Here is a 288,358-nt window from a genome sequence, read left to right as displayed (position 1 = left end):
ACTAGTGGTATAAGGGAATGAATCAAATGAAGAGGGAAATCAAAGAGGTACTAATCAAATTGAAGAAAATGAAGAAGAACACTTGGAAGATTAGAGCTATGAAGACAAGAGTGCTTCAAGCTTTAGAAGGTAAAAATGAAGGGATCAAGATCAAAGTTTCAAACTATGCTGGTGGTCTTAAGCCAGAAGAGTTTATAGACTAGCTAAATGAGATGAGGAAAGTTTTTGAATGGAAGCCTATGGTAGAGGAAAAGAAGATGAAATTTGTATGCACAAAATTAAAAGGACATGGAATGATATGATGGGATCACCTTCAGAAGGAACAAACCAAAAAACAAAAGGAAAAGAATAAAACATGGAGCAAGATGGAGAAAAAGTTGAAAGAAAAATTCTTAGCCATGGATTATTGACAACCCTCTTTTGTAGATTCCAGAATTTGCAGCAAAACCTATCTTTAGTACAAGACTATAAAAATGAATTCTAGAATCTATCCATGTGGATGTAGAGGAGAAAGGCATCAATGATTCATGGCTTAGAATCAACATATTTCAGACAAGGTGTACCTCAAGAGGAAAGGCATGTCAAGTAATTGTTGATGGAGGTAGTTGTGAGAATATGGTTTCTAAAGAAATTGTGGAGAAACTAAACCTCTAGTGTGAGAAGCATCATCGTCCTTATTGGATTGCATGGCTTAAAAAGGGAAGTGAAGTCATAGTAGATAAGAGCTGTCTTTTTTAATTTTCCATAGGGAAGGTCTACAAGGACGATCGATGGTGTGATGCGATTTTGATGGATGCGATTTTGATGGAAAAACTTGGGATTCATAGGATGGATCTAAGGTAATCTTAATATCTCTTAGGGGTGACAAAAAAACTAAAAGTATGTTATCTAAAAAAGAACTTGTCAAGGAGATGAAAGTAAGAGGGTGTTTTTATGCATTGGTAGTACAAAAGGACAAAGAGGAAGACTTGACCATACCACTAGAAGTAGTTGCAGTGTAGGAAGAATATTTAGATGTTATCAAAGAGGAGCTACTTGATGGACTTCCCCCAAAATGAGATATCCAACATCATATTGATCTTATTCCAGGAGAAAATCTTCCCAATCAAGTGGCATATAGAATGTGTCTAACACAACATGTGGAATTGGACAAACAGGTGGTTGAGCTCATAGTAAAAGGTTTAGTATAGGAAAGGATGAGCCCATGTGTTGTCCCAACATTATTAACCCCAAAGAAATATGGAAAGTGGAGGATGTGTATAGACAGTTGATCAATTAATATGATAACCATTTGGTATTGTTTTCATATCCCACATTTGGATGACATGATGGATGTTCTTGCTAGAGCAAAGTATTTCTCTAAGATTGATCTACGAAGTGGGTACCACCAGATCTACATTTGAGAGGGGATTGAGTGGAAAATTGATTTTAAAACTAGGGATGGTTTGTATGAATGGAAGGTTATGCCTTTTGGTTTATCCAATGCACCTAGTACTTTTATGAGACTCATGAACATTGTGTTGCATTCCTACATTGGTAATTTTGTAGTAGTTTATTTTGATGATATATTAAATTTTAGTAAGGGAAGGGAAGAACATTTGCAACACCTGAGGATCATATTGGGGGTATTAAGAAGAGAGGAACTCTATGCTAATTTGAAGAAGTGTAGGTTCATGCAAGCAAGTTTTCTTTTTCTAGGGTTTGTCATTTCTACGAATGGTGTCAAGATGGATCTAGAGAAAGTTTCAGCCATTCTTGAATGACATAGTCCACATAGTATTTCAAAGGTGAGAAGTTTTCATGGTTTGGTTATTTTCTATAGAAATTTCATTTTTAATTTCAGCAACATTGTAGCACCTATGAAAAACTGCACTAATGGTCATGAGTTTTCATGGACCAAAGAGGCTGAAGAGAGTTTCCAATACTTAAAGAATAAGGTCACTGAAGCTCCAATACTAGCCCTACTAGATTTTGATAAAGCATTTGAAGTGGAGTGCAATGCCTCACATGTGGACATTAGTGTTGTACTCAGTCAAGAAGGTAGGCCCATTTCCCTTTTTAGTGAAAAATTGAATGATGTGCGAAAGAAATATTCTACATATGATATATAATTCTATGCAATTGTGAAAGCTTTGAGACATTGGAAGAATTATCTAGTAGCCAAAGAATTTGTGCTACTTACAAATTATATTGATCTGAAATACTTTAACACACAAAAGAAATTAAACACTAGACATGCAAAATGGGTATCTTTCCTACAAGGGTTTACTTTTGTTCTAAAGCATAAATTAGGGAAATAGAATCAAGTTGTTGATGCCTTGAGCAGGCAAGTTGTTCTTCTGACCATCATGGGAAAAAAAAGTGGTTGACTTCGATGCAATCAAATACTTGTATGAATCTAATAGTGATTTTTGGGAAGTTGTTGATCAGTTGAAGAATCTAGTACCTAAGCAAGTAGACACTATTCAAGGTGAGTATCATATGCAAGATGGTTATTTGTTTAAGGGGAAGCAATTGTGTGTCCTTGTAGGCTTAATGCTAGAAAATATTATTAGAGAGTTTTATAGCAGCGGTATGGCCAGGCATTTTGGGAAGGATAAAAGAATAGCTTTGGTAGCAAATAAGTACTACTGGCCAAAGATGAAGTGAGATATCACCAGGTTTGTGAAAAGGTGTTCAATTTGTCAAGTAGCTAAGGGGTATTCCCTAAACATCATATTGTACATGCCATTACCAATACCAATAGGACTATGGAAAAACTTGAGTATGAATTTTATATTGGGACTGCCACATACACAATGAGGTAATGAATCTATCTTTGTAGTTATGGAGAAATTCTCAAAAATGGTTCATTACATTGCTTGTAAGAAAACTAGTGATGCCACTAGGGTGGCTAAGTTATTCTTTTCTGAAATAGTTAGATTGCATGGGGTTCAAAAAATGATCATCTCTAATTGAGATACCAAGTTCTTGAGTCATTTCTAAAGGACCTTATTGAAGAAGATGGGGAAAAAATTACAGTTGAGTAGTGCTTATCATCCACAAACTCATGGACAAATAGAAGTTTTCAATCGTAGTTTGGTAATTTGTTGTGATGTATTGTTGGAGAGAAGCTTGAACAATGGGATTTGGCATTACCCCAAGCAGAGTTTTCTTATAACAACTTGGTGAATGGGTCAACAGGTAAGTCACCATTTCAAGTTGTTTATGGTTGTAATCATTAGGTTGTTCTCAATTTGGTACAAATTCCCTTGGGTGATAGAGTCAATGATGATGGAGAAGCATTTGTAGAGTAGCTCTACCAATTGTAGGAAGATGTGAGGTAGAAGTTTCAGGATAGCAATGAGTGATGCAAAGCTTCCACAGATGCTACTAGAAGGTATCAAGTTTTTAGTCCAGGTGATCTAGTGATTGTTTATCTTAGGAAGGAGAGGTTTCCCATTGATACTTATCATAAATTGAAATATAATAAAATTGTTCCCTACAAAATTCTAAAGAAGATTAATGATAATGCCTTATATTATAGAGCTCCCTAGCGGTCTTGATGTATCTCTTGTATTTAATATTTCTGATTTATATACTTTCTATGGTCATGATGCCTCTATTGAAAATGAGGATGTGATATACAGGACACACACTATCCCCATCAAGAAAAGGGAAAAGGTTGCACAAATTCTAGACAAGAAGAATTTTCAAACTCGCTAGGGTGACTGCAACAGATATCTCGTGCAGTGGGAAGGGTTGGCACCAGAAGTAGTTTGAGAATTCAAACATGCAGGAGTTGCATTCATTTCAAGCATGGGAGAATAATGCAGGAGCATCTAAGGGTCATAACTTTTGACTCAGATGTGGGTTTTGGCTAAAATTTTATAGGCTGTTGCATGAGGAGTTACTTAGATTGTCAATCTTAGCTCAATTGGTGGCCATTTAGATTTTTTTCTGGGAGCCTAAAATATCATCTTGACCTCTGAAATTGGTATTTTGTATTTTTTTCCAATTTTTTAGAAAGTTATTTTTGTTATAAATCCAAATTTGTATTTATGTAGATTAGTTGGCAATTCATCTTGCCTTAGTTGGGGGCTTTCATTGGTAAAAATTAGGATTCGTAGGATGGGTCTTGAAAATTACCAAAATTGAAAAAATCTATTTTTTTCCTAAAATTTTGCCAAATGTGGTAATTTTTGAAATTGTAATAAGTAGTAGTTTTTCTTTCATTGTAGGATAGAGTAGAGTTGGAAAAATTTTAATGAAGGATATGGCATTTTGAAACTCTATGTTGTGTAATTTTTCTAGGTTATTGTTTTGAAGGGTTTGGGCTACATCATTAATGTTAGGATTAGAGTTGGGCTTACGATTAGAGTTACATGAATCTAGGGTTTATAGTTAAAATTATGGTTTAAAGGTAAGAGAACACATTATACTTAGATTTATGTTTAAGTTTTAGATTTTTATTGTATAGTTATGGTTAGGTTGAGGTCAGACTTAGGAATATAGTTAGTTTTATGGTTGAAGTTACAATTGTTAATAGGATTAGGCTTAGGATAATGGTTTACATCTATGTCACGATTAGTATAATGATTTTGTACCTTGTTTAACATTATGATTTAATATTTGTGATCAAAATCATTTGATATATAGGTAAATTACTTAAATTGTCTATTATTTGATATATTGAATTTAGAATTTATTTTAATACATAAAGATTGATTATTTGTTATTTAAAAATTAAAATAAATTCTAACTTGATTTTTCATGTAATATTGTCAATTCACACATGTCAACATATGTGAATAATTGAGAGACTGCAACACTTACCATTTTCTATAAATTTAATACATTTACATTAAATATTAAACTTGCATTAAATTCATACATACATCACCTTAATCTACAATATTAGGGTTACATGGTTAAGTTTTAGAAATAACATTTTAGGGTATGAGTTCATTAAACTTGGTTCTAGGTTTAGTGTTAGGGTATGGATATGGGTAGCTTATATCATGGTTTACTTATCAATTAATGAGCTTAAGGGGCTTTCTAATGAATCCTTCATAAGGCACAACACTCAGTGAAGGTTTTGCAAATGGAATTGCAAGCTTTGGGTTTAACTTTGGAGGAAACTCCGTAGTTAAGCACGCTCAGGCTGGAGTAGTACTGGGATGGGTGACCTCCTGGGAACTCCTAGTGCTTCACCTCTATGAGCATCATCTAGATCCAATGAGTGATAAGTGTTCCATTTATTCTCATGAGAGATGGATTCATGTTGAATCACTGCTCATGAAACATGGGTCAATGAGTTTGACTCAAAAATCACACAGTTAAATCCTAATAGCAATATCACAATTTGGCTTGCTGTGGAAATTATCTCCTACTTATCAAATCATGGTTTACATCTACATTTGTAATTTAGTGTCTATATGGTAGGGTTATGAATATAAGGTTTGAAACTTAACTTATTATCTAGAGCTAGACATTTAAGGTTTAGAGTTAGATGTAGGATTGAAGTAACGGTTTTAGATTATGTGCACTACGTAGGGTTTAGTTACGATGTACATAAATTAAAGTCAATGTTACTATGGCTCTAGTTAAAATTGGATTACATGGTTAGCTACATGTTTAAACAATCTAAACGTCTAATCCATCTATCTAATCATCCATCACTTTAACTTTAATTAACTACATCGAAACATCTAACATAATCATTTTTAAATGAACATCTACAAAACAAAAATTTAAAAGAATAGCTAACTATAAAAAAAACATGACATTTTAATTTGCGAAGATTTTAAATTAACAATAATCTAAATATAAAACTATTAACAATGGAAATGTAGAATTTTACATATACTAAACTAGTAAACATGAATAGAAAAAATTGATGGAATTATAAATCAAAAAACAATAGTTGGGGGTCAATAGAAAACACAAAACAGGCTCCCATTTCCAAGCATAAATCGAGCTCTCATTCTCTAATGAGAATGAAAATGACAAAAAACCCACAAAAATGGGTCATATATTTTTTCAAAATCGAATACCTAATTTTAAATGATTTTTAAATCATGATTCAGGTACCTGATCCATATTCAAGAATCAAGTGCCCTATTTTTTAATATGGATTGGGCACCCCAACCATAACGGGTACCCAATTCTAATAAATCGAGTACCCATTTTTGAAGAGATCTAATTTCACAAAATCGACTTCCATAAAATTTTGACCTAGCTTTGTGCATTTACCCATGAACTTATTGATTGTGTGGTAATTTATAAGTTGTCAACACCAATAATCCAATTCCTCAATAATATATCTTGCCATGGAACATTTTGATCTCAAGATGGACTCGTGCCTTGATTGGACTTTGGTATTAAAATGAAATAGAACAAGACATAAACATTGTTGTGTGATCTAGCTCGAGATTAATGAATGGTGTATTAGAATACTCAAGATTAAAACTTTGTAGGTACTGATGGCTAAGGCTCATTCATTCTGTCTATAAAATTAGAGGCTAATAGACCCATATCAAAGTGTCCTCTAGTTGTTCCAAACTCTTCCATTATCCTCTACTTTTTAAGGCCAAAGTCTCTCTTCAAAGTGCACTAGAAAGACATTTGAATCATTGAAGATCTCTATGCAAAAGAGTAGTATCTATAGGAAAAGGAACCTACATAACAATAGATGTAGTAGTTTCTCTCAAAATAAAACATTTAAATTTACAAAAAAATTGAGTTAATTATGTCCATGATTAGATAGTCACCTATGTTTCCCAGGGACGCGTTTCCACCCCTAAACCTGAAGTTTCAGAAACGGAGATGGGGAGACGACAAGGGACGTTTCCCAGGCGTCCCCACTTGGAGAAGAAAATAGGAAACACGTTCCTGAAACTTCAAAAACGGTCAACAAGTTTTCGAACCACATTGACCGTTTTAGGGACTGTTTTTTCATTTCCTAACGTCCCGAGGACTGCATAAAAGGTTTCCTATTAAAATTTATTAAACTCAAAAAAAAATTTCAAAAATGATTTTCCAATCATTTGCAAGCCTGGACATGTAGAAGTCAATTTTTTTATAAAATATATTATAAAATGAATGATTAGGGGCAACTATCATACCATCTTTGTTTTCATTTTGAAGCTCAGGATGATAGTGATAGTGACTTTGATATGGATGATTAGGGGCAGCTGCCTTAGTATCTTTTGTTTTCATTTTGACTTTGATGTTTCAGACTTGGAGTGTTCTGTCTTAACATTATAATATTATATGATCATTGATACACTATAGTTGATACTTCAAAAGTTTAAAACTTTAAAGTTTGAGTCTTTATCCATTCAATGTTTCCATTTTACTGAGAGTTGATGTTTTTCATTCTCTTATTTGACTCATTTCATTATGTGCTAATGGTATCTTAAGTACTTAAATGATAATTGAAAATGATGCTATTTAGAATTTTCTACGATGATTCGATTAGATGCTAATTGCTATGCTCTATGATCATTGATGGATCATTATTTGATGAATGAAATTGATAATTTTAAACTATGTTACTATGATGAATGTAGAATTGATGAATATATTTGAAAATTCAGATATATATATATATAGCCGTCCCCTGCCGTCCCCTGTTTCGGCAAAAAAAAAAATCGTCCCGAAAACCCGTTTCCCCGTCCCCCCGTTCCCTCGTCCCAAAAACTTGGGGTAACATAGATAGTCACATTGCGTTATTACATGAATGATTTTCTAGACAAGTTCTTTGACTATGCCTCATTTGAATTTGTGAATATCTAACTATGTTTCAATTATATAGGTTGAAGATGTAAAACACTCTGCACCAACTAGACCAATTCTTTACTTTACTAGAGCCACAATATTCTTTACATTGTTGGAGGTCATGTGGCTATAGTGTAAGTTCTTCAACTCTTATCAGCGTTCCACTATTTTCATTTTATGCCTTAATCATATTCATTGTAAGATGCTTGTTATAAATGCAGACCATAAAGTGTGTATTAGTAGAATTGATATTTTAAATCATTATTTTGCAAGTTCAACTAATGGGATGTCATTCAAAATAATGATAAAGAAAAATGTTCATATGGTCATATTATATTGACAAAGGAAAATTTCCATGTAATTTTTTTCATCAAATTCTCTTCTCTTGTTTAAATTTCTAATGATTGGATTAGTGGATATTATACAGTTGGTATTAAAGATTTATTGTGGATGGATTATTTATTTTTGTCACTTTCCTTGCTCAAAGCAATCAACAAAACACTTTCTTAGGAGAAACTAATATATTATGTAGTCTATCAATTACTCATGATTTTCCCATGAGAAGCATCACTCGCAATCCTATAGAAAGGGAGCTAAAGGGCTATCAAAAATAGACTATTGATTGGTTCGGCTAATTCAAACTCCAAGAGCCCCCATGGTGGAAACTTTAATGTGGCCGATGTAATAACATTAGGTGCCAAGGGTGATAGTGTAATTGATGATACCCAGGTATATTTCTTTGTTTTTTCTTTACTTAGATAATATTTTTCGATGTAATGGTGAAAATGAGTTTTTAATATGAAGGGTGTATGCAAATATCATGTGAAATATTATTCATTATAAAGAATTTTAATAGTAAAATGTCATATGATAAGAGCTCATTATTTTCATCTATTATAAAGAATTATCCTTTACTACATATTTATCCTTCTCTTTATTTTATATAATCTTCAAATAATACTCTCACATATTACAAATCCATTTTTCTCTCTTCATTAATATTCTTTTTTTTTGTAGGTTTTCTCTTTACAACATACATGTGAAAAAATTTCTTATTGATTTTCTATTTCTTTTATATAATCTTCAAATCATAGAATATACCAATTAAAAATATAGAAGTAACTTGATAACTATAAGATTCTTACTTAAAACCTCCATATTTTTCATGTAATACATAGGATATAGAATACATGAAATTGTAAAATGGTAATAAAAAGCCATGACTCAATTTGCCCAATAATTGACACATAAATCATCTCTAATTCAAAATTCTCTATAATGTATCAAAACAAATACTAACACATGAAACTTCCTTTTATATTTCATCAAGCATGGTTTTGCATTTCTTCTTTTAGGAGAACCATTTTCTAGCATCAATAACTTTTCATATGGATATGTACTTAATGAATCATTTGAAGAAATGAAAATATATTGAAATGGTCTACTAAGCTATTGACTAATACATTTGTTATGACCTATTTTAGGCTCATTTTGAATATCTAAGACTATGGATAATTATATCCAAACATATTAAAGAACATTAAAAATTAAGAACTTTAATATCTTCAATTATAAAAATGGCATTCCACAAAAATATTGTAGAGTACTTATTTACATAATCCTTAGAGTTGAGTAATAATTCGATCTAATAAAATATAAAATTCATATGAATAGCAATCTTATGAAATGCAAGTTTAAGATACCATTTTCCTAATAGAATCTGTGAGCACAAATCTAAGACATCTAAAAACAAATAATTGTATGACACTAGAGTCTACTCTATATTTTAAATTTTTTATGACAATTGTATGAGTATAAATACTTTCTTAGATTGTACCTTTAAATTATCATAAGTTTTGTGTGTGTGTGTGTGTGTGTGTGTGTGTGTGTGTGTGTGTGTGTGTGTGTGTGTGTGTGTGTGTTTTTAGGAATATTTCAGGTACTATATATTTTTTGTTATTATACTATTCAAGTACTATGAATATTTCATTGACAATTGAATGAACATGATCTATTCCTTTGACACAGTATACTTTCAAAAATAAATTTGATACAGGGCACTTGTCAAAATTTTGACGTAGTTTGGTACAAGTTTGGATGAGGACTGTCGTCAATGACATGGCATCCTTGTTGATAATCTCTTTTTTAAATATCGGGCACTTGTTTATGTTTTGCCATAATTTTCTAGAAGTTTCAACAAGAACTATCATCAATGACATGGCATCCTCGTTGATTAATTCCTTTATAAATATTGGGCACTCATTGAAGTTTCGACATAATTTGGTAGAATTTTCAACAAGGAATGTAGTTGATGACATGGCATCCTTGTTGATAAACTATTTTATATTGAGAACTCATCAAACTTTTGACATACTTTGGTACAAGTTTTGATGAGGACTGCTATCGATAACATGGCATCCATGTCGAATCAAACCATTTTGTATGCCTCATTTTGCAAGAGTTTGGACTATTTTTTGATAAGAAGATGTTTTGATTAATACATGCACAAAGACGTTGGTTGAAGCTTTGACCAAATCTCAGCGACAAAGACTTTGGTCAAAATTTTGACCAATTTGCATATAAACTTCAACCAATCTACATCAAAAATTCAATCCAAATTTAGTAGTGACCCAATCTTTTGTATATTTTCTTGAGGGAATGCAATCTAAATCGTGTGCTACCAAGAATATAGTTGAATTCTTTAGCCCACTTTTTTCATTTTCAATAGTTATGGACATCTATCCATTTGGCTTGATGACAAATGGGCAGGTATTGGGAAACTTACCTCCCTCCTCCGTCTACAGAAAAATTGATCCTAGTTGGTCCTGCTTGAACTAGCACATACCTTTCGGGATAAAAAGATTGCCTTCGACGACATCTCTGAATGTGTGCATTGTTGTTGATCCTCCCTACCCTATCTTGGGAAATATCATCATGTTTACCATTAGAGCCCATAAAAGGCTTGAGTAGACTTTGCAACTAAAGCTATTAATGGTGAGGGACCTTCCCTTGGATGGAAGGTACCTTGATCATCACACCCTAGTTGTAGATGCCTCAATAGAAAACCTAAAGAATTATTATTTATTTATATTTAATTTACCATATATTATTGAAATGATCATCTTAAAATCTCCATATAAAAAATATATTATGAAAAATTAAAAAGAAAAATAATATGAAAAAATAGCACGAATAAATTGAACAAAAAAAAAAACTAAAATAATAATAATAACTAAAAACCAAACAAAGACGTGATTTGGAGATTTGCATTCTGCTGGGAGATGAATGACAGTTCCAATCTACATTGTGGACATTTGCTTTGCACAATAAATAGTGAAGGTGAGGTATGCTTGACCTAGGTTCCAAATGAGATGGGGGATTTGGGGCTTATGTTTCTGAATTTAGTGCCTATAGATTGCTTTGATCCTGGTTTTTGGTCCAGAATTTATTTATTGGGCTCTTATGGCTGCAAGCGGGGTCTTTAGGAGTTTCATTCTTGTTGGAGCCTCCGATTGTGATGGATCTCCTTCCATGGTGAGGTCACAGGAGAAGGAGCCATTTTATGTTAGCGAGTGCCCAAAGTTAAATAAAGTTAATGGATGCCTTTCGCGTAGTTAGGATCAGCCTATGTTGGTTATCCCTTTGGAAGCAGTAATGGAAGATGTGGACTATTTGGCCTCACATGCATTTCCTTATCAACTCTATAAGCCCGGATTCATCATTTCTGGCAGCTGGAAGGTGATATGGATATTATGATGGCTAGTAGTAGCTAATTTTTGGTAACTTTCTCTTGCATGTCAAATCAAAACCGGGTCTTTGAGGGAGGCCCATATTTTTATGACTGTGGGCCTTTTTGTCAAACCCTGGCATACAAAGTTCAATTATGCTGAGGATCTTCCTTCAAGGGTTCCTATTTGGGTCTGCCTACCGTGGCTTCCTTTGGAGTTTTGGCGTGAGGATATCCTTCGATAGATTGCTGCTATGCTTGGGAAGCCAACTACTATAGGACATTAATCACTAGATAAAAAGGTTATTTTCTATGCCTGTATTTGTGTTAAAATTGGTTTAAATATTCCTTTGCCAGATTCTTTGGAAATTTTCCTAGGCTCTTCTTCTTGGATTCAATAGCTAGACTATGAATCTATTCCCTTTTGTTGTTGCATTTGTCATGCGTATGGTCATTTACAACACCAATGCCCTCGAGCCTGTAAAGGCAATGCTACCCCTGGCAGGTTCTCTGGCCCAAGGATGGACAATGATAGTAAGGGGAATGGTCAAACTATTAGTACTAAAAAAGGGAATATTCATACTAATAGTACTAGTAAGGGAAATCTCAAATGAACACTTCAAGTCAAGGGCAAGGGTCATCCAATACTACCGGTCCTAATAAGGATGGTTTTATCCCAGCTCGAAACAGTGCTAAGGGCCAGGGTCAAAAGCGATCTCATCTAGATCGGCAAGTGGACTCAAGGTTCAATTGTTTTGAGGTGCTTGACAACATGGTCATAGAAGAAGGCATTCCTATAGAGGATCAATGTGGGGCTACTAGCTTAGAGGGCAGGAGTTCTATTCTTAGTGGCAATCAAGATGTTGTAGTTCAACAGAAGTCAAAGACCTCTATTGGCCCTGAGTTCAGTGCCCTTGTGGTTTCTCCTGCTCCACAAGAAAATGATATTCTTCTGGCAGATTTGGTTAAAGATGTGTTTGCCTCTAGTAAAGGAAAGGGATCTTCTCTTACTTTGGGCTTGATGCAAAGAATATTTAAGAAAGTCTCTTTTGCTACTCTCTCAAGAGTTGGACGAAAGTAGGATCAAGAAAAAATTAAAATTATAGGAGATTTACTAGTAGAGTATGGGGTTGTAAGGACCATGGATGAACATTTTCCCCACTCTACTCAATGATTATCCTCTCATGGAATGTGAGGGGGTTGAATAGCATCCCCAGACAAAAAGCTATTCATGAGCTGGTGGCTGATCATTCTCCAGATATCCTTTGTATCCAGGAGACCAAGCTTTCAGTGGAATCCATGTTTAGATGTGCTCCTAAAATTTGGTTCTTGGGGAAATGTCAATGTGTTGGTGCTTTAGGGAGCTCTGGTGGTCTTTCCATTTGTTGGAATCCTAGGAAAGTTATGCCACTTTACTGGGTCTCTTGTCTCTCAGCTCTCTCAATGGTGGCATCCTCTCTGGAAACTGGAGAGATGATTCTTGTTACTAATGTGTATGCCCCTATTTATCTCCCTAGAAAGCTCAAGCTCTGGGCACATATTAGGCATGTTAGAAGCTGTCACCCTTTCTTGCCTTGGATCGTGGCTGGAGATTTCAACTATGTTCTCAATCTGGAGGAGAAGAGGGGTGGGTTGGCTCGCTTAGGTCCTTCTTCTAAGCTTCTTCGGGAAAATATAGATCTTTTACATCTCTCTGATGTCAAATCTCTTAATGGGATCTTTACTTGGAACAATCAAAGGGTTGGAAATGATGCCATCTCAAAACGCTTGGACAGGTTCCTAGTTTCTTGCTTTTGGAATTGTGGCTTTCTTTCTCTCTCTTCTAAAATTCTTTATTGGAGAGGTTCTAACCACTAGCCTATCAAGCTCACAACTAGTTATGTTGATGTCCCCAAGAGCCTCTCTTTAAGTTCCAGCTGATGTGGCTTTGAGACTCTTATCTCCATGGTCTAATGGCTCACTAGTGGAGACAAGGAGCGCATGCCTAGGGCACTGGTATGTTCTCCTTCTCTAAAAAACTACAATATGTTAAAAGGAAGTTGAAGCATTGGAACAAGAATTGTTTTGGTAATCTCTACATTATGAAGAAGAGGGTTCAGGATCATCTTGATGTTATTTCCAGGTAGATTCGAGATTTGGGTTTTTCTGAAGCTCTGTACATAGCAGAATCCCAAGCTTCTAGTGATTTAGCTTAGTGGGATCTTAGAGAAGAAATTTATTGGAAACAAAAGGCTCGCGTTGACTAGCTTCCCGAAGGGGACAAGAACACTGCATTTTTCCATAAATCTGTACAAGCTCAACATAACAGGAGTTAGATTGCTTCTCTTGTTACTTCTGATGGGACACATCTAACCTCCTCTCAAGCTATGTCCAGGGAAGCTATTCAGTTTTACTCTAGTCTCTTTTCAAAGACTTGCCTCCAACGAAGATTAAGGAGAATACAGCCTTGTCTTGTATTCCTTCTATTGTGACCAGGGAGATTAATGACTCTCTTATGAGGCCAATTTGTATGTCTAACTTGGCGGGGGTGGTCTTTAGCTTGCGTAAAGGCAAAGTTTCGAGCCTTGATGGCTTCCCTGTTGAATTCTTTCAAGAATATTAGGATATTATCAATCATGACCTTTTGGATGTGGTTCAAGAATCCTATTCCAATAAAGATATACTCTGGATCTTGAATGCTACTTTCTTAGTCCTTATTTCGAAGAAGGAAGAGGCTAATCAATTGGACTTCTTTAGGCCCATTACTCTTTGTAATGTGGTCTATAAAATCATTACTAAGTTCATGGCGGAGAGGCCTAAAGTTTGGTTTCCAATGGTTATCTCTGAGGAACAAGGAGGTTTTGTGGTGGGAAAACAAATTTTGGATGGGTTGGTTATTGCTTCCGAAGCCATTCACTCTATGTGTTCTTCTAGGGAACATGTCATGTTCATCAAGCTTGATATGGCTAAGGCTTGTGACAAAGCCAAATGGGGTTTCTTGTGGAAAGTTCTTCTAGCTTTTGGGTTTAGTCAGGAATGGGTTAGATGGGTTTTGAACTATGTTACTACTCCTTCCTTCTCAGTCCTTCTTAATGGTGAACCGTTTGAGCTTTTTAGGGCATCTAGGGGTCTTCGCTAGGGAGACCCCCTCTCTCCTTATTTGTTTATCATTATGGCTGAGGGACTTGGTAGACTTATCAAGTCTCATGCTTCCCAAAATCTAATTCAAGGATGGCAATGGAGAAATGGTTTGCCCACACTTTCCCACCTCCAGTTTGTTGATGATATGGCCCTTGCTGAAAGAGCTCGGATATAGGAAGTTGAAGCCTTTCAACTCACCTTGGATACTTATTTGGTTGCCTTTGGGCAGAAAATTAACAACCACAAGTCCTCTATTTTTTTCTTCAACACTCCTGAGCCTATCCAATGAAGGATTGCTAATATCCTGAGATATCATATCGTCTCCCTCTAACTTACTTGGGGGTCCCTATTGTGGTGGGAAGATAGCCTAGGCCTTGCAGAGCTTGCTTGAAAAGCTTCAACAAAAAGTCAATCATTGGACTCATAGGTGGCTCTCTACTACTGGCAAGGTGACTCTCCTACAATATGTGATTCAAGCCCTTCCCATATATAGAAGCATGGTTCAAGCTGCCCCAACGTATTTTCTTAAGAAATTTGATTCTCTCTCTCACCAATTTCTTTAGAGTGGCAATTTGTAAAATACCAAATGGAGCCTCATCAATTGGGATACTGTTTCTAGGCCAAAAAAGGAAGGACGCCTCAGCCTTCGTTATGTTATCTTGTGCAGTCAAGCTCTTGCTACCAAGCTCTATTGGCACTAGTGTTCCAGTCAATCTCAGCTTTGGGCCCATATCCTATCACACAAGTATTTGCTTGGTGTTGAACCTTTAGATATTTCCAAGTTTTCTCTTGAGGGAAGAGGCTATATGGTGTGGAATACCCTCAAGATTGGTGCTCACCTGGTGAAGAGAAGTCTTTTTAAAATATGTAGCAAAGGCACTGAGGCTCTATTTTGGAGTGATTCCTGGAATGGGCATCCTCCTCTCTCGTCCTCTCATCTGCACTTGCAGCCTCTTTGTGATTTTTTCCTTTCCACTAGATGGGATAAGGTGGCTCATTATAAGGAAGCTTATAACCTGGGCCTTATTGTTGGTTACAGATGGAAGAATTCTTCTGATTGGTTGTTGTGTGGTTCTTTGGGGGATCAGTTGGAACTTTCTCAGATATTGGTTTCTAGGGAGTGTAGCTCTCTTTAGGAACCTGATGTTTTGGCTTGGGGAGGTGCTTCTTCTGGCAAGTATTCTATTTCTTCAGGGTACCTTGTGTTGACTAGGCAATTTTTTGGTGAGGTGGAGGTCTCTTGGTGGAAGAAAGTTTGGAATAGCTTTTCTTGGCCTAAGTGTAACTTTTTCCCTTGGATTCACCTTTTTTTCCAATGCCCCTTTGTCAAACAGATTTGGCACTTCTGGTGGAGTGTGTTGGGATGCATGTGCTAGCTTGACTCCTCCTTGTCTGAGTTCTGGGACTGTTTGGGCCATCCCCCTTCCAAGACCTCTTTTCTTTAGGTTGCTTGGACTATTGGCCCTTCCCTTATTTTATGGCACATTTGGCTTGATAGAAATAGGAGGATCTTTCATGATGTGTTGTTTGAGATTAGGCACCTATGGGAGAAAATTGCTAATTCTCTTCATGAAAGACTCCTGGCTAAATGTGACATTAGTGGAGGTCTGGATCCTAATGATGCTGGTATTTACTCATGCCCTTCATTTCCTCTTCAAGGCGACACTCCCTTGTTCCCCCACAAACGCTCTAGGAATAGAGTTAGGTAGCGCTCTCAGCATGTTAATCATGAGGGGCATTGGACTCCTCCCGAGGTTGGAGTTCTTAAAATCAACACTGAAGGTTCTTCTCGAGGAAATCCTGGATCAGCTGGTATTAGGGGAGTTGGGCGTGACAGCTTTGGCGATATTCAATTTATGTTTTCTATATACAAGGGTTACCATACAAATAACCTCATGGAAGCCCTTGCTATCTTGGTTGCAATGGAACAGTGTTAACATGGTTGGAGAAGGATTATTTCTGAGACTAACTCACAAGTGATTGTGAATTTATTGAATAGACAAAACCTTGTAGATGTGGATTGGCATTTGGCTCTAGTTATTCAGCAAATCACTCAACTATACAATTCTCTGGATTCTGTGTCTTTTGTGCATATCCCTCGTGAATCGAATGGTGTGGCTGATTGTTTGGCTAAATGGGCATCTGAGCATGTGTTGGATTGGAACATTACTTATCATAAGATGCTTCCCCTTGATTTATCTCAAATGTTGGATCAACTTGTGGATTAGGATAAACCTCTGTAGTTCTCTTTATTTCTTCTATTGTATAGTTCTCTTTGGTATTCAATAAAAATTTTACCCCTCTTTTAGTTAAAAATAAATTAATTAATTTATAATGCTAGAAACTAAATTAATTTTAAAAATTAAAAACTAAATCAATTTTTTAAAAATTAAAATTAAATTAAAAAATTTTAAGAGAAAACATAGATTAACTTATATTCCTACAATTGAAAAGAAAACTTTTTCGAAAGAGGGCTAATAATTTTCTACAAAGAACAAAGTTCCCACATAGATCCTATCACTTCAACAAGCTTGTGTTGTTGCACTAATGAGCCAAAACGTGTTTACTAATACTTTCTAAAATATATTTAATGTGCATTAAATAGGTTTAAATTATTTTTCTATTTTAATAAAAAAAAATTTAAAAATTAGACTAAAAAATATTATTTATTTATATTTAATTTATCATATATTAATAAAATGATCATCTAAATCAATTCCACATAAAACATCTATTTTGAAAAATTAATGGAAAAATAGAATGAAAAAAATAGCACAGATAAAGTGGAGCAAAAAATAAACTAAAATAATTTAAAAAGCTCAAAAATAAATGGACCCAAAAAAATGCTCAAAAATAAACTTATTAAAAAATCATATTATAAGGTAAGAAAATATATTTTGTAAGAGCTAATTAAGTTAAATAAATAGGGAAAAAAGTATAACTTAAAATTGGAGATAACAACTAATTAATTTACTAAATAAAGAGAAAGACAAAAGTTAGAGTTATAAGTGGAGTGTGATAAAAATTGACCAAAAAAAAATTAAAGAAGGGGCTAACAAATTTATAGGCAAAAAGGTAATTTTACAAGAGCAAAACTCCTACACAAAGCCTATGAGCTAACTAGCATTTGCATGCTTTTGTGCTTTCAACAATAAGTCCATAGCTTTTTTATAATAAAATTATTTTTTAAATTATAAATAATCCACAATTTCAATAAGCGAAATTTTTTTAAATTATTTTAAAGAAAGTAAGAAATATCATTTATTTATATTCAATTTATCATATATAAATAAAATAAAAATTTTCAAAAAAATCTCCTACAAATGGTATAGGAGAAACAAATATATTTTTCAAAAAGTAAAAACCTAAAAACTACATCCTCCCACTTAATAAATTATAAAAACTAAAAATTAATATTTAAAGTGAAGAACTAAAGAAATTTAAAGAATAAATTAAAAGAATTAAAAAATTAAAACTTAAAACAATTTTTAAAAAATTAAATTAAAATTAAAACCAAGATTACAAATGATATTAAGTTAAATAAATAAAGGGAAAAAATGAGAGCTTTATTATTAAAAAAAAAAAATTTAAAAAAAACTTTTAAAATAATTATTAAAACTAAAAACAAGATCATAGATAAAATTAAGTTAAATAAATAAGAGAAACAAGAGTTTAAAGTGTAGTGAAAGCAACCCATAACAGCTAATTAAATAATTAATGGAAAGGGTTGACAATTTTTTTGGCCAAAAATTTGTTTTAGAATTAAATCTAATTCATTAAGCATTGTGATATTGCTATCAAGATTTAACTGTTTGATTTTTTGACTCATGTTTCATGAGTAGTGATTCAACATGAATCCATCTCTCATGAGAATAAAGGGAACACTTAGCACTCCTTGGACCTAGGTGATGCTCACAGGGGTGAAGTACTAGTACTTCCCAGGAGGTCACCCATCCTAGTACTACTCCAACCTAAGCACATTGAACTACATAGTTTCCTCCATGGTTAAACCCAAAGCTTGAAACCCCATTTGCAAAACCTTCACCAAGAGTTGTGCCTTATCAACCATTCATTAAGCATTGTATGTGTGTGTGCTTGGTTTCCGACGCTTTATTGAGGCACAACACAGGCAATGCATCAAACAGGCCCAAACAAGGGATATAGCAAGTGCCACAAGCTCTGCACCATCCTTCAAGCTTGTGCCATAGTGGATTTTAAATCGATGTTTGGGGCTATTGAAATATTTTTATAAAGATGCCAAACAGGGAACCAGAGATCAAGTGCACGAGGTGCTTGACAGAATGCTTTTGACGTGGTGATAAGCTTTTGTTTGTCTCGGCCTGTTGTTGTATATCGACTATTACTCGACTGCCTTAGGGGGGAATGTTGCAGGGATTGTTTCGCCTTTGTGTCTGCCATGGGGATTGTTTGCAGAGATATCTGGTATGACATTTGGTAGAAAAAATGATTGGTTTTGTTGTGGCCTTGCACTGGTTTGATTGGGAGTAGTCGCTATTCTAACTCCACTACTCAATCACTCCTTCCATGTGTTCTATTAGAGCTTAGAGGCTTTTACCATAGGGAAATCCTCAAGGACTGGTTTGGTGCCAATGTCTTCAAATAGGTTCCAACTGTTTGATGGTTTGTACATTACATAGCTATCCATAAACTATTTGACAAAATGTCTGGTATGTGGTAAGGTTGTGTACTTCTAGGGACACCTTCTTTGATAGACTATGGCACCCTTTTCTGATCCAATTACACTCCAGTAGCTCGTTGATCATTTGGCTATAGTGGAGTCTGCTAATATTGTCCTACAAAGTGTTGTTGCTTTGTCAACTTCACTCTATGTTAAAATCGCAGTACGGTTGGCTTTGTTGGAATCCGAGAACCACACTCTACGAGATATTGTGCAATCTCTAGTTGCTGAAAATACAGACCTCAAGGCTAATCTGGAATCTACCACCATGCAACTCACGGAATTAGACACTACAAGGAGAAATAATTGGAGATTGTCAATAGGCATTCTTCACTATTAACAGAGACTGAATTAAAGGTGAAGTCTTGGGCTTCTTTGTGTAGTTCTGCGGTTGAGGCTCCCCTTTCAAGCATTGAGAAGTTAGTTCAAGGGAAGATGGATGATGAGCAAGTCAAGCAAACCCATGAACTTAACTTACGAGTCTGTGGTCTCTCCTCCATTGATGATCCCTCGACTATTGGATACTCTTTCCTCAAGGATTAGCTGGACATTTCAGACATCACTCTTGACAAGTGTTGGTTAGGCCCTAATGGTATTCTCTTCATCCGGTTCCTCTCCCTCTCTGACAATTTGTGGGGCTCTTAGGGAAAAGAAAAATGTATTCTCTCTTTCTCCTAAGATCTATCTAGATGAGGATCTCACCCAATCATATGTGGCAAAACTCAAACAAGCTCGTGCCCTCGTTGTAGCAGCAAGACAAGAGGGTAAATATGAGGTCATCAAAAATCTTAAAGCAGTAATCCACGACACCTTTCCTACAAGCTAGGTTCTAGGGGTGGCCTCTAAGGCCAAATGACTGGCTTAGCGGTAGTTTGAGCATAGGCTCTTTGTGTCTCAACTGTTGGAATGGTAATGGTATCCTTTAGTCTATGCCTGGCTTACTTAATGATGCTATTGGTTATGTCGACCTTTTTATTACAGAGACACATAAGAGCCCCATGCGTCCTCTTCCCAGTATTTCTAGCTATCAATGGCTTTCCTCTTTTAGAGACGAAGTCAGGTCCTCTAGTGGGGTGGCATGTCTTATTCGGGACCACTTTTTCACTAAAATTTCCTTGGTTCACTCTGACAGTTATGCCAAATTCATGTGGATTCGCATTGATCGAGGAACCTTGCTCTATAAAGATACCTATATCGCTATCGGTTTCTTTCTGCCAGCATCTTCATTCTATGCAGTTCACAGCATTGAGGGTGGGGACCCCTATGAGGACCTTCTTGAGCACATTACCAAATTCTCTGCCATGGGGGACATTATTTTGGGAGACTTTAATGCACGGACTAGAGACCTATAGCCTCCTCTCCATGATCACAGGTATGATCCCATGTGTACGAATGATTTTGATCCTGGTTCTATGGGTCTGCTTCGACTCTCTGAGGATTGTCAAGGGCCCTTCACCAAGTATGGTCATAATTTTTTACAACTTTGTGAGTCTTCTGATTTAGTGATCTTGAATGGACTCTCTTGATTTCCTGGATCCAAACTCTTCACTTGTTGTCCACATGGTGGTGGTGCTAGCATTGTTGACTATGTTCTCTCTACGACCTCCTTCATCCCTCTCATTTTTCGCTTTACCATCTCTCACCTTCATCTAGCTGATCATGCCCTCCTTAGCATCACCCTTCAGGGATCCCTCACATCTTCTCCTCCTTGCTTATTCACTTCTTCTTGCCCCCCTCTTCCCTCCATCCATGCTCATACTTCTTTTCACACCCCCCTTCAGGGATCCCTCACATCTTCTCCTCCTTGCTTATTCGCTTCTTCTTGCCCCCCTCTTCCCTCCATCCATGCTCAAACTTCTTTTCACTTCTCTGATGGTGACGCAGAGCTCTTTATCCATCACCTAAGATGACTTCTCCCCTAGGACCCCTTCCTTGACTTCGAGGATGTCACCTCCATGATCCACTCACTTGCGTCAGCCTTGAAGTAGTCTGCCCTTCTCTCCATTCCCCATTGCACCTCCTCATAGGTCTTGCCCCATGAACCAGTGGTTTGATCAGGACTACAAATCTTTTCATCGCATGCTTTTCTTTACTCCACCCACTACTTCTTCCTCCTCTTCCTCTCAGTTGAGGCTCGACTACTGCTGCTTTCTTCACCATAAGAAACGGAAGTTCACTTTACTACAATGTAAGTCTCTTTGTGCCATGTTCTTCCAGTCCCCAAAGCTCTTTTGGCACACCATGTTTCCTCGCCACCCCCCCTCCCTCTACTCTGGACCTTCACTCCTTGCCTCCCACACCTCCACACTTTATGATAATCCTAGCCAACCCCTTTTCCATCTCATCCTCCACCCCACCTATTGTCACCTTTACTCATTCTCCCACATTAGTGAGGCAATTAGAGTTATGAACGGTAGTAGAGCTCCAGATGAGGAAGGATTTCAAGCTGAATTCTTCAAGTTGGGTATCTCTATCCTAGGTCCCTTTCTTACAGTGCTCTTTAATAGAGTGGTTTGTGTCAGCTTCCCCGACTCTTGGTCACGACATATTATCTATCTAATCCATAAATTTGGGCCAGCCTCTGACCCTAGAAATTATAGGACCATCATGGTTGGGCATATCTACACCAAACTCTATGTGACTGTGTTCAACGGTATGTTGTCCAGTGAGCTCGATCAACGACATTGTCGGGCTAGAGATCAAGTTGGGTTTCATTTAGATTTTCAAACCACTGATCACATTTTGACTTTACAGGCCATTATTGAGGAATCTCACCAACGCTCGACAAAATTTTATTGTTTTTTTGTTGACTTATGCAAAGCTTTCGACTCTATTCCTCGGGCAGCTCTCTTTCAGTGTTTTATGGACATCCGGATCTCAGAGATTCTTATTACAGCTATTATGAGGTTATACGAGTGTGTTGAGAGCAGATTCAGGACTCCACAGGGCTTCTCTGATCCTATCCAGAGCACTTCCGAGGTGAAACAAGGTTGTCCTCTCTCCCCCACTCTCTTTGGCATCTATATCAACAAGCTTGAGGCTTTTCTCTGTGATTGTTCACTCCCTGCCAATGGTTGTTATTTACATCAGGTATTGATCTCTATTCTCCTATTTTCTGATGATGTGATTCTCCTAGCATCTTCTCATGATGGTCTTCAATGACTCCTTGATGACTTGGCCTCTTTCTACAACTCACTTGAGCTACTTGTAAATCTGGGCAAGGCTCAAGTTATGATCTTCAATTGTTTGAGGACATCCCATCTCCATTTTTACTTCCAGGGTACTGAGATCGAGATTGCATCTTCATATACTTACTTGGGGGTTAAGTTTTTTGGGCCTTGATTTAGCCTGAGACCAACCATGCAACCCAGAGTCAACAAGGGGCTCGGATCCCTTGCTATTCTTCAGCAACATTACTTTCGACACCACTTCCAAGATACCACGACTGAGATGTCTCTTCTTGACTCCCTGGTCACGCCGATTGTCCTCTATGGCTCTACTATTTAGGGCCCCTCCCTCTTGGAGTCTGACTAGGCCTTTGTTGAGAGAGTCCAAACACTTTTCCTTCGACGCATTATCAGATGTCACCGATTCACACCACATAGCATCATTTTAGCTAAGCTTGGTGCTCACCCTTTCAGATTGGGGACCATCTTTGATTTAGTTTGGCTCCTTCACCGGCTCCGGAGCTTTGTTGATTCCTCCGACGATTATTACGGATATTCCTACTTGGCTTATTGTTCCTATATGGAGGTTACAGGTTCAAACTCTGGTTACAAGTCTCATTGTTGGTACACCCAGGTATCTGCTCTCTTGGGCTCGATTGGTATTAGTTTGGATCGTCTTCCCCCTTCCAGTTTTCTCTGAATGCTCTAGCCCATCTTCTTCCACCTCAGTGGGAGTTGAATGAGCACATTAGACTTGACATCTACAAACAATATGTTATCATGACCTAGAGGAATCCCCCAAGTGGGCCCCGTCTGCTCATGGCCTTCTATGTTGAGCACTTTCTTGATATCTAGGACAAGATCATCTTACATCCCTAATACCTCTCTCGTCATTGGACTCACGCTCTTCGCATCTCCTTGGGATCTTTTAGGGTGGGTTCTCACCGACTACGTATTCAGACTGATCACCAGATTGGTAAGGAGGACAGGATCTGTTGGCTTAGTCACCTCAAGGAGGTCGAGACCGAGTCTCGCTTTATTTTTTGTTGTCCCATTTACTATGAGATCCAAGGGAGATCCTACTATTTGTTCAAAGAGTGTTGGTCTCTTCCCTCATTCTTCAAATATATTGACCAGCGTTGTCTTGCACTCCATCTTCAGGAGACCATGCAGCTTCGCGAGCACACTATACAACTCTAGCCTTGGTCGACATTGACCCCTATGCAGCTCATCACCTCTTTCTTCAGTCCTAGAGTTCCTGCCCGAGGATTGAAGCGGCCTCTCTGCACTATCTCAATTTACACCAGATCTATGAGACCCCACAGAGACTACACTCGACAACGTCCCTCTAGTAGTCCTCAAAGGCGACCTTCCAGAGTACCTAATTGCCCTAATGTCCATCTTTCCATTCTGGACTACTTCTCACCTGTGAGGAGTTCTTAGCTGTTGTTATTCCTTTTTCTTGGCTCTTTTGTTTCTTTTGCTTTCACATTCTTTCTGTGGACACCATTTGGTGCTCCCTCTACTGGCATTTTCCCTTTTTATTGTTTCCAGTCCCTTAGACCCTCGTTGGTCTCTTGTTGGGCATTAATAAATTTATCTTATCTTGCGCATGCACGTGTGTATGTGTGTGTGTGCATGTATGTGCATGTGTATGTGTATGTGTATGTGTATGTGTATGTGTGTGTATGTGTATGTGTGTGTGTGTGTGTGTGTGTGTTATATAGAGGAATCGCCCCTCTTGGCATAAAGGAGATACAAAATGGTAAGGAGTAGGAGTAAGGCAAGAAGAATATGTTGAAGAAAATTTTCAAAAAGAGTACATGTAAAAAATGTTGCGTCATTTACAAGCATTTTATATGGAGGAAGATTAAATGATCGTTCATTGTTGAGAAAAAGAACATATTTAATAAGGTTATAAAAAAAATTCATATTACGGTTGGTGCTTAGTTATAAAGATTGATGTCTCTAATGGGTAAGCGCTTATATATATTTTTTAATTAAGAACATTTTAATTTGTGGTTGGATTTTGATGGTAAATCTGAAGAGTCTTTCTTTACGGTATTCTTTTGAAAGGAATTCCATGTAAATTTTGTGGCATGTCTTTTTCACTTACATATTGTACATAGGTACCTAACATGATATAATATCCAAGACTCATCATGCATTGTCATCTATCCTTGTGGGGTGGAGTGTATTCCACTAAGTTTCACTTAAGAGGGGTGTAGGTGTAATTATTTTTTCTTAATTACAGTTTAATTAAGTTTTCATAAGACAATGCATTTTTATACTAGTTTTCACGTAGAAACATAGGAGTTTGTATTTCATTTTAGTACATAGTATTGGAGAAATCTACTTGAGGTGGAGTTAGGTGTTATCTCACACTGCATTGTGCGTGAGATCCATCTTTAGTTCTCTTATCACATTATCATATTTTAACTATTGCACATACTTTTTAGGTACAATGGAGGATGATCCACCACTAATGGACATGTAATTACACCTTGCATGATTGATAGGTCATCTCATGCATATCTCCTAGTTATCATGCATTGACTATATATTTAGATACATCTACTTTATATTCATTAATTTTGCATCCATTATAATTTGATAAAATATTGAATCAATCATTTGATCATTATCATTTTTGTATACACGAAAATAGTATCAATGGAAAATCACCACTTTCATGCTATGCACTATTAAAAGAGGATAAGGAGGTTCCATAATGTAAACTCCCTAGCTCAACACTAACCAAATGGGTTTAGATGTAATAATGCAAGATTCACATCTAAGAGGAAGTGTCAATTCCAAAATCCCTTTGTCCTTTGAAGGGTCACTTTTCCATTTAATTTAATCTAAAAGATATGTAATATATATGCATGGAAATTAATGCAAACACTTATGTGATGATAAATAAGATACCAGTTCCAACACAAAAATATGTGCTATAGAGAAGTGGTAAGTAATAATAAATTGCCTTGAGGGATAATAGAGGTTGTGTATTCATATCTACAAAATCCCTAATAGATTGTGTCAAAATTTGGTTAAGACTGAGATCTAGAATCATGAGACCCTTAACTTTCAACTGTGAAAAATCTGAATATATGAGGAATAGGTAAACTTAGTGCAACATGTACCACTATAGGTTAGACTTAAGGTGACCTATACCTCTAGGGGTTGTATATGGAGGTATCAGTTCTATGACAAAAACTATATCTTCAAATTTATCTTTTCAAATTTGTAACTTGTAGGGGAAAGTTGTGGTCAATTTTATTCTGTTGTTTTAAGATGTGAATTGGATGAAAATACCCTAATATTGTCAATCCAAGATTCATAAGCTAATAATAAATATAGTGGTTGTTTGCTCAAGAGATAACTGTAGTATGTCTAGTGGTTATGGATGCATTCTAATTCACACATTAAAGAATCAAATTGAAAGCTTCTATATAAATTAATTAATTAAGATTTGCATCTAAAAGAAAAAGAACTTATACTCAATGAAATTAAATCTATGATACACAGGCTTCTATTTAGATCACATAATATAATCGTATCTAACTGAATTAGTTTAATACCATATCAAAATCAAACTCAAGTAATTAGTCAATACTGAAAATCACACTTAATTAATTTTCTAAAATATATATTGACAACAAGGAGCAGGATGGACTTATTTTGTTGAAGGACGTTTGGTTATGACAGAAGATCTAAGACAACATTTAACAAAAAAAGCAATAGGAGAATTAGGAAAAAAGAATGGGCAATTACGACATGAAGTTGATAGTGTAGAAATGGTGACCAAAAATTGGTGATAAGAGATTCATTGATCTATAACATACTATATGAACTAGAATAGAAGATGTAAGTCTGTAACAAAGGATAGTGAGCTATAACTGAATGTGAATGAGAGTGATGATGAATTTAGATAGAGCAATCAAGAAGGAAGCCTGAAGTCCAATTGCTCATTAAAACATTACTTTAGAATTATTTATGTGGTTGCTTTATAATGATTTTTCAATTTTTAATATCTAAAAGATTGTCTTATGTTGATTCACCCCCCTCTCAGTATAGGTGTGTGCTCATCAATTGATATTAGTGCTTAAACTACATTGGAGCTTATCATTGCACTATTCTTTAAATCTATTAATTTTTCAGTAATATACAACCAAAATACAATACACAGATACATGTGGAAGAATTAAAAAAAATGGAAGATACATGTTCTTAGTGTAAAAGATTTAATTTTTTGCAAGCTTTCCATCAATTACAATGGGGGAAATTGTTTAAAATATTTTCATTGATGCCAAAAAAAAAAAATCGATCTCATGATAGTTTAGCATTAATGACAATATGTCACAATGTTAAAGGTAAAATAGCATCACAAAAGAGAATTAAATGGGTAATCACCCATGAGATATTTTTCTTTAGTTATAAAAGGCAATCTAAATAATTACACCTATATTTGGAGAGTCGCCCCTCTTTGTAGAATAAAACCAAAACTAAAATTTTTAGATGAGGCTAACCTCGTCATGGACCACCCTCATGGAGGAATCACCTCTTCCTGAATAAGCATCAATGGGATATAAAAAGGTAAAGAGAAATTAAACTAAGGCTAGAAGAAAATGTGAAGTCATTCTTATACAAGAACTTTTATTGAAGTGTATAATGATGATAAACCTTTACTTTTATAAGCATTTTTATGGTGATCATCATCCATTGAAGAATCAATATTTAAGAAGTTGAAGACATTATTTCATTTAAAGGTTGGTGTTTTTAATTAAAGAGATTGAATTTTCATACTACGTTCATAGTGTCAAGAATTGGTATTTCCAATGGTACCTACATAGATTAGTGAATATTTTTAGTTTTTGGCTAGATCTCAAGAATATACCAAAAATAATCTTTCTTTGTGATTTTCTCTCAAAAGAGTTGCCACATAAATCTTGTGTTCCCTAATCGGTAGAACTTATGTGGCTATTCAATTTTAATAAGTTAGTGATTATCTCATACTAATTTACCCCATCTCTATATTGTGTGCTCATCAATTTCTAACATTGCAATACAAAGGTGAGACTAGAAGATGAAACAATCACTAAGATGCATAGTGAATTAACATTAAGGATTAGGATAAAATTAAGATTTTCAACAAGAAATTTAGAGATGATTCCTATTTTAAAAAATGTAGAGTGCTAGTGAACATAGCACATGAGTGTTGGAGAAGAATTAAGACACAAAAAATAGTGAAGGAGGGGGGAGACTTTTAGTAGTGAAAGTGAAGTGTGTGACAATAAGGATCGTGATGATTCCTATTTTTAAAAATGTAAAGCGCAAGTGAACATAGCACATGAGTGTCGGAGAAGAATTAAGACACAAAAAATAGTGGAGGGGAGACTTTTAGTAGTGAAAGTGAAGTGTGTGACAATAAGGAATTCTAAAATATAATCTTCAATAATGGAGATAAAAACACCCCAAAACAATGAAGTGAATAGATAGGGAAATTAAGAAAGAGTAGAATTTGTAGAAACACAAGAAAGATATTCAAAACCAAAGTGGACATGAGCACTTATGTGGGCCTAGTATACAAACACAAATGTTTTTTGTGGTTCTAGTGTCCTTAAGGAATTAGCCTTCCATCTTGCAAGAGTAGATAGAGAACAAGAAAATAATCCTTTCCATCTTTGTATTACATATTGATGACATGTATTTGGCCAAGACATGGGGAAATCACATCTACACATATATAATGGAATGAGCGCCAAAACAAGAATAAGATAATTTGAGGATTTTATAGCAAGCAATTTTTTACTTTTCATTGCCCAAGAGGTACCCTAGGCATTTACAACATCTCATTTATAAAACATTTTATGAAACATTGTAATGTAACTATGCTCGTTTGTTTCAATCTTCACCAAGCCATAATAAATAAGCAATGTTTTACACAAACTCAAATATCATGATTAAGTCTATTAAACTCATTTCATCTAGGATCACAACAGTGAAGTATCATTTGTCGTGAAAATCACGTGAGTAATTCTCCACAAGATTTCATATCTTATATAAAATTAGCATCATTGCATTTAAATGATGCTAATGAGGGTGAAGTATCAAAAATTTGAAGGTCCCCGATCCTAATACTACTTTGGTTAAACACATTTAACTATACAGTTTCCACCACAATCCCTTTCCTATGTCTTTCCATTATAACAAATTGGATACTCTTGCATGCAACAAAACAACTTGATTAAATGTTGTTTTGGGAAGCCTTTGTGCTTAAATCATCAAACAATTTAAATACTTTTCAAAATATAATCCATAAGAAAAAAAAATTACTTATTGTTTATTGGATCACATTTTACCTTAAAACTCAACATTGGTACATACTAATGAATTTATGAAAGATGCTTAAATTGACATTTTAATACATATTAAAATAACAAACGTTACGAAGATTCCCAGCATAAATGTTAAAAAGAAAACTATTAACTATTGATTAATATGGTTAGATTCATGTCATGTACGTGTCATGCAAAATCTTTTAAAAATAGTAAAATATGTTGCATGCCTCGTTATTTCTATTTTGAGGAAACTTCTTGTTCCATTAGTGCACAAAAGAAAATAAATAAATGTATCTCATATAGTTCACTAGAATTTATTTATCTATGTAAGCATAAATGTATTGATCTTAAATGCATAGTATCAAACTCATGGATACACACAATGTAAATTTAACCAAAAACATTGGGCAACCATATGGACCCTGCAAGAGGTGTTTGATGTTGCCCGTAAACCATTATCCAACATTGCCTACAAATACATATAAAAATTTAGTCAATATTTCCTCTTAATCTAACTTATATTTGAAGGAAATACTAAGAAAATATTATTTAATTTAATTTTTTTATTTATTAATGTACTTGATTAAAACTAAAATCAAGTAAAAACAATTTTATCTATGTATATTAAAGAAGGTCTTTCTTCTAGGTTTGTCCTAGTATGCTTAATATTGTAGTTAGTTCCTATGATTTGGTGTCCTCTTATCAGTATTTCACAACATTACATTAAGAATCATGAAATTAAGTGTGTTAAAAGAGTATGTTAAATGCTTTGAATCATATAACAAACTATTTGTAAGGTTTTGAGGAAGTATGAGAAGTGCATTATAGACCTGAAACATGCATTTTTTTGTCATTTTGTGGCAATACATCAGTGCTAGGTTGGTTTAATTTGAACCCTTCGTGAAAGATTTAGTGAACATTGGTGGTTGCATCAAAGTGTCATTTTGCCGTAAGGGACCTATAACATGTTTGGAACTGTCTAGCAAACATGTTTGTATTAATATCAGCCCACTTCCAATGAACTAGAGATGTAGTTTTAAGGGTGTAATGTTGTAACTCCAATTTAGATCATTAGTGAATGTGGTCTATAATGAGGCATTGGGAGACACATACTCTATCCACTATCGATATAAGTCATTTCTAAGGTTAATGTCAAACCTCCAACAATCAATTCTAACACAGTTTCCAAAGTTTCCATGTTAGTATTTCATCGGAGTATTTGTAAAGTTGTGCCTATAATATGTACACAGCTAATATATATCAGACTTGAATGATAGTAGTGTGTTTCAATATGGAAGGTGGATTATTGTTCTTGTTACTATTGACAATGAATTCTGAATTATAGTTTTGGGTGTAATTCAATTTTGTATGTTATTGAATTCTGAATTTTTTTTGGTGTAATTCAATTCTGTATGTTATTATTTTAATATTACATGTCTATTGACAATGAGTTGTGAATTATAAAAGTATATTATTGAGTACTGAGTTTGACCATTGAAGTGTTGCATGTTAAGGTTATTATGTTTAAATGACATACTTTATCCATGCTTTTATATAAATGTAACACATAAATGTAAATTTCCCTACGTATTTCAAAAAATTCGATATTTATACAATTATCCCTTTTCCCGTCCCCGAAAATCTCCCTCCTCCAACCCTTCCGCCCCCAGTCCTCTATCATCCCTGTCCTGAAAGTTGGGGTAACACTGGTTTTGGCTGCTTAAACATTCAAGCAAGCAGCAAGTTCGGGTATGTGGAGTTTCTAATGATGGCAGGAAAGAGACTAAGGCGGTGCTTAGAATGGGGAGGTTGAAAACAGAAACTTATACACTACTGAAGGCTGCGATCAACATCTGATTACAGAGGTGAGGGCATATCAAGGATATATCCACCCGGAGACTACTATACACGAGATCCCCATGGGTTTCGCTTTGTGCAGTTCTTTGATTCTGCTCATGCAGCAGATGTAAAATATTACATGGATAGACACGCAGCAATTATGATAAAAACAAAGTGCAGCCAATTTTTGGATGAGTGCAAAAACTGACTAGTGAGAGTAGTGCAGCTATTGATGAAAATGATTAATATCAACGCTGAAAGCATCAATAAATCAAATAAGAGACACTAACAGCAATTTCACAAAGCAAAGTCATTGACTATTATAAGAAAACAATCGTTAAATAAGCAGTGATGAACCAAGGTGCAATTTCTTAATGAAGGGGGACCTCATAAGAAGACTGCAATTATATGACAGAAAGTGGAGCTGGTATTAGAAGACAACAATGTTAAAAGCGTTTCATATTAAAAACGGTTATGAAAGGCTACAATAAAAGACAATATTATCAGAAATTTATTCTGCCCTTGATCAGACTTGCAGTCAATTTGTTAAGTTTGTAATCAGAATTTGTCCTAATATAGTGAATCAATCATCAGTTGAGATAGCAACATGTAAAGTTGGTGCTTTTCTTTAAGAATTCATGCTTGTAGGTTGGTGCCTTAGGTTGGTGCCCACAAAGTGTAGGAGTTGGTGCTCATTAAGTTAGGCATTGGTATGCCTAGTAGAATGATGCCTACAAACATTGCAAAAGAAGAATTATACAAAAGCAATTGTTTGTCTTGTTTTTCTCTCGCACTAGATTTCCACTTTAAACATTATGGTATTGTGTTCGTACTTGATATTGTTGTTTGTGTTAGCTTCTAGCCAACTCAGCTATGTGTGGTAACTAAGTTTGAATGTTATTGGACTGGATTGAGGATAAGGAAAAAGTTAAGATGTAAGGGACGATCATATCATGGTGTGCAGTGCTTCACATGGCATTCTGTGCTTTGGAGAATGTTTTGAGACTGACTGTTAATACGTTTTAATGCTTTTCTACGCATTACATTTGGGATCACCTTTGGAGGATGATGCAATGTGTATGCTGTATGCTTTGATCATAACATTTGGCGAAGACTTGCTGACATGTGTTTGGGTCTCCTTACCACATTTCATATTTTTGCTCATATTAGTCGACTATGTACTGATATTATCTATATTTCTCAAGGTGGACCTTGGTGATGTTTCTGATGGACTACTATGCATGCATGGGTAAATAGACGAAAGAAGCATGACAGAATGTAAGATTATGGAAAAATATATATGGATTGAATGTGAAGAGTGAGTAATGCACAAAAAGAAGTGTATAAGTGTGAATTGTTGTATCTAATGGAAAAGTTGAAGAAGTCAAAAGTTATGGGTTGTCAAACCAAATTTTATGTTTGGAAGAAGCTTGGAAGCATTTATGAAGGAGGCAAAAAGATTAAACCGATCAAGTTGCAGATCTGAAGAACAAGTTTGACACTTTGAAATTGCCAAAGCATGAGAACATTGAGGGTTACTTGCACCAAGTTACTGAAAAGGTTAACTCTATCAGAGGCTCCTGTAGAACTCTTGAAGACACTGAGGTACTGCTAAATGATGATGAGAACAACGACCAAGACATATAAAACTCTGTTGATTTCCATTCAACAGAATAATGCCATGAAGAAATATAGGTTTGGAGGAGCTCTATGGTGTTGTCACTGCATAAGAGCTGTCTGAATTTGAGGAGAACAATATGAGAAGAATGAAGTTGCTTTGAAGGTAATCAATAATGCTGAAGATAAACTTGATTAGAATGAAGAAGCATTTTTTGTCCAAAGACTGAAAAAGACACAAGAAAATATAAAGGTATTTGTTTTACTTGTAGAAGAGTAGGACACTATGCTACTAAATGACCCTTTAGGGAAGATAGAAAGAAACTTGATGATGATGAAAGGAAAGAAAACTACAAGAGATGCAACAGGAAAGTTAAGATGGATAACAATAATAAGAGGAATAAAGAATTCACAATAGAGACATTCAAAAAATGAGGATGGAAATGGTTCAAATGATGAGGTACTGCTCATGGTTATCAAGGAAGATGGTAATAATAGATGTGCCAATTAAAATACTGAAGAAAAAAAATGCTCTACATACAGAAGAAGAATCTGAAATCTTAAACATTGATCTAGTTGTTCAAATTATATGAGTGATAGAAGAGTCTTTGTAAATCTTGAAGGTTATGATGGAGAATCAAATCGTTTGATGGTGAAGGCTTTGATTGTATAAGGCTATTTCTATTGATGTAAAGCATAAGGCTAGTGATGTTTACTATGGTAAGGATCTAAAACAAAGTCTTTCAAGCGTGTACGATTATGCAATAGAAGATTTGAGGTTAGCATTCATGAAGGAATATGTGGAATCAGAAAAGGTTCCAGAATACTTGTCGTAGAATGCATTAGAAATGGTTGTCTTTTATCTAAAAAAGAACAATGTAGGCAATCGCTCTTTGGTACTAAAAATGAAAAAAATAGTTGTGGCATGCAAGAATCAGACACATCAACTTTGATAACATTATGAAGATCAATTTCTCTAAAGTTGAAAGAGACATATTGAAGATTACCAAGCCTTCTAATACTGAATATAGGGAATGTCAAATGAAAAAGAAAATGAGAAACATAATCAAGAAAAAAGAATATTTAACAACAAGCCTCTTCAAATCGGTACACACTAATCTATACAGACCTACAAAAACAAGAGAACTTAATTGTAAAAGGTACTTCATATTACATAAGATGTGTTGACATTAAGGTCAATTTGTCTATCAGTGACTCAACACTTCGTCAAATGGTTACATTGCTACCGAGCTCTATAGTTGCTACCAAGCTTATCATTCATCCAGCAGTGTTAACCAAGTGTCTCAGTTGCTACCGAGCCAAACAAACAATTTGCAGTTCATGTCGAGCTACATAGCATCTACTGAGTATTAGAGACAGTTTTCAGTATAGCCCGAGCATAACAGTGTCTATCGAGCTATCCAGTGGATGTGATGAAGGCTCCAGTGTTAGCCAAGCTCTACAATGTCTACCGAGCTCACAGTGTTAACTCAATGAATCTAGTGTTGACCAATTCATGCAATGTCAATAGAGTGATTCAGCAACTACCGAGTTTATCAGTGTTCACCGAGTCACACAGTGTTGACCGAGTTCAAGCTACTCGAGTGTGATCAATATGGACCGAGCTTCAACTTCAAAGGAGTGCCAAAGTTTGCCAAGCATTGACAGTGTTTGCCATGTATCAGAACACCACCAAGTTTGTCTTCAGAACCCGAGTTACAGCAATTGGGCCGACTTTGTGAATTATGATGAATTTGATATTGTAGCTAACTCCAAAAGGTAATGAATTGGATTCGTATATATGTAATGCATTGTATCATATACAAATAAGTATGAGAAGAAGAATAAGGAGTATATGAGTGCAAATTGAAGAAGGCTACAAGCAGTATAAGGGACATCAAAGATTTATCTATCATAGCCAGGTGATAATTGTAATACAAAGAATCTTATTCAGCAAATCAAAGTTGCAGATCAGAGATCAGCCACTGATTCATCCTAACAGGTGCATCAGTCAAATCCTTTAACAGGGTAGACTTAACAGTCTTTTGCCAAATCTCCTAACAGAGTGCATACTTCAGTGTATGTTTGTAAATTCTTTAACAAGGTGGACCTAACAGTCCTTATTGCTCCTAACAAGATTGATAGTGGTCAATTGTAAGCCTTAACAGATTAATTTTATAGTGCAGTACTAAAGCTTGTGGGTATCATCCCCACCCCAATTTTACTTTCTAATTGGAAGGTTTCTGAGTCACCATATCTTGTGTCAAAGTGTTATGAATGTTTTATTGCTTCCATTCTTTCATGCATGCAATTAGATAAGAATAATATATGAAGGATTAATTGGCGAAGTAAGAAAAAGTTTAATTGGTTCCTGATTCACCCCTCCCCTCTTAGTAACCTAGCCTACCTTATATTTCCAACATGATAATTATTCCAGAGTGACATGGGTGACTATCCTAAGAGAGAAGTTTGAAGCATTCAATAGAATTAGAATTCAACAATCTACTTAAAAATCAAATTGATGCTAGAATTAAATGCTCAAGGTCTAATAGAGGAGGAGAAAATACATCAAATGAGTTTGATAGTTTCTATGAAAGGCATAGAATTAGAAGTTAGCTATCTACTATGAGGAGTCCACTGCCAAATGAAGTATTTAAAAGGGAAAACAAAATAGTTGTAGAGACGGCTAGAATAATACTAAAAGATGCTAGTTCACCTGATGTGTAATGGAGATATGCTCTGCACGTTGTTTTTTACCTACTCCACAAGATACGGATCAAAGTAATCATTCAAAGACTATGAACTATGGTTTTGAAAAGCACATACTATCAAATATTTTAGAATCTTCGGAAACAACTGCAATATCAAAAGAGATGAAGGCTTAAAATCTTTTATGCAAGATCTAATGAAGGTATCTTTTAAAGGGATATTCTACTAAAAGAAAGGCATGTTGATGCTATAACCTGAGGTTGAAGAAAGCAATAGAAAGTGCAAATGTCAAAGTCAATTAAGTACGGGATCAGAGTTCTCTAGAAATAGAGATTGAATTTGAAGTTCTTGTTGTTCATGCAGATGCTAAAAAGCTCCATAAAGTAATCAAGGATTGGTGGACGAAGAGAAAGAATACAAATAAAATCAAAGAACGCCTACTAAATATGTTCAATGCAATCATTCAAAAGAAGAAATCAATAGAGTCAAGGATAAAAATGTGATTGAAGCTAAGTGGGAATTACAGAATAAACGTAATAGAGATGGAATGTCACTAGAAACAAGGCAAAACGGGTATTTAAGAGTTACACCCAACTTGAAGGGAAAGGTTTTGAGGAAACATTTGCTACAAAAGCTAGGAGGGAAGCTATTAGAATGTTCCTAGGTTTTGTTGCTTACAAACATTTCAGTGTATCAAATGGATGTTAAATCTATTTTTTTGAAATGTGTTAGAAGTGTATATAGAACAATCAGATGGTTTCAAGCTAAGTCACAAGGTTTGAATCTGACAACTATGAACTTTGGATGAAGTTCGGCATGGTGTAAAAATTTCAAAAAAAATCGACATTAAAATCACCTTATATATTTTTTAAAAATTAAAAAAATACAATAATAATTTTTAAAAATACCAAATATTAATATTTTACTACCAAAAAAGATAAATAGAACATACATAACATACCAATGTTTTTTTGATAAAAAAATATACATAAAAGTATTTTATATTGATAAAGAAATAAAAATAATATACATTATAATAAAGCTATAAACTATTAAAACCTAAAACTGAAATGCAAATCTTTGTTAATTATTGCCAGGACGTGGTAATTGTCGCTGCTGACGGGAGATCGTTGGGATCTTATAGCAGGTGAGAGAGGACGAGTTGTAGCTGCCTTCCAACCACCTTACAGGGACCAGCAACCACCACACATCGAACATACGACCAATAGATATGGCGAACAGGGACGATTTTAGATGTCAAATGCAGATGATTTTAGACGCTAGATGCCAAATGATTTCAGATGCCTCGACCCTCCATTGATGATAGCAAATGATTTCCAAGATGCAACAAACGATTTGCCCTATGTTACATCCCTAATTTTTGCTTGATTATAATGTTGTTGTAGTTATTGGGACTTCAAACAAAATTGAGTTGGTTGGTTAAATTGTTAATTTTTTTTTACTTCATGTGAAAATGAAGTGTTAGTTGTTCATTATGGTTTCATGAGAAATTGAAGAGTTGGTTAATCATTATGTTTCATGAGAAATTGAAATAATGGTTTTCGTTATGGTGTTATATGAATGGCATGTAGTTTAGCTAATATGATTATTTTATTTTGATTAAATAACTTAGATTATATTATTACCTTGATAAACTTCTTTTGCAAGAACGCGACGGACGGGGGAAGCATTGCTAGAAAAGGAAAGGGCATGTGGGCACCTCCTACCATTGAGCTACCAAGTATGGAACCTAAACCACCTTAGTCAAAGGAAAACTAAACTAGGCAAGCAAGCATATACCATATGATTGCCATGAGCTAAGTTGGTCTATGCATTTAATAAGCTAATTAAATAATAGATCTAGAACGAATGGTTCCATAAATATGTGTTGGGATAATCTCAAAGGCTTCCTATTATAACAAACATGTCTTAATACAAGGAAAGCATGACACCTACATATACACATACATGTGTAAATGCAACAAGTATATGAACATATACGCTTAAAATATGACATATACACAAGGCACATATAATTAGAATTTTGCATATATGAATGTGTATGTGTACATGCATATATAGGTATAGGTAGATACAAGATGATGTCCCTATACTAACACATTGAGAACAAAATTAATAATTCCACCTTTTGGCATAGTTTTAATATTATTATTATTTTGAGTCATTGGCCTTTAGTTCCAAGTTGGGCTGACAAATCATGTTTGTAATAGATAGAGTTAATCAAGAATGAAGGGACAGCCACACCGAGATTCATCAAGGATGACCAGCAAGGTTGAGATGAAGGGTGTGGTCTAATAATCAAAGATTATGTGAAATAACCTACAAGAGAAAAAGAATAATCAGCACTAAACAAATCAGTATTGAACATAAGCAAGTAATTTAGACCAAGTCATCTCATGGTGTTCAATGGGTATAATCTTGTTGTCAAGTCAAGCGGTGGGTGATCGGGCACATGCTGTCCATGTAAATCTCTGGCCAGTGTAGGTTTAGTGGCATGCTTGTAGTTGTGATCACTAGAGGTCAAGGTTGCTAGTAGTTGGATAAATGGGCCAATGGGAAGGACTTCGTAGCCTAACTGTCTGCATAGTCAACACTCTAACACCAAGATGCTCAGTGATAGGATAGGGGTGTCCCATGCCTAGTCTTGGGTAGGGAGGGTCTTTCTCAATTGAGATTGTGTGGGGATATTCAAGGGTCTGTAGTTGGGAGGTTAAGCCCCTGACAATGCTTCTCCTTTCCACTAGATGTCAAGACTTGCACAAGACAGAGATGATTTGCATTCAAGTTATCTTCTTCAAACGGGTACTTTTCTTTTATGTAATTGCATTTTCAATTGAAGATATGTTTAGCTGGTCAATATTGTCAAATCAATTACTCTCTTTCAATGGACTATTCAATTAATCTGTTATAACCCTTGATCTCTTTCATTTAAATATGTAAAGTAGTTGTTATAATTGTTCTTCATGTGAATATGAAAAGTATTGTATATTTTGTTTATATTTAATTGCTTAATTAGGAATGAGAAAATAGCCTGTTACATCCTAGCCATCTTTCAGAAAATTGATTCATTTCCAGTAAACAAAAGCTTATTTATAGGTTCTTTTTTGCCGAAAACATTAAAAAATGTTGTAATGAAATATGTTTTCAGCAAAACGACAACCAAACTACTACCATACAAATTTTCTGCCAAATTTTAGAGTTTTTTTTTCATTTTTTATGGGTTTGCCGAATTTCAAACCTAAAGCCAAAAATTCAACAAACCCTATGACTTAGGTTTCAAGCAATCAAAAGATTCAAATACGGTTTTTAGATTGAAGAAGGTATTATATGGACTTAAGCAAGCTCCCAGGGCTTTGTATGCTAGACTAGATAGATATATGATGCAATATAAAATCAATACAGGTACAAAAAGTTGTGATCTTTTCTTTAAAGTTGAAGGATATAAGTTGCTCGTAGTAATTGTATACATTGATGATATAATTTTTGGAGGTGATCGAAATGATTGTAAGCAATTTGCTAAAGAAATGCATAAAGAATTTAAAATGTCTATGATAGTTGAGTTGTCATTTTTTCTTGGTCTTCATGTTATCCAGTAGGAAGATTGCATTCTCGATTCTTAGACCAAGTACATCAAAGAATTGTTGATGTTTAGAATGGAAGACACTAACTAGGTGTAACTCCTATGGCTATTGGTTGTTGAATTAACAAGGATGATGAGTCTTTGGAAGTTGATCAAAAATTGAATAAAACTATGAGGTGGACTGTTATACTTGACTACATCAAGACATGATATTATGGCATGCAATCAACTCGGCTATTAGATATCTAGCAAGTCCAAGACAATCCCATGAGTTAATAATTAAAAGAATAATCAGATATTTGAAAGGCACTTTGGATTTTGGTCTGAGGTATAATTGGAAAGGTGATTTTTCAGAAGAAGCTTCCATTGATTTTGACTGGGCTGAATTTGCAAATAACAGAAGTGAAAGTGGTGGTGCATTCTTCTAGGATGACAGGTTAGTCTCTTTGACAACCAAGAAACAAGACTAAGTACTAATATTGCCTATTTTTCTTCAGGTGTGGACCAAATTTAATGTTTTTGCTCATACTGGCCAACTAAATACTGATATTGCCTATTTTTCTCTAGCTTGACCTCATAAAATTTCTAGTGGACAACTAGTATACATGCATGTGTAATGAATGGAAGAAGCATGACAACATGTGAGGTAATTGCAAAATATACGTGGATCAAATGTGACGACTGAGCAATGCAGGAAAGGAAATGCAAAAGTGTGAATCGTTGTATCTAACGTAAAAGTTGGAGAAGTTAATCAGGAGATCCTCTATTGTTCAGATTTTCTCTGTTTCTATTGCAAGACAATAAGCTCTATTTGTAGGAGTATTAAGATCTATATTTGTTGTGCAAGTTCTCTTTGGAATAATGAGTTCCTTGGCAAGTGTGCCTAAAATAACAAGGACAATGAGTTCCCTAGATTTTGGGCTAAAAGTTTGCAATCAATTGTTTCATGTAGGGAGTAAGATTCTCATTGTCATTTTTCCTACATAGGATTTTCCACATAAACTTGGTGCTTATGTGTGCTTTTATCACTATGTGGTTTGTTGATAATTAATTGGATCATAATTAATAACTAAGAACTGTGACAGATTTAATAAAAAAAATTATACCAACTCAACCCCCCCTCAACATCATGATGTGTTCGACAATATGCATACATGAATACATTCAGAACCGCATACACACACGTACACAGGCAGATTGCAGACATACATACATACATGTGCCTTTAAATGCACGCATCCATACATCGATACACATACATCCATACATGCATCTATACGGCAGTGCATTCATAAATGCACCCATGAATCCATGGACACATGCATCCACCCATACATGTCTCCATCCATACATGCATTCATACCTACATACATACATGCATCCATGAATGCATGTATACATATATGCATGCATTCATTCACCCACACATCTACACATGGATCCCTAAATACACACATACTTGCATATATCCATACATACATCCATATATATATATATATACATGCATGCATGTATACATACACGCATGCATGTATACATACACGCATGCATGCAACAATAACTATCCAGCCAACACAATTCACCAAATTTTACAGTTCGTTTCTATGTGTTAATCAAAGTAACCAGACTCGCCATGAGTCAGCGAGTCATTTCACCCCTGCCAGGTCAAACTGACCTGTGACTCTGACTCGGCAACTCAAGTTTAGTGACTCGCATGACCCATAAGTCACCCTCTGACCTGGCTGCGGCTAGCAAAAAAATCGTCCAATTTTTTTTTATGTTTCTTTTTTATATAACCCTAATAGGGCTTCCATAACATTTGTATGTGACAACTAGAAAGAAAGAGAGAGAAAGAAGGAGAAATAGGGAGCCATTTTTTTGCAATCAGCTGAAAGGAAGAGGAGAAAAGCTCACACAAAGCACATTGGAGCAGCTAAATACTTGCATTAGGATCATCGAGGAGTTTATAGGAGCTCTTGTCAACACTTATCAACTCATTTGAAAGAGGTTAAAGTTGATTTTTTGGGAATTTACATGAAAATTTTCTCTATGTTAATGGTTTTTTCTTCTTTATAATTGTATTGTCATTTTTTTCACGTTTGACTTTCATAAAATACAATGCTCGAATAGTAACTTTTGGTTAAAATTGTCTTATTGCAGCAACCTTGACATTTTGAAAAAATAAAAAATTCCCTAATCATAATGGTTGCTCCTCCTAAAAAACCCAAAATCAATCCAAGAGATGAGTGTTGGAAGTACACCATAGACTTCCCGAGTAGAGGTAGAAATCAAACAAAATGCTTATTTTGTAAGATCATTAATAGTGGGGGGATAAATAGATTGAAATACCATATTGTTGGGATACGTGGCCATGATACTGAGCCTTGTAAGGAGGCATCTACTGAAGCTAAACATTTTTGTTATGTTGCCTTAGAAAAATATGAACTAGCAAAGGAATTAAGACAAAAACAATTACAAGAGTTTGCTCAAATTGGTTCTCGTGCACCCTCATCTACATCTACATCTACATATGTATCTAGTTTTACACCTGTAGGTTGTGTTGGAGAGGGTTGTTCCCTTCCTCCCTTTCGTCCTAATGCTTCTACATCTATTCCTATGTCTGACCCTGATAGTGGCTCTGCCCTTGATAGTAGCACTGGCATTACCTTTCACCCTAGAGTCAGAAAATCTATTTCTACTTCTAGGTTGGACAAATATTTTGTACCACATACCACTCCTGGTGCATAGCCCTTCCTTGAGAGCACAAGTTGGTTCAAGGAGATCCATGCAACTGGAAGAAGATCAATTTGCAAGTTCTAGTATTTCTACAACATTCCATTTATCGCAGCCAGGTATTTAATTTATATTTGATTTTTTTAACTTCTACTTTTAAATTAAACTTTGAAAATAATATTTTATAATTATAACTTGATGTTGAAATTTACTAATTTAAATATTTCTACATATGTGACAGGACTCCTTATTGGCAGGGCATGATTGATGCGGTTGCCATCTGTGGCCTGAGCTTTAAAGCCCCCACTAAGGTTGAGTTGAGTGGCCCCCTCTTACTAGAAATGGTTGACAACCATAGAAAGACTTGGAGCCAAAAGGGTTGCACCATTATGACCGATGGATAGATAGATAGGAGGAATACGACTCTCAAAAAATTTCTTGTTTCCTGCAGAGGTGATTGATCATCTTGATTTGTTTAAAATTTAAATTTAAAATTATGATTCATTGATCGGTCAATGGTAATTATCTTGTTTTACTTTCACTTTCAGGATCCACCATGTTTTTTGAAGTCTATAGATACTTCCTCACATGTCAAAAATGCGACATACCTACGTGAGGCTATTGAGATCATAAAGGAGGTGGCGACTAGTAATGCAGCTAATTATGTTGCTACAGGTAAAATTCTAAGTTTTTAGATTTTAAATTTTAGTTTTTGAAATTTTCTTCATCTAAATTTTTACCAATTAATTTAAAATTGCTGCAAAGAAAACTATTGATGGAGAGGCACCCAAAAATCTTTTGGACTTCATGTGCAGCCCATTGCATTGACCTCATGTAAGAGGATATTGGCAAGCTTGAATGGGCAAATCACTTAGTTAACCAGATGTGTCTGCTGAGGAGGGGGTGCAGATGCAGATGCGAATGCAGGAGGATGCGTCGATGTGGGAGGAGGCATAGCGGATGCTTCTAGGAAGCATTGGTGTCTCCTACGGATGTGCGCAGGGTGCTCCAGAGAGCATCCGAAGAGCATCCAGGCACATCCCATGAGAATCCGAATGTTTCCACTACCCAGTCACTTAAGTTACTTAAAAAACATGTGCTTTAATTGTTTTTTTTTCCTTCTATTTGCTTCAAAACCCTAAAACAGCCCTAAAAGAGGCCATTCATTGCCCATTCTTCTCATGTTGTCTTCAATTGGGCTCTCTTCTCATTTGGTCTGCATTGTGAAATTCTGAAAGCAAGGTCATTAGTTTTGAAATGATCATTTCTAGGGTGTCTATTGAGCTTCCACAAAGGATGAATAAGCATCTAAGTAAGCATTCAATCCATTTCATGAGTTTTTTTAGTGATTTTTTTTAGTTCTGCATGAATTTTTCAAGTTTTAGAAGAAATTTTTCAAGAAATTTTGTTTTTTTTGTAAAGAAATGGAGTAAGTTTTTTTAAACATTTCTAAGTTATTTTTTTCTATTTTCTTGTTAGATTTATAGTTTCTATTGTGTAAGAATGGCCACTACTGATAGTCAAAGTTCAGCAACAGGGAAAGAACGAAGTGATAACTTCAATATTGATGTGGCATCTCCATTATGGAGACACACCACAAGATTATCACAGGTTTTCAGAGATGGGTCATACATTTGGAGATGCAATAAATGTCATAGTAAACCATTCAACAGCTCATATTCTCAAGTCAAAGCTCATTTTATGGGCCCTACTGGTAAAGGCATAGCATTGTGCAAGGCAAGTAAAGATGGAAAAAGGTTGAGCGATGTACAATTAACCGGATTCATAAAAGAACAAGAGGCTGCTGATCGTTTAGTGAGCAAATCAAAAACAAGTTTTTACAAATCTCCATCTACAAAGAGCAAAGTGAATGTGCCCACTGATCATGTTGCATCCTCCAAACATCCATTCTTGGAAGTGGTAGAGGAGGATGACGAAGTAGAAGTTATCACCCGCAAAAGAGGTCCATTGGATCAAGCATTCAAAATGGAGGCAAGAGAGATTGCTGATGAAGCAATTGCACGTTGTCTTTATGCCAATGGTCTTCCTTTCAATTTGGTAAGATCGCCATATTGGAGGGAAATGTTTGCATCCATCCTTAGAGAACTAGCTAATTACGTTAGCCCCAGGTATGAAAAGGTACATACTAATCTTTTGCAAAAAGAAAAGATTTCTACAGACAAAGCTCTTCAACCAATTAGGACATCTTGAAAATCTTCCAGCATAACAATAGTATCTGATGGATGGAGAGACACAAGAAACCGACCATTGATAAATGTGATTACAATGTCCCCCAAAGGGGCAATGTTTTTGAGGGCTATTGATTGTGAAGGACAAGTTAAGGATTCACAATTCATTTCTAGAATTCTCATTGAGGCAATAGAGATGGTGGGTAGTAAGAATGTGGTCCAAGTGGTCATAGATAATGCCACGAATTGTAGGCGTGTAGGTGCTTTGGTTGAGTCTCGATACAACCATATTTTTTGGACACCATGCACCGTACACTCTCTCAACTTGGTCATGCAACAAATTGGCACCCAAATAGATTGGGTGAAGCAAATATACCAAGAGGGAGAGGAGATACAAATGTTTGTAACAAACCACCACATGTCACAATCTATATTCAGATCATTCTCCAAGTTAAAGTTGTTGAAGGTAGATTTAAAATTGTAATTATTTAGTTTCATTTATTTATTTATTTTGAATAAGTTTTATATTCATGTTCAATATCAAATTTCTTGTTTATAACATCATTTTATATTTGATGTCATATTGTCAACTTGCTTATAGGTAGCTGAGACTAGATTTGCATCTTATACTATTGTTCTGAAACAACTACTCAAGGTGAAATCGGCATTGGGCCAAATGGTTATTTGTAACCAATGGGTCATATGAAAGGCTTCAAATTCAAAGAGAGCCTTGAAGGTCAGGGGTATGATCTTGGATGAGCACTGGTGAGCTCGTGTGCAATGTGTTGGATTTCACCAAGCCTATCATGACTATGCTATGTTTTGCCAATACAAATGCACCTTGCTTGGGGGATGTGTACGATAGTATGGACACCATGGTAGAAAAGGTAAAGTTTTCTATAAAAGCACATGAGACTAACCCCACAGAATGTGAAGCCTTGTGCAAAAAGGTGGATGATATCATTCATCATCATTGGGAAAGGATGACTACCCCATTGCATCTCCTTGCATATGCCTTATCTCCAAGGTACTATAGCCAGGAAATACTTGCTATGCCAAATAGAATTGCACCATGTACGGATGAAGAAGTTGCTACTAGGTGCTACACTACATTTGCAAGACTCTTCCCAGATGATGAAATACACAAAAAGTTGAGGCAAGAATTTGGCTTATTTGCTTCAGGATCAAAACTTACTCCATATGCAATAAAGGACCAAAATGACATGGAAGGTATCACATGGTGGTTCATGTATGGTCAGCCATTCAAGCATCTACAACCTCTTGCAATCAAGATCCTCTCACAAGTTTTCATTTATTTATTTCTAGCAATTGTATTCTACACTTTAGTGTTTAACATTCTCTAATTTGTTTTTCATGTGTATGTTTAATTTTAAAATTTTAAAATGTTATGAACACTATTCAAGTTGCAAGTTCTTCTTCTGCTGAACAGAATTGGAGTACATACTCCTATATCCATTCAGTGAAGCGCAACCGGTTGGGCTCAAAGAAAGCTGAGGACTTGGTTTATATACATACCAACTTGCATCTTTTGCCATGTAAAGAGGATGGATACAAGGAAGGGTCAACCAAGCTTTGGGATGTAGCCCCTGAATCTGTAGACTTGGATGCAACACTTCAGAATCTTATTGTGATGGCAGATGATGATGTTGATAACATCATAGCACGTGCATCTAGCACAATTGGAACCATGCATGGTTCAAATGAATTTGCAAGTGTTGCAGCAGGAGGAGATGATGAGAATGTGGATTTTTTTGAGAATCCTTATGATTTTGAATGACTGAATGTGATTTGTGAATCTTGAGCATTGACTCTTGATTGATCAACATTGAAGTTTTGAACCATGAACTATGTTTTGATTTTGTAATTCAAACTGCATTGCAATCTTGATGTTTTGATTATTGTTATAACTTATAACTTATTTCAATTTGATTATGATAAATTATAATGGTTTATTTTTGTATTATTGTATATTTGATATTTCTTGTATTTCTTTGCATACATTGTCATAAATTATAGTTGACAACTTATATATATACTTATGTACAGATGCACCCAAATGCATCCAAAATCGCCAAAAAAAATCCACACATCAGCACCCCGCACCTACATCAACATTAGAACCAGAATCAATAACTTAGGCAAATCATGTGTTGATAAGGCCAAAAATATCTACAAGTTCATCTATAATCATGCATTGGTCCTCAACATTTTGAGGGATTACATGGGGAAAAAGGAGTTGGCTCATCCCGGTATTACAAGATTTGCCTCAAATTTTATCACACTAAAATCATTGTTGGATTCAAGGTTTAGAATTGAGGTGCATGCTTGTTGGTCCGAACTAAACTTCCTCGTCCTATGCTACCACCCCTACAAGGATAGATGCAGCAAACAAAAAATTGATGAAGAAGGTTTTTGGGACCCTTGTAAGGAGATTGTAGAGGTAATTTGAAAACTTAAAGTGAAAATTTATTTATTGATTAATTATTATATGAATATTTTTGTTTTATTTTCACTGTGCAACTTTGCAAAGTTTTGTATTTTAATGATCATCCACTCAATTGTTTTTTGGTTTAACTATTTTGTAGGTCATTGAGCCCCTCGTAATCCTCCTATGAGTTGCTGATCGGTAGAATCCTGCTATGGGCTACATAGATGAGGGCATGGATAGGACCAAGGAGGCCATTAGAGCCAAATATGCAAGAGTTGAGGAGAAGTATGGCCCCATGTGGGACATTATTGATAGGAGATGGAAAAATCAGCTTCATAGACCCATCCATGCAGCATCCTATCACCTCAATCTGACATTCTGTTTCTATGATGATTTCAATGCAGATGAGGATGTTCTTAAGGGCCTATACACTATGATAGGGAAGATGGCAAGCACTAGTGCCACAAATACATTGATTGAGATGGATGCCTATAATAATTCATTTGGGCCCATTTTTGGAGGCCAACTATGCAAAGAAGGTCGAACAAAATTGCAACCAAGTAAAAATTGTTGCTTATGCATTTTAATTTTATCATTTAGGTTCTAGATTTAAAGGTGGAAAAGAGACCTAATTTTTTCTTTTCTTTTCCTTTTTTCAGATATATGGTGGCAAATGTTTAGTCCTTCAACCAAAAACCTTCAAAAAATCGTCATCCACATACTGAGCCAGCTATATAGTGCTTCCAAATGTGAGCCCAACTAGAGGATGTTTGAGTACATCCACTCACATAACAGGTTGTCAATGGAGAGGATGAATAATCTGGTCTTTGTGTATTACAACATGTGTCTTAGGACTAGAGAGATCTTGGATAGTAACACCTCTCTGATTACTCTAGAGGAGGTTGATCCACAGTCTAAGTGGGTTACTAAGGCTACCGAACCTATCTTCGATGATGAAGACATAAAGTGGATTGACCAAGTGGACAAAGACATTGAGGTCGTGGCTATGGCAATGGATAAGCAGAGAGCTACAGTTGATCCTAGTGACCCCTCATAGGCAGATACTATGGCTAATATGTCATCCAGGACCTACCTTAGATGCCTTACTAGGAGGCATAATATAGATTACTCTATGGCTGAGGTTGAGGATCTGGATGAGGATTAGGAGCCATAGCTAGACTTGGTTTTGTTTACATATGTTTGGAACATTTGATGATGACTATTGATGTGATGGATTTCATGGATTTGATATACATTTTGATTTTAGTCTTTGATAATATGTAAAATTTTGAATTTTATATATCTATGTTTGTCATTTCCTTCAACTACAGTATAACTCTGTGCTTATAAGTTATGAAATATGTAGTTGACGTATGTTTATGTATGTGATCAAATTACCTTCTATTTCATGATGTCATTGTGTCTTTAAGCTTTATTCAATAATGGGTGCATGGAATGTTCTTGAAATCCTAAAAAATCTCTAAATTTCAAGGGTTTTGTCACTTTGCCAAGTCACGACCAAGTCCGAGTTGGGTCACAAGTCGAATTGCCCTTGCTGACTCAAAGCCAGGTCCAAGTCTTGGTTCTATGATATTAATTGAAATAAAAATCACAACACAACTTGTTCAAAATTTTATTCTAATCAATAAATAGAAAGAAATTGTCAAATCTGGTAAATTTATTCAGTTGGATACCCATTTTGCATATACACCCATGCATGCATACGTACATTCATGCATCCTTGCATGAATGCATACATCCATATATGTTACATGCATTAATGCAATGCATACATACATGCATCTATTCACATATGCATGCATCCACACATCCATGCATATAGCATACGTACGTGCATTCGTACATCCATGCATGTATGCATCATACATCCTTATGTAAATGCATACATACATCTATGCATGCACACATGTACATAGATGCATCCATCTATAAATACATGCTTGCAGACATCCAGCATGCATGCATATATACATGCATACATAAATCCGTGCAGACATCCAGCATGCATGCATATATACATGCATACATAAATCCGTACATGGATCCATCCATTCATGCATTCGTACATATATCCATACATTCATACATAGATTCATGCAGACCTACCAACATGTATGGATGCATCCATACATGCATATATGCATGTATAATTTATAGATATATGGATGCATGTTTGTAAAATCTATGAACGTACATAAGCATGTATGAATGCTAAGATCATAGAATCTGTATCATTGAAGCTATGACTATGAGTTTGACAATTGTGATTTTAACATCAACAACCCAGAGCTCCATGTTGAATTATCATTATGACTTGAATGGAATTCCTTACTCACATTCAAGTATTTAGCATTAATAGTTTACTAAATTACTACCAAATATCAATACTACTTTAGTCACTCTCCCACTCTATTGAGATTTCAATATCCAATTAGATATCAAGCCATTATTATTTCTCCGAGACACATGCCGCCCATTCTATTTAAATATCAAATGGTTCAATCTCAAACAGCCAAATGTAATTTTATCCATGCCAAAAAGTGGTAATATGAGTCTTATTTTAACTGGTAAAGAATTATCTTTCACTATTAGAAAGCAATTTTTTGGAATCTTCTGGATGCTAATAATGTTTAATAAATCAACATACTTTATAACATCAAGGAATACAGAATAATATCCGTGTTAAAATATGGACTATAGAAATCATCCCTAGAAATTTTAATAGTTGTCTTTTGGGATTCTATTTACTGTATGCTCCACGGTGTACCATGAAGGCAACTCATTGTGAATTGGAAGGATTTGGCAAAGATCATAAAAGGCTATTTGATAATATTGCACACAGGAACTCATTTATCTAAAAATGTGTTGTAAGGATACAGATTTCCAATTTAAAGGCATGAACTTTGAAGACAACAAATAAACCACTTTTTTACAAAATAAGGTTACAAACCTCGTTAACTGTAATCCTCCTTTGAGTGCCCATTCTATTAAGAATGGATAGATGCGTCCAGGGATGTAGATACTCATTGAATGATCACTCTTTTGATGACAAACTCCTTGAAAAAGTGCTGCAAATGCCTCCTCCGATATAGCTATTGAATGACCTTCAAAACTAAAGCCTGTAGTATATGCTCTGTATAAAAAATGAAATGATTTTAATGAGCCAATGACCATGCAATAACTGAGAAATGTTTTAAATATAGTCGTGTGCTTTGGAGTGATATATTTAAATGAAACCATGCTTGACAATCATATGATAGTCACAGAACTCAATCCACAATAGAAACTGACAGTAAAAAATGTAGCACAGCTTTCTGAAGGCCAATATTTTACTGATGCAGACAACCTCTTTTGCTGCAAGTTCAATACTCTTTTCTCACTGATAATAGAAAGAAGAATGAATGAAAGAAAAAAATGGCAAATTATGCGCAAACTCCAGGTATTCTCAGCCTTATACTCTGTTAGCTCACAGCGGACAGAGAAACAAATGTAACATATATAAAAGATGACAGCCGGAAAAAGATCCTGTTATTCTTGAATTTGAATATGACAAATTCACCTTGAAAGTGGTTATCCCAGACCAGTCTTCAAAACTCTTAATTTTCTAATCCAAAGCAACATACTCCCCTCTAGTAACAGAATCTGCTATTCCAAATAATAAAATAAAAATTTAAAAACTACCAAATACCCTACTATTGGTTACAAACCCACAAACTGAAGTCCCAACAATATCTCCTAAAAGAGTTTGAGCACAAAAACTGATGGAGAGGGACTTAATTAGCATTAAATTAATGGTTGGTTACATCGTTTATTCATCCTAAAACTCAAGAGCTCAAAAGTTTGACCTGAACTCCATTAGGAAAAAACATAGCAAATTTCTCAAGGTTAAGTGACAGCAGAAGTCATATGTTTTGAAGTGTTAAAGTTTTAAACTGTTTTTTTTTTCTGTTTTTGTGCTGCCCAAGGCTGTCTTCGATAAATTCACAAGCTTTTCGGAAGAATCAAGCTATGAATCACAGGCAGGTTACTCATCTACCTGAGAAACTCATCAGTCTGCTAAGTGCTCGTCAATCTTTGGAACCATGGTTTCACTATTTAATCACCTTCAGATTTCAATACAATGGATTCTAACGAAAACTTTACTATGAAATATAAATCGACATAAAATTTGCCAACAAAGTAACTTGAAAAATGAGGTAGCATAAGAAATACTGTATTAATTATCCTATTTTGATGTATATATCTGGATTGACCTTGCTCATCCGCTTTTCCTTCATTTGTCCTAATCAGCATTTGTGTATGCAGTTTTTTATCCCATCCTTTAAATATAGGATATCCATAAACACAGAACACGCACCTAATTCTGAGAGCAAATTCTACAACCTATGTTGACTAGTAGTTTGTGGAGAAATAACTAGATTTTTTGTTAAAACCTTTTGAAGACAAAGCCACTTTAGGAACCAATTTCAAACTTCCACAGAGGCCAGTCTGTATCTGTAAATAAATGCTGGCTATAGTTGTTCAAATTCGATGACAATTTATTGTTCCGGATTATGAAACAACCCAAAGATGAACATAATTCTAGCAAGCCAGAAATAAAAAATGTTGGAAAAAGGAAGTTGAAGAAGATTTTTGAAATGTTGCTAGTTATTTGTGAAGTTGTCATTTGGCCCTTTACAGATTATGTCTTCATTTTCTATGTTAGATTTTTCTGATACATACTCACATGTTAGGCTCCTTCAGTAGGAATGCTATGTTTTAGAGTAATGCTTCACAAGTCCCAACTACTTTGAGTGGTGTCCATTAATCTGTATGGTCTTGAATAGTCTATGAACTTAGAAAATAGATATGCACCAGCGAGTCAGCGTGTATTCAGAACAAAAAGATTTATGAGCAATGAATCCAGGGGACTCACACCCCCCCCCCCTCAAAATCTTGAAGTACCTGTTCCCACATGGGGTACTTGGAGTACCCAAGTACTCCCACTTCCACCATTCTCCAAACACGTCACCATCAGGAAGGATACTTGAATTTCTATTTGAATATCGATATTTGAATGTTACTATTGGATACGAACCGTATTACTATGTTGAATGTTCAATGGTTCAGATTTGTGTTGCAATTTTTCTATGTTCAAGTATTTCAATTTGGTATATTATACTGAAACGTCATTTCATAACTATTATTCAAGTTCCATATGTATAGTATACAAGACCCTCCCGCCACCAACCTCCCACCATACCAAGATTGAGGCCCTTCGCCCCCCGTCCCGGAAACTCGTCCAGGTGTACCAACTTCCCAACATACCCCAGCACCGGTGCTACACAGTTTATGAGGAATTATAAGGACAATGACATTAAATCCTACAAGAATTTAAACCAAATGCATTCAAAACAAATATTAAATTTTATGTATTTGGTTCAAATTTGAAAAGCTAAAAAGAACAAAATAATACATCACACTTTTGCAGACTCTAACTCTAGGCAACTTATTTATAATCACAGACACATTAGAAACAGTCACTAACATCATTTCACTACGTAATATTTCTTACACTTCGCTTAAGAACAAAGCATCCATTCATTCATGGGTCAAAAGAGAACAACAAATTAGTTGTAAAAATGTACACAAAACATTCTGCTATCTAATATTTTTATATTTACATTGAACAGTACAAACAAAAATTGGAAATCATACTGTAATATGCCACCCTTCACTGCTACCCATGCATCTGCAGGAGCCACATTAAGCATCTGGCGTATATCTGTCTCTCGCTCATGTCCTATCACTCTACTATGAAGCTTTGAGCAAAGGCGCACATCAGATTCTTCCATTAGTCGTATTGTATAGTCTGCAGATTTACACACAGTGTCAGTAGTGAAAAGAGGTAAAACCCAACTCAACGTAAAGAAAGAGTAATCATATTTTTCTTCATAAAAAAAATTCATAATGTCTAATTTTACCTTCTTTCCTCATTTCCCAAGCACATAATTTCTCACTCATTGAACCTTGAAAATAAGAGACACATTCAGTGGGTCGAAACCCCAGCTTTGCATATAGAGAGAATGACTTAGTATTTGCTGCAACCTGAAGCAAAAATCCATTTGATCATAAGACATGATAGTCAATGTTAGATTATGCTTGCATATCAAACATTATCTGTTGAAAACAACCAGTTCTTTATCATACTGCATGTATTGGAAATTTGGACCCTTATTGCACCCGAACAGAAAATTATGGCAGAATGTTTAACATCTAGATTCTGCACTTAAAGAAGGGTTGATGAATAATTTCATGTTTGTTACACAATGCCCATTTGTAAACATCTAAATAATTAATTAGTATGAATGGTAACTCCTGGAAAAGTAGTCAAAGGAATTCTCATTTTGGTTCTTTGTAAATCTTCATATCACTCATCTGCCAAAACTGCCCAAGAATTTATTATTCTAAGAAGACAAATGCACCACACTAGTACGTATAAAACTGTCCCTATTCAAAAACGGTTTTCATGAACTTGGGCCATCTTGACAGAATGATAATTCGAGCATTTGATGATTGAACCTAAATCCGGTCTGATCTTACATTTTGAAACCCACCATATACATAGCTTCACAGATCATGCCCAACTCAAAATATGAGCAATGGATATTCGATAATCTAGAAAAATGCTGTCAAAGTTTATTTGTATGGTTAACTCTGTTTCTGACCTAGAGCAAGACTTCTTTGACAAATTTCGAACTACTGGACTGCATCCCATACACACTTCTAAAATGTTAAAGAAATGATTAATAGCTAAACAAATGTGCAATATGAAGTTCCACTCCCAGGGTGCATTGGACTCTATATCGCTTTCAGATAGACATAGGATGATGCAAAGTACTCAAACTTATGTCAAATGCAAGCAATTTGCCTATATTTATTACCTTTACTGACCTGTGCCAACAATAAAGCGTGAAAGATAAAAGAATGCATGTGTAAAGTTGTAAACCATACAAACATGTTATGGATACAATTGTAACATGTGCGCCAACACAGCATGACACTGTAACAAGATAAAGCAATTGCAATGATGATAAATTGGGTTCAAGCCCCGCTCTGTACCCTCCAAACGGCTGCTATTGGAATGGAAGCCGCACCTGAATTTCTCTGTGGCTTGTAAGAATTAAAGAATTTTCTAGGTGATAGTGCAATTGATCTTGTACATTTCAGTAATGGTGACTTCTTATCCAAGACCTGTTCTAAAGATGGTGAATCTCCGCTTAACAGGAGAATCCAATGATGGTGGGTGAGTCTTTTGAGACTTGGCTTAAAAGGTTTCAAGATGTTCTAAGCTTGACTAATGGAGATCATTGGGTTGTATAATTTACAGTTGGAAAAAATTAAATCAAGATTTAATTAGGAAATCTTAGGCTGGGGTCTTGTAGAAGGGGTATTCCTAAAAGATTAGAACTCAGTTGCTTGCTATATTTTATAAATATTTAATGATTATGGTCCCATAAATCTAGTAGTCTACTTTAGTTAAAGCTTTAAATTGTTTGATAAGTGAAAAAAAAACATGGTGTGTCAATTTCTAGTCCCATTCCTCTTTCGCTCTTAAATATGGAACTACCTCCTATTTTGAAAAAGTAGGGATGAGCTTCTATTTAGAAGATTTCAAATAATCCTATTCTGAAGTAGAAGATTTCAAATAATACTATAGTTAAACAAATTTTTGTTCATTGTACTACCCTCTTCTTCAAAAATAGAACTTAAGCCCCCTCTTACGAGAGTGAACAATCACAAACCTAACTTGGTTAAGTCCTGCAACTGGAATTGAAACATGATGAAAGCACAGCAATGACATATCACCTGAACAAGACTGATGGATTTGGCATTTGTAGCATTTGCCCTCTCCATCAGAGCACACATAATTGTCTTCCCTACTCCCTTGCTGCTACAAGCAGGGTCAACAAACACAGGCCCAACTACTTGAAGACTTTCTCCTAAAAAAAATGATAAACTGAAATCCTTCAATGCGATATAAAACACAATATGCCAAACATTTTAATAAATCTCATATTTCGAAAAGAACTAGAAAGGAAAAATGAGGTATTTTATAGGCTGACCTGTAAAATGGAGGAAAGCGGCACCAATTGGTTGACCCGAGACTTTATCCAAGGCAGTGACTCCATAGCTCTTTGGAGAATGAAATATCCGACGGATAACTTCTTCAGCAATCTCTACTGTTTCAAATTCTACGGAAGGAGGTACCCCAACAGAGACGTTGAATTCTGCGAATGCGTGATACATAATGGGTGCCAATGCTTTCAAGTCCTCCACGTCTGAAGCTCTTACACTTACCTCCATTGTTAGTACCACGTATTACAGAGTTGGGAATCTGTAATTCCTTGGCAAAGTCTGAAGGTTTCTGCCAAAGGGTATTTAGTATTATGGCAAACTCCATGGTCAGTAGTCAAAAAGCTTCTCACCGGTAAGATGTTCAAACCATACTCTATAAACAAATCAATTTTTCTATCGAATGAATAGTTTATGGTATGTCTTGTAAATCTGTGACCCCATCCAAGAGCGGGCTTATTGATTCAGGCTACTGTTTGCAGCATTAAGCGGCCTGTCAAGAGTTTTTTCGTTCTTCGTTCGGGAAGAACCCTGATTTTGCCGGAACAAGTGTCACCCGGAAGATTACATATTAGTTGGAGAACCTACCTCCATTTTAAAATAATATAATCGGGCCGCTCGAAATGTTTGAATGGAGGCAAAGAAAATTTCCCCGTCACCCCGTGTCATCCGTAGGCATTTATAAATGCGTTCACATGTCATCCTTTATGCTGTATGACTCTTCATCTTTTTTTTAAAACAAGTAAAAGTATTATATCATCTCCTCATGACGTTTTTAATGACGTTTTTAATGTTGATGGACAATGACAAAAGGGTAGAATAGGATGCTGTGATTGTGTTTATGATACGTTTATCTGTTTAAGTTAAATTTGACAATCATTTACACGTCAAAACTTTAAATTTTATTATAAACATATTACACTTTTAAACACCACATAAAATATTTGTTAAAATTATAATTTTAAAAATAAATTATCAATTTTTTTAAGAAATTAAATAAAAAGTTCAAGTTAGCTCTAAAGAAAATAGAGATAAAGTTTTGTAGTAGATATCTATCGGCATTTCTTTAAAGAGATTTATTTAAGATATCTATACTAGTACCAATATAGATATCTTAAATAAATCTATCTAATGCCAGTATAGATATCTTAAATAAATCTATGTAAAGAAATGATGATAGACATCCACTACAAAATTATTATAATTTAATTTACTACATCTAAAATTATTTATATTTCTTTTATCTTTATTTATATAAATTTTTTACTAAGCTTTTTATTTTAATTTTTTTTTAAAAGGATGATTTATATGTCCAAATATTATAATTTAAATGGATATTTTATATGATATTTATTAAATTATTTTTAAAAGTATATTCTATTTATAATAAGAATTTAAACTTTTGACATATAGATGGTTGTCAAAATTAAACTAGAAGAATACAAGTTAACATTAATACACTCACACCATCCCACTTCCCTATTCTTGCCATTGTAGAATGCCTATTGACATTAACAAAGTAAAATTAAAAATTATATGTTAGTATTTTTTAATTTAAATATTTATAGTGAAATATAATTTTATTTAGTTATAAATTATTTGTTTGATTGTAAGTTTTTATTTTTTAATTGGATTTATTAATATAAAATATTTAAAATAATAAATTTTTATTTTTAATTAAATTTATTAGTATATAATATTAGAAAATATTATTATATCATTTTAAAAAATTAAAATTTGAATATATTCATATATATCTATTTGATATATTAATTTTAATGAATATTAATATAGATTATTTGTAATATTATTTTTATTTTCAATTAATTTTTTAATTGTTCGTTTGAACAATAATATATTTAATAATAAATTTAAATAGATATATTTAAAATAAGAACTATTTTATTTAAGAAATTTTAAATAAATCTATTATGTTTATATCATTATAATCTTAATTAAATTGTTAATCAATGTATAATCTGAATTGGATATTAACTTATGAAAATGTGCATTCTTTATTTTTAAAATAATATAAACTAGTATAGATATCTTAAACAAATATATCTAAAGAAATACCAATAGATATCCACTACAAAATAATTATAATTTAATTTACTACATCTAAAATTATTTATATTTCCTTTATCTCCATTTATTTTAATTTCTTAAAAAATGGATAATCTATATCTACAAATATTATAATTCAAACCGATATTTCATGTTCTATTTATTAAATTATTTCTAAAAGTATATTCTCCTTATAATAAGATTTAAACTTTTGACATGTAGATGGTTATCAAATTTAACCTGAAAAAATAAAAGTTAACATTAACACGCTCACACCATCTCACTCCCCCATTCTACCATTGTAAAATACCTATCGGCATTAATTAGTTTATCTTTATATTATAATGGTGATTTCTTATGTTGTTATATGTGTGTGTAAAAACTAAATATAAATATTAGTTAAAAATAAAGATAAATAGTATACAATAATCATTATATAATTAAAAAATAAAAAATAATTATTGTGAATTAATATTCCTTTTACATAAAAAAAAATCAAAGTAAAATAATTCTGAATTAGTATTTTTCACATGGATTAGTCTAGTTGCATACATTTATCCAAGTTCATGTTTGTATTTTTTTAATCTAATATTTTTTTTTAAATTCAAAGTACAAATTTTATATATATATATATATATATATATATATATAATTATTAAAGTTAATTTTTTTATGTATAAATAAATTCAAATTTTAATTTATTAAAAAACATCATAATTTTTAATAGTGTATTAAAAAATTCTATTAAAAATAATAATAATTTTCTAATATTGTATAGTAATAAATATTTGATTAAAACAAAAAATTACTATTTAAAAATATTTTATTCTGATAAATTCAATAAAAAAAACTTAAAATAATAATTATTTTCTGATATTATATGATAATAAAATAAATATTTGATTAAAACAAAAATTTACTATTTTAAAATATTTTATATTAATAGATTCAATTTTAAAACACTTAATATTAATCAAATAATTCAAAAGGAAATAAAATTATTCTTGACTTTAAATATTAATAATCTAAAAGTGAAGGGTGACAAAACGTTTTTCATTGTTTTGAAGCATGAGACATTATGTTGTATAATTCATTTATACATGCCTATGGATGACATGGGATGACATGCAAATTTGCTTATAGGCTTGGTGCAAATAAGTTGCACCGTAGCCGATGCCTATTGACTGCTTGGGAAGTTTTATTTCTAAAATGAATTTTTGTTCACTAATTTGAATTTTATGATTGATTAGTGCCAATTTTGTTGGGGAATAAATTGCTTTTCAATTTTTTTTTAAATGTTTGGATGTGCATGCCAAAAGTTATTAGAGTCTAATTTACTTTTCTTCTTTCAAATATAAAATATTGTTTAGGACATTCCAATCTTTTTCTATTGAAAGAAGCATTTTATTAACAAAAATAAACTTTTTACAAATATATGACAGTAGATACAATGCTATCTGGTATAACAATAGTAATGATATTACATTAAATGTCTATCTAAGTTAACAGCAGCATTGAGAATATTGTAAATGAATCTGGCACTTGCTTCCAAACCTTCTTCACAGCACTCAATGATTCCTTCAAAGTATTGACAGCCATTATTACTAAATAAAGTTGAAGCAATGTTGCAACCAAGTTGTTTATATTCCAAACTGAAAGAACCAAGACATATCTGTTGAACAAGATTCCTCTAGAGAGACACAATAGTCCCTTTCAATAGACTTGAACACCATATTGTATGAGACTAATTGATGGCAGCTTGATTAGCTTGAACTTTAAACTTTTCTTCAAAAGCACAAAGCTGATACTTTATAGGTTCAAGCGACTTTCTAAGATCTATATTGGTCTGAAGGGCGGCTTTAAGAGAGAGAAATATGAAGTAACCATCAAATACTCAACCTCGGAGCAAAACTGATTAAGGATGATGTGCCTGAAGGATTGCATGATAATATTTTGTAACCTCAGAAGATCATTATTTGAGCTCAAATTATATTGCTTTTCTTATAAATTGTCTATAGTTGAAGGGCATATATGTGTAGCCATAACAATTAGTTTGGTATCCTCAACCAAAAAATTAACATCACATGCTTAGAGGTACAACTCTCAAAGGTTTTTCCTCTTCAGTCACTATGTTTTAACCATACAAAAAATCTCTGCTCCACTTTTGATAGAAGACATTGACTCTAGCTCCCTGAGAGCTCTTGTTTTGATGTTGTTGTGGTCTGCCCATCACATTTTTAATTTTTTTATTTTTTATTTTTTGTGTGTGTGTGTGTGTGTGTGTGTGTGTGTGTGTGTGTGTGTGTGTGTGTGTGTGTGTGTGTAATAAAAGATAAATAAATATTATATATTTTATTTAAGCAAAGTAATTATATATAATTATTAATTTTATATATTTGTTTATTAATTTTATTTATGCTTAGAGGTACAACTCTCAAAGGTTTTTCCTCTTCAGTCACTATATTTTAACCATACAAAAAATTTCTGCTCTACTTTTGACAGAAGACATTGACTCTAGCTCTCTGAGAGCTCTTGTTTTGATGTTGTTGTGGTCTACCCATCACATTTTTAAAAAAAAAAAATTATTTATTTTTTAAATTATATATAATTATTAATTTTATATATTTGTTTATTAATTTTATAAATAAATATTATTCTATTAGTTATTTTATAGAATTATTCTAAGTGTAATAATACAAATGTGTCGTGCTTTCTTTGAGTGACATAAAAACTATAAAAATCTAAAATAAGTTATATATTTATTAATTGAATATAAATAGTCATTTTTATTTTTTAATTATTAGTATTCTATAAATAAATAAGAATATATTATATTATTCATAAAATCAAAAAGCTTGAGCTTGATAAAATATTGTATTGCATTCCTAACACCTAGCATATTATAAGAATTTTGGAATGGCTTTCTCACTCACTATTAACAACCCTTCATTAGTTTGTCATTTGTTAATATTAGTTTGTCACCAATTGTCAGATTGTCAATTGATGGCTTGTCACCTTCTAGTTTACAACATGTAGCTAATTTACTAGTGATGGTCACTATTGGTTCGTTGTTGACAATTGTTGCTTATTTGTTAACATTTGGTGTTGTATTTTGTAGTTCATTACCAATGAGCAGTAGTTCCCCTATTGAAACAAATTTGCCACCTAAAGGGTTTGGCACATTGCATGTGAATGCTCTTGCTTCTTCCCCAACTTCTTTATCCTTTGTTAAGGTAGTTAGCTCTTCTAGTAGTAAAATCCTTTCTTCTGCACTTATCCATCCATCTCTCACGAGTAAACCCTTATGTTTCTTTCCTTCAACCCCTATTGTTATTTGTGAGGAGCAAGTGTTCTATAATGAGGAATGCTTGTCCAAGTGTGCTCTTATGTGTAAGTTCAATGGTTTATGGCATTTCCTTCTTGACTTGAATAAATGGGTTTTGAATTTGTGGAGACCCATTATTGAGGACATGATTGAGCTTTGTCCTATTGCAAGGGGATTTTCTATGGTTGTTTTGCAAACTGAAGAGGAGGAAGCTCAAGTATTTGGTTGTGGGGAAAGAACTCCCTTTTTCTTAGACCTTGGTTCCCTTTCTTCAACCCTCTAACTAAATCTATTAGTAGTATCTTGTTTTGGTTAACTTTTCTTATTTACCTCTCCAATTTTGGACTAAGTCTTTCTTCCAATATATTGATAATATTATCGAAAGGTCGTTTTGGCTAATGATTCTTTTCTTATTTACGAGCATCCTACGTATGCCCAAATTCTTGTGGATATTGACATTTCATAAGATCTACCTGATTAAGTTGTCTTTATGGTTGGGGATAGACCTTGCCCACAAATTCGCAATCATGAGGGTCTTCCTTTTTTGTTGTGGGAAATGTGTTGCTAAAGGTCTTCTAACTGCAACTTGAAAAAAATATCACCATAGAAATACTAATAGGTGGACAAATGCTCTTTGTGAGCATCTTACAATGGGTAATATAGATGAATATTCTAGAGATGATGATTTCATTAGGCATACTAAGAAATTGCTAGTAGAGCCTCTTATTTCCAATAAGTATGTGGATTTCAGTACAGTTAGTACAAATCTATCCATTGCTTAGAGTTCATCATTGACTAACATTATTGGTTCATCGTTGACAACTTTTGTTGGTCGTGACCATAGAAAGTTTCTACTAGTATGTTAACTTCTAAACATATTGGTCCTACCAAGCATGAGAATGTGGTTGTGGCTACTCCTTATCCCTTTCCAGTGTGTCCTTTTGCATCAACTTGCTCTTTTATGTAAAAGAATGATATATTATGGATAGTTCTACACATAAGGAAGAGAGCTTGTCCAAAACATTTGATTCTCAATCTTTGGTCAAAGTGACAAAAGTGAAATGGTTTCCTTATCTTTAGTTTGGCCTTCTGTTTTTTGTAAAGGGCTTCGAACACCATTCAAAAGTTGCCTATGTATTCTTGTTGATTAGTTGTAGTTTGTTTATGTTCTATATGTAAGAATCTCTTTATGTGAGGGTTTTAAATCCCAACTAAAATCTGATTGTTGTTTTCAAGTCACATTTAAGCATATTTTAGTGATGTTTTGTTGACTTCTACAAAGCCTTCGACTCTATTCCTTGGGTGAATCTCTTTTAGCGTCTTAGGGACATTGGGATCTTAGAGATTCTCCTTACAACTATTATGAGCTTATATGAGTGCATTGTGGGCAAATTCAGGACTCCATAGGGCTTCTCTGACCCTATACAAAGCACTATCAAAGTGAAACAAGGCTACCCTCTCTCTCCCACTCTCTTTGGCATCTACATCAACAATCTTGAGGCATTTCTCAATGATTGTTTGCTCCCTAGTGATGGTTTTTATTTACATCAGGTGTTGATCTCTATTCTCCTATTTGTTGATGATGTGATTCTCCTAGGATCTTCCCCCAATGGTCTTCAATGGCTCCTTGATAGCTTGGCATCTTTCTATGACTCACGTGAGCTAGTTGTAAATCTGGGCAAGACTTGGGTTATGGTCTTCAATTGTTTGAGGACATCACACCTCCATTTTTACTTCCAAGGTACCAAGATCAAGATTGCATCTTCATATACTTATTTGGGGGTTAAGTTTTTTGGACCTCGATTTAGCCTAAGACCAGCCATGCAGCCCAAAGTCAACAATGGGCTCGACTCCCTTGCTATTCTTGAGCTACAGTGCTTTCAACACCACTTCCAAGACACCACGACTAAGATGTCCCTTCTTGACTCCTTGGTCAAGCCAATTGTCCTCTATGGCTCTACTGTTTGGGGCCCCTGCCTCTTGGAGTCTGATTGGGCCTTTGTTGAGAGAGTCCAAACTCTTTTCCTTTTGGCGCATTATCAGATCTCATCAGTCCACACCACACAACATCATTATGGTTGAGTTCGGTGCTCACCCTTTCAAATTGGTGACCATCTTTGATTTAGTTTGGCTTCTTCACCGGCTCCAAATCTTTGTTGATTCCTCGAACAATCATCATAGATATTCCTAATTGGCTTATTGTTCCTCTATGGAAGTTGTGGGTTCAAACTCTGGTTATAGGTCACGTTGCTAGTACACCCAAGTCTTTGCCCTCTTAGGCTCGATCATATTAGTTTAGATAGTCTTCCCCCCTTTCAGTTTTCTCTAGACGCTCCAACCCATCTTCTTCCACCTTAACTAGAGTTCAATGAACATGTTAGACTTGACATTTATAGACAATATGTTATCACGACCTAGAGGAATCCCCCAAGTGGGCTCCGTCCACGTATGGCATTTTATGCTAAGCACTTCCTTGATATCTAGGACAGGATCATCTTGCACCCCTAGTACCTCACTCATTGTTGGAATCGTGCTCTTTGCATCTCCTTGGGATCTTTTAGAGTGGGATCTCGCCAGCTACATATTCAAACTGATCACCAAATCGACAAGGAGAACAGGATCTATCGGCTTTGTCACCTCAGGTAGGTTGAGACTTAGTCTCATTTTATTTTGCATTGTCCCATTTACTATGAGATCCAAGGGAGATTCTACTATTTGTTTAGAGAGTGTTGGTCTCTTACCTCATTTTTCAGATATATTGACCAGCACTGTCTTGCACTCTACCTTTAGGAGACCATGTGGCTTAGCGAGCACACTATACAGCTCCAGCTTTTCTCGACTTAGACCCCTATGCAGCTCATCACCTTTTTCTTCAGTCCCACGGTTCTTGCCCATGGATTGAAGTGGCCTCTCTACACTATGTCGATTCACACCAAATCTATCAGACCCCCGAGAGATCACACTCGAAAACGTCCGTCTAGTAGACCTTAGAGACAACCTTCCAAAGTAGCTTATTGCTCTAATATCCACATTTCCATCTTGGACTACTTCTCACCTATGACAAGTTCTTAGCTATTGCTATTCCTTTTCTAGGTTCTTTTGTTGTTTTGCTTTCACGTTCTTTTTGCCGACATCGTTTGGTGCTTCCCCCTGCTGGTGTTTGCCCTTTATACTGTTTCTAGTCCCTTAGACCCTTGTTGGTCTCCTATTGGATATTAATAAATTTATCTTATTGTATCTTATCTTATCTATTTTGTTAATATTTAAAAAAAAATTAAAACTATTGTATCAATAGTAAAATTATGTGTTATATTCAAAAAACATAAATGATATGAATAAATATACCAAAAAAATCATTAAAATATTATATTAAAAATCTTATTAGTATTATAAAATTATATTTTATAATGTATTACTAATCAATATACTATATCATACTAGTATTAAAAATTATTAAAATTATATTGAATCAAATTCATTAAAGAATAATAAATTAATACTAAAATTTTGCCAAAATGATATGAGTATGTGTATATATGCATATATATACATACATACAACATTAGTCTTAGAGAAATTGCCCATCTTGGTAATTACAATGGGAGTAGGGGATTGTTAAAAATATTTTCATTATTGTCAAAGAAAAATCAATGTCATGATATTTGTCATTAATGTCAAAATGTCCCATTGTTAAAGGAGAAACAACATCATAAAAGAGAATTAAACAACTCATGCCCATTAGATTGTTTGCTTCAATTATAATGCAAGTTGTTTGCAAAAGTTGGTCACCCTAAACAATCTTATATTGGCATCTATATTTAGAAGGCATCCTTCTTTGTGAAATAAATTTAAAAACTATAAATTTTATGTGAAATATAATTTTTAAATGATGTTAACCACCTCTTGGATGAGTCGCCACTCTTTGTGAATAGGCATAAGTAGGATATAAAAGGTAAAGAAAATAAAGTAGGGCAAGAAGAAAATGTGAAGTCATTCCTATACAAGATTTTTTTTAAAGTGTATATGAGTGAGAAACATTACACATGATCATTTAAAAGCAAATTTCATGAAGACTTAAATGGTCATCATCCATTGAAGATTATATATTCAAGAAGTTGAAGACATTAATTCATTTAAAGGTTGGTATCTCAAATTCAATAGATTGATGCCTCTTACTAAGTTGGTTCATAGTAGTGATGATTAGTATCTCCAATAGGTTGGTGCCTACAAAAATCAATAAGAGTATTTTTATTTTATGTCAAGATTTCAATAATATTTTGAAACAATCAATCATTGCAGCTTTCTCTCAAAAGAGTGACTACATAAATCTTACATTCCCTAATTGGTAAATCTTGTATGGTTGTCAAGATCTAATAAGTAAATGATATCTTATTATATTTCACCATCATCATTATAATTGTGTGCTCATCATTTTCTAACATTGCAATATGGAGAATGAGAATAAAAGATGCATAGAGAATAACATTAAAGATGGGGATCAAATTAAGATTTCCAATAAGGAATAGAGGGGATTTCTATTTTAAAAGAAGTTAGAGCACCAACTGTAATAGACTATAGGAGTGATGGAGAGGAAGTGAAACATGAAATGATGAAAGAAGGGGAGAATTTTAGTGGTGAAAGAAATGTATGTGATAATGAGGAAATCCAAAATCTAATCTTCACTAATGGAGTAAAAAACCTAAAACAATTAACTGAGTGCATAGGGCACTTAAGAAAAAGTAGAATATTCCTAGAAACGCAAGTAAGAGATTCAAAGTCAAAGTGATAATACTCTTTTACACATGTTTTGAGTAAACACCATTATAAAATCTACTAATATTATAGGTCCCAATGGCCATGAGTCCTAAAGTTCAAATTCAACTATTCAACGTGAGCATTTATGTGGCCCTAGTATCCAAGCAAAAAATGTCTACATGGTTCTAGTGTCCTTAATGGAATTAGCCTTCCATCTTTCAAGGGTAGATAGATGACTAGAAATAATCCCTTCCATCTTTGTACCACATACTAATGACATGTATTTGGCTAGGACATGGGGAAATCACATTGAAACATAAATATGAGAATGAGCACCTAAATAGGCATAGAGCATAATTTGAAGATTGTGAAATAAGCAATTTTCAACTTTGAATTGCCCAAGAGGAACACCAGACATTTACAATATATGATTTATACTATTTTATGAGATGATACATTGTAAAGTAGCTATGTCCTTTTGTTTCAATCTTCACCAAACCATAATAAACAAGCAATGCTTTACACAAACTCAAATATCGTGATTACAAAAAGCTCATTGCATCTAGGATTACACATCCCTCACTATTTCCATTTTGAGGAATCTTATTGTGCCACAAGTTCATAAGTAAGACAAGATAAGATAAGATAAGATAAGATAAATCTATTAATGTCCAACAAAAGACCACCAACACTCTAAGGGACTGAAAGCATACAAGGAAGCAGCGGACTACAAGAAAATAAATAAAATTGTTGCATAGTTTACTAGAACTTATTTATCAATAGACAAAGAAACCCATTGTTCTTCTTTGCATGGTATCAAACTCATGGATACTCAAATAATACGAAATCAACCGAAAACATTTGGCAACCATATGGACCCTGGAAGAGGTGTTTGATGTTGTCCGTAAACCATTATCCAACATTGCCTGTAAATACATTTTAACATGTAGTCATTATTTTTCTTCTTAATCCAACTTAAATTAAAGTAAATGCTGAAAAAAATTTATTTAATTTAGTATTTTCACTTATTAATCTACTTAATTAAAACTAAACATCAACTAAAAGTTTTTCTATCTATTTATAATTTTTTCATTGAAGCATACAAAAGTGCTCCATTAAATTTGAAATATGTAATCTCATTTATGTAGTACACTACCATTTTCACCACCAAGATCACTCAAGTCCCCTTTGTATTTCACGATATCACATTCTAACCAATATGTGGAAATTTAAGAACATCATAGATTTGTATATCATTAAAAGATAAGATATGCATGCAAAAAATATTTGTTAAATCCAAACAATCTAATATTTATGTATACATACACACACATATACACACATGCATGCACACAAACTCGTGCACACAAGTTTTGTAGATTGAATGCACTTTAGTCCTTGGCCCTTAGCCAAAGAGGTTCAACCTAAGGCTCGTGCACATGCACACACAAAGACACAAACATGTCAAGAGACGTGCATGCATATGTACAAGCACACACACGCACAAAAACATGTGTGTGCGTACGCACACACAAGTTTTCCAATATCAATATTCATCGATCCTTTGCTCTTAGCTAAAGAGTTTCATCATAAGGATCTATACCGAGTATCTAGTTTTTATGGGTGACTTCCGTGAAAGTATTGACAATTTCATATATAAATTAAGTTGTTCAAAATTTAAATTATGGAATTTAAATTTTAAGATTATGTTACAACTAGGAGCTAGTGATGATAAATCATGTAGCATTGTTTGAACCTTGAAATAATACATCTAAGTATAGGAAGTGTTTGTTCACTAAAATTCTCAAGTGTTCTTATCCATTAATTGAGTCTCATAAACTTCCAAGGTTCCATGGCTACTATGTAACAGTCCAATGGCCACATCTCATTGAGACTAGGTGGAGTATAACTTTAAAAAAATACCAAAAACAATGTAATTATTTAATAACTGTAGTATTGTGATAGTAGAACCATCATGAAGTAGGATACCACACCTAGAGGAATGCATGATAATTTTATTTTTTGATGCCAAACTATGCAACTTAGAAAATATATTGTGATAGGTGTATGATAAAGTTGAAGGTCATGTGCAAAAGGATTGTAAATGTAGTTAGTGCCCTACTATGAATTGCATGAGTAATTCAAAACTCGTAAAAAAAATTAAAAGTTGGTCCTAGTCCAAGACTATTTTATAGTTTTATCTCCAAAAGATAAATTTAATGACTTCCATTTATAGAATGAATATTCTTATCCTATTTTAGGAAATGATTTAAGAGAATATATTTGAGTTTGTTACCATTGCTAGGTTTTTCTCGCAAGTCTTTTCCTAGAGTAAAACTCGTTTTTCTTATATTGATATGTTGCTAAAATCTATCTATATCAAAACTTATTTGCATTGTTTCTCATATGATTATTGTATTTTCCTTTAGTTTGGCATCAAAGTTAGAATGCCTTGATTAGATATATGGGAGAAAAGAATATTTACTCCCTATTATATATATGTTGTGACCAAGAAGGTAATCAGGTGCACACCACCCTATTAAAGAGTGTAGAGAGGAAAGGGTCCAGAAAAGAAGTGCCCAGCTTGAAGACTTCCACTTGGAACCCTTCCTCATCTGCAACTCTGCTACTATTCATGGATTTGATGGCCTCACTGATGATGGAGATAGCAAAGAGATGACATAGGAGTGGGGACTGAGGAGGATGGGGATTTGGTCAAGAATGTCATAAAGGGTGGAAGCATATGTAACCAAGGTGCCAAGATCAAGTGTGGAAGAGGGGAAGGGGGGGATGTCAAGGGAAGATGGTGTGCTAGAAGAACTTGGAGGACTACAAAAGCAAGGTGCAGAGGGATCTACAATACAAGGCAATGAATAACCACTTGATATGGTGGAGGAGGAGATAGTGGGATGTCTTAAGTGAAGAAAGCTCACGAAAATAAGTGGAAGATGTAGATGGAGGGACTTGTAGTCCTAATCGTACCACTAGTTCATGGGGCAATTAAACAAGGAGGCACACATTGTCGCAAGGGAAAGGTCAAGGGGGTCAAAGTGAAGAAGCCATATGAGGTGAAGGGTGAAGAGATCTTGGTCCCCACTGTCAAATAAGATGAGAGTGCAGGTGGAAGGAGTCTCAAGACACCAAGGGATGGGGGGAAGAGGAAAGCCTAAGGGTAAGGCTAAGAAGGGCGTGGTCAACAAAAGGAATTCAGGAGATAATGAATCAGATGATGGAGCGGAGGAAAGAGGAATGGGAAAGAGCATAGTCCACAACACTCGCATCCCATAGTGGGGTCAACAAATGAAGAGGTCAAAACTAGGAAGGTGGGAGAGACCATTAATGACCAATAAGCCTGATGACATGCACATCTAAAGGATACGATGACCATATCTTGTGAAGGTCCCTCTACAATCCTTGAATAACACTACAAACTCAAGGTGCATAGATCCGACTCAAAGATGCAAGCTGAGTTTGGCACCCTGTCATTAAGGGGGCATAATGATCTCTAGTTCGTGCATTAAAGAGCCCCCTAAATGATGATATCAATGATGATCGAAAAGCAAGTGATGCACTCTAGAAAATCCCCAAAAGGATCCCCATCATGACCACTATGCATAGCACAAATTGAGGAAGTAAGTGGAAAGTAGTAAACAACAATGAAGATGTCCCTACTAAGGGCAGCCAACAAAGCAATATGAATCCACATGAATCTAGCAGAAGTGTAACAATACACCATAAAAGTCACGTAAAGCAAGCAATCCCTAACTAAGCAGGCAACCCCACTAAATCCCTTGACCCTACTACAATACCTAACCTCATCCCTTCAAGTCAAAAACCACTAAAAGTCAAACACCCCAAGAAGAGGGCAAGTCGAGCTCATGTGTATATTTATAACCAAAAGAATGTTTGTGAGACCCATATAAGTATCTAGAAGAAGATCACACGTAGACCAAAAAGTATCATCATTATTTTAAAAATTGACATGCAAGGAGCAACCCAAAGACTCCCCCATGCCCAACTACCCCATTGACCATCATTTGGCCTTCATAGTCAGTCTTGATTTGTACCTCGAGGAAAAGAATCTTGTATAATTGCCTTGAGGTTCCTAATAATGACCCACTTCCCAACATGCCTAGCCTCGGCAACAAGCCCTCGAGCATGTTTCAACTCTACCACCTGAGATTTTGTGAGGTCTTCATCTAGGTAAATCTTAGTGGGAATAGGGAAAAGTTTCCTCCTCATCTTAAGAACACAATCAGCAAGTGAAAGGAAATGGAGGAAGAGTGTGTCATCCTAACCAACCCATGCCCTATCTATGTGTAAGGTCTATGATATCAACTTGATCCTTAAGGAATAAATATCTTGTAGAAAGAGGCTCGGAGGGATAAGGAGGAGAGAGGCCCTTGACCCTTAGGTTGAGCTCCCAAACCTATGAAACATGTTCATCAACCATCTTTTCTTGAACCAGCTTCACCAATCCGGAAAGCAGAAATGGTTTGGTGTTGTCACAAAAAAAATCTCATGACTTCAGTTGGTGCTTTGTTTTGGTCTTGAAAGATTTGTTATCAACTTCTGCCTACTTTTTCTTTAAAGTGTGGATTTCATAAAGTTGCATTTTTTTGCTCTCAACATAGTGTGAAGATCATCAATGTCAGAAAAGGCAGAATCTAGCTTGGTTGTGATCACCCAAACCAACTGTGTGATGGAGTCCCACTACTTACCCATCTCAGGAAAAATTACCAAAAATGAATGTAAACTTTCCCTGAACCTGACGTTCTCATTCTCCAATTTAGTGATATAGTCAACAAGGCACTGGTATGTTACAAGTGTTGCCAGAGGTTGAGATTCTGGCTCCAAACCAAAGCCACCATCAAGCAATTTGGCAATGGACAAGAACAACAAGAGCAAGTATGTCAGCTTGCAACACACAACAAGAAGGCCTATAAACTCCCATTAAGTAGGCTCGTGAGGAAACACATAGCTAAAGAAATGCACAAAGAATTTGAAATGCCTATTGTAGATGAGTTGTCATTTTGTATTGGTCTTCATGTTATGACCTAAAAGATGATATATTCATTTTTTAGACCAACATCAAAGCATTGTTTAAGTTTGGAATAGAAGACACTAATCAAATGTAACTCCTATGGCCATTGGTTGTTAGTTGAAGAAGGATGATGAGTCTTTGGAGGTTGATAAAAAATTATACAAATTTATGATGGGTGAACTATTATACTTAACTACATCAAGACAATATACTATACAGACAATCTACTTAGCTACCATATATCAAGCTAGTCCAAGACAATCTCATGAGGTGACAATTAAAGAAATATTCAAATATTCGAAAGCCACTTTGGATTTTGGTCTGTGGTATATTAGGAATGGTGATTTTTCACTAGAAGGTTTCATTGATTTTGATTGGACCAAATATGCACATGATAGAAGAAGTGCAAGTGGTGGTGTAGTCTTTCAGGAAGACAGATAAGTCTCTTGACAACCAAGAAATAGGACTTGATTTTATTATCCACTATAGAAGCAGAATATATTGTAGCAGTGTCTTGATGCACTTAGATAATTTGGAAAAATAGATCGTTGGTGATGTGAAGGTAAATCTTGATAAAGCAATTCGTATAATATGTGACAATACAAGTGTCATTAATATTTCAATGAATTTGTAATGTGCTCAAAGACAAAACATATTTCCATCTAGCATCACTTCTTAAGGGTCTGTTTGGTTGCAAGAATTGTTGAATGCCACATTCAGTAATGCTAGAATAAGCCCACTTGTAGAATTCACGCATTCTTAAAATAATTCCTGGAATATCATTAGGACATGTTTGGTTGAACTGGAAGAGGAGTCAAAAGATGCATATTCTATGTTTGGTTGTAAGAATTGAAATTAGAATTGGAATAAGTTTTTTTTTTTTTTTATTAATAATTTGAGCATCAAACGACATTAACGAGTCTTTTTGGAGTTGGGCCTGCTCAATACATTTGAGAAAAATCAGTTCAAACTCCCCACTATTCCTTTGTCATTGCTTGTCTCACTACATCTCACCAAAAAATAACTTTCCTCCAAAAATTTGGCTTATGCAACTAGGGTCAAACCCGACGAGATATAAAATTTAGTTTTAAAAAAATGGAATAGGAATAGGCTATTCCTATTCCACCTTTTAAGTAGGAATTTTGCTATGCTCATTTTGGGCTAAAATTAGAATTAATAAATTCTAATTCTACTTTTCGTGTTTACAACCAAACGCTGAATTTCTGAATTCTAGCAGTCGAATTTTCCTATTCCCATCAAATTCCAACTACCAAACAGGCCCTAAGGGAAAAACATTGCTAAAAAGGAAGTTAGGTTAGAGTATTTGTCTAAGAAGGAACAAATAGCAGACATTTTCACTAAAGTTTTGCTAATGATACTTATGAGTCTCTTAGACAAAAGTTGAGGGTTACTATCCCTCCTTTTTCAGACTAGATGCATAAAACAAGTGCATCTTCCTAAGGAGAGAATGATCATTAACTACATTTTGTCTCCTAGATTCGCATTTGTGGTTGGTCTCGAGGGAAGTAGTGTAGGTTGTTAGTTGCAAATTGAAAATGAGAGTGTGTCATTTGTCCTTCATGTCAAAAGGGAAGAAAAATGCATATTTGACATTAGTGTTGTCATCAATGACAAAGAGGGAGATTGTTAGCAATTGTGTTGTCATTGGCGTTGACCATTGTGGCATTAGTGTCAGCATGTTGAAGGTGGAAATAGAAAATTGATGGAGAAGAGTAGTGTTTAGATTGTGAATTTGAAGATTATTGATTGATGAAGAAGATTTGAAGGGTCATTATAGTTGTAGACATTGTAAAGCTAAGGGTCATTGATTGGCAATGGAGATTTGAAGACCTTAATTTGCAAACAAGGGTATTTGGTTACTGATTTGTTAGTGATAAGTCCTTGAAGAATAATAAGTGTTTATCATTGTGTACTCAAATGAATTTTTGATATTTTGATTATATTTCTAAGGTGGTATAAGGTGTATACGGAAGATGGAAGATTGTTAAGGTGGTATATGGTGGATACAAGTATCTAAAGACCTTATGGGAACATGATTTATGTTCTTCTGCATAAGATGATTGTCTCGGGCAAATTTGGTAGTAATGACTTCACACTAAATATTTCACTATTTTTCTTACATGTTCCCAACTACACTTTTGCACAAGTTATGATGAAATACTTATTGGTAGTATGGTTGGCTACCAAGCATAAATTGTATAGGCTTGAAGAATGTTCAACATTGCTCTACATTGGCATTTTAGCTTGTGTAGTTTGGTGGACATGGTCAAATGGTTGTTACATTGTTTCAATCCAAGTTTATTATGATGGTGTGCTTTGCAGCTGAAGATTTTTTGTCACAAGTGCAATACTATTATGTGTGTTTACTTATGGCTGACTCCACTATTTGTGGTGGCTAAGTTTGAATATTATTGGATCAAATCAAGATAATAAAAGAGTTGAAAGGTAAGGGGTGATCATGTCATGACATGTGCTCTGCATGGCATTATGTGCTTCAGATAATGTTTTGGAGTCGACTAATAACATGGTTAATAGCTTTTCTACACATTACATTTGGGATTGGTTTTAGAGGATGATGTGATGTGTGTGCTTTGATCATAACATTTGAAGAAGACATGTTGAGATGTGTCTAAGTTTCTTTTATCTTAGGGATTAGACAAAATTTAATATTTTTACTCATTGGTCGACTATGTATTGATATTGCTTATTATACTCAAGCTTGACCTTGATAACAATTCTGATGGACAACTACTATACATGCATGTGTAAATGAATTGATGAAGCATGACATGTGAGGTTATTGCAGAATATGTGTGGATCAAATACAAAAACTGAGTAATGCAAGGAAAAAGTGTGAATTGTAGTGTTAATCATTGTATCTAACATAAAAGTTGAAGAAGTTGATCCAGAGATCCTATATTGTTCAGATTTTCTCTATTTCTATTGTGAGACAATATGCTCTATTTGTCACAGTATGAAGATATATATTTGTTGTGCAAGTTCTCTATGGAATAATGAGTTCCTTGGCAAGTGTGTCTAAAATAACAAGGACTAGTTCCCTAAATTTGGCCGACAAGTTTGTAATCAATTGTTTCACATGGTAAGATTGAATTGTTGTAGTGTTAATTGGTGTATCTAACATAAAAGTTGAAGAAGTCGATCTGGAGATCCTATAATGTTCAGATTTTCTCTATTTCTATTGCAAGACAATATGCTCTATTTGTCATAGTATGAAGATCTATATCTGTTGTGCAAGTTTACTGTGGAATAATGAGTTCCTTGGGAAGCGTGTCTAAATAACAAGGACAATTAGTTCCCTAGATTTTGGCCTAAAAATTGTAATCAATTGTTTCACATAGTAAGATTCTCATTGTGATTTATCCTACATTGGATATTCCACATAAATCTGGTATTTATGTGTGCTCTTATCACTCTGTGGTTCATTGATAATTAATTGGATCATAATAACTGAAAAATGTGACATAATGAATAAGAATTGTTTATGCTCACTCACCACCCTCTCAACATCTTGTGGTGTTCACCAATATGCATACATGTATACATTGAGAATTGCATACACAAATGCACACAGGCAGATTTGCAAACATACGTACATGCATGCATTCATACATCTATACATGCATACATGGATAAATATAGACATACATCCATACATGTCTATAGAACAATGCATCCATAAATCCATAGGCACATGCATTCATCCATACATGCCTCCATACATATATGCACGGCATACATTCACCTACACATCCATACATGCATCCATAAATACATACATACTTGCATATGTCTATGCACACACGCACACACACATATATGTATGTATGTATACATATGTGTATATATATACATATGTACATATGTACATATGTATATATATGTGTGTGTGTGTGTGTGTGTGTGTGTGTGTGTGTGTGTGTGTGTACATATATATATACACACACATGCAGACATATGACAATAACTATCCAACCAACTCAATTCACCACATTTGACAATTTGATTATATGTATCAATTATAATAAAAATCACAATACGGCTTGTTCAAAATTTTATTTTAATTTATAAATAAAAACAATTTGTCAAATGTAGTGAATTGATTTGGCTGGATAGTCTTTTCGCATACATACACCCATACATGCATATATACATTCATTCATCCTCCTAAATGCATACATCCTTCTATACATGCATCTATAAATACATACATCCATATATGCCTATATACATCCACGCATTTATTCGCATATGCATGCATCCATACATACATCCATACACCCATTCATATATCTATTCACATATGCATGTATCCATACATACATCCATGCATATAGGCATACATACATGCATGTATGCATCCATATTTGCATGCATAGATCCATATATAAATGCATACATACACCCGTGTGCATGAATGCATCCATCTATGCATACATGTGTGCGGACATGTGTACAAATTTTCATGTATACATAAAGCCGTACACGCCTCTATCCATGCATACATAGATGCAGACATGCCTACATGCATGCATGCATACATACATGCATATATAATGTATGAATGTATGTAAGCATGTATAAATGCTGAGATCATGTAATCTTCATCATTGAAGCTATACGAATCTGACAATTGTAATTTAAACATCAAAAATACAGAGCTCCGTGTTAAATAATATAATCATGACTTGAATTAAATCCCTTTCTCAGATTCAAGTATTTAACATTTTAATTTACTATAAAATATCAATACTACTATTATCATCCTCCCCCTCTATTGAGATTTCAGTGTTCAATTAGATCTCAAGCTATTGTTATTTCTCCCAAGGCACATGCTGCCCATTCTATTTAAATATCAAATGGTTCAAGCTCAAACAGCTAATGGTAATTTTATCTGTGCCATAAATGGTAAATGTGAATCTTATTTTAATTGGTAAAAATATACCTTTCGCTATCTCAACCTTTTATGTTAAAGAGTATCCCTTGCTTCCTAAGCCACTGATACCAGAAATGAGTTTGTGTGAATAACATAGGACCACCATAGCATTACTCTTCCCTATTAGAAAGCAAAGCTCAGGAATCCTCTGGATGCCCATAATATTTAATAAATCAACATACCTTATAACATCAACGAATATAGAATTATATACCTGTATTAAAATATGGATTTAAAACATCCTCGCTAAAATTTCAGTTTTCTTTTGGATTCTATTATCTGTATAATACACGGTGTGCCATGAAGGCAACTCATTGTGAACTGGGAAGATTTAGAAGAGACCATAAAAGGCTATTTGATAATATTGCACACAGGAAAATGAACTCATTTGTCTAAAAATATGTTGTGAGGATATGAAATTCCAATTTTAAAAAATCATGAATTTTGCAGATATCAAATAAACCACTTTTTTATCAGATAAGGTTACAAACCTCATTAGCTGTAGTCCTCCTTTAAGTGCCCATTCTAGTAAGAATGGATAGATACGTCCAGGGATAAAGATGCTCATTGAATGATCACGCTTTTGATGACAAACTCCTTGAAAAAGTACCGCAAATGCCTCCTCTGATATAGCTATTGAATGACCTTCAAAACTAAAGCCTGTAGTATATGCTCTGTATAAAATGAAATGATTTTAATGAGCCAATCTCCATTAAATAACTGAGAAATGTTTACAATTTGATTTCTTGGGAGTAATATATCTAGAAAAAACCATGCGTGACAATCATACTTAATCTACAGTAGAAAACGGCGGTACAAAAATGCAACCCGGCTTTTTGAAGGCCAATATTTTACTGATACCATCAACCTCTGTTGTTGCAGTTCAATACTCTACTCTCACTGATAATGGATAGAAGAAGAACGAAAGAAAGAAAACATAGCAAATAATACAAATAATGCACAAACTCCAGGTACTCTCAAACCTATACTCTGTTAATTCACAATGAACAGCGAAACAAATTTTACAAATAGAAAAGGTAACAGCAGGAAAAAGATGAATTTGAATATGAGAAATTCACCTTGAAAATGGTTATCCCAGGCGAGTCTTCAAAACTCTATTTTCTAATGCCAGCAACACACTCCGCTCTAAATGTGTTATTTCAAATAATAAATTAAAAAACTACTAAATACCCTACGATCAGTTACAAACCCACAAACTGAAGTCACTACAATATCTCCTAAAACAGTTTGAGCACGACAACTGATGGAAACAGGGACTCAATTGTTGGTTAAATCATTTATTCGTCCTAAAACTCAAAAGCTCAAACGTTTGACCTGGACTCTATTAGGTTAATAACATAGCGAATTTTTCAAGGTTAAAATGACAGCAAAAGTCATATTTTTTTATTGGAAGTCATCTAAAAATAAGTTTTAGGTATCTGATACAAACCCACGGTGTCTAAAACCTCTTCGGCTAAGAGCCAAGGGCTAAGGAGCATTCACTTTTCCAAATTCGTCAGGGGCATGATCCCGCCTCATCCCTTATGATGTCTCAAGCCTTGCACTCAACAAGACTTGGTCCCTGGTAGGCTCATTGTGAGCTATTCAACTTCACCAGTAAACCAAAGGCCTATTGACAAAGTTGTATTTTTTTGAAATATTAAAGTTTTGACTTTTAACTGTTCTTTTATCTATTTTAGTGCTGCCCAATTCTATCTTTGGAAAATTCACAAGCTTTTCAGCAGAATCGAACTATGAATCACAGGCAGGTTACTCATCTACCCGAGAAATTCATAAGTCCGGCAAGTGCACGCCAAGTTTTAGAGCCATGGTTTCATTATTTAATGACATTCAGATTTCGAAATAAGAGAATCTAACAAAAAGCTTACCATGAAATATAAATCCAAATTAAATTTGCCAACAAAGTCACTTGAGAAATGAAGTAGTATGAGAAATACTGTATCAATTACCCTATTCTGATGTTGGATCTTTCTTGCTTGTCCGCTTTTATTTCATTTGTCCTAATCAGCATTTGTATATGCAGTTTTTTGTCCCATTCTATAACTATAGGATATCCATAAACATAAAACACACACGTCATTTGAGAGCAAATTCTTTCTAGAAGCAGCTATCTTTCCTACAAATTGTACCATTGACTAAATTTCAAAAAAATGAAAACACAATGAAATTTTTTGAAATTTTTAGCATTTGATCTTCATGATCTGTATATTTTGTGATCAAAAACAACAAAATTTTTAAGAAAAATTCACCATGTTTTCGTAAATCTGAAAAAGAATCATGTTTGACTTTCTTTTTGTCTTTGATGCATTTCATTTAGAAATTACCAGCACCATTCTAAAACCTATGTTGACTAATAGTTTGTGAAGGAATAACCAGATTCCTTGTTGAATCCCTTTGAAAACAATGCTCTATTAGGAATCAATTTCAAACTTCCACAGAGACCAATCTGTATTTGTAAATAAATGCTGGCTATAGTTGTTCTCTAGTCCAAAATCGATGACGATTTATTATTCAAGTTTATGAAACAACGAAAAGATGATCATAATTCTAGCAAGCCAAGGAAAAAAATGTTCACAATAGGAAGTTGAAGTAAGACTTTTGGTAACATTGATGTTGTCCATGATTTCTGAAGTTGTCATTTGGCCTTTTACAGATGATGTTTTCATTTTCTATGTTATATTTTTCTGATACATGCTCACAAGTTAGGCTCCTTCAGTAGGAAAGCTATGTTTTAAAGAAACGCCTCACAATTCCAAACTACTTTGAGCGATATCTGTTAATCTGTATGGTCTTGAGTAGCCTATGAATCTAAAAAATAGATATACATGAGCAAGTTAGTGTACTGAATACTCAGTACAAAAAGGTTAATGAGGAATTATAAGGACGATGACATTAAATCCTGCAAGAATTTAAACCAAACACATTCAAAACAAATATCAAATTAATCTATTCAGCAATCTTGTGACCCACACTATTAGTCCAGTTGCTGATTTCAAAATTTCAAATCTAATCGAAGTCTTCAATTTTTCTATTTGGACAGAACCTAGCAAACTCAAAATTAAAATCTTGTAAACGATCTAATTCCTTCAATTTTCTGCATTTGTTTCGAATTTGACAAGTGAAAAAGAACAAACATGACACTTTTGCAAACTCCAACTCTAGGCAACTTATTTATAATCACAGACACGTTAGAAACAGTCACACAATCATTCAACAAACACAAAATTTCTTGCACTTTTACTTAAGAACAAAGTAGCCATTCATTCATGTATCAAAAGAGAACAAAAATTAGTCCTAACTTTGTAAACAAAATATTCTGCTATCTAGTATTTTTATATTTACATTGAAAAGTATCAAAAAAATATTGGAAATCATACTGTAATATGCCACCCTTCACTGCTACCCATGCATCTGCAGGAACCACGTTAAGCATCTGCTGTATATATGTCTCTCGCTCATGTCCAGTCACAATACTATGAAGCTCTGAGCAAAGGCGCACATCAGATTCTTCCATAAGCCGTACTGTAAAGTCTGCATATTTACACAGAGTGTCAGTAGTGAAAATAAGTAAATTCAAACTCAAGGCAAAGAAAGAGTAATAATATTTTTCTTCATATGAAAACATTCATAATGTGAATGTCTAATTTTACCTTCTTTCCTCATTTCCCAAGCACATAATTTCTCATTCATTGAACCTTGAAAATAAGTGGCACATTCAATGGGTCGAAACCCCAGCTTTGCATATAGAGAGAATGACTTAGTATTTGCTGCAACCTGAAGCGACAATCCATTGATGACAGGACATTTAAGTCTATGTTAAATTATGCTTGCATATCAAACAAATCTGTTGAAAACAACCAGTTTTTATCATACTGCGTGTATTGAACTCTTATTGCACACAAACAGAAAACTATGGCAGAATGTTTAACATCTGGATTCTGAACTTAAAGAAGGGCTGATGAGTAATTTCAATTTTGTTAAACAGTGCAAATTTATTAAAATCTAGATAATTAATTAGCATGAATGGTAACTCCTAGAAAAGTTGTCAAATGAAATCTCATGTTGGCCACTCATCTGCCAAAACTGGCCAAGAATTTATGCTTCTAAAAAGGCAGACGTGCGACACTCGTATGTATAAAACAATCCCTAGGGAAAAACAGTTTTCATGAACTTAAGCCATCTTTACAGAGTACTAATTCGAGCATTTGATGATTGAACTCAAATCCGGTCTGGTCTTACATTTTAGCGACAGCCACCATATACATAGCCTCACAGATCATGCCCAACGCAAGGTATGAGCAATGGGCATTCAATAAGCCAGAAAAATGTTGTAAAAACTTATTTGTATGGTAAACTCTGTTTCTGGCCTAGAGGAAGACTTCTTTAACAAATTTCAAACTACTGGACTGCATCCCATACACACACCTAAAAAGTTAAAGAAATGGTTAATAAGTAACTAAACAAACATGCAATATGAAGTTCAACTTCCAGGGCACATTGGACTCTTGAGTGCTTTCAAGTACACATAGGGTGATGCAAAGGACTCAAACTTATGTCAAATGCAAGCAATTCGCCTATATTTATTACCTAAGCTGACATGCACCAACAATAAAGGGTCAATAATAGAAGAATCTGTGTGTAAACCAAGCAAACATGTTATGGATACAATCGCACCTCGAGTTCACTTTGGACTTTCCTAAGTGTATCTAAACTTGTACTCCAACAGAGCATGACACTGTGACAAGATAAAGCAATTGCTATGATGATAACCTGTGTTCAAGCCTCACTCTGTATGCTTCAAATGACTGCTATAGGAATGCAAGCCACGCCTGAAATTTCTCTGTGGCTTGTAAGAATAAAAGAATTTTATAGGTGATGGTGCAATTGATTTAGTACATTCCAGTGATAGTGACTTCTAATCCGAGAGCTGTTCTAAAGATGGTGGATCTCTGTTTGACAAGAGATTCAAATGATGGTGGGTGACTCATTAAATTCCAGTAATAGTGACTTCTAATCCAAGAGCTGTTCTAAAGATGGTGGATCTCTGTTTGACAAGAGATTCAAATGATGGTGGGTGACTCATTAAAGGGACAGGCTAATCTCCAGAGAAAATGTACTAAAGACAAAACAGAGTCAAACTTTTTTTTTCCAAATTCTGTTTTTTTTCCAATTTTTTGTTGTTTTCGACTACAAACTATGCAGATCATTAAGATCAAATGTTGAAATTTTCGAAATGATGTTTTCAATTTTTTGAAAATTGGTCAATTGTACAGTTTGTAGGGAGGATAGCCGCCTCCCTCATTAAAGACTTGGCTTAGAGGATTTCGACATGTTCTAGGCTTGATTGGACATTAATTGCAGCGGATTCTAATGAAGATCATTGGGTTGAATAATTTACATTTGAAAAAGGTAATATCAAAATGTAATTAAAAAATTTTAAGTTGGGGTCTTATGGAAGGGGATTCCTAAAAGTAGAATTGGAATTGTCAACTACATTTTTAATGGTTGTGGTCTCATGAATCTTGTAGTCTGGTTTGGTTATAAATTTTTAATTTTTGATAAATAGCAAAAAAAAACATTACTAAATTGGTATATCAATTTCTAGTTCCAACCCTTCTCCACTATTAAATGTAGAACTAGATCATAAAGGAGAAAATTCTAAATAATCTTACAATCAAACAAAATCTATTCATGATACTACTTTCTTTGTCGTAAACAGAGCTTAAGCCCCTCATGAAACCCTGCTTTACAAACAATCATAAAACTAACATGGTCAAGTCCTGTAACTGATGAAAGGAGAGCAACGGCATATCACCTGAACAAGACTGATGGATTTGGCATTTGTAGCATTTGCCCTCTCTATCAGAGCATTCATAATTGTCTTCCCTACTCCCTTGTTGCTATGGGCAGGATCAACAAACACAGGCCCAACTAATTGAAAACTCTCTCCTAAAAAATGATAAACTGAAATCCTTCAATGCGCTATAAAACACAATATTCAAAACATCGTAACACATCTCACATTTCAAAAAGAATTGGAAAGGAAAAAATAAGGTGTTTTAAACGCTGACCTGTAAGATGGAGGAAAGCGGCTCCAATTGGTTGACCCGAGGCTTTATCCAAAGCAGTGATTCCATAGCTCTTCGGAGACTGAAAAATCCGACGCATAAGTTCTTCAGCAACCTCTTCTGTCTTAAAGTCTACGGAAGGAGGTACTCCAACAGAGAGGTTGAATTCTGCGAACGCGTGATACATAATGGGTGCCAATGCTTTCAAGTCCTCCACAGCTGAAACTCTTAGACTCACCGCCATTGTTAGTACCACGAATTACAGAGTTGTGAATCTGTATCTCCTTAGCAAAGTCTGAAGGCTTCTGCCAAAGGTGAATTGGTTTTATGCCAAACTCCATGGTCAATAGTCAAAAAGTCTATAAACAAATCAATTTTTCTGTCAAATGAATTGTTTATGTTATGTCTTGTAGTTCTGTGACCGCATCCAATGGCCGGCCAGCTGATTTAGGCAACTGGTCATAGCATTTAGCGGCCACCCAATACTTTTTTCGTTTTTCGTTCGGGAAGAACCCTGGTTTCGGACTGAAAGAGTCTCACTTAGAAAATTGAAGACTCGTTGCGAAACGTACCTCCATTTTAAAAATAATATAGAGCAATCGGGCCGCGCAAATAATAAATTAAAAATCACAGAACAACGATTCTCTGAGTTTTAAATTAATTAATGAATTTTTTAAAAAGTCACATCAGGTGCATTTCTTCGGCTCGGGTGCGCAAATGTTTGGAAGGAGGCAAAGCAAGTTTTTAAGTTTCACCAGTGGGCTCTTCTTGTTTTGTTTTTTTTTTTAAATAGGTAATGGGGAAGTCTTCGTTATTTCTTAATGATTTTTTATTATTATTTCGAAAGATTAATTGTTATGTATTAAAGATATTTTAGATGAGATGCTCATTGTTGACTATTTCTTATTAGTTATTAGTTATTCTCTCAAAAAAAATGTTTATTTGATTTTTTCACAAATTAATAAAAATAAACAATTAAATTTTATTGTACAAAAGTATGGAAGTTGATTATTAATATTTATTTTTTATAATTGAAAAGTATGATTTTTCTTATTTAGCATTGGTTTGAGCAATTAGAAATATCATTTTTTCTTCAATAAAATACAAAATTCATAACATTATAACACTTAAAATTTTAAAACTTCTCAGAAGCTTCTAGATGAAACCTTAGATTTATCCAAAAACATTTGATTGTGTAACAATAGAGTCCATCACTGCAATTGTTGTCGAAGAAGAATCACTCAATAGATTTGGAAAATTAAAGGATGTATTTTTTATTTATATTAGTAGATCTAAAATTATTTTTCCTATCTCCTTTAACATGTTCTTGGAGGCTTCAACATTTGAAACAATCATGTAGGAGAGACAATTGGTTTCATCTCGAATGTAATGGAATTCATTCCTGAGATATGAAGAATTGGGGATGTTGACACATGAAAGAGATGTTGGATACAATTGATTAATAATATGTTGTCCTTAATGTTACACAAATGTCATATCAGTTAACAATCAGTGCATGCCGAGCTTACTTGGTCAGTGAAGATAGTTTTTCTAGTCTACCGAGCATTCCTGAGTTCACTCTTTGCAAAAGGTAGTATCTACCAAGCTCACTCGGGCATCGAAATAAGTTATGCAAAAAAGAGTGTTAACCGAGCTCACTCGGTTAACAAAGGGAAAGTTGAATAGAGTCAGTGTTAACCGAGTTCACTTGGTTACCAAAGGAATTTTGTAAGTTCGCAGTGTTAACCGAGCATCTATTGGTTAACACAAGAAATCACTTCAAAATCAGTTTTTACTAAGCTGGCTTGGCTACCAAAGGATTTTCTTGTTTTGGTATGTAAAGTTTAATTATTTTACCTATTGATTCTAGCCGACTAAGGTGATGAATATTGGTTATTCTAATTTGTATTTGAGCTGATTTGACAATCTGGAAGGTATAAGTAAAAGGTCAAATTGTGATTTCAAAGTGTATGTGATGTATACAAGTTGAATGTATTGAAAGAGATAAGAAGAGAGGAAGCAAACTTGAATGATAAGCAAGTATCCTTGCGGAGAAAAAAAGTGTTATTCGATCAGGAAGGATTAAGTATGAACCAGAACAGAGATCTATAATCAGCAATCCAGTTGCATCACAATCAAGTCAATTCATTGTTACTCTCTAACCATTGTAGCAGTAATCTAAAATCTCTTCACAAAGTTGTTTAACAGTCATTTGTAAATCCTCTAACAAGGTGACAATTACATTGAATTGTTTCAAGACCTTTTACAAGGCCACTCCTAATAGGGTGATTAAATCCTTTAATTGGGTCACACCTAACAGTGTGTTTTGTAACCTTTAACAAGGTTGGCTCCTAACAAGGCTCGCTTCAAAAGAGTGAAAAATAGTAACTAGTTACATTGGTGGTTTTTTCCAAATTGAGTTTTCACATTAAATCCTAGTGTCTCATGTGTTCATGTTATTTCTTTCATGCTTGCAAGTAATTATTGATAACATCTTAAGATCTACTAAGTTAAAACACAATTTGTATTTACCGAGTTACAATAATTTTCTATGTGTTTACTAAGTATCAGCAGTAATCAGTTTTGCCAGTCTGAATTTTATAATTGACATCTAAGGGTTCTGAAATTTATTTTAGTGGTAACTGATTGAACCCCCACTGCCCCCCCCCCCCTCTCTCAGTTACTCCTCCTTATATTTCCAACAATTTATATCAGAGCTTTTGGTACTTGCAGAGAAAGTTTCAAGGACCTAAGCTAAAGATCAGGATGTCTTACAAAAGAGAGATTACAAAGCTGAATAGAGACAACTTTGCAGCATGGAAAAGACTTATGAGGCTTCATCTGGCTACTATCAGTGATTCAGGATGCAAATATCTTGATGAAGAATATAAAACTCTCACTGGAACTTTATCAGTTGAAGATATTCCTAAGAAAAAGAACCATAACATCATGATGATTGACATTGCATCTGCTCTCAGTTATGTTGAATTTGATGAGGTAAAAGACTATAAAATTGCTTTTGATATGTGGAACAAACTGAAAGAAATCTATGGAGGTGATGACAATGTAAGAAGAACCAAAGCAAAAAGCCTTAGAGGACAATTTGATCAAATGAGAATGAGAGAAGATGAAAATGTTGCAAAATATGTGGAAAGAATCAAGGATAATGTTAGTGCAATCAAAGCATCTGGAGGAGAAATCAAAGAAGAAACTGTTGTAAGTAAAGTACTCAGAATTTTGCTTCCCATTTATGTGATTAGAGTATTTGCCATTCAAGAAAAGAGATGTGATTCAAATAACAAGATAGGTTTGGATGCTTTAGTAGGAAGATTGACAGCTTTTGAACTAGATAACTTTGACAACTATGTTCCTGCTTCCAAGAATTTTGAATCTGCATTTGAAGCTAAACTCTCACTTTAAAAAAAAGGTAAGAAAATAAAAGATAATCAATTAGAAACTGAAGAAAGTCCATATATTGATCTTGAAATTGTTGAAGCTCTACTTGTAAAGAAATATTCTAGGAGTAGAGGAAAGTACAAAGGTAAAATCCCTCTAATATGTTTTTCTTGTGACAAAATTGGTCATATTGCTACTAGGTGTTCAAACAAAGAAGGCAATGAAAAGAAGAAAACCCACAAGTACAAAGGCAGGAAGGAATTCAAAGGTCATAAATCCTACAAAGACAAAGGTAAGAAAACGTGTTTTATGGCTAAAGATTCTGATAACAATGAAGATGAAATAGTATATATTGTTGTAAAAGATGAATCTGATGATGAAGGAGATAAGATGGCACTTGTCTCTCATGTTAGCAAAAATAACACATGGATCATAGATAGTGGATGTTCTCACCATATGACTGGAGATAGAACTAAATTTGAATATTTTGAACACTATGATGGAGGTAGTGCAAGGTTTGGAAACACTGAACCTTGCTGCATAAAAGGAAAAGGTTGTATCTCATTAACTAATGAACTTGTATGTGACAATGTCTATTGGGTTGAAGGACTAAAACATAATTTACTGAGTGCAGCATAGCTGAACAACATTGGATTCGAGGTAGAATTCATGAATGACGAGGCAAGACTATTAGATAACCAAAGAAATCTGATTAGATCATGTAGGCAAACAAAAGCTAACCTATTTTATCTTGATCTTAGTGATTGTTCATGTTTCATTGCTCAAGTAAAAGAAAGTTGGTTATGGCACAAAAGACTATGTCATATAAACTTTGATAATATGGTCAAGATTAGCAAACTTGAAAGAGTAAGAGGTTTTCCCAATTTGAAGAAACTTGATGTTGGATTATGCAAAAATTGCCAAATTGGTAAAATGGGAAAGACTAGTTTTAAATGTAAAAACTATCAGTTAAAAGATGTCTTGGAAATTGTGCATACCGATTTATGTGGACCCATTGGAATAGAAACTTATAGTGGAGAAAAGTTTTCCATTCTTTTTGTTGCTGATTATTCTAGAATGGTGACTATTATGTATCTGAAAGAAAAATCAAAAGCTTTTGAGAAATTCAAATGGTATATGGCTAGAGTAGAAAAAAGAAACTGGAAAAAGATTGAAATGCTTGAGATCAGATAGAGGTGGTGAATTCATCTCAAATGAATTCAATAATTTTTGCATTGAAAGAGGAATCAAAAGACAAGTAGCAGCCCCTGGTACTCTTGAGCATAATGGAATAGCTAAAAGAAGAAACAAATCCATCATGGATTGTGCAAGGACACTAATGATTGAGAAGAATGTTGCTATCAAATACTAGAAGGAAGCTATCAACACTATAGTCCATACTTTAAACTGAGTTCAGTTGAAGAAGGACTCAAACAAAACTCCCTATCAACTATGGTATGGCTACAAACCCAATGTAAGTTACTTGAAAGTATTTGGCAGCAAATGTTATATCTTGAAAGAATCCAGAAAAGAAAAATTTGATGTAAAAGGTGATGAAGGTATATTTCTAGGATATTCCTGCAAAAGTAAAACATACAAATGTTTAAATTTGTCTACTCACAAAATCATAGAAAGTGCACATGTGAGAATTGATGAATTTGCAGAAAAGACTGAAGAAGAAAGCAAAAAGGAGCTAGAAGACTATAGAAGATTTTTCTACTATGAAATTGATACATTGACAAACACATTTGACAAAAAGGAAACTTCATCTCCTGAGCTCTCCAAATCTCCATCAGTTACCGAATTGCAAGAAGTGTAAACTAAGTCATAGGGACCCAAGTCGCATTCAGAGGCTACTGAGTTAGTGCATACTAAGTCTGAAGACCCGAGCCATGGATAGAAGGACCCAAGCTGGAAGTTGAAATTTAAAATGAAGGTAGTACAGTTCATTCAAAAGTCAAAGAACTTGTATTAACTAAATATGTCAGAAGGCATCACGCACCTGATTAGATCATTGGAGACAAGTTAGATGGAATAATGACAAGAAGCAAACTAAAAGAAAGTGTAAGGACTTTGTTGGCTTATGTAGCTCATGGAGGATTCAAAGTATATCAAATGGATGTTAAATTTGCATTCTTAAATGAAATTCTTGATGAGGAAGTGTACATTGAACAACCATAAAGTTTTGTTGATCCAAACAAAAGGGACATGGTCTGCAAATTACACAAAGCCCCATATGGTCTCAAACAAGCTCCAAGAGCCTAGTATGAAAGACTACATAACTATTTGATATAGATTGGTTTTCAAAGAACAAATGATAACAACAACCTATACATCAAGGAAGGATCAAATAAAAAGATTGTGTTGGCAGAAATATTTGTGGATGATACTCTATTCATAGGAAATTATGACCTATGCAAAGCATTTTCAGAATAAATGAATAAAGAATTTGAAATGCCCATGTTTGATGAAATAAAATTCTTTGTTGGATTGCAGATATAGCAAAACGGAAATGGTATCTATATCACTCAATCTAAGCATATCAAAGAGATACTCAAGAAATTTGGAACGAAGATTCAAAACCAATTGGAACCCCCATGTGTATTGGACTTAATCTTACCAATATGATGATTCCAAAGAAGTAGATCAAACCTTATATAGATCAATGATTGAGAAATTACAGTATGTTGTACATACAAGGCCTGATATTGCCTTAGCAGTTGGGATAGTGGCAAGATTTTCAACTAAACCTAGAGAAAACCACATGATGGCAGTAAAAAAAATCTTGAGATATTTGAAAAGTACTGAAGACTATGGCTTATAGTACAAACTTGGAGGCAACCTTGACTTAAAAGTTTATACTGATGTTGATTGGGCAGGAAATCTTGATTACAGAAAAAACACTAGTGATGGAGCATTTTTTCTTAGTAAAAGGCTGGTATCTTGGACAAGCAAGAAGCAAAATTGCACATCTCAATCTACAGCAAAAGAAAAATATGTAGCAGCAATAGTGAATTGTTCTTAACATTGTTTGGTTCAAACAATTGTTGGAAGGAATGAAGGTTGAAATCAAAGAGCCAATAGTGATGTATTGTAATAACACAAGTGCAATCAACATATACAAGAATCTAGTGATGCATTCCAAAACAAAGCACATTGTCATAAAATATCTCTTTGTAAGAGAATTAGTATAGGATAAAGAAATTAGATTGGAATATGTGCATACAAAAGAACAAATTTCAGATATATTCACAAAGCCATTACCTAAAGATGCATTTTTGTATCTAAGAGGTAAGCTAGGGGTCATTCTCCTATCTGAAGCTCACTAAATAAAGTTTAGTGATGCATCCACAAGAACAAGGTTGAAGATTAATCATTTGATGCAGTATTGGCAAGAACATATTGCAGATGAATCTATACTAAAGGTATGTTGATATTAATCAAAATTGTCTTTGGCAGGTGTTGTCAAAGAGGGAGAAGTTTAGTGTCATATCTTTCTAAAATTTTGCAGAGGAAGAAGTTAAGTAGTTCCTTCACAGACGGAGAACACTATTAGAGAAGTTTCCTATATAAAATCTAAGAGGGAGAAACTTTTTGACAGAGGGAATCCTATTCTCAAAATTTCATTATGCTATGACATGTTGTGTTTCCATCAATGCCAAAGAGGGAGATTGTTGGATACAATTGATTAATTGTGTGTTGTCCTTGATGTTACACAAATGTAATATCAGTTGGCAGTCAATGCGTGTCAAGCTTACTTGGTTAGTGAAGACAGTTTTTCTAGTCTACAGAGCATTCCTAAGTTCACTCTGTGCAAAAGGCAGTATCTACTGAGCTCACTCAAGCATCGGAGGAAGTTATGCAGAAAAGAGTGTTAACCAAGCTCACTCGATTAACAGAAGAAAAGTTGAATAGAGTCAATGTTAATCGAGTTCACTCGGTTACCAAAAGAATTTTGTAAGCTCACAATGTTAACTGAGCATCTGTTGGTTGACACAAGAAATCGCTTCAAAATCAGTTTCTATCAAGCTAAGTTGGCTACCAAAGGATTTTCTTATTTTGGCATGTAAAGTTTAATTATTTTTACCTATTGATTCTAGCCGACTGAGGTGATGAATATTGGTTATTCTAATTTGTATTTGAGCCGACCTAACAATCTGGAAGGTATAAGTTAAAGGTCAAGTTGTGATTTCAAAGTGTATGTGATGTATGTAAGTTGAATGTGTTGAAAGAGATAAGAAGAGAGGAAGCGAACTTGAATGATAAGTAGGTATCTGTAATCAACAATTTAGCTGCATCACAATTAGGTCAATTCATCGTTACTCTCTAACCATTGTAACAGTGATCTAAAATCTCTTAACAGAGTTGGTTTAATAGCCATTTGTAAATACTCTAACAAAGTGGAAATTTCATTGAATTGTTTCAAGACCTTTTGTAAGACCACTCCTAATAGGGTGATTAAATCCTTTGACAGGGTCACACCTAACAACATTTTTTGTAACCTTTAATAGGCAAGGCTCCTAACAGAGCTCACTTTAGAAGAGTGAAAAATAGTAACTAGTTACATTGGTGGTTTTTTCCAAATTGGGTTTCTACGTTAAATCTTGGTGCCTCATGTGTTCATTTTATTTCTGTCATGCTTGCAAGTAATTACCGATAACATCTTAAGATCTGCTAAGTTAAAATACACTCTGTATTTACCAAGTTATATTAATTTTCTATGTGTTTACTGAGTATCGGCAGTAATCAGTTTTACCAGTCTGAATTTTATAATTGGCATCTAAGGGATCTAGGATTTATTTTAGTGGTAACTGATTCACCCGTCCCTCCCCCCCCCTCTCAGTTACTCCTCTTATATTTCTAAAAGGAGAAACTAGGAAAAGAAAGTTGTTATTTTTCTTTTATCACTTTATACACCATATAACATAGGCAAATTGCATTTTCTTAAAAATTCTTCCCCAAGCTTTACTAACCTGGATCTTCCAAATCTTGCTTCTGGTTCCAAGTTGTCTTGTCTGTTCACAACAATGGTGCCTAACAAAGCTAGGGAGAAGCTAGTGATGGAGAAGTTAGGAAGCTGGCAATTGAGAAGCTATTTCAAAAGAGTGAGTACATGAGGTTATTTTGCAATTCCTAAACAACTCAAAAGGCTTGTAGTACTGGCCTAAAGGTTGAAGACCCTAAAGAAAAAGGATGTATAAGGTAACACATTTTTTCCATTTTCACCCCCCTTTTATTTTGAAAAACAAAATAGGGTAATTGCTAGTTTACATAATTATATTTTTCTTGAGACAATTGTGACATGTGGAAATAATCAATTATTGTGATTAGCAAAGTTAGTTACTTTGAAACCCTAAATTCCTCGAATTTTATATAGAAATCATTATATAGCTACATGGGATCAATCAATAGTTAGAATCCCAGTCACACTCAAACTCTAAACATAAATATCTCTTCAACAAAAAGGTTGGAACGATCTTTTGTGTAGAACTCGTGCTAAGCCTAAACCCCTAAAAAAGGCACAAGTACTTTTGCATTATAGTAGAGATTTAAATGATTGGAACTCTTCACTAGCAGTATATGAAATAATTGTTATCCACAACTAATAATGTAATTGGTAATGCTATGAATGTATGTAAAAGAGTCATATCACTTGTTATGCTATCATTGATGTCAAGTCTTAGTTGGCTAGATATTATGTTAATTCAAGAGAGTGCCATATGATTTGATTGATGAAGAGGATTTGGAGAGAGTATGTTGAAGACAAAGTTAATAAGTATGTTATTCAATGAACACTTGACTGCATTAGATGGTGATAATGTAATGTTGGTTTAATTGTTTTACAATCATGCAATATTGTAATGTATTGAGCTACACAAGCTTAATCAAGTGACAAAGTTGAAGAAGGAAGACAATATTTGATGAGTGACTATAGTGTTCACCAAGTAGCTAGTATAGAAAAGAAGAAGTTCGGTAATATTATCCGAAAAAGTATAGTATTGATCGAGTACTATATTACCCGAGTAAAATGGTGTGTTCACTGAGTAACAGTTGGAAAAAGAAAAGTGTAAAGATGGAATCAGAAGCTGAATTTTTATGGAAATATGGAATCTTTGAGATGTTCAAAGACACAAGTCAAATTTTGTCACAAGGCCAATGATTGAGAAAATTCAATAAGGATCTGATGATGGAGATTGCAGAAGGATAAGGATGTGCACAAAGTTCTATGAAAGTTATATTTTATTAGTGGCTAGATAAATTGTATTTGGTAAAACCTGAGATCGACAATTATGATTAAGTGGCATAGTTTGGAAGAATCTGGAAGCACAAAAGTGATTATTTAAGGAGATGTTCAAGATAGTTTTTGGTTGCTAATGAGGTTGTTTGTTGATTATTTTGGTTGCTAATGAGGTTGTTTGTTGATTGTTATTATTAAGGCAGTGATTGTGTGAAGTTGTTGAAGTTGAAAGAGGATAGTTATGCCAGGTGAACTAAATAGGGTTGAAAGAAGGAGAAAGAGTGAGAGTGTGAATCAACCAGTCAAGAGAACAAATAAAGAAATCAGAAAGAGGCATAGCAAAAAGGTGATCTGAACAAGTAAGCCAGTGTTATACCTAACAAATAAATTTTTACATTGTTACTTTCTAATCATTGTAGTATAAAATCTCATAAATTGAGTTGACCTAACAAGTCTGTGAAATCCTTTATGGTAACATCGATTTGTGATGTTTGTAAGTCCTTTAGATCAAGCCACTCTTTAGCCATGATCAAGGAGTGATAAGGTCTAGATGATCGTTTAGTTATAATCCTCTAATAGTGTCACATTACTAATGTGTATGTAACCTGTAACAAGGTTGGCTCTTAGCCGAGCTCACTTCAGAAGAGTGAAAATTTTGGGTTGTTAGTCCCAGGTGGTTTTTCCCTTTAAAGGGTTTTCACCTTTAAAATTTTGGTATCAAATGTGCTAATATTGTTATGTTGCAAGTAGATTACATGTTATCTGTTGAAGTTGATGAAAGATCAACTCCAGAACTCCCAAGAATCACCTATCACAGAAAAAGAGAAGCAAAAATTAAGGAGGATGGAATTCCCAGATCCATAGATGAGACATTTTTTATGAGAAAAAAAAGATTACTATTATCAAAAGTGAATTAATAAAATAACAAAGAGATTAAAACCCTAATAGATAACTAACCTAGGTTGCATGACAATAATTTTAAAAAAAATAAACTATTATATGCTCAAAGTTTAGCTTAAGTAAACTAAAGATAATAAGTGAATAATTAAATCAACATGATTTAATTCATAAGGCAATATCTTATTACTCTAACACCCCCCAAGATAAACTTAGGGAGTGGCTAAAAACCTAGAAATTACTATTGAAAGCAAATTTGGGTCTTGACAACAAGGCCTGATGAAGTATCCAAGCACAACCAAAATTTTGTAAACAGGAGAAATAGAGAAAACCTCGTGGGAAAAACCCTACTCCAAAAAGATATGGAAATAAAATGTTCCCAAAGATAGGAACAAAAGGATGATCACGAAGAACACCACTAAAGCATGAAGCTGCAAACATCACCATAATATTGATCTAAAGAACCTCCACTGTATAGAACATGACCAAGTAGAGAAAACTAAGTCTAAAGAGCTAATCAATCAAAGATGGAAGGTATCTTTGTGGCCTCCAAAAATAGGAAAGAAAGAATGTCTATATGGTAAATGATCCATCTCACCAAAATCCATAGGTATCGAGCCACTACAATCGCGTAGTATAGATGATCAAATACTAAATACATAGCTCACTCCATTGAACCAAGAAAACAATAGAACCAACATAAACCCCCTATTATGTTGAGAGGTAACACATGAACATTGAAATTGAATGCAATATCTCTTATAGAAAAAAGAACTAGGAACATCGAGAGTACAAGAGAAGTACAACCACCTATAATGGCACATGTGATCGACATATGATCAGAATAATGTCATAGAAAGAACACTTACTTGACAAAGGAAGATGGTGAATATGGCCAACATGAAACCCCCTAAGGCACTTTATAATGTAGTGCGAGTATAATAAAATACAAAAATGTGCAAAATCCCAAAATACAATAAAGTGACACTTTATCTTAGTGCAATTGCAAAAATACTACAAAAGGATGTTAATAAAGATCAAAAGAGATATAAGGTTGATACAATAGATAGTACAACCCATGAAAAATCATCTGAAACAACAAAATCAATCTCCAGACCTAAAATAACCGAGATATCCATCAGAATACAAATAAAATAAAAAATTGAATGGGATGTTCCTAGAGCAAAATTTGGAAAATAGAATGTCTCAATATATGTCTCCTGGAGAGCAAAATAGAACCTCTGACTTTGACTACATAAACTAACAACCAAACAACATCAAAAGTCTAAATAAACTTAGGAAGCATGCTAGTTTGTACCAAAACTATCTTGATTTCTATGCCGAAAAAATTTGGTCCGCATGTCAAAAATCTCAATTTGTGTGCCCAATTTTCTCATTTTTTCATACCAAAAATCTTAATTTTTGTGTCAAGAAATCTCAATCTACGTACCAAATTTCAGAAAATCACCACCTTGGGAAACATGTCCAATTTGGAAGCAATATTCTTTTGCCTCAAATTCCAACTGTGTCCAAATTGGACAAATTTTATATGAAAATAAGGATTTTTGGGCTCTGAGCTCAATGGTGATGTCTGTTTAGGCTCAAAGTGACCCAAAAATCAATGATCCCCCAAGATTCAATACAAAATAACTTTGAAAAATTAAACCCTTTCAAATAAAAGCATGTATCTGAAAGCCAAACCAAACTTCTTATAAACAAAACAGGGGCATGAAGATCTAGAACTCTAATACCATGATGAAGTTGATGAAAAATCAACTCCATAGCTCCCAAGAATCACCTGCATGCAAACACCTGTCACAAAAAGAGAGAAACAAAAGCTATGGAGGTCAGAATTCCCAGATCCATAGATGAGACATTCTTGATGAGCAAGAAAAAGATTGCTATTATCAAAAGTGAACTAATAAACTTACAAAGAGATCAATCCTTATAAAATGAGATCAAAACCCTAACAAGTAACTAACCTAGGTTGCATAATAATAATTAATAGAAGAATTAATTATTATATGTCTAAAGTTTAGCTTAAGTGAACTAAAGATTATAAGTGACCTAATAATTAAATAAAAATAATTTAATTAATAAGGCAATATCTTATTACTCTAACATTATCTTCATTTTACTACAACTTGGTAACAAATAAGTTAATGATAGGTAATAACTAAGTTACATTACTATCAGTTAGTTATAATGAAACAATGAGATATAAGATTGGAGTAAAATGATTGAGAAAGTTAATTGATTAGTTGAATAAGGAAATCAAGTGATTGTTTTTGTTGTTTGGTACTGAAATTGTTTGAAGGGGTTGTAGGATAACTAAACATGACTGATTAACCCCCTCCTCCCCGCTCAATTATCCAACAATTGGTATTAGAGCACAATTCTTAGAGGAAGAAGTTTAAATAAAATTGAGCTAAAGATCACAAGATGTATAAGAGATAGGTATCACGACTGAACAAAGATAATTTGTCATCATGGAAAGACATAATGAAGCTACATCTATCTGAAATTGGAGATAATGTCACACATTGGTTGGAACATGAATATACTAACCCCTACTGGTCCTTTGATTGTGGAGGAAATAAATGAGAAGATGAATCACAATATCCCGATGATTGAGATTGCTTTTGCACTCAATGATGTTGAGTTTGATGATATCAAGATTTGCACTACAACCAAACACGTATGGGATAAATTGAAACTTGTATATGGAGGAGATGATAATGTAAGGAGAGATAAAATTGAAAGTCTTAGAGAAAGTATGATGGCACGAGAATAAAAGAAGGTGAGAATGATACACAATATGTAACCAAATTAAAGAAGTTGCGAGTGCAATCAAAGTTGTTGGAGGAGCTATTAGTGACTCTAAAATTGTAAGTAAAGTTCTCAAAACTCTTCTTCTTTTTATGCTATCAAAATTTCTACAATTCAAGAAGTGAGAGCTATTTCCCGTAATGTATTCGCACTCGACAATTTAGTTGGTTAGTTGACTATATTTGAATTGAGCAATAATGAAAATAGTATGGTTACAATTGGAAATGATTTTAAATCTTCACTAACCATTGGAACTTCAAGAAAGAAAAGAAAAGTAAGGAAGAAAGTGAATCTAAATTTGAAGATGATTTCGATGAACTTGAAGCATTGCTTGCAAGAAGGTTGTCAATAGGTAAAGGTAAATACAAAGGTAAATTGCCCCTGATTTGTTTCAAGCGTAATGAAATTGGTCACTTTGCTGCTAAATGTCTTAACAAGAGTAAGAGTGACATAAATGACAAGAAGGATTTTAAGTATAGAAAGAATAGGGATTACAAAGACAAAAGGAAGAAATCATTCTACATTGTTGAAGAAGAGCACACCTAGTCCATTGCTGATGAAGAAAAGGAAGTAGTTGAGATGGTATATGTTGCAATCAAGGAAGATCCCAATGGAGAAAGGTATGAAAGTGAAACTAACCTTATTTCACATGTTAGAAAGAATGATTCATGGAATATAGATAGTGGATGCTCACATTACATGACTGGTGATCTAAGCAAGTTTGATAAATTTGAAGAAATTAATGATGGTGGAATTGCTAAGATAGGTAATGATGTTCCATGTCCGATGAGAGGTAAAGGGTCACTAATGTTGAATGATGAGATCAAAAGTGGTGATGCATACTAGATACAGGGACTAAAACGTAATCTTTTGAGTGTTGCTCAATTGAATAATTCAGGACATAAATTGGAATTTCAGAACATAGAAGTCAAGATCTTTGATGATGAAGGAAATATGATTGGAACTGGAATGCAAACCATAGGTAACCTATTCTATATTGATCCTATTATTGAGACATGCTTATTTGCTAAAGTTGAGGATGTATGGTTATGGTATAAAAGATTGTGTCATATAAACTTTGAAAACATGGTAAAAGTCAGTAAAAAGAAAAAAGTAAGAGGCTTACCGAATTTGCAAAAACCTAAAAATGCTATGTGTAAAGAATGTCAGCTCAGTAAGATGAAAAAATCTAGTTTTCCAAGCAAAACACACCCTTAAAATGATATCCTGGATTTGATCATGAATACTTATCAATGTGGTCAAATAGGTGTTGGTAGTTACTTTGGTGATACATATTTCATATTGTTTGTGGATGACTATTTTAGAATGATGACTGTTATGTTCATGAAAGTGAAATCACATGCTTTTGATATGTTCAAATGGTATAAAGCTAGAGTGGAGAAAGAAACTGAAAAATCTTTGAAATGTTTAAGATGTTATAGAGGTGGTGAATTTATCTCTATTGAATCCATTAACTTTTGTGCTGAGAATGGTATTAAGAAACAATTATCTGCACTAGGGACACCACAACAAAATAAGATTGTTGAAAGGAGAAATGTATCTATTACGGATTGTGCAAGGACACTGATGACTGAAAAAGAGATTGCTCAAATATTTTTGAGAGAAGCAATTAGTATTGTTTTTTATACTCTCAACCAAGTTCAATTGAAGAAATGAACAAACAAGACACCATATGAGCTTTGGTATGGTCATATACGAAATGTAAGTTATTTTAAAATCTTTGGAAGTAGGTGTTATATTCACAAGGATGCAATGAATGACAAATTTGATTTTAAAAGAGACAAAGGTTTATTCCTTGGTTATTCATCTAAGAGAAAAACTTATAAATGTTTGAACAAAGCTACTAACAAGATGATTGAAAGTGCAAATGTAAGATTTGATGAGTTTGTAGAAAAGAACAATGTGGAGAGCAAGAAGGAACCTAAAGATTACAACAAGTTTGTATATATGTGAAGAGGCACCTAATACGCTTCCCAAGAACTTTACTAAGAATCAATCAATGACACCCTAGTTACAGAAAGCTTTACCTAAGCATCAGGCAGTACAAGTCAAGCATGGAGTTCAACCACTACTGAGTGGAGAAATTTTTGAAAATCAAATAATTAAATATATATTGGTGAAATATGTGAGAAAGAAGCATTCCCCTAAACAAATTATTAAAGATGAGTGTGTTGGAGTACATAAAAGAAGTAAGTTAAGAGACAATACCTTTTAATTGATGATTTTGAACCAAGAATAGTTAAGATTGCATTAGACAATGAGAATTGTATAAATGCTATGAATGAAGAGATTGATTAGATTGAGAAGAATAATATATGAACATTAGTATAGATACCCATAGATAAGAATGTGATTGGAATCAAATGGATTTTAAAAAATAAATTGATTGAGAATGGAGAAGTAAGAAGAAACAAGGCAAGATTTGCTTGCAAAGGTTATGCACAAGAAGGAATATATTATGGTGAGACTTTTGTAACTGTGGAAATACTAGAAGGTGTAAGAACATTATTGGCTAATGCTACCGACAAGAAATTTAAATTTTATCAAACGGATTTCAAATATACATTGTTGAAGTATATATTGAACAACCTGAAGGATTCGTTCAACTTGATAAAAAAAACATGATTTGTAAACTAAACAAAGCATTGTATGGACTAAAACAAGCACTAAGAGCAAGGTATGAAATGTTACATTAATATTTTATTAAGTTTGGATTTTCTAGAACAAGTGAGAATGATATTCTATATTTGAAATGTGAATTTAAAAGTATGGTGTTGATTATTGAAATATTTTTTGATGACAATTTTTGTAGGAAATGACATATTATGGAAGATATTTGTTGATCAAATGAGTACATAATTTGAGATGTCAATGTTTGGTGAAATCAATTTTTTTATTAGATTACAAGTTCGTCAAATGAGGAAAGGTATATATATGACTCAATCTAACTATTGGAAAGAAATCTTGAAGACATTTAGGATGGATGGCTCTGAGTTAGTCGGTACACCTATGGTGACTTGAGTGAAATTATCAAAGGAAGATACTACTGGAGAGGTAAATGAGACACAATACAAATATGTGATTGACGAGTAAGTTATAGTATGTTGTACATAGTATACTAGACATTGAATATGGTGCTGGTATAGTTGTAAGGTTTTCATCTAATCCAAAGGAGACATATATGACTGTTGTTAAAAGGATATTTAGATATCTAAAAGGAACTGAAGATTATGGCCTATGGTACAAACAAGATGATGACTTTAATCTTAAAGTCTACATAGATGCTAATTGGGCTAGAAGTTATGGTAGAAAAAGCATAAGTGGTGGAACTTTCTTTTTAAGAGAAAGATTGATAGCATGGATAAGAAAGAAATAAAGTTGTATTTCACAATCTACTACTGAGGCTAAATATGTTGTTGCTACAATCAATTATTCTAATATTGTATGGATTAAACATTGTTAGAAGGTATGCAAGAAGAGATAATTGAGCCTGTTACTATTCATTGTGATAACAACAAGTGCAATAAATATTTCAAAAAAAATGGTGATGCATGCAAAAACAAAGCACATATGAATCAAGTATCATTATTTGAGGGAACAAGTACAAGAGAAATAAGTAAGGCTTGAATATGTGAAATCAAAAGAGAAAATCACAAACATATTTACTAAGCCATTGCCTAAGGATTATTTTGAGTATCTATGAGGTAAACTGGGGGTACTTCCCCTATCCAAAATTCACTAGGTACACAGATAACTACAAGATTTTATAAGTTTCATATTGAGATTTATAATGACCTTTGACATTATTGTCAAGGGGGAGAGACTAGGAAAGGAGGATATTACCCAAGGAAGAGATGTGCCCCACAAGGGGAGAGAATTAGTAAAAAAAATGGGAGATCATCAAAAGTATTGTTGCTATGCCAAAGGGAGAGTAGGCATGAAGATGAAGTTGAATTGAAACAGAGGTCATATCTTAATGGGGATAAATGTTGATGAAGATTGTTGTTGTTAGAGGCACAAACTGAATTACAGAGAACTTGATGATGAAGACAAAGAGCTACAAAATTATTTCATTGACTATACATACATTTGATTTTATATAATGTTTTGTAATGTAAAATCATATGTTATGTGTTGCCATCAATACCAAAGGGAGATATTGTTAGCCCCAATTAATAATATAATTAGTAATGCTATGAATATATGCAAAAGAGTCATATTAGTTGTTATGTTGTCATTTATGTCAAGTCCTAGTTTGCTAGACATTATGCTAATTCAATATAGTGTCGTGTCATTTGATTAATGAAAAGGATTCAAAGAAAGTATGTTAAAGTCAAAGTTAACAAGTATATTATTCAATGGGCAATTGACTGCGTTGGATAGTGATAATGTAATGTTGGTTTGATTATTTTACAATTATGTAATATTGTAATGTATTGAGCTACACAAGCTTAATAGAGTGATAAGGTTAAAGAAGGAAAATAGTGTTCACTAAGTGACTATAGTGTTCACTAAGAAGTTGGTAGAGTAAAGAAGTTTAGTATTACCCAAGAAAGTCTAGTATTGACCAAGTACTATATTACCCGAGTGAAATGTTATCTTCCCGGAGTAATGACTGGAAAAACAAAAGTGTAAAGATCTAATCTGAAGCTGACTTTTGATGGAAATATGAAATGTTTGAGATGTTCAAAGGTGTGAGTCAAAGTTTGTTACAATATCAATGAATGAGAAAATTCAATAAGGATCTAATGATAGAGATTTAAGAAGGACAAGGATGTGCACAAAGTTCTACTTTATAAGTAGCTAGAGACACTGTATTTGATAAAATTTGAGATCGACAATTATGATTAAGTGACATAATTTAGAAGCACAAAAATGACTATTTAAGGAGATGTTGTTCAAGACAATTTTTTGTTGGTAATGAGGTGATGCAGGAGCATCCTGGGTTGCCTTGTAATCCTGCTCTTTGTTCATTCTGCCATTTGGTGCCAAGTTCATAGTGGGTGTTGAGCATTTAGTTGTTGCCAAGCATTTAGTGAATGTTGAGTTCTTAGTTGCTTCCGAGTGATTCCTTTGGTTGTTGAGTGATCCTTTGGTTGTCGAGTCATCTATGGTTTCCAAACATTGAAGGATGCCGAGTTTTTAGTTGATGTCGAGTGACTCTTTGGATGTCAAGCTTGTGTGGTTTTCAAGTGCCAATTTTTTGTGAAATATATTTTTGTCGAGTTATAGGTGTCTTATTCCAGTTTGGGCTGATCTTGCTTGCATTTAATTTTGGTATAGGTAGTTAATATCTAATGTGAGCCAATTTGTGGCTACACATGCATTTAACATAAGATTTAATTTTGTGATAAGATGACTTGTGACCACAAAAGTATTTAAGGAGGTCTAGGATTGAATTTTAGGTAGATTGGTAGAATAGAGAGCAAGAAAGGAAGTGATATGTGTCTAGTAGTGCAAACTTAAAGTTAGATCATGAATCTAAAAGTTATTTTTTGTTAATTGGCTATAACCCAGAAGGCCTTACAGCTGGGCATGTATGTTGATTATCTGATGAATATAAAAACATCTTGTTCTCTCTCTCTCTCTCTCTCTCTCTCTCTCTCTCCTTCGTGTTGTTCTTGTGTTGTGTTTTCTGCTATGTTAACTCTTGCAGGGTGGTTTAGATAGCTAGGTGTACCTTTGGCCCTAGTTGTTCTCTCTCTTCCTTTCATCAGGTGGTATTGGAGCATGAGGTTCATCCTTTTGGTAATTGGATTGTGTAGAACCCTAAGTGAATTGGGTTGTAGGGTTGTAGATTTGACCTATAACTTGCAAAAGATTACGATCTTGTAGGAACTTGATTTGTAAAGATGGTTCGAGGTAGAGGAAATGCTAATAATGCAATATTGGATACATTGAGATAGATTGCCGTCAGATTATATGTTGTGGAAATAACCCAGAGGAGAGGAGCACATATTGATGATGTAAGTGATGATGAAATAGTAGCACCAAACAATAATCCAGAACCTAAAGAAGATCAAGATGAAGCAAGGTTATTGAGAGTGTTGTCTAGGGAAAATTCAAAGCCTACTGTAGAAGTTGTTCCTGATGTTGGAAAATTGGACACCAATGTTGTGTTGGATTAGATCTTTGAAATGGAGAATTTCTTTGAGTATGAAAACACTCCTAATAATAGGAAGGTGAAGATTGCAATTACAAGGTTGAAAAGTCATGCCTCGCTGTGGTGGGAACATTTGCAAACTAGTAGACAAAGGAGAGGAAAGGACAAGATCATAACTTGGGTGAAGATGGTAAACAAAGTAAACAACAAATTCCTCCCTGTTGATTACCAAGTTAGCTTGTTGAGAAAGATGCAAAATTTGAGACAAAGAGACATGAGTGTGAAGGAGTATACTGAGGAATTCTATAAATTGGACATTAGATCTGGACATGTGGATAATGATGTTGAGAAAATTGCAAGGTGCATAAATAGATTGAGATTTGGAATTCAAGATGAAATAAGTTTTGTGAAATTGGAAAGTGTGGAAGAAGCATACCAATATGCCTTGAAGGCTGAGGAGATCTTGACAAAGAAGCATGAACAAAGACAAAAAGGTAGAGGTGGTAGATTCTAGAGAGGCAGAGGTAGATCTTATGGTAAAGGTAGCAGATCTAACAATTTTGTGCAAGATAAAGGCAAATCTGAATGGAAGAATGATGACAAAGACAAGACTAAGTGGAAAGTTGGTGATCCCTACCGAGGAGGTACCAGTTCTTACCGAGAAAGTGGTAATTCTTATTCTAGAAGTGTTTTTCATGGTAATTGTTTCAAATGTGGTAAAGAGGGACATAGATCTTTTGAATGCAGATCTTCTGAAAGTGGACAAAATAATAGAAATGTTGTGTTTCAAGGAGACCTTGAGAGTTCACCAAGTGGACCTAAGGTTGGAGAAAATCTGATGGTATGAAGAACCCTATGTAATAATGGAAGTGATGAGGAACCTATTCTTAGAAGAAGTCTTTTCAAGACCAGATGCAAGATGCCTGGAAAATGTTGCAAGGTAATCATGGACGGTGGAAGTTCTACAAATTTGGCATCGGAAGAGCTAGTTACAAAGTTGCAATTGTAGAAGTTGAAACATCCCAAGCCCTATCATGTTTCATGGATCAAAGATGAGTATAAGATATTGGTAAGTGAGCAATGCCTTGTGAAGTTCAAGATTGGACATTACTTTGATGAAGTTTTGTGTGATATTATGCCTATGGATTGTTGCAATATTTCATTGGGTAGACCTTAACAATATGATAGATATGTTATACATGATGGAAGATTGAATCAACATACTCTTTGGGTCAATGGAAAGATGCAAATATTGTTGCCTTTGATCAAAAGTCTAGATGAAGTTAATTGTACTACTGTGAAAATTTGCATGGTTAATGAAAAACAATTTGAAAAGGAAGTAAAAAAGAATCAAGTTTATTTTGCTATAGTTCCTAGAGGACTGAGTATTGGTAGTAATGACCGAGTGACAACAAATAGTGGTAGGCGAGTACTAGAAGATATTATAGAATTACAGAAGGAGTATAAAGAGATTTTTGTAGAGGATATACCTGATGGTTTACCTTTAATGAGAAGTATAAGTCATTGTATGGATTTGATTCTTGGAGTTGGTTTACCAAAGAAAGCACCATATAGATCGACACCTACAGAGAATGAAGAACTTAATAGACAAGTGCATGAATTGTTGTAGAAAGGTTTGATTAGAGAAAGTTTGAGTCCATGTATTGTACCTACTATATTAACAGCTAAGAAGAATGGAGAATGTGTACTGATTCTAGGGCTATCAACAAGATCAAAGTGAAATATAGATTTCCTATGTCGAGCATGGATGACATAATGGATTGTTTGAGTGGAGAAAAGTATTTTACCAAGATTGATTTAAAGAGTGGCTATCATCAGATCAAAATTAGAGAAGGTGATGAATGGAAGACTGCTTTCAAAGTCTACAAAAGATGGTTTGTATGAATGGTTGGTTACGCCTTTTGGTTTGACTAATGCACCTAGTACCTTCATGAGGTTGATGAATGAAGTTTTGAAAAGATTCTTGGGTAAGTTTGTGATTGTTTATCTGGATGACATTCTAATATTCAGTAAGACTAAGGAAGAACATCTTGAGCATATTAGACAAGTATTACAGAGATTTAAAGAGGAAAATTTGATGATTAATTTGAGGAAGTGTTCTTTTATGCAAGAGGAGATTGTATATTTGGGATTTGTGATTTTAGCTGATGGTTTGAAGATGGATCCTGCGAAGGTTAAAGCAATTTTGGAGTGGCCTACACTTGAGAATGTGGGTGAGGTAAGATTATTCATGATTTGGTTAGTTTCTATAGAAAGTTCATAAGAAATATTAGTTCTATTTGTAATGCTATGACAAAGACAATGAGGGGAGATAAAAAGGAATTCAAGTCGACACATGGAGCTGATAAGAGTTTTGAGATTTTGAAACAAAAAGTTGTTGAGTTACCTGTGTTGGCTTTGCCTGATTTCAATAAGGTATTTCAAGTTGAATGTGATGCAAGTGGTAGTGCAGTAGGAGCTATATTGAGTCAAGAAGGTAAACATGTTGCTTTCTTTAGGAAAAAGTTGAATGATGTTAAAAGAAAATATTCTATGTATGATCAAGAGTTTTATGCTATTGTTCAAGCCTTGAAGAAGTGGAGACATTATTTGATTCCTAAGGAGTTTGTGTTGTATACTGATCATAAAGCTTTACAATACTTGGGAAGTCAACATAAATTGAATCAGAGACATATGAAGTGGGTTGATTACTTGCAAAATTTCACATTTGTTCTCAAGCATAAGAGTGGAGTTAATAATAGAGAGTTTTTGATGTACTGAGCAAAAGTTGTTCTTTATTGACTGAGATGAAAGTTGAAGTGCTTGGTTTTGATGAAATGAAAGAGTTGTATGATATTGACCCTGATTTTTTTGAGGTATGGAGAGAGTGCAGAGCACCAAATTTATGATGAGTATTTCATTCAAGAAGGTATGTTATTTAAAGGTATTCAATTATGTATCCCTAGAAGTTATATGAGAGTTAATTTGATTAAGGAAAAGCATAGTGGTGGATTGGCTAGACATTTTGGAATTGATAAGACATTGAGTTTGCTAAAGGGTAAGTATTATTGGATACACACGTATAAGGATGTTCAGAAATTTGTAAAGAATTGTGAAGTTTGTCAAATTGTAAAAGGAGTAAGTCAAAATATTGGTTTGTATACACCTATTGTTGTTCTTGAGAAACCTTGGAGTGACATCAGTATGGATTTTGTTCTTGGATTGTCTAAGACAGTGAAGGGGTATGATTCTATATTTGTTGTAGTGAATATATTTTTCAAGATGGCTCATTTTATACCATGTAAAAAGACATTAGATGCTGAGCATGTTGCTAAACTTTTCTTCAAAGAGATTGTGAGATTGCATGGATTACCAAGAAGTATTATTTCAGGCAGATATAGTAAGTTTGTTGGTTACTTTTGGAAGACTGTGTGGAAGAATATGGGTACTGAGTTGAAATTTAGTTCTACATTCCATCCACAGACAAATGGATAAATAGAGGTTGTGAATAGAAGCTTGGGTAATTTGCTGAGATGTTTAGTTGGAGATAAGCCAAGTGATTGGGAAATGGTATTAGCACAAGCTGAGTTTGCATATAATAACTTTGTGAATAGGAGTACAAGGAAGGCGCCTTTTGAGATTGTTACTAAAATGTAGCCTCGAAGAGTATCAGAGTTGAGGGATGTTGTTGGTGATGAAAAGAGAAATTCTACAGGGGAAGCATTTGCTGATTTTATGGAGTCTTTGCATAAGGAAGTAAAATTGAGGTTGAAACAAAGTAATCAAATGTATAAGGAGAATGTTGATAAGTCTAGAAGACATCATTATTTTGAAGTTGGTGAGGAGGTGATGATTCATTTGAAGATGGGAAGATTCTCCATTGGGACGTACTGTAAGTTGAAGATGAAGAAGTTTGGACCTTGTAAAGCCTTCAAGAAGTTTGACAGTGCTAATGCATATAAGGTTCAGTTACCCAATAACATGGAAATATCTCCTATATTCAATGTTGCTGATTTATATAAGTATAATGAGTTAGATGATGAATTCATTGTATCAGATGATTATCTTAAGAAGCAAATTGAAAAATTTGAATAGATATTGGATCAGAGAGTTGGCAAGAGTACAAGAGGAAGAGATTACAATGAATATTTGATAAAGTGGAAGAATAAACCAATTGAAGATGCTACATGGATTTCTCAATCTGAGTTGGATTCAACTCAGGTTGTGACACTTGCATGATTTAGGAGAATAATTTTTCCAACCCTAGTTGTCTAATGCAAGAACATCTTTGGTTGCCTTGTAATCTTGCACTTTTGTCCGTTCTACCAATTGGTGCCGAGTTCTTAGTGAGTGTTGATCATTTAGTTGTATCGAGTATTTAGTGAGTGTCGAGTTCTTAGTTTTTGTTGAGTGATTCCTTTGGTTGTTGAGTCTTTCATGGTTGTCGAGCATTGAAGGATGCCAAGTTCATAGTTGATGCCAAGTGACTTAGGTGTCGAGCTCATGTGGCTGTTGAGTGCCAGTGTTTTGTGAAATCTTTGTTTGTCAAGTTATCTATGTTTGGTTCCAGTTTGGGCTGACCTTGCTTGTATTTAATTTTGGTATAGGTAGTTAATATTTGATGTGAACCGACTTGTGGCTATGCATGCATTTAATGTAAGATTTAATTTTCTAATAGGCCAACCTACGGTCGAACAAGTATTGAAGGAGGTCTAGGATTGAGTTTTAGGTAGATTGGTAGAATAGAGAGGAAGAAAGGAAGAGATATGTGTCCAGTACTGCAAACTTTAAGTTGGATCGTAAATCTAAAAGTTTTTTTTTGTAATTGGCTGTAACCTAGGAGGCCTTACAGCTAGGCATGTATGTTGATTATTTGATGAATATATAAACATCTTGTTCTCTCTCTCCTTGGTGTTATTCTTGTGTTGTGTTTTCTGCTATGTTAACTCTTGTAGGGTGGTTTGGATAGATAGGTGTGCCTTTGGCCCTAGTTGTTCTCTCTCTCTCTCTCTCTCTCTCTCTCTCTCTCTCTCTCTCTCTCTCTCTCGCATCATGAGGTTATTGGTTGATTGTTATTGTTAAGGTGATGAGAAGATAGTTATGATAGGTAAACTAAGTAGAGCTGAAAGAAGGAGAAAGAATGTACGTGTGAATTAGCCAGTCAAGAGAACTAAGAAATAGATCAGAAAGAGACCAAGAAGAAAGGTGATTTGAAAAAGCAAGGTAGTACTATACCTAACAGATCAATTTTTATATTGTTACTTTCTAATCATTATATTAGATAATCTCGTAAATCGAGTGGACCTAACAAGTCTTTGAAATCCTATATGGTAACATTGATTGTGATCATGTTTGTAAGTCTTTTAGAGCAGACCACTCTTTAGACAAGATTAAGGAGTGATAAGGTCTAGATGATCTTTTGGTTAAAATCCTCTAACAAGGTCGCATTAACAATGTATATGTAACTGGAAGATCTGTTGTGACTCCCCTGTCTCCGTCCTGTTCCAGTGTGACTGCTGGAGTCGGTCCCGCTCCTCCTGCGGATGGGGCTTCTTCTGTGGGTGGGGCTAAGGCTCTTTCTGCATCTCGCCCGACCTCTTCTGTGGATGGGGGTAGGGTACCGTTTGCCCCTCTGTCGGCTTCTGGTTCTCCTGCTCCTGGTTCAGGCTCTTTTGGTTTCGGAGGAAGAACTTTCGCTGACGTTGTCACCTTTGAGGCTAGGCTTCATGGTGCTTTCCCTCATGTTAACTCATCTGGCCCCTCTCTGGTTTCGCCTGTAAGTGCTTTAAAGCCTATTAGGGTCCCTTTGGATCCAGATTCAGTTGAAGACATTTTCCAAACGATAGATGACCTTTCTTCTTTTGCTGCAATTTTTCGCTTCCGTGGCTATTGGCTCTCCCTTGCTGATCTACATGGTTGGATCTCCAAGAATTGGTTGCCACTGATTGATTATAATGTTCACATATTTTCGTGTGCTAAACATTTTTTTATAGCTAAGTTTCAAGATTCTAATGACAAGAAGATTATTTTATGTCACAATAATTTCTCTTGGCAGGGCAGATTTCCACTTATGGCCAAACCATGGCATATGGATTTTGATCCTCTCTCGGAATCCTTTAATGAGTACCCTATCTGGGTTTGGCTCCCTAATCTTCCGATTCATCTTTGGCAGGATTTAGTTTTTGAATCTATTGGGAACGCTATTGGGGATTTCTTATATGTGGATGCTGACACTTCGGATATTTTCCACTGGACCTGTGCTCGCGTCCTTGTTGACTTGGATGTTTCTAAAGGTCTTCCTGAGGCGGTCTGTTTGGATTCCCCGAGGGGGTCTTGGTCTCAAATGTTGGATTTCGAGGGAATCCCTTTTCATTGCAGGAAATGCCACTTGACGGGTCACGTTGCGTAGATGGGAAATCCAAACCTAGGCGTTCCCCCTCTTGGTGGATTGGGGCCTCCTCTGAGCATTATACGGTGTAACAATCCTCGGTTGCTCCTGCGATTTCAAAGGTTGAGGCTAGTGTTCCTTTCATGCCGGTGGTTGCGGAGGTTGCTTTGGCGTCTCATCCTGTGGATTCAGTGGCTGTGGGTAGCGTTCTTTCCAAGCTAGTGGTTAAGGATTTGGTCTCTCCCCCTGCTTTGGTTGACCCTCCTGGGGGTTAGTTGTCGTCTGTCTCTCATAGGGTGTTTGTTGAGGCCTCTGCGTCCCCTGGGTTCCACGGGTCTTTGTCCTCTGAGGATTGGGTGATCGAGGCAGCGAAGTTTGAGGATGGTTGGATTGCGGTTAAAGGGAAGAAGGCTAAGCCTTCTACTCCCCCTTTAGATTTGACCCTTCGGTCGTGTAATGGTAACCTCATTTTAAAAGGATTATCTTTTGTTCCCTTATGCTGACTGGTTCTTCTAGGTTGGTGTTATGGTCTTGTCTCTGGTTTTCTGGTATCTGGTTTGGATAGCCTTCCTAGCTGCTTTGCTCCAGTCTGTTTGTCCTTTTAGATTCTAGAGTTTTTGGTTAATTTTACTGGTCATATCTGCTGGTTTCAGGTCCTTGCAAAACCTGGTTTAGTTGTTTGGCTGGTTTCAGGTCCTTTTAAAACCTGGGTGTGCTTAATGGTTTATCTTTCTCTTTGATGTAATGGGTTTCGGGGCCCCTTCAAAACCTGCTTTTACCTTAATCTAAAACAATGTATATGTAACCTCCAACAAGGTTGGCTCTTAGACAAGCTCACTTTAGAAAATTGAAAATTTTGGGTTCTCAGTCCTAGGTGGGTTTTCCCTTTACAAGGTTTCCATGTTAAAAATCTTGGTGTCAAATGTGTTAATGTTGTTATGTTGCAAGTTGATTTACATGTTAGTTTCATTTTATCCCAACTCAGTAACAACTAAATTAATGATTGGTAATAACTAAGTTATATTACTATTAGATAATTATAATGAAATAGTGAGATATAAGATTGAAGTGAAATGATTGAAAAAGTTAATTGATTAGTTGAATAAGTACACCAAGTGATTGCTTATGTTGTTTGGTACTAAAATTGTTTGAAGGGACTGTAGGATAGCTTAACATAACTAACTCGCCCCGTCTTCTCAACTATCTAACAATAACAAATATTTCTCAACCAATTTGTTTGGGATTTTGGACAAATAATGTCATGTTACAATATTATTTCCTTAACATGTTCATACTTAAAATTTTGGTGAACTACTTCTTATCTTAGATATTTTTAAAATTTATATGATGCTATGTCACAAAATGGAAAAAGATTCAACACTCTTACACCATTCTTTTCTTTATATTCCAGTCTTCCTTTTCATGCTAGAGCTATCAATCTTTATGACTTTATTCATTATTTGTTTTCCATTCCTTATCTATTGATAAATCTACAAAACCTAATAGTAAACAAATTAGGCCAATGCCTCATGTCTTTGCAAATCACCTGAAGGATAACCTAATTGATGTTTAGTTGTGACATGAATTACATTGTGACTTCAACTTGATTTCCAATAGGTAAATACTGTAATGTCTCTACTTGATTGTGTCCCAAATTTTACTGTTTATATTTCTTTACATATTTTCAGATGATTTGTTATGAAGGTATAATTGTAGAGTTTTAGATAGAAAGTATGATGGTGAAGGTTGTTGGTCAGAGTAAGAGTAATTTTATGCATTGAAATGTACATAGGCATGCTTCTAAGCATTCATAATCATATAGAACTGAAATTGATCACTTCTCTTCAAAGTTACAATTGATTAGAATAGATCTTCAAGATAAACATGAAGAATTTTGGTCCTCCACTTCAAATCTCTATAATTTCTCATCATTGGAATGTATAACTGTGATGCCCCTTGCCTATATCTAACATTGTACTAATGTTTTGTTACACCACTTGGAGGGATTTTTCACTTTATGCACTTATGATCGTAGGAAAGTGGAAGACCAATTCTACCATTGTAGTAAACTTAAGTTTTTCCATTTTTCCTATTCAAATGATGTGAAGTCCAAACATAAAATTGTTAGTATTCAATGCCTTTAATTTTATTTAGCAGTGGTGAGATATCTTTTTGGGATTTAAATGTTGAAATCACACACCAAATAATGTAAAATTTTATTCTTTTCTAAGCATTTATGTTAAAAAATCTGTAATCTCTATTATAAATTAAAGTTAGAAATATATGAATGTAGACACCCAAAAATGGACATACTAGCAAATATACATTAAATACCCTAATTATTCTTCTATTAATTAAGGTCTCTTGAATCATTTGTATTTCCTCTAGAAATCAAATCTTGGCATCATTTAATCATTATCTAGTATTAATTAAGTAATTAAATTTATTTAATCAATTATTATCAATTAATTAAACTCAATTTCCAATTTTCTATAATTTAAATTAGCTAACTTATTCCTCTTCATTAAACAAAATTTTAAATTTAATGTAATTTCATCTTGATTTCTTTCAATTTCAAATTAATTTCATTTTAATTTCAGCTTTATGATTTAATTAAAATTTTAATTCAATTAAATATTCTAAAAGACAGAAAAAACAAAATTATGAGAAATTATGATTTCTAAAAATTAGAAAATCTTCGTAAACTGAAATTAATTTTTTTCTTCTTCTGAAACTCCAAAATCAGAATATATCTTAAACTTTCCATTTTCAATTTTTGTGAACTTTATCTCTCAAAAAATTGAAAATATCTCATATTTTATCCTCTATCTTTTTCAATTTAAATTGGAACTTTTTGATTCTCTAATCGCTACCCACATCTGTTAATCATGATTTTCCCAAAATTGATCTTAGTTGTTTATGGATTACTTGAAAATCTATATAAACAACAACCTTCCTATCTCATAATTTCATCACTCACTCTTGTATCGAGCCTTTACCATTTTACTACTGGAATCATATAATTTTATCATTTCTTGGAGTTCAAAGTCAAGGTATTGCCCACTTAACAATTGAGTGCAATCCCTATAGAAATGAAGAGAAGCAAAGGAAGATTGAAGGGTTTATTGGTTCACATATTTTGTTTGTGTGTTTAACTTTTCTAACTAGTTAATAGGTTTTCTAGACTATTAGGAATTCCCTACTCAAAGAATTCCTATAACACAATGGTCAAGAGTTCACTTTCTCCCATAAGGGTCAAGGGTTCAAATCCCATGCCCTTTTACTCTACAAAGTGATCTTCCAACTACAAGTTACCCATTTTTCAACCCATGGTTCATGAAGAGATAATTGGTGGCATGGTAGTGGTTGTGTTTATAAAGTCATAGGTTATGGGTTTGAATTTAAAAAGTATTTTAGTTTGTTTCTATTCATTTCTTTATTCTTTTGTCTTGTATTTTTTATTTTATCAAATTCTTAGTTATTTACAAATCCATACAATCTAACAAAGACTTAGTTTATTAAAGCTACATTAGTATCTAATAGTGAATGTATACGTATTCAGGTACATATGTGTGCACCCATATTTACTCAGGTAAATATACCTGATTAACATATACATACATAATGAAACCAAGAACACAGAATATTAATGTATCAAAGCATTAATCAAAGATCATATCCATGCACAAAAACCTCCATTAGAAAATCAAATATCACAATATCAAATTAGAGGTAAAATCCCAAGAATTCCCCAAATAGTAGATAACTCCCTAACTAGGAATTCTAGGCTTATGGTACCTATATGAATCATGGTTCCATCTTCCTTTTAATAACAATTGGTTCGAGGTTTTTTTTTGAGGGACGCTCAAACCTACATACCTAGATGGAGTCGGTGCTTGGTTCCTGCACACACCTACATCACCAACTAACAAAACATTATATATATATATATATATATATATACAAACAATGACAAGAAAGGAAGGAGTGTGGTATCATGTAGATGTCATAAAGAAGTGACCACGAGTTCCTCCCCTCATCCTGAAGATATGCTAGACAGAGTAAGCACACACACATATAAGAGATCATGGGTTAGTTGGGTTGGTTTAAGAACAAATAATAATTAGAAAATTATAACAAGGTATTAAAAATATATTAATGAATCTATAATAGTATATGAAGCATTATATAAAATCATTCTTATACCTAATCTCCTAAGACATTATGTAGAACATGACCGAGTGTCAAATGCAAAGCAATATCTAACATCATAAGCAAGATGGTTGTGTATGATAAGTATAGAAATATTTCTAAACATTTTATAACATAAGCATTTAGTTGATTACCGATTTTCAAGTGGATAGATAACATTCTTTTGTGTCCACAATGTTGAATTGTATCTTATAGTTTTGCCTAAATTTATCAGGTTGTGAAATCAAGGAGTTGGAGAAGTAACCTTAGCTCCAACATAGTCGAAGTATACTTATACTATCTCCAATTTCATTGATACTTGTTTAAGATAAGAGGGGTATTATAATATTGTTTTGGCTAATGATTCTTCTATTATTTATGAACATCATACTTTTTGCCGCATTCTTGTAGATATTGACATCTTGGAAATTCTATCTAGTTAAGTTGTCTTCATGGTTGGGGATATACCTTGCTCTCAAATTATCGATTATGAGGATCTTTCTCATTTTGTTGTAGGGAATATTTTGGCAAAGGTCATCTAACTCTAAATTTTTGAAAATCTCATTGTAGAAATTCTACTTTCTGGGAAAAGTCTCTTTGTGAGCATCTTAATGTGGGTAGTGTTGATGAAAATTCTAGGAATGAGGATTTTATTGTTCCTATTGAGTAATTACTTGTAGAGACTCTTGGTTCCAATAAGCATGCAAATTTCAGTGTAGTTGGTGCAAATTTGTCCATTGCTTAGGGTTCATCATTGACTAACATTGTTGGTTTGTCGTTGGAAGCTTTTATTGGTCAATCATTGATAATTTCTATTGGTATGCTCACTTTTGAACAAATTGATCCTAGCAAGCATGAGAATATGGTTGTGGCTACTGCTTCTGAGCCCTTTCTAGTGTGTCCTTTTGCATTCCCTTTCTCTTTTCTATCAGAGAATTATATATCATGGATAGTTCTGTACATAAGGAAGATAGGTTTTCCAAAACATTTGATGCCTCTCAATCTTTGGCCAAGGGCATCTGGGGTGGTTGGAAGACAAAAAAACTGGTATTGCTTATCTTTAATTTGGCCTTCCATTTTTTGTTAAGAGTTTCAAATGCCCTTCAAATGTCACTTATCTATATTCTAGCTTTGAAAAACTTTTTGTATAATTTTTTTAGATCCCAACTAAAATCTAACTGTATTGGGCTTTAAGTCCCACTCAAACATATTTTCCTTTAAATAATAACAAAAAAGCCTAGGCTTACTTTCTATAATAAACTCATCATTATGAGACCATGCCAATTTGAGGAAAACATGAAATCATTCAAAAGCTTCTTCTATATTTTGAAATTCACATGAATAATTTATTGGGATATTTCCAACCATAATGTCTGATAAAAACTCCACAAAAATGCTTACATTCTTTTTATAAACACTACTACAAAATTTACTTTTAACTTTATTCTTTAATCTTTTATATCTTTGGAGTTCATAACTTGAGAAGACAATTATTTGGCGTAGCTCGTCAACTAATTCACTTTATTTGTTCATAGCTCCACGTTTCGCATACATGTTGCAACAGTTGTTGAAGGTGGCTTTATGGATGAAAATTATATATTTTTAAAATGTCTTTCAGCGTTTCTTATGGATCTTCCATTCACCACTTTGATGAAATAATTATTTGACAAAATATGCGTTAAGTAATTATTACAACTACCTTGTTTTAGATTTTTGAAGCAAATGAGAAACTCCCTATGTCGACACTTTTTGCGAGTTGACCTCAACTTTTAATTGTCCTTGAAATTGTTGATGAAGACAAAAACATAACATTATCCTTTCTGTAACTTGTGTTTGGATGCTCAAATTATAATAAGGGCTTTGGAAAACTTTGAAAACCTTTGGAATCACTTTGACAACCTTAGGAATCATTGATGTCCTCTTCTTATTAGTTCCTATCATAGGCTTTTGGAACTATAGGCATCAAACAATTCTTAACAAGTGATTGAAGTGTGTAATTTTATCCAATCAAAATTTATGATTTTTTTTAAATATTATATTTACACATTTGGTAAATTCAAGTTGTGAATTTTTTAAAAAAATAATTATTAGAAATTAGTTTTTTAAAATCTAATTGGCTAAAAGCTTTTGAGTGATATAAGCCCTTTTTGTAGAGTATAGAGAAATTTTTGGAAATATAAAGATTTAATATGTTAAAGTCCATGTGAAATTTTTTTTTTTTTATGAAAAAGAAAAACATATGTAAGTAGAAAATTTAATAAACTTATGTTATTTTTTTACAAGTTAAAATTTATTCAATTGTGTGAAGTAATTATTATGTATTACATTACATATTTTTATCATGTTAATTTTTTTTGATAAGCAAGAGGCCAAAGCCATATATTAAGTTAAAAATGTGAATACAACCCAACTAGATGGGCACTGAGGGGACAAAGTTAGGTGATATTCCTTTAGTATTGCCCTAAACAATTACAAATCCTTTGGATTACAATTGTCTTAATTAGATTAAAATCTTTAGAGGTAGATTCCTTTATTTCCTCTAATGAAATGTGAGCCTATTTTTTGGTGTTACTTGAAAAACACAACTACATCCATCCAATAATACCCTATACTACTCATTAGGGGATTAGAGAAATTTTAAAAACATGAATAAGTTATCGAGCCATTAGAGACCTTGAGTACCTTATTCCATGTTAAATCAACAAGGAACAAAATATAAAGAAATAAAACCGATTCTTGCAATATTTAAAACCATAAGTTAATCCATAATTTAGGAAAAGGAAGGCAACATAAGATAAAACAAAATATAATAATAATAAAATCAAGCATTCGTGCACTTCATACATTTCATAAAGACCATAAATTCATACATTTCAGCCCATATTTCATAAAGACCTTGAAGTAATTCCGGATTAGAACAAATAAGGAGATAGACTAATATACTAACATGTGATTTGGGGATAGTGAAGTTTTCACCTCCAAAACCTCCCCCTTTCCTAGTGGTCTAAATTCAAAACATTCCAACCTTACCTTAGTTTTTTCCCCAAGCTCTAATACATTCTTCAACCACATACTACTCCAACCAATTTCTTACCTGGGTCCTTTTGACATGGAAAAAATACATGAGAAAGTAAACATTCCTATGAATAATTGGAAACCATTAGATCACCTTGGTTAGGTCAAAAGAAGAAATAATCAGGTAGAGCGGAACTAGCTGGTGCCCATGATGGGGAATATCATAGTAGCAAGGTCTATAGATCAATAGATGTTCTCCCATATTGGCTACAATTTTCTCCCGATTTCCTAATTATTCTAGTTTGAATAAACACCTAACCATCATATTCATGCTACCCCTATCAATATCAATCAAACTGACCATAGCTAGGAACATTGTTGGGATATCACTATGAACCCTATACCAGTCAATGTTCATAATAAATTCCTTGCTCAAGATTCTAAAAACAACTTGGACTACTAAAATGTGTGTGTTGAGGAGGAGTTCTTTGAGACGAGTATCCGAAATTTGTTTGTTAAAGGCAATTTGAGAGGGGGGGTTCAACTAATGATGACATTCATCTTGGAAATCCTACTGGCTAAACCTAATGGATTCCTCTCTTTAAGTACTTGAGGAGACCTTTCCAATTCTTTCGATAATTCAACTACCAGTTAGTTGTTGGTATACTCGAAGAAGGGAAATAGAGATACTTAGGATACTACTCGATCATTCTTTGCTTCTCCGCAAGTCCAATATTTTGGGGAGATATCAAGGCTAGGGGTAGATAACTGCTTTGTTAATATTTAAAAGAATATATAGTTCATTTCCTTAGAGAACCCACTTTATCCTAAAACTAGATTCTATATCCAACTTTTTAAAAAATTGATTAGAAAGATTGCCTATGAACTAATATATAAAAACTGGTAGTATCACCAAAATGGTTTCTTGTTTACCCCATAAGCTGATTACTAATAGTTTTTCATAATGAATACAAACGCTAACAGATAATTGTCAAAAGACCTCAACTAACAACCCATTATATAAAATATGAGAAATTATAGAATCAATAATTTTCTCACCTCTACATCTATCCAAAAAAATGGAAGGGATTTAAAATGAGATAAAAAAATGCTAACTTTGGATAAATTTAGAAATCTCCTTGATCCCTTTCAAGGAAGAAGTACTCACAACTATAAATTCCATTCATTCCATAAAATACATAAAATATAGCAATAGAGTATCTTGTATATATATTTTATGCAGATAAGTACAACATAATTTAGTCTTTACTAAATTATACTTGACAATATAGGGGAAAAAACAAAAAAAAAACCTTTCTTCTATCACTAGAGATGACACACACACACACACACACACACACACATATGTATATATACACATGCACAATATACATTTTCTTAGTTAAAACCTATCTAGGCTTCTACTACTTAACTAGCTAAAACCTTACTTTACTGGGAGCTCCTATCAACTAGCTTAAGAAACTAGCCAAAAATTCAAAATGATTACTTTCCATAGAAGAAGAAGGTAGATAAATTCTCCATGCCTCAACCTGATGTTGATCCTTTTCCCTTACAATCCTTTTCTCTAGAACTCTGGCCTACTATCGATTCTCTATCATGTTTCCTTATCTTCAACTTCCCTATAGTCATATCCTCTTCAAAGTCATCCACTTCATCCTTTGAGTCAAGATAGGTAACATTAGCATTTTTTGAGATGTCCTAATAGCCCTCGACACCTTCCTCTTTCAGGCATTTAGAAAACTAGTCAGGATCCTCTGAAACATTTAACATGGAATAAGGCCTAAAGGAACTTCAAACTCCTCATTCTCATCTCCATCTTGTTGTGAAAGGTTTCTTAGTCATCAATGATCAATATCGAGAATTTTGGAGCCAACTTACCGTCAACCTCCATTTTGTCATAATTCTTAGCTAGTGGGGTCGTCAAATTAGAACTAGAATTCTTCAAGTCAATTTCCATATTACAAAATACTTCTTATGAAATAAATTACTACACAATATTTTTGTAACATCTCCGTCCCTTTCAAAGAACATTGTTAGGGCTAGGAACATAAAGGTGATGTTTGAGTCTACCCTCGTCCTATTAGTGTTCTTTAGATATTCCTCTCCTAATATCCACATAACAACATCCATCACTAGATAATGGGGGAAACATAGTATGCCTCTCGGTATTTCCCTAGTAACGAATTCCTTAACCTTCATCTGTCATTTCTTGCCTGGCATTTACAGAATTATATCCTTCCTTAGCTTGCACTAGTCCAAAATGGCTGATCAATTTCCGTTTTAACTAAAAAAGCTTAGAGAAGAAATGATTACAAGGTGATAGTTGGCACAATTAGGATTAAATAAGTGCTCTTCATACATCAAAATAAAGATATAGTAGAATTTTCTAAAATCGTAATAAAGAGATTATTAAATCATTCATAGGAGCAATATTTTCCCATAGCTCAAAGATTCAAGAGTGTACAAAGGGGGGGGGAGGGAGAACTTAATAATTAAAGAGAGATTTGAAAAAAAAATTAATTGTCTATGCGCAAATCTAAGCTACTACAAGTTGTCAATTTTATCTACTCTTAATAATAATTACTACTAGGAACTAAATAGTAGATTTAATACTTTTCTAATCATTTGCTAGGGATTTATGAATCCCCAGATTAGCTAGATCATCCACTCTCTTATTTCCTTCATGATAAATGTGGTTAATTAAAAAAAATTTGAAGGATTTGCATAGGTCTAATGCTTCCAAAAGCTTTGCATCTAGCCTCCAATTGGTTAGAGCTCCTTTTCTTAGAGCATTTATGATTATGACCGACTCACCTTCAATTTCCAATTTGCATAACAAAAGCCCTTCTACTAAAGCATAAATTTCTACCCAATTATTTGTTGCCTCTCCAATATATTTTTCTATTTTAGCATTTTCCTCCCCTTTTCACTATGAATGCAACATCCTATGCCTACTTTACTTGGGTTTCCCCTTGAAGGTCCATCAAAATTAAGCTTGAACCGTTCTTTTTTTGGAATCTAGCATACACATTCTTCCCTTATACATTTACCTAGAGATTCCCCCTTAAATTTACAAGGGTTTGAATTTTTATAATTTAATTTTTTAAAACATTTTACTATAGTATCATAGATTATTTTTTAAAAATTACATAATAAAAATATATTATTAATGTTAAGTTTGATTTAAAAGTTATTAAATTAAATATAATTTCATAAATCTTGGCTTTTTTATGAGTAAGATGTTGAAGCTAGATTATTTATTTATTATGTATTGTGATTAATTATAACTCGAGTAGGGTCAAACCCAAGGCCTCTTAGATAAGAGGCTCACAATTTACCATTGTGTTATAGGCTTTTGCCTCATAAATCTTAATAGTTTTATATTTTATAAAACTAACAAATATTTTTTTTAACATTTCTAAACTTCTAAATTAATACATTTATTTAAATATAGGTTCAATATAAACACATATATGTATAATGATAAATATATGTATCATGTTACATATATTCAACCATTCATTTAATACTATCATATATAAATACTAATATTTGATATTTGATATTATTTTACCAAACTAACTAGCGTATAACATATAATCTAATATATTTACAAACCAATTATAAAACTTATTTTCATTATATCTCATATTTTATTTTATATATTATATAATATTTATGTTTAAAGTTTTATAATATATATTATAATACTATATACTAAATTACATATATTTTTTACTCAAACTATTAGTTTTCTATTGTAATATAGTAATTATAATATTCTATTTTTTTAGGCAAAAGTGAGCGAGCCACTATAATATTATATTAATAAAACTAATTCAAAAGCTCAACCAGGAAATAATCGGGAAGAAAACCCATAATCGTCGCTCAATACAAAATAAAATGATTCATAAAATATTACATGTTGAGTATAGTTCGTAGATGCCAAAAAAAACTCATTTACATTATGAGGTATATACTATTCCCGAACATATAACTAAGTAAAGAGCCAAAATACAAAAATTGATACTTCAAACTTCCATTCTTCCATCTCGACACAGTCTCAAATAACTTGCATTATGTGAATATCATCACCCATAGCTAGAATGCAACCAATAGTAATGGCAACCTAAGTGTGCGAGTTCTGCCCTGAACCTATGGCCGAGCTCCCTCCAGAAGCACGTAGTGAAGACACAACCAAGTCCCAACCACTATATTGTTCAACTATCTTTTATGGAGACCAACCCAACACAGGCTTTACATTGCACTTAGAATGTTTTTGAAGCCCAAAATCCTCCTACCTATGTTCCACTTGATGTTGTTGATCATGCCAAACATTCCACTCTACACATGGAGCATCAACCAACCTAGCTGAAGGTAATCGTTGCAAACATTGGCTAGATGGGGCATTTGAAAACCTTAACAAGTCCAAAATGGCATACCCTATTTTTCTAACTCAATCTTCCAACTGAAAACCAAGAGCCTGAGTTGTGACTTGTAATGTAGACTTCATATTCGAAGGGCTTTATTTTTTGATAGCTTTTTTAGGCGCTTCATATGTAATCAAAACTTCATGTTTTTGCAATAGTTGGGAGTGTGAGAACAAGCTGCCCACTAAAGCCTTTCTTGCCCATAAGTCATTATGTTGCATGGCAATTTTAAGCTTATTATCAACAAAGAAATAATGCCTAACAACCATGGTGGCTAATGATAGCAGGAGTTGCGGTGATTGCATTATATCCATAGCATTGGAAAAAAAGATTGACACCATGTTTGAAGGGTAGATGAAATGCTTTGAAGATGGACAAGGAATTTCCTCCCCAATTACTTGCTTTATTGCCTAATGAATGGAGTGAGAGTGAATAACAAACATCAATTTCAGGGCCACATCATCTACTTGTACTGGTAGCACATTTTCTTCAGGGCTTGGTGGAATCCATATGCGATAATTCTTTGGCAAGATCAACCTATGTAGCCTATGGCAAGTCTCACAGATAGCACAAACATCCACTAACGTCGACATTTTGACAGAGTGTTACAAAAATGAACCAAGCAAATTATTTTATAAGCATGGAGTGTACTTGGGCAATTGAACAATAATATCAAGGCAATCTTTAAGAAAACCCCCCTTCAAAAAAAGATATAAAATATTGGCGGAGCTTTTATTATTTTGAAAAATAAAGTTATTTCTATTCACGAATCTTTCAAAAAAATTATTTTAAAGATTAATTATATTGCTGATTATTTTGGAATCATAATTTTGATTTATGGAATATTGTGAGGATCATTACATTATATTTTAAATCAATAGTGAAAACTAAATATTGGTTATATATCCCTAAAATAACTAATAATTATGATGACTATTGGTGAATCAACTTTATTTTTTCCAATAATATATAATATTTAGGTAAATCAAATCTAATCATATATTGAATATTATGGGGAATATTTGAATATATATTTTTTTAATAAAATAAATTATTGAGCGATTTTAAATATTTCATAGCTAAAATTTATAAGAATATGGCAATTTAGATTGCCTTTAATCTTAAATTATTAGCCAAATTACAAGCCAAAAATTTGTAATATTAGCCAATTGACAAATATTAGCCACTAAAAAATTCCTTGAATAATATATTTTGATATGCAAGATCAATGCCATTAATTGTGAGTACTAAAGTGGCACAAAATGGACAATTTTGCACATGAGAAGTGAGAGGTGCCATGTGAAAACTTTGTAATGACTGTCCTCTAAACTCTACAAGGTGTACTTATAATTTTGCGCATTAGTGTTACCATAGATTGCATAGGAAAATGCCTTGGGCAAAAAGGATCCAAAGTTGTCACTTTAATGAGCTCTACCTTTACAATCATTACTACATCGTGATTGAGCTAATGGATTTCATAATGACGAGCCTCCATATCTACCACAATCAATCTTTTAAGATCATCATGATGTTCAATCATATTCATCGGATGTAGAGAAGATATGAACAATCCATCACATCCCAAGTTTGAGAGAAAGTCTGGAACTTTATTTCCTTCCTAGAGCATGTGTGAAATACACACCTCTTGATGCGAATCTAGCAGCTACCAAATTTGATTTAGAATGTATTTAAGATGCCAAGAGTGTGTCTTCCTATTCATGCAAGTGTTAATGATGACCATGGAGTCTCCTTCAATATGTAAATGAAAATGATATGCTTGTTTAGCTAGAATTAGTGCTGCTAAGAGAGCCTATGCTTTAGCAACGTTATTAGTACCAAAAGGTAGAGGAGAGGTAGTGAAAGAAATTACATTTCGCTAGAAGTCTCATATACATACCCAAATCCTAATATTCTTGGATTGCCTCTTAAGGCTCCATCACAATTGAACTTCATAAAACCCTCTATAGGTGGATGCCAAAGAACATCAGACCGATCTACTGGCGTTATGGATGACTTACTTGCGCACCTCCCAGATGGGATACATAACTTTTTCCATTCCTACAACATCTTACCATCCCATGGAGTGACAACAAGGTTAAATTTGCATCTTCTTAAACTCAGATTAGTCACTTCTGAAATTGATCTTTCAATGCCTTCTAAGACCTTGTCAATAGGAGAAGTTTGTTTCCTAAATATACATTTATTTATTTCCCACCAGATGGCCCATATGACTAGAGTTGGGACACATTTCCATAAGTTAGCAAACAAAGAATTTGGGTAAGGAACCGACCATGCTTGGAAAAGGTCCCATATATTATCTTGAAGTGGAGTACTATAATTTAATCTTTTAAGGGCGAATGTCTAGCATTTATGAGCAAAAGGGAAAGTCACAAGAAGATGATCCACCGATTCTAGGCATGCATTACATAGTAGACAATTGAATGGTTGGGAATATGCAATCTAACCAATCTATCACTTGTCAATATTCTATGTTTAGTTGCACGTCATGCAAAGCAACTTGCCTTCAGTAAAACAACATGATTCCAACAAAATGAAAACACTCTAGATGGAACTTTATCCAATCCTATTTGCTGCAATAATTTGTAACCCTCTTTAATTGAATAGTTACCATCTTTAGCTAGGGCCCATAATAATTTGTCTTCACAACTTGAGAAAAAGAGATGATTATTTGCCAAGATGCTACAAAGAGAATTTATATCCTGTTGTGTCAGTGGTAATTGATCTGGGTCCTTCTAGATGATTTTCCCTAAATAAATGTTGATTGTTGATGCAAAATGGCTAACTTGTGTTCCCCAATGAGCTTTTGAAACTGCTATGACATCTTCTAAATTCTGGAAATTAGATAATAGAGGTTGACCATTCCATGAGTCTCTCTAGAACATAACCATATTCCCACTATTAACTCCCAAATAATGTATTTAAGGACAATGTCTCTTGGAGATATCATAAAGTCTCATATGACCGAGCCGTTTTGGGGATCCAACATTGACAAGATCCTAGACGGGTCATTGTTATCCAAATACTTTTGTTGCATAATTTGACACCATGTGGATTGAGGTTTACTATACATTTTCCATACTAGTTTTCCACCGAAAGCCTTATTTATTTTTGTTAAATCATGTACACCTGCTCCTCAAACTGCAAGAATGTGTGCCATATCTTGGAGGGACGTGAAGGGTATTTACTTTACCTCATCCATATTTCCTATCCAAAAGAAACCTCTAATCAACTTTTGGATTTGTAGTAGGATTAATGGAGGGGCCTTACAAATAGCTAGATAATAATTTGGAATTGCTAAGAGCAGCGATTTGATAGGAAGGATTCTTCCTAATAATGATAACCATCTAGCTTCCCAAGCCACAATTTTTCTCTTAACACGTCGAAGGACTCAAGACTAATAACTTGTTTTATTTGATCCTATGAAGAATCGTATACCTAGATAAATAGAAGGCAAGAAGTCCACTAAAAATCCCAATATCTGAACTATCTTATCAGAGATGACTTTCTTAGTGTTGAAAAGATATATTTTTTACTTTTGCTCATTTATTTTTTGCCTTGATACATTAGAATATAGTTGTAGAGAATCCTTTATTTTTCAAGCCTCTTGGACTTGTGATAGACCAAATACCATGGTGTCATCAAAAAATAAGGAGTGTGTGACAGAGATATTTGTGCCATTGATATGTGCACCTTGCCACTTACCTAACTCATGCTGGAATTTAATAATTATGTTGAATGCTTCAGCCATGATGATGAACAAAACTAGAGATAAAGGATCCCCTTGTCTAACTCTTTTTGTTGAAGAAAATAATTTTGCTGGTTTACCATTTACTATAACCAAGAACCAAGCTTCTAAAATACATGCTTTAATCCAATTTCACCAACCTTTCAAGAATTCCAATTTGAGTAGGACTTGAAATAAGAACTTTCAATAGACTCTGTCATAAGCTTTCATCATATCTAATTTGATCACAAAATTTGAGGTTTGATTATTGTTGATGGAATGAAGGACCTCATGAGCACCCAAAAACCCTTCCATGGTTTCACAACCCGGGACAAAACCTCCTTTCTTAGTTGAGATAATGGAGGGAATGAGGTGTTGCATCCTTAAATAAATAACCTTGGTAATGATCTTGTATATTAAATTGCATATGGATATTGGCCTAAAATCAACAAATATCTTTGGATCCTTAACTTTTGGTATTTTTGTAATATTTCTGGTGTTGAAGTACTTGAGCATATTCTTATTTTTCCTTGACTCCTCAACTGTATATAATAAATCCCAACCAATGGTGTCCCAACAGCTTTGAAAAAAGAGTGTAGTAAATCCATCGGCGCCTGAAGCTTTATCTAGGGAGAAAGAAAAAACTACATTTCAAATTTCCTGGATAGTAAAGGGGGCTATAAGCATGGCATTATCTTGAGGTGACACCAATTTTGGGATGGATTCTAAGATGTCATTCACTTGGGAATCCGAAGGTGAAGGGTATGTGGCTGGGGTGAGGAGGTTCTTAGAAAAATTTACCCCTTCTTCGGCAATCTATTGTACATTTGAAATAAGATTCTCCATAACTGAATCCTTGATTTCAAAGATTGTCTTAGAAGCTCTCTTTTTTATGCTGAAGCATTTAAATATTTTGCATTTTTATCTCTTTCTTGTAACCACAATTCTCTTGATTTTTGTCTCCAATATACTTCTTCTCTGCAATACAGTTCTTGCCATTCTTTCTGAAGAGTTTACTATTTTGCATAAGTATCTTCATTGATGTCATTTTGAATCATATTGTTATGGACTTCATGTAATTGCAATTTGACCTCTTCTTTTTGTGTAAATACATTCTTGTAGACTTGTTGATTCCATTTTATGATGAGGCTTTTAGTATGCTTCACTTTCATGGCAAATTGGTGCATCTTAGATCCATTTACATAGGGTGCATTTTACCCACCATTATTTTAGAAGATTCAAAAAATGAGGATGCCAAAGCCACATCCTTTCAAATTTGAAAAATGAATGATACTGAATATTATCACCATTATCAGATTGGGAGATACTGAGTAAAATTGAGAAATGATTAGATCTAATATAGATAGGAGCTTTAAGCTTATATCCAAGTTTTGAAGTTTCCAATCATGTGATAAAAGAATTATGTCTAGTCGAACATCAATTTGTGCAAATCCAACCCTCTTATCTGTCCAAATAAATGACACTTGAGTGGGTTGAATATCCATAAGGTTGTTATTATCCACAAACTGAGAAAAATCTTGAATAGTTTTTAGGGGTGGGCTAATGCCTTATGTTTTCTCTAATTGACACAAAATTGCATTAAAATCACTCCCAAGGATGACATTCTAGGAATGTTGCAACTAAATTATATGAGTAAGGTTGTCCAAAACTATAAGTCTATCCTGCATTGAAGTGGGACCATACACATTAACCAAAATGAATGAGGTATCAAAGTTTGACATCCTTAATATTTGCCAATTATTTTGTTGTTGAATGAGTTGTCCCTAAATAATTTCGGGATTCCAAGGAATAAAAAGACCTCTCGAGGCTCCTATCCCTAGGGAATGTAAAGAGGACCACTTTGGCCATTTGGTAATTGCCTTTTCAAAATTGTCTTGAGAAAGTTTGGCTTCCTGAAGCATGATTATATTTGCCTTCATAGAATCAATATTTTGTTTGATCCTATTCCTTTTGTCAGAGGCATTAATGCCTCTGACATTCCATTAAATTATCTTCATTGTTGACAAGGAGAACCTTTTGTTCTCCTTGTCAATCTTTTAACAACACTAAACATGTCATCCAAGGTAGTCTGAATACCAACTGTTATTTCTATCTTAGTCTTGAAGACTTTTGGCCTACCTCTAGATTTTGGTGTCTTGGGGACATTCAGGCTTTTGGCTAGAGATTGCATAATTGACAATATTTGACGATGATAAAAGAACCCCACAGAGGTATTATTCTCAGAATTCTTGGAGGATTGTGGACTTTTCTGCTCACTCTCAACAATGGGAGCAATTGACCGAATAGTATCTAAGTTGTCAGTCATTTTTTGCACCTATTGTTATATATAGTCCTCTACACCCAATGAATCCTCTATGGAAAAAGGATCAGTTATAGCCTAGTTATTATGACACACCTTTTGACTAACAATAAGTTTTTCAGATTCTTCATGGATGTTATCAAGAATAACATCCCCAAGATCTGTAATCTTGCATACATATGAGGGGTTTGGAGGGACTTGATTGTTCCAAAATCAGAATTCTTTAAGCAAGTCATCAAGTGTAGAACATTTCTTATCATCCAAATACACGCCGTCTTCCCTTGCAGTTCCAAAAATGACATTGGAAGCTATCTCTAAACTAATCTAATCCCCAATCTGATGAAGCTTCCAATCTATAGGTGAAATTTTGATAAATAATTCCTCTGGGATAGAGGGAAAAAAACTAACTTCCATGTTTAGATAGTTCAAAAACATTGCATTAGAGATTGATAGAGTTGAAATTTTTCAAGAGAGTAGAGAGGATTCAAGAACTGACGACAAACACAATTGTGGTCCAAGTGAGAAGTTTTGAATGAAAACCACTACCAATTTCAAAATATGTGAAAACTTTGTATCTAGGAACTTATTTGTGTTCACCACCTAAAGGCCTTCGCAAAATTTCTCAAAATGCACTAGGGCATTATGATCAGCTTGAATATGAGAAGTGATTTTTTAGTGCATAAAGCCATATTAGAGTTGTGATCTAAGAAAACATTAGGAGATTCCTGTATATCGGCTTGACATTGAGTGTTAAGATGACCAAGTTTATGTTGAAATTTGTGAAAAGTAACTTCATCCTGAATTCTAATGGATCGAATCCATAAACCCCACTAGGAGTTGATAGAAAGTTGACAAGGAAGTGGTTTACCATATCAAGAAGATAGCATACTCTAACCTCCAAATGCGGGTAGTCAAAAGGGATAAGATCATGCTTCAGAAAGATATCCATTTTATCAGCCAAGATTTCCATAATTTCTGGATCTCTATATTCAAGTGGCAAGAGGGGAAATGAAATCCAATGAGGTAGGAGATGAACATCTGAAGACTGTGGCTTGAAGTTTGGAGTCTAGATTATGGTGAAAAGCCTTGATCCCTAGAAAAAAATAGCCTTTTTGACTATGGATAGAAACTCTGTCCCTTTTAGACTTAAATATGGCCATGAAGAATTTGGAATCTGGGTCTATGAAAAAAATATCTTTTAACCTTGGCCAAGAAGAAAATGCCCATTCCTTGATACCAAAAAATGACAATGAAGAGCAAGCAAACTTACCTATGAGAGAAGATTGATGGAGAAGACCAATATAATGCTACAACAGATGACCTGGAAGTGTGACATTCAGTTGATAAAAATCCTTGAACTCTAGCATCGAGGACTTTTTCTTTTTCCAAATCTGAGAATTTTTCTTAGGTTAAAGGGGGCGCTAGAGCAATCTAGTATATTTTCTTCAAAATTAAAAAATTAGTCACTTGCTCTTATTTTGATCCTTCAATAACATAGATTGCATCAATAGGAGAATTTACTATCTCTTCTCCACTTCAGGGATCGGGGACCCAAGAGGAGTACCCTTAAAAATGTCAAAGATGGGTTGCTTTTGGTGATCTAGAAGATGATGATTGGTGAAACAACTACGCTTCTTGTTCCTGCGAAAATGATTAAGACCTGTATATCTCCACTCCAAAGCATGAAATGGTTTTTTGAAATTTTTAGTTACCCAACCAAAATCATTTTTAAAATGTGAGGCATGTAGAGATTGATCAAAAGCTTGAATTTGAGATTCTCCTATTTCAAATGTGGGTGAGCCATTCTCGGGTCTCAATTTGTCCACCGCTCCCATGCTGGTAACTAGTGGGGGTTTGGATTTGAGGATCCTATTATCTGGAAAATTCCCTGATAGTTTTGTAGAGCTTCAATGGTCATGGAAATGTGGGTTTACAAAGAAGTGTAGAAGTTGTGAAAACCAACTTCACAGATTGCCAAGATCACTTGCATGCAAATAACCTGCTGAAGAGAAATCAAAAAACAGAGGAAAAAGCGAAGCCTGGAAAAACTCAACAAGATGAGAGAAAAACTGTCTATCAAATTGATTGAATGAAAAATGCTTGAAAAATACAAAGAGGTGAATCCTTATAAAAGGAATCACAAAACCCTAACTAGGTTTGTGCATTATAATTAATATAAAACATTAATTATATGCACCTAAAAGCAAGCTTAAGAACAAGAGTAATATGCAACTTAATTAATTAAATCAAAGTGATTTAATTAATAAGTACAAATAACTAATTACTCTAACTCCCCCCCTTAAGTGAAGCTCAGGAGGAAGCTAACCTAGCAAAGCTATGAAAGCAAGAAAAGAAGGGTCCCAGCAATAAGGCCTAATTAGGTACCCAAGTATAATGCAAGAAAAAGAAACTTTTGTAAAACAGGGAAAGAGAGAAAACCACGTGGGAAAAACCCTCCCCCAAAAAGAGGTAACCTAGTGAAGATCTGAAGAAGCCTCCAACTAGCGAAATGTCCCCTAAAACAGGAACAAGGAGAGATCATGAAGAAGCATCACTGAAGCATGAAGAAGCCACAAATTTGTCAAACTACTGATGTGAAAAAATCTCCATGGAAGAAGAAGGCACGAACCAAGCATGTCTATATGCTAGATGATCCATCTCATCGAAATGCATAGGTAACCAGCCACTGTAATCACCTTGTACATAGGATCAACCAATGAATACATAGTTCACACTATCGAACCATCGAACCACAGATGCATTAGAACAACAACATAACCCCCCCCTTAATGCATACGGGGTGTGAAGACAGGCAACTGAGAAGGTGGGCCGAAGTCTCTTGCAAACGAACCAAGAACGACGAGCAAGGAAGAGGTACAAAACACCCATAAAGACACGGTCACACTGACTCTACATGGGCTAATGTCATGGAAGGGACACTCACTTGACAAAGGGAGAATGCCTAAAATAGAAAACAACTATCCCCCCCATGGTGCTTTATGAAAATAGTGCAAGTACAACTGACTCAAAACAACGTTCATGATCTCCGAAATGCAAAAGTGGCACTTTATCTCAGTGTGATACATAAAAGTGCTTCAAAATGATAGCTACAATGAACAAAATTGAAAACAAGCTGCAACAAAAGATAGTACAACCAAAAAGAAGAGATCCCATGGGGCAGAATCTGGAAGAAATTACATCATTTCTAAAAAGTAGACAGAACTAGCTTTCCAAAAATATCACGTTTTCAAAAAATGAAGATGGGACGCATAAGAAATGCTCGCCAGAGTCAAAAACAAAATTTTGGAATTTAACTACAAAAATAAGAAGCAAAACTGCATCAAAACAAAAAAACTCCTACACCACTGTCTCCGTCTCAGAACCAGCTTTTTGGCGCTTCTTTTAGATCGAAAAAATACCTCCGTATGCTCAAGTTATGGCCAAAAAATCACACATAGGTCCAAAATGACCCTGGAGAGGTGCAAGAAGGATGATGCATTGACATCATGCTGACGTCAGCAAACTGCTGCATAAAAATTGATGGCCACATTAGTTGTCATTGCAAAAAAGAAGCCACGTTGTTGCCATGTGGCAGATCAGATGACATGGCAGGACAGTTGTATTAGCTGACTGGGATGGCACTGATGCAGGCCGAGCCACGGAACGACGATAGCCGTTAGCGGCGGTGGCCGCAGTGGCGGCGAACACCAATGACGGTCGAGCCGCGATGGCCGGAAGGAGGCGCGGTTGGCGAAGGCGGTCCTCTAGTGGCGCGCGAGTGGCCGGCTGGTGGCCGCTGGGCGAAGTGGCTCGAAACAATGTTTTTAATTTTTTTTTTTGAAAAATCGCAATAAATGTGTCCATACGGCCTCCTGGGGGGCAAAAAAATTTTGCCTGATGCTACGGAAGCCAAAAAGGACAAATTTTATATGGATCCTAACTGTAAACGACCTTCTGAATCCAATGGAAGCGTCTGTTTGGGCCCAAAGTGCTCTAAAAAATTGCTCTTCCTCTCGATTGAAGAAAAAACCTCAAAAAACCTAGGGTTTCTAACTCGGAATCGGGGCTTCAAAAATCATTCAACAGAGAAGCAGCAGGGAGGCTCTGATACCATGTAGAAGTTGTGAAAACCAACTTCACAGATTGCCAAGGTCACCTGCATGCAAATAACCTGCTGAAGAGAAACTAGAAAACAGAGGAAAAAGCGGAGCCTGGAAAAACTCAACAAGATGAGAGAAAAACTATCTATCAAATTGATTGAATGAAAAATGCTTGAAAAATACAAAGAGGTGAATCCTTATAAAAGGAATCATGAAACCCTAACTAGGTTTGTGCATTATAATTAATATAAAATATTAATTATATGCACCTAAAAGCAAGCTTAAGAACAAGAGTAATAGGCAACTTAATTAATTAAATCAAAGTGATTTAATTAATAAGTGCGAACAACTAATTACTCTAACAAGAAAGGCTTTGTGGGTTGTACCACTACTTTACCTCTAAAGATTGATTTTGAAACTTTACTATCCAGGAAGCTACTATGCAGATTTATTTCCATAAATGGGTAACAATGAAGCCCAAACTCATGATGCACCTTCTTTGTAGGTTGAACAAAGGGTGTCGATGAAAAGATTTGTGTGAAATCTTCTTTCAATGGTGGGTACTTTTGTTCAAGCTAAAAAAACCTTATGATTTGTTGATCCCAACCAAGCATTTGGTGAAGGCCCAACATTACCTCATGCATGTTGATCTAGAACAACATTAGCACCTGCTCCTGGTCAAACCCACTCTCTTGCTCGTGTGCTAACTCCAACACCTACACTTGCACCTGCAACTACACCTACCCCAAGGCCTGCGCCTGTGCCTATTCCTACAGATATCACTACACTTGCGCTTACAACTACACATGCGCCTGCACCTACATCTGTTCTTGCTCTCCTACTTGCCATTATATATATTTCATTACATATATTGATATTAGAATTTTCATTTTATATATTCATAAAAGTAATATATGATTAAAATATTAAATAATATTTAATATTTAATATTTAATAAAATACAATAAATAATTTATAATATTATTACTTATCTTAAATATCTTGTAAGGCAGGAACTACGTTGCTATACAAGCTTGTGTTTTGAGGGTCAAGTCACTTTTTATAATACATATTGGTTTTTGAGAGGAACTTAAAAACTCTTAAAATATTCTAATGAATAATATTTTGAAACCATTTGAAACTTATGAAAGACCAAACTACCAACTTTTTATTGATCATTGAATTATTTTATTTTGTTAACATCATAACCTAGCCCAATCTGTAAGAACTGCATCCACAAAACAAGTGCCACATCATAAATGTCCACAAAATGCAAAAAGTCTACAAGTGTCAAGGTCATGGATCGGCCAATTATTACAATTTCCATTAAATTTAAAAGAAATATACATACAAGTATGCAAAAAGGAGACAAAGTGATAAGTTCTAGATTTAAAAAATAATAGTTTATCATGATTTATGAGCCTAACATACCAAAGAGACCATAAATTAGTTATGAGAATACCAAGATGATATGAACAAGACTGTTAGATAAATGCGGGGGTGGGGGGGTGCATCAATTATTCTTAGGCCCTTCAAACAATTTACTATACTGTTGACTTAAACTTATCAACAATTTCCCTCGATATACAAATTAACCTTATTCAACTAGATCACAGTAGTAAATAACAGTTTTCACATGTAAGGAGGAAATAACATGTGAAAACTTCTTGCACTCATTAATACCAATATTTTAATGTAGAAACCCAATATGGGTAAAAACCACATGGGACTTGTCACCACAAAATAATAGTCTTCTAAAGTGAGCTTAGTTAAAAACAACCCTTATCAAAGGTCACATATACATTTGCTAGATGTGACCCTGTTAGGGGATTTTTACCAAAGATCATCTAGACCTCTCATCCTTAAATGAGTGGCATATCTAAAGGACTTATAAATATTTAATAGAATGTCACCTTACAAAATGATTTACAAATAGGACCGTTAAATCCACTCAGTTAAGAGATTTTTTGCTATAATGATTAAATGATTTAATAAACATGCAACCACCTTTTCTTGTTTAGATCTCCACACCGCTCAAATATTTCCTCACTAATTGACCATCACACTATCTCCTTCAATCAATTTCACTTCGCACTTTAGATCTGCTTGGTAGGCTCTTCTGTAATCAAATTGTTTAGCAACTTCTCCAACAATTTTTCTCTTCTTGTCCGCTCTTTATATTGACAAATTTTTGTCACTTGATCACATTCATTAGGGTTTTAATGAATTACCAACTCAAATACATTGAATATGTTGCTAGGTAAAACATTTTATGGATCATGGGAACTGTAACTTCACCTTGGGACTTGGACTTTTCTTAGATGTCAAAACATTTCTTAAATCTTCACCATCCAATTTTATCTTGCCAATTTCATCCATTGAACTTGCTATCTGACTTTGTCCTTGTCTCTGAATCTTTTAGAATAATCAAGATCTTCACTTCATGTAGTCCCTTAATTGATCTTCCATAAATTGTTCTTCTTTACCAAATTATATTCTTGCTTCACCAAATAGCTCCATCACTCAGTTAAAGTTACTCTCACTTGGCAACCATCCTTGCTCAATAACATCCCTTGCTCACTTATATCTCCTGCTCGGTAACATTCACTAATACATTTGGACCCTAATTGCGATGGTAGGTCATCGCAATTGTGATGGCCACACATCGTCCAAGTGATAGAAGTACGAATTGGCTCCCATTGGATGGGTATCAGAATTTTTTTGTCACTAATTGTGACAACATGGAATATTGATCACATTTTATTTTTTGACAAGGTAGTGACAAAACACTTAATCATTATCTTGCAGAACTACAATGCAAGTCGAGTGCACAATGCATGTCGAGCGATCAAAGCGAGTTGAGCAATCAAAGCATGCCAAGCATAAATTTCTAGACAATACAAGCTGAGTAATATGATTAGTCTATGTTGAGCATCAATATGTGCTAAGAAGATAGTATATGATGAATCACTCTAGTGTTGAGCAGTCTACGCATGTCGAGTCACTTAGTTGTCGAGTATCAGTAAGTGTCAAGTTATACAGAAGCTGAGTTGCAACATTTGGAGCACAATGAAGGTCGAGCATCAGAGCCTTTGGATGCAAAGTGAACAATTTTTGGCATAGTTGCTTGTTATGGCACAAATTCCTATATGAACCATTTTTTGTTGACATAATCATGAATTTACAATTCTAAGAGATAAGTATGGAGTTATATTACGAATCCCCATGCAATGCATGCAACCAATCAAATTTAGGGAAGGTTAAGGCAACAATAAGAATCAACCACAACCATTGATTTTGACCTAACTCATCTCCACCAATGTTTATTTAAGGAGGTAAAACCCTAGAGAATTTATTGATGTTTGAGGAGATGAATGCTAAGAGTTATAGAGAGCATTCATGGTGTTTATGATAGAGTTATGCAAAGCAGAATTAGTCTAAGAGGAATAGAGACAAGTAGTGAGAGGATTAGAAAGGATAGGTTTGATCAAGAGGATCAAGAAATAAACAACAAAGAGGATATCTGACATCAAGTAGTAATGTGCTAACCGAAGGATTAGGTACTGAATAATTATAATAAGTGATACAGACTAAATCTCTTAATAGAGTAGTTGGTGCAGTGGCACCTAGGTAGGGCTCATCGAAGAACTAGGGATCCTAAATTTTTGTTTTTTTGTAGTGGTGTTAGCCACACCACAAGAATAATAAAGGGAATAGCTTATTCTTGAGTTAAGTTCTGTTGAGTGTAGGAAGTCTTACTAGGCCTTAGTTGCAAAATTTGTCCTTTTTAGGTCAAATAGGCTAATTGTGGGATTTTGAGGGTAGAATGGCCAAATAAGTGGATTAAGGTCCTTTTTACATGTTTTAAGTCCTTTTGAGGCTTTTGATGAAGTTTGATAGCCTTTGGAACAAGTTTGAGTACAACATTCAAAAAGTTGTAAAAGTTGCTCAAAAGTTGTCAATGTTGTCATTGACAACATTGACAACTTTTTGTTGCATTAGAGCAACATTGTGGAGGAGGCTTGGTAACTATTTGAAATAGTTAGTGTTAGATTTTGGACAATTTAGGCCATTCCTAACCTGATCAAGGGGTTGGAAGAACTTTTGGTTTTATATGTACGGACTAAAATAAGGAAATAACAGTGCTAGTTAGTATATTGGCTTTTCATTGGATTGAATGAAGTGTGATAACTAGTAGAAATGTTTGTATAGTTCCTTTCTAGATATTGTTTGGTGTTAGATTTTAGTTTTGTGGTTTCTTTCTTGGTAGTTTAAACTATTTTTTTCCTTGCCAGTTTGTTGCCATGAACCAAGCAGTTGGTCAAAATGGAGTCATAGAGCCTCTTCCCACCATAGGATCTATAAGAGCTTTTCAGATTAGGACAATGACTCCATGTACATATTATATAGTGAAGGAGGGTCCCTTGAAAGCAAGGGATGCATTTTTAAGGTGATACCCTAGGTGAGCCACAATTGCATGGCTAGGGATCATAGTGGATTGTAGAGGTTATAGGAGGGATTGAAAGCACAAATAGCTTCAATCAAGCTTGGAGAAAGGTAGTAGTATGAGTATAGAAGTCCCAAACCCAATGGGAAGTATTGGTGAAATATTTTAGGAGGTGGAAGTTAAGTTCTTGCTAGATAGGCATAAAAAGCCTTATAACCTTGTTTTTAGACACATTTATAGCTTGTACTGTACAGACAGATTGGGGGCCAAAAACCTTAGAAATATTTTAGGTCTCTGAAAAAGGTGTTTGGATCAAGACTTATTTCCCCTCCTTGTTAAGGACTTTTCCAAGCCCTAAGTTATATTAAATCTTAGAAGAAGTTAAGTAATAGGCATTTGAAATGGATGGAGTACTTACAAGCATTCGCTTTCACAATCAAGCATAAGAAAGGGCAAATGAACAAGATGGAAGATGCATTGAGTAGGAGATTATTAACTATCCAAGAAGTTCAATTACATAGCATTGGGATAGAGAGCTTCAAGAGTCTCTATAAGGAGGATGAAGACTTTGCAGAGGCATACAAGATATCTTCTAATTTTGAGAACCATTTCCATAGAAAGTTCTCTGAATTTACTTTCTAGAATGGGTTTCTATTTAAGGGTAACCATCTATGTGTTCTAAAAGGATCCATGAGTAAGAACCTCATTTATGAAAAGCACAATAGGAGCCTAAGTGGTTACTTCGGTGTAAAAAGAACTTTAGAATTGGTCCAAAGATTCTATTATTGGCTAAAACTAGTCAGGGATGTGACTGAGTAAGTTGAGCAATGCATGGTGTGTATGAAAGCCAAGGGTGGAATGAGTAAATGTAGGTTTATATCAATCCTTACCAATTGTAGACACTCAAATTTGTCCTAAACACTATATTCATTTATTAATATTTCCTTTGACACTATTATTGATTTTTTATTAAATAATTATATTTTTCATATTCTTCTACTTATTTAATTAAATAGACACTTCCCTAATGTATTTAAATTTAATTTTAATACTTCCCTCTAATGTGTTAAATTTATTTAATGCATAGTGCTCGATAAATACCCTTTTAAACAAATTTCAATTTATTTAATTTTCCTCCACTTTATTAAATTCTATAATCCTATGATTAAATTAAATCTTATTTGATTTAATCCTAATCCCACCTAAAACCTAGTCTACCACCCATCACTCTCATCCTTCTAGGCCTACCCACTAGTTAATCTCACTTAATTATCCTAAATACCCTCCTAAACACCATTTACCCCCTATGTGGTTGCTCACACGTGTGAGCAACTCAAGATCCAAGAAAGCCCCCCTTTTTATTAATTTATCCAAAAAGTCTCTTACACTCTTACACACTTATCCCCTTTTCCTTTCTCCAAGGTTGCTCACACATGTGTGAGCACACCTTGAGCCATCTCAATCACAAAAAGACTTATGTTGACCTTTGCATGGCTTGTCCCCTTAGCCCATGTGTCTCGCTTGTGGCACCTATGTGGATGCCACATAGATGCCACCTCCTTAAGGCCTCTCTCAAGCTTATAAATAGAGCCCTTGTGTCAAGCATGCATCATCTCCCTCATTTTCATTGTTATCATGCTAGTATAATTCTAGAGCTCTTAGTAATTTCATGCAATATGGCTAAACTTTTGTAGTTGCTAGCTTTATTTCATTTGCATTGTAAATTTAATTTATTTTCTTGCATCCATATTGACTATCCTTAATGCTTTGAGCACGGTTGCATCCATAACCATTTTTTGAAGCATTCTCTTCATATCTAGACAACTTCATATATCTTGCATTTCATTTCAAATCATCTTGGGATTCATTCAATAGTTTTGTTTGGGAGAGCACATCCATGTTGTTCACTATTGAGCACACCAACAAGGCCTCTTGTGGGCACCCTTGTTGACCTACTATGAGGTTCCATGAGGACTCTTTGTTTTCAGTTGCACTAAGTTGTAAAACTCAAGTATAGAATTAGTTATATTTTGATTTACTTTGAATCTTTGACAACATGTACAACTAACATTTTCTTGCTTACGCGTGCTCCTAAAAAGTTAAGTTTTCTTGTATACACCAGTCCCATATAGGACATGGGAGTGTGTGAGCATGGACTTCATTGAAGGTTTACCTGAGATAAAATAGGGATATGATAGTATCTATGTAGTGTTTAATAGATTCAGTAAGATGGTGCACTTCATTCCATGCAAGACTACCAATGATGCTAGCCACATTGCACACTTTTTCTTTGAAGAGATTGTGAAGATTCATGGACTTCCATTGAGTATGTTTCAGATAGAGATGTGAAGTTCATGAGCCATTTTTGGAAGAATTTGTGGAGCAGACTTGGTACAAATCATTCATTTGGATCAGCCTACCATCCTTAAACAGATGACCAGACTGAGGTGGTTAACAGGATGTTGGGTAACCTCTTGAGGTGCCTAACTAAGGAATATGGGAAAACATGGGATGTTATCATTCCCCAAGCAAAATATGCTTACAATGACAATAAGAATAGAATCATAGGCAGAAGCCCATTTGAAATTGTATATGGGATGCATCCAAAGGGTGTATGTGAGTTGAGAGATCTGGGAGGCATGAAATATAGAATTGGACATGTTGAGGACTTCGCTCAAACTATGAAGGAAATCTAGGAGCAGGTAAAGAAGACTATCCAAGATAGGAAACAAAAGTTGAAGGCCAAGGTAGATGAGAGCAGAAGAGACATTCAGTTTTCTATTGGAGATTATGTCATGGTGCACTTGAACAAATCCAGATTGCAAAAAGGTGTACCAACTAAATATAGATGAAAAGAGTGGGACCTTGTAAATTCATAGAAAAATATGGGGCCAATGCATATAAGGTTGATTTACCATCAGATTTGGGCATTTCTCCTATTTTTAATGTGCAATACTTGGTTCAATTCAAAGGTCTATTACCTGAGATTGCTCACAATAATTAGGGAGACAGTGCTGATCTGGGACCTATAGTGGTACCTTCACCTAGCAAGCTAGAAGCTAAACAAGTGTTGGACTCAAGAGTCAAAAAGATCACCAGGCACAAGGTATTCAAGGAACACCTCATCAAGTGGAGACACAAGCCAAATTTAGAGGCAACTTGGATTGTTGAGGCAGACTTCAACAAGGTGGGCATCTCCAAAGATCTATTGCCTATAGGAGTGACAGTTTTTCTCTGTAGGGGAGTATGGTGCAGGGGCATCTAGGTAGGGCTTATGGAAGACCTAGGTCTCCTAAATTTTTTTTTCTTGTAGTGGTGCTAGCCACACCACTAGGATAATAAAGGGAATAACTTAGTCCTAAGTTGAGTTGTGTTGACTGTAGGAAGTCTTACTAGGCCATAGTTGCAAAATTTGTCCTTTTTAGATCAAATAGGAAAATTGTGGGATTTTGAGAGTAGAATGGCCAAATAAGTGGATTAAGGTCCTTTTTACACGTTTTAAGTCCTTTTGAAGCTTTTGATGAAGTTTGGTAGCCTTTGGAACAAGTTTGAGTACAACATTCAAAAAGTTTTAAAAGTTGCTCAAAAGTTGTCAATGTTGTCAACTTTTTGTTGCATGAGAGCAATTTCATGGATGAAGCTTGGTAACTATTTGAAATAGTTAGTGTTGGATTTTGGACAAGTATTTAAGGCCATTCCCAACTTGATCAAGGGCTTGCATGAAGTTTTGGTTTTATATGTACAGACTGAAACAAGACAATAACAATGCCAGTTCTTGTTTTTTGAGTAGTTTGGCTTTTCATTGGATTGAATGAAATGTGATAAATAGTAGAAATGTTTGTATAGTTCCTTTCTAGATTTTTTTTGGTGTTAGATTGTATTTTTTTGGTTTCCTAGTTGGTAGCTCAAATTATTTTGTTTCTTGCTAGTTTGTTGTCTTCAACCAGGCAGTTGGCCAAAATGGAGTCATAAAGCCTCTTCCCATTGTAGGATTTGTATAGGCTTTTGGATTAGGAAAATGACTCCATGTACATCTTGTATAGTGAAGGAGGGGCCTTGGAAAGCTAGGGAGTCATTTTCAAGGTGATGCCCTAGGCAAGCCACAATTGCATGGTTAGGGATCACAGTGGATTGTAGGGGTGTTAGGAGGGATCGAAAGCATAGATAGCTTCAATCAAGCTTGGAGGAAGGTAGTAGTATGAGTGTAAAAGTCCCAAACCCAATGGGAAGTATTGGTGAAATATTTTAGGAGGTGGAAGTTAAGTTCTTGCTAGACAGGCTTAAAAAGCCTTAAAACCTTATTTTTAGGCACATTTATAGGTCGTACTGTACGAATAGATTGGGCGCTAAAGACCTTAGAAATATTTTAGGTCTCTAAAAAGGGTGTCTGGATCAAGAATTATTTCCCCTCCTTATTAAGGACTTTTTCAAGTGATTCAAGATTTTCATCAATAGTAGGTTTAATTGCTCATAGCCTCGTTTGGTTGTTTAGGAAGCAAATAATGTATTTTTTGTGAACTCAATTAGGGTTCCAATATCCAAAGTGGTTTTAGATCTTGGAAGGGATTCAAATGACCTTCAAAAGACCTATGCCTATTTTTGGAGTCTTTATTGATCAAAAGGAGGCATGATATGAAATTAATGTTGAGGAAGCATTGGGCTAGTGCAAGCCTAGGAAGCAATGGATGGAGTTGTAGTTATTTTCAATTGATGTCCACTAATTGAAGGATGTAGGATCTCATAGTGAAGATCCTAAGGAGAATAGGGTAGTGAGTAACCCTATCAGGTCAGAAAAAAGATCTAAGGAGGCCCTAGAGGGAGTTGGAGTAGAAGCAAGATTAGTGTTACATTAGTAGTCCTAACAGGCTGTTGTAAATCTCTTAACCGAGTGCTTACTATATTGTGAGTATAAAATCATTTAGTGAAGGTGAGACCTAATAGTCTTGTAAGGATTTCCTCACAAGGTAGATCATAGCTTATGATCAACACTTTTTAGTCATAATTGATCACACTTTACAACTGTAGTAGTGAAGCTTTGTGGGTGCCATCCCCAGCCCAATTTTACCTTCTCCTTGGAGGGTTTTTGGGTAATCAATTTATTGTGTTATGTTTTATTTAATTTATGCTATTGATGTAATGCATGTTAAGTTATTTCAATTTATATGTTAAGTTATTAGATGGATGATAATGATGTGTTTTAGAGGCAAAAGTTTTAAGTGTTGATTCACAAGCACCCCCGCCCCCCCCCCCCCGAACTTACTTTCCCATTGTTATTTCCAACACTTGGTACCAGAGCTTAGTTCTCTTGAAGAAATTTTTTATAGCTTTGGAGGTAAGATTTTGAAGATGGAAGTCTACAAATTGGGAAAGACTATTGAGAACTAAAAGATTGAAATACAACTTTCCCTACATCAACTCAAAGAGGTAAGAGATGAACTAAAGCATCCATTAAAAAGAAGAAAGGAATTGGCCATTCAACATGATGACACTCAATATCAACAAGTAGACACTACTAGATTATTTGAGGACGAAAACTTAGAAGGGTTTGATGCAACAATTGCAAATATGATGGAAAAGAATGGTGTCGTAAACGGAGAAGTTTGGAATCTAAAATGAGAACAGGAAGCATAATCAATATTGTTGTGTGAGACAGCTGAATTGGAAAAGAAAGTTGAAGAAGATAGAACCATGATTGAAGAAGACAAAAGACTTCTAGCTAACAAACTTGAAGAGAAGACATCAGATGTGCAAAAGCTTGCAAACATGCAATTGGATACAATGAATCAGTTGATGATTGGAAATCAAGAACTGAATAGGAAAGACATTGAGATTACAACTTTGGAAACACATAATACCCTACTGCAGAATGAATTAAAGACTAAGAAAGGAAAGCTCAACAAGCCTAGTGAAGCCATCAAGTACTTTGAGAAACTAGTGGAATCACCAAGATCAAGGAATGTCACTACTGGTTTAGGTTATTCCACAACTGAAAAAGGAGAATAATCTAGGAGTGGTGAACAAAGGAGCAACAAGGGAAAGCACATCAAGCCCACTTGTCATCACTGTGGAAAATTGGGTCACAAAGAAAATGTTTGCAAGAGAAACACTAGAAATCAAAACCCTAGCAGAAATTCAAGGGAGACTGTCATAAATGCAAGAAGCAAGGACATCAAGCACATGAAATCAAGACCAAGACCATCAACACTCAAATATTCAAAGGTTATTGTTACAACTATCAAAAATATGGACACAAGGCATATGAATGTAGATCTAAATCCACATGAACATCAATCAAATAGACAAAGGTATACCATAATGGAAATTCTTATGATTGAGATTACAACACAAGGTATAGTTATCACTATTGCCAAGAATATGGTCACATCCTTGAAAAATGTATTAGAACACATTTCAGGGGTAACTACAATAGATGGTTAAAAATGATTGTGTGCTTTAGCTGTCTTAAGATTGATCATGTCAACAAAAACTATCCAACTCGGTCACTTGCACCAAGAAGTGAATTCAATAGAGGTAAAGGAAAGATTGATGTTGAAAAGGTGGCTAGAGAATGGACCAATCAAAATTTCAAAAAGGATTATGAATAGAGTATCAAGGTACCCTACCCTAGATAGACTAGATAGCATGCAGAGTGATTCAAAGGAGGTTATTGAGAAGAACATATGTGTTGTATGGAACAAGTGAGGGATGTCAATTGATACAATTTCAAATCCCTTCGTAGCCTTTGCAATCAGAGTTATAGCTCACAAATTCTTTTAGTCAAGTCGATTGAATTGTGTTTCATGTATCGCAGTTGATTTGGGTTATAAAATTGTAAAGAGGGACCCTTCTTATGACCTAACAAGTTTGCAACTTCAACAATTATCAGAAAATTTGGAAGCCACCAAGAAGGCCAAAAGTGCATCTTGTAAGTTCGGTTCTTTGATTGTTTGCATATTTTTCTATGTGCAAAACACATTCCCCACTTTTGGTAAAATATTTTGGAAGAACAATAGGTCAATTACATAATAGATGGCAAAGCTCATTAAACAACTTGGAGACAATTTTGAGTCAATAATGACTAGCTATTTTGAGGATTTAAAGAAATCCATGAAGCAAAGATTGAGGATTCATGTATCATTAATGGAACAACATTACAATGATGTGTGTTTCCTAGTTGATGCAGATTACACATATGTGCAAGCAACAATACCTAAGGTTAGATGGTTAAAACCCTTTCCATTTAAAATTAATGTAGATGAAACCTCAACAACAATCACAACTCTTTTGGCAAAGGAAATTAACAAGGATGCTATGTCATTTGGAAACTATGATGAGGCTAAATCAAGAATAACAATAAATTTACAAACTACCTCAGTAATAAGAAAGAAGAACAAGATAGTAAAGAAGTTAAAAGAGAAGCTTGGAGAAGGAGAAGAAGAAGATGATGATGAAGATGAAGATGAGGTAGAAGAACAAGGTCAAGGACCTCTTGAGCTCACTCAAGGTTTGGGTGAAGACAAAGATGATGATGTTGAAGGTGTCAAGGAAGAAGAAGTTAGCGAAGCACCTAAGGCAATTGAGAAGAAGCGAAAAAGAAAAAGAAAGTAAAGAAACCAAAGAAGATTGTGAAGTAGTCACAACAAAAGCTAGTTGTACCTTTGACAAGGTCAAGCACTAGGGCAGCTACTGCACATGCTAAAGAAGCTACTAAGCCAAAAGGTAAAAGAGGAAGTGCCACTCCAGAGTCAAGCCAACCTGCTCAAAAGACTTTGAAGAGATTGAGGAAGAACTACAAGCCACAAGAGGATTCAACTAAGGAGAAGATAGAGTCTGATGAATTGAGTCAATACAAAATGGTAAGCCAAAATCTTTCATCTAACATTAACAATTTGTGTGAAAATATTAAGACCAATGCGGATTTTTCAAGTTTCACACATATAGATTTTGATAAGTTAGGAAGTGTAGATAAAAATAATATAGAGGTCATATATGATATGATGGTAACTTTTAAGACCATTCCTCTAGAGATTTCCAACTCCGTACCAAAGAGTCTGTATGATAGAGTTGAGCAAATATGGAAATCCAGTTTGACTATTGAAAGGAAAATAAGAGAGGCTACATTAGCCCAAGTTATGTCTGCTTTGGATAAGTAGATGATTGTAGAAGCAATGGAGAAACACAAAAGGAATTTTTCTCCCAAATACAGAGCATTTCAAATTCTGAAGAAGAAAGTAGAGGATGTGGTAACCAAAAGCACATTGCTTTGGAAATCCATTTATGGGTTAAGCATAAAAGCTATAGAGGAGAAATGAGAGAAAGAAGAGCAAGAACCTAAAAAAGATGTGGAAGAGAAAGAGGATCCAATCAAGGAAGGTATTGTGGAGGGAACATAAGAAACGACAAAGGAAGCCATAGTTGGAGAAGAGCAATAGGATGTACAAGTGTTGAGTACCAAACCCCTAGATGGAGACCAAGAGAGTCAAAAGGACTTAGTTATTATCAAGGATGTTCCTAATTATACATCTCAAAATGTAAATCCTTTGACTGATGATGATTTGAAGAAGTTACAACAAGATTCTATCAATGCAACTATTCCATGCAGTAACCCAGTATCAGTGAGAATAGATGAGATACAAAAGGAACAACTTGCATCTACAGGGGAGAAACAACAAGACACATCAAATGTGCCCCCACAAGTGATAGAGGTAAAGGAAAAGGAATCAAAAGATCTACATAAAGATCAAAGTGTAAACCTTGAATAGAAAGATGTTACAATAAAGACACCATCTATAATGTCAACAGTTGTCATTTAAATGAAAGAAGCAGAAGTACAACCTTCAAGTATATCAGTGTCAAGCCTAAACAATTCAAGTTTACCAGCTCTAGTAATTGTTGACAAGGATGGAAAAAAAGTGAACAAGGGTAAGGAAGCAAGTCTTGTACCTATTTCACCATCACAGGGTGAAGTTTAGAAAGAAGGAGAAAAGGCTAAAGAGGATAAGTTGACTATTGCACCCGAGGAGCAAATTACCATACAAACACTAATTACTTTGCCAATCTCTACATCTCCTATCAACAATCAAGGTCTTTAGAGGCCAAGTACACAGGACACCCCATTGCAAATATCAAGGCCAAGTTCCAACACAATCAAGAGTGCTGATGTTACATCATTTCAGGATGTAATCTTAGATGATTTGATTGAGCTACCAAAAGTTTGATTTGAATACAATTACTATTGAAGAAATGAGCATTCTTCAAGATGCTATACAAAGGAAGAAAAGGTAATAAATTTTAAGGAGGGAGTATGAGCAAAAGAAAGTTTTGTATGGAATCAAAGACATATTCATTAATGCTTTTAGCCTCCAAACAATAAATGAAGATAAGACTATTACATAGCAACTTGTCACCATAGTGGACAAGATTAAGGAAGAAGATCTAGACTCTAATGTAAAACTATTAGAATGGTTTGAAAGAAAGTTTCATACGAAGGTTTTGGAGAAGATAAATAGTTTTGTTGCAATTAGACAAGTTGATCTCGCAACCAAAATGGAAAATGTAAAAAAGGTATTAGAGAACAGTTTCTCTCTATACACAAAGTTATGAAACATTGATATATTCTCTAAGGAGACACAACATGCTATTGACCAGCTGCAAGGAGATTGCAACTCACAGGTACTACACTGCAACAATCTCCAAGTAATAGTCATTTAAATTTTCAATGGTTACTGTTGACTAGGCTTGTCGAGCTCCAAGCACATGATGCTAATATTATATCTACTCTAATGTAATGTCCCTACTAGCAAGGACAATAATACTTGCAAAACTAATGTTAGAACTTATACAATAATAAAATATATTTCACTATTCTACCCTCTATCCTAACCTAACCTTAAAGACGTCTCTAGATCAAGTTCCTCATTTGATCAACCATCTTTCCTAGAATGCACCCTTTAAGGCTCACATATGCATATGTTGACATCATTAGAATATTCTCGCCATTATCCATTCCTCATCTAGCCATTCATATAGGGTTACTCATCTCTCGCACTGGCATGATAACCATTCATACGAGGATCTCACTTCCTATACTGGCACTATGAGATTTCATTTACTCATCTAGCCATTCTTATGGAAACGCCCTCAATCTCTATACTAGCACACAACCATACATATAGAGATGAGCATAGTTCCTACATTGGCACTATGGAGTTAAAGTATTTAATCAGATCTATCCAAAATTTCAAAGCTATCTTTCTATATATCCAATTAACCTGTAACATTTAATAGTATTACTTGGTCAAATTCCATATTATTGAATATTATTTCTAAATATTATTCTTAACATCATCTTTACTTACTCTCTCTCTCTCTCTCACACACACACACACGCACGTGCACACACATGCACGCACACACATGCACACACGCGCGCGCGCACACACACACACACGCACACCATATATCTACTAATATATAAGTAATATAAAACAAAGCTAAATAAATAATTTAGGGAGCTTAAATAACACAATTATAAACCTTACCTTAATGGCAAATAGACCTTTGAAATGTCTTAGCACGATGAAAACAATCTTTAGTATGGCATTAAAGTTTACTATTCCCTCTGTTCGATGGCTGACACTCTGTCCAAGTAGCTTGATTGATTGCCTCGTAACTCTATACCTCATGCAAGTGAGTCTTCCTCTACACTTCATGGTGGGGTCAAACATTTGCTAATTTACTCTCTGTAATGTACTATTTTTAGACATTTGCTAATGTTCCTTTTTATTTGTATTCGTTTGATAATATTTAACATGTTGTTCCTCTTGATGTTTCATTTTGTATATATATGCATGTTTTATAGAGTCATGTCCTTTCGTTGATAATAATTATATTAATTATATATATAATTTATATACTTTTAATAACATATCTTATATCTATAGTCATATCGTTATTAATAGTATTAGCGTTATAAATATTATTTATTAATTTTATATATTATAGTATTGATATATATAAATAATTTATATTCAATATTATATTAAATATCTAATATGTGTGTGTGTGTGTATACATGTATATTATATGTATGATAATATATATAATATCTTAATAATATAACTTTATATATTATACTTATTTATTATTAAAATATATATGTCAAGATGGGGATATCACAATCCTCCCCTCTCGAATTTGCTTTCCCTCAAGCAAAATCATTCATACACAAGCTCCTTCACAAACACAAAATATAGTTGAATACCAAATTCTAAAAGATTTATAAGATATAGATCTTGATGAATGAGAATAGAAAGCAAATACAAGTAATCACATGAATGCATGAAAGCACGGAGCATACACGATGTAGACAGATGAAAACACAAAGCAAACATGATGCAGACAGATGAAGACACGAAGCATACACAATGCAAGCACACAATACACACGTTATGTAATTCCTTGATTGTGAACCTGCAACCACAAAAAATCATTAGTACACATTTATATATAAATCAATCTTCGGATAAGGTGTCTACAGTATCAATTTAGTGACTTGTCAATCAAAAGTATAGTTCATTCTAATATTAATTCATCATTTCTTGAGTATGCGAGAAGAAACTATAATAGGGTGCCCTGTTACCCAATCATGGGCCTCACCGTTCTCCGTCATTATTGTTATCTCTCTCCGATCATCATCTCCAAGATAGTGTCTTTGTATGATGTACCCCAGGGTATTCACTCCACCGTAGGCCTTACCTAGTACCCTTGGATGATGCGGCCCAATGCCCATCTCACTGTAGGCCTTACCTAGTACATTTGAGTGGTGTCACCCAGCCTAGGCCACCGCAAGCCTTATCTTATCTTGGAAGATGATGACCTTATTGATTTTACTTAACAATATTATTTGATAATGTTTAGAAACTAATCTCACTTAGATTGAAAACTTAATTATATTTAATCATTATTTAATGGCAAATATCTAATTCGATAATTATTTGATCATTACCTATCAACTTAAGAATCAATTTCATTTCATTGTAACTAGTTAATTAAAATCATTGATAGGAGGTATTAGACTGTTCAATATTCTTCACAATAACAAAATGTATCAATAATAAGGACACTTAACAATTATTACTTAATAAAATATATGAAGAAAATATATAACTTACCTCATCACCTTTATATGTTGAAGTGGTGCTTTAGGAATATGAAGTAATCTTCATATCCACTTAAGGTCTTCCTCTAGTTTAATCCTCTATTCCGTCCATTTGATATGAATAGTGGGTCCTTGCCTTTGGACTTCTCCCATATCAATATCTTTGTGATTATTAGACTCCTTGCGAAGCTCACTTTCTTGAGTGGATGTATCTCATATGTTTGCATTGATCGAGTGCCTAGCTAATGTGTACAAAGTATTGCACAAGTTTGTTCCTTAATTAGGTATGTAATGATCTTCATTTGACAAAAATTCAATCTCTTGTCCTTTGCATTGTTATTGATGTGTTCCTCATTCAACATATTTTAGCAAACAATTTATCATTTTCTATAGTACTTGTTTGTAAATATGCCTAAACATATATTCATCTCCCTTTTTAATTTGTGATGAAATGGTACGATTGTATCTCTTTATAATCTGGACTTTTCAAGGGGTATGTCTTTTGCCCGCCGATGGTAGGTTTTGCTTCATATGTGACATTTATTTCATGGCCTTTTGAATATGAAGCCACTTTATTTTAAATATGATTTTTGACTTATATTCTTTCCCTTCCTAAATTCATCACTCAATGTATGTTATTAATTTAATGTAGATTGTTGACATGGGGATTACAAATATAGATCAATTCAAACATACCATTATTATATCATTCCTAAAAAATTTAACACGATACTATTCTCAAAGTCATATATTTTGCTCCTTGACGTTGTCACTTGAATACATAGCGTTACTTCAAATGTAATACTTGTATCACTTATATCTTTTAATCCATGTTAGACCTTATATGCCATTGGTGGTTACTCATATCGTGACAAGAGCATTCTGGGTTTGATTTGAACTCCTATTCTCGAAACTGATGATTTTAATATCTAATTTTCTAATTATCCCTCCATTTTTGCCCTTATCGCTATAGTAAATTCCCTTTAACTCATTTGGATTCTAATAAAACTTCCTTCTCTAATTTGTTTCAATGAACACAATCTATCCGCCACAATTTCTTCATTAATTCTGTTACAATCTCTGCGTACTATTCTCAATTCTCGAATAATTATCTCATTTTTAGTTGTTAGCTTGATATATATATTTATGCACTTTTTTCTTCTAATTTTGTATTTCTATTACCAAATATCCGTCATGATTATTTTCTTTACATGTGTCGAATAACTCAATCTTACAACCTTTGGCTATGGTAGTTGTGAGCTTAGTTGTGTATATGTTAGGTGTGTTGGTTTGTGTTTCAAACGTGTGTTCAACATATTCATTTTATCACGCTCTGCCCAGTTCTCCCATCGCATGTTTGGAAAAGGTAATCAAATTGGTTTTACACCTGCTATATGCATTTGCTTAAAAGTTTATAATATATTTTGTATATATCCATTGTCATAAAAGATCTCACATACTTCCTTATCTTTCCTTGAAATGTAATTCCCTTGAGGCATGTTGATAAAAACTTCACATGTTTTTTCATATTTAATCTTTTAGATATTGTGTTTGATTACTATTTGTATTTTTGTAGGCTAACATTATTATTTTTGCTGATTTTTTATCGACTAGTTTCCACAAGATGGCAGGAAAGATGCTTTGATACCACTTGTAATGTCTCGTTTTGAAACATTTGCTAATTTTCTTTTTTATTTGTATTTGTTTGATAATATTTAATATGTTTTTCCTCTCGATGTTTGATTTTGTATATATATGCATGTTTTATAGAGTCATGTCCTTTCATTAATAATAATTATATTATATTTAAGAATTATAATTATATTTATTTATATTAATAATACCATATATATATATATATATATATATATATATAATTTATATACGTTTAATAATATATATTATATCTATAATGATATCATTATTAATAGTATTAGCATTATTAATATTATTTATATTCAATAGTATATTAAATATCTAATATATATGTGTATATATATTATATATGTATTATAATATATATGATATATAATAATTTATAATCTTTATTAATCATTTTAATAATATAACTTTATATATTATACTTATTTATTATTAAAATATATATGTCAAGATGGGGATATCACACTCTTAGTGTTGGGTACACGTTAGAAGTGATTGAGCGAACATGAGTAGAATGCTTGAGCTATCTAAGAAACAATGTATATGCCTTAGATGCTGAATAGAATATTCTCACATCTGTCTAATCACCAATCATGTGGCAATTTGATCTTCAAAGTTCCCTACAAGGTACAATATATTTGATACCCAAAAATAATCTTCCTTTTTTCTTACATGGCATCCTCCCTGCTCATTTATATGAGTGGGTCGAAGGGGTTACGTCCCTTCAGAAGGTTGTAAATGTGCAGGGTCCACCTTTTAATTAATTGTTTATTTAAACCCTTTTGGAGGTTTGTATGGTTTTGGTATATTTATTAGATTATTTAATTAATTTAGATAATGTAGTTCATTTAATTTTGTATTTATTTATTATTTGTTGTGACACTTCTAGTTATTTGATATTGGTAACATTAATTCATAACCATATACTTTCTTGACTTATTAATATATTATATTAGGCATTCAAAGAGTTTGAAAATAATATATACATGTATATTTGAAGTGTATTATATATATTCAAATGTTAACTCAAGCTCATAATAGTCTGCCCTTCCCTATTTTGCTTGTCCTCAAGCAAAACTACTCTTAAGCTTTATTTAATTCATGATTTCTTCTTTTTATAATGTTCTATTGATACAAATGGGGCTATCCCCATTGACTTGAGTGATGACTACTAATGTCCCATGTTCTTGTTCCTTATGTCTCTCCTTTTTGTTGGGATTACCTTCATATATTTCTTCGATCTTATTCATTTGTCCTCTTTTACACCATTGTCCATTTTCCATGGTTCCTTGCATCTAAAGCATAGGTTCTTTTTGGCTAACTCCTTTCTCTTTTGACAACGATGTTCTTTGCTCCAAGTTTCTTTACACACATAGCATGATCTCTCTTGGTGAGTCCCTATTGGCCCTTCATCTTGATAAGATCTTTGGGATGTGAAATTCTTAGATCTTTCCTTCGTTGTATTAGACTCCAGTTTTTTTTGCCTTCCTAATGGCTTCCTCTAAATTTTTCAATTCAAGGGGTTTTAAATGGTTTTAAATAAAATCTTTTACTCCTATAAAGATATAAGTGAGTTGGCCTTGGGATAGATTTGGAACAATTATGGCTAGATCTTGAAATTGATTTTTATATTCTTCTACTAACCCTGATTGTTTTAGGTGAATTAGATGTTGGAAGTACAATTCAGGATCCTTTAGATCAAACCTACTCATCAATCTTTGAGTGAATTCACTATAGGTGGTAAATTTTTTGAGCCCCAAGGAGATCTGGTCGTAGTGGCACCATTTGTGGGATGATCCTCTTAAATGAAGTAGGGAAAACTTGACAACACCTTTTTCTGTCATAGGACTATAGGATATATATGTATCTAACTTTTGGACCCATGATTGAGCAGTTTCTTCTCTCGGCCTGTTAAAACATGATAATTTTAACTTATTTACCTTCTTCTGAAGGTCTTCATCTACATGATGCTTCTTTCTATTTTCTATGAGTTTAGATTCATACTATTCTTTAAAGGGAATAAGTTGTCAAAGATTTAGATATAAGCTGGCATACATTTGTGCAATTTCTTCCACACTATTAGTGGTTGTTCCATTATCCACAATAGGTTCTTCTCTCAAAATGAACAAGGGGGATGTTTCTTGTGGGACTGAACTTTGTGACCAGGGTTCATTTTCCTCATGAGTGAAATGATGGTCCCTCTGTGAGTTAAGTCTCTCATTTTTGTTATTATTATTGCTTACATTTTGTATAGATTCTAGTAGTACCTTATTGGAGTTTTTAGTCCTTTCAAATCTCTCATTAGTCTGTTCTATAAAGTTCCTTACTTCTTGGGCTAGTTCTGTAGCCATCGTTCTTTAAGGTGTGACAATGCATGGAATAACCAATTCCACAGGATGACAAGATTATGCTCTGATACCACTATAATGTCCCCACTAGCAAGGACAACAATACCTGCAAAACCAATGTTAGAACTTACACAATAATAAAATATATTTCACTATTCTACCCTCTATCCTAAACCAACCTTAAAGATATCTCTAGATCAGGTTCCTCATTTGATCAACTGTCTTTCCTAGAATGCACCCTTTAAGGCTCACATATGCATATGTTGACATCATCAGAATATTCTAGCCATTATCCATTCCTCGTTTAGCCCTTCATATAGGATTACTCATCTCTCACACTGGCACGATAGCCATTCATACGAGAATCTCACTTCCTATACTGGCACTATGAGATTCCATTTACTCATCTAGCCATTCTTATAGAAATGCCCTCAATCTCTATGCTGGCACACAACCATTCATATAGAGATGAGCATAGTTCCTACACTGGCACTATGGAGTTAAAGTAGTTAATTAGATCTATCCAAAATTTCAAAGTTATCTTTCTATACATCAAATTAACCTTTAACATTTAATAGTATTACTTGGTCAAATTCCATATTATGGAATATTATTTCTAAATGTTATTCTTAACATCATATTTACCTATATATATATATATATATATATATATATATATATATATATATATATATATATATATATATATATGTATGTATATATACATATGTATACATATGTATATATATATATGTACATATATATATATATATATATGTACATATATATACATATGTATATATATATGTATATATACATATATATACATATGTATATATATATGTATATATACATATATATATATATGTATATATACATATATATATATGTATATATACATATGTATATATACATATATATATATGTATATATACATATGTATATATATGTATATATACATATGTATACATATGTATATATACATATGTATACATACATATGTATATATACATGTGTATATATATGTATATATACACATGTATATATACATATGTATATATACATATATATACACATATATATATACATATGTATATATATATACATATGTATATATATGTATATATACATATATATACATATGTATATAGATATACATATATATACATATGTATATAGATATACATATATATACATATGTATAGATATATATCTATACATATGTATAGATATATATCTATACATATGTATATATATATATATATATATATATATGTATATATACATATATATATATATATACATATACATATATGTATATATATATGTATATATATGTATATGTATATATGTATATGTATATATATGTATATATATATATATAATAAAATGAAGCTAAATAAATAACGAAGGGAGCTTAACTAACACAATTATTAACCTTACCTCAATGGCTTGGTAACAAATAACCCTTTGAAATTTCTTAGCACTAAAAAAAATAATCTTTAGTATGGCATTAAAGTTTACTATTCCTTCTACTCGATGGCTAACACTCTATCCACATATCTTGATTGACTACCTCGTAACTCTATACTTGATGCAAGTGAGTCTTCCTTTGCACTTCGTGGTGGGGTCAGACATTTGGTAATTTACTCCCAGTGTCAAGTACATGTTAGAAGCGATCAAGTGAACATAAGCAGAATGTCTGAGCTATCTAAGAAACAACGTATGTGCCTCAAATGGTTAATAGAATATTCCACATTCTTCCAATAACCAACCATGTGGTAGTTTGATCTTCGAAGTTCCCTACAAGGTACAATATATTTGATACCCAAAACAAATCTTCCTCTTTTTCTTACATGGCATCCTCCCTACTCATTTATATGAGTGGGTCGACGAGGTTATTTCCCTTCAGAATGTTATAAATGTTCAGGGTCCACCTTTTAATTAATTGTTTATTTAAACCCTTTTAAATGTTTGTATAGTTTTGGTATATTTATTGGATAATTTATTTAATTTAGATAATGTAGTTCATTTAATTTTGTATTTATTTATTATTTGTTTTAACACTTATAGTTATTTGATATATAGGTAACATTAATTCATAACCATATACTTTCTTGACTTATTAATATATACATCTATGTTTGAAGTGTATTTTATATATTCAAATGTTAACTTGGGCTCATAACATCTAATCAGTATCCAATCCATGTTGACACTTCACATGGAAGTATTGCATAAGGAACTAGCCTATGCAGAAAACACTAATGAAGAAAGATTCCCATCTTTCTACACATAAAGGCTTAGTTGATCTTGTTGCCCAACTAGACATTCAATATCAATCCCTAGATGCAACATCAGATAATTGGGATGCAACTTTGAAGATAATTTTGGAGCTACACAAGCCATTTTTAGACAAACACTCTATAAGTGTACAACCCAAATGACATAAGTGTCAAAAAAGGGGGATTATGAAATTTTGGGAAAAAAATGTTTGTCAAGGCAGATATCTACTCAGTAGGAGTAATAGAAGTAGAAACATAAATAAAGTATTTACTCAGGGGAGTAATAAGGTATGGATGATAGACAACATTGTGATACAAATGCAAAATTTTAAAATTTTGAAAAGTTTTGTATAGAAGTAGAACAAAGAAGAGACATTGTCTAACTTAAGCATAAAATAAGGATGTATATGCCATAACAAAGTGTTTTTTCCACTCATGTCAAAGGGAGAGATTGTTGATCTCATTTTGTTTTGAGAAGGCAATGACAAAACACTTAGTCATTATCTAGCAGTACTACAGTACAAGCCAAGTGCATAGTGCATGTTGAGTGATTAGAGCAAGCCGAGCAATCGCAGCAAGTCAAGCATAAGTTTCTAGACAATACATGTCAAGTAATATGATTAGTCAGTGCCAAGTACCAGTATGTGCCACGAAGATAGCATGTTTCAAGTCACTCTAGTGTCAAGCAGTCTATACATGTCGAATGAATTAGGTGTCGAGTATCAGTAAGTGTCAAGTTATACAAAAGTCGAGTTACAACATTCAGCACAGTGAAGGCCAAGCATCAGAGCCTTTGGATGTCATTGAGTAGTTTTTCGCATAACTTTCTATTATGGCACAAACTCTTATGTAAACCACTTTTGGCCGACACAATCATGAATTTATGATTCTAAGAGATAAGTATGGAGTCATATTATGAATCCCTATGCAATGCATGCAACCAATCAAATTTAGGGAAGGTTAAGGCGGTAATAAGAATCAACCATAGCTATTGATTTTGACCTAACCCATCTCCACCAATGTTTATTTAAGGAGGTAAAACCCTACAGAGTTTATGGATGTGTGAGGACAAATGCTAAGAGTTTAGAGAGCATTCATGGTGGCTATGATGGCTATGATAGAGTTATGCAAAGAAGAATTAGTCTACGAGGAACACAAACAAACAATGAGAGGATTAGAAAAGATAGATATGATCAGGAGGATCAAGGATTAAACAACAAAGAGGAGATCTTACATCAAGCAATAAGGTGCTAACCAAAGGATCAGGTGTTGAATCATTCTAACGGGTGATACAAAGTAGTCCTAACAGGCTGTTGTAAATATCTTAACTGAGTGCTTGCTTAATTGTGAATTTGAAATCCTTTAGTCAATGTGAGACCTAATAGTCTTGTAAGCATTTAATAGGGCAGACCCCTCACAGGGTAGATCATAGCTTATGGTCAACACTTTATAGCCATAATTGGTCACACTTTACAACTGCAATAGTGAAGATTTGTGGGTGTCATCCCCACCCCAGTTTTACCTTCTCCTTGGAGGATTTCTAGGTAACCAATTTATTATGTTATATGTTATTTAATTTATGCTATGGATATTATGCATGTTAAGTTATTTCAGTTTATATGTTAAGTTATAAGATGGATAATGGTGATGTGTTTTAGAGGCAAAAGTGTTAAGTGTTGATTTACCCCCCGCCCCGCCTCTTAGAACTTACTTTTCCATTGTTATTTCCAATAAGGCGTCTGTCGCAATTGTGATGGATGATGTTGTTGTAACTTGGAAGAAGGCAAGGGCAAGAGTCCATCTTCACGTCATCCCAATTGCAACAGTAGATCGTCACAAATACGATGGATTATGCTTTTATTCTATCATTACAATTTTGACAACTATGTTGTAGGGTCGATGACTATCTCTTGGACAGGGTCGTCGCAAGTGCGATGAGTATGTAATGATAGTGCTTTGGGAGCAATGACTATCAGTTGAAAAAGTCCATCGCAATTGCGATGGGTATGTGACAACAATGTGGTGGGACTGATGGCTATATATTGAAACAACCATCGCAATTGCAATGACTTGATAAATTATTTTTTAAAAAATTTGGCAGCCATTGCAGCATGGGACAAGTTGATACTCAAAATGTCCTTGGGGACAAGTCGTCATTGTGAACTTGTCCATGTATAACCTATTATCTAGTAGTGCAAATTGAATACTAATCTATTAAAGCATTCACACAACTAAAAAAGGAAAACACTTATGATAGGATGAATATGGTTATCACCACCAAATGAAGCAAACAAGGAATGGTAGGCTCCTTATGGCATAATCCATGGTGAATTAGATTTGTCCTTGATAAGTAGATATGTATGCTCATGATTGTGCTCAAGCTTCAAGTGGATGGATGGTGTGTATAAATGATGGTTTCAACAATGGAGTCATGAAGGTATTTTAACATTATAATGGTATTTTTTTAGTTTTCAAGCTCTCAAAATAGCATTATAACATTGCATAAAAGATGGATGATATTTGTGAAGAGAGAGGGTTTCATTTATAGGCCAAGGGGTAGAGAGATGGACGGTTGGGATGCAAGGATAGAAAAATGGTGAGGGAGGGCTAGGATGCACTCAAAAGGGGGCACATGGATTGTGCTTGTTTAGCACCAATAGGGAGGTGACACTTGTCACAAGGAGTATGAGTGTGAGAGGATAGGATAAGGGTTAGTCGAAGGAGTAAAGAGGGAGGTTGAGTATGTAAGAGGGATGTAAGAGACATTAGGGGAGTTGTAAGAGGTGTAAGAGATATTTCAACTTTAGCTTGGGTTAGCAAGTCTTAACCCTTGCTTAAAGTTGTGCACATGCTTAGAGGGGGATTAAGATTAGCTTAAAAAGGGAGTTAAGAGGGCAAGTAGCTTAGCTTTGATGGGATGGGTTAGTTAGGTGGCTAAGTGAGGTTAGTATGGGTGAATGGGTTGGATTAGGGGTTAGGATAGGGTTTAGGGAGGCTTTTAGGATTTTAGATATTTTATTAAATGATTTATTTAATAAAATGGGGGTATGGAATTAAATTGAATAGATTTGAGGATTTATTCAATTTAATAGGGGAATAGGGATTTAATTCATAAATTGATCTTGGGTGATCATTTGATTTTATCAATTGGACTATAGTTAATTAAATTAATTAATTAACTAGGGGATGACAATTAATTAATTAATTAGTAAATACTTAATCAATAATGTCCTAGAAGATGACTAAATACGATTACCTATTGATGTAATCAGATTTAGGTGTCTACAGTCCATCCCTACTTTCAGCAAAATTTTAAGAGTAGAAATTTGTAGGGTCCCTAATTGCCAAATCATCAATTGCAACTAGTTATAACACTTTAATAGTTGTGAAGCTCAAATTCAAAGTACAATTATCTCCATCTTAGTTCTAAGTGCACTTGTTCTTATGTCTTCTCCCTTGTACTTGCTTTTTTAGATCAGATCTATCATTAGCATTTCATTTCCAAATCATAGCGACAAAGAAAGGATCTCACACACACCCCCCCCCCCCCCCTCAACATCTAAATTCCCCATTAACATCTAAAATCTATAAGAAAGGATCAATCTTTAAAGTACTAAACCATCTTTTGATGCATGTCATTTTTCCGTCACATCTAAAATAAGATTCTGCCACTCTAAATCGAGAATGCATGTGCAACTACGTTCTATATGTATGGACAATAGGTAGAGCTGAAAAAATGCAGCACAATTACATTTATTTAATAGGTCTATTTAGTTTTTAAAATTATAGAACATCATGAACATTAGAACTCTAGCTGCTATGGCCAAGAGAATGTCCTCAGCAAGCCAGCACATAGAAAGTCTTGATTTGCTTGCATGCTGAGGACATTACCCTTGCCTATAAGAGTCAAAGTTACAATGTTTGTGATGGTCTATAACTTAAAATACCTAATTAAAGACCTCTAACAAAAATGCAAATCTGTTACATTTTCAACTCTACCTGATGTCGTATACATATGAATTAAGATTGCATATTAAACTATGACATCCTTTTGCATTGCCTAAAACCAAGAGGTTCACACAGTTAGTTGTCATGCAATCATAGGTTAATTTTGAGCTTCACTTGGTTTCGAGAATGGTTTAATATTCTCTACCAATTAGGGATGACATCCTACATGTTTACTCTAGTTTGGAAAGTTTATTTTGGTCTTAGACAACCTAGTAGTAATTTGTGAAAAGGCATGGTATTTATTCAAAGACATCTTGCAAAATTATCTGCAAGTGATTTTGTAAAGCAATTTGTGAAGATATATGTGAAAGTTGTGATTGTGAAGTTTTGTATCATATGCAGAAGTGAATTTCTAATAACCTAATTTTGTGATCTGAGATCAAGCTGAGGTCAGAGATTAGCTAAAAGAAGATACAATATCTATAGTTTTGTATTCAAGGAACTTAGAAGATAAATTACTTGTTTGGGCAGTGAGCTCTTCTTGTAATTGAAAGTACATGTTTGGGCAGTGAGCTCTTCTTACATCCATTGTACCACAACTTCTAACAGGGTTGGAATCTACTAACAAGGATTCAAAGTCTCCTAATAGAGACTCTTATGTACTAAATGTGTTTATAGACTCTTGACAGGGTCCATCCTCTAATAAGGAGTATATATATTAGTATATCTTTGTGGGCATCATTCCTACCGTAGTTTTCCCTTGGCCAGGGTTTCCCTAGTTAACAAAATATGGTGTTTTGAGTTCTATTTGTGTATGTTTACTCTTACTATCCAGCATTACTTGTTTACTTTCTTATGCATGGTTAAAAGTAATAAATAATATCCAATTGATAACAAAAGTTTGTAGAATACTGATTCACCTACCCCCTCCCCCCCAGTATTCCCTATTTCTAACAATTGGTATTTGAGCATAGTTACTCATAGGAGGCTTAACAACTTGAGTAAGATCCCTATGGATATGGAACAGTTGATGAAGAACCTTGAAAAGGCACTTGAACAAATTGATCTCCTTACTGAAGAAAGAGATAAACTAAAATATATATATCAAGAATCCAAAGTATATATTAGATAACTAAAGGATAAGATTGAACATCTCAAATTCAAACTTGAATCTACTGAATTTGAAACTAGTGATGATGAATATTCGAAACTAAAAACAAAGTACAAGATCTTAAAGCATGAATTGAAGATTACTAATCTAAAGTTGAGTTTTAAGAATGATCCTAACAAAGTTGAATCTAATTTGAAGACTGAAAATTAGAGCTATCTAGCAAAGAAGACTCTAAACTTGAAGCACTAAAAGAAAATCACGAAGAACTTCAAAAGTACAACGATATTGTGAAAGGTGAACTAACTCAGAGCAAGCTATAGCTTGAAAAGCTTTATTCTAGTAGAGAAAAGCTTGATGAACAAATGTCAGTACAAAGACCTACCTATGACAAGACTACTATTGGTTACCTATTTAACATGTCTATGAAGAAACTTGAAAGCGGATCAAATTTGAAAGAAAAAAGATAAATTTGATGATAAGATTGAATCCAATCAATCTTCTGATAAATCTAAAGAAGTTGGACAAGAGAAGGAAACTAAGAAATTGGATGAACCAAAGCAAGTTGAATCTCCTAAGGAAACCAAGTATGAATTTTGAGGTAAGTGTATTTATGTCATGAAATAGGTCATATGAAAAGAGATTATACAAATAAGTAATTTAATCACTTTACAAATTTTTATTGTCATAATTGTCATGGTATTGATCATAAAGCAATTGATTGTAACAAACCTAAATATGATAATGATAAAAGAAATAGTAGAATGTCTAGAAACACTAACCTTACAGATATAAGATATAATGAGAGGACATCAAGAGAAAGAAGACCTTATAAAAAAAGAAAGCAGATAGTGTGTTATAAGCATAACAACTTTGGACACAGCCTAGAATTGTCAAGTACCTATTGATCAACAGAATCCTAGAAGAAGAACCCTAGTATATGACTTATGCAACAACTTCAAACATATAGCAAAGTATTGTAGAATGGACAAAAGGAACAATGGAAGAAATTTTGGAAATAGAAGGAACAATGAAAGAAACTTCGGAAATGATAGATGGAATCATGAAAGGAACTTTGGATTTAAGAAAGGTAATGAAGATCAAAGAAATGTAGTTAGTGAATTTCAAGAAGAACTTGATGAGACATGTGTAAAGGGATTAACTATTGGATCTGGAAAAAAAAAAAGATGATGCAGAGAAAGGAAGATTGAAGTCAGTAACCAAGTTTGATAAAACCAAATTGAATTAAGCTTGTTCACAACACCAGAATTTGAAACTTCATTTAAATATTGAACTATGAGTAGCGAGGTTGAGAAAAGATGTCTCTAGATGAGTTTAGATTGTAGCTAAGTTGTCTTGCAATTTGGAACTTATTGGAACAAGTTATGAAGCAAATAAGAGTTAATGTTATAACAAGGAAAGTTTTTTTTATGACAGAAGATGACATCTATGTTTTCATAGCAAATTTCCTGGAGTGAATTTTTGTGGAGCATTTTCATGATAAAGGGAAGCTCTGGTTAACCTCGAGTAGCATTTGAAGATCGGATGGATGATTCTAAGCAATTTTATTTCAGAATCAAATTAACAACTTTTTGCAGTTTAGCAAAGTACGCAATTAATTAAAGTTCAAGTTGGATAAATAAATAGAGTATGAACTTGATTATTTCCACGTTGCAATCATCTCAGAAGCTTAGAGCACTCATAAGTATTTTTTCAAAGCGATTTTGAACAAAACCCTACTTTAGAAAAATGTATTTTATCATTTTTCACACAGAATTTCTTTGATAAATTTCTATTTGGTCAAATCATGGATATGTCAATAGTGCACAATGTTGATAATATTGAGAGACCCAAACTGATGGTTGTCCCTATGAAACCTTTAGAAGGAAACCTTAATTTGGCTCTATCAACAACTCTGAACAACGTAGTTTACTTGGAAGACATAGGAAGTTACTTGTCTAGCAAGTTTGAAACTATGGGAGGTGAACTTATGAACAAGGATATGGAAATTATTTTCAACCATGATATGACTGTAAACCCTGGATTTGATCTAAAATATTTAGATATATTCAAATATTACTTCTACCCTAAACTTGATAACAAAGAGTGGACTCAAATTATATTAAGCATAATTCATAATGGGAAGTTTTGGATGGGAGACAATGTAGTTGACATTTCTTTTGACCTTATTCATGAGGTTACTAATCTTAGCAAACAAGGCAGTGTACCCGTTAGTGAGAAATTAGTTAAGAAGAAGGTGAAACTCAATACTAAAGCAGTTTATAATGGTAAGGCAATGGTGATCAACACCATCAAACAACATGATGTGAGAATCTTGAGCAAAATCATTGCATATTCTATTTATGCTAGTTCTAAGAGTGATGAGTTGTCAGCAAGCTTTATCTATGCAGCTTACAAGATTTGGATTGAGAAAGAACAAGTGAAGTTGAGTGAGATTTTGAGAGTACAACTCCTTAAGAATCTGGAGAAGACTAAGAGAACTAAGAATGGTGTATTCAGATTTCAGTCACTAATCAATCATATTTTCTTTCATGTACTTAAAAGATTTCCATTTCTATTAGTTACAGAAATCATGAACACTGAAAGATGTACTATGGATAAGATAAAAGATGTATGCAGAAGGCATCCTACAAATAAAATCTTGGACAGTTGTAATTTAATTATGAGAATATTCCAGAATTAAATGAAACAAAGATTTAGAATTGCACCAACAATTATTCACAGATTTAAGGATGACATATGCTTTATGGTAGATACAAACCTAACTTATGTTGAAGTAGTAAAGCCAAAGGAAACATTTCTTGAACTCTTAAGTTATGAATTGAGTGATGATGTAGCTATTGGTTACATTGATCTATTGTTGAAATCCAAAATGGATCAAGCCTCATACAGATTTGGAACATATAAAGAGATAACTCAGTCAGCTTACCAACCATCTTTAGAAAAAGCATCTCATAAGAAGGTTGAGACTATGATGAAGAAAGCATTGATTGAGGTCGGTATGTCAGAAGAAGAATCATAGGCAGTCAGACAAACAATATCTAGATTAAAACAAACTGGTGAATAAGATGTGATGTATGTGACACCTCTATCAATTGGTCAAGTATTAGAAGTATCCATTGTTGCAACTCCTATAGAGAAAAGCATTCCATATGTTGTTGTATCAGCCAAGCAACCAAGTGAACCCAAAAGGAAGTTTGAAATGCTAGTAGAAGTTCAGACTCATAAGTCAAAAACAGTTAAGCAACAAGCTACTAGACCTAAGAAAAGGAAGAAAACATTATTGGCAATTGAAGGTTCTAGAGAGGAAGATGATGAGGAACATAAAGTTAAACAACCTAAAAAAATTATTGCTTCTAAGTAGCCAGCAAGTAAAACAAGGGAACCCTTGAAACCAAAGATAGAAAAGATTAATATAACTATTGCCAATGAGGGAAACTTTGTGCAAATGAATAAGTTTTATGATTTATAATATTGAGAAAGAATAGATTGATATCTCTACTATGAGATATATGATTCTTAACAATTTGAAACTTGAAGAAATTGTAAATCAGAAAGTCTATTACAGACTTATAGCTAAGAAGGTACCAGTTCATTAAGAAGACATGGAACTTCATAAATCTATGTTAAGAACTATGTGCAAAACTAATGATGATGAAGAAATTAGAAAATTGATGAATAGTCTAGCACCTTACTTACGAAGTAAGATGAGGCCATTTATGTTTATTGGAGGTGAGAATAATGTCATAAGAAGTGAAACAACTCAAGCCATAAACAAGATAATGATTGACCTAAAGACAACACCTACCACTGCAGAGAAAACTTTGGAAGTGTCAGTAAGTGGTGATACAATGCAAATTGATCAAACAAATATTACTATTAATATTGAAGATGATCCTTTTAATCAATCTGAGTCCCATTATGAAAATATTGTAGATAGTTAAAACTAATTGAAGAGGAGAAAAAGTAGTTAGAAGAGGAAAAGAAAAAAATTGAAGAAGCCAAGCTAAAATTGTTTGAAGAGGAGAAGAAGCAAGAAGAAGAAAAGAAAGAACAGGAAAGGAAGGTAAAAGAGGAGAAGGAAGAAGAGAGAAAATCAAGGAAGACAACAAAGAAGAAACAGAAGGAAAATGAGACTAAAGCATCTAGCTCATCCATCCCACTATCTCTTGCCGACCTTATAGGTGATGATGATGATCAATCTAACTTGATCTCATCTTTGAACAAGTTGATTGAGAACAATAGCAAAGTCAAACGTCTACAAAAAAATTAATGGAAGTGACTGACAAATTGCATAGCACTCTGGTAGCCAAACATATAGAAGCAGACCCTGAACAAAGAGCCAAAGCAATAGTAAAATCTTTTCATAATGAATTTATAGATTTGTTAAGTATAGCAAAGTCTAAGGCTCAAATTTCTCATGATGTTAATCTGTTTAGCACTATTTGTTAGAACATAAAGAATAATTTGCTGAGTCTTGATACTTATATCAAGGAACTCCGAAGATGTCAACATGATGGCAATGTATTGTACATCAAATGTACTTTATCTCATAGGTTGACTAAAGTTTTGGATAATATGATGGAAGGGAAGCTAAGTGAGTTGGAAGCTTTGATATGTTAGTTACATCAACCCTCTAGCAGATTTGATCATTTTGAAGGACAAGTCAGTGTTCACATTGACATCTAGAAACAAAAACTTGAGAAAGAGCTAGTTTTGAGAAGATTTTCAGATTTCATAGAATATATAGCTCTGCAACTATCAGTCATTGAGAGACAATTGGAGGAATGTGTTAAAGCAAAGGACACTTATGCCAATTTCATATACTCTGACCTTAATGCAGTTGAGATTGCATCATATGCCTTATGTGCAACTCTCACTATTGCCTTGAAGTAGCCAAGGACACATGGGAGAAAGGTATGGATAGTCTAAAGGCAAATTTTGATGATCATATGAAGATGATATCAACTTGAGGCAGCGAGACACAAGTTTTGACTGCTTTTTTACAGTAGTTAGACAAAACTTTTTGACAGTTTTTGGACATTCTAACCTCTGTCATTGATGTCAAAGGGGGGAGAAGTTGTATGAGAAAATTGTAAGTAAGCTATGAATTTTGTAGTCATATCAAAAGGGAAAGCATTTGTAAGATTAAGTATTTGTAATAGATGATAAGTATAGTAATGTTGTAAGTTTTGGAAAAGTTTTGGATACTTAGCCAATTTTCCTACTTTGTTGCCATCAATTGCAAAGGCGGAGATTGTTGAAAATTGGCTATATTTAGATATGTAAATGTTGTCATTAATGGAAACACATGATGGGCATGCTTTTAGATAACCTTAGAAATAAAGATACTTAGCTTTTTGCTACTCGAAAAATTGTCTAAGTATGAAAATGGTTTACAACAGTGTATTGTTTTATATGCAACTTGTTTATACAATATTATTCTTGAGAGACAAGATATATGAAAATTGTGTACATGTTGATGATGATGTTTATAATCTCGGATGTCAGTATGGACAGTACAGAAAAAGGATATTTGATATTTACAGAACAACAGAATGAAAGGTAAAGGAATTATTTTGTTTACAAAATAATTACTTGATCAATTAGGGACGACATCCTAGATGTTTCCTCTAATTTGGAAAGTTTATTTTGGTCTTAGCCGACCAAGTAGCAATTTGTGGAAAGGCATGGTATTTATGTAAAGACATCTTGTGAAATTATGTGCAAGTGATTTTGTGAAGCAATTTGTGAAGATATATGTGAAAGTTGTGAATGTAAAGTTTTGTATCATATGCAGAAGTGAATTTATGATAACCTGATTTTGTGATCTGAGATCGAGTTGAGGTTAGAGATCAACTAAAAGAAGGTACAACATCTATACTTCTGTATTCAAGGAAATTAAAGGATAAATTACTTGTTTGGGTAGTGAGCTCTTATTGTAATTGAAAGCGCATGTTTGGGCAATGAGCTCTTCTTGCATCCATTGTACAACAACTCCTAATAGGGCTAGAATCTCCTAACAGGGATTCAAAGTCTCCTAAAAGGGACTCTTATATATTGAATGTGTTTATAGACTCCTAACAAGGTCCATCATCTAAGAAGGAATATATATATATCAGTATATCTTTGTGGGCATCATTCCCATCGAGGTTTTCCCTTGGCTAGGTTTTCCCCAGCTTACAAAATATGATGTTATGTGTTCTATTTGTGCATCGTTACTCTAACTATTCAACATTACTCATTTACTTTCTTATGCATGGTTCAAAGTAATAAATAATATCCAGTTGGTAACAAAAGTTTGTAGAATATTGATTCACCCCTCCACCTCTCAATATTCCTTATTTCTAACATCTACTTACCAATAGGCGTTGTTATTGCATCTATGGTCACACTACTTGTTAAGTGAGTTTTATTGTTTTTCTGTTGTGCCAATATCTCTTTGTTTATATAAATGCATACATACATAGACACACAAATATGTGTATGTATGTATGAATACACACACACACATATATGTATATACATACATACATACATATAAAGAGATCATAGGGTCACCACAACAAGATCCAAAGATCATAAGGGCACAACAATGAAATGTAGCGATCACAAGGGTACGACAACAAAATTCTAGATCTCCACCAATCTCCATAATCCACATGATTTTTTTTTATATATACATACATACATACATAGACACACATATGTTTGTGTATGTATGTATATATACACATATGTATCTACACACACACACACATATATTTATATATATGTATATACATAGATACATTCATACATCTACATGTGCAATTTTATCACCTTGAAAAATTGTATTTGATCTTAATAGCTAGGAACAATTGATTGTTGCTACTATGACATGTTTTTGTAAAATTTCTTGCAAACTTTATTTGTTTTTCCTGGTCTGCATTATTTTTGTTTAGGATCTTGAGGTAAGTCACTTAGCACAAGTTCAATGATTTTTATTGTTTTATTATTTGGATTCTAGAATCTGTATGCATCTGGATCAATTTTTCTGTTGTGCCAAGATCTCTCTGTATATATACATACATAAGCACACACACACATGTATATATATATATATATATATATATATATATATATATATATATATATATATATATATATATATATTCCACAAGAATTTTTAGTTCTCTATAAGGTGTATCCACCTGTACAAGCATTTTTTGTACTTCCTTTCTTAATTCCTTCTTTTTTTTCTTGGCGCTTTTTTTTCAATAAACAAATTGACAAATGCAATATATATATTTACCAAAATCAATTCGGTTTGTTTCAGAATCTCTATACGTGTAATTCATCCATAACTAGAATCGATAGAATTTTTGATAGGTTTTACATAATTTTAATGCAATTATATATTCTCTCATCTTCTCATAGATCTTCGGAATAATCCCTTTCTTCAAACCAAATGGAATAATGGTTTTAAGTAAAACAAAGTGGATTTATTTTGTATATATACATACACACATGTATGTGTGTGCCTATATATGTATACATACAGAGAGATCTTGGCACAACAGAAAAATTGATCCAGATGCATACAGATTCTACAATCTAAATAATAAAACAATAAAACTCAATCAACCTGTGCTAAGTGACTTACCTCAAGATCCTGCACATCATATGTATATATATACATCCATATATACATACATACATATACACAAATAATAGTAATAAATGTAATGCATCTACATTTTCTTTGCCATTGCTTATAAGAGTCTTTCAAGGATGGGAAGCACTTCAACATCCTTTGTATGGTTAGAGGTAATGTCATTTTGGCAGAGGCTTTTGCAAGGGAATGAGCCTCGTGATTATGGCATTTACACAGAAGCAGAACTTGCTTCTTCAACTCTTTACACTCAAATCTTCACTGAAGTTATTCTTCCACTAGTGAGAATAGCTGCTACAAATTCCTGGGAGCTAAGGGACCCTAAACCTATGCTACATTTTACGGAGACATGGGAGAAGTTACTACTGGTTTTAGTACTTCATAACATTTTGGATCATATAGTGATGCCCAAATTAACAACAATAGTAAATACTTGGGATCCTTGCAAGGTTACATCCTTGCCTTCCATTGTTGGGCCAGCGTATGGAGCCTTTATATCCAATCATTCATTATAAATTGGGGAATGCGCTTCATGCTTGGCATGCAAGCGATGCATCTGCATATGCGATTTTATCACCTTGGAAAACTATATTTGATCCTACTAGCTGGGAACAACTAAATGTTTGTTTTATTATACCTAATCTGATGACAGTTCTACAAGAATTTGTAATCAACCCAGCAAATCAACAACTAGACCAATTTAACTGGGTTATGGCTTGTTTCTTTCAAAAAATATCTACTATGATATGTTTTTATAAAATTTCTTGCAAACTCTAGCCATTTTTCCTACTTTGCATTATTTTTGTGCGGGACTACCCATATCACATATAAGCATATTAAACTTGGATTTAGTAAGGCAAACAAGTTGTTGTTTCAAGGAAGAAATAATTTGAGCAATACTAATGATAGTGGAATTAACAGAGGAAATAGGTGGCAATGACACATTCAACAAACTAGGAAGAGCATAAAAAATAGTTGGAATAGAAGTTGCTACAGTGGGACATTAGGGACCATAGTAGGAGGATTAGGATAAGTGTAAGGAACACTATTGTATGAAGGTTGTGAGATAGGAAATGAAGCAGGTGGAACACTCACTGGTAGAGAAGAAATAGTAAGACTACTAATAGGAGGATTAAATCAGCTCTTCTCTTGCTACTGTAACTACCAAGATCAAATGAATCATGCTTGTTACAAGCCTTCATTTAATTAAAAATTATTTTTCTTCTTCCTCTACTCTTAATCACAAGATCATATAATTGTCTTTCAATAGTAGGAACCTCAACCACGGGCTTTTTTATCTTCAAACTGAAAGTCTTAAAAACACTTCAGTTCACTACAACATTTGGGGTAAAATTGCAACAATAGGGTAATTTGTGGATTTTCATGTTTTTTTGCAAGTGTCCTTGATGTCGTCACAATACCAACGTTTGCATTGCAATTGCAACGCCCACGTAAGTGTCAAAAAAAGGAAAACATGACACAAAGGGCCAGGTATTTAATGATTTTGATACCTCTCTTGGTTGTTCAGTTGGGTATAAGTATTATTTCAAAAGACACAAAGGCAAAACGCATGTCACAAGAGGACATGTCTCATGTCTACTTGATACAGAGTGCACAACTAGAAAGGTGTAAATGGACTTTCCCACTCTAACACCGAATCAACAAGTTACCAAATCCCTAACCTTCTCACAAGGTCATAACCAGTTCAAATCCTCCAAATGCTAAAGAAAACAAGACTACCAACTTCTTCAAGCACCCATAGTGTAAGGATCAAATTCATCCAAATTATGGCTTTGGGACCTAATCCCCACAACTAGGCCAACATGAGGAAAATAGAAGAATAGTTTGATCCAACAAAGTGTGTTTAAGACTAGATGTAAGATTGTAGGAAAATGTTGCAAGGTAATCGTTGACAATGGTAGTTTAGATAACTTGGCATCTAAGGAGTTGGTTAAGAAGTTGCAGTTGCAGAGGTTGAGACACCCCAAACTGTATCATATTTCTTGGATTAAAAATGAGCATAAGTTATTGGTAAGTGAACAATGCCTTTTTAAATTCAAGATAGGGAGATATTATGATGAAGTCATGTGTGGTATCATGCTATGGATTGTTGTCATATTATTTTGGGTAGACCTTGGTAGTATGATAGGCAAGCATTGCATAATGGATGATTGAATTAGTATACCATTTGGGCTAATGGAAAGAGACAAGTTTTATTACCCTTGATAGAGAGACCAGATGAAGATCATTTTACCATAGTTAAGGTTTTCCTGGTGAATGGAAATTAGTTTGTCAGAGATGTGAAGAATTAGAATGTTTGTTTTTCTGTAATTCCTAATAAATCGAGTACTGACAATATTGAATGAGTTCCAATAGAAGTTGAAGAGTTATTCACTAATTACAAGGAGAGCATTTCAGAGAATGTACCTAATGGTTTACCACTAGGAAAAAGTATATGTCATTGTATGGACCTAATTCTTGGATCTAGTTTTATGAACAAAGCACCCTATAGATTGATACCAACCAAGAATGAGAAACTCAATAGGAATGTGCATGAATTGTTGAACAAAGTTCTGATCAGACAGATTTTGAGTTTGTGTGCAATACTTGTTGTGTTCGCACCTAAAAACAATGGATAAGGGAGAATGTGTATTGATTTCACAGTAATCAATAACATAACAATGAAGTATTGGTTTCTTATGTTGAGGATAAATGATATAATGAATTTTTCAAGTGGAGTAAGATACTTTATCAAGATTGATTTCAAGAATGGATATCATCGGAATTAGAGAAGGTAATGAATCGAAGCCTACTTTTAAAATAAATAAATAAAAGGGTTTGTATGAGTGGTTACTAATGTCTTTTGGTTTAACTAATGCACCAAGTACTTTTATGAGGCTGTTGAATGAGGTTTTGAAAAAAATGTTGTGTAAATTTGTTATTATAATATACCTTGATGATATTCTAATATTCAGTAAGACTAGAGAAGAATTTTTGTTTCATATTAGGCGAGTATTGGAGATATTGAAAGATGCAAGGATGTTGATTAACTTGAAAAAGTGTTCATTCATGAAATAGGAGTTGTGTATTTGGGATTTGTGATTTCCACTAATTGTTTGAAGATAGATCCTCAAAAAGTTAAAGCAATACTTGAGTGGCCTACACTTGAGAATGTGGGTGAATTAAGATCATTTCATGGTTTGGCGAGTTTTTACTAAAAGTTCATCAGAAATTTTAGTTCAATTTATAATGTTATGACTGAGACAATGCAATGAGATAAAAAGGACATCAAGTGGATGCATGGAGCTTATAAGAGTTTTGAGACCTTGAGATAAAATGTTGTTGAATTACCTGTGTTAGCTCTCCCTAATTTCGATAAGGTGTTTCAAGTGGAATGTGATGCAAGTGGTAGTGCAATTGGAGTTGTGTTGAGTTAGGAGGGTAAACCTATTGTTTTCTTTAGTGCGAAGTTGAATGATGCTAAGAAGAAGTATTATGTATATGATCAAGAATTCTATGCTATTGTTCAAGCTTTGAAGAAGTGGAGACATTATTTGGTACCTAAGGAGTTTGTGTTGTATATTGATCATAAGGCATTATAATATTTGGGAAGTCAACATAAATTGAATGAGAGGCATATGAAGTGGGTTGAGTATTTGCAAAATTTCACATGTGTGATCAAGCATAAAGTGGAGTCACTAACCGAGTTGTAAATGCATTGAGTAGGAGATCTTTTTCGATCAAGATGAAGATTGAAATCACTGGTTTTGATGGGATGAAAGCTTTGTATAAAATTGATCCTGATTTTTTTGAGTCATAGAGAGCATGTAGAGCACCAAATATTTTTTATCAATAGAGTTGGTATAAAGATTATTTAATTCAAGAAGGTAAGTTGTTCAAAGGGATTCAATTATGTATACCGAGGGTAACAATGAGAACCAATTTTAAAAAAGAAACACAGAGCAGAGGATTCCCTCGACATTTTGGTATTAATAAAACACTTTTTTTTTTTCAAGGAGAAGTATTATTCGCATCAATTGTATGAGGATGTTCATAAGTTTGTAAGAAGTTTCTAACTTTGTCAAGTTGCAAAAGGAGTAAGTCAAAATACTAGATTGTATACACCTATTTCAGTTCTTGAGAAACCTTGCAGTGATATCAGCATGGATTTTGTTCTTGGGTTACCGAGGACAGCTAGATAGAATGATTCTATATTTATTGTTGTGGATAGATTTTCCAAGATGGCACATTTCATACCATGTAAGAAAACATCAAATGCTATGCATATTACATATATTTTCTTTGAGGAAGTTGTCAGATTGCATGGATTACCGAGGAGTGTCATCTCTGATAGAGACAATAAGTTTATTGGTTATTTATTGAAGACTTAATGGAAGAAGTTGAATATTGAGTTGAATTTTAATTCTACATTTCATCTACAAACTGATGGACTGAGATAAGTTGTAAACAGAACTTTGGGCAATTTGTTGAGATGCTTAGTTGGAGATAAGTCGAGTAATTGGGATTTAGTATTGGCACAATCGGAGTTTGCATATAATAATTCTAAGAATAGGAGTACTGAAAAGACACCTTTTGGGATTATTACAATAATGTAACCAAGAGGTATATTAGATTTGAGGGATATTGTTGGAGAAAAGAAGTGTTGAAGGAGAAGAATTTGTTGAAGTTATGAAGTCTTTTCATGAGGAAGAGAAACATAAGTTGGAACAAAGAAATAAAAAATACAAGGATATTGTAACTAGCTCAAGGAGATAAAATATTTTTTAAGTTGGTGATGAGGTAATGGTTCATTTGAAGAAAGTTGGATTTCCTATTGGCACATATAGAAAGTTGAAGAAGAAGTTTGGTCCTTGCAAGATTTTGAGGAGATTTGATAGTGGAAATGCTTATGAAGTTGACTTACCTAATGACATGGATAAATCACATATATTCGATGTTGCTAATTTATATGAGTATCATGAATTTGATGAAGAAGTTATTGTATCAAGTGATTATCCTAAGAAACAAAAGAAAGAGATTTAACAGATTTTGAACCAAAGATTTGGCAAGAGCACAAGAGGAAAAAATTGCATGGAGTATTTGGTCAAGTGAAAGGACAAACCTATTGAAGATGTTGTGTGGATTTCTCAATTTGAGTTGAATTTGACTCAAGTTGTCATTTCTTCATGATTCAGAGAATCATTTCTTTCTACCTCGGGTGCCTAATGTAGGAGCATCCTGGGTTGTTTGGTTGTTCTTCTCGATAGCTATTGTGGTAGTTGGCTTGGTGGATTGATTTTGTCTTCTATCACCAAGTTGACCTAATTGCCCTAGAGTGTATGCTCACTGAGTTGTCCTTTTCTCCATTCATCAAGCGTTTGTCGACCAATCTAAGTATATTCAGTGATGCTTTGTTCTTTGTTCACCCATAGGTGTCTGATGGAGGAGCATCCTAGGTTGTTTGGTTATCCTTTTCGATAGTTGTTGTGGTAGCTGGCTCAATGGATTCATTTTTTCTTCTTTCATCAAGTTGGCTTAACTCGGCTTAGTGCATATATTCGTTGTGTTGTCCTTTGCTTCATTCACCGAGTATTTTTGGTGTCCTGTCTAAGTCTGTTCAGTGATGATTTGTTATTTGTTCACCGAATTGTATGTTTGGTTCTTCTTTGAGATTTGACTGTGTATTTAATTTGTGAATTGTTTTTAATTTATAGTATTGGTCATTGGGAAACGTATGGATGTATTTGGGGTCGTTTATTTATCCAATGCAGATATATTATCTTTTGTAAGTCGTTTTGACAACTATAAGTAAGGAGTCGAGTCCTAGGTTTGGGTAGGCTAGAGGAAAAGTAAGTTTAGAGGATCACACACAATGTATGAAGAATCCATTATGTAATTGAATCTTTGTAATTGGATCCAACCAAGAAGGCCTCACAACTTGACATGTATGAAGTAAATTTCTAAATTACTTGAGATCTATTGTTTTCTCTCTTTAGGCATTATCTCTTGGTTATTTTATTTCCATTGGGTCATCTACATTGTCTCTTGGTTATTTTGTTTCCATTGTGTTATCTCTACGAGGTTGCATGGTAACTAGTTGAGAGTTTGGCCATAGCTATCATCGTACCTTGCATTAAGATCTTAAACACTTCAATTGCTTACTTATTTATTTCTCAACGAATTCCTTATACCATTTGAACATTTGAAATGGATCAATTTTTTCTTTTAGAAACATCACATACATCATTCTTGAGAAACCACCAGCAAATAAAATGAAATACCCATCACCATAATAACTTTGTACTTTTGTACGACCACAGATATCAATATCAACCAAATCTAGTACATCACTAGGTGAGTAGGACTTTCTTTACAAACTTGACTTAGTCATTTTGCCAATTTGACATTGCTTACAAATCACTTTATCAACTTCTCTCAAGCTTGGTAAACCTCTCACTATTTTCTTCCTACTAATCTTGATTATGTTATTAAAATTCACATGACATAACCTTGTGTGTGATAACCAAACATCTTAAGCCCTTGCAATCAATGTTACCTCTTGTTTGTTCTCTAGTACCAATCAGATTTCCAACATCATCATAGATCTTCACCTTTGTGTTTAGAAACTATAGTCGGTGACCTATGTTATTTAGTTAAGCCACACTCAACAAATTGTATTTTAGTCCTTGAACCCAGTATCCATTGTCATGTCTAATCTTCTCTTTTAACATAATGGAACATTTTCCTCTTATAAGACATAGAACATCATTTCCAAGTTTAACAAATACTCCATCATAATGTTCTAAGTTATCAAACTTTCCAATATCATAGTCATATGATGTGAACAACTACTATCAATAATCCATGTATCATTCTTACCAACTTAAGAAATGAGAGCTCTTTCATCTTCATACCTTTCTTCTCCTTCTGAATCATCCTTCATAGCAACAAAAATAACTTCCTCACCTTCTTCCCTATCAATGGTTTCATACTTGGTATCATCTTCCTCTGCTAGGTAAGAAGACTTATTTCCTCTATCCTTGTAGTCTTTATTTGTTTGGTATTTATTATCCCTTTTTTCATTCTTATCATTCATGTTCTTGTCAGGACATATAGATGCAATACGACCAACCTTGTTGCACTTAAAAAAATCAAAGGTAATTTACCTTTATACTTTCCTTTTCCTCTCGATAGCCTCTTTGCCAACAGTTCTTCTAGCTCTTCTTGATCCTTATCCTCTGATTCATAGTCACTATCATTTTAATTGTAATTTGACTTATTTTCTCTTCTTAGACTTTCAGTGGTTAGAGATGACTTGAAAGTAGTTTCAATCTTTGATAAATAGTTATCAAAATTATTAAGCTCAAAAGCAATCAACTTGTCGAACAATGCATCAAGAGTAATTGTAGGAGTTGATGAAATCCAACTCTACAGTCACCAAGATCACCTACATGCAAATAGCTTGCCGAAGAGAAACCGAAGGAGCAAGAGCTTAAAGCAAACAATGCAAGAGAAAATATTTCACAATAGGAAAATGAAATTGCTATGTGAATGGATGAATTTACAATGAGAGAGAGACCAAATATAAAGGCCTCATGGAAGATTGTAGAACAAGCTGGAAAGTAGTAGAAGATAAGGTTGACAACCAAGCATCCACAAAAGGTGGAACATACTAGAAGGGAACAAACTCCCGTGTTGTCAACAACTAACCACTACAACTATTAAATACTAAATATTAAAAAAATACATTAACCTAAGTAAGCTTAAGTAAATAGAATAAATAAAAATTAATTAATTAATTATTTACTCTAACACCCCACCTTAAGTGCAACTTAGGGGAATGCCTTAAGCTCACAAAACTAAGATGAAAATGCAAAATGGGTCTCGGCAACAAGGCCATGTTAGGTACCCAGGTACAATGCAAAGAGAAAGAAAACATGAAGTGAAGGAAGGAAGGCCTCAACCAATCCCCCCAAGGACAACTTCCACTAGAAAAGAGTCAAGAGACCCGCTCAAAACCATAAGTACAACCAAGTGCCCCACCCCCCCCCCCCCCCATGAGAGATACTAAAGCCTCCCCAAAATAAAGGAGGCCCTGAAGGAGGGATCGAACCAATGCAACTCCAATGTGGAAGAAACAAGGGTACATAACAAGGGAATCCCTGAATGAGAGGCAAAATTGGAAAGCCTAGCTGATGCCCAAAGGAGAATGTATGAGGAACTGGAAAGGGAATCCCCAAGGCAGGTATGATGACACTGTCATGAATGTCCACTGTAGTATCTGCAACAAGTGCACCTAGAGTCTCAATGAACGAAGCTGGAGGATTAGGCAAAGCAAAAGAAAAATCTCGTGGAAGAGAAAAGCCCTCAACTGGATGTGGTGTAGTAGCCAAAACAGGGATCTCAGGAATAATACAAAGGTTCAAATATCCAGACTGCACCACATGATGCTCCTGCCAAAGAGAAGAGCCATGCTCCAACAATAGAGATGGTGGACCAAAGTGTGAGAAGGTGTAGAGATGAGTGGAAGGATCAACTACCCCTGTAGCAATAAGTTCTCATGTAGCACGATCTCGAATGAAGACTGAATCAGTAGTAAACTCAACTATCTTCCCTAATCCACTACGTGTAATCTGAGAAATTGAGAGAAGGTTGGCAAACAAAGATGGAACATACAATACATCATTGAATATACCATCCTGGATGTGAACTGAACCTTTCCCGCAGACTGGTACTGCAGTGTTGTCCCCCATGAGAATATGAGGAATAGGAGAAGCCTCAAGAGTAGAGAAGACACCTTGAGAAGATGTCATATGGTGAGAAGCACCTGAATCCAGTATCCAAGGAACCTGTGAAGGAGATGTAATGGTAGCTTATAGTGCATGAGCCTTCCCAAGATTTGATGTAGATGGTGAAGATGTGGAAGAAGATTGAAAGGTAGACCCCTGTGAGGTAGAAGAGGATGGAGAAGAAACAATGTTATTTTGAAGAAGAACTTGCAAATCTGCAATTTGTTTCTCATAGCCATCAAATCTCTTTTGAAAACAATGTGCCTCATCATGAGATCCTTTCTAACAATAGGAACAGGTAGGAGTCTCGGTCTTCTTTTTCTCCTTCTTCTTAGAAGATGATGAACGTGTAGAAGAGGGATCTGATATTTTCTTCGACTTCTGCTCACGTGTATCCTTGACAAGCAATGCATGTGATTGTGAACATGAAAGTGAATCCATCTGATTGATCTTGGATTGTTCACAAGTTAACCGATCACACAATGTCTCAAAAGAAGGTATCCTATGTCTATCACCCAAGGCATCCATAGTGGAGTACAAAGTGGAACACTCATCATCTATCTTGGTTTTTCCACATCCCTGTAAAAGTGTACGCAAAGATTTGAATTTCATCAAGAAGTCCTCAATCATGGGAAAGCAATCAGGTGTCAAATAAGTCAACTCTGCATCTAGCAGAAGTGCCTGAAACTCATTTACTTGGCCAAACAAAGCATGAAATTTGAGCCAATAAGCTCGTGGAGTGGTCAAACCATCCAAGTGAAATAGTAGATTGTCTAAAATATTCAATGCAATCAATCCCATGGCCTCATCCATTTTGTTCCTATGCTGAAGAACCTCAAAAGCTTGTGTAAGAATAGGTTGATTCTCATCCAGACATGACCATAAGCCCCTTGACATGAGAAGTTGTGTCATTTGTGCCTTCTAGGTGTGATAGTTGTGTGGTGTGAGACAGGTCACAAATGTATCCACCATTGAGAGAAAGAAGAAGATAGAAGTAGAAGGGTCTTATTCTAAAGTAAATTATAGAAAAGAAAATGCTCCCCCCCACGCCCCCCCCCCCCCCCCACAATGTATAAATTGGGCACTCTTTACTTAGTGCAATTATAATAGCCAATTTAGGGCCTATTTCTGAAAGTAATATTTCTGTCCACAAAACCTATAATCTAATTGCAGATCTAGAAAGCAGACAAAAAATTATACACTTTAAAAAAAATAAGAATCTGATTATGTGTCCAAATGAGCCCGTACTAAGCATTTGAAGTGGCAAAAATTGAGAATTGTGAGTTGCAGAAAAAAACAGGAACAGAGATCTCAAACCACCTCTGTAGTTATTTTTTCTGAATCGTCGTCGTCGCAACTCCAAAAAATAAAGAAAAATGCCCAAAAAGTATTAGATATGTTATGTCAAATCCTCTTTCTCCTTTTTCTCCAAATACTGAAAAAATGTTCTTCCTCCCGATTGAAGAAAAAATCACAAACAAACTAGGGTTTATGTCTCTGAATTGTGGTTTTTCGAATAAGAAGCAGCAGGGAGGCTCTGATACCATATAGGAGTTGATGAAATCCAACTCTACAGTCACCAAGATCACCTACATGCAAATAGCTTGCCGAAGAGAAACCGAAGGAGCAAGAGCTTGACGCAAACAATGCAAGAGAAAATATTTCACAATAGGAAAATGAATTTGCTATGTGAATGGATGAATTTACAATGAGAGAGAGAGACCAAATATAAAGGCCTCATGGAAGTTTGTAGAACAAGCTGGAAAGTGGTAGAAGATAAGGTTGACAACCAAGCATCCACAAAAGGTGGAACATGCTAGAAGGGAACAAACTCTTGTGTTGTCAACAACTAACCACTACAACTATTAAATAAATGCATTAACCTAAGTAAGCTTAAGTAAATAGAATAAATAACTAATAATTAATTAATTATTTACTCTAACAGTAATAACATTACCAAGAATGGATCTCAATTCTCGAATAGCAGAAAATATAATAGCATGGATAGGTGATAGAGTTATAAGAACTTTTCTTACTGAAAATTCTTCACTTATGACTACATTGGCTCCTTTGATAACATTATCCGCTTACTTGGTTATGTTACTGTACTGCACAATATTCTCATCTTCTTGCATTCTCATGTCATCTAATTTTCCTCTTAGACTCTCAACATTTTCCCTTAGTACATTCTAATCTCCTTCATGAAGAAGTGTGAGTTTGCGTCAAATTTCATTTGTAATAACATCATTGTTGACATTATCAAATTGAACATCAATCAGGGAAAAAGAAATCTCCATTATTAGGGTGTTGTGTTCTTTCTTTTCCCTCATCTGCTCCATTGTCATCGATCCAAGGGATGGTGATTGGTAATGATTATCCAAGTAGTATAGTGCATACTCTCCAATCCAAAATAGGTAAAGCCTCATCCCACTTTGCCATTACGGAAAGTTCTCCTTATTCAACTTTGGTACCTCTCTCTTATACATCTTTAGATCTTTAGTTTAAGTCTTTCAAACTTATTCCTCTAAGTGCCTTCTCTTTGATACCAATTGTTGCATAACCGAGAGGGGGGTGGATCAATTACCCTCAATCCCTTTAAATAATTCACAATACTTTTAAAAACTTACACTTATGAGAAATTTCTTTTGATATACAGATTAGCCTTATTCAACCAAATCATAACAGTAAATGACAATTTTCACATGTAAACAAGAAATAATATGTTAAACATTCATGCACACATTAATGCCAGTAGTTTAACGTGGAAACCCAATATGGGTAAAAAACCACCTAGGACTTGTGACCCAAAAATAATTCACTCTTCTAAAGTGAGCTCAGTTAAGAGTCAAACCTATCAAAGCTACATACACATTTGTTAGATGTGACCTTGTTAGTGGATTTTTACCAAAGATCATCGAGACCATATCACCCTTCAATGAGTGGCCTATCTAAAGGACTTGTGAACATTCAACAAAATATTATCTTAAAAAAGGATTTACAAATAGGACTTTGAAATCCACTCGGTTAAGATATTTTTTGCTATAATGGTTAGAGACTAATAGTGAAATAATATGATAAGTATGCAAATACCTTTTATTGTTTAGATCTCCATTTCATTCAAATCTTTCCTCACCAATTGGCCATCACACTATTTCTTTCAATCTACTTCTCTTCACACTTTAGATATGCTCGATATGCCCTTTTGTAATCAATTCATTCCACAACTCAACCAACAAATAGACTACCAAATTTTCCCTTCTTGTCCTCTCCTTATATAGACACATTTTTGCCACTTAATCACATTCATTAGGGTTTCCATGAATTCGTCTTATCCACACAATCAATTACCAACTCAACTACATTGAATATGTTTCTAGGTAAAACATTTTATGAATCATGTCAGCCGTAACTTCACCTAGGAACTTGAACTTTTATTGGATCTCAAAACACACCTTAAATCTTCACCGTATGATTTTACCTTGCCAATTTCATCCATCGATCTGGCTAACTAACTTTGTCCTTATCTTAACATCTTCTAGAGTAGTATGGATCTTCACTTAATGTCATCATTTAATCGATCTTCCATAAAATGTTCTTCTTTATTAAACCATGTTCTTGCTTTGTTGAACACCTCCAGCACTTGGTTAACATTACGCTTGCTCAGTAACCATCCTTGCTTAGTAACATCCTTGGCTCAACTATATCTCCTGCTCAATAACACTATTCTCCAAGTTTAACTTACTTGGCCTTCCTCTTCTTTTATCAACCACTATTTCTAGCTTAGTGTAACTCATTGATTCTTAAATCTTCACTTTGCAATTTAATTATTTTCTTACCGACCAAAATAACTTGCGCATCATCTCAACACTTCATTAAATCACATAAAACAATCAAACCAATATTATTTTGTGAGAGACCAATTCATCTATTTCCAAATTAAGTTCACACAAGTAACATCACTTTTAAAACTTTACCATCCATTTCTCTATTCAACACCACATCCTTCAGATGATTCACAACTTACATGAATCAGTATTGTCAATCAAATTTACATAAATGAAAACATAACAACTGATTCAACTCTTCTACATACTTGTCATAACTCAATTATCGAACCTTGTTCCTCATCTACATAACTTGTGTAATCATACCAGTTCTATCATTCATCAACATCAATTGTGTCTATCAAGGACAATCAAGATGATGGGAGCTCTAGAACCTGCTCAAGAACACAAAGGGCGGGAATATTGTAGGAGTGTTTTACCACCCTACCACAAAGCTATTAAGCTTCTCCAGAATCCTTCCAAACATGAAAGATACTAAGCCCAACAACGAAGAGGTCTAAACAAGAAAAACTAAAGGAAGTAATGATATTGTGTAGAAATAAAATTAATCTACTCCCAAGCAATCTCATGATATCATTTCATCTAAGCATTCCAAAAGGGAAGAATAACATGATTTCTTAACAAAAGATATTGTACATGCAAGATGCATTTCAAATAGCAATAACCAACACTCTTCCAATTTGAAGTGTTTCATAAAAACAAATTATCTTTAACACATGAAAATAAAGTTGATATTTGCAATAAGAAAACATGGGAGAGGATTCGACAAGGGTGCAAATTTATTTTGCCTTTCAACTAATTATTCACCCTCAATGGTGGGGTTCATCATCCTTAAATGAAAAGTAAAACAATATACAACTATACCAAATGCAACCATAATGGAAAAAAAATAAGAGAGTACCTTCGAACCATTCCGTTGAAAAGATCACAAGGGAAACTTCTTTGTATTTTGCCCACTCTAGGTAATCAACATTCATATTAATTTGATACATAAAAAGAAACATAAATATTTTGAGCAAGACGAACATAATAACCATTATGTGGGGAATTCACACCATCTCCACATTAATATAAGGTATTGGAATATAATGTTTAGAAGGGAGAGTTCACATTCTATAATATTTACTAGCAAGAGTTCATCCACACTACCAACATATATTTTAAGCACTCAGCCAGAAAAGACAATGTCAATAGTTAGCATAGACAGTCAACATATACGAGTTGAAAATTTTGAACTTGGAATTAACAGAGTGCCTCATATTTGGTTTGTCCTTTGAAGATCTTAGTGTAGCCCCTTTACTCCAACTTCTACAATTCCTTTCTAGATTTTTCCAAAACAAAATATAATTATTCTTTTCCCGCCACCCTTAAACATCATACACTAAGGAAGAAATTGTGCTTAGAAAAATAAGTCAACTTTGACTTTTTAACACTTGTAGTCTAGAAATCAAGACTTAGTGTGCAATGTTTAAGCCATATGTTCTTTTCCTTGGCCTGTGATCTCAAGCATCCCAGATATTGCACACCTCATTGTCACATCGTCTAATTGCAAATATTCTACTCACACAAACTTGAAAGCATCTCAAATCCATAATTTACTATTGACTTGCACTCGAACCCAAATACACATTGCAACCAAAACACAAAGTGTTGATGTTTGATAGCTTGTGTTAGATAAACATATATATGTATTACCTAATTAAAAAATAGACATGTCTCGTGAAGGGACATTTATATTCATGGCTTATACTCAATACAAATGTAAGTGATTATTGCATTTGGAAAATACATACCAGACATCATGACAATGTTATTATATATGCAATAGTTCTAAGAAAAACAACATGATATCAAAATAGGTTGCTTTCCAGCCTGTGAGGTTTCAATAGTAAAGAAACATTATATTTCAGAGATTAAAATTAAATTTGAATCAATAAAGTTTGAAGAGAAATTAATCTACGAATAATATTGACCATTAAATTCTTCAAACTATATTTTTAGAGGGTGTAGAGATCTACAAGCCCCACATCCAAGGGAAAAGAAATATAAAACGACAAGCTCTCATCATCTATTGTATGCTTCATAAACCCAAACACATAAAAGCACAGGCAACTTATTAAAGAACAATCGATGAGACTGATGCTAAAATAAATCAAGGGAAGGGTGCTTTAAAGGCAATACTAAGGAAGAATATTGCAAAATGTCATGTCACGCTCATGGAATGTAATGAAGATGGAACCCTAATATTTGCCAGCAACCCTCTTACCTATGCCAAAATAATCTTTTGAAAAATCATGTAGGTATAACATTAACTATCGACGATCCAAGAGAACTAGTGATTCATTAGTTTTCAATGGTAGGAAGGGGTCTACACAACCCATGTTGACTTTTTTGGTGATGATGTTGTTTTTTCAAGGAAGTACCTTTGCCTATGTTAATAACTTAAAGATATGGTGGCAAATGTTATTTAACTTTAATGTGGCGGGCAATATATGATATCTACGTTGAAGACTTTGTAGTCTGTATCATAGGCAAGAATAGAATGTTTGATTATATCTATTACTTCAACTGCACCTCTACCTTATTAAATAGGCAATGATTTTTAATGGCATTTAGTTGGTCAATCAAATTAGTGAGATAATAATCATATGAATAGATATATATTTGCCACTAACCATGGAATGTGATAGGAGTTCATTAAAATAAAATAAAGGTCTCTATTTAAACATTGAGATGGATGGTTATATAAGAGTGACATCAACTAGTAGTGGAATTAAAATTTATGTCTTCCTATATCAACAATGAGTTGTGCTTCATAGTAAACGCTAAGACATATAAGGGTGTGGTTGAGGACATTGGGTCCTCAATCCCATTAATGTAAGAATGGGGTGTATTATTTGACAAGTTATTTACATCACTAAAGTAATCAAAGATACATAGTAGTTATTTAAATATGAAAAGCATATATACATAAAGTGTAAACATTTTAAATAATTTCTTATAAATATAGGTGGATAAATTGAGATATTGACATTTTAGAAAATAACATGTTACAAATAAAGATTATAGTATGCAATATATGCATATATGTTTAATGTATATATTTAATTAGATATTTATTATATTGGAATAAAGTGGATCATTCTAAAAGTAAGAGGGAATGGTGTTAGTTTCTATTTATCTAAATTTTGTTGGAAAGATCTTATGTTATATAGGTCTCTCTCATTTATATTTACAATACATACTATAAGAGCTATTTGCCTTGATCTTTTCCTCTATGAATGTTCTTGCAACAAGAGAGAGACTAAGATTAAGAGGGAACCTAACATTTCATTAGAGGCAACCTTAGACAAAGAGAGGAAGCAGATAGAGGATATGATTTAACCAACTTTCGGTGATCTCAGTCATATTGATTCAGAGGGAGTAAACCATGTTGTGATGAATTCCTCTATCATCAATAAATTGTAGTGGTCAAGAGGACTGTGGTTCATGAATATACCTCATGACTATGTGATTTTAATGGGCCTGCCCCTTGTGTACATCATGAGAAAGTGACAACTTCAAGTAATGTCACTTGTATTTGCAGAAGTTTCTGTAAGGCGATGATCATACATAACTTGTATTATGAGATCAAACATTTTGAGTACTTGGTGAATACATTGATATTTTGGGAGGCCAATACTCTTGATATCATATGTGATATCAAAACATTTTTTAGTACTTGGTGAATATCACTGATATTCTGGAAGGCCAATACTCTTGATATCAGATGTGATATCAAAACCTTTTGAGTACTTGGTGAATATCATTGATATTTTGGGAGGCCAATACTCTTGATATCAGATGTGATATCAAAACATTTTTTAGTACTTGGTGAATATCATTGATATTCTAGGAGGCCAATACTCTTGATATCAAAACCTTTTGAGTACTTGGTGAATATCATTGATATTCTGGGAGGCCAATACTCTTGATATTAGATGTGATATCAAAACCTTTTGAGACTTGGTGAATATCATTGATATTCTGGGAGGCCAATTCTCTTAATATAAGATGTGACCTCAAACCTTATTTGAGTTCTTGCTGAATATCATGTGTTGATATTCTAGAAGACCAATGCTCGTGATATTGAATATGATATCAAATGATGAAAATCTTTTGAAATATCAAATGAGATATCCTTAAAATTTGTCATTCCTAATATTACCAATTGTGTAATATATGCCTTGTGTTTATCCTCCCTAGCTAAGAGGGAGTGTTAATGTTTGATATTTTCTGTCAAATAAACATATATATAATTATATGAGAGATATAAATATATTATTATATTAATTACATGATTAACAAACAGACATGTCTCATGAAGGGACATGTCTATTCATGGCTTATACTCAATATAAATGTAAGTGATTATTGCATTTGGAAAATACAGACTAAACATCATGGCAATGCTATTACATATGCAAGTAATCATGTCGTGCGCAATTGTACGATACTCATCTCAATCCATCTTGGAAATATTTGGTCTTCAACATCTTATACAACACTTCAAATGAGCAATCTTTCTTCTCAGCAATTTGTAGATGTCATCCTTAGCTGAACTCAACATCGATGATCTTCACATGGTCATTCTTTCTCAACAAATCCACCCCTAAGTTGGTGACATTGAATCATTGAAAAATGAGCATATTGATATATTTGGTGCCTTCAAGAACTTGTCAATGAAGATAATAAATGTGTTATAACAACTTTCTTTTGATATGTTGTCTTATTGTGTAGATCAATTAATTTATTTGTCAATAACAATCCACAAAACTTTGTACTATCCCAAAGTATTTACACAAGTGATCAAATAATGTGTTACTATTGACAATGATGAATAATCATCATTTCAATATCTGTAACTATCATTAAAGTCATTTGAGAAATTTTCTTTGATATCAAAAAATAAGTATAATCCACTTGCTCATTTTGCCAAACAATCAACTACATTCCTTGATTGTGGTGAGAGTTTTAGAAACTCCAAAGGAGAACGACAATGCTAAGGATGACTTATATTATAATATTGAATTTTCCTAACAAGCCCATCGATCTAGAAACAAAGATCTATGCATACATTTCAAAATTTTCCAAGTTCAAAATTAGGGCTAACACATTTATATCATTTATATTATTTTATGCAATGATACATTATAAGATAATTATGTCCTTTTGTTTATATCTTCACCAAGTCATCAACAATGCTTTATACAAACTTGAATATCATGATTGCAAAAAGTTCTCTTCAAACTTTACATCTAGAATCATAATGGTTAATAAGCATCATTTCTCGTGAAAATTTTGCAATGAACTTCATGAACCCATATTTCATGAGTAATTATCCACAAGAATTCATATCTAATTATTATAAATTTGTTTTTGGCACACACTACACTTAGATGATGCAAATGTTATCTATGATGTCAATCCTCTGGATGGTTGGTGACACGACCTTGATGTTCTTGGTAACTTTGGCAATTAACCAACAGTCCTATAACAAATCTAGTGCTCAACTACATGGTGGTACTTCTCTTTGAAGTATCCCCCTGATCAAAAAGCTTCAATGGATTCCCTTCATCTCCATTATCCCCCATCCATATCCAGCATCCATCTTTCCTACCCCAGCTTGTGCAACTATATCTCTTTGAATCAATCTTCACTTTTAGCTTTAGGGATCCACAATCCTAGTCTTAGGGATCCACCAATCCAATCAATCCACCAAGCCTCATCTTTCGAGATCCACAATCCTAGTCCTAGGGATCTCCGAAACCCATCTTCTGCCAATCTGACTCTTTGACATCCTGTTGCATCAGCTTTATAATCCCCTCATCCTTCTCCCTATCCTAAATTCTTTTTTATAGCGCTCTGCTCCTTCATCCTCCACCTTCCATAAAGTATTAAGCTTGCTTCCTCTTGTGCATATGATTCTCCCTTTATCATTCTCCCGTAGTGAAAGTTTGAGCTAACTAAACCTCTTCTCTTAAGCCAATCTGAGTCTTCTTGCTCATCTCGGATTCTTGTACTTTTCAAGAAGCCGTCGAGCCTCGCTTTCTCTTCCCGCCGCCTTCTTGAGGGGGCATCTCGCAGTCCATTCTCTCCTCTTTTGCTCTAGCTTTGGGCATCTTATTTTTTTTATCTTTGATGCCATGCCACTTGCGGCATCACATCAAAGAGGGGCAAAATGTAAACACCTAAATCCTTTAGAAAATAAAGTATTTTTATTTTCTAAAAAAATTCCTAATGATATCATCATTTATTAATTATTTATTTATTTAAACAATTTATTTATTTTTATGCCATTGAATCCCTTTATCTTAATTTAAAATATTTAATTAAGGAATCCCTCCCAAAAATGTTTAAATCTTATTTAAACATTATTTCCTTATTTATTAATTATTTAATTAATAAATTGACCAAAAAACCTTAAATAAATAAATAAAATATTTTTTGCCCAGATCTTGGCCAATTTCCTTAAGACCACTAACCTCTTCCAAAATCTTCTAATCCTTCTTTAATTTTGATTAAAGGCTAATCCCATCATTTCTTACCCCCAATCCCAACTCAAAATATTTAATTAAGATTAAATATTAATCTTCATGTTTATTAAAAAAGTTTTAATAAATATCTCCTCAACCCAAACCCTTGAAATAAATAAAACTTTATTTATTTGCTAAAATCTAATTTATCGTCATCCTAAGAAGTTCTAGACTCTTCTAGAAAGTCTTCATCCTCATCCTAAGAAGTTCTAGACTATTCTAGATAGTCTTTATCCTCATCCAAAGTCTAGACTCTTTTAGAAAATGTCTTTAAACCTAATCTTAATCCCCTCCTAACCTTGTCACATTCCCTAAACATGGGTTAAGACTTACTAACCCAAGCCAAAGTTAACAAATATCTCCTCTTTTACCCACCTTCATTAAATGCCATCCACTTGCCTATCCCTAAGCTAATCCTAAACCACCCTAATCCATCTTCTAATCATTTGCACAATCCTAAGCAAACTTAAAACCTTCCTAATCAAGCCCAAGTTGAAATTCCTCTTATCTTCCTCAAAATATCCCAACCATAAAACTTTATGAAGCCCATTGGGCCATAAATGACTCTTCCAAGCCCTTTCATTGCTCTTACAAGCCATTATTAGGGTCTTTATGAAGATTTTATCCCTTGAGCTTCCTTTGTTGACTCATCCTTCCCTTTTCCTCCATCCTCTCACCCTGTGACATGTGTCACTCCCTAATTGGCTTTAAAGAAGCACAATCCATGTGCTCTCCTCTCATGCAATATGAGCCTTCCATAAGCGTTTTCTCATCCTTGCATCTTGACCCTTGATCCCTCAAGCCCTTTGCCTATTTAAGGAATCCTCTCCCAAGCCATTTTAACACAATTCATGAAGTAAAGTCATAATGCCATTTTAAGAAGCCATTTTACATCAAAACCATACACTCACACCCAAATTCCAATTCCATTTGAAGCCCTTTTTGAAGCATAAGCTTGAGCATACATTCTATCTATTTAGACAAAGCCACTCAACAAGAAAGCTTCTCATTGAGAGAGCCCATTAATGGCTCATATTCTCAATTGAGAGCTCATCTTAGTCTATCTTGAAGTTTATGAATTTTGTTTAGTTTGTAGAGGCTTTATTTAAATTTGGTTTCTATTAGCATACTAACATTGCTCATATACATTTTAGCATGCTCGGTGGGATCCCGCATGGGTCATCTGCATTAGCTTTTTTAGTCAAGTTTTGTATGCCATTTGCTAATTTTAGCTAATTTTGTTTGTTTTTGTGATTGGTAGGATTGTAGAAATTGGTTTTGTAAGTTCACATGAGCATGAAGAAGACAAAGGAACTCATAGTCTATCTCATAGTGTTTGCAGATTTTTCAAGCTTATAAGTGAACAAAGCACTTGGAATTCTTCTTCCTCTTCTTGTCTATATTATTCTTATTCCATCTACTTCTTTTTTTTCTTGTGGGAGATATTGGCCATTTTTTTAAGGAAGCAAAATCATACACACTTCTTTTTAGTGCTTAAAATGAACCCCCAAATCATATTTAAATCTATTAAAAATTAAAAATTTGCAATATATATCAGTATATATATATATATATATATTAACAAGTGAAACTAAACCAATCTAATCATTTGCATCCTTACAACATCAAGGTTTTAGATGCATTCATGCAAAGTTAGGAACACTTCATTTTTGAAAATTTAAAAAGAACTTCAAGTTTCCATTTCAAAAGGTTCAAAATCAACACTAAGTGCACACTAAAATCTAAATCAAACTCAAAGCATCAATCAAAAATAAAATGAACCTCATTTGCACATATTTTAAAGTTCTTTTAAAAATCTTATGAAAACTAAGAGTCCTAAATGGTTGCCAAAATTGTCTTAAAAGCTTTGTTATTTGTTCCAAACAAATGTCTTGTTGCAAAATCTTGAATGTTTCTTCGATTTTTCATGCATCAAAACAATCTAGAAATATCATTTTTGGGCTTAAAACATGCAAACTAAAACACAAAATCTTGAATGAAAAGCAAAGTCCAAAGAGTCATTTTCACTTTTGAGTCCAAAACAATCTTGAATGATCTAAGGTTAAAACAAAGCACTTCAAAGTTCTTAAAACAACACAAAAAATCTCAATCTTGAATACTCAGGAAAAAAACTTGAATGTTTAATCACTTGTCTTTAAATGCATGTTGCTAAAATCACTCTTGAGTGTCATGGATTAAAATCAAGTTTGTTTTTTTTTATGAATGCATGATTAAAACAAAAAATCCAATCTTGAATGCAAAAGGTTAATTAATCATTACAATATCTCACACTTCATCTTTTGGGGCATAAAAAGAGTCTACATTTTAGAAACTTTCTAAGTTATAAAAATAAATAAAGACACTTTGAGTGAATTTGTTGTTGGACTCACCCTCTTTAATCACCCATCATTCTAACCATTGGTTGCAATATCAGCGCCATATATGGGGATGGGTCTACCTAAGGTGTTAAGTGCTCCACAAAAATCAAATTCCACTCACTTAAGTTTTTATTGGTTTTTCTAAGTTAGAAAATTCCTTGAATGCACATTAGTCTCGCTAACACTTCATTTGGGCATAAAAAAAAATTGAATAAATCTTGACGTGGAGAGAAATCGAATTTCACACATCTTTGTTTTGGGCTTAAAACAAACTCACACTCAATCTTGAATGCCTTAAAGAAAAATCAATCGATACTTGATGTAGAGGGCCTTCGGGCACGCGAGTTTACTTTTGTTGACCCTAAATCTTCTTGGTGTATTCATTCTTCGATCGATTTTACTTTTGTTAACGCTTCAAGTTGGAATTGAACATTTGCATCCTAAACATGTGTGTTGCAAGGTCTAGATTAGAAAACTTAAACGTCAGTTGGAACAGAATTGTCTTTTAGCCCAAGATCATCCGAGTCTTCTCTCCCCTTGTCGTCTTTCGAGGCCATCTTGGGTGCATAAGATTATGATCCAAAATCTTGTTTAAGTTTTAGGAGGCCTGCACGGGGATTTCATCATCCCTTGGGACGACCTCAACTTCAGCGTTCCGACGGAGTATAAAGATCGGGAGGTGAATCCAAAGACGCCTCTAATGGAATCAAGATTTTGTCACTCGGGCTAAGCCTCAAGGAACTTTATACCCTTGAGAAGTGAAAGAGGAGAAGAGGGTTACCGCTCCTCTCGGCTGTGTGACATCTTTTTGGTTTCATCTACGGACTTGGGCCTCTCGTACCTTGGGTATATCGAGGACTCCCTAGCTAAACCAACTGTCAGCCTTGTAGACAACCATCTAGGGTGTTAATGTGTTTGAAGTGATTGATCGAAACATTTGTAAAACATACACACTCCATGGCGCAAGTATCACATTCTGAGAATCACAAACTTCTATCTGGTTGTTCCTATCTATTGCTTGATTTTTTACTTGTTGAATGAATGTTTGCCAAACTTGGTCAATCCTAGCTTAGGGCACACTTAGCGTAGTCACTGCCTGTTCCAAAAGTTGAACGAGTTGAAGCAAAACAACCAAAATCTCTCTAAGCCTAGCACATTCAGGAATTTATGTCAAAACAACCCAAACCCAAACAGAAGTTTCACAAAGTCAAACTCAAGCCATCTCAGGCATACTAGGAACTTTCAGCCAAGAGAAAGGAAATAACACCAAGCCCTCGAATTGCCAAACTCCACAAAGCAGAGGACAAAGCTGTTGACGAAGCCCTTCAAGACGCCTGGTTAGATCGCACTATCCAACTTAACCAACATCCAGGAGTTAACCCAGCTTATGCATTACCAACTACGCATAATTTCTATGATTAGACCCCCTTGTTTCTCCACATCTTCTTGCATAAACTTCACTTTAGAGTCATCCTTGTAGGGAAGCCAGCCATCTTTAGTTCTTCCTAAAGGATTGTCAGTCTATCCTTAAGTTGACACAATCACCACCAAGCTTACACATAGAAAAGCAAACCTTTTATGCTTTGGCAACATATCTTTGAAGTTAGAATCCCCAACCCAATACTCCTTAGGTTTTGTCATACAGCTTTGCCTCAACCTAGGAAATCATTTGCATAGAAAAGCCTTCCCCCTTTACATCCATCAGCATTGTTGCATCTCATCCCTAGGAACATTCTGCATTTTCATGCCACCCGTCACTCATTTAGCCAAGAAGAAGAAGGAAACAATAGAGCCCTGTCATTTGGATCAAACAGCTTCGCTCCCCTTGAGCACCCAACCATCCTTCAGCCCAGAGAACACTATACCATCACCTACTGACATTGAAGCTTTCATGAACCAACCAAGAAATGCAGTATTGGTGAACGCCATTATAGACAAGAACAAAGAAACAATCATGGCTAACTTTCGAAGGGACAACATAGAAGCCTTCGACTTTGGAAGACCTCCTCCCTTATCAGATCCATCTCACCCGTTGTTTGGACAACTCCCACCACCCATAGGCTCTTATGATTCAAAATATCCTCAATATGTGTCAAAGGAAGAGCCTCAACCCACCCCATATGATCCAACAGACCCAAACATACCAGCCTCCACTCAAGTTGAAATCTCCCTTCTGCAAACCAATCCAGCCACCACCACTCCACCATTGGTCCATACCACTCCATCCCAAACCCCCTTCGCCCAAAACACCTCATCATTCACTCCCTTCACTATTGTTGTTGCTGCTCTCCAACCCATCCTTCCAAATCCACCCATCTCCCAAATCAGTGCTAGAATCTTTGGCCAACCTCAGCAATATACAACCGGGATGCCACTCATGGGGCCAAGTAATCAACCCTTCATCACCCCCAGCTTGTTTACCTCAGCTCAGAACACAATTCCATCATTTCCACTAGGTCCTTGGAGCTCAGTGCCATCAGCCACAACTCCACAAGCTACTACCCTCACTCGACAAAGCTATCAAACCCCACAAGCTACTACCAATGTTCTGCCAAGCTCTCAAGTGACCCAAGCTCCTACCACCCCTCTACCAAGCTTTCAAATCCAACCACCAAGCTATCAAACCCCATCAGTTCCATTTCCAAGCTTTCAATTCCCACCACCTCCACCACCAACTAATCCATTACCTCCTATTACTAACTATTTTTCTATGCCACTTCTAGGAGGAAATCCACCACCACAAACCACCAATTACTTGGCCTCTTTTGCCATGCAAATACCTTCCCAAATGGGGGCACACCCCACATATATTGGTCAAACTTCTCAAATCCAAAGTCAAGTCCCACAAGCTCCCCGATCCTTTCCCCAAGCTTCACACCCATCTTATATCATACCTCCACAAAGCAATCAATTTATCCCACAGCCAACTTATGCTCCTCAATCCCAACCTCAAATCCAATATCAGCAGCAAGCCTCACAACACATGTAGCAATATGTGCCACCTCCACCTCAGCAACCCATCATCCACCATTCAGCTGCCCAAGCCATGTACAATCCTTACCAGCCCATACCCCAAAGCCATCCATATTCCATTGCCCCATCTCGCCAATACCTACCTCAGGGCACTCCTACATTGGGGGCACCCCAGCCATCACCCATTAGTTCAAAATGGGAAGCCATGAAGACAGCTTTGAAGAACATCCAGGAGGGAAATGATCCAAAAACCTTCAAGTTTGAGAATGTGTGTCCTTACCCATTTGACAGAGCCATTACCATGACACCATTTCTCAAACACTTTGAGGTACCCAAGTTTGACAAATTCAAAGCAAAAGGAGACCCTGTCACACATATCAAAGAATTTTACATGCACTGCCAAGAAGTGGCATACAATGATGTCTTCCTCTTGCGCCTTTTTCCCAAAAGCTTGGCTGGACCAGCTCTTGAATGGTTTTATAAAAGCCCATATGGCACAATTAGAAACTTTGCTGAATTGTCTGAGTCATTTGTCGCCCAATATGCCCATCTTATTGAAACAGAGCTATCATTAGTTGATCTTGTCCACACTAAGCAAAAAGGTGGAGAAAGCCTTCCCGAATATCTGCAAAGATGGCAAACCATTACCACCAGCATATCTTGCACCTTGCCAAAGCGCCATTTGGTGAAAATGTTTATTGATAATGCCCATCCCAGCTTGGCTCACCACATGACCATGAACTGTTTGCAGACCTACAAAGATATCAAAAAGAAAGGAATGATCCTTGAGCAAGGACTCATTAAAGATGGTGTGGTGAAGATTTACAAGGAAGCCAACCAAAATCAAACACATTCAAATGAAAAGTCTAGATATTGGAACAAAAACAAGCACGTTGCAACAGAGGCGTCACTAACACCAGACATGTGAATATTGTTGGTCCTTCCCAAAATCAGTCCAACCCACCATATCAACCAAACAAACAGCAAGCTATCAACTACCAACAGCAGAATAACCAAAGCTATCAAAACCACAATCCAAGACCCAACTTCCAAGGATCTAGCAATCAAGCTAATGCCATCAATGTAGTTGCAGGGCAAAAGCCCAGATTCCAACCTGCACCTAGAAACTATACACCCCTTAGTGAGCCATTGGATGTCATTTTTGAAAAATTGACTAAGGAAAACCTCATCAAATTTCCTCCTACCCAGCAAATTGACCCAAGCCAATCCAAAGCTGCATGGTGCAAAGATAATGAGTACTGCGAATTTCATAGGGCAAAAGGTCACACTACCCTTAGATGCATGAAACTGAAAGATTATGTGCAGGACCTCATTGATCGGAAAGAAATCACCGTTGGTGCCCAAACCTCTCCCAATGCAAGCTTACAGATCTATCAAAATGCTTTTCATCCTCACAACAACCAAAATCCTAGAAAAGCACCTATCCAAACCAACGACGACGACACCAACAACCGCCAGCCAAACCAACAGCATGGGAAGAACAATGACCACACTTCATCCTACATAGACTATGGTAGCCTCATCGGTTGTATATCTGAAAAAGAGCCTTCTGTCAATGTTATCAATATCCAAGGACCAAACAATGAGTGTGCAGTCACCACTCGAAGAGCGCGATTTAACATCACAGGCCCACCAGTTCCACTAGCACCATTAGCTCCATCAAAAAGCCAATACAATATCTTGGAACACCTTGGGAACATGCCAGCCCAAATCTTCATTTTAGACCTTCTCCACACCAGTCCTGTGTACAAAAGCATCCTTGACAATGCTCTCATAGAATCTCGTGTCCCTTCAGATATCAATGCTACTGATTTTCGTAATCTTGTTGGACACCTTTCATTCTCATGTGCCTTATCTTTCAAACCCACCGACATACCCGTGGTCGAGCCAGATCACACCCTTCCGCTTCGCATAGCCATCATGGTATCCAATTTTGCCGTGAAAAGAGTAATGATAGATAATGGATCAGCCTTGAATATTTGCACCCTAAAATTCATAAAACAAGTTGGGTATACTTAGGTGGATATCATTAGTGAGGTTATCACCATCAAAGCTTATGACAACTTGGAAAGAACCACAAAAGGAACTATTTTACTGCCAATCAAGGTTGGGCCAGTCATCCAAGAAACACTTTGCCATGTTATTGACCTAAACCTACCATTTAACATCCTCCTCGGTCGCCCATGGGTTCATGCCATGAAAGCCGTTCCATCCACTTACCATCAGTGCGTCAAATTTTCGCATCAGGGCACTGAGGTAACCATCCATGCCGATCCAGAACCCTTTGCTTACTGCAATGTGGCTAAAGCTTCATATGCAAACCATTGCCCTGGAATTGATATCAGCACAGCCATCGCCAGTTCATCCCATACTTGTAATGACCCGGAACCCATCCTTGCCTCCAACCTATCTACCGTGAAGATCAATAACAAAGGCTGTGGAGAGTATAGTCTGTCAGATGCATTTGTTGTCAGGGCACTCCCACTTGATCCACACGCTCATGGGCGATCGACATATCACCAAGCTAAGGAGATTCCACCTCCTCGATACAAACAGTTTGGCCCAACAACCTTTGTATCCTCAAAAATCTCTCTTCATGAGGAGCTCACTCCAGATATCAACAATTGGTTACATAAGGATACACCTTCAAGAAATCAAGCACGCCTTGATCACTTCAGCCAGAAGTATCCCCAAGAGCATAAGCTCATCATTGACAAATGGAACTATCAAGGTGGTGGTCTAGGACCAAAAGAAAGAGGCATGCAGTGCCCCATCGACGCACACAAGTGGGAATCGAAGTCAGGTCTTGGCTTTGGCATACCCACAACTTGGGGCACCAATGAGAATGGTCACGCTTTTTCAAACATTCACCGCGACCATGTCGAGATCGAAGATATTCTTGAGGAAGTTGAAAAGAGAGCCTACGACGATATCCTAGACCAAATCTCCCTGGGAGACTCTGTTCTCCAAGAACTATCCATCCATTTCATTGACCTACCACTCGCCCATCCACAACTCATAGATTGGGACCAACCAAGCGTCATACACATTGATGAGTTCACATCAAAGGAAGCACTTCTAAGATTCATGGGAGTCGAAACTCCTCACAAGCAAACAAAGCTAGATTCTGCCTATATCTATACGCTAGATCCCAAGGGGTATTTTGGAGAAAATCCCCAACCTAGTTCCAATACACCCAAAACTGGAACTAAGGTAAAATCGAGAATAGTTAAGGCAGCGAAGAGAACCCCTCCGCAAGAAAATCTAGAGTCACAAGCAAAACATGAGGATTTAGCATTGCCTCCTCAAGATAATCAACCAGAGATATCTTCTATTATAATTGAGGATACTAGAGAAGTCAGCATCGGTTCTTCAAAGATCCCCAAACTTTTTCACATTGATGCATCCCTATCATAAGACCAAGTTGATCTCCTCTTTGATGTCTTAAGAGAGAACATTGGCCAATTTGCATGGTCATATTAGGACATGCCAGGGCTGGATCCAAAGCTTGTAGTTCATCATCTTGCAGTCGATCCAAAGATCAAGCCCGTCGGACAAAAGCTTAGAAAAAATGCACCCCAAGGTGGCTTTACTGGTCAAAGCTGAATTAGAAAGAATGTTAGCTGCTAAGGTTATCCGACCTATCGACTACTCAGAGTGGATCTCCAACATGGTCCCCGTCACTAAACCTTCCGATGACATCAGAATCTTCACTGATTTCAGAGATCTTAACAAAGCTTGTCCAAAAGATGATTTTCCCTTGCCCAACATATATATGATTGTAGATCTTACAGTTGGACATGAAATTTTGTCCCTCATGGATGGATTTTCCGGGTATAATCAAATCAAGATTGCAGAAGAGGATCATCATAAGACAGCATTCACTACCCCTTGGGGAACCTTTTGTTACAGCATGATGCCTTTTGGCCTAAAGAATGCAGGGGCTACCTATCAAAGAGCTATGACAGTCATTTTCCATGATCTTATCCATAGCATTTTGGAGGATTATGTGGATGATATCTTGGTTAAATCTCACACCTTCATGGATCATCTTGTTGACTTGGAGAAAGCCTTTGATAGGTTAGCCAAATATCATCTCATGATGAATCCCAAGAAGTGTGTCTTTGGGGTCACATCTGGCAAGCTTCTAAGCTTTATAGTTTCCAAACGAGGTATAGAGATCGACCCCAAGAAGGTCAAGGCTATCTTAGACATGCCTCCTCCCCAGACACTGCGACAGCTTCACTCTCTTCAGGGAAAGCTCCAATCTGTTCGGCGCTTCATCTCCCAGCTTGCAGATAAGTGTACGCCATTTACACATTTACTAAAGAAGGATGAAAACTTCAAGTGGGATCCTTTTTGTCAATGCGGCTTCGATCAGCTCAAGCAGTACCTCGCCAATCCCCCTATCTTAGTTCCACCAGTTCCTGGTCATCCCTTGATCTTGTACATATCAGCAATGCCTACTGCTCTAGGGGCACTTCTAGCATAGCTCGATGACTACGGCAGAAAAAGAGCCATCTACTACATCAGTAGAACCCTAGTTGGTTATGAACTCAATTACACTCCTATTGAAAAAGCCTATTTGGCAGTTGTTTTCTCAACTCAAAAGCTTCGCCACTACATGCTAAGTCATACCATCCAACTAGTCTCCAAGATAGACCCTCTCAAGTATATTGTCTCCAGAACAGCACTTACAAGCCGTTTGGCCAAATGGGTTATGCTCCTTAGCGAATTTAACATCCAATATGTGGACAGAAAGGCAATCAAAGGGCAAGCTATAGCAGATCACCTAACTGATGCACCTCTAATAGATGCATATTCTTTGATCACAGAATTTCCAGATGAACATATCTGTCTAATTGAAGAACAGCCCCCATGGAAACTTTATTTTGATGGCTCATATACATCTCATGGATCAGGGGCAGGAATATTGTTGGTCACACCTCAAGGAGATTACATTCCAAAAGCCTTCAAGCTACAATTCCCTAGCACCAACAATATAGTTGAATATGAGGCTCTCATAGCACGATTAAAGATAGTTGTAGAATGGAATATCACTGAGTTACAAATATTTGGTGATTCTCAACTCATCATCAAGCAAGCCCTAAATGAATATCAAACCAAAGATGAAAAGCTATTACCCTACAAAGAGCTAGTTGATCAGCTAACCCAACATTTTACAAAGCTTCAATTTACACAAGTGCCTCGAATGTAGAACAAAGCAGCAGATGCTATGGCTACTATCGACACACTCTTGGAAATTTCCCAAGCGGTTACATAGTATGAGTTTTTAGTCGAGCAGCTTCTCACACCTTCCTATGCGAATGATGACTCAAACTGTGTTTTTATCTTGGTTGGTCCCCAATCCCCTTGGTACCATGAGATTCACGCTTACCTTAAAGATGGTATCATCTCCCCTCACCTCACACGTACCCAACGCCAGAACCTTATCCGAAAATCATCCCGCTATGTTATCATAGCCAATACCCTATATCGTCGGGGTTATCACAATACTCTCTCTCGATGTTTAGATGAAAATGAGGCCATGATGGCGTTAAAAGAAGTACACTACGGACTTTGCAGTGCCCACACGAGTGGTATTGTCCTAGCATGACAAATCCGTAGAGCAGGCTACTATTGGCCTACCATTGAAGAAGACTCATGTGACTTTGTCAGAAAGTGTCTCCCATGTCAGCAGCACGCAAATCTCGTACACGCTCCAGCACATGATCTACAGCCTATTGCACCACCTTGGCCTTTCGCTTGTTGGAGCCTTGATCTAGTTGGAACTATCACACCTCTCTCATCTAATGGACATAAATGGATAATAACAGCTATAGGCTATTTCACTAAGTGGGTGGAAGCAGTCCCCCTTGTCCCAGCTACAGGAGTTCACGTCTCCAAGTTCATCTTGTACCACATTGTTTGCCGCTTCGGCATCCCATCCACCATCTTCACCGACCACAGATGTAACTTTGAAAATCTGAACATGGAAGAATTATGCACTTCCCTCCGCATCCATCACCGCTTTTCTAGCCCATATTTTCCACAGGGTAATGGCCAGGCAGAAGCAACTAACAAAACCCTCCTCAAAATCCTAAAGAAAGTTGTCAATGATTCCGATCGTGATTGGCACCTACAAATAAATCCAGCCCTATGGGCCTATCGAACCTCCTTCCGTACATCCACAGGAACAACTCCGTACTCCCTAGTCTATGGTGTCGAAGCGGTACTACCCATAGAGGTTGAACTTCCCTCCTTCCGCATATCTTTGCAGGGGCAAATATCAGACGAAGAATACAAAGTAGCTCGGCTCACCCAGCTAGATCTCTTAGACGAGAAGCGACAACAAGCCTATGATCATCTCATAGTCTATCAAACTCGTCTCAAAAGGAATTTCAACAAGAAGGTGCTCCCACGACACTTTCAGCCAGGTGACATGGTCCTCAAAGAAAATATGAAAGTCCAAGTTGATCGAGAAAAGAATGGCAAGTTTGAACCTACATGGCTTGGTCCTTATGTTGTCACTACATCCTTTGGCTCCGGAGCCTATCAGCTATCTACACTAGAAGGAGAACTCTTGAATGATCCTACTAACATCATTCATCTCAAGAAGTTCTATGCTTGAAGATCCTTGGTATACCCAACTTTTGAAAAATACAGAAAAATAGTAAAGAGAAATAAGCATCCAATGGTGAAAACTTGGCAATTCAAGCGCCTTGGATAGGTACTTTCGTGAAAACTTAGTAATTCAAGCACGTTGTGTACTAAGACTAATCCATTATCTATCACTACCCTATCACTCATCCATCCGCCCACCATCTCATAAAACACCTACTTGTTCCCTTGGTGTTCCAACCAAATATCCAAAATCTAATGGAGCTTGTAGATACCTCATGTACAGCTTGTAAATCTTGTACCTCAGCTTGTAAATCTTGTACCCCAGCTTGTAAATCTTGTACAATCCCTTGTATCATAGCTTGTATATCCAAATCTTGTCCAAAGCTTGTACCATATTCCAGCTTGTATTATATACCAAAGCTTGTATCCTAGTTGGTATCCTATCACATGCACACAAAGAATCCCATTTTCCTTAAGCTTTTCGCAAACCATCTACCTATCCGCCTATCAACTATTGCAGACATCCCACCCTTCACAAACATTTCCATCTCACAAAACTCAAACATGAACAACTTGTACATTTGTAACATTTCTTGGTCCGTCAGCTTGTACATCCTCTTTAGCTTAGTACCATTGTATCTATCCAGCTTTCCTGTCAGTTCCTCCTTGATCAGCATCTTGCACACATCGCACAACCCTTGGTTAGCTATTCCAATACATCGTTTAGCTAGATCTTCTGTCACCAAAGTGTTATCCTTCTTAGTTCAGCTTGCCAGATGCATAACTCATCCAAATCCACCAGCTTAGGTGCTCTCCGATAGATCCTTGCAGGATATAGCTTTCCTCATGTCTAATCTTGGTCCATTAGTACCTCATCCTACCCATCTCATTGGCAAACGGTTCTCTTTTGGATTTTCGCTTTCTTTTGATTTGGAATCTTCCCTTTTGGGTCTTAAAGTATCTTTTCCAACCAATCTTTTTGTTCCCTCGTCAAGGTTGCCACGATCTTCCATATCATGGTATGCTATGAATGGGGCACTCTGAGCGTACGGTTTTTATCAAGTCTTTCGTTTGTTTCTTTTTTGCTTGTGGGTTACCCAGTGTCAGTTCCACGCTGTTTCCTCCGGGTTTCATGTGTGATGCTGGGGCAATCCTTGTGTGTTTGTTTCGAGTCAATCTGTCAGTCCTCTAGATGGTTGGTGACACGGCCTTGATGTTCTTGGTAACCTTGGCAATTAACCAACAATCCTATAGCAAATCTAGTGCTCAACTACATGGTGGTACTTCTCTTTGAAGTATCCCCCTGCTCAAAAAGCTTCAATAGATTCCCTTCATCTCCATTATCCCCCATCCATATCCAGCATCCGTCTCTCCTACCCCAGCTTGTGCAACCGTATCTCTTTGAATCAATCTTCAATTTTAACTTTAGGGATCCACAATCCTAGTCTTAGGGATCCACCAATCCAATCAATCCACCAAGCCTCATCTTTCGAGATCCACAATCCTAATCCTAGGGATCTCTGAAACCCATCTTTTGCCAATCTGACTCTTTGACATCCTGTTGCATCAGTTTTATAAACCCCTCATCCTTCTCCCTATCATGGATTCCTTTTTATAGCGCTCCGCTCCTTCATCCTCCACCTTCCCTAAAGTCTTAAGCTTGCTTCCTCTTGTGCATCTGATTCTCCCTTTATCATTCTCCCGTAGTGAGAGTTTGAGCTAACTAAACCTCTTCTCTTAAGCCAATCTGAGTCTCCTTGCTCATCTCGGATTCTTGTACTTTTCAAGAAGCTGTCGAGCCTCGCTTTCTCTCCCCACCGCCTTCTTGAGGGGGCATCTCGCAGTCCATTCTCTCCTCTTCTGCTCTAGCCTTAGGCATCTTATTTTTTTTATCTTTGATGCCATGCCACTTGCGGCATCACATCAAAGAGGGGCAAAATGTAAACACATATATCTTTTAGAAAATAAAGTATTTTTATTTTCTGAAAAAAATCCTGATGACATCATCATTTATTAATTATTTATTTATTTTATTTATTTATTTATTTTTATGTCATTAAATCACTTTCTCTTAATTAAAAATATTTAATTAATGAATCCCTCCCAAAAATGTTTAAATCTTATTTAAACATTATTTCCTTATTTATTAATTATTTAATTAATAAATTGACCAAAAAACTCAAAATAAATAAAAAAATTATTTTTTGCCCAGATCTTGGCCAATTTCCTTAAGACCACTAACCTCTTCCAAAATCTTCTAATCCTTCTTTAATTTTGATTAAAAGTTAATCCCATCATTTCTTACCCCTAATCCCAACTCAAAATATTTAATTAAGATTAAATATTAATCCTCGTGTTTATCAAAAAAGTTTTAATAAATATCTCCTCAACCCAAACCCTTAAAATAAATAAAACTTTATTTATTTCCTAAAATCTAATTTATCCTCATCCTAAGAAGTTCTAGACTCTTCTAGAAAGTCTTCATCCTCATCCTAGGAAGTTCTAAACTATTCTAGAAAGTCTTTATCCTCATCCAAAGTCTAAACTCTTCTATAAGATGTCTTTAAACCTAATCCTAATCCCCTCCTAACTTTGTCACATTCTCTAAACATGGGTTAAGACTTACTAACCCAAGCCAAAGTTAACAAATATCTCCTACTTCACCCACCCTCATTAAATGCCATCCACTTGCCTATCCCTAAGCTAATCCTAAACCACCCTAATCCATCCTCTAATCATTTGCACAATCCTAAGCAAACTTAAAACCTTCATAATCAAGCCCAAGTTGAAATTCCTCTCATCTCCCTCAAAATATTCCAACCATAAAACTTTATGAAGCCCACTAGGCCATAAATGACTCTTCCAAGCCCTTTCATTGCTCTTACAAGCCATTATGAGGGTCTTTATCAAGATTTTATCCCTTGAGCCTCCTTTGTTGACTCATCCTTCCCCTTTCCTCCATCTTCTCACCCTGTGACATGTGTCACTCCTTGATTGGCTGTAATGAAGCACAATCCATGTGCTCTCCTCTCATGCAATCTGAGCCTTCCATAAGCTTTTTCTCATCCTAGCCCTTGATCCCTCAAGCCCTTTGTCTATTTAAGGAATCCTCTCCCAAGCCATTTTAACATAATCAATGAAGTAAAGTCATAATGTCATTTTAAGAAGCCATTTTACATCAAAACCATACACTCAAACCCAAATTCCAATTCCATTTGAAGCCATTTTTGAAGCATAAGCTTGAGCATACATTCTATCTATTTAGACAAAACCACTAAACAAGAGAGCTTCTCATTGAGAGAGCTCATTAATGGCTCATATTCTCAATTGAGAGCTCATCTTAGTCTATCTTGAAGTTTATGAATTTTGTTTAGTTTGTAGAAGCTTTATTTAAATTTGGTTTCTATTAGCATACTAACATTGCTCATATACAATGTTCACATGTGAGATAAAATAACATATTTTAGCATATAAAATCTTTTATGTTAGTGAAATTTATTACACCATCACTATTTCCTTTTTGAGGAATCTTATTGTGCAACAATTACATAAATAAAAATTAATTAATTAATCTTGTACAGTTCACTAGAAATAATTTATCTATATAAAAAGAAATATGTTGCTCTTCTCTACATAGTATCAACCATAGATACACAAATAATGTAAAATCAACCAAATACATTTGGCAGCCATATGGCCCCTGGAAGAGGTGTTTGATGTTGACCGTAAACCATTATCCAAAATTGTCTGCAAATACAATTTAACACCTAGTCATTGTTTTCTTCTTAATCTAATTTAATTTGAAGGAAATACAATGAAAAAGTGCACAAAACTACTTAATTAGGTTTGACTATATGTTTGAGTACAATTACTTCCAAATGGGTTAGAGTATAGAAAAATTATGGCAAACAAAAAAATACTTGTCAATTAGCACAAGCATTCACTTATGTAACAAAATAGTAGGAAAAAAAGGGGGTCGTAAGATTAAGAAGGCATAGCTATATTTGAAAACAAGGCTCTAATAAGACTATTTTAGAGATACATTCTTTTTTTTTTACTAAAATACCCCTAGTTCCTAAGGTGTAAGGTAGAGTGACTTGGTTAGTTTACAACACCCTCGCTATATTTCAAAAGCAACATAGTTCCTATCAAACTACTGTATCAATGAGATATAAGGAAAATGTAATTTTAACCTTAGTAAACTTTTAAATTTTGAAAAAAAATTATTCGTGTTTTAAGAAAGAATAATCCCTTAATACAAAATCAATGTCAACATCATAAATTCATCCATCTTTCTTCTTAGTTTTTCAAGATTTTAATTACATTTATTGTAGATATTTTGAGGTTAAAAACAAGCATAATTTAAGGAGCATAATAATTGTCTTATAAGACACACATAGAGGCATCCACATACACACACCTACATGCACAATTTTTTTGCAAAATAAAAACCCCTTAGTTGTTGGCTCTTAGTCAAAGAGGTTCAACCTAAAGCTTGTGCACACGCATTCACATGCCACCTAGAAACAAGAAGGCACACATGTACACAAACTCATGTGTGCAACCCGCACCCCCCACCCCCCCGCAACACACACACACACAAAAACTTAGTAGCATGAATACCCCTTAACCCTTGGCTCCTAGCCAAAGAGGTTTAGCCTGAGGAACGTGCTTAATTGTCGAGTAGCTAAAAAGGTCTTATGGATGACCTCCATAAATTTTTTTGGCAATTTTGTATATAAACTTTGAGCTATTCAAAATGTCAATCATGGGATTTTAAATGTTAAGATTGTGTTACCAATAGGAACTAGTAGTGAAAAAATATTTAGAATTGTTGGAACCTTGAAGTGATACACTTAATTATGGGGAGTCTCCATTCACTAACATTCTCATGAATTCAATCATTATTTTGGTACTCTTCATGTCATTGTGACAAGTTTTATCTTTATTACTAGTTTTAGCCTGAGGCTCGTGCTTATGTGTCGAGTAGCTAAAAATGTCTTATGGATAACCTCCATAATTTTTTTGACAATTTTATCTATAAACTTTGAGTTGTTCAAAATGCCAATCATGGGATTTTAAATGTTAAGATTGTGTTACCAATAGGAACTAGGAGTGAAAAAATATTTAGAATTGTTGGAACTTTGAAGTGATACACCTAATTATGGGGAGTCTCCATTCACTAAAATTCTCGTGGATTCAATAATTATTTTGGCACTCTTCATGTTATTGTGACAAGTTTTATTTTTATTGCTAGGTTTCTTATCTAATTGAATATAATTAATTGCAATTGACTAGGAGTTATCCTTCAAGTGTTCTTATCATCAATTGAGTCTCTTAATCTTTCAAGATTTTGTGGGTAGTGTGTAATAGTTTAATGATGACATCTTGTGCAGACTAGGTCGAGTATAGCTTGCAAATAATATTAGAACAATCTCTTTATCTAATCATTGTAGTGTTGTAATAGTAGGACCATCCTGAAGTAGGGAACCACGACTAGGGAAATGCATGAAAATATTTCAATAACAAACTATGCCACTCAAAAACTATAGTGTGGTGAGTGTAAGATAATATTTAAGGTCATGCGTAAAAGGACTGCAAATGTAGTTTGTGCTTTGCTATGGATTGCATGAGAGTATTTTATAATCCCTTAGTCACTCGAGTCAAAAGTCCTCATTCAGAATTACTTTCTATTTCACAAATTACTCTCAAGTCCAAGATGGACTTGTTCGACAATAATTTGGTTCATGGTTTTAGAATACTATTTTTTGTTTCTTTTAGATCTCTTAGAATATATTTCAAAACTTGGGATAAAAATTAAATTTTGATTAATCTAGTACAAGACTATCCATAGTATTAACAGATCTTGTGATTTTCAAAGAAGCCCAAACTTAAAAACAACAAACCTTAGATGACACAGGTCACCTAAAAAAACAAGGTGACCAAGGTGGCATCATAGATAACACAGTGCTCTACTACCACCTAAACAGGTTTTAAACGAGATCATGAAACCCCACGGTTACAAAACGGAACCATGACATACTACAAAACAACTAGCTAAAGAGACCAAGAAAACCAAAATAAGAAGGAACAACCTCAAAAAAGACCACGGGAGCAGCTCAAAAGAAATTCAAGCCTCAAGATTTACTTTTAGATCCAGTCTTTTGAGAATATAAACACATATCAAATGATGGAAAAGAGGGCTTGACCTTTTTTTCTTTTACTTTTGTCCATCCCTCCACCATCCCAGCAACCTTCTACCAAGCAAAGTCATCCAACCCACAAGCATCCCCCAAATCCCTACCAACCAAGGAAGAAGTACCAACATCACACGAAATAGGGGCAACAGCTCACCCCAGAGCCAGAGCCACATGACGATCATCAACCAAATCAGCAGTAGTAGCATTCAAAGGATGGACAATAGTATTAGCCACCACCGTAGGGGAATCATGCGGAGTAGCAACAAAATCCACCTCCAAAGAATCCTAAGAAGAATAAACCAACCCACCCCCTAGAGGGAGCTTTCTGAACAGTGTAGTGATCATCCAAAACCCCCTTCCACCAAGAAGGATACCTTTTTGATCTAACCTTTCCAGAGGAACATCACACTGTGAGGAGGCCGATCTCTTGGCATTTCCGACATCTGAAAGGAATGCCCTCATAATCAAGAAGTTGAATCCAAGAGCCTCTAGGAGTGGCCAATTTAATCATTTATGGAAGCCCCTTAAACATCTATCTCCACAAGAATGTGAGCATACGTCTTCTGAAACACATTGGAAGACGTAGAGTCAACCAGCAAAAAATCCCCTACGGCCTCCCCTACGGCCTCTAGGACTAAATCCAGCCATAAGTGATGGGGAAGATTAGGCAACCTTACCCACAGAGAAATCTTGTTAAAGGATTCAACAAACAAATCAAAACCCACATACCATGGTTTGGCCATCACGGGGAACCTCTCCTCCTAAGAGAAACCACATCAAAGGATGGCATTTCGATCCTCCATAGAAGCAAATTTCACAATGAAAAAGCCCCTTGGCACAAGAAATATTTGGACAATATCAGAAACTATAGGCTCCCAAAATTTTGAAATCCACGCATGCAAATCAAACAGAGAGGGCCAAAAACCCCTAAATCAAAAAATGGCAATAGTAGAGAAGTCCATCGCTTGAGTAGAAATATCATCAACCAAATCAAACTCTAGATTGATCATAATAGGGTTACTTATTACAATAGGCACAACAACATGGGGCCCTAGACGCATAGCCTAACCACCAAGACCAGCCTCATAGGCGGCCACACCAAAATAGGAAATGGTCGAACCATCCACATCTTCTAGGGTATGAATATCCCCATCAAGATCAAGAGAAGCCCTAGTTTGAAAAGCAGCAGAAGCTAGAATAGTTTCAGAAGTCAGAGCGGCCGCCATAAAGCTGGACACAGGAGTCGAAGCTGAACGTAGATGTTGGACGTGTGACTAATTGTAAGTTTTCAAGAATTAAAAACTTTGGGGGAAAAGTTCAGTCCTATACCCCAGGCCAACATAGCAGATACTTGGCATGAAAGTCTCGTAAGGGAAACTAGCCTACAACCATTCTCCACTACAAAGGGGAATCGAACTTATGACCTCAAGGAAGGAAACCTCAAGGCATAGACCAACTCACCTACAAGTGGTGGCTTGAGTTATTGTTGCAAGTTTTTTCTCATGAGTATTTTCGTAGAGTAAAACTTGTTTTGCTTATGTTTTTATGCTACTAAATCAATTTATATCAAAACTTATTTGTGTGGTTTCTCGTATGATTATTGCATTTGCCTTTATTTTGGCATCAAAGCTAGATTAGCTTGCTTAGACATATAGGAGAAAAAAGTATTTACGCCCTTTTATTACACTGTATTTGAGTGGGGGTTCTACATAGGTGGATCTTGTTCACTATTAATACAAACATGCATACACGCATATAGACATCCAACATCCATACATGCATTTAAGTTGTCATTGATGTCAACCTCTATGGCATTAATGTCAACCTGGTGAAAATAGAAATAAATGATTGATGGAGAAGACTAGTATTTACATTATGAAGATGAGGATTATCGATTGATGAAGATCTAAAGGATCTTTCTAGTTGCTAAGATTGTGAAATTGAGAATTATTTTATTTTCTTAGAAGATTTAAAGACCTTAGCATGCAATAGATGAATATATGATGACTACTTTGCTAGGATGAGTGCTTGATGAACAATAAGTGTATGCCATTGTGTGCTCAAATGATATTCCAATATTTTTCTAAGCCAATATAAGGTATGTATGGAAGATGGAAGGATGTTAAGATGGTATGTGCAGGAAAAAGGCTCTAAAGACCTTATGGGAAAATACTATGCATTCTTCTAGATAAGATGATGGTTTTATGGAGGTATGGTAACAATGACTTTGCACTGTGAATATTGCACTATTTTACTTACAAGTTCCCAATTGTCCTTTTGAAGGAGTTATGATAATGTGCTTATTAAAAGTAAGGTCAGTTGTCATGGAAGATTTGTTGTCACAAGCGTGACATTATTTTTGTGTTAGCATCTGACCTATTTAGAGCTATTTGTGGTGACTAAGTTTGAATGTCTTGGGGATGAATGATAATACATTTTAATGCTTTTCTACATGTTGTGTTTGGGAAAATCTTTGAAGGATGACACAATGTTGTATGCATTGATCACAATATTAGGAGAAGACTTGCTGAGATGTATTTGGGTCCATTTTATCTCTTAGGGTTGATCACATTTATAAATTCTCATATTGGCTAACTATATAGTTACATTGTTACATTGTAAAGATTTATATTTGTTGTAAAAGTTATCTTTAAAATAGTGAGTTCCTTGGCAGGTATGCTGAAAATAATAGGGAGAAAGATGTTAATTTTGTGGAAACCCAATTTTGGTAAAAACCATAGTGAGAACTAGTCCCCACAAAATGTGCACTCTTCTAAAGTACGCCATGTTAGGAGCTTAACCCTATTAGGAGTTTACAAAGACACTGTTAGGTGACACCTAGTTAAGGGATTTACCTCTAACCCTATTAGGAGCTTTACCTTATTAAGAGTATCCTTGTTAGAGGACCTAAAGCACTAGTTAAAGTGCCACCCCCTTAAAGGATTTATAATAAAGGACATATTAGAATCAACCTGATAAAGGGGTTTACACTGTTGTAATTGTCGGGAACAACAAATAGAATGTTCTGCTAAAACAACTCCTCTACCTAATTAGATCCACTCTAATGCACACATTCGCTTCACTTCATACTCAGCTAAACCATGGCTTGATCACACCTTCACATTCATGACCTCTACATGATTAACACAATTTTTTCACCTTCATCAAATATATAATGTTCATTAACCCTAAATTCTTTCATCACCTTAAACTTGCCCTAGCACATTTCAATTTGAATTTCAAACATAGCGCTCACATACGACGTGTTGAAACACACATCTCAATGCACAATACAAATTTCATATACCACATTGTCACACAATTAATTTAACATTCAAATTCATGAAGAAGAGTCAAACATGTTTTGAACAACAAATCCTTCTAGAATCTTCAAGACACGCTTGCATAGATCACTTAAATGCCAGATAATCATTTATGACTGTTAAGACATTTCACCACATTGTGACTAGCTCATTTGTATGAACCACGTCATCCATATTGATCACTAATCCAAGATCTACCATCGGTAGCTTCAAGAAAATTAACACTTTATCTTGAAACTTCCTTTGTAACTAGGATACTTGCTCATCATTCATCCAAAAACGTTGTAGTCGCAACCATAACATCTAAGCATTGTTGACCACCTTCTCATGTGACTGCTCTGCATAACTCATCATAGATTTGACAACTCAATTAAATCACCTATCACATGTCACTAACTATTCTATCAGTTGCACTATCAACTGTCATCTGATCATAACTTACTCATATCATTACTTCATTAGTAGTTGTTATAGATTTGACATTCAGAGACATAACCAAGTCTCTCATAAGGATTGCTACCACTAAAACTTACAACACTGTGGTCATCATAGGAATGCTAGGTCAATACTTGACATCAATGATTGCACAATAACCAATCATCATGCAATCAAAATCTGCATAATGACAGCACCAATCATCACCTACCATCCAACATCAATTATGCCAATATAAGTTTCTCACTATGGTTTTTCCCAAATTGGTTTTTCAATACAAATCTAGTATTCATGTGAATGTGTTTTTATCATCAAGTGTTTTCATAATAATTAGTTGGCTCATTAATCACTAACCAAGAACAATTTAATTAAAACCATTTATGCTAATTCACCCTCCCACTACCAGCATTATGTGGTGTTCAACTATTAGTATCAAAGCAAGGTTCCTCCAGATGAAACTTAACCACTTGAGATAGATCCAAGATTGCCAATAAATATATCACCAAGTTACCAAAGTTTGATCAAACAAATCATACTTTCTAGGAGAGAATGAAACCATAACTGTATTCCATATCATATTATGCTTTTTCTACTATTAGAAAGCACTATGTTCCTTTCACATCTAATGTCCCTTCCCCACTGAACAAAGTCAAAGCACATGATAACAATGCAAAGACAAATAATGTTATCATCAGTAGGTTGGGTAATGCAAAATTGTTGAAATTTATGGGTTGTCAAACCAAATTTGATGTTTCAAAGAAGGTTGGAAGCATTTCTTAAAGAGATAAAAAAAGATAAAATAGATCAAATTGCATAATGAAGCACAAGTTTGACACATTGAAATGCTTGAGGTTGAGAATATTGAGGATTAATTGCACCAAGTAAATGAAGATGTTAACTCTAATAGAGGCTTCAATGGAACTCTTAAAGACAATAGGGTATTGCTAAAAGTGAAGAAGATAATGGCCAAGACTTATTAAACTTTATTGATTGTCATTCAACAAAGTCATGACATGAAGAAATACAAGTTTAGAGGAGCTCTATAGTGTTGCCACCGCATGTGAATTGTCTGAATTAAAGAATAGTATGAGAATTAAGATGTTGATTTCAAGACAATCAAGAATTTGAAGATCAATTTAATTCGAATGAATTAGCATATTTATCCCAAAGACTAAAGAAAGACTTTAAAAAAATATAAAACTAAATATTTCACTTGTGGAAGAAGACACTATGTTACTAACTTTCCTTTCAAGGAAGATAGAAAGAAACTTGATGAATGAAAGGAAAGCAAGTTACAAGAGATACAACATGAATGTTAAGATAGCTAACAATAATAAGGTGCATACAAGTTTTTGCACAACAAAGACTCACCCAAAAGATGAGGAAGGAAATGGTTCCGATGATGAAGTATTTTTCTTGGCTATCAAGGAAGATGACAATAGTAGATGTGGAAATTAAAATATTAAAGAAAAAAATGATCTACATATAGAAGAAGAATCCAAATTCTAAATCATTAATTCTAGTTCTTCAAATTATATGACAAGTGGTTCGTAAATCTTGAAAGTTATAATGGATAATCAATATTTTGTGTTGGTGAAGGCTTTGCTCCTATATGTGGTAAGGGAACTATTTCTATTGACGGAAAGAAAAAGGCTAGTGATGTTTACTATGTTAAGGGTTTAAAACAAAATATTTTAAGTGTGGATCAATTATACAATAAAGCGATTAAGTTTAGCTTTCATGGAGGAAAATGTGAAATTAGAAAAGGTTCCAAAATACTCATTGTCTAAGGCATTAGCAATGATAAGTCAACTATCTAAAGAACAATGTATGCAATTGCTCTTTGGAACTAAAGAATGAACGTTAGTTCTGGCATAAAAGAATGAGACACATCAACTTGGTAACTGACGAAGATCAACTTCTCTAAATTTGTAAAATATATGTCAAAGATTATCATACCTACTAAATACTATATGCAGGGGATGGTAGATGGAAAAGAAAACTAGAAACAAAGTAATCTATGCGGAACAACAAAAATAATAGAACTTAATAGTGAAAGATTCTCGACGTTACTTATTACTGATTATTCTAGAATGATAAGGTTGACTTTCCTAAGTGAGAAGTTTAAAGCTCTAGATAGAACTATAATTCAAGCATGTACCTAAATATTAAATGCATGCTAGAATTAAATGCTTAAGGTCTAATAAAGAAGGGAAAATACATCATGAGTTTGATAATTTTTTGTCAAATGCATAGAATTAAAAGTTAGCTATATGCTTGTAGGACTCCACCACAAAATGGATCATTTAAAAAGAGAGAAATTTGTAATTGATATGGCTAGAATAGTATTGAAAGAACCTACTTCACCTCATGTGTACCAAATATATGTAATGCATATTGTTGTTTACCTCCTACATAAGGTACATACAAAATAATCATACAAAGACCTTCCATGAACTATGGTTTAGAAAACCACCTATTGTCAAATATTTTAGAATCTTTGGAAAGAAATGCTATATTAAAAGAGATGAAGACAATCTTGGTAAATTTGATGCAAGATCAAATAAATGTATCTTAATGTGATGCTCTACTATAAGAAAAGCATACAAATGTTATAATACAAGGTTGAAGAAAGTGGTGGAAAGTGCACATGTCAAAGTCAATGAAGTATGGGATCAAACTCTAGAACCAAATATTGACTTAGAAATTCATATTATTCATTCAAAAGAAATAAAAGCTCCAAAAAGTAATCAAGGATTGAAGGAAGAAGAGAATGGATTCCAACAAACACTTGCTAGACATGTTCAAAAGGATCATTCAAAAGAGCAAATTATTGGTGACAAGGATAAAGGTGTTGAAACAAGGAGAAGACTTGCAAAGGTGGGTGAGAAATCAAGCCATCTTTGTCTATCTACAATTGAACTAAAGAGTTATATAGAAACAAGCGAGGATGAAAGTTTGCTAAAAGCTATGGAAGAACTAACTCAAATACAAATGAATCAAACATGGAGTTGGTACCTTGAAGAGTAGATTAAAATGTAATTGGAACTGAGTAGAAATTCTAGAATAAGCTAAATGAAGATGGACAAGTCACTATAAATAAGGCAAGACAGATATATAAGGGTTTATACCGAAGTTGAAGGGAAAGATTTTGAGGAAGAATTTGCTTAGGTAGTTAGGATGGAAGTTATTACAATGTTCCTAGGTTGTTTCTTACAAAACAATTAATGTCTCGAATGGATGTTAAATATATATTCTATAAATTAAAATTTAGAAGTTTATATAGAAGAACCAAATGGTTTCAAGCAATTAGAAGATTCAAATACAATCTTCATAATCAAGAAGACATTATATGGACTTAAGCAAGCTCTTGAGGCTTTGATGTTCGACTAGATAAATATCCAATTGAACGTAAGATCAATAAGGTACAATAATAGTAAATTTTACTTTAAAGAATAAGTTGTTGATAGCAATTGTATATATTGGTGATATTATTTTTGGAGGTAATGACAATTATTTTAAGAAGTTTGTCGAAGAAATGGAGAAAGAATTTGAAATGACCATGATAGGTCAACTATTGTTTTTTTGGGTCTTCATGTTAGGCAACAGGAAGATGATATTTTCATTTCTCAAACTCAATACATCAAAGAATTGTTGTAAAAGTTTGAAATGGAAGACACTAAACCAATCGTAACTCATAGCTATTGGTTGTCAATTGAAAAAGGATAATGAATCTTTGGAGGTTGATAAAAATGTACAAATCTATGATAGGTGGACTACTATAATTGACTACATAGAGACAAGATATTATGCATGCAATCTACTCGGCTTCCAGATATCAAGCCAGACCAAGACAGTCTCATGAGGTGGCGATGAAAAGAATATATTTGAAAGATAATCTACATTTTGGTCTATGGTATAATAGGAATAAGATAAGATAAATTTATTAATATCCAACAAGAGACCAACAAGGGTCTAAGGGACTGGAAATAGCACAAAGGGCAAACGCCAGCAAGGGGAGCACTAAATAGTGTCTGCAAAAAGAACGTGAAAGCAAAACAACAAAAGAACCAAGAAAAGGAATAACAACAACTAAGAACTCCTCACAGGCGAGAAGTAGTCCATAATGAAAAGGTGGGCAATAGAGCAATCAGGTACTCTACAAGGTCACTGCCAAGTGTGATCTCTATCGGATCTCACAGATCTAGTGTGACCCGAGATAGTGCAGGGAGGTCGCTTCAATCCTCGAGCAAGGACTATAGGACTAAAGAAAGAGGTGATGAGCTACGTAGGGGTCGATGTCGAGCAAAGATGGAGCTATATAGTATGCTCGTGAAGTTGCATGGTCTCCTGAAGGTAGAGCGCAAGACAATGTTGGTCAATATATCTGAAGAATGAGGGAAGAGACCGACACTCTCTGAACAAATAGTAGAATCTCCCTCATATCTCATAGTAAATGGGACAACGAAAGATAAGTGAGAATCAGTCTTAACCTCCCTAAGGTGACAAAGCTGACAGATCTTGTCCACCCTGTCAATCTAGTGATCAGTCTGAATACGTAGTCGGTGAGATCCCACTCTAAAAGATCCCAAGGAGATGTGAAGAGCGTGAGTCCAACGATGAGTGAGGTACCAAGGGTGTAGGATGATCTCGTCCTAGATATCAAGGAAGTGCTCAGCATAGAAGGCCATATGTAGGCGAAGCCCACCAGGGGGATTCATGCAGGTTGTGATAACATACTATCTTTAAACGTTAATCTAACATGCTCATTCAACTCCCGCTAAGGTGGAAGAAGATGGGTTGGAGCGTCCAAATAAAACTGAAAGGGGGGAAGACGATCCAAACTAATACCAATTGAACCCAAGCGGGCAAAGAATGGTGATTTTCCACCAAAATCTTTCATTGATGTTGATTGGGTTGAATATACAAATGATATAAGAAGTGCAAACAGTGATGCATTCTTTTAGGGAGACAAATTAGTCTCTTGGACAACCAAAAAACAAGACTTGGTTACATTATCCACTATAGAAGTAGAATATCTTGTAGCAATATCTTGTTGCCCTTTGATAATCTAGATGAAATAGACTCTCAAGGATGTGAAGGTAAATTTTGATGAAGAGATTCCTATAATGTGTGGCAATAGAAGTGCCATTAACATTTCAAAGTATCTAGCAATGCACTCAAAAGGCAAAACATATTTCCATCTAGTATTACTTCTTAAGGGAAAACGTTGATTAAAAGGAAGTTAGAATTTGACAGTTTGTTTCTATGTATTAATTTTAAGAAATCACAAACATGTTCAAAATTGTATTTTAGTTAATAACTAAAAATAAATTGTCAAATCTAGAGAATTGAGCCACATACATTCGTTGATGCATGCATGTATAAATACATCTATACATGCATTCATAACTGCATAATTAAATGCATTCATATATGCAAACATATTTACATACATAGATGTGCACATAACATGTACATGGATCTATTCACACATGCATGCATCCATACATATATGCATGCATACAAACATACATACATATGTAATGCCTTGCCCAAGCATCCTCAGAATATGAGGATAAAGTATGCACCAATCTTGCTTTCCTTATACTAAGTTACCTACAACTATGCAGAGTAACCAAGTGCAACCAATAAGCATCAAAACATGATAAGAATCTTATAGAACATGACATAAACCACATGTTCATAAACAAAAGTATAAGTCTTTCCAAAACTTCCAAAGATTCCCAAACCACTAACCAAGTACTCTAAACGAAGAACGCACTTTCCAAAGGAATACTACAACAGATCTGGATAATCATGTAACAATGATAGAAGGGAGATACTTGTTGGAAACTATAATTGGAACAATTCATATGTTTTTTATTAAGGAAAACGGCTTTTGAAGGGTGCCTAAAACCCTTTACAGATCTTATAATTTTCAATGAAGCCCAAACTCAAAACCAACAAATCTTAGGTGAGACAAATCGCCTAACAAAACAAGGAGACTAGGGTGGCTTTACAGATAACATAGTGCACTACTACCACCTAAACAAGTTTTAAACGGGATCTTGAAACCACATGGTTAAAATAGAAGACATTTGACCATGTCAAACTACAAGACAACAGGTCAAAGAGACCAGGTTATTCAAAACAAAAAGGGATAGCCTCAAAAAAGACTAGGCGAGCAGGTGGAAAAGGAATCTGAGCCTCATAATTTACTTTTAGATCCTATCTTTTGAGAACGTAGAGACATATTAAATGATGGTAAAGAGGGCTTGACCTTGTTTCCTTTTACTTTTGTCCATCCATCCTCCACCATCCTAGCAGCCTTCAGCCAAGCAAAGTCATCCAAACCACAAGCATCCCCCAAATCCCTCATAGCCAAGGAAGAGGTCTCACCACCACACAAAAGAGGGCCAACAGCTCCCTCCGGAGCCAGAGCAGCATTAGTCAAATCAGAGATAGCAGTATTCGAAGGAGAGTCAATAGTATTGGCTGCCACATCCCTCACAGCTAGGGAAGAAGTACCACCACCACACTAAAGGAGGCCAATAGCACCCCCCGAAGCCAAAGCCACATGAGGACAATCAGTGAATAAGAGATAGCAGCATTCGAAAGAGAAGTATTGGCAACCATCGTAGGGGAAAAATTTAAATCATGCGGAGTAGAATCCACCTCCGAAGAATCCTCAGAAGAATCAACCAAATCACCCCCAACAGAGAGAGCTTTCTAAATAGTGTAGTGATCATCCAAAACCCACTTCCACCAAGAAGGTGACTTTTTCAATCTAACCTTTCCTGAGGAGCATCACGTTGCGAGGTGGCCAGTCTTATGGCATTTCCGACATCTGAACGAAATGCCCTCATAATCTAGAAGCTGAATCCAAGAGCCATTGGGAGAGGCCAATTTAATCTTTTTTTGGAAGCCCCTTAGAGACATCAATCTCCACAAGAATGCGAGCATATGTCATCCGAAAAACACTGGAAGACGCAGAGTCAACCATCAAAAAATCCCCTAGTGCCTCCCCCACGGCCTCCAGGATTGAATCCAGCCATAAGTGAAGGGGAAGATTAGGCAACCTTACACACAAAGATATCTTGTTAAAGGATTCAATAGATGGATCAAAATCCAGATACCATGGTTTGGCCATCAAGGGGAATCTCTCCTCCCAAGAGAAACCACGCCTAGGGATGGTATTTCGATCCTCCTTAGAAGCAAATTTAATAATGAAAAAGCCCCTTGCCACAGGGTAAATTTGGACAATATCTGAAACTATAGGCTACCAAAATTTGGAAATCCAAGCATGCAAATCTGACAAAGGGGGCCAAAAACCCCTAAAACGAAAAATGGCAGCGGTAGAGGAGAAGTCCTTTGCGTAAGTAGAAATCTCTTCCACAATATCAGACTCTAGATTGATCATAATAGGGTTACGTACTACAACAGGCACAACAGCACGAGGCCCCGAATGCACAACCTAACCATCAAGATAATCTATTACAATCATTCCATTGAGTGTGACAAGTTATTCAAATCCATCTTGCCTGAATTGTTTGTGCCCACAAACAATTTGGTTATCCTTTACTGCTCTCAGGTTAAGAGCTTATAATGTCAAAACTTCTAATCTCATAAAAATATATTCATTGCATATTATTGCAAATCATAAGGGAGTTGTACCTAGTAATTCAGAGAGTGATGATGGAATACATACACTTACCCATTTGTTGGTAGCCATCATTTTGTCTCTCCAAAACATTGGGTATTAAAGAGTCAAGTTGTAAAATCTAATACGAGGACAAACTATTAACCAACTGTTTTCAACAACTCTACTGGGGAAATTCAGATGAAAGCTCTAAAGAATTTTCCTTCATATTAATTTGCAATTTAATTCCATATATTTGAGTTGCAAGAAAGGAGATCTGGTAGTGAGGTGTTTGCAATAAGAACTTTATACCAATTTTATAGCCTCAACCTGTTGAAGAAAAGAAGCAAATCCAAAGTTAAAGACTGGTAAGGTAAACTCAAAACATCATTTTCTGAAACATTTGATACGCCCTACACTCCAAATATACTAGGAGTGCCAAGGAAAAAGGAAAGATTGACCCAATATATGAAGAACTCAAGAAGGTCAATTTTCCTATCCTAGAAGACCTTTGCAGAAGAGGAAGAGCACGTGCAAGGGAATCTGTGACTAAGCAACTCCAGGATCTCACATGTCTTCAATTTTTCCTCCTAATAGAACACGAAGAAGTCAATTATCTTCTCCTCCTATTGCTAGGACTTCCATTCCTACTGCTTTTGATGCTTTCTTGTTCATTGGTGCAACACTTCCGCTTTCTATTACTTTTCAAACAAACCAAAATATTATACCAGTAGCTATGGCACAGCCATGGGGAAATGTTATTGGTCCTCTTGCCCTTGGGGCTAATAATGATCTAACCAAGAGCATCAAGGAAGAACTTTCCAAAATTTAATGGTAATGGTACCACTTCTATAGAACAACACTTAAGTGCTTTCCATAAGGCCTGTGGTGTAGTAAATCCTCAACATGAGGATGTGGTTGTCAGAGTGTTTGTAGATACACTAGTAGACAATGTTGCTGATTGGTTTCAAGATCTGCCTGTAGGATGCATCACAAATTGGGATACCATGAAACAAAGATTTGAAGAACATTACAAAAGTACAGAGGATGCACAAGTATTGTTGTTGCAATTGGCATAGATAAAGAAAGAACCATCGGTTTCCATGAGAGATTTTAATGCAAAGTTCAACAAACTCATCAAAAGAATACCTGCTGCAAGTGCACCTAGAAATGATAATAAGACTTTCTACATTAGCTCTATGCATCTTGAGCTAGGATATCAAATTAGAAGAGAAAATTTAGCAAACTTGCAAGCTGCCCAGACACTAGATGTGGAGATGGAGGATGACATGATAGCCTCTAGTAAGTGGAAAAGAGAATTCCAATCTGAAACCATGGGTGATATAGCTAGTACTTCTAATAATACACACGCTATACCTCAAAAATTGTGTAATGAGCTCATTTCATTGAAGAAACAAATCAATAGGCCTACTCATTCGTTTCATCAACCTCATCAAGAAGGTTATAGAAACCCAAATGGAGGTAAAGCATTGCAAATACCACCTATTCAATAGAGATTAGCAATTGAAGGTGCCCCAAAAAGACAAAATGTGTGCTTTTCATCTAAGGGCAAATCATGATGGAGATACATGTGTTGATATGATTAGATATAGGCAAATGGTGGATAACAAAGAACAAACAATTGAATATCCTGAAAGTGAGGATGATCATGCTCCTTGTGGCGACTCTAAAAAATATTTCTTGGAGTATGAATTAGATTCATAATCAAGAGGTGATTGTTTGCTACTCTAGAAGGACCTCAGTTAACACTAATGACCAAAGGTCAGAAGAATAGAAATAAACCATCATTTTAGTTCCTCTCAAAAATTATGCACCATCAAACAAAGTTGATAATGGCAGTGGCATAGTAACTTCATCTTCACAAAAGGAGCACAAAGGTAAGTCAGCTAATTCCTTTGACATCTTACAATACAGTGAAGAAATAAGAATCCAGATATCTCCATTGGATTACTTAAAGTCTAATCCTGATCAATTGAAAAGATTAGTTGAGCATTGTAACAATAAAGATGCAGATCATGTTAATATTAATGCTAATGTTGATCACCACAATAAAGTTAGCACTAGTGGAACTTCTTTGACTGATGAAGATTTTGCACTCCCTAAGTTGTTTAAAGAACTTTTTGTCTTAGCCACATGCCCAAATCAAAAACCAGATCCCTTCTATATTTCTTCGTTTATCAATGGGAATAGATTGAGTAATTGTATCGTAGCTTTAGGAGCTTTTGATAATGTAATGTATGCCTCTGTAGAAAAAGTTGTAGGCCTTCCAATGACTAAAACCTTTGGTAGATGTTATTCAATGGATGCAAAACAAGTGCCCTTGCTTGGACAGATAGAGGATGCTCAAGTTGCCCTTGCTACCTATCCTTCTAAAGAGTTAAAACTCACCATTCTAGTGGCAGATATCCCTGCAAGTTATGGCATGCTCCTAAGTAGAAGTTTCTATAAAGACATGGGGAGAGATAAAACTAGATTGGTCTTGTGCCCCTATTCAAGTTGGAGATAAAAAGGTGAAGCTAGAACCAGAAGAAAAGGCAAAATTCAATGTCCTTAAATCAGATGATCCTAGGTCTCAAATCTTGTATTGTGAAATGCAGTTTGGTAATTACATGTTTTTCTCTGACACCCCTGATATTTTAGAAGAATTAGAGAAAAATAGAGGTGATTAGTTGTGGACTCTAGAATTTGATGGCAGTTGTGCTAATGTTGGTTCAAGTGCAGGAGTAGTGCTAACATCACCTAGTGGGGAAATGACTTGCTTGGCTTATAAGTTAGATTTCAAAAATACTAACAATATTGCAGAATATGAAGCCCTTCTCCTGGGTATAATGGCAACAAAACAAAAAGGGGTAAAATTACTCAAGGCTCAAGGAGATGCAGAATTGGTGGCAAGACAACTCAGAAATCAATATGCAGTAAAGACCTCCATATTGAGAAATTCCCGTAACAGAGGGATGAAATTGAGAGTATGGATGCTTTCTCAATTGTATCAGTATTAATAGAATTCAAGAGTTGATTCTTCGGTAGTCTCTGCATCATTGCTCTTACTATATCCTAATTTTAAAGATCAAATCTACAAAATAGAAGTTTTATTCAGACCAAATGTTCCTAATAATGAAGACTCTTGGCAAGTGTTTGAAGATGACAAACACATATCACAGTTCATTCAAGGGGAAGACCCTTTTGAAGGCTTGTATTTTGAAGGAAGCACTAATTCAAGTGATGATCCAGTGACGGATGATAAAAAGAAAATAGAGCCTAATAAGATTCAACTAAAAGGTAATAAGATTCCACCCCATCTAATCTCTTTAGAAAAACTTTTTGATAGGCATGATGCATACATAAATAGGGAAAGAGATAAGAAAGGAAAATCATGTGGTGAGTATGATGGAATCAATATAGGGACAGAAATCAGTCCAAAAATGATAAACATAGGAAAGTGTTGCACAGAAGAAGAGAGGCTAGAAATTCATAAACTACTCATTGAATTTCAAAATGTATTTGCTTGGAGCTATGAAGACCTAAAAAATTTCATGGGCGGTAAGTTTAAACATGAAATCCCTCTTAAACCAAAAGCAACACTATTCAAACAGAAACAAATAAATTATAATCTTATAGTTGAAGGGGCAATCTTCAAGGAGATTTATAAAGTGTTGCAGGCTAGGATTATATACCCTATTCATCACTATACTTGGGTTGCTAATATTATGTTAGTGAAGAAAAAGAATGGAGAGATAAGGATTTGTGTAGATTTCAAGAATCTAAAATCAGATCTCTCTCAAAGATAACTTTGCACTTCCCAATATGGATCATCTCTTACAAACTGTTGCAAGATCAAAGATGATGCCCATGCTAGATGGCTTTTTAGGATACAATAATATTCAAGTAGATGAAGCAGATCAATTCAAAACTACATTTACCACACCATGGACTACTTTTGCATACAATACAATGCCTTTTGGCTTGATAAATGTAGGTGCAACCTTTCAATGTGGCATGAACTTGGCTTTTGGTGACTTGAAACATAAAATTATTGTCATATATCTTGATGATTTGACAATCTTTTCTAAGAAGAGACAAGATATATCAAAGATCTAGAAAGCATGCTACAAAGATGTAGAAATCATGGTGTCTCACTAAATCCAAAAAAGTTAGTATTTTGTGTAACAGAAGGCAAACTGCTTGGTCATATTGCATCTCAAGGAGTGAAGATTGATCCAGACAGAGTTAAAGCCATTCAACAATTAAGTCTGCCCTTGAGCAAAATTGGAGTAAAATCTTTCTTTGGCCAAGTAAACTTCTTGAAGAGATTTGTGCCTGATTTCTCAGAGAGTTAAATGTATAGTTGATATGATGAAAGGTAATAAGCCTTCCAAATGGAGTGATATTGGAAAGAAGGCTTTTGAAGATATCAAAAGGGTCATTGCTAAAGCTCTTGTTCTTGTTCATTCTAACTACACTAAGGAATTCATCATTTACTGTTATGACTTAGAACATACTATGTTAGCTATATTAATGCAAGAAAATAAAGAGAGAATACGAGCTCCAATTGCTTTTATGAGTATACTATTGAAGATCAAGAATTGAGATACTCACAGATGGAAAAACATGCATATGTAGTGGTGAGAGCCCTTATGAATTTCAGGTTCTATGTGTTATATTCTCATTCGATGATATATGTGTCAGATCCTGCTATAAAAAGTATTTTGACACAACCAAAGGTTCGTTGTAATAATAGAGGAGTTTGGATAGCAAAGGTTCAAGAATATGATATAGAAACTAAGCCAACCAAACTTGTAAGAGGTAATGCACTCTGTAAAGCTTTGGCAGAGGATCAGCAATTCAAAGAAGAAAATACTCCAAAAGTTCTTATGGTAAGTCTTTCGAATCTCTAGTTCTCAAACATTGCTTATTTTTTGACATATGGTGAATGACCTAATGGATTGACTACTAAGCAAAGAAGAGATCTAAAAACAAAAGCCTTGAGCGATGTGATTCATGATGATGTCTTGTACAAGAGAGAAATTGATGAAACATATTTGAGATGTGTAGATAAGGAGTAGCAGGTAAAGTTGCCAACATCTTTTCATAATGAGGCATGTGGAGGGTACTTCTCTTCTACTATCATTCCATTTTAAATTTTGAGGCAATGTTATTATTGGCCTGGCATGTTTAAAGATGCATATAAATGGGTTGCTAACTGTGAGAAATGCAAGATGTTTACTGGCAAACCTCAACTTGTTGCCCTTCCTCTTGGACCAGTGGTAATTGAAGCTCCTTTTCATCAATGGGGTTTAGATTATATAGGCCCAATTAATCCCCCTTCCAATCAAGGTCATTCTTATATACTGACTGCCACAGATTATTTCAGCAAATGGGTAAAAGCCAAGCCAATGAAAAAGACTTCATCAGAAGTGGTATGTGACTTTCTCAAAGAACATATATTGGTCAGGTTTGGAGTTCTTGTGAAGTTGATAATGGATAATGCATCTTGTTTTTCCTCTTCAGAGATTATTGAATTTTGCTATGATAATGGTAATCAAGTTGGGCATTTCTTTGACTATTTCCCTCAATGAAATGGGCAGGCTGAGTCTTGTAATAAGAATCTGATTAATATTTTGAAGAAATTAGTCTAAAATAATCAAAAAAGTGGGCATAAGAAGATTCATGATGCTTTATGGGCTGATAGAACCACACCTAAAAGAGTTATAGGTATTTCACCGTTTGAATTGGAATATGGAATGGAAGCTAATCTACCACTGCCTCTAGAACTTGTTGCATGTAAATTAAACATTGTCATTGAAGAAGGTGTTTTCAAAGATGGATTACATAAGAGAATCATGTATCTCACCAAGCTGCAAGAAGAAAGGGAAGATATCGTTGATAAAATCATTGACCATCAAGCAAGGGTAAAGAAGTTGTTTGATAGAAGAGCAAGGCCTAGAAAATTCATGGAAGGTGATTTGGTATTGCTATGGGATAAGAAACATGAGCCAAGAGGTATGCATTCTAAATTTCAATCTATGTGGAAATGGTCATTTCATATCATACAAGTGAATCAGAATAATTCTTTCAAATTGGCATATCCCACTAAAGAAACCCTGCCATGTTCTTATAATGGGCAGGATTTGAAAATGTATCAAATGCAAAATTAAAAGCAAGTAACCCCTCCATAGTAGTTAGAAAGGTAGGTTTTCCTTTCATGCAGTTTGCTTTAGCTTACGTGCTTGCTTTCCTAGGTAGTTTGTTGTTGTTTTCCTAGTTTAGTCTGTGCTTTTTGTTTCCAAGTTGTCACCTTTTGTGTGGAACCAAAGATTGCTAGAGTTCTTTCAATCATTATCATGGTTAAATCCCTAGATAGAGCCAGTTGTTGCCCAAGTTTCAATTCATATATTTTTGCTTTAACATTTTGAGTCAAGTCAAGTGTCAATGTCTTGAGTCTCTGTCCAAATTGTCCATAGGATGGCCTTTCTTCTCATCATTCCTTTGATCTAACCTGATGTGTCAAATCATATGAGCAATGCACTAGTCCAATGGCTAGGTGATTAGGTTTTGGAGGGTTTGTTATGTGTTTCCCTAATGAGAAGAAGGTTTGGATATCTTAATGATCCATATTTCTTTATTCTTAATCATGTTAAAGACAAAGATCTATGCTATGTTCCAGTTTACATGAAAAGGCATTGCAGGTGATCAAGATAAAATGCAAGAGAAGCAAACAAATCATCAAAAATAGTGAAAGAACCTAGTCAGAGGTCTCTATCTAAAGGAAGGATACATTTAAAAGATATCATAGGCATATTCTAAGCAAATGCTAGTGGAAACCATCGAAGAATGAGGCGTAAAGATTATATACATATTGCAAGAACAAGTTAGAAGCAAGAACAAATGAATTTGATACAAAGTGAACATTGAAAGATGCAGAGATGGTGAAAGAACCCGATCAAAGGTGGTATGACACTTTTTGAAAACCAATCGATGGTCAATATTTAATATGTGCGTCTACATGGTAAAGTTGACAAGTCAAATGGCTTAGAAATTAAATCTAGAACATCGAATGAAGACCAGATCGACGGATGATGTTTTAATGATGGAAAAATAAGTATTCAACAATGCACCTCGTCTACCATCAAATCAAAAATAAATTTACGCTTGTCATTATGTTGCTTTCCAAAGTTGCACGAAGAATAATCCTAGCGACATAGCGACAAGTCAACACCTGTCTGCGGGACCCAATTAAAGGTAAGATCTTGAAGAAATCATCACCATAGATCAAGCATGAAATCAAAGGTTGTCGTGATGTCACTATAAAAAGTTGCACAAATGATAATCATGGCGACACAATGACAAAGTAACACGTGTCCTGTTGGGTCCATCACATTCCACAAAACACAATCAGAACCTAGTCATGAAGTGGCACGAAGCAAAGAAGGTCAACGTCTGATTCTTTGAGCAATAAAATAGTGCCACCTATCTACCACGATGTGCATAGTTGGAAAGAGGCCTTGCACCATCAAGACAAGTAAATCAGGGTTAAGGTCGCAACAAGGCAAAAACAATGGAATTGCATAGTCGCAGGGATTAAAAGGTAACCTCTGGTTAAGGTGGAGACTAAGAGAAAGGAAGCAATCGTACCATCGCGAGCAAGTTAAGGTAACTCATGATTAAGGTAGCGACTGAGCGAAACAAAGGAATCGCACGGTCGCATGGTTAAAATCATAAATTGGGATTAAGAATGTGAAACTGCGAGAGCTAGTCATCGCATAGTCGTAGGTTAGAAGTGGTAGTTAAGTTTAATGTTGACATATTGCGATCATAGTTAATGAGCAATTGTCGTCAAGTAGCTGCGGTTAATCGAATAAAGACATGTTAAGCTGCGACTCAGCAAAAAAGGTTAAAATCAATCATGTTAAAATGTTTATCAAGATTTAATCTAGACCATTGATCTTAGATTGATGATGGTAATTCAAAAATGCAATAACCATTGGAATATGAATTGTATGGATTTGGTGCCAAACAGTAGGATATAAAGAGAATGCTGATTTCTACAGGATTTCAGAGACTGTATGAACTTAAGCAGTCATTGTGTGTTTTCAAAAGTATCACTAATTCAGAATCTTCGATAGAAAATATGCCGCATGTTCATGTCAACAAATAATTTCATATTTTTCTCATTTTCTCTTCTATTCAGTGAATGTTGCTTTGCCAAGAACTGAAAGATGACATAAAACTATAAATGTATTTTCTTCTAATAATACAATGGTCAACAAACTTGATGGTGAATTGGTTTTGTAATTCGATTTACCTTATTTGTTTGTCATGTTTTGTTGCCCATGCATAGATTAGTTTTGCATTAAGAATTGAAAGACAATCATATGTGATTATGTGATAATCATATGGATTCCATTTCATTTTGGTAATTATAGTGAAGGTGATTCCATTTACTTTCTTCATATATGGTCATGTTTCCTCTCTTGTTGGTTTCATAATATGTTAGATAGTTTCATTGGGAAATGAAAGATAAATATGTGTGAATCTATTAGTTATTGGTTGGATTCCATTTCATTCAAGGTTGATAGTGAAAGCAATTCCATTTGCCCTCATGTGCATATCTTATTCATTCCTCTTCTGCATTTAGATGATTAATCTGCATTTAGAATAGAAGGGTTAGAAATATCAAGATAATCTACTATAGTCATTCCATTGAGTGTGATAGGTTATTCAAATCCATCTTCTCTGAATTGTTTGTGCCTACAAATAATTTGGTTATCCTTTATTGCTCTCAAGTTAAGAGTTTGTAATGTCAAAACTGTTGATCTCATAAAAACATATTCATCGCATATCATTGCAAATCATAAGGGAGTTGTACCTAGTAATTCAAAGGGCAGTGATAGAATACATAAATTGAATCATTTGTTGGTGAACATTCTTTTGTCTCTCCAAAACATTGAGTATTAAAGAGCCAGGTTATAAAATCTAATAGGAGGAAAAACTGTTAACCAACATTATCTTAGTGTCGACCAAATGAACAATAGAAGTCGAGCAAATTCAATGTTAACTAAGCGCAAGTAAAAGACATAGTAACAAAAAAGTTGGAAGAAGTACTAGTTAATGGATTGAGCGAAGAGAGTGCAAGATGAGGAAGACAATTCAGTGATGATTGAGTTATCTAGTGATGACCAAGGCCAAGGAACAAAATGTTGGCTGAGTGACAACATTTTATAGTTTGTGAAGGAGTTGAGATTCCTAACCAACATAGTTGAATTCTTTAAGTATGGAAAGGGTGTTGAACATAAGGATTGATGAGCTGGAACATTTAACGCAAGGGAAAACATGTTTGAGTGTTTTCTATGCATGGATTTAGAAAGAAGTTTGGAGAAGCTTCTAGAATGACGAGGAAACAAAAAAATGGAAGGAATCGATGTATCTAACCTAAACCTAAGATCACCAGTGGTGTTTAAGAGACAAAATATCAAGCTACCTATTTAAGGAGGCACAAGGGCTAATCTAGTAAGGTCAGAGCAGTTGTTGAGTATGTTGATTGGCAAACTTGAGAAGAAGGCTAAATAGTGAAGTGTTGAAGTGAAGAGTGATTGCTTGTAGGGTTGCCAAGTGAATCAATGATGAAGATGGAAATACTTGTCAATCAATGAATCAACTATTGGACCAAATTGTAGTCTGTATTTGCAAAGTAAGTTGTATTTATTCAGATCAACCTGTTGTTACTTTTTAACCATTATATCAGTTTGAAAGCCTTTAATCAAGGTTGATCTAATAGTCATTTGTAAATCATTTAATCAAGGTGACATTCGAATAGAATGTTCTTAAGTCCTCTAACAAGGCCACTCCTAACAAAGTGATTAAATCATTTAACAGGGTCACACCTAAAAGTGTTTGTTGTAAACTTTAACAAGGTTGGCTCCTAACAAAGCTCACTTTATAAGAGTGACAAATTGGTAACATGTTGCTGGCAATTTTTCCCAAATTGAGTTTCCATGTTAAATACTGGCATCATACTTGTGTGGATGTTATTTGAGATGTTTTATTGTTCATGTTTTACATTATGTAAGTTTGTTATTATTGGGATAGTGGACTACAAGTTTATGTTATTGATAAGTTGCTATAAAAACCTAGTGGATTAAATATTAGATCTAAGTTGTTTGAAGTGTGAAAAGTTGAATTGGTACATCTGGACCTAAGGATAACGGATTCACCGCCCACCCCCCTCTTAGTTATTCTAAAGCATTCTAACAATTGGTATCAAAACTTTGGTGCTTGTAGAGAAAAGTTTGAAGAGACTTAAAGCTAAAGATCAAGATGTACTGAAATAGATACCCAAGTTGAACAAGGAGAACTTTCCTGAATGGCAAAGTTTAATGAAGTTACACATTGCTAGAATTGTAGACTCAACAGTATTCTACTTGGAGAATGAGTATGTAACTATACCTACACCTATGACTACTCAACAAATAAAATAGAAACAAGAGCACAATCAAGCAATGTTGGAGATTGCATCTTCTCTATGCTATTCAGAGTTTGGTGATATAAAGGATTGCAACACTACAAAGAAGATGTGGGAAAAGTTGGCAAAGATCTATGGAGGAGATAAGAATGTACTAAGAGCCAAATTAGAAAGCTTGAGAGGAAAGTTTGATGACATGAGAATGGTAGGTGAGAACATTGCCCAATATGTTGGAAGAGTCAAAGAAGTTGTGAATGCTATCAAAACGATGGAAAGATTAGTAATGAAACTGTGATTGGAGAGGTATTAAGAATTTTACTTTGTATTTATTCTATTAGAGTTTCTGCATTACAAGAACTGAGATGTACTCCTGATAATGACCTAACCTTGGATAGTCTGGTTGGTTGACTTACTACTTTTAAATTGTCAAATTTTGATGCTTTTAATGCCCATGCTATTGAATTTTCTTTCAAGTCACAATTGGTTTTACATAAGTCTAAACAGAAGAAATGAAAGTATGTGGCAAGTGAGACTGAATCTTCTAAGGATGAAGTTGAGGATCTTCAAGCATTAATGACTATGAGACTTTCAATAGGCAAAGGAAAATACAAAGGTAAACTCAATGTAATATGTTTTTCATGCAATAAAGTTGGTCCTATTGTTGCAAGATGTCCTAACAAGGATGATAAGGATGAGAGGAAAGACAACAAATTCAAAGGAAAAAGAGATGGGAAAGACAACAAAGTATAAAAGGACTACAAAGGAAAATGTATTTAGTCTTGTCACATAGCTGAAGAAGGGAGAGATAGTGATTCTGATAGTAATGATGAAGAAGTTGTTTATGTTGCTATAAAAGATTTTTCTGATGAAGATGAGAAAACTACACTTATTTCATATGTGATTTAAGGTGATCGATGGATTATTGATAGTGGTTGCTCACATCACGACTGGTGATAAAAGTAAGTTTGAAAACCTAGAACATTATAAAGGTGGTTGTGTCAAGTTTGGTAATGATGCACCATGTCCTGTGAAAGGTAAAGGATCAATAAAATTGACTAATAAGATTAGACGTGATAATGCTTATTGGGGTTGAAGGACTTAACTATAATTTGGTGGGTGTGGCACAGTGGAACAGTTCAAGCTACAAAGTTGAATTTCAACACAAGATGGCTAAGATCTACAATGGCTCAGGAGAATTGATTGGAAGTGGAGACCAAACAAGAGGCAATTTTTTCTATCTATACCTATTTGATGATACATGTTTGTTTGCACAATGTAATGATATATGGCTATGGCATAAGAGGCTATGTCATGTGAATTTTGACAATTTGGTAAGAATTTGTAAGATGAAGAAAGCAAGAGGGTCGCCAACATTGAAGAAACCTGAAAATTTTGATGTGTAAACAATGTCAGTCAGAAAAACGACGAAATCTAGTCTCAAGAGCAAGCCTATAATTCTAATGTTATTCTAGAATTGGTTCATACTGACCTATGTCGACCGATTGGTGTGCAAAGTTACTGTAGTGACAAATACATTATTCTATTTGTTAATGACTACTCTAGAATGAGGACTATGATGTTTCTTAAAGAGAAAGCTGATGCATTTCAAATGTTTGAGTGGTATTTGGCTACAGTTGAAAAAGAAACGAGTAAAAATAGAGAATGATATGTTGAAAACTTGAAATGTTTGAGATCTAATAGAGGAGGTGATATCATATCTAGGAAATTCAACACATTTTGCAATGATAGAGGAATCAAGAGACATATGTCTACACCTAGGACCCCTCCACAAAATGGTATAGTTGAAAGGAGGAATAGATCAATTATGCACTATGCTAGGACATTGATGATGGAGAAGATTGTCACACCTAAGTATTCAAGAGAAGTTGTAAGTACAACAATTTATACCTTGAACTAAGTACAAGTTAAAAAAGCTACAAACGTTACACATTTTGAGTTATGATATGGAAATGCACCTAATGTGTAATAGTTAAAAGTCTTTGGAAGCAAATGCTATATATTGAAAGACAATAGAAACAGAAAACTTGATGCAAAAGGTGATGAAAGCGGATTCCTAGGACATTCCACTAAGAGCAAAGCATATAAGTGTTTGAACTCTAACGCTAACAAAGTTATGGAAAGTAGAAATGTCAAAGTTGATGAATATGCAAAAAAGAAAATGAAGTTGAATGTAAAAAGGAACCTGAAGATTACAGAAGCTTCATATACATTGATGAAGGTGAGCCCAACACCAAACCTGAATATGAGAAGAAAATTGTCGAGCAGTAGCAGCCAGTACATGTTGAGTTACAGCAACAACATGTTGAGCATCAGAAAGTGCATGTCAAGCGTTAGGAAGAACTTGTCGAGCAACAACAAGGGAATGTCAAACAACCAGAAGAATAAGATGAAATACATGAAATGCTACCTGAAGCAAATCTACAAGATGAACCTGAAAAAGAAGAAAGAAGAAAAGAGCCTACATTAGCACAATATGTGAGGAGACATCATGCAAATGATCAAATCATTGGGCACAAAGACTCTAGTGTTGTGACAAGGAAAAGACTGAGAAGTGACACATGTTTACTATATGAATTTGAGCCCTAATTAGTGAAGGATGCCTTGGTTAATGAGCATTGGATACAAGCAATGAATGAAGAGATTAAACAGATACAGAAGAACAAAACCTAATCACTGGTACCTAGACCAAAGGACAAGAATATTATTGGAACAAAGTGGGTATTCATAAACAGACTGAATGTGAAAGGTGAAGTAACAATAAACAAAACAAAACTAGTTTGTAAGGGATATGCACAAGAAAAAGGTATTGACTATGGGAAGACATTTGCCCTTGTTGCAAGATTGGAAGGAGTGAGAACCTTGCTTGCATATTCTGCTTACAAAGGATTCAAAGTGTACCAAATGAATGTCAAATCTGCATTTCTGAATGGAGTTTTGGAAGAGGAAGTCTACATTGAACAACCACAAGGATTTGTTGACCAAAACAAAAGTGATATGGTATGTAGGTTGCACAAAGCTTTGTATGGATTGAAACAAGCCCCTAGAATATGGTATGAAAGATTGCATACATGTTTGGCAAAGATTGGTTTTGCAAGGACAGATGGTAATGGAAATCTATACTTGATGATTGAATCTAACAAAAGGGATACTTTTGGCCAAGATATATGTGGATGATATCATATTTGGAGGAAATGATGCATTGTGTAAGTTATTTGCAGATCAAATGAGACAAGGGTTTGAGATGTATATGTTTGGAGAGATCAAATTCTTTATTGGCTTGCAAGTGTATCAAATAAAGAAAGGTATCTACATTACTCAATCAAAATATCTCAAAGAGATACTGAAAACTTTTGGTATGGAAGACTCAAGACCAATTGGAACACCAATGGCTATTGGACATAAACTTTCAAAGAATGATGATTCTATTGGTGTGAACCAAACCTTATATAGATCAATGATTGGAAAGTTGCAATATGTTGTTCATAGCAGACTGGATATTGCACTAGCAATTGGGATTGTTGCTAGATTTTCTACAAATCCTATGGAGACTCACATGATGGTTGTGAAAATAATATTGAGATATCTGAAAGGAACATAGAATTATGGATTGTACTACAAGAAGAAATGACAAGTTTGAGCTAGAAGTGTATACTGATGCATATTGGGCTAGAAATGTTGATGATAGAAAGAGTACAAGCGATGAAGCTTCCTTTATAGGAATGAGACTAGTTTCATGCACACCCAAGAAACAAAATTACATCTCCCAGTCCCCAACAGAAGTTGAATATGTAGTTGCATCAATTAATTGTTCTAACATAGTGTGAATCGATCAATTATTGAAAGGAATGAAGGAAGAGATCACTAAACCTGTTGTTATATTCTGTGATAACACAAGTACTATAAACATATCTAAAAATCTTGTGATGCATACTAAGACCAAGCATATTGCTATCAAGTATCATTACTTGAGAGAGTTGGTACAAGACAAAGAAGTGACATTGGAGTATGTGAATACAAAGGAACATATAACTGATATATTCACAAAAGCTTTATCTAAGGATGTGAATGAATATCTGAGAGGTAAATTGGGGGTGATTCCCCTAATTGAAGCTACTTAAGATGGAGCTCTGTATCAAATATTTTAATCAAAATATCTTATAAGTTGATTCGGAAGGTCACACTTTAGGACTTGCCTAAAGTTGTGAGGAGAGAAGCACAAGATGTTAAATAAGTCATAAGCAAGATGACAGATGGTGAACCTAGTTCAAAGAACTGATCAAGACATATCTACATGTTGAAGATGTATGCGACAGAGTTAACTGAAAATGTTGAAGTATCTATGGAAGTGTCTTTGGCATTGTTATCAAAGAGGGAGATAATATACAATTATCGTGGACACGTGAGCAAAGAGGGAAATGCTTAGCACTAATTAAAGAGAGGGTTGTTGCCATCAAGAGACGGTGAAGAGGTTCAGAATAAGTATATCAAGGAGGGAGATCTATATCTCATATGATAGAGGGAATTTGTGTGTTCTTATAACTAAAGTTGTTATAACTAGAGGTGTTGCATATCAGAGCTACAAGAAGAGAATCAAAATGAAACTCAAAGGGAGATTATTGGATACTGGGATGAGAATTAGAATGAAACTAAGGATATTAATGAAGACCTAATACTGGACACATAGAGTTGATTGAAGCAAGATAAATGTTTTTGGATTGCATGGCAACTAAACTTGTTGCCATCAACACCAAAGAGGGAGATTGTTGGAAACTACAATTGGAACGATTGTTATGTTGTAATTGATTTCAAACCGTATAGGTGGGACAGTTGCTACCTAAGTAAAGTGTCATATCAAGATGATTGATGAAGAGGATTTGAGAAGAAAAGATAACAAGAGGATCTAGTGGAAAGGTTGAGTTATGAGGAAAAACAATGGGCACCTGATCAATTGGACTTTGACAAGATAATGTATTGTTTAATCATAACATTGAGTGAAGAAGATAGTTGTGTTAAAGCTTAAAAGAGATGATCACTAAAGGAACAAATACATAAGCTTAACAGAGCTTCAAATCAGATGATTAAGGAACTTATAGTTGAAATCGAGCTATGTTAGTGCCAACCGAGTGAATAATAGAAGTCGAGCAAATTCAGTGTCGATTGAGTGCCAATAAAAGAGAAAGTAATAGAAAAGTTGGACAAGCATTAGTAAAAGGATCGAGCGAAGACAGTGTAAGCTGAGCAAGAAAGTTTATTGATGACTGAGCTATCTAGTGATGACCAAGGTCGAGGAACACAGTGTTGGCCAAGTGACAACATTTTACAGTTTGTGAAGGAATTGAGATTCCTAGTCGACATAGTTTAAGTCTTGAAGTATGGAAAGCGTGTTGAAGATAAGGATTGATGAGCTGGAACATTTAACGCAAGAGAAACTGTGTTTGAGCGTTTTAATGCATGGATTCAAAGAGAAGCTTGGAGAAGCTTCTAGAATGAGGAGGAAACAAAAAGATGGAACGATTCAATGAATTTGACCTAAACTTAAGATCAACGATGGTGTTTAAGCGGCAAAAGATCAAGCTACCTATTTAAGGAGGCACAAGGGCTAACCTAGTAAGGTTGGAGCAATTGTTGATTTTGTTGATTTGCAAACTTGAGAAGAAGGCTAAACAGTGAAGTGTTGAGGTGAAGAGTGATTGCTTGAAGAGTCGTCAAGTGAATCGGTGATGAAGATGGAAATGCTTTCCAGTCAATGAATAATTTGTTGGACCGAATTGTGATATGTATTTGCAAAGTGAGTTGTATTTGTTCATATCAACATGTTGTTACTTTCTAACTATTGTATCAGTTTGAAAGCCTTTAATCAAGGTTGACCTAACAGTCATTTGAAAATTCTTTAGTCAAGGAGACATTCTAATGGAATGTTCTTAAGTCCTCTAATAAGGCTACTCCTAACAAGTTGATTAAATTATTTAACGTCACACCTAAAGTGTGTACTGTAACATTTAACAAGGTTAGCTCCTAACAAAGCTCACTTCTAGAAGAGTGATAAAATGGTGACATGTTGTTGGTGGTTTTTCCCAAATTGGGTTTCACGTTAAATTATGGTGTCATAGTTGCGTGGATGTTATTTGAGATGTTTTAATGTTAATATTTTGCATTATGCAAGTTTATTATTACTGGGCCAATGGACTACAAGTTTATGTTACTAATAAGTTGCTATAGAGATCGAGTGGATTAGATATTACATCTAAGTTGTTTGAAGTGTGAAAAGTTGAATTGGTACCTTTAGACCTGAGCATAACTAATTCACCCCCCACCCCACTTTCCCCCTCTCAGTTATTCTAAATCATTCTAACAATTGGTATAAGAGCTTTGGTACTTATAGAGAAAAGTTTGAAGGGGCTTAAAGCTAAAGATCAAGATGTACAGAAATGAGATACCCAAGTTGAACAAGAACTTCCCTGCATGACAAAGTTTGATGAAGTTGTGCATTGCTAGAATTCGAGACTCGAAAGTATTCTACTTGGAGAATGAGTATGTAATTGTACCTGCACCTATGACTGCCCAACAAATAAAAGAGAAACAAGAGCACAATCAAGTAATATTGGAGATTGCATCTGCCCTAAGCTATTCAAAGTTTGATAATATAAAGGACTGCAACACTACAAAGAAGATGTGGAAAAAGTTAGCAAAGATCCATGTAGGAGATAAGAATGTACTAAGAGCCAAATCGGAAAGGTTTGAGAGGAAAGCTCTAAACATAATGAACTTAAAAATATCCTAGGCCATCAACATTTTTGCCACCACCCAAAAGAATCAAGCATACTCTAAAATTAAGATTTATAATTTGAAAGGGCACATTCAACCCAAAATATAAAAATACTTAGAATATCCTATGATCATTTTAATTTGACCATCCTTCTCTATGTAGAAAAGACGAGTAATTTCAATAATTAAGTCATGCCAAACAAGGCAAATGACGAGTTATAGATGGAACACAAAACAATGTAGTGAAGAAAAAAGCCCAAAAATAAAAACTTGGAATTTCACTATGAAATTAAAACCCATTGGTCTAAATCCACCCAACAACACAATTTTCAAATAAAATTTCGCTTCTGGGCACTCCATGGCATAGCAACATAATTATGTGCATTCCAAAAATGAAAATATGCATAGGTCCAATCAAGCAACAAAAATAAATAAAATTGTGATAAAAGTGAGAAAATGAGTTCTCATTTCTCATTATAAAGTAACTTTTTCACTTAAAACCAAAAAAAGCCAAAATAAAACCATCTAAATTAAATAAATTAAAACTCCATAATCAACTTGAACTCAACCTAGATTAATTTAATCAATTCCAATTAAATGGAATATGTCTATAGTGAAATTGTTGAAAATTTTTAAAAACTATATAAGCCTCTCCCACGACAACTCTGGGAACTCTAATGCATAAACACCTCACTAGTCTTTCACGAATGCATAATGAATCTGGATTTACAAAACCTATACCGAAGGGATATGATATAACAAGCATGGATACAACATCCACACAGGGATGATATTGACCTTGTACAAAAGGTCAAAACTACTATCTCTTGTGCCTCTATTGGGGACATAAGTTGTCGTGAGCCCAAATTATCATACAAACAATATAATCTATGCTTCAAATATTTATTATAGTCAAGGTAATAACAATAGCTAACTTTTAACCAACTTTAATCTATTTATAATTAGTACAAAAATAACAATATAAATCATTTAAAGATAATAAATATATATTGATCTATAATAGCTATTGATCCATGTGTTTAATTATCAATTATAAATCTAAATTAAAATTAATATATTAATTAAATGTAATTACAAATTTATGAGATATAGGGGTCATGGCCCTTGACCCCTACTTGCACCACAAATCAAATCGAGCACTATATAACAAGTACATTCGAACAATAGAGAGGAATATAATGTTAATTACACCTATGAAAATTATGATTTGTCTAATGAGAAAATTATCTAGGAAAGATAGTAGATAATATTTTGGGGACATAAGTTGTCATGAGCCCAAATTATCATATGAACAATATAATCTATGCTTCAAATATTTATTATAGTCAAGGTAATAACAATAGCTAACTTTTAATCAACTTCAATCTATTTATAATTAGTACAAAAATAACAAAATAAATATTTTAAAGATTTTATATATATATATAATTTTAATTAAATGTAATTACAAATTTATGAGATATAGGGGTCACGACCCCTAAACCCTACTTGCACCCCAAATCAAATCGAGCACTATATAAAAGGTACATTCGAAGAAGAGAGAGGAATATAACGTTAATTACACCTATAAAAATTATGATTTGTCTGAGGAGAAAACTATCTATGAAAGATAATATCTTAAAAGAATAGCTTTAAAACTTCTATTTAGATCAGCAAGCTTTATTTAATAGAAAGCATTGCCATCGAAAATATATAAATTGAATTAATTATTCTCATTAAAATGACAGGAGTTTGTACATAGTCAAATCGCATGATGGATGAGATAATACGAGTTTAAGTAAAATAATATATAGTGGAGCATAATTTACAAACATCTGCACTATCTAAGTAATTAAAATAAAGTGACACTAAAAAGGCTCGTTTGGTTGCGGGCATAGGAATGGAGAATAGGGATGTAATATTGGGAATAGGAATGGTTATTCCAATAACAGCTATTTTTTGGAATGGGTATAAGTTCATTTTAGAGGCAAAATGGGAATATGTATTCCTATTTCCTATTCCAAGTGATGAACCAAATGGAAAATAAAAAATTTTCCATTATTTCTATTCCTATTCCATCAACCAAACAGACCCTAATCAAAAAGTAAATTAGACATCCAAACAAATGGGCGTGACCCTGAGAAGACAAACATAGATATATATTGGTGAGTGACACCAACGAAGAGGGATAGAACATTGACACCACAAATTAGAACATTGTGAGTTCCAAATATTGGACGGTTGACATAGATGAAAGAGCAGCAGAAAAGTGTTCAGACCCTGCCACATGGATGCATAGAGAATGTATTGAATGTCATTGAATGAGCAAGTACTCATATTAGGCAATTGAAAAAGGACGTGGCTCTCCTCCCTAAAAACCATACAGTTGACCAATTTTCAAAAAATCAAAAACATGATGGATTTTTCCAAAAATTTCAGCATTTGATCTTCATGATCTGCATAGTTTGTAGTCGAAAACAACAACAAAATTGGAAAAAAATCACTACATTTTCGTGAATCTGGAAAAAAAAAGTTTGATCTAGAGATTAGCTTGTCCCATTGAAAAATAACGACTGCGGGAGGAATTAATGGGCAGCCACATGGAAGGAACTAATGTAAACTATGATGAAGGAATGATAAGGATTGAAATAAGAAAATTCAAAATAATACTGAATAGATTAAAGGAGGAGCAAACACCTACATACACAGAATATGGAAGAAATTGAGTTGAGTATTCATCGTCATGTAAGTGGCAAAACATAATTGTCACCTGCTAAATACAAATAAAGTCAATTGAAATGTGTGAATAGCTTATTTGATCCATTCACACAACCATGATATTCTTGAAAAGGTCATATTAAAAGAGGTGGTACCTTAGTAATCCAACCCACACACTTATATTAAATGAATTATATTTATTTCTAAACTATAAATGCTCATCCATACAATAACAGAAGAATTAAAAGATAATGACATATCAATCTTATCATATGTCATCGAGAGCCAAACATTGATCAGAGAAGCCAATTGAGCATTGCAGTCATAAAGACCATGTCCCACCAAGCATGAAGTTCGAGCATGTTTGAGGTACGAAAGTCTATTAGTTACTTGGGAAGGTATGAGCATTTATTGTGAATAACTTATTAAGGGGAGGATATTACATTTATTGTATGACTATTTTATTAAGGAAGGCATGTACGTTATTTTGTGAACAACTTTTATGCAAGGTATATGTATAAATATGTTGTACAAGGAAAATGATTAAATTATAAGATCAAAAGAGTCCTCCTAGGAAGAGAGTGATCTCAATAGCTTAAGATTAAGATCAAGAGAGTCTCATTAGGAAGAGAGTGATCTTAATAAGGTTATATGGCCGAAATATTCCATAGATGTTAACATATGCATATGTGACAAGGGTCTTGGATAGAGAATGTCTCTTCTACAAAAGGTTTTAAAGGGAGCACTTCATAGAAGACAAAGAAGTAACCGAGAATGTAAGAATCCTCGAGAGGTTATTGATCCTGATGTGGAGACGTCTTTAAGGTTGGAGTTAGGATAGAGAGTAGAATAGTTTAGTTAATTTTATTATTGTTTAAATTCTAACATTTATTTTGCAGGTATTCCTTGCCCCAAACTAACCCTAGTAGTGGGGATATTACATAGGCACACAATCCTTGCAACTAAGGCTGAATGTGCTCGATACCTATTCACTAAAACATGCAAATGTCAAGTGCAATTGTTAGCAACATATAAGTAGTTGAAGCATATATTACATATGTAACATCAAAATAAATGTCTCCATTTATAACAATGAAGGAGAGTGGGACATCATGTAGATCTTGCAACTAAGTGACTACGACTAGGTTTCACTTCATACCAACAACAAGGGCAAAATGCATATCAGCAGTGTGACAAGGCAATACACATCATATAATTATATCTACATGGTGTTTAGATCTAAAACAATTAAATAATTATTTCTGACAATATGAGCATATATCAATGTAAATCTCCATTAAATTCCCAACACATATAAGACACACTCTTAAGGAGTTAAAGATGACTATCCTAGCATATTAAACCAATATTTTTTAACGCAAAACATCTCAAATTTTATCATGACATCATCCTAAATATACGATCCAAATAGTAAATAACAACATAATTTGACATCATTGTATTTCACTTAATAAAACCTATGTTTCTAGCTACATCAAATAATATTTGACATCAAGTATACTTCACTGCATTTGCATTCCAAGGTTTGAGGCTCTATTACCTCCTAGTAAAAGACAAGGTTAAAAAGCCACTACAACATACATTCATAGAGGAATATATAAATGCATCAATGGACATCTATACATATATCCATGCACCTATATGTACTTGTGCATACGTCTATACATAAATGCATGCATACATGAATACATAAATCCTTATAGGCATATATCTATCTATGCATACATGCACGCATCAATACATATATTAATACATTCATACAAATATAAATACACAAATGAATATTTGCATGTGTACATGCATACATCCATGCACACATACATATATACATGCATCTATACTATATTTATCATCCATCCATGCATATGTACATGCATCCATACATCCATACATATATAATACATGCATACATCCATGCACGCATGCATTCATACAAACATGCATCCACACTAAATCTATACATCCATCGATGTCTATATGTATGCACTCATACATCCATGCATGCATCTATATAATGTGCTGCTAACGCTAAGATCGTAGAATCTCTATCATTGAAGCTTTATCTCAGACTTTGACAATTGGGATTTTAACATATAATAAGAGCTCCATGTTAAATAATATAGTAATGACTTGAATTAAATTCCTTAGATTCAAATAAGTAGCATTTTAGTTTACTAAAAATATCAATACTACTTTAATCACTCTCCCTTGTCTATTGAGATTTCAATGTCCAGTTAGATTTAATGCTATTATTATCTCTCCCAAGACACGTGCTGCCCATTCTATTTAAATATCAAATGGTTCAAGCTCAAACAGCCAATGGTAATTTTATCCATGCCAAAAAGTGTTAAATATGAGTTTTATTTTAATTAGTAAAAAATTATCTTTCACTATTGAACCCTTTTATGTCTAAGAGTAGCCCTTACTTCCTAAGCCATTGATACCAAAGGTCAGTTTGCGTGAATATCACCACCTTGGCATTACTCTTCCCTATTAAAATGCAAAGTTGAGGAATCCTCCAGAGGCCTATAATGTCTAATAAATTACCATACCTTACAACATCAAATAATATAGAATGAAATACCTCTATAAAAAATATGCACTCGAGAAATTCTCACTAAAAAACTTAGTAGTTGTCTTTTGGGATTCTATTTACTGTATACTCCATGGTGTACCATGAAGGCAACTCATTGTGAAGTGGGAGGATTTGGTAAAGATAATAAAAGGCTGTTTGATAATATTGGGCACAGGAACTCATCTGTCTATAAATATGTTGAAAGGATATGAATTTCCAATTTAAAATCATGAATTTTGCAGATAACAAATGAATCACATTTTTATCAGGTAAGGTTACAAACCTCATTAGCTGTAGTCCTCCTTTGAGTGCCCATTCTATTAAGAATGGATAGATGCGTCCAGGGATGAAGATCCTCATAGAATGATCACTCTTTTGATGACAAACTCCTTGAAAAAGTGCCGCAAATGCCTCCTCTGATATAGCTATTGAATGACCTTCAAAACTAAAGCCTGTAGTATATGCTCTGTATAACAAAATTAATGGTTTAATGAGCCAATCTCCATCCAATAACTGAAAAATGCTTAAATATGATCTTTTTCTTTGTCATATATTTAAAAAAACATGCATGACAATTATATGATTGAACTCAATCTACAATGGAAACTGGTGATACAAAAATGTACCCGGCTTTTGAAGTCCAATATTTTACTGATGCAGACAACCTCTGTTGCTGCAAGTTCAATATTCTATTCTCACTGAAAGCATAGCAAACAATGCACACACTCCAGGTATTCTCAGCTTTAGACTCTGTTATCTCACAATGGACAGAGAAACAAATGCAATATATAGAAAAGATAACAGCAGGAAAAAGATCCTGTTATTCTTGAATTTGAATATGACAAAATCACCTCGAAAGTGGTTGTGCCAGGCCACTCTTCAAAGCTCTATTTTTCTAGTTCCAGCAACACACTCCCCTCTAGCAAAAGAAATCAGCTGTTCTTAAAAAGAAAAAGAAAAACTACTAAATGCCCCACGAGAGCAGTTACAAACCCACAAACTCAAGTCAGAACACCTAAAAACGTTTTGAACACAAAAGACCAATGGAAAGAGGGACTCAATTAGCTTTAAGTGTTAATTTTTTCTTTGTTTATACAAGAAGTTATCCCTGTGACCTTGCCCAGCGACCAACAACCTGTGCGAGGAAGGGCGAGATTAGCCCCTTCGGGTGAGATCCTCCACCTGCTAGCTGTTCCACCTCCATGGGGAACTACCCGCAACCTCAAGCCAACTGTGCTACCCATGCGGGCTTGAAGTAACTGTTCATTTTTCCTATTTTTGTGCTGCCCAAGTATGTTTTGGATAATTCACTTAGTCCAGCAAGTGCTTGCCAAGTTTTAGAACCATGGTTTCATTAGTTAATCACCTTCAGATTTCAATATAATGGAATCTAACACAAAGCTTACCATGAAATGCAAATCCACATAAAAAAAATTCCACAAAGTAACATGAAAAACATAGGTAGGATCAAAAGTACTGTAGTAATTATCCTATTTTAATGTATGTATCTGGATCAAACTTGTTCACTTTTCTTTCATTTGTCCTGATCAGCATTTGTATATGCAGTTTTTTGTCCCATCCTAATATCTATAAACACAAAACACACGTCATTTTGAGAGAAATTTCTAAAACCTCTGTTCACTAGTAGTTTGTGGAGAAATATCTAGATTTCTTGTTAAATCCCTATGAATACACAGCCTTTTTTGGAATCAATTTCAAACTTCGACAGAGGTCAATCTAAAATTCTAAAACCTCTGTTCACTAGTAGTTTGTGGACTGTGGAGAAATATCTAGATTTCTTGTTAAGTCCCTTTGAATACATAAGCCTTTTTCAGAATCAATTTCAAACTTCCACAGAGGTCAATCTCTATTTGTAAATAAATGCTGGCTATTGTCGCTAGCTAGTCCAACATCAATGACAATTAATTTTCAAGTTTATGAAACAACCAAAATATGAACATAATTCTAAAAACCTAGAATAAAATAATTGTTGAAAAAGGAAGTTGAAGTAAGATTTTTGCTAACATTGATGTTGTTTGAACTTTGTTATTTCCGAAGCTGTCATTTGGCCATCTACAGATGTTAATGATTGTAGCATCGATCGGATGATTCCAATCAATGAAATCAAATGTTTGAATGAGCTATCAGCCTCAAACCTTTGATTTCTATCCTACTTGATTATTATTATGGAGCATTAGTATTATTGATAATAAAGTAGAAATATATATATTCTTAATCATGATAATAAGCAAATGTTATTGATAACTCATGAGAGTTAAAGAGACATGTCTCTACGGAGACATGCCTGTTAATATCATATACGTATGTATTGAGAAGGTAACTTGAAACACACAAATTACAACAAATGTGATTACAAGTTACGGCACATACATACTCTCTGAAATTTAACATGGTATCAGAGCAAAGCCTGGGAGGAAAACCTCAGAATTATATTGCTCTTTGCGAGCATTGTTCTACCAAACACTATCAAGTGTAATTCAATAGTACTGAGACTGATTTGAATCGGACAAAATTCCTGTTTAATGACGGGTCTAACGTGGTGATAGTAGGGCAGTTCAGGAAGTGGGACTTAGAATCACTTCTCACTCCGTGTTTTCGTGTCGGCCCAAGTAGCAGTTCTTTAATAACAGCGACTCATAATTATATTAATCCTTTTATGTACCAATAGAGAGAGAAATCAATATTGCCACATATCAATAGTATAATCCTTGCTACTGACTAAACAGAGAGTCGGTGATCTCTCAAAATGGACAACCTAAATAATGGACACTCAAAACGACACGTCGACAAGTCTATAATCAGATTGGACAATAGCAGTTGACTATATGGATAGTAACATGAAGGAGAGGATATAATTGATTGGTATTACTCGTTAACAACCTCTATATCAGATATTGATATTAAGAAGATATTACTTAAGCAATATTGACTTAAAACATTGAAGACAGCAATTGATATAGATATTCAAAGACCTAAGTCAGCAGGGATTGATAAAGGAATCAATGTCAGTCGTATTGTTCCATAGGTCTCAGACTTTTGCTGCTCAAATAGAAGATGGAGGAAATGATATTAATGATTAAGAAGAAGACAATGTATCTAGCGATTAAGCATAGATGAGTAATAAACCACAATGTTTGGTCCAAAAACTATCGGTAGCCTCGATCACTGTTTGAGTATTGAGCATTACAAATCAAATAGATTAAAGAGTGAAACACATAATAACATAAAAGACAAAGAGATGTGATTTATTTTATGAAGAGGAGCAACCTTGGATGAAGAGAGGGAGCAGATAGAAATATATGTTTCAGTTGACTTCAGAGGGAATAGACCATGTCAAGATGGATTCTCCAGTCATCAAGAAACTGTAGCAGTCGAGAGGACTAAGATTAGCGGGGTGAAGTTCCACGTTGAAGAATGAAGAAATAACTTGCTGCCATGGGGCTGAGTTGGTGGAACATAACCAGATAAGTTCTAACATTCAGAGGGAGTCTGGAAATTCATCACAGTCAACCTTGTACAAGGAGGTCAGAAAAGTTTTTGGATTAAGGTAAAAGCAGGTTTTACAAGGACCCAAAACCCAATAGTATCAAATTACAAAATGTAATTGTTCAAGTCCATTATTAAAACTATACTAGAAAAAGGATAAAACATTACGAACTCCAGCATCCAAAACTCATGACCAGTACAAAACCAAAATACCAGCAAACAGACCAGACCAGAAGCCCAAAAATAAAAACTAAAAGAGAACCAGAGCTAAGCCAACTCCTTAAGAAGTTTGACCACCTGGATCTCAGCTAGCTCCTGTTCCTCCTCTGTGTTCTTCAGTGCAGCAATTGCTTTGTTCCTATTCAGTTTGCCTTGTGTTCTTTTACCAGGTCCTCGCACAGCTTCCTCCTGTTACCCTTTGTCCTTACGAGTCAAGTCCACCCTGAGCTCGATGCCCTCTGTATCCATCTTACCTTTACCAGTAATCAGCTTCTGTACCAGCTCTTGGATTTTAGTATCGCTATCCCCAATGACTTTCTTTAGGTCCTGCATTTGACCCGAGAAGCCATCTTCCAACCTTTTCCTGGCCTCAACCTCTTTTTGCAGATCTCTGTCCAGTGTTCCAACCTCCTCTTTAATAACACTGATTTCATTAATTACCTAGCTATCAAAAGCAATCGAGGCCTCCGCTTTCTCCTTAACCCTATCAATATTGTTTGGAGCACCTTGGTTAGAAGAGGAAACAAAGTCTTCCTTCTCCTTCACATTTTTCTCCACCGACTCCTCTTCAGACTACGACACCGAGTACCCCACAATGTTCCTAACAGGAGAATCCGCCCTTTCAATATTCTTGCCCTTCTCATCTTCTCAAGCCAGATTCTCCTTGTTCTCCTCTATTAGAGTCTTCAAATTTTGAACTGAGGTAGAGGAATTTTTCTTTTTTTTTTGTCAGGAGGGGACTCTTCGCTCTCTTCCCCTCTTTCCATCCCGTCATCTTCTTCACCCCAAAAAACTTCAGAAACCTTGTCCTCCTGGGTGTAAATAGATGTGGCTTCTTCCTCATCTCCTGTTTCCATCCCAGAATCTTCACTCTCCACATGTTTTTTCTTCTTACTGGCAGAAGTTTTGCCTTTACTCCCCGACCCAATTTCATATTTGATGTTAAGGCTCGGAGCAGGAATTCTAGCTTTACAGTACTCAACAAAAAGAAGGATGAGGCCTTCATGAAGGATAGGACGAGAAGCTTTCTTCCTGTGGCTCGCTGTGCTCCTATTCAAGGAATGCATAATAAAGTAGGGAAACGAAATTCCATCCCCAGACTGGAAATGGTTTAAGAAAACAAAATTGAAACAATGAACCCGCTTCTTCCTACCATCTAGGGTAAAGTAAGCCCTAACATAGCTCAAAGCACAACACCATAAGGGTTTAATTTCCTTGTTAGTAAAAGAGCTACCCACCCTAACCAGAGCCTTCTCAACTTTATCCTTTGGAAATCTCTTCTGTGGTTTTCCTTTCCTCGAAGAACTTCTGACCATCATCCGGCAAACCAAAAATTCCACAAATAAACTAGGTGTTAAGGGGAAAGAAGACCCCATACATGGTGGCATTGTACTCCTTTTGGCCCTTATAGAATTTCATCGTCGCCTCAGGTTCAAAACCATGGAATCATTCAAGATAAGGAGTCACCCCTCCCTTCACCATTTGATCCCAAACCTATGGTTCCTCCTTCCATTCTTTACAACTGCTAGGTTGCCACCCATGCCTCTGCCCTTGTCGTTCTTGAAAACCAGGTGACTCTGTGCAAAGCTGAAACAAAGATGAAAAATAATCCAAGAGACCTAAAAAGCGTGCATGTAATAACATCTCTTAAAACTTTGAATCTGCCACATGAACTTGTAATGACTATTGTACTTGCTTGATGTATTCATCATATCTATTTAAGTTTCTGATGAGGCAATGTGTCTTGTCCTCAGTAATATTTTCCTTTAAAAGGGAATCTTTTATAAGATTACCTTGCCACAAAATCTCTCTCCACTTGTACTCCTAGGTTGGCATTATAATATGTGCATAAGTTAGCTTCCTTGTACTCCTGAGAAATAATGACCTTCTCGAAAGTATTTAAAATTGATCTTGCCTCTTTTATAATAGGTTTTATTGTCCACGTGGGTTGAGTTCTCCCATTTAGACAACTTATTATATTCTTCGAATCACCTTCAACCCATACAGATTTTTACACTTCATAGCCTTAGCAAATTTAATTACAATGAGGACCCCATTAGCCTCAACCATGTGGCTAGATTGAGTGCCAACTACCAAGTGGACAAGCCCCTGTTTCAATGCAATTACTATTTGAATCCTGAATTATTCCAACCCCACTCGTGCCTCCCTAGGGTTACTTTTGGCCACCCCATCAAAGTTGGCCTTAATCCAACCATTGGGGAGGCAAAGCCAAACAACATTCTCTCCTAAATTTTGCTTAATACTCTTAGTATTGAAATCAGAAAGCAACAGAGAATCATGTGAAAAACCTTCAATGCTGAAATTTGAATTTTTTCTTATGGTGATAAAGTTTTCCTTAATGCTTACTAATTGTTTTCCTGGCCACAACCCAATCTGGAGATTCCCTGTCCCTAAAGATCTGATGGTTCCTCTCTTTCCATATATTCCAACATATATGTGGGAGCATTATGTTCCAAACCACTTTGACATTATCATTCTTCGCCTGGTAGTACCACTGTTTGACAAAGTCTTCCACACTCCCAGGAAAACCCATTTAAGATTCCAACCAGCAAGACATTGGTTCCAGACATCACAAGCATAAGAGCATTCAAAGAGCATATGGTAACTGGTCTCCTCATCCGTTTTGCAGAGATAACACCTGTTGACTATATAAAATCCTCTCTTACAAAGATTATCTAGGGTAAGAATCTTATTTTGGATCATGAGCCAGTAGAAAATTTCCACTTTTGGGATGATACCCTTTATCCAACAAGAAGCCCAAAAGGGAGCAACACCATAGGGATTCATAACAGATAGACCACCATAGGGATTCATAACAGATAGACCAGAAGCCACCAAATAAGCCCCATTCAGATTCTTGCCCCATATGATAGAGTCATGAACTTCACCTTTTATATTCCATGCATTAAGATTGAGTTGTATATTCCTAAGATCAGGATTGACAAGCTGAAGATCAACCCAACTACTATTTATCCAAAAGTCTGAGACTTGAGAACTATAGATACTTTTACACTGATTTATAATATCAATGTTATCAATCTTGTCTACAAGCAGTTCCTCCATCAACCAGCTATCCTCCCAAAATCTAACCCTTCTTTCATTTCCCAGATTCCATCCAACTCCCTTTTTGGCAATATAATTACACTCCTAAATGGATCTCCAAATATAGGGGCCACCTTCAATACTCGGCCCATTCAGAAAATTCCCTAATGAAGGGTAAGCAAATAAGTATTTTCTCTTCAAGATAAGATTCCATTCCTTTTCCTCACCGTAAATTCTCCATATCTGTTTAGTTAACAGGGTTTTGTTCATACTTTTGATAGACTGGATAGCAAGACCTCCTGCCTTCATAGGTTTACATAACTAGACATACACAATGAGAGGCATCCTTTTCCTGTCTTCCACCAAAGACCATAAAAAGTTCTTTTGAGCTCTTTCAATCAAATCTGCAAACTAGGACCTTGAAGAGGTTGAGAACTTATGTAGGAAGGTTCTACACGTAGCTTTTTAGCAAAGAAACCTTTCCAGCTTGACTAAGCAAATTCCCTTTCCATCCAAGCAGTTTATGGTTAAATTTGTCCAGCAAGCTTTTCCAGAAAGAATCCAGTGGTTTAAGGCAAAGAGGAACACCCAAGTAGGATCCTGAAAGGGGAGAGATAGGACAGCCCAAAATTTTGGATATCATATTATGTCAGTTGATGAGGATATTAAGGAAAAATACAGAGCATTTACCCCAATTGATTAGTTAACCTATAGCCAAAGAATAAACATTGAGAGCAGATTTCATATTTTTGGCTTTCCGAATGGTAGCCTCCTCCATCATAATGGTATCATCCACAAATTGTTCATGGGTACAAGATTGACGGTGAGAAGAAAGTTTGAGACCATGGATAGAGCCTTGTAAACCCAAGATTGTTATCAAATTCAAAGGGAATTTGACATTCTATTAGAAGTAACCTTGGATGAGGAGGAAAAAAGGTTAGTGTTTCTTTGTGAAGGAGACATTCAAAGTGTAATCCCTCATAATACATTCTTCTCTATGAGAGAGAAATTTGAGGTGAAAATCCTTATTCTCTAATCTGGTTAATGGTGGATGTCATGACAACACCACTAGAGAGAAACATGTGACACCGTGATTTTAATGGGCCTGCCCCCTATGTACATCATTTGGAAGTGATGACTTGAAAATGATTATCACTTGTATTTAAAGAAGTTATTGAAAGTGACGATCTTACAATAACTTAAATCTTTTATTATGATGGATATCTCATGATTTATAAGCAAGTCATGATAGATTATATCTTGCATGGTGGATTAATTTCCTTAAACATACCATGAATATAATGTTCCTGTGGTAAGTATTATTGAGGATACATGTGCACGTACCTTATGGACATTTGAGTATTTGGTGAATATCATGCGACTTGATATTTTGACGCCATTACTCCTAATATCATGAGATGATATCTAAATGGTGGGTATCTTCTAATCAAAGATATCCTTAATCATGCCAACTTGATATTACATTGAGGTAATATCTAATCATGTGTTTATCCTCCTTAGCTAAGAGGGAGTGTTAATGATTGTAGCATTGATCAGATGGTTACAATTGATGAAATCAAATGTTTGAATAACTATCGACCTCAAACATTTGATATCTATCCTACTTGATTATTATTATAAAACATTAGTATTATTCATAATAAGGTAGAATATATATATATATATATATATATATATATATATATATATATATATATATATATATATATATATATATATATATATATATATATATATATATATATATAATCACATTCTTAATCATGATAATAAGCAAATGTTATTGATAACCTAAGTTACCATGTTCGCTCTGGCAACTAGGAAATCACAAGTCGGTTTGCAAGATATTTGTATTTGATTCGAAATCGAATCCAAATCGCAATTTCCATGTGATATTCATAGCAAATTCGTCCATACGGACTCGGGTCGAATTTTCATCCAATTTGAGCGAATGTCAAAAACACGTGACCAAACCTAGGAGGAATATCAGAACGAATTTGAGCGATTGTTGATTTTTGTTGACTTCAATGACACCATTTTTACTTTATTAAATTGTTTTATTGATATTATAATGTAAAGTTGTAAATGGTAAAAGTTTAAACCTAAATGGTGTCGCGATTTGATGAAGTAAAACATGATGCATGAAAATATTTCTAACGCAATTTTGCAGAACGCGGTATTTCATGTCTAAAAACTAAACGTATCATTTCTCTCTAAGTCTTTGTGAACGATTGCTTGGCTACTTCCTGTGGTTGCTTTCTTAGCTTGGGTTCCTAACGGAAATTTTCTATGTTGCATTCCGAGCCCTTGGATTCTGAGCAGCCTGGGTCACAACAAATTTTTGTGTTGCATTATGAGCCCGTCGGTTTTGAGCATCAATAGCATCTTGTGGCTCCTCACAACAAGTTTTTGAGTTGCATGCCTCTGGATTATGAGCAACAACGTCATCTTCCTCTCTACAGGTTAGCATTTTCATGTATTATTTTTAAGTTAACCATTCTTAAATTTAATTTAATAATCTATACAATCTCTTGACTAAGTGAATCACAAATACAGGCTTCATTTTAATTACTAATTTATTAGTTTACTGCCAATAAACAATTAGCCGATACTGGTATCTATTATGTAACATGATTCAGATTAGCCAAGACATGATTAGTAGTCAAATATCATGTAACAATACTGGTATATATCAAGAATCATTTTTGTTTTTCTTAATTTTTTCTTTTTTTGTTCTTTGTAGATTCTTGAAATGGTTGCAAGTGGTTCTAGCACCGAAACACCCCACTTCAAAATTGACAAATGCTCCCCATTATGGAAATACGTGGAAATACTTTGACCAATGTTGGGTGGAGGAGGTTGTGTATGGATTTGCAACCATTGCAAAGAGGAATCAAGTAGTTCCTATAGTAGAGTGAAAGCACATCTGTGCTTTATTCCTCAAAAAGGCATTAAATTTTGCACAAGGAAGCCAAGAGTAAACAAAAAGCTACCCAAATCCCTTCTTCCAAACCACATTGTGAACAAATACATTCAAGAAGAAAAGCAAGTAGAAAAAGCTGCTAGGAGGGCAAGTGCTTCTCATCCGTTGTAAAGTGGTAGGCCTTCAAAGAAAGGGAAAATGTTATCTATGTTTTCAACTTTCGTTACCAATGAAACGGCTAAGGGTCATCCATTCTTATGTTCTCAACAACAACTTGTAAGTAAGAAAGCAATGGGACCATTGGAAGCATCATTTCAAAATGATGCTAGAGACATTGCCGATCAAGCCATAGCAAGATGTGTATATGCAAATGGATTATCATTTAATGTTGTTTGCTCGCCATATTGGTAATACATGGTGAGAGCAGTTAATGAGGCTCCAAAGGGGTTCAAGAGTCTTGGTTATGAGAAGATACGCACCACTTTACTTGATGACGAGGTGACCCATGTAGATGCTGCCATGCTGCCCATCAAGGATTCATGGACCGAAACAGGTGTCACAAGAGTATCAGATGGATGGAAAGATGCAAGGAACCGTCTTTTGATGAATGTTATTGCAGTGTCTACAAGAGGTGCAATGTTTTTGAGAGCTATGGACTGTGAAGGTCAAGTAAAGGACGGTCCTTTCATTGCAAACATTCTCATCCAAGCCATTGAGCAAGTTGGCCCTCAGAATGTTGTTCAAGTAGTTATTGTAGGCTATCGGCTTATTGGTTGAGGAGCGGTATGAACACATTTTTTGGACACCTTGTGTTATGGACTCACTCAACCTAATGCTGCAAAAAATCGCCACTAAGGTTGAATGGATTAAAAAATTGTATGAAGAGGCACAAGATATCCAAATGTTTGTCACAAACCACCATATGACACAAGCCATATTTAGACAATTCTCGAAATTAAAGCTCTTGAAGGTAAGTTCAACTATTTAAAATTTAAACATGTTTAGAAATCTAGTCGTATTAGTTTAGTAAACTTTTTATGTTTTTAAATTTAAATAGATTAGTTGATTTTAAAGTTTTAATCTACTATTGTTTTGATCTTAATAAAGGTTGGTGAGACCCGCTTTGCCTCCAACACTATTGTTTTGAGACACCTTATCAAAGTGAAAGAGGCATTGTCTAGAATGGTAACCAATGCTAATTGGAGTGTATGGAGGTAATCTAATAGTGAAAGGGCAGTTGTCATTAAGAAAAGAATATTACGAGACTCTTCGTGGGATTGTGTTGAGTACCTTCTGAAGTTCACTGAGCTTATATTGAGCATGTTCTGATATACGGACAAGGATAGACCTTGCTTGGGTGAGGTATATGATGGCATTGACTCCATGATTGAAGATATTAGAGCCATCATAAATGAGAAAGAGGAAGACCTTGATGAAAAGTTATTCAAGGAGCTAAAAGTAATCATGGAAGAGAGATAGAATAAATGGCTACCCCTTTGCATCTACTTGCCTTTGCATTGACCCCCATGTTCTATAGCCAAGATTTCCTTGAGGGGAATAGCACTAGAGTTGCTCCATACAGAGATCCTGAAGTTGCTGAAGGGTACAAGGCAACCCTCTGAAGACTCTTTCCAGAGCACCTACGATCAATAGTGGGGTCTAAATTTATGAGTTTTGCAAGCACCGATGATTGTGGTCTTGATGCTCTTGAAGACAAAAACAATGTTGATGCTCATAAATGGTGGTACTTCCATAGACAAAAGTACCAACTCTTGCAGCCCATTGCTATCAAAATTTTATCATAGGTAAGTTCTTTGATCTTAAGATTCTAATATGTAATTTATTGTTCATAAATATTCAAAACTCTTCACTCTATAATTTCAAATTTGTAAATCTTGATAGGTTACTAGTTCATCATCATCTGAGAGAAATTGAAACACATACTCCTTTATCCACTCAATAAAACGCAACCGACTAAACTCCAAGAAGGCAGATAACTTGGTCTTTGTGCATTCCAACTTGAGGCTCACAACTCACAAAGAGAACACCTACAAAAAAGGGGAGGCAAAACAATGGGATGTTGAACCAGAGTCTACAGAGTTGGAAGCCCACTTTGATGCACTAGCAATTGATGATGGTGAACATAATGATGTTGAAGCTGATCCTAAGGCTACAACTGAGACTCCTAATGCTAGTGGCACTAATTGTGCTTCTAATCTACAACTTCCTAATGATAAGGAATTCTTTGATGATATTTTATCAGATGAATGATAGTGATTACTGATTTCAGTGATTAGCAATTAGTAATGTTGGCATTACTGCTTTTGAATTGAAACATTGATATAGTGGTGTATTTTGACATTTTGTCATGCTATTCGAACTAAATCGTGAATATATATGGTGGTGTATGTTGCTAAATTGCTATAATATTAGCATAGTGGTGTATAAATTTATTTGCTGCAGCATATGTTTACATATATATAATTTTTCTTTAAAAAAAAAAAATCTTGTAAAAATGAACCCAAAACAAACCAAACCCAACCTAAAAAAAAATTGAGCGAATGTCGAACCCGAATATCAAACCCGCATACAAATCAAAATCCGAACCGGCAACTTAGTTGATAACTAATGAGAGTTAAAAAGACATGTCTCTACGGAGACATGCCTCTTAATATCATATACATATGCACTGAGAAGGTAACTTGAAACACACAAATTACAAAAAGTGCTATTACAAGTTATAACATTATACATACTCTGAGAAATTTAACAATAGAAAACACCTTTATTTTCTATTTATATTTTTTTGATACATGTTCACAAGTTAGGCACAATTCTTAACTACTTTGAGTAATATATGTAGTATGTATGGTTGAGTGGCTTATGAATTTAGAAAATAGGTATGCACCAATGAGTTGGGTCGTAAGCACAAACAAAAAGGTTAATGAGGAATCATAAGCACAATGACATTAAATCCTTCAAGAATTCAAAACAAATATCAAATTAATCTATTTAACAATCTCGTGACCAGAAAATCTATTCAGCAATCTTGCAACCCACAATATAAGTCGAGTTGTCAATTTAAAAAATTCAAATGTCTTCAACTTTACTATTTAGATAGTGTAAGGAAAGCTACAGTGCGGAAACACTTTCCGAATGCCAAATTGACAAGGAAATAAGCAAGAGAAATTTTGAATACAAAGATGTGCAAGAAAACGAGAATATGAAAATACCAAGCACACAAGATACACAAAGAGACAACAAATTTTACATGGGAAATCCTTTCAGGAAAAAACCCACCACCCAAAAAAACTGAGAAACTTTTCGTATTATAATAAACAATTTTACATACAATGAACTCCGGATTTTTTGCACAAGCTCAGATTGCATTACAATCAACCCAATTTTACATCACTTCAACCATTCCTTATGAATCCTACATCCATTTTTGCACACAGCAATTCATTACAGAATTTGGTATGTCAACTGTCACTTTACAAAATGGTTAACCAACTTCCATTTATCCAACCATCGATCACTAAAAAGTTGTCTACGAGCATCACCGCATGACGGACACTACTCCACAAGCATTACTGTACGTCATTGTGAGGCTGGATCTCACCATACCATACTTGTACAGGCTTCACCCTTCAACATACCAACTTTATTGTATTAGGCCTCATACCGACTTCATCATACCTACATCTCACCGTACACGTACCGAGTTACCATACCAAAGATGATTGCAACTCACTGTACGTCGTACGAGAGTTGCGTCACCTTACTGTTATGATGAGTATCCCTCCAACGAATCCTCATAGGCGGACTTATCGTACGATGGTTTCTCATACTTATACTTTAGCACCCCAACAATATCCCAGTTAACAAAGCACTTACTAATATCCGTGAAGTTACTGAACAAGACCCAAATAAGAGTCACGGGCTTTAAGCCCCATCAAGCTTGCACACCATGTGAACTTAACTGTGCTCACTGGTTTTGTCCATGCATCTGCAATATTTTCCTGAATGTCAACCTTTTCTATATTTACCTTTCGATCTTCAACCAAGTCATGTACAAAATGATATTGTACATCAATGTGTTTTGTCCTAGCATGAAAAGTAAGATTCTTCGCCAAACACATTGCACTCTGAACTGTCATAGAAAATTGTAATTCTTTGTACATCATAGCCAACATTAGACCACAAGCATTTAAGCCAAACAACTTCCTGATATGCACAAGTAGATGCCATGTACTCTACCTCAATTGTCGAGAATACACGAGTAGATGCCATGTACTATTCCTTAATTGTCGACGATGCAACTACACTTTGTCATTTGTTCATACAATGCACCTACACCTTGAACACATATCCACCAGTGGATCTTCTTCTGTCAATGTCCCTAGCCCAATCAGCGTCCACATAACCTTTAATGCTAACTGACCTATTTGATCCAATTGAGTTAACTTGATAGCATAATGCGTACTATGACATACCCTTCAAATATCTCAGAACTCTCTTCACGATGTCCCAATGTGCGTTGCCTTGATTTTCCATAAACTAACTCAATACTCCCACTGCTTGGGAAATGTCGGCTCTTGTGCTGACCATTACATACATAAGGCTGCCAAAAGCACTTGCTACCTGCTTCATGTCTTCAACCTCATCCGGAGATTTTGGATTGTCATTGATTGATAGCTTTGTTCCCTGACACCGGAACTACTTGTTGCTTGCAATCAGTCATATTAAACCACAAGAACATTAGTAATATATTTTCTCTGGCAGAGCCAAAGTTTCCTATCAGCTCTGTCCCTTTTGATTTCCATCCCCAAAATAAATTTTGCTGGCCCTAAATCTTTCATCTCAAACTTCAAGAACAACTTGGATTTTAAATATGAAATCATTACCTTACTATTGCCTATAAACAACATATCATCTACATATAAAGCAATAATAAGTATATGATCACCTTCATCTTTATAGTACACACAGTGATCAGATTTAGATCTCGTAAAACTCAAAGATAAAACATATGTATTGTACTTTTGATACCAGATTCTAGGTGACTGTTTCAAAGCATAAAGAGACTTCTTTAGCTGACACACCAAATGCTCTTCTTAGCTTTTTCCACAAAGTACTCCGGCTGGGACATATATATCTGTTCTTTAAGATCACCATGAAGAAATGTTGTCATCACATCCATCGTCTCAATTTCAAAATCATGTGTTGCTGCAAGCGACAACAGAAACCTAATGGATGCTAGCTTAGCTACAGAAGAATATATTTCTCCATAGTCAATCCCTTCTTTCTAAGAATACCCCTTTGCAACCAATCTTGTCTTGTCCTTGTCAACGCTGCCATTTGGATTATACTTCTTAAATACCCACTTACATCCCTCGGGCTTTCTACCCCTAGGCAAGAGTACGAGATCCCAAGTTCCATTCTTCTCCAAGGACTTCACTTCATCCTTCATGGTGTCCAACCAAGAATCTAAATATGGCATATTAATTGCTTCTTTGATAGTCCTAGGCTCATCAACATCCATAAGCAAAGCATAGGCACGCTTAACATTCAACATGGAATAATTAAACCTCTCTGGTGAATAGTCGTACCTATTGGTTTGCCACCTCTCCCAAGTAGATCTCCTCACTTACTATGGTGAAACTTCATGAGGTTCACGATCATGTTCTTCTAAACTTGTATTACTACTTGAGCTCTCCTCATCCTCGGGCACATTTGGGTCCTCATTCTCAAGCTTATTTGGAGTTTGAAAAAATCTCCCTTTCAAAAGCTAAAGGGATTTGAACCTGCTTCTTTTCCTTTTCTGTCTTCTCTAGCTGGTCTACTAAGATTGTTTTCAACTTATGGAATATAGCACTCCTATTGTACAATACTTGTTCAGTGAGAGGGTTCCATAATTTATATCCCTTCACACCAATGTCGTAGCCAATGAAAATACATTTTACAGCTTTGTTAACCAACTTTGACCTGCTCACATCAAGCACATGAGTCCCTTCACACCAATGTCGTAGCCAATGAAAATACATTTCACATCTTTCTTATCCAACTTTGACCTGCTCACATCAAGCACATGAGTGCACGCCTCACAGCTAAAGACACGTAAATGTCTTAACAAGGGCTTATTACCAAACCATGCTTCCATACGCATTTTGTCAAGTAGTGTTGTAGTAGGAGAATGGTTCAGCAAATAACATGTTGCCACAGCTTCGGCCGAAAACTTATGCTTCAAACCAGCACTTCCTAACATCCTCATTGCTCTCTCCATCAAAGACCGATTCATCCTTTCAACTACTCAATTTTGTTGCAAAGTGTAAGTTGTCGTCTTATGCCTCTTAATGCCATGGTCCACACATATTTTGTCAAAATCTGCATTGCAAAACTCTCCACAGTTATCCATCCTTAAACATTTAATCTTTCTCCCAGTGTGATTTTCAACAAGGCTTTTAAATCCTTAAAACAACTAAACACTATTGACTTACTCTTCAAATAATAAATGAATGTTCTCCTTGAATAATCATCTATAAATGACACATAATACCTTGATTTAGACAAAGAAGGAACATCCATAGGACCAAATACATCAGAGTGAATACAATCCAACAAACCAGAAGACTTTTTAGAACTAGCATAAAACAAAACACAATTTTTTGTTCCACGGATACAGTGTTCACAGAAATCAAACTCAAGGTTACAGTTAACTAACTCCTCAACCAAGGTTTTATTCTTCAAGGTTTTTAAACCTTTCTTGCTAATATGACCAAAGCCTATAATGCCAGAGCATTGTTTTCTTAGTAGGAAGTTTCACTTCCATAGCATTCACACCATGTATTGCCATAGTAGTATTATTAGACTTTACAGAGATAGTATTATAGCATACAAGTTCGACTTCTAACCTGTACAATGTTCCAATGCATTCACCCTTAGCTAAAACAATAGAACCTCTAGTCATCTTGCAACCATCCTAAGAAAATGTTACCCGGACTCTAACATCATTCAACTTGTTGATAGAAAGTAAGTTTCAAGCCAGACCGAGTATATGAAGTACTCCATCAGTTCTCTTTATTCTGTTGTTGGGGAACTGGATTTTGACTCTTCCTCTTCTAACAATCTCCAGTGTGGAATCGCTTGCCAGGAACACATTTCTGCCATCGTATGGTTCATACTTTGAGAACCACTCTTTATGAGATGTCATGGAATGATGTTGTTACATCCCAAATTTTGCCCTAATTTTTAAATTGGTCATGTGAAACCAGTTAGTTAATTATATACGTTGTATCAACTGTTAACAGATTATTTCTTTTCCTAATCATGTGAAATTAGTTAGTTAATTATATACGTTGTATCAACTGTTAATAGATTAATTCTTTTCCTGATCATGTGAAATGAGTTAGTTAATTATATACGTTGTACCAACTGATAACGAATTATTTCTTTAATGATCATGTGAAATTAGTTAATTATTATAGACGTTGATGAAATAACCAATAAACTGTAACTGTCATTAGATGATTAACAATTGTTTGATTTGAATTAACGATCAATATATTTTGAATTAATGTGTTGGCGAGAATGTTTTGCTTGGGTGATTGCAGGAGAAGACTAAAGGGAGGGGAAGCATTGCTAAATGGGATCATCGAATTGGGATGGTTGTCTGGTTCAGTCATCAAGATCAGCAAGTATGACCTAGGACTTCCTTGGAAAGAATACGAAGACTTGACCATAGGTTACATTATGGGACCGCATGAGCTATTAGGAAAACAACATAATAAAAACATAAAATAATCTAAATTAAAATATAACTCATACCTTGGAATTAATATTAAATCTCCTTATTTTATCATTATAATAAACCCTTAAATAAGAACACATAAAAAAATGAAGTGGCACCATAAATTATAATTATATAATCTAATGATGTCACCTCATCAATATACATATATGAACGTACATAAGAGCATATAATAATAATAAAATAAAATTTAAGCTCTTCAACTTTTTAATCCTTTTCCCTCTTTATTTCTCTCATTTTTAAATTCAAATTTATGAAGTATCCGAATAGTCTTCTTGATAGCTGATGGTAGCCAAAAGGTCACGGCTGACCATTAAAAAGAACATAGTGAATCGATTTGGAAACAACTTCCTTATTTCCCTTTTGCATTCTCCTTAACTTTCCTTTCTTTCTAGATTGCCTCTACGTCTTCTTCCATCTGCTACGACATCTTAACAAGCCAAGTGATAACGTTCTCAGAACGATATCGATTCAGAAGTTCTAATTCCGATTTATTCCTTTCTCCCTTTAATCCATCAACGAAAGGAGTACAAAGCAAAGGATATACCGCGGGTGATCATTAAATTCCGACTGTAGGAGGAAGAAATCATCTTGTTGCAGGTCATGTGATTCTTGTAAGTCCAATCCGATTTTAGTCAAATATCTTTTCTTTCTTTTCTGAATATTATACCAAGAAGTCAGTGCTCTATTTGGTACGTCTACCATTATTTGATATTGTTGTTGTTGAATGATTTAAACACTGGTTTGAATAGAATGTGTAATATAAAAATGTAACTTCCACCCTTAGTCGAAACTTCATAGGGATTGATATGTTGCCTTTTGATTTTTTTATCAAGTAACCTTGAGATTGTTTTCAATTATGAATTTGAAAGATGGAAAACTTTAATGAACTTCATGAATCAATATTTATGCCTGTGTTATCACCATTTTTCCAAACAATTTGCAGCGATGTAAATAGTATCATGATGCTCAAACACCAAGGAATTCACCAACAAAGAAGCCATGAAAGGTGAAGAGCTGTAAATAAAATAGCCTGGATATAATCTCTCAAGCACCTAGGATTCACCGGCAAAGAAGCCATAAATGGTGAAGAGGTGAAGATAACCTGCAAGAACCAAGAATGAAATCAGATAACTATGTAATAAAAAAACACATAATAGCTCATGCATGTCCTGATAATGATATCTGTTGTCAAGTCAAGTGGTGGAGATCGGGTTTATGAACTCAAATTGAAATCCTTGGTAGTTATAGGCATATGTGCCAATCATGAGATCTTTTTGTTTGTCCATAAGCTTCAGTTATATAGGTATAACTGATCGGACACTCAAACCACTGAGTAGTTCGGACGGCTGGACTTAAGAACATCCCAAGCCCACTCCTGAGGTAGAGAGTATCGTTCTATTAAGTTAGGATGTTTGGAGATAAGTATGGTTCGAGTTTGGGAGGTTAAGCCTATGTTAATGCTTCTCCTCTCACCAATGTTGAGGCTTGAACAACATGATAAAGGAATTCTTCCATTATATCTGTATGTTTCTTTTGCACGTTTACCTTTTAAATCCATTGAAGAATAAATAGATAGTTTAGTTTTCTAGTAGCATAAATTAAATGAATTGTATTAGTTGATATAGAAGATAGTCGTTACTTTATTTTCAGCTGAATATGTTATCAGTTAGTAATGGTTAAAATGTTAGCAATGTATTCATTTATTTATTTCATTATATCATCTGAATAAGAATTACAGTTAGAATAGGAAACAATGACTTTATCGTAGCTAAATTCAATTAAATGGAAGTCATTGTCATGTGAAATGCAATCAATTACTTATTAAATCAGATTATTAAGTGTTTTAAATTGGTTGTGAAAATTCATTTGTTACAAATGCTCTTGAATCGACCAACCATATATAGATAAGTAGGAGATAATTTCCACAGCAAGTCAAATTGTGATATTGCTATTAGGATTTAACTGTGTGATTTTGAGTCAAATGCAGGCACTACCAAGGCCGCTAAAAAGGCATCAATGTCATTCTGAGAAGATTTAATGTCAAAAGTATATTTCTTCTTTTTCTCCTCTTTGCAATCCTTCCAGATATGACCTTTCTACCCACAGTTCCAACACTTCGCCTTGGACTTCTTTCCAGGAGTGGCGGATTTCTCCTAAGACTTTGATTGTGTGTCCTTTTGCTCCTGTCCTAAGATTTGCCTCATACAATGAGAACTTCTTTGGCCACCTCAGAGGACCTCCTTTGCATCTCCTCTCATAGAAGTGCAGCAACTACTTCGTCCATTTTAAACTTGGTAGTCGTACTTTCAATGGTCATTACCAAGTCATCCCACGAATCAAGCAACAAGCTCAACAATAACATGTAGCGCTCTTCTTCACTAATGGATACACCAACTAATGTTTAACTATGCAATCACCATATTGAATGACTTTATATGATCTACCACAGTCGTCCCTCTGTCCATCTTCAAAGAGTACAACTTCTTTCTCAAGGAAGATCTTGTTTACCAAGTATTTTCCTTGATGTCTGTCTCCCAACATCTTCCACAAAGAATGCATGGTTTTCTCTTCATGGACATTCAAGAGAACATAATCTGCAAGACCTGGTCTTATCAATCCTCTGGCCTTCCTATCTACTAGATCCCCATCTTCCTGTTTCACACCTGATAGCTTGTTGCCAGACACAGCGATCCACAAATCTCGATAAACTAGCATATCTTCAACTTTAAATTTTCACAACTTAAAAGTTTGTGCCACTGAACTTTTCAATGTCCACTCTTCCTAATGTGCTAGCCATCTCAGCTTACAAATGAAGACTTTACAAACTCCCACTAGAACCAAATTGGCACAAAAACCAACCTTGCCAGACAAGGATAACACAACTAATCAAGCTCTGATACTACTTGTAAGGAAAGCTACGGTGCGGACATGCTTTCCAAACACCAAATTGACAAGGAAAGAAGCGAGAATAAATTTAAAATACAAAGATGTGCAAGAAAATTAGAATATGAAAATACCAAGCACACAAGATACACAGAGAGACAACAAATTTTATGTGGGAGACCCTTTCGGGAAAAAAACCAAGCAACTTTTTGCATTAAAATAAACAATTTTACATACAATGAACTCTGGATTTTTTGTATAGGCTCAAACTGTGTTACAATCAACCTGATTTTAAATCACTTCAACCATTCCTTACGAATCTTGCGGTCATTTATGCACACTACAATTCATTATGGAATTCGGTATGTCAACTGTCACTTTACAGAACAGTTAACCAACTTCCATTCGTCCAACCGCTGGTCACTACAAAACTGTGTGCGAGCATCACTGTATGGCAGACACTAGTCCAAGGGTATCATTGTACATCATTGTGAGGTCGGATCTCACCATACTGTACTCGTCCAAGCTTCACCCCTCAACGTACTGACTTCATTGTATCGGGCCTAGTATAAACTTCATTGTACCTACATCTCATCGTACATGTATTGGCTTACCATACCAAAGATGGTTGTAACTCACTATACATCGTACAACCTTAGCATATGAGAGTTGCATCACCTCAACATTGGGACAAGTCTCTCCCTCCAAGTGATCCTTGCACGGTGTATGGTGGACTCACCATACAGTGGCTTCTCCGTACTTATACTTCAGCACTCCAATTGATAGAACCTAGCAAACTCTAAAATTCAATATTGTAAACGATGTAGTTCCTTTAATTTTTTTGCATTTGTTTCGAATTTGACAAGACAAAAAGAACCCAAAAAAAAGATCACACCTCTGTAAACTCTAGACAACTTATTGAGTAATTAATAATCACACTCTAGAAGCAGTCACTAACATCATTTCACAAACACAAAATTTCTTACACTTTGCTTAAGGGCAAAGTATCCCTTGATTTGTGGATCAAAAGAGAACAAAAAATTAGTTCTAATCGTAAACAAGAAATTCTGCTATCTAATATTTTTATGTATTCCCTTAATAGTAAATAAAAAATATTGGAAATCATACTGTAATATGCCACCCTTCACTGCTACCCATGCATCTGCAGGAGCCACACTAAGCGTCTGATGTATATCCGACTCTCGCTCATGTCCTAACACACTACTGTGAAGCTCTGAGCAAAGGGGCACATCAGGTTCTTCCATAAGCCGTACTGTAAAGTCTGCAGATTTACACAAAGAAATAAAATTAATTAAAGAAAGATTAATCATATTTTTCTTCTTATGAAAACATTCATAATGTCTAATTTTACCTTCTTCCCTTATTTCCCAAGTACATAATTTCTCATTCATTGAACCTTGAAAATAAGAGGCACATTCAATGGGTCGAAACCCCAGCTTTGCATATAAAGAGAAAGACTTTGTATTTTCGGCAACCTGAAGCATCACTCCATTCATCATAGGACATGACAGTCAATGTTAGATTATGATTGCATATCAAACAATATCTTTTGACAACAACCATGCTTTATCATACTGCATGTATTGAACAATTATTACACACAAACAGAAAATTATGGCAGAATGTTTAATATCTGAACTTAGAAAAGGCGTGATGAGTAATTACAAATTTATAGTTACATGTGCTTCTGGATTAGATTGTGTATAAAGTTTTTTGTATCAACATTTTGGATCACATTCTGTGATCCATCATCAGAAAGAAAGAGAGTACAAAGAACACAAAAAATCTAATTACTAAATAGTTATACAACACACATTTGTAAATATCTAAATAGTTAATTAGTATGAAAGATAACTCGAGGAAAAGTTGTCAAGGGAATTCTCATGTTGGTTCTCAGGAAATCTTCATATTGCTCATATGCTGAAACTAACCAGGAAATTTAGGTTTCTAAGAAGGCAGACATGCCACACACGAATATATAAAACAATCCCAATTCAAAAATAGTTCTCATGAACTTGGGCCATCTTGACAGAATGCTAAGCATTTGATGGTTGAACTCAAATTCAGTTGATCTTACATTTTAGTGACAGCCATCATATACATAGCCCAACAGATCATACCCAACGTGAAATATGAGCAATGAGCATTCAATAGGCCAGAAAAATGTTATCAAACCTTTTATGTAAGGAAAATGCTGTTTCTGACCAATAGCAAGACTTCTTATAAAATTTTCAAACTACCGGACTGCATCCCATGAGCACCCCAAAATGTTAAAAGGAATTGTTAATAACTAAACATATGTGCAATATAAAGTTCCACTCCCAGGCCACACTGGGATCTTGAGCGCTTTCAAATGGACACGGATGATGCAAAGGACTCAAACTTATGTCAAAAGCTTATAAGCAATTCACCTATATTTATTAGCTAAGCTCACCTGCATTGCATGCACCAAGAATGCATGTGTAAACGATGTAAACGTGTCATGGATACAATCACGTCTCATGTTCCCTTTGGACTTTGCCCTAAGCGTACCTAAACTTGTACTCCAGCAGAGCATAATACTGTGACAAGATAAAGCAATTGCGATGATGTTAATCTGGGTTGCATAACACTGTGACAAGATAAAGCAATTGCGATGATGTTAATCTGGGTTAAAGCCCCACTCTGTTTGCTCCAAATGGCCGCTATGGGAATGCAAGCAGCACCTGGAACTTCTCTGTGGCTTGTAAGAATAAAAGTAGTTTCTAGGTGATGATGCAATGGATTTTGTACATTTCAGTGATGGTGACTTCTAATCCGAGAGCTGTTTAAAAGATGGAGGATATCGGCTTGACGGGAGAATCCAATGATGGTGACCGAATCATTTGAAATTTGGGTTAGACGGTTTCAAGATGTTCTAAGCTGGATTGTGCCTTAATCGCAGTGCATTCTAAAGAATATCATTGGGTTACATTATTTACATTTGAAAAATAACGAAGAAGTATCCGTATCAGAATGTAATTAGGAAATCTTAGAAACACTCATAAACCTAGCTTGGTCAAATCCTACAACTGAAACTGAAACATGATCAAAGGAGACCAACGACATATTACCTGAAGAAGACTGATGGATTTAGCATTTGTAGCATTTGCCCTCTCTATCAGGGCACTCGTAATTGTCTTCCCTACTCCCTTGTTGCTATGGCCAGGATCAACAAACACAGGCCCAACTAGTTGAAGACTCTCTCCTAAAAAATAAAAACTGAAATCCTTCAATGCGATATAAAACACAATGCTCAAAACATCATAATACATCTCACATTTCGAAACGAATTGGGAGTTTAAAAGGGGGTATTTTAAAGGATGACCTGGAAAATGGAGGAAAGCTGCTCCAATTGGTTGACCTGAGGCCTTATCCAAGGCAGTAATTCCATAAATCTTTGGAGACTGAAAAATCCGACACATGGATTCTTCAGCAATCTCTACCGTCTCAAATTCTGCGGAAGCAGGGATCCCAACAGAGAGGTTGAATTCTCTGAATGCGCGATACATAACGGGCGCCAATGCTTTCAAGTCCTCCACAGCTGAAGCTCTTACGCTTACCTCCATCGTTAGTCTACCGTATCTGCTTGGCAAAGTCGGAAGGCTTCTGCCAAAGGGTATTTTGGTTTATGGCAAACTCCGTTGCCCATAGTCCACTGTCAAGATGTCCACATCATACTTGAAAAAAAAATTCTCATTTCATCCAATGTCGTATAAGTCTCTCTGACCGCAACCAATACCCGCCATACTGATTCTGACAACTGATTCCAGCATTCAGCGGTCCGCCAAGACTGAATTAGGGGACAAGTATCAATAGGGACTCGGGATTCAACAACTGTTCTTCTTGATCCCACATTTCATTTCATTTAAATTCTTTTAACTGTTTACTCAAATTATATATATATATATATATATATAGTAGAACACTTATATAAATATTTTACTGCATTTATTAATCATGATTATATATATGGACATTTGTTTACAAGTAGTGGTAATTTTTGAGGGAACAATTATTTCACTAGATACTTTAAAATAATCACTTTTTGACCATTTCTCACATAAAACTCATACAACATACATCATTAATATTCAAAAGGTGAAACCTTGACTTTTGAGAGTTAAGTCGCATATGGAGACAACTAATAAAAAAATGTTAAAAAATCTGACATATTGTTTAGGAGATATAAGAGAAGTGGTGCCTTTCCCTAGCCTCGGTTTGAATATAAAAATCAGTTATGTATCTTACCTCCCTTTTAAAATAATGTGTGTCGTAACATCTACATGACATGCAATATCAAATAGCATAGAATGGACCCACAATCACTTGTTGGGACTTATGCAATGTTTTTGGGATTAAGAGAAGGTAACTCATAATGCACATGGAAACCTGCATTATTTTTGCCGCTAGAAACGTTTGAATGGAGGCAAAGGAAGTTTCACTTGTTGATCGCTTGTAGATTTAGCTTAATTCGAAGTGTTGATTATTTTGATATTGTGTTTCAGGCTTCTAGATAATACTATGTATGTCTTGATTCAAAAAGATATACACAATTTGGAAGCTTCAAACACATGTTAGTGTCTATCCAGCCATCAAAATTTAAATCTTACCAAGGAGAGTTTTAAAAGAAACTAAGCTAGTAAGATTTTAGATTCTCAAGACTAGGTAGACGCCTCCCAAAAACATCATTATGCACTATGAAAACTTAATATATATTGATATTGTCATCCATCACATTTTTAGAATACTTTATATAATAAACAATATATATATGTATTATTTTCATTATTTTTATTTTATATGTCATAAACAATTGTATGTGTGTGTGTGTGTGTGTTATCTAATCATTTACTTATTGCATATATAATAAATAATAAACATGTGTAATTTTTTAATAAATAATAGACTTTTGTCAAAATTGTATTAATGGAACCCATGAATGTGTTTGGTGGGGCTAAGCTCATCCCCTCTTCTCCCTCCACTTTAGCACTATGAGAGAGACCATGTGAAGGGTGAAGAAATGCAATTTTGATGGGTCCTCAAAAGGAAATCTGGAACCTTCAAGGGCAAGTTTCATTATCAAAGATGCTAATGGTAATTTACTAGCACTAGGTGGAAAAAGGCTTCAAGATGACACTAATAATATAGTAGAAGTTGAAGAAGCTCTTTTGGCTATCAGAGCATCAAAGAATTTGGGGGCTACAAAATTGAATGTGGAAGGGAACTATGTCATTATTATCAATGTCATCATAAAGGGTGGCATGGATGCATGACACTTGCAAAACTACATCCACAACATAGAATTTGAATTAGCCACCATAGAGGACTTTATAATTACACACCTTAAAAGGGCCAATAATGTGGAAGTAGACATAATGTCAAATTGGGCGCTAACTCTCAATAGTCTAAAATAGTTATGGAAGATTCCACTAATGTTAGATGGAATGATTAAAATTCACCAAACATGTATTCTCTCCACCACATTAGGACACATTGAGGAACTCATTAAAAAAGCATGCATTTAGGGTCTGTGTCAAGAGTGTCACTCTCAAGCAACATCAATTTGGATGTGGCAGACATTTATGAAGAGATTATTTACCACCCTCAGTTGAGATTTTTAAATATCTATTGTCAAGCGTGCAAGCTTTGTTAGTTGCAAATCATTTACATAAATATATTGTTGGGTTACAAGAAATGGAGTGGTCATTCACTCTAAACTACTACAAATAGAAAAATCATTTTCATGGGCACATTTGAAGGATATGAGAGCATAAAATATTTAGGTTTACTCATCCTAGACTCATAGATGTGGTCAACTTGCTGCTGGGTGAAATGTTCTGTCAATTGGAGAACCGCTGCCACACCAATACAAATATCTACTCCATGATCCTTTCATGGGAATTGCAACTGGGTGAAAAGAAGGACATTGTCAAGTTTGTGATGCAACAGTTGATTCTAGAGAAAGCTCAACTATCTTGGAGGAAATTCTAGCAACCTCAATTCCTAGCTGGGTGATAAATTTGGGGGAAAGGGTTGTAGGCATTTACAAAATCCCTAGCACAAAATATACCCCCTTTATGTGGCAGTTTGTGGAGAGTCAGAGATATAAACGGTTCAAGGATTCTTAAAAGGCATAGTCTGCCCTAAAATTGATGGTGATGCAACACATCATCAATCAGGACATTGCCCAAATAAAAGCTAGGTTGGGTGGTCAAAGAGAGATGAATATCATCTTGAGGAGAGGATGAGAGTTTGAGAAGCGGCCAACAAAGGTGATAACAATTGGACAGAAGATAGAGTTAACTCGATACTCCAAGGAAGGATTGAGGGCTTCATTCCTAGGACCTTATAGTGATGTAAGGTTATGTTGCTTCCTCTCCATCATTCAGTTTGGGATCTCTATGAATTGGGTCATGGGTTTGGTGTTTACTTTTCTTTTACTATGCAAATGTTGATTTGTTTCAAATGTATTGGTGGAGGTGTGGCCTTTTCTTGTGGGATTGCTCGAAAATTGCCATCATAAGGGCAAATTTAGAATTATGATCTTGGGAACTAGCATTGGTGTTAGTACCCAAAAATGAAAACTTGAATTTCATGAGCTCCTCTCTGGTTCTTTCTTTTTGATAATTAATGAATGCTTTTGGGTTGTTGGCATGGTGTTAGCAATTTTAGGATGGTATAGGCTACATAGGATTGACATGAATGGGATTTTTTTTTTATGGAGAACACTTACATGATAGTGTGCCCCATTGCCAATTTTTTCTATACCATATGTAGTGTCTGCCCTAAGTTACATTTTTTGCTATCATTGTCGAACTGATTTAGACCAATTTTATGCTTGGTTACTAGTAGTATTATTTTGAGATTATTAGGTATTGTTTTACATTCAGTCGAATATATGATGAGATTACTTGGTACTCTATGTTTCATGTATGCATGATGATTATTATAGTACTTTTGGTTATTGATGATGATTAGTTGGATGGATTATCATATGTGTTTTCTTATGGATACTTACCCCATACTACATGTGTATGGTGTGCATGTATGTTTTCTTTATGTATGGTGTTTCTGATGTGGTTAAGGAAGGGAATCATAGTCACCTGCTAGTCGGGGTTTTCTTTTATGTATGGTGTTTCTGATGTGGTTAAGGAAGGGAGTCGCAGTCACCTACTAGTCGGGATCTACACGATGCACCACTTCCTACCATTGCCTGTTTAGCTTAGAATACTATGTTTGTACATGTGTGGATTTTATGCAGGTTGCAAGTACCAGGTATTGACTTCCCTGAATTGCCAAGATGAGCCTACCCTATCGCATTATCTTAATGGTAAGAGAGGGGAGATAGATTCTTAAGTCCAAATCCCAAACCTTTAAGCCATTTGTCCTAATTGAAAATTAGGACAAGTATCTAAGTTGTGTACCCTATGAATGTGTTGAATGATGTTAATTTGTGATTAAAACCCTTTAGTTTGATTTTGTATGTATTTTTCTATGATGGGTTTTCATGTTTTACTTTATGAGTCTTTGGTGAATTTACTATTAATAAAGTCTAATTAAAAGATTAAATTAATGATTTAATTTAATGGAAAATTATTATGATATTTTAATATTTAATTATATTTAATTAATTAAATAAAAAGAATTAAATTTGAAGATAAAAGTTATAAGAATAAATTTAGAACGTGATAATATTTATTTAATTTAATAATAATATATTTAGAGTTCATTCTTAAATAAATGCTAAATAATATTATTATTTAAGTTAATAAATACTTTACCAATTAAGTTTCAAAAAAATAATTAAAAAGTGGAAAAGAAATTAATTTATTAAAAGTTTTAAGTTTGCATGGTGTGTGCATGTGATAAAATATAAGAAATTAATTAAAGGATAAAAACAAGTAAATTTAATAAAGATATTTCAATTGCATAAAGTGTGTGCATGAGATTAAATTTAATAAATTAAATAAAAGAGAAGTCAATTAAAAATTAAATAAAGTTATTTAATAATTCAATTTAAAGTGCATGGAAAAGATAAAGAAAAGTTAATAGGAGTTGAAGTCAGGTGAGCACGGAGTTCTCCCAGGTGAATGCATAATTAGTGCCCCAATTTAAGGAGAGAACTCTTTATCACAATTAGAGGGTTCATTTTTGGGGGATGCAAATTTTGAAAGCAAATTTTGGAAGAAGGAATTTTTCAGATAGAGGAAGGTTTTGTGAGAAGGGATTTCTCTTCAATCTTCTTGGGCATAGCGATTAGCATCAATGTCCAGGTAGACGCTTGTGATTATTCACACAATTTAATTATGCAATTTCCTTCCATCTTTGTGCCTGTGGATTGTGAATTTGAATTTCTCAGTGACGAATACTTGAACATTTCAATACCTTCTGTATACATGGAGATTAGAAAAGCAATCAAAAATCTTGTTTTGTAGATTAAAGAATTTAGTATTTTTATTTGGGAAGGGTTTGAAATAAGAAAAAAAGATAAATTGTAAATTAGAAATTTGAATGGTTAAACGTATTTTTCCTATCAGGCTAAAATTGTAAATATTATTAAATATATATATATTTAAAATATCATTATTATGAGGGGGGGTTATTGTTATACAAATTTAATCAAAAAAAATATATTAAAAAATATATACTGTTAAAATTGTTTTCAAAAAAATTTAATTTAAAAAATATATATTTATAGGGGGGTAGGTGGGGCCACCACCCCCCACCTCCCAACACCCCAACCAACATGCGTACGTGGCAGCAAACAGTCTGTAGCCGCACGACATATATGAAGGTCGGTGGCTTATGTAAAAGCACTGATTTTATTTTATTTTAAATTTAATTTAATTTAATTAAATTTTAATTATATTAAATCTCTTTGTTATGACTTGGTGCAAGGGACTGGAACAAGCGGTGCACAGTATTGACCGTAAATTCTGAATTTCGCTACTAGAAAAATACATGAAATTACTTGTGGGTAATTTGGATCTAGATATTGTGTATCGTCATCCTTCTTTGGCAATTTGGGAAGGCTGGCTTTTTATCGCAAGTGGCCCAAAATGGAAGCCAACCTCCACTTCCTTCTCTAATGGCATGGGATTATTGTCAACGAGAGCAGGGACTGGCTCATTAACTATCTTCACATTTTCAAAGCATACATTCAACCAAAGCTGACCTTTGACAACATCGATGACCTAGACTTTTGCACTCCGAAAGCAAAAAGAACCAGAAGAGCTAAGGTGGATTTTGAGTTCCCTCCCAACTACTATGTGGATCAACCAAACGATATTCTAGAGGTAATAATGGTTTACTAGAAAAGAAGAAGGGGATTGGCATGAGTTTTAGATATCATGCTATGTTTAGGGCTAGTTTTTTGAGATGTATAGTTATGCTACTTAGATTTTGGTTTGTAATTATCCTATGTCTCCATGCGTCTATAGCTTCTTTGTATAAGATATTTGTATGAGACTCACCTTAAACAGCTGAAACCCTAAGACTTTAGTACTATGTGAATAATATTATACTTTTAAATGCTTTGTTCGTAGTTTATCTTTGCTTTGAACTTTTGGTTTGGTTTACTCATGCTTGTCTATTAGGTTTTAAATTTGCTGCTAGAATAACGATGGTACTACATTTTTGGATGGTTTTTATTTCTTGGAGGGTAGTTACTAGATTTCGCACTCAGAATCATCTAAGCTTTATATCTAGCTCGAATTTTGTTTTTCTACTTTACAGAAGTTTTTCTCAGACTTAGCTCTGTGGACTCATTTTGTTTTATTATGGAATGGATTGTTAGGGTTGTCTCATTAAATCGTGTTGAATGACTTCACTCTTCAGATGATGGTCTGGTTATAACATGAGCTTGAAGATTATTTGGATGTCTATTAAGTTCATCACAGCCTCTCTGTTAGTGTTTCAGCCTATTTAGCCGAATTTAATTTAAGAATTAATTTAAGTTTCCATTATCTGATATTCATGGTTAGCATTCAGGATTGATACAATTTTTTTGTAGGAAGATGCTCAGCCTTATGCATCTGTGGAGTAAGCAATATAGATTGTCAACATGTTTCCCTTTGTTTTAATGAATCTTGTAGATTTACAGTAGATTTATTTAGCGTTCTATCAGTCCATTTGATGAGGATAAACTATACTCTACATAGCTTCTTTGTCTTTCTATTTAATGATAATTGATCCATAATTTTGAGGGTTCATTTCAGCATAATGGCATGGGTTCTTCATCTCTATCCTCAAGAGCTTCAGTAGGTTGTATCTTATGACTATCATCTACAGTTCTAGGACCAAGATGGTTTTGTTTTCACAATTAGCCCTCAGCTAGGACTTAATCTGAAGGTTACCCTATTGTTAACTTGGGAGGCTTTCATTGGTTGTCTTAGTTGGAGATGTATTATAGATGTTAATGGCATGATCTTATCTTTGATTCAGTTGGTTTGTGTGTCTGCTCTATTATTTGGATATTATGTCACTTTTCTCTGTATGCTATTGTAAGATGAATGGTTTAAGCCATTATTTAATTTTTCAGCATTTCATCTCGCTGGTGTTTGATTTAAATAACTTAGGATTATCGATCCTTTAACTTCCTCTCATGTTCCCCAACAATTAGTTTTTTAATTTATCAAACTCTTTTCTCTCTTACTCAATGGTGGCTTGTCTATTATTTTGTTTTTAATTACTAACCTCTTTAAGTGGCGAGATCAAAAGTTGGAATTTCTCAACTAGGAAGATTGGTCAGATAGAAGGAGGTTTGACAAATTAATATGTTTCATTTATCTGAGGCTAATGGCATATCATTTAATTGTATTACTCCAGGGGTATGCCCCTGTTATGATTGTAATCTATTTGTTCTTAAAATGAGTTCATTGGGGTATGCCGCTTTTAAATTTGTAATAATATGAGACATCTGTCCCAGGGCAGACTGGAGGTTTTCTTCTCTGTTTTTTCCTACCAGTGCTCGTTTGAATGGAGTTAAGCTATTGTAATTTTCTTTTATTAATGAAATTTATCAAGGCCTCTAGCCATTTACCGATCCAAAAAAAATTATATTAAATTTTTTAAATTATTAAATTTAAATTATATTAAATTTATATTATTATTTATTAATAATTTTTGAATTTATATTATTAATAATCTTATTATTAAAATATATCAATGTTTAATAATTAAATAAATTATTAATGAATACAATATAGTTTTTTATTAATTAATTATTAATTTAATTAAATTTGATTTAATTAAGATTTATTAATAATAAGATGTAATTAATGAAGTTGTAAATCTAATTATTGTTGATAAAAAACTAATAATATTGATTTTAATAAAATTGTAATTATTTTATTTAAAATTGGTAATGGTTACTTTTATAACTTAGATAAATAAATGATTACCCTCAGATTATTCTTTTAGGAGATTGACTTTAATAATGAGGGTAACTTTATATATTTGAGTTGAATTAATGAATGGGTTATTTTGAGGAATAAACTGAGAATCTTATACACTTGAAACGAACATTGAAATGCAAATTGAAACTTTACTTTTAACTCTATTGTGTATTTTTAAAACCAAATTCAACTATGAAACCTATACTTGTTATTTGTATGTTGCCTATGTTTTGGGGTTTGGGGTTGACTAGAGTGTTGACCAGTTTAGGACATTTACCAGAGGCTTGGGAGTTATGTGATTGTGATGTTATGATGTTTGATCTCGATCTTTCTAAACCCAACCATGGAAATGTGATGGTATGCTCTATGATATGTTGTATTTACTATTCATTGTTGCTTTCCAATGTTCTCTTATGAAACTAAGGTGAATGTATGGCCTACTTGACTTAACCATTTTTGAGTCATCGATCAGTTATACTTGGGTTGCTTTCCAGTTGCCTTGATGGGACTAGAGTGTTTTCTTTGATCTTGGTAATGACATGTTGTGACATGTTTGACTTAACCATTTTGAGTCATTGATCAAGTATTATTGGGATACTTTCTGGTTGCTCGTTGAGAACCGATGGGTATTGTGATTTATCTTGGGATGCTTTCCAATTGCTCGTACAAAACTGATGTGATTATTGTGAATTATCTTTTGATGCTTTCCAATCGCTTATATAGGGCTAAGGTGATTGTTATATGATTATTGATTTATTATTTTATGAGCCTAGGGTAGGTTAGCTACATGTAGTGTTGGGAAGTGGCTTGTAATGGGGGTCGAGGCCCTAAGTGGTTTCCAGGGTGACTCATTGTAAGTTGTTTAATAAGTGAAAACATTACACTAAATGGGGATTAAAATGAACCTAATAAGAGTCTTTGTATGTTCTTGCCCATGCCTCGAGTGCTAGTACATACTAGGATGAGAGTAGAGAGAATGCTTGGTTGCAACCTTGCATTTCGTAGTATGCCTTATTAGTATGAGAGGATACTGGTGGCCGCATAGGGATCACTAGGGACCTAGGGGTCCTAAGAGACTGCTAAGGTAACTCCAATGTGATTCGTGCAATGACACTTGCCCCTTTACATAGTAGGTTTCCTACATGTCTTGTGTGCCTCTGGGTCTAGATGTCGATCTATTTTAAAACTTTTGAGTTAGTATACTTTTAGGATTTCTTGGACTTAGAGAGTATTTGTGTTATGTGATTTGATATCCTATCTAGTGTTGGCATTATGTTGTATTTGTCATTAGTGACAACACTTATTCAATCATGTATGGTTACCGAGCTCATCACTCCATCTACAATTTATACCGAGCAATCCAGTGTTAACTATGTTTCTCAATTTACACTGAGCATTCCTGAAGCTACCGAGTGAGTGTGTAGTTTAGTAGTGTTTACTGAGCTTACAGTGTTAACCGAGAAAATAGTGGTCACTGAGCTTCACAGTGTCTACCGAGTCATCAGTTTGTGTGATGTGAAGTTAGTGTTTACCGACTGATAGTAAGGTAAACAAAGGATTTTGTATCTACCGAGTAACACTATATCTATCGAGTCTCCAATGGTTATCAAATTCCAAGCTACATTGTGTGACTAGTATGGACCAAGCTTCTACTTCTACTGAGTGCATGACAATGCCAAGTAATGCAGTGAACATCAAGTATCAAAAGTTCACCAAGTCAGCTTACAGAACCCCAATTTTCTATTGTTTAGCCGACTCAGTAATATTTTTTTTACTTGTGTTTTAGCCAATCTTGTATTTTTAAATATTGGAATGATATATATGTAATGTATTGTATCATTTGCAATGTATGTATGAAGATATAAAGGAATGGGTATGTAGTGTTTTGAGAAGAGTGAATCAGTAGTAGAGCAAAGTATTCAACAAGGTCTACAAGGAGTAGTAAAGTTATATCAATCACAAGAGGTGATCTGTACTTCAAGGATCTAATCAGCAATCAAGTTAAAGTCAGATCTACTGTTTCATCCTGACAGGTGAATCAATTTTTCAAATCCTTTAATAGGGTAGACTTAACAGTCATTGTATAAATCTCTTAACAGAGTGCATACTTCATTGTATGTTTGTAAAACCTCTAACAAGGTGGATCTAGCAATCCAAATTGCTCTTAACAAGGCAAATCATCAGAAGTGGTCAATGTAAGCCCTAACAAGCCAACTTTATACTGTAGTAGTGAATTTTCGTGGGTATCATCCCCACCCCAGTTTTACTTTCTATTTGGAAGGTTTCTGAGTCACCAAAATACTGTGTTCATGTGTTATGAATGCTTATCTTTTCTCATGCATGTAGTAGATTAGATGAATGAATGGTAAATGATTTATATTGTTAAGTGTTGAATTGATTTAAAGTTTTTGAGGTTACTGATTCACCCCTCCCCTCTCAGTAACCTAGCTAGTCTTGATTATTTCCAACATTTGGGACTTGAGACTATCTCCTCAATGCGGTGGGAGTGGGCCATTTAGGTTCCATGCAATTGGGTGGTAGTGCTTTTTACTCTTATCATTGAGATTTGTCTATAGTCATCGTGGCTAGAGCTTCCTTGTCTGCATATCCTTTCATTCTATCTTGTATCATTTGATGGATGGTTATATCTTATGATGGATGTTTATATCTTTCATGGTGGATGCTTTCATTTATTGTATTGTACTTTGTATCACGGATCTGAGGAGGATGATGTATTTATATTTTTACATATGTATATTCTTTAGCCTTTCATACCTTGTGACATGTACAGTGGATGATTGAGCATTTCGAATTTCATTTGCCAAGAGGCATTCAGAACAAATGTATATTATGGACTTTGGACTTTTAGTTATTCTTTTATATGGATGTGGTAGTTGTTAGAGTAGTATTAGTTAAATTTAAATGTAATTCAACGTCATGAGATCCTTAAGAAATGTAACATGTTATGTATGCTTTTAGTTGATTGCATGTTATTGGGGTAAAAGCACAAACCTATGTCACCTTTTATAAAGGAAAAGTGATATCAAAATTTAAACTCTTCTACTTTAATGACATAAAAGTGGCATTTGTGTTTAGGATTTGAAGATGATGTAAACTAATGAAATGTGTAAAATTGGATGAAGTTTATGTCTATAATTTATTTATTTTAAATTGAGTGAAATTTTTATTTATTTTTGAATATTTAAAGTGTATTTTTTAATTTTGTAAAAATACTAAAAATATAGAGTTTTTTTTCCGTCAAACAAATATATGCAAATGTTCATATTTTGGTTTGATTTTGGAATATGTTAGAGTTGACATGTATACCTAGTGCACCAAAAAAGAAAAATTGAAATTCGGCTAATATTTTTGAAGTTTTAACTGGTCAAAGTCGAAGTTATCAGAAATTGATAGTTTTTTTCTCTCGTTAAACTTTTTTCTTCAAATCTACATTTTTAAAAAAAAAAATTACATATTCTTGAAGAAGACTCTCTCCTCTAGTGCAGCATTAAAAGATAATATTTTTTTAACATGATTTACTATTTTTTTCTTATTTTTGAATAGACATCTTTATGAATCTTAAGTTACCTACTTGTAATATTTTCAAATTATAACATATTATTCATAATCAAATTTTTTTTAAAATTATATGATCATAATCGTGACTCCGAGACCTACAAAAGTATATTTTTAGTTTTTAAAAAAACTTCAATTTAGTAGGTCAAATTGGCCTTCAAAGTGAGATGTTTATAGAAGTTCTGATTTTTGCTTGTTTGGTTGCCACATAGGATGCCACACAGACCGTTTCGACTGCAACAATTTCGGCCAAAATAATTTCGATCGAAACTATTTCGGTCGAAACCCTTGTCGGCTGATTAAACTGCCAACGGTTAATGTCACTGTTTGATATAAAATAAAGTTGTTTTTTCTTTTTTTAAAAAAAATTAAATATACAGAACAATGAAAATTGGAAGAGGATTTTCGAAAAACAATTAATTTTGAAGGAATTTTTAGTAACTATTCTACGGATTTAATCAATATTGCAAAGGATCAAATATTTTGAAGGTTCCTTTTTTCTCGTCTACTTATTTTTATTTTTATGTATTCTATATTAAACCATCAGCTGATATTTAGTGAAATCTAAATTTATTTATTTTTGTTTCTATAGATTGAAGTATTCAATGGGCAGTAAAAGGAAAAGATCAAAGAAATATGATAGAATAAGAGATGACAAAATGAAAGGCCATACAAAACATAATCAAAACCAACCTATTGAAATTCTTGAACAGGATGAGATTCATGAAGAAAATGAAAGTAATGAAGAGGAAGAAATTGGCAGTTCTATTGATAGAGACAAATTAGAAAGCATAAAAAAATTGATGGATTTGGATGAAGAACTACTTTTTAAGCAAATTCCATCTAAAGATATGATAAATGATAACACTATCAGAAAGCATTGTCAGAACATGTGGGATGAATATTTCAAGGATAAAAGTATATTTGGATAGGCACATTTATTTGTCAAGTTATTTAGGAGAAAAGATATGAGACCTGTTTTGGAGTTGTTGGGTGTTGATAACAGGAAAAGCCATGCGCATAATATTAATAAAACAATAGTTGAAAACTTGCAAAATGCTTATAACAAAATTGACAACACAATTTGAGGAGGTGATTTGACTAATGCATGTAGAGCATTGATGACTACTATATCTAGTAGAAAATTGACACATAGAAAATAGGTACATGCAATTTCTGATGTACTACATATATCTAGAAGAATTGTCCAGAGATACATCAAGAGGAGAAATATGCTAGATGATAACATTGAGAATAACTGGGTGAATATTTGTAGAGTTCCTCAAAAAGACATGATTTCTGAAGATGTAAAAAGACAAGTTATTGAATTTTGGACCACACATTCTTGTATTTATTCCAACAGGCATGATACTATACAAATTAAAGATCAAGAAATAGGGGCCAAAATTGAACATCCAAAACATTTCATAGATATAACTCAAAGTGAATTTTTTCAAACATTCAAACAAGAATTTTCAAATGTCAAAATATGTTAGAGAATGTTTGAGAGTTTATGTCTTTCCTTTGTACGCATAAATAAGATGCGTGAAACTTGTTGTTGTAGAAATCATGTTGAATTTGGTCTACACTTGCAATCATTTAAAAAAGTTATGGCAGTACTTGATCCTAATTTGGTCATCCCTAGTAGTACAACACAATTTGTGAGGTCCATATTATGTGATTTGAATTCAAAGTGTAATGCATCAAAAATTAGTGTGAAGATTGTGGAGATTTATGCAAATTTTCTGAAATTATGCAAGTTGAGAATATTAATGAATCCACACCAGTTTCATGGATGAGATATGAATATGAGACATACCAAAATAAGAGAGGAGATGAATCCAAAAAAATTGTATTGAAGGAGAGTGAATTGCATTATGATGAGTTCATGACCAAGTTCCGTCCATTGATATATCCACATATCCAACATTGTCATGGTGCACGATGGCAAACTAAATAGTTTCGTGATTCCAAAAATTGTTTTCCACCTCGTTGTATACTTTTACTTGTAGATTTTTCTGAGAATTATACATTTGCACCTCATACAGAGCTTCAAGGCCAATATTATCATTCTAAACAAGTTGCAATATTTGTGCAAGTGATTTATAAACATGCACAATTTGAGGTGGACTAGATAGAAAGATTGGATGAAAATGAATGCATCATCATCAAAGAGGTTCATTTCTATATTAGTGATGATAGAGTTCATGATAGAAGTTATGTGGCTCATTGTTTTGCAATGTTCTCTAAAGATATCAAAAATTGTGGAATAAATATTTTAGAGCACTGGATTTGGTCTGATGGATGTGCAAGTTAGTATACACAAAGTAACACATTTATTTAACTTTATTTTAACTTATATTTATTTGGACATGTCTATTGCTATTTGATATATGTACATGGATAATTCTAGATACTTATCATGTTTCATGTTCACAGGACAATTCAAATCTACAAAAGCATTTAATTGGTTAGCAATGCAATATGCTAGAACCAATGTTAGGTTTTTATGGAATTTCTTTGAAAGTGGACATAGAAAAGGGGAGCATGATGGAGCAGGAGCATGTATAAAACGTGCACTTCGACAACATGAACTTGCAGGTAAATATATGCATTTTTTAAATGTGCATGTTTAATACTCTAGTAGCATATATTTTAAATTTTATATATACATGCATATTGTATGTGCATACAGAGAATATGATAGAGAGTGCAAATCAAATTGTTGAATGGTGCAAAGTTTATTTTGCTACTCGAGATACTGAATACAATAAGCATTACTTTTGGGAGGTGAAAGGTGAACTAAGTTATATTTATTTTTAATGTATTTTTCAAATCAAGTTGAGTTTTTAATTAAATATTTATTTTGAAATATGATAATTATTTTTTGTATTTGTAACAGATATAGATCGATCTAATCCTTACAATTGTCAAACAATTCCTGGTATTAGAAGTTTACATCAAGTGATGACTACGGAAAACCATAAACCTCCAGTAATTAAAGTAAGAGAGAAAACATGTTTTTGTGATGACTGCATTAAGGACAATCTAGTGAGTGCATGTGAAAATATTGTGAATTGATATGTTTCACATTGGGATTTGAAGGAGATAGTTAGAAAGCCTCCTTTTGAAGATGCTGACATTGACATTCATGATCCTGTATATTCAGCTAATTATGAGCGCATTTCTGATTTAGTTATGGCAAGTTTATGTGCATATATACGTATATATAAATTAATATACATGTATATTCATTTTAAAATTAATTTATATTTATCTATATTTTTATATACATGCAGGAGATATTTTTGCAGTTCAAGCCTTACCAGATAATGCGAAAAATGTGGACTATTATCTTTTAAGATGCACAAAAGCAAAACACAAGTTGTTAGAAGGAACTATAGATGCTAATCAACAGTCATATCCAATTGGATCAATTGTTATTGAAGGAACATATTATCAACAAACAAGGGTAATTGATAGTGGTATTGAATTTATTGAATGCAAGCCTGGAGGAAAGGTTTTACATTATAGTAACCATGTTATAGCAACCAAATTACAATTTGAAGCAATACAAAGAAGAGGACGTCGTGGAAATCAAAAGTGGAAATTTCCTATTGAAGAACATGAAAAACTTCTAGAGATAATAAAAAGTAGAGAGGATCCTAACAATACATTATTTGTGGAGCTCTAGTTTACCTATGTACTTATTGTGGAGCTCTAGTTGAGCTATGCCTGTATAGCTCTTATATTTTCATATTTAATAATGACAGGATATTTGTTTTAAATTTTTTTGTACATTGGATCATTTATCTTGGATATGCAAAATTAGACATGTTTTGTTATTTTTATTTAAACTCGACATGGATATCTCATTTAAGACCACCTCTTAGGACCTCCCTTTAAGACAATCTCTTAGGACCTCCCCTTAAGACCACCTATTAGAACATCACCTTAGTACCACCTTTTACCTAACCTCTCCTTAAGACAACCCCTTTAGTATTTGTATGTATCTATATGTACATTGTTTATATTTTCTTACATATGATTGTTAATGTTGTTATGCATTTATGTACATATAATCTTTATATGTTCTTAGATGATACATTCTTTATGTTTGTATATAATCGTTATGTTCTTGCATGTATTAACTTTTATTAATTAAATATTGTAACATGCATTCTTTAGGTCATACTCTTTATATGTTCTTACATGTACATGTTATATGAACTATGTTACATATTACATACATTATATTTTATTAATTAAATGTTGTTAATATAGTTAATTAAGAATGTATGTCATTAGCCAATAGTGGCATGTTGTGATGGTTAAGTTGTTATGTTGTTATCCTTGCCATCAAGGTTCAAATCTCATGGGGATGAGGTCCCCTGTTTGTGGCCTCACTGGTTCATAGCTCCAGGTCAAAGCGTTTACCCCTCTTTAAAAAAAAAGAAAAAAGAATGTATGTCAGTAAATATAGTTAATTATATTATAAATAGTTAATTATAGTTAGATTAAATATAGTTAATTAAGACATGTCATTAAATAGAGTTAATTAAGACATTAAATATAGTTAATTATAGTTAATTAAGGCATGTCATTAAATATAGTTAATTATACTTAGATTAAAGCATGTCATTAAATATAGTTAGATTAAATATAGTTAATTATATAGTTAAGTAAGACATGTCATTAAATATAATTAATTATACTTAGATTAAATATATAGAACTTAATTATACTTATATTAAGACATATCATTAAGTATAGTTAATTAAACTTAAATTAAGGCATTAAAAATAGTAACATGTATTTATAAACATGAATATTGAAAACATATGCATATACATATATTAACTTTTATTAATTAAATGTTCTAGTTCATGCATTCTTTCTAGGTGATCATAGTCTTTATATGTTCTTATGTACATGTATATGTTATATTCTTATGTACATGGACCATTAAAATTATATAGTTAATTACACTTAGATTAAGGCATTAAGATGAATAACTATACATATACATGTAAACTTGAATATTGAAAACATGAATATAAGGCATTAAGATGAATAACATATAGAGAAACATGTTCAGAACACATACATAAGTTACATAAAAGATTAAGACATTAAAAGATCAATAAGATACACATGTGTACATTAAAAGATCAATAACATACATGTACATATATCTGGAGAATATAATGTACCCATATCAAATGTATAAAAATAGATCATGTATCAAATGTTTGGAAATAACATATATAAAACATCAAAATCTCCATATAAACATGTATAGATGGAAATAACATATAAAACATCAAAGTGTCCATATAAAATGTATGTATCTGGAAATAACATATAAAACATCAAAGTGTCCATATAAACATGTATCTAGACATAACATGTACGTGTAATAAAATAAAAGGCCACATATGATAATCAGCAACATCTTCCCTCCTAATCCTGGGCCTTGTCCCCAAAAGGGTCTATCAACTGCATCTGAACCCTGTGTCAAATGATAACATGGACCATTTAATTATGTGTACAGACAAATTATATCAAGATCTACATGTATATAAATCAAATATATATATTTAAATTGTAACATACCTGGGACTCATGACGTGTAGGATCTGTTGGTGTCTGCAGATCAACAAAACGTAACATACTATCACTCAAACCCTATAAAACATACACAAACATACACATATACATAAATTTAAACATATAGACATATTATTTACCATGATAAAAATAAATTTAAACATATAGAGATATTTACCATAGCAGTATGTAATGCTTTGCCGATCTGACTGATATCTGAATCATGCAATGAAAAAATAGTATCAGCATCCAAGTCAATAGTGCGGCCCTAATTTGAAAGCATGGAGGTAAATAGAACAGGCTGTCTAGCACTGACATCCTAAGTAGGGGGGTGCTATAGGGTCCTGAATAGCTGGGGCTGGTGCTATAGCCTAGGCCTGTGTAGCAACAGGAGCAGTAGAAGGTGCAGGAATGTCCTCCTGCCTCTGTGAATCCTCTGGGACTACTGTATGTGACAAAATATGACTAATCTGAGAGCTCATGTCACAAAGTTGAATCCCTGTGAGTGTAGATAATGCTTGATATGCATCTAAAATATCGGATGCTAAATATGATGCCAAACGATGCAATGCATCCACCTCTAAGACTGCAGAAATGTCTACTGGAGAAGGTATGTTTGCAACTCCATAATCATCATCAACAGTTACACTAGATGATGCAACTGTGGGAGCAGTACCTCGAGATCATAGCATATATCTACCACATCAATCAAAAGAAATCTCGTGTAACTGTGTGGTGACAGTGGCGATGCTCAAAAAAATCTATGTCCTAATTGTGTCATTAGGAACACTCTCGCTTGCAACAACCATCTGTGGACCTCTCAGCATAACCAAAAGGTTTGGACCCACCATTGCCCGTTTGTTAATGGGCACAGGAGTGTCTGTGGGTCTAAATCTGCTAGAAAGTCTTCCCCGACCCTGCCTAACATGCCCTGGATAATTTTTATAGTCAACATCATAGTGCAAATGAAATTCTACAAACAATTGTTTGCAGAAATATAGAGGGAACTCATCCTTCTGTGGCCATCTATGATGAGTGGCCAACCAATGAGGATACATCAATGGTGTGACGAGTGGATTAGTACACTTCATCGCAGAGTAGCCTCTGACTCTGTGACAATTTGTATAAGATGGAAACATGGATTTCACCATGCCGATGGAAACCTCAGTGTCAATTTGTCTGTACTTCATAGTGCTAGTGACACTGTGAGATAAAGAAGAATAAAATGTCTCAATGCTCATATCATCAAAATGGTTGTATGATTCAATGGTCTGAATCATATGAAATAACTCCTCTCACATCGCTGTGACCTTCTCCTTATTAGGGAGGGTGGTAGAAGAGGAAAGTGAGGTATCCAAAACCTACATAGCACGAGATAATCTTGCAACTGTATCTCTAAATAACTGTTGTCTATCCTGAGTGGAGGAGGTCGATCTACGTGTTGTACTAGACTCAACACTCTGACCCCCACCATGGACACTGGCATCCCCTGAGGATGCAGAGCACGATCCCCAGAACTAGATGCCATAATGTATATATGAATATAAATACGAGGATATGAATGTGAAGCTACAAGAGTGATAAATATCTGAAGATCTACACATGCATATATATACAAATATAAACATACAAGTGTATTTAAATTAAAATAATTAAAAGTTAAATTTAATTTTAAACACGTGTATATATAAATACACAACATTAAATGTATGGTGCTATTCAATCATGTAACATGTATGTATTTTTAAACAAATTATCTTAGAGACCATATCTAATGTACATTGTAACGTGCTCATGCAAATGTGAAAAATAAATATTCATACATGTACATGTGTATATGCGATAAAAAAAATAAAAATTCTTGATTAAATGATAACTAAGTGTACACATGTGTATATGCAATAAAAAAATATAATTCTTGACTAAATTCTAGATTTTGATGTAAATGCTTTGATGATTATGGGGATTGTAGATGAGAGTTAGGACATAGGGATAGAAAAATTTGTTACTAGACAAGTAAATGAGTTTAGTTAGCAAATGTTAGTTTGTACAATTTAGAACTCATGAATTAATTTAGTAGTTTGAATTAGAGTTAAGAATGTTAATAAAGTAAATGGGATATAGTTTTATTAAGGTTGATAGTAAGGTCGGTCTATTATGTGCTAGTAAACATATGAATACCTATTAGAACCTACAACAGACATAATGACCTAGTAGGAGTCCCTAGGTCCCCTTAACATATATATGGATAAAAATACCTAGAAATGTATCATAAGAGGTCGTTATGTGTCATTTGGTAATGTAAGAATCATCATTACCTAATAAGACCTATTATATCCTAATAATACATATTAAGACCTATTAGAACCTATAAAAAATAGTATGACCTATTACGACTCCTATGTCCCCTTAAGACACACATGTATGGATAACGTACCGAAAAACATATCATAAGTGATCTTAATGTGTTGTTTGGTAATGTAAGACTCATTATTACCTAACAATACCTATTATGTGCTAGTAAACATATGAATACCTATTAGAACCTATAACAGACATAATGACCTAGTAGGAGTCCCTAGGTCCCCTTAACATATATATGGATAAAAATACCTAGAAATGTATCATACGAGGTCGTTATGTGTCATTTGGTAATGTAAGAATCATCATTACCTAATAAGACCTATTATATTCTAATAATACATATTAAGACTTATTAGAACTTATAAAAAATAGTATGACCTATTATGACTCCTATGTCCCCTTAAGACACACATGTATGGATAACGTACTGAAAAATGTATCATAAGTGATCTTAATGTGTTGTTTGGTAATATAAGACTCATTATTACCTAACAATACCTATTATGTGCTAGTAAACATATGAATACCTATTAGAACCTATAACAGAGATAATGACCTAGTAGGAGTCCTTATGTCCCCTTAACAGATATATGCATAAAAATATCTAGAAATGTATCATAAGAGATCGTTATGTGTTATTTGGTAATGTAAGAATCATCATTACCTAATAAGACCTATTATATCCTAATAATACATATTAAGACTTATTAGAACCTATAAAAAATAGTATGACCTATTATGACTCCTATGTCCCCTTAAGACACACATGTATGGATAACATATTGAAAAACGTATAATAAGTGATCTTAATGTGTTGTTTGGTAATGTAAGAATCATTATTACCTAACAATACCTATTATGTGCTAGTAAATGTATGAATACCTATTAAAACCTATAACAGAAATAATGACCTAGTAGGAGTCCCTAGGTCCCCTTAACATATATATGGATAAAAATACCTAGAAATGTATCATAAGAGGTTGTTATGTGTCATTTGGTAATGTAAGAATCATAATTACCTAATAAGACCTATTATATCCTAATGATACATATTAAGACTTATTAGAACCTATAAAAAATAGTATGACCTATTATGACTCCTTTGTCCCCTTAAGACACACATGTATGGATAACGTACCTAAAAACGTATCATAAGTGATCTTAATGTGTTGTTTGGTAATGTAAGACTCATTATTACCTAACAATACCTATTATGTGTTGTTTGGTAATGTAATACTCATTATTACCTAACAATAACTAGTTGTTAAAATGAACATCGTGAATATCTAAGTGTGGTTCATTCGGTTAGTAGAGTGCCTATGTTATGGTTAGAATGTGGTATAGGTTATGATTGTAGTTAATATAGGGTTATGTTAGAAGGTGTATTTAATGTCAAAATTAATTTCACCATAAGAGATTATTGTTTCACCTAGATCCATTAGGTTATGTTAGAAACTGAACAATGTGCCCTAAAGTATTTTTTACTAATGTTTTTCTACATTTTTAAAATAATTTTTTTGACATTTTTACCTAATCTTTTTCTATATTTTTACCTAATGTTTTTCTACACTTTTAATTAATGTTTTTCTACGTTTTTACCTCATGTTTAACTATATTTTTGCCAACAAATTAATTTAAATACCATTCTAAAACAATTTAAAATAATTTAAAACAATTTAATTAATTAAAATAATTAAAATGTATTTAAAAATAAATAATTTTAAATATTTCACTCACAAAATAGGTAAAAAACAACTACTTTAAGTATGATTAACATTTACTAATCAAAAAATACGTTAAAAAATTTTTTAAAAGGGGAAAAAAAAAACCACTAACCCGTTACAGCCGGAACATTTGAAATGCTCTCCAAGAACCTAGGAACCGCAACAGTGAAAATGATAGTCGCAAGAGGTTTACAATGGTTTTATTATGTCAGCAGGGTTTCGGCTGGAACTGTTTCGGCTGAAACATGTCACGTCGGCATGGAAAACTGCCACGTATGTTTGGCCAAAACAGTTCCAGCCAGAACAGTTCTGGCCAAAACTATTATGGCCGAAATACGTGACGGTATCACAAAGGGTGACATAGGTTTGTGCTTCCACCCCATGATAATACTCTAAATGTCTTGGGTATGCATGCCATTTTTCCAAATATTTTCTAAGGAGACAACTTGTAGTGCCCACCCATAGTTTGTTTTTCCATTATATTTACCAAACTCTTTTATGCCTATTTCATGGATGTGTTAGTTTCAAGGATATTATTTCATAACTTGAACTAGAGATATATTAACGATGATTACTTAGTTGAGTATATTTCATGTGTTGTTTAATGATTAAGTTATTGGTACATTAATGATGTTTTAATGATTCATAGTTAATAAATGTGATTTCTTTCATAGCAATGTTAGAGGATGCTTTAATGATGATTACTTCATATTCGTAAAGATGCATTATTTTATCTGAGAATTTGATGTTCGACTTGTAATTATTATAGTACTTATCCCATACTTGCATGTGTATGGTGTGTGTGTTTTGTTTTGTTTTTTTATTTGTTGTGTTTGATGTGGTTAAGGGAGGGAGTCATAGTCACCTACTAGTCAGGTTCTACATGATATACCACTCCTTGCCATTGCTTGTTTAGTTTAGATATATTTATATACATGTACATGCTCGTCTTTTATGCAAAATGTAGGTACTGAGCATTGACTTTCCTAAATTGCCAGGATGAGCGTGCCCTATCACAATAACTCAATGGTAAGAATGGGGAGATAATGTTTAGGTCCAATCTTAGCCATAGCCTAAATACTTGTCTTGTAAGGAGGACTCGTAACTAACTTTTCACCCTTTTCAAAACCCATCAATTTATCTTTGTCTGTGTTGTTTGATTTTGAGCTTTGGTCTATTTTGGTAATTTTGCTTTTATGTGAATTTTGCTATGCGATTTATTTGGTAAATGATTTAATTATAATATTTTGGTTAATCATATAATATTGAGAATTATTAAATATTATTTGATTATAAATAAAATATTAAAGTATGAGAATATTTAATTGATTTAAAAGCTAATTAAATATATGCTTTAATTTAGAAGTCTAAATTTAGAAAATTGGTCAAAGAGAAATTAGAATATAATGATATATAATTAATTAAATATGTACTTTAGTTTAAAAAATTTAATTTAAAAGTCTAATTTAAGAAGTTGGACAAAAGGAGATAATTAAAATATTAAAATATTACAGATTTAATATTGCTTTATTATGATTATTTATTTAATAATAATTAAATTAGAGATGCATTTAAACAATGAGCCTTGATTATTACTATTAATTTAAATAATAAACTATTCTTTAATTAGTGCTTGCACTAATTAATAAACTGGAGGAAAATAAAATATAAAAGAATGAAATCTAAAGATAAAGTTATAGCTCTAATTGTGCCACAACTATATTTATTTAATTTAATGATAATTATTTAGGAGTTTTATTTTAATAATGAACTCTAAATAATGTTATTAATTAAATTAATAAATATATTATTAAAAATTCTTCAAAAATTAATTAAAGAGAGAAAGCTAATTATTTAAATTAAGATATTTTGTAATTAAATATCTAAAAGTGTTGTGCATGAAAAAGGTTAAAGGTAATAAAGTAATAAACAATAATTGATTAGTGAGTTCCCTCTCATGATTGCACAATCATAGTCTCAATTTAGGGCATAACTCTTTATCGGAGATCTAGAACTCATGTTGCAATTACACAAGTTTTGGGGAGCAAAATTCAGAATCAGATCAAAAGAATTGTTGAAAGTTTCAGAGGGTTTGGATTTGCATGCATTCGCATATTGTCTCAGATTTGAGCTATGATTTTGAGGTAGGGGTTGAAAACTCATTGTAGAATTTTATTGAAAGATTTGTCTACTTCGTGTGTTACATTCCAATTTTTGCCCTAAAAATTTATTAAGCTAAATATAGCCGTTGAAACAAATTAATTCTTCATGTTCAAGTGAAATTGAATTAGTTCATAATAGTCGTTATATCATGGTAGTTATAGCCATTGTTTATTTACTCATGTTCATGTGAAATTAAAGCAGTTAATTTTAGCTATTGCGTCAATCTAATTATCATATGAAACTGAGTCAGTTAAATCTAGCCATTGTGCTCATGTGAAATAGAGTCAGTTAATTTTAGCTGTTGAACATTTATGATGAATTAGCTAGTATTTATAATAAAATTTCCTAATGATTTTATCTAACAAATTATGAAACATGAATTGATGTTTTTGGCAACAATGTTGTCTAAAGGTTGCAGGATGAAGATCGAAGGGAGAGGGGAAGCATTACGAAACGAGGTCATCAGAATGAGATGGTCATAAGATTTAGTCATCAGGAATGATAGGTTTGACCTAAAAATTGTCCTGGCAAGTTTATTAGGTTTGATAATAAATTTCTTGGTGGAATTTGCATGAGCTAAAATTAAAAACTAAAGACAATATAAATATTAAAAATAAACAAAGTTCTTACCTTAATTAAATTTATCAAATAATAATATCACTTAATATTATTTTACTCTATCGATTAAAATCATAAATAAATAAATACAAAGTGGCACCATTACATTAGAATTATTAATCCAATAATGCCACCTTGCAAATATGTATTTATAAATTTAACCAAGAAAATAAAATAATATAAAATAATATTAGTAAATAAACTTTTCATCTTTCCCTTTTCCTTTTGATTTTTCCCTCTTCCCTTATTCTTTTTTTCAAACCAATTGAATAGAAATCGATTATGAATCTTGAAATGATAGGAAGCCGTAAAGTCTTTTCGAAGGTTATTTATACGTTGGCTTTGTCATGTTTCATATTACACTCAAAGATATCTAACAATTTCTTTAATTCTACCACTTCTCTCTTACCTTTACTCTATTATGGAGCCTTTAACATTCAGAAAATATACGTCTTGCATTCAAAATTTACACGTCTTAGTATCTAGAGTATAAACATTTGTGCATCCATAGACATCTGCTTTTTCTGTGGAAACTAAAGGAGGTGTTGAGTCCAGTGAAAGTATTTCATCCACAGGGCAGTGAGTCACGCAAGAGATGTTGTCTTTTCTACATTATTTCCAATTTAAACTCGGTTAAGTTGAGTCGGTATTAAGTCTTTATCCATGTTTCTGGTCATTATTGAAACAAGCCATCTACCACATGTTATATAAATAAACATCATTAGTTTGTGCTTACATCCATTTAAATTCTGCAAGCTTATACCTTGTTGGATATTATTGCTTGACCAAGTAATATTTTCAAATTAGTCGAGTGTCTAAAAAAGATAGAATAAATCCAGGAATACCAATCTTTGAATAAATCTTTGAAGTTCTTCATTTATAACTTTATTTTTATCCTTTTGAAAATATGTTACAATATCTAATAACAATAATGAGAGCACCAAGGATATCACCCAGCTAATGCCAGAATGAGGTGATGAAGGTGCAAAGCTATACAAATAAGGATAAATGTTCAAGCACCAAGAGTCACTGACCTGATGGCCCGAATTATGGTAATGAGATGCAGATGAACCTGTAAAAAAAAAATACAAGAATCAGTAACCATTGCTTACAAATAAATCTAATGCATATAGCTCATGCAAATTCCACTTTCGAAATTGGTTGTAAAGCTAAGTGGTGGAGATTACGTTATAAACTCACTTTTGAAATCCTTGGCCAGGGTGGTATTAGGTAGACTTGCCACAACAAATTGATCACGTTGTTGTCATGATGCTTCAGTTATTCTTCTGAATAGCTGTTGGGACCTCAATCCACTTGAATACTCCAATGACTAGATCAATGAACGTCCCATGCCCGACCTCAGGGTAGGGAGGGCCATTTTATTAATTTAGAACCTGTGGGGATAAGTAAAAAGGTTCGTAGTTGGGAGGTTAAGCCTATGATAATGCTTCTCCTCTCACCAAAGTCAGAGCTTGGACAACCAATTTAGAAAATCTCTCAACTAAAAATAGTATGTTCTATTTATCCTTTAAGTTAGTATTTTCCTTCCAAATTGAAATTTTCTTTTATGGAAAAGTTAAATGTTATCTTAAAATCTAGTTAGTTGTTCATGAGCATATTAATTGTATTTTTCATTTTCAGTAATCTATAATTAGTTTAGATTTATTTTCAACAAATTAAATCATTTATATGAAATATAAATCAGTTAGTTTAATGATGAAATTAATTAGTAGAAAACCAGCTGTTACATCGTGTCTTCTTGGGTATTTGCATATTGCTTATTAATTTTCTGTATTGATTGTTGAATAAAGAATTATGTTATGGATTTTGAAAAGGAAATAAAATATTTTAAAACACTTATTAATCAAGAAAACTTGACTGAGGAAAATTATGAAAAAATTGTAGAAATTTATTATGACTATATTTTTTTGAAACCCTTTCTAATATAACAAAAATTTGATTATGAAATTTAGAAGAGAATAATAAATTGATCAATTAGGGTTTCAACTATAAATTTGTCATTAGAACCATGAGATTATCATGAATTTTTTAAATATAGATAAATATTATTCTTATATATAAAATAATTTAATTGCAAAATTTATTGAAAAAAAAGAAGAATAAAGATTAATTGAGAGGAATGCATGTTGTAACCAAACTTATGCATGCATGCTAAAAATAGAAACTAAGTATAGTATGGTTCTAGGAGAAAACAAATATGCTAAAAATAGAAAACTAAATATAGTATGGTTACATGCATGTGAAAATAAATATGCTAAAAATAAAAGCTAAGTATAGTATGGTTACATGCATGTAAAATAAATATGCTAAAAAAATAGAAAACTAAGTATAGTATGGTTGCATGATTTGAGAGATAAAAAACATGTGAAGATACTAATTGCATGTGTATTTTCATTTTATATAGTTTAATTTTTAAATTTATTTATTTTTAAAAAATTTAAAAATTTATTAGTTTTTAAAATTAAATAAATATTATTTCTTTAGTTAAAGTGAATGTTAGTATTAGTGATTATTTAAGTCCAATTAAACTCTTAGTTGCATATAAATAATTTTATAATTATTAATGTAAGAGGGAAGTTAATAAATAAATATTTAGAATTTTATTATATTTGAAGAGAAGTTGTGGTAGAGTTCACTTTGTAATCATTTAGTTAATAACTATTTGACTTTATGAGATAAATTATAAATAATTAAATTAAATTTATAATTTTTTCTCTAGTTGCATTATGAATTAAAGGAAATGTAAATATTAACATTAGACTTAAATAGAAGTTAAATTAATATTTTAGAAATTGAAATTAATATCAATATTTAAATATAATAATATACATTTATGTTATTAATTAAATCATTTATGATTTAATATTATTTAAATTAATAACATGATAATATTGTATGATATTTTATATGCACAAAAAGATTGGATATTTAAATACTTATTATTTTATATAAGTATATTAGAATAACAATTTATATTAACATATATATTCTTATTTTATTTCTAAACACGTCCTTATGACCCAAACTAAACAAGAGAAATTGGTGGAATTAAATCATCGGGCTGAAAACTGTGTTTTCTTATATTATATTTATAGTCTTGTGATTATTTTCTTGATGGTTTTTCTTTGTGGATTGTCTAGTTGGCCAAGTTAGGATGTGAACTAGAGGCAAATTTTGAGATTTATTTTATGATTATTTGATTGGATGTCATGATGAACTTTATGATGTGAATTGAGATTTATGTTTTATGAGCTTTATGCTATTGAGCATTTATGAGAACTTGGATTTTGAGAACCAATATTATTTTCAGGTTGCCTGTTAAGGAACCAAATTCAATCAATATTATTTTTTTTGTGGTATGAGACACTATTGTGGTTTGTTATTTTTTTGGGAAGGTAGTCTATGTGCATGTCTATGGTAGTGACTTGCAATGGGGGTTGAGGTTCAAAGTGGCTACTAGGGTAACTGATTGTAAGTTGCATAACAAGTGATAACATAGCAATTAAAATATCTTGCCTAGCCCTTTTCCTTGAGATAAATTAAAAAGATAAGTTAGAGATTTTTTCTCATCCATGCCTTGAGTGCTTGAATACACTAAGGATGAGATGGAGATGATACCTTGAGAGGTATGACTAGTTTTCTCATCTTTAGAAAAGGGTATTCTGGTTCCGCATAGAGACACTAGGGGGTCAAGGTCCTAAGAGACTGCCAGGGTAACCTTAGAGATGGTTCATGTGATGACACTCCATTATATGTAGCTTGAGTCTCCTTCATAGTTTTTTTTAATATTTGCCTCTAGTGGTGTACTTGTTATATATTACTTTTGATAGTGTTTTTATTGTGAGTTGTTACTCATTGATTGTATGTCATTTATTGTTGACAATTGACTTTTATTAATGAATGATCAGTTATTCATTAGTGGTGTTTTTATTGTTGGAGTTAGTGTTTGGTAGTTTACTATTATTGATGGCAATTGTTATTTGTTGGTATTTGTGCTTGTGACACTTGACATTGATTTCGAGGTAGTTGTATATTTTTGGTCTTGGTATTTGTATGTTGACTTGGTATGAGATGTTAGTATTGGAATGAGTGTCCTTTAGATTTTGATTATCTCTTCTTCTTGAGTAGTTTGTGTTATCCTTGAGGTAGTTTTGGGTATTAGGATTCCTTTCTTAGGATTATTTTATAATTTGATTGTATGTGTGTGAATTGTACATTATCTCTTCTGCACAGTGGGAGTGGGAGCCTGATTAGGTGACCACACGGTTATGAGGTAGTGTATTCTTACCATTTGGGTCCCCCTTAGATTGATAGATGTTGGATGCTCATTGATACAGTGGTACCATTATCATTTTTTCTATTATCTTGAAGACTTCTATTCATTTGATGTATCTATGTATCATGTGTTTTGAGATCTTACGAGATATTATATTGTATATTGATGTACTTGTATCTATTTTCACATACCCTATGACATGTGCAGTGGATGTTATTCATTAGATATTCTTTCATATTATTACTTGTACTTATGCATTTGTTTATATGACTATGTATGTGTTTATTCATTTTATGATTATGGACATTGTAATTAAGGCTTAAACTTATTAATAAAACTTTCTTAAATGTGACTCAATGTGAAGGAACTCTTGAGGAATTGAAACTATATTTGTAATTGATTATGTGTCCTTGATGTGTATGTATATATTGCTTCCGCATTATTATTGTTTTGATGTTGTTTAAACCTTTTTTTTAAAAATAGTTTAGTAAACTTTGTAACATATTAGATTTATTTCTTTTGGGTTCCTAAGTGAAGCATTACACAACTAACTTATTGCCTTCTCTAACTATATGTAAAAATTTAGTACCATTATATTTTTCCACTTTAAAAGATGCCCCACTCTTAATGCATTAATAATGATATGAGAGTCTTCCTCCATTTCTAAATTTTTGATGCCTAACTCTATTTCAAGTTTTAGTCCTTCAATCAAAGAACTTAATTTTGCCTCATTAATAGACATCTACAAATCATAAATAATTGCTTTGTCATACACAAATCATAAAAAATTGACTTGTCATTATTAATGTCGAGGATGGTGGATGAAACACAAATGACCTCTATATTTATTTTTGGCCTATCATCTTGATGGGACAATTCCTTTCCAATAATCCTTATGACCCAAATCATCAAACTATGTTTGGCCTACATCATTTCCTTAAACATTATTTCCCTAATTTCCTCCAAAAATGCCATCTCACATTTCCCCACTTTCTTTCTAATGAAAGTATCTATTTTTGCAAATGATCATGAAGTAAAAGAAATTTGCATGTCCTTATAATAGGCTTTGAGTTCTCTAAAGAAT

General features: G+C 34.3%; 4 protein-coding genes across 6 annotated transcripts; 1 reads left to right on the top strand and 3 right to left on the bottom strand.

Annotated features, from left to right (window-relative positions):
- The first annotated feature begins 21,914 nt into the window (after positions 1–21,914).
- On the top strand, positions 21,915–23,174 carry LOC149551191 (uncharacterized). The gene is made up of 2 exons (XM_089790067.1): positions 21,915–22,397; positions 23,109–23,174. The coding sequence occupies exons 1-2, from the start codon at positions 21,915–21,917 to the stop codon at positions 23,172–23,174; spliced, it is 549 nt and encodes a 182-aa protein (XP_089646193.1).
- Positions 23,175–28,942: 5,768 nt separating this feature from the next.
- Positions 28,943–54,665, bottom strand: LOC149551190 (uncharacterized). The gene is made up of 6 exons (XM_089786767.1): positions 54,079–54,665; positions 53,822–53,955; positions 51,937–52,060; positions 51,671–51,824; positions 48,924–49,106; positions 28,943–29,284 (listed from the first exon to the last, which is right to left on the bottom strand). Exons 1-6 carry the CDS (start codon positions 54,317–54,319, stop codon positions 29,206–29,208), a joined length of 915 nt encoding a protein of 304 aa, XP_089642893.1. The 5' UTR covers positions 54,320–54,665; the 3' UTR covers positions 28,943–29,205.
- A 10,088-nt stretch (positions 54,666–64,753) lies between these two features.
- On the bottom strand, positions 64,754–92,646 carry LOC149551189 (uncharacterized). Of its 2 annotated transcripts, XM_089786765.1 has the most exons (7): positions 92,626–92,646; positions 80,347–80,648; positions 80,091–80,224; positions 77,926–78,049; positions 77,653–77,806; positions 74,746–74,928; positions 64,754–65,161 (listed from the first exon to the last, which is right to left on the bottom strand). In XM_089786765.1, exons 2-7 carry the CDS (start codon positions 80,585–80,587, stop codon positions 65,083–65,085), a joined length of 915 nt encoding a protein of 304 aa, XP_089642891.1. In that variant the 5' UTR covers positions 80,588–80,648; positions 92,626–92,646; the 3' UTR covers positions 64,754–65,082. The 2 variants fall into 2 exon arrangements, with proteins under 2 accessions (XP_089642891.1, XP_089642892.1); XM_089786766.1 differs by lacking the exons at positions 74,746–74,928; positions 92,626–92,646 and having other exon boundaries at positions 64,877–65,161; positions 80,347–80,714.
- LOC149551188 (uncharacterized) lies at positions 92,224–259,264 on the bottom strand. Of its 2 annotated transcripts, none has more exons than XM_089786764.1 (6): positions 258,852–259,177; positions 258,598–258,731; positions 256,857–256,980; positions 256,613–256,766; positions 235,339–235,521; positions 92,224–92,686 (listed from the first exon to the last, which is right to left on the bottom strand). In XM_089786764.1, exons 1-6 carry the CDS (start codon positions 259,090–259,092, stop codon positions 92,647–92,649), a joined length of 876 nt encoding a protein of 291 aa, XP_089642890.1. In that variant the 5' UTR covers positions 259,093–259,177; the 3' UTR covers positions 92,224–92,646. The 2 variants fall into 2 exon arrangements, with proteins under 2 accessions (XP_089642890.1, XP_089642889.1); XM_089786763.1 differs by lacking the exon at positions 92,224–92,686 and adding an exon at positions 198,320–198,622 and having other exon boundaries at positions 258,852–259,264.
- Between the last annotated feature and the right edge of the window lie 29,094 nt (positions 259,265–288,358).

Source organism: Cupressus sempervirens, chromosome 6 (genome assembly GCF_028749045.1).
Source record: "Cupressus sempervirens isolate cs-2001-9-10 chromosome 6, ASM2874904v1, whole genome shotgun sequence".
NCBI lineage: Eukaryota > Viridiplantae > Streptophyta > Pinopsida > Cupressales > Cupressaceae > Cupressus > Cupressus sempervirens.
The sequence above is the reverse complement of the archived record's forward strand: the minus strand, read 5'-3'. Positions and strand labels throughout refer to the sequence as shown.

Bases quoted from the DNA above. Each gene is read 5' to 3' on its own strand.
- LOC149551191 (XM_089790067.1), top strand. From the start codon at position 21,915: ATGGTTGGGCATATCTACACCAAACTCTATGTGACTGTGTTCAACGGT. The intron at 22,398-23,108 runs GTATTGATCTCT...TGGTACACCCAG, and splicing joins ATGGTTGTTATTTACATCAG to GTATCTGCTCTCTTGGGCTC.
- LOC149551190 (XM_089786767.1), bottom strand. From the start codon at position 54,319: ATGGAGGTAAGTGTAAGAGCTTCAGACGTGGAGGACTTGAAAGCATTG. The intron at 53,956-54,078 runs GTCAGCCTATAA...CATTTTTTTTAG, and splicing joins CGCTTTCCTCCATTTTACAG to GAGAAAGTCTTCAAGTAGTT. The intron at 51,825-51,936 runs GTAAAATTAGAC...GTAAATCTGCAG, and splicing joins TTGGGAAATGAGGAAAGAAG to ACTATACAATACGACTAATG.
- LOC149551188 (XM_089786763.1), bottom strand. From the start codon at position 259,092: ATGGAGGTAAGCGTAAGAGCTTCAGCTGTGGAGGACTTGAAAGCATTG. The intron at 256,981-258,597 runs GTAATATGTCGT...GTGATGCTTCAG, and splicing joins AATCCATCAGTCTTCTTCAG to GTTGCCGAAAATACAAAGTC. The intron at 198,623-235,338 runs GTTTGTAACCTT...TTGTATTTGCAG, and splicing joins GGAGGACTACAGCTAATGAG to ACAATTTTGGATAATGGTTT.
- LOC149551189 (XM_089786765.1), bottom strand. From the start codon at position 80,587: ATGGCGGTGAGTCTAAGAGTTTCAGCTGTGGAGGACTTGAAAGCATTG. The intron at 77,807-77,925 runs GTAAAATTAGAC...GTAAATATGCAG, and splicing joins TTGGGAAATGAGGAAAGAAG to ACTTTACAGTACGGCTTATG. The intron at 74,929-77,652 runs GTATGATTTCCA...CATTTTATACAG, and splicing joins GTGAAGGGTGGCATATTACA to AGCATATACTACAGGCTTTA.